The 288358-nt window shown below is 42.3% G+C and overlaps 5 protein-coding genes, 1 non-coding gene and 1 pseudogene across 12 annotated transcripts; 3 read left to right on the top strand and 4 right to left on the bottom strand.

Moving 5' to 3' along the window:
- Window positions 1-47357: 47357 nt before the first annotated feature.
- Window positions 47358-86914, bottom strand: LGI1 (leucine rich glioma inactivated 1). Of its 3 annotated transcripts, XR_005723514.1 has the most exons (9): window positions 86375-86910; window positions 85897-85968; window positions 66493-66564; window positions 66319-66390; window positions 57390-57461; window positions 54684-54853; window positions 54245-54409; window positions 49131-50927; window positions 47358-48054 (listed from the first exon to the last, which is right to left on the bottom strand). XR_005723514.1 is itself a non-coding variant. In XM_040254550.1 (8 exons), exons 1-8 carry the CDS (start codon window positions 86587-86589, stop codon window positions 50092-50094), a joined length of 1674 nt encoding a protein of 557 aa, XP_040110484.1. In that variant the 5' UTR covers window positions 86590-86914; the 3' UTR covers window positions 49021-50091. The 3 variants fall into 3 exon arrangements, 2 of the variants coding, with proteins under 2 accessions (XP_040110484.1, XP_040110485.1); XM_040254550.1 differs by lacking the exon at window positions 47358-48054 and having other exon boundaries at window positions 49021-50927; window positions 86375-86914; XM_040254551.1 differs by lacking the exon at window positions 47358-48054 and having other exon boundaries at window positions 49021-50146; window positions 86375-86878.
- Window positions 86915-102635: 15721 nt separating this feature from the next.
- LOC120873709 (protein FRA10AC1) lies at window positions 102636-166100 on the top strand. Of its 5 annotated transcripts, none has more exons than XM_040254548.1 (14): window positions 102636-102752; window positions 109009-109164; window positions 128385-128461; window positions 129713-129808; window positions 129921-129966; window positions 133029-133105; window positions 134145-134228; window positions 134805-134889; window positions 140771-140816; window positions 142744-142857; window positions 144584-146953; window positions 154560-154598; window positions 163029-163107; window positions 165232-166100. In XM_040254548.1, exons 3-11 carry the CDS (start codon window positions 128385-128387, stop codon window positions 144628-144630), a joined length of 672 nt encoding a protein of 223 aa, XP_040110482.1. In that variant the 5' UTR covers window positions 102636-102752; window positions 109009-109164; the 3' UTR covers window positions 144631-146953; window positions 154560-154598; window positions 163029-163107; window positions 165232-166100. The 5 variants fall into 5 exon arrangements, with proteins under 5 accessions (XP_040110482.1, XP_040110479.1, XP_040110483.1 ...); XM_040254545.1 differs by lacking the exons at window positions 102636-102752; window positions 109009-109164 and adding exons at window positions 126090-126457; window positions 126560-126629; XM_040254549.1 differs by lacking the exons at window positions 102636-102752; window positions 109009-109164 and adding exons at window positions 126090-126629; window positions 152879-153091.
- On the bottom strand, window positions 104978-105083 carry LOC120874008. Its single transcript, XR_005723581.1, has one exon. It is a non-coding gene; the product is annotated as a U6 spliceosomal RNA (small nuclear RNA).
- Window positions 166101-168652: 2552 nt separating the features above from the next.
- Window positions 168653-223618, bottom strand: PDE6C (phosphodiesterase 6C). Its single transcript, XM_040254543.1, has 22 exons — window positions 223154-223618; window positions 214579-214731; window positions 214385-214474; window positions 213303-213443; window positions 212545-212619; window positions 211539-211603; window positions 211368-211434; window positions 204598-204645; window positions 199817-199966; window positions 199094-199237; window positions 197905-197973; window positions 192208-192354; window positions 191856-191963; window positions 191024-191133; window positions 188957-189044; window positions 176852-176952; window positions 175065-175172; window positions 174917-174980; window positions 172209-172283; window positions 172009-172092; window positions 171465-171618; window positions 168653-169498 (listed from the first exon to the last, which is right to left on the bottom strand). The coding sequence occupies exons 1-22, from the start codon at window positions 223616-223618 to the stop codon at window positions 169437-169439; spliced, it is 2568 nt and encodes an 855-aa protein (XP_040110477.1). The 3' UTR covers window positions 168653-169436.
- Window positions 223619-237470: 13852 nt separating this feature from the next.
- RBP4 (retinol binding protein 4) lies at window positions 237471-244071 on the top strand. The gene is made up of 6 exons (XM_040254542.1): window positions 237471-237722; window positions 237930-238057; window positions 238153-238289; window positions 238463-238569; window positions 241990-242202; window positions 243734-244071. Exons 2-6 carry the CDS (start codon window positions 237947-237949, stop codon window positions 243769-243771), a joined length of 606 nt encoding a protein of 201 aa, XP_040110476.1. The 5' UTR covers window positions 237471-237722; window positions 237930-237946; the 3' UTR covers window positions 243772-244071.
- Window positions 244072-245223: 1152 nt separating this feature from the next.
- On the bottom strand, window positions 245224-267884 carry FFAR4 (free fatty acid receptor 4). The gene is made up of 3 exons (XM_040254541.1): window positions 267318-267884; window positions 258838-258966; window positions 245224-247970 (listed from the first exon to the last, which is right to left on the bottom strand). Exons 1-3 carry the CDS (start codon window positions 267882-267884, stop codon window positions 247581-247583), a joined length of 1086 nt encoding a protein of 361 aa, XP_040110475.1. The 3' UTR covers window positions 245224-247580.
- A 14837-nt stretch (window positions 267885-282721) lies between these two features.
- On the top strand, window positions 282722-283224 carry LOC120873704 (annotated as a pseudogene).
- The last annotated feature ends 5134 nt before the right edge of the window (window positions 283225-288358 follow it).

Genomic DNA, 288358 nt, shown 5'->3' with positions numbered 1-288358 from the left:
TTCTACAACTATACTATGAACATTTCTATAGTTGAAAGTCACTTGTACTTGAGTTTTCCCTTGCATCATAATTGAACACCATTTCCTAGGGCTGGGGAGGTGGTATCAAGCTTGCTAAACCATATGGACTGAGAGTGTGTGGGGGTGATTCCCCCAGAAATTCTAGGACTGTTTCCAGAAGAAAGGGACAAGGTTTGAGTAAATGCTTGACAGTGAAAAATGTCCATTTTAGCTCATAAGTCCTAGATCTAGGAACAGATCTGAGGTTTGTCCTCAGAGCCCCATGAAATCAGCATGCTTTAAATATATATGTATGTATGCATTTAAGGTGTAATGATTTATAGTATTATACAAGATTCAGATGTATAGCATACTGACTCACAATTTCTAAAGATTATGCTCCACTTGTAGTTATTATAAAATATCTGCTGTGTTCCATGTGCTGTACAATATATCCTATTTATACCTAGTAGCTTGTACCTCTTAACCTCTTACCCTTGTCTTGCCCTCCTCACTTCCATCTCCTGAAACCAGCATTACTATACTCAATTTGCACATGAAGAAACTGAGGCTTAAGGACATTGGGAGATTTTCTCTTTGTCACTCAAGTGCCTAGTTGCAAATCTGGGCCTACTACCTGGTTCTTGGAGTTTGACGTTACTGTTCTGCTCCTTCCATGAAGTGGCACAAAGAGTAGGGATAATTTGTCATCCTGAAAGAAAATTAAACTCCCAGAGGATTTTGACAGGCTAGAACAATGTGCTAAGTCAGCAGAATGTGAAAGAAAATATAACAGAAATATTATATGACTAAAATCAACGTGAATGAACAGGGTAATGTGACAGTCAAAATGGTCAGTGTGAGATTATCAATGAAAAATACATCAGTTGATCTAAGAAATAAATGGAGAATTTTATTCAAGTCAAAATTTGAAGATTATAACCTGGGAAGAGCATCTCAGAAAGCTCTGAAAACTAATTCGCCCTCTAGATGTCAAGGCACAGCTGTATAAGTTTTTTTTGAGACAAAGGGCTGTGCATCAAGTGATATATTATTGACAGTTTAAATAATCCAGATCTAAGGGTCATCCTAGTAGGTCATGTGACCCCTTACAAGATCAAGAAGGATCTTCCATGCCCTCCTCCATGGGATCGTCCCAGCCCAGGGATTGAACCCAGGTCTCCCACATTGCAGGCAGATTCTTTACCATCTGAGCCACTAGGGAAGCCCTATGCTAGGAGAACGGTGCTCTTTATGGCTGAGCAGGTATTCCTGCCAATGGGAGAGTTTTGGTGGATGCATAATGCACAGTGCGGAGAGAGGGGAGGCCAAAGGGCAGAGAAATTTTTAAGTTTTTCCTGTCTTTCCATAAAATACGAGTTTTATTTCATGGGGTGGATGTACAGTTGTTACACTTTGATTATATTAATGGTCTGTAGTGGGGAATAATCAATTATGCTCCAGAAGTAGCAGCTTCAGCTCAGTTCAGTTCAGTTCAGTCACTCAGTCGTGCCCGACTCTTTGCGACCCCATGGACTGCAGCACGCCAGGCCTCCCTGTCCATCACCAACTCCCAGAATTTACTCAAACTCATGTCTGTTGAGTCAGTGATGCCATCCAACCATCTCATCCTCTGTCGTCCCCTTCTCCTCCCACCTTCAATCTTTCCAAGAATCAAGGTCTTTTCAAATGAGTCAATTCTTTGCATCAGGTGGCCAGAGTATTGGAGTTTCAGCTTTAGCATCAGTCCTTCCAATGAACACTCGGGACTGATCTCCTTTAGGATGGACTAGTTGGATCTCCTTGCAGTCCAAGGGACTCTCAAGAGTCTTCTCCAACACCACAGTTCAAAAGCATCAATTCTTTGGCACTCAGCTTTCTTTATAGTCCAACTCTCACATCCATACATGACTAATCGAGAAACCATAGCTTTGACTAGGTGGACGTTTGTTGGCAAAGTAATGTCTCTGCTTTTTAATATGCTGTCTAAGTTGGTCATAACTTTTCTTCCAAAGAGTAAGCGTCTTTTAATTTCATGTCTGCGGTCACCATCTGCAGTGATTTTTGGACCCCCCAAAAATAAAATCTGTCACTGTTTCCATTGTTTCCCCATCTATTTCCCATGAAGTGATGGGACTAGATGCCATGACCTTAGTTTATTGAACGCTGAGTTTTAAGCCAACTTTTTCACTCTCCTCTTTCACTTTCATCAAGAAACTCTTTAGTTCTTCTTCACTTTTTGCCACAAGGATGGTATCATCTGCATATCTGAGGTTATTGATATTTCTCCCGGCAATCTTGATTCCAGCATGTGCTTCTTCCAGCCCAGTGTTTCTCATGATGTACTCTGCATAGAAGTTAAATAAGCAGGGTGGATAAGCAGGGTGACATACTCCTTTTCCTATTTGGAACCAGTCTGTTGTTCCATGTCCAGTTCTAACTGGTGCCTCTTGACCTGCATATAGATTTCTCAAGAGGCAGGTCAGGTGGTCTGGCATTCCCATCTCTTTCAGAATTTTCCACAGTTTCTTGTGATCCACACAATCAAAGGCTTTGGCATAGTCAGTAAAGCAGAAATAGATGTTTTTCTGGAACTCTTTTTGCTCTTTGCATGATCCAACGGATGTTGGCAATTTGATCTCTGGTTCCTCTGCCTTTCTAAATCCAACTTAAACTTCTGGAAGTTCTCAGTTCACGTACTGTTGAAGCCTGGCTTGGAGAATTTTGAGCATTACATTACTAGTGTGTGAGATGAGTGCAATTGTGTGGTAGTTTGAGCATTCTTTTTCATTGCCTTTCTTTGGGACTGGAGTGAAAAGTGACTTTTTCCGGTCCTGTGGCCACTGCTGAGTTTTCCAAATTTGCTGGCATATTGAGTGCAATACTTTCACAGCATCATCTTTTAGGATTTTGAAATAGCTCAACTGGAATTCCATCACCTCCACTAGCTTTGCTCATAGTGATGCTTCCTAAGGCCCACTACACTTCACAGTCCAGAATGTCTGGCTCTAGGTGAGTGATCACACCATCGTGATTATCTGGGTCATGAAGATCTTTTTTGTACAGTTCTTCTGTGTATTCTTGCCACCTCTTCTTAATATCTTCTGCTTCTGTTAGGTCCATCCCATTTCTGTCCTTTATTATGCCCATCTTTGCATGAAATGTTCCCTTGGTATCTCTAATTTTCTTGAAGGGATCTCTAGTCTTTCCCATTCTATTGTTTTCCTCTATTTCTTTGCACTGATCACTGAGGAAGGCTTTCTTGTCTCTCCTTGCTATTCTTTGGAACTCTGCATTCAAATGGATATATCTTCCCTTTTCTCCTTTTCTTTTTGCTTCTCTTCTTTTCTCAGCTATTTGTAAGCCCTCCTCAGACAACCATTTTGCCTTTTTGCATTTCTCCTTCTTGGGAATGGTTTTGATCACCACCTCCTGTATAATGTCATGCATGAACCTCCATCCATAGTTCTTCAGGCACTCTGTCCAGAAGTAGCAGCTTAAAACAAGTATTTGTTATCTCAGTTTCTGTGGGTCAGCAATTTAGGACTGGTTTGCTGGGTGTTTCTGGTTCAGTTTCTCTCACAAGGTTGCAATGAAACTTTTGGCTGGGCTTTGGTCATTTGAAGGCTTGTCTGAGCCTGGAGGAACCCTTCTATGATTGCACACTTGGCTGTTGTCTGGAGGCCTCAGTTCCTCACCATACGTTTTTTATTAGGGCTTTTTGGGTTTTCTCAAGACCTAGAAGCTGGCTTTCCCCAGAGGGAGTGATGCAAAAAAAAAAAAGCAACCAGAAAATTACAATGCCTTTTATAAGCTAATCTCTGGAGTGGCATTCTGTCACTTCTGCTTTTTTTCTATTCATTAAAAGCAAGTCACAAGTTCAGCTCATACTCAAGGCACCTTTTTAAAGGCAGTGGCAAAGAATTTGTGGATATATTTAATCCACTCCCTATTACGGCTGGCAAGACCATACGTGAAGCATTTTGTATGATTCTGAGCACTGAAACTTAAGAAAAACATATAATAGTTTTTCTTTATAATACTTTTTATTGTTGTCACTTTTTTGTGTGACTATATATGCAATATTTTTCTCTTCTCCTAGACTGTAAATCTCCTTAGAAGAAGAATGTAATGTTTTTCTCATCACCTTATTCTCAAGGTCTAGTTTACTGCTTGACACAAAGTGCATGATTAATCATTTGTTGAATGTTGAAAGGGTTCACTGAACAAAGGTCCAAAGGGACTTACTCTTCATGCCACATGAGAAATAATTGGAGTAAATTGATACTTAGCCTGGGAAGAAAAGACTCATTAGGGAAAATGAGAGCTCTCTTCAAACCTGCACAACAGAAGTGATTCATTATGGTTACCACCAAGGGAAGGAGTTGCCATTGACTCACAGGTAGAGTAATAGATAATAAAGTAATAGATTTTCATCTGACTATAAGGAACAACTTTGTAACAACCAGAAACATTTTACAGTGGCCAGAGGGCTTAAGGAGGGGATGAATTGTTTGAGTGCCTGCTGGAAGATCAATTGTTGAGAAAATTACCAAAACGATGAATACATTAGAGAGGATGTGGGATCAGATGACTTTTATGGGACCCTGAGATTATGTGACTCTGTGATCTAGGGATTTATGCTAGTTTACCTAATTGTAAATGTCAGAAGAAACAAGCACTATCTGCCTGTCCCCTATGGTAAACACCAGTTGCTTTATTTATCTAGCATGTACTCCCATTTCTTTTTGCAAATGTTTCCTCCCTTTGTTTTGAGGGACTGCTCTACCCACCAATCTTGTGATTTTAGTGGGCACTGCTAACTAAGCAGAGTGTTCTGCCTCTTCCCTCCAACTAAAGTAGGCATGTGACCCCACGGATCCATCAGAGTGTTCCAGGGGTTTTTCTATTGGAATTGTCATCCCTGGTGTGAAGGTAGGGAGAATGTGAGCCTGGGAGATGCTGGCAGATGTATTCCAGCTCCACGAATGACCTGAACCCAGATGGGAGAAACAGAGATGCAGATGGAGAATGGGATAAACTTCTGGTTCCTGCTGCCAAATGTTTTTGAGACTCTGTGTCACACCTGCTTTTTCTGCAGTTTGGTTTCATGAACCAATAAAGTCTCCATTTTTGTCCCTAGAAGTTCAAATTGCATTTCTGTCACTTGCAATCAAAATCCTGAGCAGCTGCTTCTTCTCTCCTGACTTCTCCATTTCTGTTAACGATACTGTTCATTATCAAGCTGTGAAACCTCCAAGACTTCTTTTCCTTGCCTCTGAGAGTCTTGCCAGTACCACATGTTATGAATTTATCCTTCATTAAGTCATAAAGTTGAATGTCTGAAAACACTGCTTTGGACTGTTAACTTTCTCCAAAACCTCCAAGAATATATGTCTTATTCATATTCTACTCAAACCATGGAGTGATAGATTGAACGTTTTTATAAAACGTCATCAAACTCTTGGCTAGGTTTTTTTTTTTATGCACATGCTGTGTGCTGAGTCGCTTCAGTTGTGTCCAACTCTTTGTGACCCCATGGACTGTATCCTGCCAGACTCCATCTGTCCATGGGATTCTCCAGGCAAGACTACTGGAGTGGGTTGCCATGCCCTTCTCCAGGGGATCTTCCCAACCCGAGGATCAAACCCGGGTCTCCTGCATTTTAGGAGGATTCTGTAACAACTGAACCACCAGGGAAGATCTGCAAATGCCTGACAAACAATGGGATACTAGACCTGGGAAAGTGGGTTTTTAGTGGTACCTTGTTCCACATGTAAGCCAGGAAAACAGGGAAAGAAGCTTGGACTAGAGAAAGGAGAAAAGAGGAAGAGGTGAAATGGCTAAGAATGGGAGATGCTATGGGACTCATTGGAAAAAAGCCTGATTCTGGGAAAGATTGAAGGCAGGAGGAGAAGGGGGTGATGGAGGATGAGATGGTTGAATGGCATCACTGACTCAGTGGACATGAGTTTGAGCAAACTCCAGAAGATGGTGAAGGACAGGGAAGCCTGGTGTGCTACAGTCCATGGGATCACAAAGAGTCAGAAGTGACTGAGCAACTGAACTGAACTGAACTGAGGGGAATTTAGTGCAGACAGAGAAACAAAGAGTTATACTGGGGCAAAATTCTCAGATGCAAAGGATGCAAGATAAAGGGATAGCATAGAGAAGCTGGATTCCTTAAGAAGACAGGACAAGGGCTGGGACTCAGATTAAGCAGGACAAGATTAGATAGATACAGCCATGAAAGTTGCAACCATGTTTGGTTGGATTACCAGTGAAGGAAGCCTGTAACTCTAATTATTTCCTGTGTGCCTCATGGAACCAAGACGTTCTCATTCTACAGCAAAGTTGCTGTGCATATGCTGATGGAACACACCATTATGGGCACCCGGAGTACCATAAGGATGTATGGGGACAAAGCGATAGGCAGAAATCTCCACAGAATAAGACCTCTTAATACTTTGGCCACCTGTTGCTGGGAAAGACTGAAGGCAGGAGGAGAAGGGAATGACAGAGGATGAGATGGTTGGATGGCATCACTGACTCAATGGAGATGAGTTTGAGTAGACTCCGGAGTTGGTGATGGACAGGGAGGCCTGGTATGCTATGGTCCATGGGGTCGCGAAGAGTTGGATACAACTGAGTGACTGAACTGAACTGAAGCTATACATAAAACAATATTATGGGAGACTATGTAAATATAAGGTGTTTGTCAGGACTCAGGCAAGTAACAGATGGAATATAATAATTTGTCATGCCAGGGTTAAGAAAATCAAGAAGGGACTCTTGGTAGTAGAAAGCCATTACTACTCTTAAGCCTGAAGATGGGAGGGAAGGAATGATGTTTGCAGTTTTCAGTAGGAGAGGGGCTGAAAACATTTCCAACTCATACAACTAAGCCTCAGTTTTCTAATTTTCTTATTTTTTTTTAAACTGGAGTATTGTTGCTTTACAATGTGGTGTCAGTTTCTGCAGTACAACAAAGTGAATTAGCTATATTGTTGTTCAGTCGCCCAGTGGTTTTCCGATTCTTTATGACCCCATGGACTGCAGCAGGCCAGGCCTCCCTGTCCATCACCATCTCCTGAAGTTTGCCCAAGTTCATGTCCATTGCATCAGTGATGCCATCCAGCCATCTCATCCTCTGATGCCCTCTTCTCCTGCCCTCAATCTTTCCCAGCATCAGGAACTTTTCCAATGAGTCCGCTGAGTTCGCATCAGAAGACCAAAATACTGGAGCTTCAGCTTCAGCATCAGTCCTTCCAACCTTCAGGGTTGGTTTTCCCTTAAGACTGACTGGTTTGAATCAGCTATATGCATACTTATATCCCCTCCCTATCGAGCCTCTTTACACCATCACCCAAAAAAAATTTTCCAAATTTTGAAAATAACAGTGTTTATTTCAGACTGTTACTGTAAAGAAAAAGAAAAGTAACAATAATTAACATTTGTATAGCACTTGGGACACACCAGGCACTGTTTTGAGCACTTTACATATGTAAACCCTTTAAAACCTCACAAGCACTGTATGCTGTAGGCTCTGATGTTATCTCCATTTTAGAGACAAGGAGAGAGAGATTAAGTCCCCTGACTAAAGTCACAGAACTTGTAAAGAGCAGAATCGGTACTGGACTCCTGCTAGCCTAACTCCAGTATCTGTCTACTTATAAAGCAGTTAGTACGGTGGCACAGGGTAGGCATCCAGAACATCTCAGCAATCGTGTTGATGCTGATGATCAGGTGCCACGGGGATATGCAGAAAAGGACCCAGGGGCATGTCTATTTGGTGGCCTGGAGAACAGCTCTTTTCCAAAGTCTAGTTTAAAAATGAAACTGTGCACTTGGAACCTCAAGCGAAAAACTCAGGGATAAAAGGGTTACGACGGGGTGTCAGGAGTTGTGGGGTCAATCGGATGACATTTCAGAAGCCACCCCAAGATTCTGTTCCTTCATTCTTTTCCCATTCTTGGGTTTCTGTTTCCCAGTGGTTGTACTTCCATCTCTCTGGAGCCACGGTTTTTTCCCCTTCTGTAAGGGAGCAGGACCCTATGCGGTTTTCCCAAGACAGACCCCTGTCCCCACGTCCTATGCTTTAGCTCCCCTCTGAAGTACCTAGAGAACAGTATCTGATGCACACATCCTGAGTTGTTTTACAGATGCTAAGTGAAAGTGAAAATCGCTCAGTCGTGTCCAGTTCTTTGTGATCCCGTGGACTATACAGTCCATGGAATTCTCTAGGCCAGAATACTGGAGTGGGTAGCCTTTTCCTTCTCCAGGGGATCTACCCAACCCAGGGATCAAAGCCAGGTTTCCCTCATTGCAGGCAGATTCTTTACCAGCTGAGCCACAAGGGAAAAACCCCACCAAATGATGACCGTGAGCACACAGCCCCCAGACCCACTTGAGCCTAAGGAGTCACCTCCGACCAATCAGAGAACTGTCCATGAGCTGATCACAAACCCTATGACTCCCCTCTCTCACCGGGCTTTTAAAAGCGCTTCCCTGAAACTGATTGAGGAGTTCGGGGGTTCTGAGGACCAGTTGCCCTGGACCCCTTGTTTGCTGCAGGGCACTTTCCTTCACAGCTTGGTGTCAGTAGGCTTGCTTCACTGTGCGCAGGAGAGTGGACCCAGGTTTGGCTTGGTAATACTTCCTCCACCAAACTTCCCCCTTCAACAGGGAACATTTCCAGGAGGGGCAGAGGGGGATGAAAACATTTCAAGCATTTAATATCAAATTTGGCCAGTAGGTGTCAGCATCTATCACAAAAATGAGTGCTTAAGTCAGCTTTACATTTAAACTCAAAGATTTAAATTGTGTAAAACAAATCAGTTTTTAATCTACTTTATTAGTGCTTAGAAATCTGTAATTCCATTTCCAGACTTCTGTTTTGCTGGAAGTATGTTGCCTTTTAAACATTAGAAGAAATTGCCTTTTAAACATCAAAAAGTACAGGGAAAAGTTTGAAGAGAAAAGCTGCCTGCTTGATGAAAAGATTAAGAAAATAATTTTCATACAGGATCATCCATTCATTGGTCCATCAGCCATTTATTTGGCTACTATAATCTGTGTATTCAATGATAAAGAAGAAACCAAGAGTCTTGTAGCCCAGGATCCTGCAAGCTATAGCATACTGAAGTATTTTGGTTACTGGTCCCCTTTTTGGTAGAAGTTGGCCTTTGTTCTGGTATTTGCTCCTGTCCCAATCTATAAGTATTTTGTACAACTTACAAGAGTGTCCTATTTTAAGAAAATGGAGCATATGAGAATCTGGACCAGTGAACAAAAATATTCATTAAACTCCTATTTTATGTTCCTTAATGACACCTTGGGTGGATCCCTAGGTGGATTTCTAATCACACTCAGGTATTAAAAAGCCAAGCTGAGTCCAGCCCAATGAGAAGCTTCAGTTTCCAAATCAATGCTCTATCCCTCCTCCCCAGCTTGAATGACCAAGGGGGCTTGCGTGGGGTAGAGGGACACGTCTACAGCAGGGAAGCAAAATTTGCCACCCCAAAGTGTGTCTCTTTGGCAGGCAGATTATTTTGAGCTGAAAATAATCAAGGCCCAAACAACTAAAAACAAAACAAAAACAAACAAAAAAACCACACACACACAAATGCGTTAATCTTCCCCCTAAATGCCTAAAAGAATTTAGATAGAGGACCTGTTCTAGGGAGGGAGCTATCACTACTATAGATCAACAGTATGAACTAGTTGTGAGATATTTATAGTATGAACTCTGGTGGTAGATAGGGAGGAACATAGCAGAGTCTGTTAACATTCCTGTCTATGTCACACTTTTTCTGCATGGCCAAGCACATTTTTTTTAATTCAATTTTTTTTTTCAAGCAACATTTTTTTTAATCGAACACTTGTTTTTCCATCTTCATGTCAATTGCCTTCCTCCCCTTTGAAGTCCCAAACCACTACCCACAATATCCCCTTTTGTCTTTAGCTGAAGATGAAGGCTTCAGCCATTTTGGTAGTTACTCAGTTTTTCTGGGCCTCTCCCATGTATGGTGCTGCTGCTAAGTCGCTTCAGTTGTGTCCGACTCTGTGCGACCCCATAGACGGCAGCCCACCAGGCTCCCCCGTCCCTGGGATTCTCCAGGCAAGAACACTGGAGTGGGCTGCCATTTCCTTCTCCAACGCAGGAAAGTGAAAAGTGAAAGTGAAGTCGCTCAGTCGTGTCTGACTCAGCGACCCCATGGACTGCAGCCTACCAGGCTCCTCCGTCCATGGGATTTTCCAGGCAAGAGGACTGGAGTGGGGTGCCATTGCCTTCTCTGTCTCCCACATATACAAGTTATTAAACTTGTTTGATTTTCTCCTGTTAATCTTGTTGTTGTTCGTCGTTCAGTCGTGCCCAACTCTGCGACCCCATGGACTGCAGCACGCCAGGCTTCGCTGTGCTTCGCTGTCCTTCACTGTCTCCCAGAGTTTGCTCAAACTGACCAGCCAGGAGAACCTTAATGGGTAGGGAGTCATTTCTTTCTCCATGGAAAGCTACTGTTAATCCTCCCCACTCTGCTTTGCATTCACCAGAACTGAAGGCAGAGGAGAGACTACAGAGAGAAAATGAAAGCCTCTATACTGCATAGAGGCTGCGTATCATACCCACCAGAATGTAGCACTTCTAGGTGCAGGGGAGGAAAATGCATCTCTATTCCGAATGACCATGCACCCTAGGTTAGATGATGTTTTCCAGCATCCCATTTTCTGATCTTTACCCTCAGGCTGTGGGTCCTCTCACTGGCAGGCAGCTGCCTACTAAGAGTACCACTGAGAAGGTTTAAGCTCTGCTAAATTTGTGAAATCAAATGCCTCACAGGAAATGGAAATACCCCTGCCTGAGAAGCTTCAGCAGCCCTTCTGTAGGGTAATTCTAATACTCTGGGAATATTTCCAGTTTCCCTCAGCATTAGGGCTTTGTTGACCATTTCAAGACAACATGGAGTGTTCCATTCAACATCCTGTGACCTGAGGTCCCATATGCAAATATCAGATGTGGAAATAAAGACCAACCCCAAGAGGAAAACAAAGGCTCTTTAGTCAGAACTTGCTGTAGTAAGGGAGTCAACCGTTGTCACTTGTATTTTGGCAGAGACTCAAAGACAGGCAGAGGAGTACCAAGGCTTTTTAGGGGGGGAAAAAGGAAGACATCATATATATGCCAATTGAAAGATGTTGACATGAGGGAACTGTAGACTTCCTAAACCAAAACAGAACATCCTGTGTGACTAGGTGAGGGTAGATACTTGGTTTTCTCTGATAGATCCTAAATTGGAATCTATCTAATGCGATAAAAATTAGGAAAGCTGCAGTTATTAAAATCAAGTTCTGGCATTTGGGGCTGATTATGACAGAGATTACTCTTTAATTTCCTGGATTCTCATTAGAGAAAGCAAGCTGACTTCTTGTAAGTCTGCCTTATAGCAGACTGGCCTCTTACATTGCTTATTGTAGGTAAGGAGTTGGTTTCCTGAGCAGGTTGCCACAGATTGTTCTATTTTTATACATGGTCAGGCTGCTGTCTGTATATTTGGTGCCTCAGTAGCAAGCAATAAACTTGTTTTGGCTTTATCAACTATGGTAGTACCTCATATTTATATCACATTTTTGCAAGGTTTATAGTTTGTTAATGTGTGTCTCCAAGACTAACAAGTCTGAAAGGTCTGTAGGACAAAGTTATCTTCATTGTAAAGTTGAGAAATGGGCTCAGAAATGTCAGATGACTTTCCACAGTCACAAAGTTGCTAAAGAGACAAGTAGCATTGTAACCAGACAGTATAGAGCTCCCAGGAAGAGAACCAGGCATGGCTTTCTTGACACGTTGTTGTTCAGTTGACCAGTTGCTTCCTACTCTTTGCGATCCCATGGGCTGCAGCACCCAGGCCTTCCTCTCCCTCACCATCTCGTGGAGTTTGCCCAAGTTCATGTTCATTGCATTGGTGATGCCACCCAGCCATCTCATCCTCTGACACCCTCTTCTTCTTCTTCCCTCAATCTTTCCCCACATCAGGGACTTTTCCAGGGAATAGTCTGTTCCCATTAGATGACCAAAATACTGGAGCTTCAGCTTCAGCATCACTCCATCCAGGGAATATTCAGGGTTGATCTCTCCTAAGACTGACTGGTTTGATCTCCTTGCTATCCAAGGGACACTCAGGAGTCTTCTCCGGCACCTCAGTTCGAAGGTATCAATTCTTTGGCATTCTGCCTTCTTTATGGTCCAGCTCTCACAACCGTACATGACCACTGGGAAGACCATGTGTGCTTAGCCGCTCAGCTGTGTCCGACTCTTTTCGACCCCATGGACTGTAGGCCAGGCTCCTCTATCCATGGGGATTCTCCAGGCAAGAATACTGGAGTGGGTTGCCACGCCTTCCTCCAGGGGATCTTCCCAACCCAGGGATCGAACCCAGGTCTCCCACAATACAGGCAGATTCTTTACCATCTGAGCCACCAGGGAAGACAATAGCCTTGACTTTACAGACCTTTGTTGGCAGAGTAGTGTCTCTGCTTTTCAACACACTGTCTAGGTTTGTCATCACTTTCCTACCAAGAAACAATCATCATCTGATTTCATGGCTGCAGTCACCATCTGCAGTGATTTTGGAGCCCAAGAAGAGGAAATCCGTCACTGCTTCCACCCTTACCCTTCTATTTACCATCCAGTAATGGAGCTTGTCCAGTAATGGATCGACTAAGGTCCATCTAGTCAAGGCTATAGTTTTTCCTGTGATCATGTATGGATGTGAGAGTTGGACTGTGAAGAAGGCTGAGCGCTGAAGAACTGATGCTTTTGAACTGTGGTGTTGGAGAAGACTCTTGAGAGTCCCTTGGACTGCAAGGAGATCCAACCAGTCCATTCTGAAGGCGATCAGCCCTGGGATTTCTTTGGAAGGAATGATGCTAAAGCTGAAACTCCAGTACTTTGGCCACCTCATGTGAAGAGTTGACTCATTGGAAAAGACTGTGATGCTGGGAGGGATTGGGGGCAGGAGGAGAAGGGGACGACAGAGGATGAGATGGCTGGATGGCATCACGGACTCAATGGATGTGAATCTGAGTGAACTCTGGAAGTTGGTGATGGACAGGGAAGCCTGGCGTGCTGCGATTCATGGGGTCACAAAGAGTTGGACACGACTGAGCGACTGAACTGAATGGAGCTGGATGCTGTGACCTTAGTGTTTTTAATATTTAATCTTGAGCAGGCTCTTTCACTCTCCTCCTTCACCCTCATCTGGAGGCTCTTTAGTTCCTCTTCGCTTTCTGCCATTAGAGTGGTGTCATCTGCATATCTACAGTTTTGATGTTTCTCCCGCCTATGTTAATTCCAGCTTGTAACTCATCCAGCACATTTCTCATGATGTGCTCAGCATATAGGTTAAACAAACAAGGTGAGAGCAGACAGCCCTGTCATACTTCCTTCTCAATCTTAAACCAATCAGTTGTTCCTTACAGGGTTCTAACTGTTGCTTCTTGACCTGCATACAGGTTTCTCAAGAGACAGGTAAGGCAGTCTGGTATTCCCATCTCTCCAAGAGCTTTCCATAGTCTGTCATGATCCACGCAGTCAAAAGCTTTAGCTAGTTGATGAAACAGAGAGGTTTTTCTGAAATTCCCTTGCTTTCTCTATAACCCAGAGAATATTGGCAACTTGATCTTTAGTTCCTCTTCCTTTTCTAAACCCAGGTGGACATCTGGAAGTTCTTGGTTCACATAATGCCAAAGTCTAGCATGCAAGATTTTAAGCATGACCTTACTAGCGCGGGAAATGAGTCCCATTTGTTAATTGAGTCCATTGAGTCCATATGAGTCCTATTTGGCAATTGTCCGATGGTTAGCACGTTCTTTCGGAGAAGGCAATGGCACCCCACTCCAGTACTCTTGCCTGGAAAATCCCATGGATGGAGGAGCCTAGAAGGCTGCAGTCCATGGGGTCGCTGAGGGTCAGACACGACTGAGCGACTTCACTTTCACTTTTCACTTTCATGCATTGGAGAAGGGAATGGCAACCCACTTCAGTGTTCTTGCCTGGAGAATCCCAGGGACGGTGGAGCCTGGTGGGCTGCCGTCTATGGGGTCGCACAGAGTCGGACACGACTGAAGCGACTTAGCAGCAGCAGCAGCAGCAGCAGTAGCACTTTCTTTGGTACTACCCTTCTTGGGAATTGGGATGACAATTGACCTTTTCCAGTCCTGTGGCCATTGCTGGGTCTTCCAGATTTGCTGACATGATGAATGCAAAACCTTGATGGCATCCCCCTTTTATGGGTTTGAATAGTTCTGCTGGAATTTCATTGCATCCACTAGCTTTATTAATGGCGGTGCTTTTTAAGGCCCGCTTGACTTCACACTCCAGAATCTCTGGCTCTGAGTGGCTAACTACATCACCATAGTAATCCAGTTCATTAAGATCTTTTTTATACAGTTCTTACATGTATTCTTTCCATCTCTTCTTGATCTCTTCAGCATCTACTAGGTCTCTACATTTTTATCCTTTATTGTGCCCATCTTTCTTGACATAAGAGAAACCATTTTTGGTCTAAGCTATTTTGCAGTCTAAGCCTGGCCACAATGCTTGCACTAGAACCAGTTTCAGTAAGTAATAATCCTAAGGGAACAAAAGAATTTGAAAGCAAATGACTGTTATCAGGCAAGAGAAGTGATAATAGCAAAGATAATATATCAGTTGTAAAGACTCCCATTTCTGTTTCAGTGGTAAAGATTAGCCTGAGGTGCTCACCCACCAGATCAACTGGGACCTAAGGAATGATAACTCTGACCTTTTCTGAACCATGTTTTTGAACTGTGGTGTTGGAGAAGACTCTTGAAGGGTCCCTTGGACTGCAAGAAGATCAAAGCAGTCCATCATAAAGGAAATCAGTACTGAGTATTCATTGGAAGGACTGATGCTGAAGCTGAAATGCCAATATTTTGGCCACCTGATGTGAAGAACTGACTCATTTAGAAAGACCCTGATGCTGGGAAAGATTGAAGGCAGGAGGAGAAGGGGACAACAGAGGATGAGATGGTTGGATGGCATCACTGACTTGATGGACATGATTTTGAGCAAGCTCTGGGAGTTGATGATAGACAAGGAAGCCTGCAGTGCTGCAGTCCATGGGGTCGCAAAGAGTCGGACATGACTGAGCAACTGAACTGAACTGAACTGAACTGAAAGTTTGGACCGTGTCAACCACCCGAGTCGCTTTATTAATATGACGTACCCTTAGCTTGAAGCTTCCCCAGTTTTGCTATTCAGGGAGCCACTTATTTGAGGAAGATCTCCAGTGCTCTCCTTACTTGCTGCAAGTACCAAGTCCTCCCTTCTCTGGCTCTTTGACTTGGTTTTGCCTTGGTTCCACGCTCACCAAGAGACAAGTGCTGTTTTTCAGATAACAGCATGGTGACTTTGCATCCTGATTTTCCTAAGACTGTCTCCGTTCTTTTGTCCTGACACCCCATGCAGCACGCAGTCCCTTTTACTCTCATAAGTGCCCTGGTTTTGTTGTAGCCACATGTTCCAGGAAACAAACTCACTCAGAAGGACAATGCAGATAGTTGAGTGCAGTTTATTATACCGGCGGGCCCAAAGCAGAGTCTCCTCTTAGCCAAGGACCCCGACCAGCATTTGTGAAACTCTTTTATACCGCATGTGTACGTGTTTGAACCCACCACCCCAATTTCCTTGAGACTTACATAAAACAAAGGAAGGGTAAATACAATCACAATAACCCCATCATTCATGTGTTAGGTGTTCAAAATAATCAATAAGCCTGTGGTTATATCCCGATAGATACAGAAAGAATTTATGACCTGTCCGGAGGCAGGGGTGATTAAGGTATGTTTTCTCTTAGGTGGATGACTAACCTGGATGGATCTTCAAGATTCCCATGTCCAGAGGGGGTCTCATCCTGCTATTGTAGTTTCCACAGGCACTAAGCACAGAGTTCAGAGTCCATTGGAGAGGTGGCCGAGCATGATCAGCATGAACAGGCCTAAGATGGGGTCCAGCTCTGTCTGTTTCCTCCTCTAGTTTGAACAATAAATCATCTGACTATATTATCCCACCCAGCTGGGACTTGAACAGATAACATCTGAGTTCCATGAGCACCGCTCCGTTTACCAGGTTTTGTTAATCCCAGGCTCCCCAGTCACTGTCTCTCCCACCGCCAGTCTTTTGCCAAGGCCACTGAGTGGACTCAAGTCCAGTGATTTGTAGAAACAAAAGTTCTTTTTAAAATCTGCTTCATTGCCCACTGGTTGATAAAGGCTAGTCACAAAAAGCTTCTGTGAAGAGATAATTAGCAAAATGAAAACAGAAATGTGAAAATAAAACTTGGCATTTAGTAATTTAATGTCCCTAAAAGAACCATCCGTGTGGTTGGTTGAATATTTGTAATAAGCAGGAGAGGAGCTGTGCCTTGGTGTCAAATGTTTAACATCTCACTCGGGGCAAACTGCACTAAACTAAGGCCTTTGGATTTGAAAAGCTCACTGAGTCCTTTAAGATGACAAAAATTAGAAATTTCCTGGTTGTTCAGTGATTTAGACTCTGCTTTCACTGCTGAGGGTCTGGGTTCAGTCTCTAATCACAGAAGTAAAATCGTACGAGCTGGGCAATACGGCAAAAAAAAAAAAAAAAAAAAAAAAAAAGTGTAAATGAACTGCTTACAGACCCTTTCAAGATTAGTTCCCTTTAACAGTACTTGGAGCAAAAAGTCAGCTAATTCAATTAATTAATTCCTCCTTTCTTAAACTGAGCCCTACAGAGAGGCTTTAGAACAAGAAACTGGCTGCACATTTTATGTTAATGAAAACCAGCAGGTGGCAAGCCACTGCTCTTTGGAAGAAGGCGTTTGGCCGCTTTGAGACTACTGAGATGCAATAGGGTCCCGATTTGAGAAAAAGGAAATGCTGAAGCAAGAAATAAATTAGTCACCATGTGACCCCTTTGTGTTCCTCGGGTTCTCCAGTCCAACCAAGCCCTTGGCCAACCTCCCTCTCCAAATTCTCCTCTCTATGTGACCCTTGAATTAGAGGGATCCTTTAAATCAGTGTCAAACTACCCCTACTCCCCAAACTTTCCATAAATCATTCAATGAGAAATTCCTCACAGCAAGAGATGAACCTCTCTTGAGTTCAGCTTTAATCCTGTATCATTGTTGGAACTGTAAGACCCAGCCTGGTCCATTCTCTCAAGTCTGCCAAGGAAGATCATAGAGGTGGTACACGCATTCTATTGGTGAGCTCTCTCAGTCTTTATGGAAGAGATGGGTGTGAGAGTTGGGTGTGAGAGTTGGGATGCTCTGAAACGTCATTTGTGTGTCCCTGTTTGGACCCTGGGACACATTTTCTCCTTGTTTAAATGTTGACTCAGTTCTCGGGCCCCTTAAAAACCCGTGTCACTGTTAGTATTGTAGGAGAACAAAATTTGCCACCCTGACATGTGTCTCTTTAGTGTGAGGATTATTTTAGGCTGCTTATTTTAAAGGAACAGAAGCTTCAAGAAGTCCTTTCTTTTACCTCCCTATTAGCTGTCTAAATTAATTTAGATAAAGAACTTGGTCTAGGAAGAGCACTATTATTAGAGATATCTGCAAGAGTGTGGGCTAGGCCTGGTGGGAAATCTTGGAGGACTTACAGACAAAAATTCTCCCTGTGTCCTTTGTCTCTGAATGGCAGAGCAGTCCTTTGTTTACCAAACATTTGTTTTTCCAGCTCCATGTTAATTGCCTTCCCCACCTTTGAAGTCCCCAAATCTTACCCACTGCTTCTTTCAGATGGTGTCCATCAAAAATGAATGCAGGAGATGCAAATAAGAAAAGAGTTTATTTAGGGTCTTAAGGATTGCAATTCAGGAAACACAGATTCAGGTAACCCCCTGAAGAGCCTAAGCTACTCCATCTTGTAAAAGAGCTCCATTTTGCAAAGGTACCGGGCAAACAGACTTAGACTTTGGATATTGCCTAAACTTGCCCCACTGTGCACGAGCCAATCAGCCCTTAGGTTAAACCTCCTGACTTTAAGTTCAAGAATTTGTGATTTACCTTGGAAGTAATGAGTTACATTTGTGATTTACCTTGGAAGTAATGATTTACCGTGGAAGTAAAAAAACCAATTAGAAATCCACACACAACCCTATAAAAGAGGGTAACTAATCAGTAGTCCTTCAGCCTGAACACCCCCTTTGTTACCCTTTCACCTGAATATTCCCTATATAAGCAGTGTAACCCAAAACTCGGGGCTTCTCTCCTTAGCCGCTGCGTCGGTAACAGTGGGAGCCCCAGCTCGAGCTTGGTAATAAAAACTCTCTTGCTTTTGCATCGGATACCGGCTCCCTGGTGGTCACTGGGAGATTTCGCAACTTGGGCATAACACCCCCAAATGTTACCAAGTGAGTCCAAGCTTGTACTGCTTGCCCAAAGATACGCCAGTCATCTGAGAGACAAGCTAGCAGGGTGAGGAATAGCGACTTTATCAAGAAAACCAACAGAGGGAGAAGGTGGCAAAACTAGGCAGTCCTCTGGGATGTCAGTTTGGATGCCCAGGTTTGGATGCTAGTTTCTTTCATGGAACAAAGAGTGGGAGATTAGGAGGTAAAGTAACAAGTCAATAAGTTGCTGGAAATGTTTCCTGGTTCTGGCCAGACTCAGGAAAGGATGTGTTAAATTCTTCTTTCTTTCCACCATTCAGGCCCAGTTAGGATGTTTTCTGTGAACTAAACGAAAGTATTTTATTTAACTTAAACTCAGGCATGGGAGGCAGGATTCTTGGAGATGGAGCATTTCTGTATACTTTAGGCTATAGGCAACATCCCTTTAGTGACTGACTTGTAGCAAAAGCAATAGAATAGAAAGGTTAAAGTAAAAGAAACAGATCCAATATAGTCAGATTTGTTCTTCCCTATCACAAAAATAGAGTCAGGAAGAGAATGAGCATGGGGCTTAAAGACACAAAAAGCCACGAGGCTGTTAAATTTGCCTGGTGAGAATTACAGTTCAGAAAATATCTGTCCTTCAGTAATCACAAGTCGTTTAATGGTAGGGGTCAGTTAAGTAAATAGACTGTCACAGTTATTGTAGAATAAGGATCTGATAGGTATCTTGAGTTTCTGGGAGATATTCTGGATACTTTCATTAGGATAATAAGTGGTCAAAAGGTCAGATTCCTCCCAGGCTGAGACGTGTGCACAGGTCGAACTTTAGTAGCTCCCTGCTCGGTTGTAGAGGGCTCTTAATGATACCAACTCCACTCTGATTTTCTCTTCACTATGGCATATAGGCCTCAATTGCCTAACATGTCCTTGGTCTCATTTTTTGTGTGTGGAGGCCCCCATACCTGTGTGATGGAATTTTATTTTCTCCTTTTATTCTATCTTGTGGCAATTCTTAGACCAGCCAGGAGAACCTAGAAAGGGTGGAAGGAAATTTTTTTCTCTCTCCAACACAATCCTTGAAGCAGCCCAGGCCCCTAAAACTTGAGTGTTGGGCCTGACACTAGTTCCAAAGCCTTTCTGAAAACTAAACCTCGAGGTCTTAGGGAACTTCAAATGAGCCAGGATGTAGAAAAGGAGAAGGAGGCTGATGGAAGAGCCAAGACTGGGTCATCAATAGGTGGCTTAGGGGAGCTTTGGCCACTATGGATGGGGAGTACGATGAAGTGGACTTCTCAAGGATGGGAAGAGTCCAGTGATGAGGCCACAGGAAACCAGTGATGGAGGAGGAAAAAAGGTTATTTTATTACAAGCTATTCCTTCATAAATTAGGTGATTTGAGAAGTTGTGAAATGCCTACATAAGATTGGGGTAGTGTTTTTGTGGGGAGGGGGTCCTCTTTTTTACAGCAAAAGAGATGACAGGAACTTTCCTACTCTCCTCCAGATAAATCACTGGATTATATCAATATATCATCTGAATGCAGCCTTTTCACAAGATACCTATGGGTCCCCAGGATGGCTGATGCCAGATCCCAGGTTGTCACAGGTTGGACTTGCTCCCAGGAGGTGCCTGGATCTGTGAGCTGAAAGCTCTGAGCATTGCCCTCTTAGGAGCCCAGGTATGGGGCATCCTCTGCTCAGCTGGGCTCTGCCTCCAGGACTCTCTGCCAGCTTGGTTGAGATCTGGAACACACTGACATCTTGTCACTGGGAGACCAGCATGATCTCTTGGACTTTCTAGGACCCATTTTTAACCCTGATGTCCTGGACAAGTGAAAAGCCATAGTTTGCTGGACCCACTAGATTGTGGGATTTTAAATATAAATTTTATTGTTGTTCAGGAACAAGGAGTCCAATTTGATCAGGAGATGATTTTTGATGAAAAGATTTGATTGTTACAGTTCCCAAGAGAAGTGGGGAATGGCTTACCATAGCAGTGGGGCGCTGGACTGGAAGAAACACAAGATCAAGATTGCCAAGAGAAATATCAATAACCTCAGATATGCAGATGACACCACCCTTATGGCAAAAAGTGAAGTTGAGCTAAAAAGCCTCTTGATGAAAGTGAAAGAGGAGAGTGAAAAAGTTGGCTTAAAGCTCAACATTCAGAAAACAAAGATCGTGGCATCTGGTCCCATCACTTCATGAGAAATAGATGGGGAAAAGTAGGGCCCCAACCCCTACTCACCACTCTCCCCTCACGGTCCTTAGATAATTTCAGGTATGAGATACTGTGCTTCTTGCTAATAGGGCAGAAGGGGCCCCCCAAAAATCATTAGAAAAGTGCAGAGATATAACTATGTTTGATGTCCAAATTTCTCAAGTATTTCTTGCTAGGTACAGTAGTTAAGACTCAGTTGGTTAGGCTCAAATATACAGAAGGAATTTTAAATGAGTTCTATTTCAAAATATCTCTGGAGCTCTCATTATCCTAATAAAATGAAAGCAAAAGGGAAATGGGTGAAGATTTAAATCAATTTAAAATGCATTATTTAAATAATATGAAGAGTACATCGTGAGAAATGCTGGGCTGGAAGAAGCACAAGCTGGAATCAAGATTGCTGGGAGAAATATCAATAACCTCAGATATGCAGATGACACCACCCTTATGGCAGAAAGTGAAGAGGAACTAAAAAAGCCTCTTGATGAAAGTGAAAAAGGAGAGTGAAAAAGTTGGCTTAAAGCTCAACATTCAGAAAACGAAGATCATGGCATCTTGTCCCATCACTTCATGGGAAATAGATGGGGAAACAGTGGGAACAGTGTCAGACTTTATTTTTTTGGGCTCCAAAATCACCGCAGATGGTGATTGCAGCCATGAAATTAAAAGACGCTTACTCCTTGGAAGTAAAGTCATGACCAATCTAGATAGCATATTCAAAAACAGAGACATTACTTTGCCAACAAAGCTCCATCTAGTCAAGGCTACGGTTTTTCCAGTAGTCATGTATGGATGTGAGAGTTGGACTGTGAAGAAGGCTGAGCGCCGAAGAATTGATGCTTTTGAACTGTGGTGTTGGAGAAGACTCTTGAGAGTCCCTTGGACGGCAAGGAGATCCAACCAGTCCATCCTAAAGGAGATCAGTCCTGGGTGTTCTTTGGAAGGAATGATGCCAAAGCTGAAACTCCAGTACTTTGGCCACCTTATGCGAAGAGTTGACTCATTGGAAAAGACTGTGATGCTGGGAGGGATTGGGGGCAGGAGGAGAAGGGGACGACAGAGGATGAGATGGCTGGATGGCATCACTGACTCGATGGACATGAGTGTGAGTGAACTCTGGAGTTGGTGATGGACAGGGAGGCCTGGTGTGCTGCAGTTCATGGGGTCCCAAAGAGTCGGACACGACTGAGTGACTGAACTGACTGACTGAACTGAAAATGCATTAACCTGCGCAGACATAGAGTACTTTGAATAATTCTTCAGGTACTGCACTTTCAGAGAATTACTATTTGATGGGGGATCAAGCCCTGCAATAAAGGGTAACTGAACATGCCATTCCAAAATGTCTCTTTAGAGTATGGATTGTTTTGAGCTAAAGACCATTGAGGGCTTCCCTGGTAGCTTAGCTGGTAAAGAATCTGCAAGTCCCTTGGACTGCAAGGAGATCCAACCAGTCCATCCTAAAGGAAATCAGGCCTGAATATTCACTGGAAGGACTGATGCTGAAGCTGAAACTCCAATACTTTGGCTATCTGATGTGCAGAACTGACTCGTTGGAAAAGACCCTGATGCTGGGAAAGATTGAAGGCAGGAGGAGAAGGGGACGACAGAGGATGAGATGGTTGGATGGCATCATTGACTCGATGGACATGAGTTTCAGCAAGCTCCGGGAGTTGGTGATGGACAGGGAAGCCTGCAGGGCTGCAGTCCATGGGGTCGAAAAGAGTAGGACACGACTGAGTGACTGAACTGAATTGAACTGATCTTATAAATGACCTACCATTTTGTACTTTCAGATCTGAGTTGTGCAAACTATCTCTGTAATTTAACATACAGCTCTCTGTTTCAAAAATCTGTAAAATATGCTTTGACGTCTGACAGGACGAACAGTTCTTGAAACTTTCTGAGAGGCTGTTCCTGGGTTATAATCTTTAATTTGGTTTGAATGCAATTTTCCATTCCTTTCTTAGATCAACTGACTAATTTTTTGTCAAAAGAAGGAAGGGCGTGATAGGAGAAGTCAGAGAAATTATGAGGACCAGATGGTAGGGGATTTAGAAGGCTTTACAAAGACTTTTGCTTTTACTTTGAAATGAAATAGGAACTAGAACATTTGTCGTCACTGTATTAATATGACTATTGCTGTGCTTATTTGCCTACTCTTGGGGGGAAAGGCTTGGGTATTCAGGCATAGGGTATTCAGGACACTGACCAGGAATGAGAATGTCAAGTATGGAGATCAACGTGATGCTGAAATTGAGGGAACAAATAGAAGAGGCCAGAGTTATAGGACTTGGTTCAACTATCTCTACCTCTGGGAGGTCTCACTGACTCATCTCCCCATGAGAGGTGGGGATGCTTTGGGGGCTTGCCCCATCACAGCATCAGTCCACTCTGTTGTACTTGTCTGTCTATGAACCTTTACTTGTAAACTTGGCTCATGAGGTCGGGATCCCTGTCTTATTTATTGTTCTTTTTCCATAGTGTCAAATTCCATTCTGACATATGATATACAGGGAATGATTAGTGAATGAACGCTTACCATGAATTGCTGAGTTCTCACTATGTGCTGGGCATTTATATGTACTAACTCATTTAATGCATTAACCCATTTAATTCTTCAGGTAATTCTCAGAAATAAAGACGATTACTATCCCACTTTACTGAAGAGTAATCGGAGGTTCAGAAAAATTAAGTAACTTGGTCAAAGTTACTCAGTTAAGTGAAAAAGCCATAATTTCAATCCAGTCTGTGGGACCCACAGCCTGTGCTATTAACTGATATTAGAGGGGTGGATGCGTGGTTGGGTGGATATGTGGATGGATGAATGGATAGGACATGTCTGAATTATAATGCAAAGTTTGAATTAGTGTTCCTAGAAGTTAGCAAAAAAGGGAGAAATATTAAAAATGCCTCCTTACTCATAGTAATTCTCTAGTGAACAAAACCCCAGGAGGCTGAAATTATCTGTCTGCATGAAAGAATACAGGAGGAGGAATGTGGAGCAGGCAAAAGAGGCAATAATCCATCTGGATTAACCAGAGGCACTAACAGCCCTCCCTTTGGCTCATGGGCTCATGGGAAGCTCACTCCCAGACTCTGGAACTGCCAAGCTCTATGGCCAAACCTTCTCGGGGAGGATGGGGAACGGGGAGGGGAGGCTGTGCCAGGAAGGCTTCTTGGAGGAGGTGAAGCTTTTTCTTTCGCTTTTATTTTTTTGAGATATAATTCACCTACAGTGTGATGGGCACCAAGTTTAAGAGTTATAGTTCAGTGAGTTTTGATGGAGAAGGTGAAATTTTGAGTTGAGTCTTGGAAGAACAAATAAGATGCAAAAGGTCAGAAGCAACGAGCACATGCAAAGCACAAAGAGCTAGGAGAGCATTCGGTGCCTTGTGATGGCAGTTTGTGCCAAGAACAGCATGCTGCTGGGGTATGCACACGAGATAAGGCTGGAGAAAAGTCCACAGATGTACGTGCCAGAACTGAATGCTAGTTTACAGTTCAGTTTTATTGGTATTGTGGGGACCCAAGGTCAGCCACCCCAAAATGTGCCTCAATGACATATTGATTATTTGATTATTTCGAAGGAGTTACTTAAGAAATGGCCCATGCCAAAGGGACACTCTGCTCCTCCTCTCTGTTGCCCTAAATGCAGGAAATAAATCTCTCATGTGAAAGGTGTACTTCCTGCCTGTGGAGGTAGAAGGACACCCTGAAGGAATCTGGGGCTGAGAAGCCCCGATAAACAAACTGTGTCACTTTAATTCACTACCCCAAGCCCAAACTTGTTTAGATTCTTCACTGTTTGGGCACCCAAGCCCCAAATTTCTTTGTCTTGCCAATTCCTCATAAATTTGTTTCTTTGTCTAAAAACTATAAAAGCTGCCCGCTTTGGGTACTTCTTAGGTCCATTTCTTTTCTTTTTTAAATTATTTTATTTGGTTGCTCTGGGTCTCACTTGTAGCATGTGGGCTCTAGTTCCCTGCTGCTGCTGCTGCTAAGACACGACCCCTGAGTAGGGATCAAACCTGGGCCCCCTACATTGGGAGCATCGAGTCTTAGCCACTGGACCACTAGGGAAGTCCCCTTAGGTTCGTTTCTACGAGGCCTTCAGCACAATGTTAAAGTCTGTTTTTTTTTCTCTCCCCCTGTTCATCTGTCTGTATCAATTTTATTAGGCCAGCCACGAGAACTCAAGAGGGATTGAGGGGGGATTTCTCCCTCCCTGACATTATTTTTGGGTGTAAACCCTTAACTCCCAGTAGCAAGACCTCTGTCTTCTGCTCTCTCTTTGGAATTCTGTGCTTCCTTCCATTCATACTGTGCCACGTCCATGCAGCTGCAGCTGGTGATGCTTCCCTTCCACCAATGCAGGCTACATACCCAGCCATTTTTGACGGTGCAGAGTCATTTATTCTTGGGGACGTAAATATGTATATCTGCTGATTTGGGATTGCTATTTTGGGCTGTGAATAAGAACATCATTCAAGAGTTAGGAGAAGGGACAAGACTTCTACAGAGTAAACACATCATCCCCCCAAGTGGAAAAGATAGCCCAAACACAATGAGAGCTGTGAAACACATAGACCAGGGTATAGTTACTCAATATGTGACTGCTTTCTATCTTCCTAGCCTGCCCCTATCTACTTCTCGTGAGTGGGTGCTCAGTTGCTCAGTTGTGGCCAGCTCTTTGAGACCTACTTCTCACTTTTGCTCAGATGGCATCTCTCCCTGAGGCCTTTTCCAGCCTCAATCCCCTGATGCACAGATTGCCTATGTACCGTTCCCTGCTTAACCTTCTCCTTAGCACCCATCACGTTCTAGCAAGAGTACATATTTTACTTATTTATCTTATTCATTGTCTGTCTTCATCACTAAAATACAAGCTCCAAGAAGCCAGGTGTCTTTGTTTAATGCTATTTCTGGAGTAAATTTTAGATCATAGCAGGCACTTAAAAATATTTGTTGAATGAATGAGTTGTGCTGAGTTTTGTAAGTAACTCAGTGGCTCTGAAACTGAGGCATTGTCAGTGATGAACAAAGACCCATAACTCATAAGGCTAGAAGGAAAGGGATGAAAAATAAAAGAACAAAGGCAAACGTTTCAACATCAATAATAGAAGCCTAAATAGCCTGCTTTAAGCTCGTTAATCATCTTATGCGTTTGACAACCTTAACCAAATTCCTAAACATTTCTTTAAAAGGTACAGATAATTTAGCTTCCTTTTTCTTAAAAGCAAGGCCTAGTTATAGATGTATAGACTTCAAGAGTAAAGGATGTACAGGTGCTATTTGCCTATTTTTAGAAAAATTCTGCTCTTTGCAGATTCAAAGAAATGACCTTTTGTGACATTCAAAACATAGGAGAATTAAACCTAGAGATGCAGATAACCAAAATTTTAAATATTATAATCTTAAATGTTATGAAGTGGTATGTAATTTCATTGACATGTGGGAGCTTTTAACATTCTATTTTCCAGGCCTTTTATCCTTGACTAAACTCTTGACTTCTTAGTGATTAACTGAATTTGAATTCTTTTCCACATAAATTTTAACAAATGCTTCATTTGAACATACAGACTGTGGCAAGTTTTATTTAGTTTTAAAAATGAGTTTTTATTTATTAGAAAGACTCATTTAAGTCTAATTTTTCTGACATAAAATACAAGAGAAATACACACATCTGTCTAAAGATTTTTTTTCATTTGAACATTTCAAATGTAATGTTCATGAATAATTATTACCTGTCATATCTTGAATTTATGTTGGATATAGACTGACTTGCTGATTTTCCCCTAAATGTCAAATCATAAAACCCTGTGCAACAATTTGGTAAAGATTTTGCAAATGCTCAATTAAAAATTTTTTTTTTGCAAATGCTCAGCTTTTGTCTTTCCTCCACAGAACTTGTCAGTGGCTCTTCAAATGCAGTTCAGAATTCACAAAATAGTCCACATGAATTTCAAGGAAGAGAGCACACGAAGGGCCCCTGTGGCATAGGTGCTTCTATCATCATAGCTTCATTGTGCTTATGTTTCTCTTATGGATTAACAATGTTCTTGATATTCAGTGAAAAAAAATGTAAGTTCATTCATTCATTTACCAACCATTGTATGACGTACTTAAGGAATGTTAGGAATAATGCTAGGTGAGGGATTGCAGCTGTGAACAAAACTGACATGGACCCAGTTGTCATGGAATTTGTACTGTCACAAGGGCAAAGATAGAAAACAGGTAAAAAAAAAAAAAAAGTGACGTGTTTTGGAGCTAGAGAGGAATGTTCCTGAAGCTGCCACCCACATCCTGAAGCAACGTGTCACTGAAATTCAGGTTCCATCCAACAGAGAGTGCCTCCCCTCATACCCCCCACACCATGCTTTCCTCTGCTAAGCCTGTAGAGTCTCTAATTCTGGAATACTCAGAACTTTCCAATCTGCCCATGCAACCCTGCCTATCATTCAAAGTATCTCTTCCCTAATATCGTTCCCAGCCACTCTGGCTACAGTGAGCCCCTGCGGTGCTCATCATATTACACTCTGACTTAGTACATCTGAATTCTTATACAACTCTTCTTCCAAAGATGACAACAATCAGCCTGATCTAAGAACGTACTTCCCATCCAAAGAAGACGCAAGAGGAAGAGGAAAGAGACAGAGCTTGTCTCCCACTATCTAAAGTTATTTGGTGACCACACAGAGAGGCCTTCTCAATTTGGATAAAACTGGCTTTCTTAGTTGAAGGCCACTATTATCCGTGTAGAAGACTCTCAAACCTTAGGGAACAGGAGAAACTCTCAGGTAGCTTGTTACAAATGCAGATTGCTAGGGATAGGCTCCAGAGGTCTTTTGTTCACTAAAGCTGCTGAGGCCTGGGAATCTGCATTTGCAACCAGCATCCTCAGATAACTGGAATGTTGCTTATCTGAGGACATTCTGAGAAATACTTGCATAATGGAATATAGGAAACCAATGTCCACCTCTGCCTTCTTTGTGTAATATGGTACTCTATTATAAGATCCTAACATTCTCATTCATCCAACAAGCACTTACCTAAACCAAGCACCATATTAGGCATAGGGGGTTGAGAAAAACAATATTTGAGACATACTCACACAGAAGGTCCCTGATTAAGAATGGTTCAACTTACAATGTTTTGCCTTTACAATGATGAGAAAGCAATTTGCATTCAGTAGAAACTGTACTTAGAATTTTGACTTTTTCTTGTACTCGCAATATGCCGTATGATACTCTAGTGATGCTTGCCAATGACGGTTCCCAGGCAGCCACCAGGGTGAACCATCAATACACTCACAGTCATTCTGTTTTTCACTTTCAGTACAGTATTCAATAAATTGCATGAGATATTCAACACTTAATTTTTTATTTTTATTTTTGGCTGCATGGCATGTGAGATATTAGTCCTCCAGCCAGGCGTCAGAACTGAGCCCTCTGCAGTGGAAGCACAGAGCCACGATGGCTAGACTGCCAGGGGAGTCCCAAGCTATTCAACACTTTGTGATAAAATAGGCTGTGTGTTAGATCATTTTGCTCAACTTTCAGCTAATATGTGTTCTGAGCACATTTAAGATAGACTAGGCTAAAGCTATGATGTTTGGTAGGTTAGATGTATTAAATGTTTTTTTGACTTATGACATTTTCAACTTCTGATAGGTTTATCTGGATGTAACTCCATTTTAAGTTGAGGAAGATTGTACTAAAAAGTTATCCATTGTTTATCTGAAATTCGCATTTAACTGGGTGTTCCGTGTTTTATCTGGCCGTGCTAGGTGGCAGGGGCAGTAGGAGTTGTTACAGCTTGGGTCTTCCACAGGTACACGCTGAGATGAAGTTCAGTGTGCAGATGTTTACAGGAATCACCCTTGAGATCAACACATGTGGAAGGGATGAGAAGGAAGCTAGACGGAGCTGAGAGAGAAGGAGAACTAAGATGTAAGCCCGACAGCCTCCACCAGCCCTACAAGCAACCAAAAGCATCTGAGTTGTCCCACGTTGGGCTGAAATGGCTGGGACTGCATAGCCCTGCTTCCATCCATCATTGGGTATAAGCTGCCTCTGGAAGGGTGTAACCTTAGTCAAAGGAGCTCTCTGTAGGCAACGCTGACCTGGAAGGAGCTGAGATGGAGGTTCTCTAGGGATAGCACTCCCAGCAGCCAGGCAAATCCTTCCCTGAATGGGGACGTGTGACTTCACCATCCCTGTGTCCACTACAGGAGCCCAGCTTTCAAACTTCCTCAGCCCAGAAAATAGAGTTCTGAGAAATGAATGAGAGATTCATAATGAAATTCCTCAAGCTTTAAGAAACAGAGCAGATGAAAAACTGGAATCAGTGGCCAATCACTGGATGATAAACCTCTTTAATTCCTATAACCCATAGGAACAGTAAAGCATGACCTATTTACCCAACACCATCCCAGGGTTACCTTGTCTCCCATTCTCCATTCATTCACTCATTTATTCATCCATCCAACAAGTACCAGTTGACCTTATCCATAGAAATAAGGCTCTTATTCCCCAAATGTCAGAATTTCTGAGAGCTTTCTATTGGTACAATATGAGTAAAGGTGGAAAGGCTATTTTTACTTGGTTATGTTTAGGTTTTCACTTTTTTCATATCTTCCAGTGCTTCATTTGTTTTCCCTCGAGATAATCATCACAGCTTTTCTTTCCTCTACATAAATAATTTAAAAAAGAAAAAAAACCACTAGTTCCCATAGCAACTTCAAAGAGTAACAGCTCATCTAGGCCATAAGAATCTCCAGAAAACTGTTTGTGATAGAATCACCAGGTCTTCCAAAAAAAAAAAAAAATGCTTAAAACATTTAAAAGCTTAACATTATATGAGAATAAACACACACACATAGAGTTGGCTGATGGTGTGACATGGGATTTTCTGCACTCTATCATCTTAGTACAGTGTAGGAATGGGGCAGAATTCCCTGAGAAAAGTAGGGACTCACCATGCCAAGGAGAGGGGCTGGAGATTGAGTTAATAATCAACCATGCGTATGCAATACAGCCCTCATAAAAATCCTAAAGTGTAGGATTCAGAGAGCTTCTGGGTCAGTGAACACATCCCTATGCCAGCTCCTATGCTTGGGATGCTTCCGGACCTTGCCCCATGCTTTTTTTACCTGGCTGTTCATCTGCATCCTTTATCATGTCCTGTATTATATAATAAGCTAGTAAACATAGTGTTTCCCTGAGTTCTGCAACGTGCTAGCAAACCTGCAGAAGTGGTTGTGGGAACTTTGATTTATTGCTGCTTAGTCAGAAGTACCAGGGACAACCTGAGCCTTGCAATTGACATCCAAAGTGGGCACAGGGGGGACTGAGCCATTAACTTAAGGGATCTGACACTCACTCCAGGCACATAGTGTCTGAAATGGACTGAACGGTAGGACACCCAGCTGGTAATGGAAAACTGCTGGGTGTGGGATAAACCCGCACATCCCATGGCAGAAGTGTCCCATGAGAGTAAAGGAGACTCAGGGGGTTTTCCACAGAGAAGTCTGTAGTTCAGTCTGGGGAGATTTAACATCTTAACAACACTGAGTCTTCCAGTATGTGACCAGGATAGAGATCTCCATTTCAGATGATAGGATTAAATATAAATTGCATCCCATTGTTTTGCATGTGTTCTTCAGGAGTTCCGAAGATTTGTATCCTTAATTTTGTCTTCTGTTTCAACTACTTTCTGTCTGAATCCCTTTACTTCTTTATATCATTTCTCTTCTCTTGTTTATTTTTCTGCCTCTCCTCAACACTCTTCATTAAACTTTCATTTGAGTCTCTTCTCTGTTGGATACTTATAATCTAGCCTTCATTCCTAACATAATTTTGTCTTTTCTTTCCCAAGTTCAGCCAACTGATTGTTCAATCACTTTATCTACCTATCTATCTATCATTTTGTCTGTTTCTGTTCTTCAATTTGAATTTTTTTTTCCCCCTTTGGCTGCCCTGGGTCTTCATTGTGACACGAAGGCTCTTTCTAGTTGTGGTGTGAAATTTTTGAATTTTTTATTTAAAGTGGCTTTTCATATTTCCAAATGCTTGTTTAAATATGTTAATCCATTTGGAATTTTGTGTCTTTTTGGTAAGAATTTTCTCCAGTTGAGATTTTTTTATTCTCATTTTTAACCCCTCAGAGTAGCTTTGTGTGGGCTTAGGCTGCTTCATTATGGATTTGGAGTAATTTGCCATTCTTGGTTCAAGATCACCCTCTTCTGTCAATGTCGTGAAGTACAGTTCCTTTAGGTGGTGGTTTTATTTTTAAGTTGCTGCTAAGTCGCTTCCCCCATCCCTGGGATTCTCCAGGCAAGAACACTGGAGTGGGTTGCCATTTCCTTCTCCAATGCAGGAAAGCGAAAAGTCAAAGTGAAGTCGCTAAGTCGTGTCCGACTCTTCACGACCCCATGGACTGCAGCCCACCAGGCTCCTCCATCCATGGGATTTTCTAGGCAAGAGTACTGGAGTGGGGTGCCATCACCTTCTCCGATTTTTTTTTTTTAGTTGAGAGGTGGATAATTTTTTAATGTTCTTTTAAATTACTTACCTATTCCAGTTTCACAGTCCCCTATTCTGATTTTATTAATGTTATCTTTTATTGTTTTTGAAGGTTTTAGACAGATTCATTTCAAAGTTCTTTTCAGATTCTTCTTGTATCTCTGTCTCTCCTTTTTGACTACCTCTCATTGTGCTAAATGTGTTTCTTACCCTTTCCCGGAAAGCACATTTTGCGTGGGAATTTTCTCCCACATGTGCCTTGTCTGTGAGGTAGTTTTTTAGCTGCCTTAGCCTTGGTCTCATAAGTTAACCAGACTCAACCCAGCTCAGAGCTCCCCAATCCCGGAGTGACAATTCACATGGTACAGGACGGAGGGGACTCTGCTGTGGATACTGGCCCTGAGCAAGTAGTATGTTTCTACTACAATTCTCCACGCCCGGGTGGAACTCTATCACCCACCGTTCTCGGGTGGCAAGCCCAGCTCAGATTCCTATTGCAGAGGCATGTTTAGGCCTTTCTGGAGAGGTATTCAACTCCAGTCCTGCTTGCCTGGCTCCATACATGTTGCTTGTTGTTTAAGTTTTACTTCAGTATTGAGCTGCTGAGATTGTCCTCTTGTGTCAACATTTTGGGAGAAGCATATAAGCATATAATTTGACCTCTTACCTCTTATTCTTATGGATTTGGAGCACAGGAAATAGGATCATAAGTGTATTTACTTTGAGACATTTATCCAGAGATTTTCACGGCTTTTTAAAAAAATGAGGACATGTATCTGAACTCAAAAAATATATATATGTCCTTTGATCCAGTATTTCTGCTTCTGGAAATTTACTTGAGGAACTTACCCAGAAGGAAGGAAAAATCTTCATGCAAAAAGATGTCCATAATTATTTTTGGTTATAAAAATCTGGATATATTATAAATATTTATCAACAATAGGGAAATATTTCATAAATATATACACACAATATAATTCTGTGCAGCTTCTGAAAAATAGTAATTTACAAAGAATGTATAATGTAAAAAATGCTTGTTATAACACAAGAGGGAAAATTGCCTTTACCCATTTTTTGTTGTTTCATAAAAGTGTGCTAAAAAAATAAATAAAAAGATAGGAGAATGGGAAGAAATGCCACCAAAGTGTTAAAAATGGTTGTCTCTTGGTGATTTTTCTTCCTTTATTTTCTATATTTCCAAATTTTATGTTATGTAGATGGATCATTTTTATAATAGAAAAAGACCTAAGTAAATATTTTGCCCCAAAAGGAATAATAGAAGAGTGGAATTTTAAATAGGCATGCTTTCTGTGATTATAGAGAATGGATTGGAACACCCCAAAGTGGTTGATAACAAAACATGGTCTGATGGGCCCCAAACAGCTGAGGAAGCTTTTGGGTTATGGGATTATTTGTTATGATCAGATCACTTTTCAGGAGATACAGAGCAAGGAGGCAGGACTAGGAGGGGATGGCAGATGGCAGGAACCTATGACTTGTGGACAACTGGCCAGGAGCCAGGCTCCAATAAGGAAAAGGGCAAACTAGGAGCTGGCACTGGGGGTCAGCTGGAAGGAGGCACAGCGGGAGCCGACATTTGTTGAGTTTGTTCCAGGCACTGTTTGGACCATGAAAATATGGATAGAGAAAACTGATGTAGTTCTTGCCTTTATGAAATTTACAGTCTAGAGCAGGAGTTGTCAAACTTTTAGGGGGAAAGCACCAATAGTAAGCATTTTAGGTCTCATGGGGCCATGCAGTCTCTGTCAGGACTACGCAGCTCTGCCGCTGTAATGCGAAAGCCATCGTAGATGACAAGAAATGAATGGGAGTGGCTGGGTTCCAATAAAACTTAATTTACAAAAACAGATGGTGACTGGATCTGGTCGTGGGCCATCATTTAGCCAACGCCTGATCTAGGGGGAAAACAGACATTAAACAAACACATCAACACGAATATCAGACTGTGATCATTGTTAAGTAAATAAAGAGCATGTTGTGGAAGTGAACTATTCTAGGTGGTCCACTTTATATTTTACCTTTTACTGAGGCCTGATGTCCATACAGCAGAGCATACAAATCTGGAGACATACACAGAATATTCTTAGCACCCCAAAACAGTATCCTAAAGGACCAGAATGATTTATCCCACCAAAGAGCTGGGAAGCATTCCAGGCAAAAGAGAAAGAAAATGCAAGATCCCATGGCAGGGAAAGACCTGGCATTTTCCAGGAACAGCAAATGTTTCCATGTGACTGGCCAGCAGGAGGCTTGGAATAGAGTGAGATGTGTGGGCGGAGGAAAGTCCTACAGAATTTGCAGGCCACTGTGAACATTTTCTATTTTATTCTCAGTGTAATGAGAGAGCAGCGGAGGGTTTTAAACAGAGTGGCATGATCTGGCTGAAGTTTTAAGATGATTTGTGAGCCAATTTCTTGTCTTGTTTCTGGTATTTTTTATGGTGGTGTTAGTTTAGGGCTGGCAGCAGGGTATGGGAGCTGGGAGCTGAGCTGGGAGCTGAGGTGGTGTTAGTTTAGGGCTGGCAACAGGGTATGGGAGCTGGGAGCTGGGAGCTGAGCTGGGAGCTGAAGGGTTAGTTTAGGGCTGGCAACAGGGTATGGGAGCTGGGAGCTGAGGTGGGATGTGTGAAAAAATCCATCAAAGAGCATCATGACCACACACCATGTCTTGAACCACAGACGTTGATCTGTTTTATGAAAGATTCCTTTGAAATGTTACTGTGACAGGACCTATTGACACCTGTCACTTAATTAGCAGACACCTTAAGAACTAAAAGGCCTAAAAGGCCTGAGAGAAGTATAAGCAGAGAGCTCAGAGGTGGAGTCAACTGGCAAGTGCAGATATGGCAGCTGCAAGAAAGTTAAGAAGTGAAGTCAGTGCAGAGGCTCACGAGGGAGGCTGGAAGGCATGTTGAAATACACTCAGTTCAGTTCAGTCACTCAGTCATGTCTGACTCTTTGCGACCCCATGAATCCAGCACGCCAGGCCTCCCTGTCCATCACCAACTCCCAGAGTTCACTCAGACTCATGTCCATCGAGTCCATGATGCCATCCAGCCATCTCATCCTCGGTCGTCCCCTTCTCCTCCTGCCCCCAATCCCTCCCAGCATCAGAGTCTTTTCCAATGAGTCAACTCTTCGCATGAGGTGGCCAAAGTACTGGAGTTTCAGCTTTAGCCTCATTCCTTCCAAAGAAATCCCAGGGTTGATCTCCTTCAGAATGGACTGGTTGGATCTCCTTGCAGTCCAAGGGACTCTCAAGAGTCTTCTCCAACACCACAGTTCAAAAGCATCAATTCTTCGGCGCTCAGCCTTCTTCACAGTCCAACTCTCACATCCATACATGACCACAGGAAAAACCATACATAGCCTTGACTAGACAGACCTTAGTCGGCAAAGTAATGTCTCTGCTTTTGAATGTACTATCTAGGTTGGTCATAACTTTCCTTCCAAGGTGTAAGCGTCTTTTAATTTCATGGCTGCAGTCACCATCTGCAGTGATTTTGGAGCCCAAAGAAATAAGGTCTGACACTGTTTCCACTGTTTCCCCATCTATTTCCCATGAAGTGATGGGACCGGATGCCATGATCTTCGTTTTCTGAATGTTGAGCTTTAAGCCAACTTTTTCGCTCTCCTCTTTCACTTTCATCAAGAGGCTTTTTAGTTCCTCTTCACTTTCTGCCATAAGGGTGCATATCTGCATCTGCATATCTGAGGTTATTGATATTTCTCCCGGCAATCTTGATTCCAGCTTGTCTTTCTTCCAGTCCAGCATTTCTCACGATGCACTGCAGAGAAGTTAAATAAGCAGGGTGACAATATACAGCCTTGACGTACTCCTTTTCCTATTTGGAACCAGTCTGTTGTTCCATGTATTAGCGCCCAAAGACAATTTGAGGTTGTAGAAACTGGAGAGGTTTGGTTTGATTGTGTGTGGTTTTGTTCTGATTTGATTTTTTGAAGATATGTGGGGAATAATTAAGAAATATCCTGTGATACTGAAAAGGCAGAGGCATAAGAAGGGATTGAGTGTGGATAGGTATTTAGAAACTAACCATTTGGGGTTCATAATTTCTCTCCCTTCCTTCTACCCTTCCTTCCTGTCCTCCTTTCTTCTATAAATATATAAGGATGAGAGATCAAGAAGAGATATTTAATCAGTGGGTACCACCCTTATTAGGGTTGTCAAAAATATTAAAATATCATTTGCCATTTATCTGACACTCAAAAGTCGCTAAGTCGTGGCCAGCTCTTTGTGACCCCATGGACTGCAGCATGTCAGGCTTCCCTGTCCTTCACTGTCTCCCGGCCTTTGCTCAGATCCATGTCCACTGAGCTGGTGATGCTGTCTAATCATCTCATCTTCTGCCGCCCTCTTCTCCTTTTACCCTCATTCTTTCCCAGCATCAGGTCTTTTCCAGTGAGTCGCCTCTTCGAATTAGGTGGTCAAAGTATTGGAGCTTCAGCTTCAGCATCAGCTTCAGTCCTTCCAATGAATATTCAGGGTTGATTTCCTTTAGAATTCACTGGTTTGATCTCCTTACAAAATTAGCTGGGCATTCTGTTTTGTCTTGTTTTTTTTTTTTTTTTTTTGCTAAACCTGGCCATCCTGCACTGATGGCTTTGGTTTTGCTGTTTCAGCCTCAGGGAGCTGATCTCCAGCCACTAGGAGGCAGACGGGTGCTGCGCTCAGGCAGATGGGTGCTGCGCTCAGGCAGGCGGGTGCTGTGATCTGGGCTTGTAGGTCACTCTGAGTTTGTCTGCATTCCTCTTCAAGCCTCCTGACACCCACCTCCCGCCACTTAGCTACAACTTTTCACCGTTCACTACTAATCTTGCTTTGTTGGAATAGCTAACATCCAAAGAAACATTTAAAAGCCTTGCCAAATGTAAAAAGAACCCATGATATAATATTCATCCTGCCTTCTCAATGGATTACAGTCATAAATGAATTCTTTCTTCTTTTAAAAACCTGAATTTAGCTGAAAAGACTCATAGTTCCTGTCATTCTCCCCTGTGACCTGGGTGTCCCCCCACCCCCAACCCCCAGCCTCCCTGCATACCGTCCTGCCCTCTGTCTGCACTGGATCTTGGCTCCATCTCTCCCCACCCCTTCCTGCCTCAGCTCATCACCATGGTTACACAGGGAGCTGTTTCTGTGGTGCTCTCTTCCATAGCCTGCTTCTGAGATAATTTCCCCAGTGAATTCCATCTCTTCCTGGTTATCTCTGCCCTAATCCTCCTTCCATGAAGAAAAACAGACAGAGAGGGAGATGGTGGAAGAAAGAACCCCAGCATCTCCGGTATCATTTTTTTTTTCTTCTATCTGTAACCAGGAGACTTTCTCCAGCTGATGTTACCTCTTCTTTCTGTTTTCCTTCTTTAGTAGGAAAAGCCACTCCCCATCCCATGCTTCATTTAGGTGTAAAACCTAAATCTACTTTTAATACTTGGTTAACTACATGCCTTTGGATCTCATGGCTGTAATTACAGTTAACAACTGTTTTCTTTAAATGACTCAAATTCTGCAAACTAGAAGGGTCCATTTAGGATGGAAAAAGGAATTTCCTGTCCTGTCCTGTGGGGGAGACATCAAAATAGAAAACCACAGCCTGACCAGCCTGGGCCACAGTGAGAGGTTTTAAAGGGCAGCCAAAGCCCAGCCAGGAGATGTCAAAGCCAAAGGCCCTGGAAGAAGGAACTTCCAAGAGAGATGGAGTAGAAATGTCTCCAACAGCTTTAAAGCCACAAAGATGACTCTAGAAAGCTTTAGGTGTGATAACATGGAAGAGATCAGAAACAGCAGGGTTTTGATAAGTATTTGCCTTCCCATTTGCTTTATTTGGGGGTAATTTGAGATCCTGTGAGCTGGATTATTTTCCACATTCCTCATCAGATTTAGGATAACCTACTCTGATTATGCAAATGCTTGTTCAAAGGACAAGGCCAAATTATGTCAGTTTCTCCTGTAATTCTATGGAAACTATGATTCAGAGGGCCCATTCTCAAAGAAGACTTGTTTCAAGTGAATACAGTCAAGCAACATTGTATTTTAATGTCACAAAAGGGCTGTAACCAACAGAAACACTTCACAGATTTCCCATGCCTCCCCCACCCACTACCCTTAACACAGCTGCTTCTGGGTCTCTTCCAAAACACGAATTCGGACACGCTCCTTCAGCCTAATCTGTCAGTTTCTGTGTTATTCTCCTCCGGTTCTGCTTGAGAAGAGTCCCCAAAATAGGACTCTGTTGAGAGGACTTGGGGAGAGGAAGAAATTGAGTAGAAGGAGGCAGAATTTTCTTTAGGCTTAGAGCCAGGACTTGACAGCAACAGTTTTGCCTAGTTGACTAACAAAGTGTCATCAAAATAATTTCCTGTGGGACTTCCCTGGTGGCCCAGTGGCTAAGACTTTGTGCTGCCAGTGCAGGGAGTCTGCTCAGGGAACTAGATCCTACATACGGCAACTAAGAGTTTGCATGCCAAAGCCTAAAAATTCTGCGTGCCAGGATGAAGATCAAAGATCTCCCATGCTGTTGCAACTGTGACTCGGTGCAGCCAAATAAATCAATAAATATTTTTTAAAATTTTCTTTACTGCTCTGACCCATTAGGAATCTCATCTCAACTAACAATAACTGTGAGTGATACTTGGTAACTGACCCAACACACACAAGGCTTGATGTTTCTCTCTATATTTAAGGGCAGTAAAATTCAGTTACATATAGTCATCTCTAGCTTAACCAAAGAAGAAAGGGAGGCAACCAAGTAGGCCCTCTCTCTGACTGTATGACCCTCACCGTGCTCAGCATCACCTGAATGAGAACACTGACCCTCTGGAGAAGAGGATGGAGGGTAGGCGATCTATTGGGAAGATGTTATTTATCTCTCTTTGTTGTGAGGCTGGTGGACATTGGTGACCCAGGTGAAGCAAAGATAAATCTGCTAAGGCCTGCAGGGTAGGATGGGTGGCTGTTTCAGACTGAATTTAATTAATTGCTTATATCTTGGCTGAATCATTAGGAGTTTATGTTCTAGCCTTCAGGTCTGCATGATCCAATTTGCTGTTCTGATGGTTCCTCTTGGGATGACCAAGCTTTGGAGGATTAATCCAGTCTCTCAGGAGGTGTACCAGCAGATTGATTTCAGAACATCGGCTTCAAGAAGGACAGACCTTCTGGGGTGTTGCTTTCCCCCTGATAAAGTATGTTTATACTAAAGCAAGATGCTATTTAAATATCTTTCTTCAGTTTCAGATTCCTTCTCTGGCCCCCCCTGCCTTCTTCAACAGGCTGAAGCAAGACCTTGGCAAAATTTATTCAGCAAAATTTTAATTATTATTCTAGCTCTTGAACCCTGGTAGCCCCTGGACTCTGTTCTTAGAATTTCCAGTACAGTCTCAGGAAAGGAAATCTCTTTCCCCAAACCTCCTTTCCCACTTCAGTTGTATTTTTTCCAGGGACCACCCTTTGCAGACCTGATCTCCTGGAACTCAGATGTCCACAGCAGCTGCCACACAGTCTCTGGGGCCACCTGCAGGGGGAGTCTGGTTCTGCCGCACTCTGCTGACCGCAGTGGGCTTGTTCTGCCTGTTAACCGTTGGGTTGCATCACCCCCCCCCACCACAAAAACTGCAGTTCTTATCCGCCAAACTCTCCTTCCTCAGCAGTCCTTAACAGATACCAAACCCTTTTGTTATTAAGGAGCATGGCAGGAAGCCATGTTGCAGCTTCCAGGTAGAGTTTATCTCACATGCTCGGTGAGGATTCTGGCTCCCATTATAAAGGATAATGGGTTATTTCTGGGAAGGACCCTGAAATATGACCAGAAAATGTCTGAGCTCATCAACTCTGCCCTGCCTCTCATTCGATTTGTTGTCAGATGGTAATATCTCTTGACCTTGCCCCCACATTTTGTGATAGTTCCTATTTGGGGGCCTCTAAACACAAAGTCACTCACTACGGCATGATAATAATAATTATTATTGTTACACTTTATCTGCTACAGCATCCTTGAAGTGGTAGCTGAGCACTGCAGAAATTTCAGATATCAGCATCAGGTTGACCCTTTAAACAGAAAGCAAAGGGGAAAAGATTTGGAAAGCTACTAATGGTGGTAAAATTGGGTACTTGGAAATAAAGGACACTAGGTTTAAATGCCCCAACATACTGGGTTATCAGGGACCATTAATACATGTCAAATCTTATTTTATAATGTCGATTTCTTCAGAGTCTTGGGCTGGTCCCTCTTATCCTTCCCAGCACACTGATGCAGGCTGGAGTGAGATAACTGGGATGAACTTCTGGGAGGATCCACCTAAGCGTAGCCATTTTTGTTTGTCCTAAGAGAGCATCTTAGCAGATGAGTGCATTTAAAAGTTGTCTGTGCTCTGCCCCCTCACCAGTGTAAATATTGTAAGCATGAACATCTGGTTCATATCACTGATGACTACAGGGCATATTTACCTTAGATTAGGGGGATGAGACAGCAAAATCCTCATCAAACTAATAGTGACATCTCTAAGAGACGGCTGGGGTGGGGCAGTGAGGGAGCTTAGTCCCCTTGAATCTCCATTTTTGGGAAAACTTTCCTTTTAAAAAGTTTTTAAGTATTATATGAAAATAGATTTTTAAAAAGTCAAATAGAGGAATTGCAATAAAAATAGTAGTAGCAGCCAGTGCACAGTTAGTCGAGGCTCTTTTCACCTCTGTTACAGAGTAATGTTCATGAAATAGTTATTCCATCAAAGCATGTATCAGCCTACGAAGATTATAATGACTTGGAGCAGTACTCTCAGTAGCATGAAGAAGACAGAAACCTTTATTATTTTAAGCCAGTAATATCTGAGTTCTTCCAAAGGACTACCATATACCCCAGCCTATTTTGACTGATACAATCGATGCAAGTACAGGGGTCAATCACTAGGGCTCTGATTTCAGATGGATTTGTTTGTTTGTTTGTTTGTTTTTAATTGAAAGAAAGTGAAAGTCACTCAGTCATGTCCAACTCTTTGTGACCCCATGGACTATATAGTTCTCCAGGCCAGAATACTGGAATGGATAGCCTTTCCCTTCTCCAGGGGATCTTCCCAACTCAGGGATCAAACCCAGGTCTCCTGCATTGCAGGTGAATTCTTTACCAGCTGAGCCACTAGAGAAGCCCTTTTTAATTGAAGTATATTTTATATACAATATTGCATTCGCTTCAGTTGTACACCATGGTGATTCAGTATTTTTGCAGATTATATTCCATTATAGGTTATGTACTATACAGTATATCATTGTTATTTATCTATTTGATGTATAGTAACTTGTATCTGTTAATCCCATACCCTTCATTTGTCCCTCCTCCCTTACCTCTCCCCTTTGGTAACCACAAATTCATTTTCTATGTCTGTGAAATACAGACCTGGATTTGAATCTGGGCTCTGCTGTCTCCTAGCTGTATGCCTTAGACAGACTTCTGAAACTTCCTGAACTTCATGTCCTTCTCTAGAAAATAGTGATAATCATGGGATTTTTGCAAGGCTTGGATGACTAAATACGTGTAAAACATTCAATACATGTTCTGCACAGAATAAATGCTCAGTAAGTGGTAGCTTTCGATGATTAACAGTGTTTTTAGCCCATTTAACACAAGTTCACAGGTAACATGGGGATTCCCAAGTAGAGCTAGTGGCAAAGAACCACCTGCCAATGAAGGAGACGTAAGAGATGCAGGTTTGATCCCTGGGTGGGAAAGATCCCCTGGAGGAGGGCATGGCAACCCACTCCAGTATTCTTGCCTGGAGAATCCCATGGACAGAGGAGCCTGGTGGTCTGCAGTCCGTGGGGTCACAGCCTCGGACACGACTGAAGGGACTGAGCATGCACCCACAGGTAACATAAATACAGAAAGAATGTGTGTGAGCTGGCAGAGCTATTGCATTAGATGGAGTACCGCCTTTTAGGAGATATAGAAAGGAGTAAGTTCTTCAAGCTTCGTGGTGAAAATAAGTGCACATATGACTATTTTGTGATAGTGGAGAGGAAGGGGCCTTTATATTTGGTCTTTCCAAATAGTATCTCTGCTTTTTCACACTCCATTCAGAGAACAAGTCTTTTTTACTAAACCTTGATGAATTCTGTGCTAAAAATACTCTATTCCCATTTGGTGCAGTGAAATGTCATATCCATTAAACACCGACATACCAAATGCTGCGTGCAGAGCCTCAGCCCAGCAAATTCAGATCAACAGGATATTGTGCTCATCCTCATCTTCTTCATACCGTGCGTCTCAGCAGATAATTCTGAAGGATTATCTAAGGCTTAATTGTTATTTTAATCTTTTAAATTTTTAAATTAAAGAACTCATGTACTCCAACAAATTCACTTTTATAATTTTATTTCTTTTTGGCTATTCTGGGTCTTCGTGGCTATGTGGGCTTTTCTCTACTTGGAGCAAGCAGGGGCTGCTCTCTTGTTGCAGAGGATGGGATCTAGGAGGTGTGGGCTTCAGCAGCTGGGGCTCCTGGGCCCTAGAGCCCAAACTCAGTAATTGTGGTGCACACAGGCTTAGTTGCTCTGCAGCATGTGGAATCTTCCCAAATCCAGGATCAAACTCCTGTCTCCTGCATTAGCAGGCAGCTTCTTTACCACTGAGCCAGCAGAGAAGCCCCCAAATTCACTTCTAAAGAAAGGAAGTTGTGGCCTAAGGATAAAAATGATTTCTCAAGGTCACAAAAATATAAAAGTGACAGTACTAGGCCAAGATCTCCTAACATCCAAGCTAATTTTTTCCCCATAATAACACAGAGATACAGAACTTTCAGAACTGGAAGGATCTGATCCAGTTCCAATAAATTATAGAGAAAATTGAGGCCAAAAGAAACTGAAAATGTTTCACCCCAGGCAATACTTGAAGCCATCACATTCTAGAGTTTTGGGCCAGCACCTTCTAGAGTTTTCGGCCAACTTTTGTAATCACAGGCTTGGTGCTCTTGATATGTCATCCAAAGTGGTTATTTACACTAGGGGCCCCAAGATCCCAGTTAATGGACTGAAAATTAGCTATCGATATTAGAGTCACCTTAGTGATGTTTAAAAATTCCTGGATCCCAGACTTTGAAGATTCAGTTTTAGTGAATCTGAGGTGAGGTCCCCAGAATCTGTATGGTTAGTTAGTTTGTTAGTTAATCTGTATCGTTAGTTTGCTTTCTAGCTGATTCCGAGGGACATCCAGATAGGGGAACCATTATTAGCAGAAGTCAGTGCTTTATGTTCTGATTTCTGCTGAGACTGACCTCTGATCATTTACAGCTGATAACAAGATACATATGGGAAATCTTAGTCAGGGAAAGTCCTGGACCACCAAGGAGCCTCTGAGATTTTAATCTGCAAAACCAACCTCAAGGTAATTAGAGCAAGGACAGAGCTGCCCTCGCCAGATGGAGATTGATCTGAACTGGAAACACATCCAGGAGAACAGAAAGTGATCTAGGAACATTCGGCCTCATCTCCCAGGCACGGGTGGCCACTAAATCAGAATTGGCAGCCTGACTTCTCTTGGGAAAACATCCTTTTAAAATAAAGGTTATCCATTTAAATATTTTAAAACAGAATATTTGAGAGAACACCATTTTTTAATGTATATAGAAATTGTAACAATAAATCATCATGAATAATAGACAAAGATAGGAGGTTCTGTTTTGTCAAGTTTCACAAATAAGAGCTGGAAGGGCTCTCTGAAACCTTTTAGTGAAAGAATTCTAAATACATCTGAGGGTGTGGCTTCTCCTCTGGTAAGTTTTTCTCTAAGTAGAGGATCTCAATAGAGATCACACCTCTTGCTAATGATTTTTGTTATTTTACCTGCATAGCACCCTTTCCTTCTTTTTAACAGCACTCTAGTTTTACTTTAGAGAATTGCTCTTACCTTACTGTCATTCCCCATGGTTCTCATCCATGGGTTCCAGGAATGGGCACCTGACCCAAGCTTGGCCAATCAGAGCACTCTATCCTTAGCCAAAGCAACTGCTTCAGGGATGGCACTTAGCCAATGAGCATCAGCCCCCAACATTTGCTAGAACTATTGAGAAAGAGGGTATGGGCATGGCTCAACTGGCAATAGAAGGGGGAAAAGTGGAAGCGGTGACAGGTTTTATTTTCTTGGGCTCCAAAGTCACTGCAGATGGTGACTGCAGCCATGAAGGAAAGTTATGACAAACCTAGATAGCGTATTAAAAAGCAGAGACATCACTTTGCTGACAAAGTCTGTTAGTCAAAGCTATGATTTTTCCAGTAGTCATGTACGAATGTGAGAATTGGACCATCAAGAAAGCTGAGCACCAAAGAATTGATGCTTTCGAATTGTGATGCTGGAGAAGACTCTTGAGAGTCCCTTGGACTGAAAGGAGATCCAACTAGTCAATCCTAAAGGAAATCAATCCTGAGTATTCATTGGAAGGACTGATGCTGAAGCTGAAGCTCCAATACTTTGACCACCTAATTCGAAGAGCCGATTCGTTGGAAAAGACCCTGATGCTGGGAAAGATTGAAGGCAGAAGGAGAAGAGGGTGGCAGAGGATAAGATGGTTAAATAGCATCACTGACTCAGTGGACATGAATCTGAGCAAACTCCAGGAGATAGTGAAGGAGAGGGGAGCCTGGTGTGCTGCAGTCTATGTGGTCGAAAAGAGTCAGACGTGACTTAGTGACTGAACAACAACAACAAAACTGGCAAGAGGCAACATCAGAGCTGCTGGGGGTGTCTTTCTGCCAAGAATGGAGAGACTGCCTTAGGAAGAAGTCAACGTGAAGGAAAATAGAGCCAAAAGTCAGAGAGAGACAGATGAATGATAACATCATATTCACATCCAGTCCAGGTTTTTCTGAAACTAGATGCATTTTGATGTTTAAACTAGTTCAGCTGGATTTCAGCAACTGAAAACCAAAAGAATCCTGACCACAGTGTCTCCTCAGGGATCAGAAACTGGGGTTGCAAAATGGTCATATGTATTTGGGAATTTATTCAGATAATTCTTAAATTTTCATTAAGTGTGGACAGGTTTGAAGACAGGAAATGGGATTAGGCTTTTCTTCACTAGACCACTAGTAGTTGAGAATGATTTCCTGCTAGCTGAGGAAACTTGGCCAGCATCACACAGCCTCAATACAATAAACCCCTCTGAACCCGATTCTATCTTAGAAAAAAGTAATGGTACGTATCACAACAAACCGACTCTATTTGATCATTATTCTTATTTTAGATACAAGATTAACTCACCCAGGGTCACAGAACTAATAAGTGGCCGCATTGAGATGCAAGCTTGGTCTGTTTGAGTCTGAAACACATGGCGTTACCTACTGCCCTAAAGAGAAAATTGACGTGGGCACCATCAGGATAGACCTACAGGCAAAAAGGGGAAAATATGAGTCACATTTCACTTCTCGTATAGGACTTACTTTTGCCTCTTTAATTTCTCTGCATGCTGCCTTTTAGAAATAAGCCCCAGTGGTATGCAAATCCTTTTAAGTGTAGGGACAATTTCTTGCTCATTTTTGCTTTGAGTTGTAGACCATAGTGTTTTGCACATAGTAGGTGGTCAATAAACTTTTTCAGTGAAATTGAACTTTCTCTGTCCATAGGTGTAGGTATACAGTTTGAGTAGCAGAAAGAAAAGAGACAGAAATATCTAGTACTTGCCATCATATCTACATTATAGTACAATGTGCCTAAGTGTTCTGACTTAGTTGAAAATAATTTTGTGACAAGTACAGAAAGCCACACAAAGTAATATAAAACAAAGCTTGTTAATAGAAGGCTACAGAAGTATCTCAAGGAATTCAATAGCAGAGAACACCACCATTGGATCTCATGAGGGATGGAGTGGAAAATGGGCAATCACTAGGAATAAGGGTGCCTCACCGGCCCCCCCACCACCCACAACCTTCTTCCTCATCTATCTCCCTCTGGGGTGGATGCTGTGTCGTGCTGCCTAGATCCTCATTCAGGAATAAATGACTTATTTCTCCAGCTTCTGGAACTACCACCAGAAGATGGGTCTCTACTGTCTGCCCTCTTTGGGGATTGCCTTGGCTGAAAAAACAGCCTCACTAAGGCCATGCTTTCTTCCAGGGACAGCAAACCTCTGATAGAGTTATAAAGGTCTGATCCCCTTGGTCCAACTTGGGAAAACTGAGAAAGGACATCTCAGCTCTAGAGCTTCCTACAGGGTTGCTTGTATTAGGACTGCATCACAATTCAGTGGCTCTTTTTGCCAAATCCTAATTCCTTCTCCCTTCCAGGTGTTGTTCTCAAAGGTACTACCCAATACTTAACTTCTCAGAGTCTGGTTCTCAGGTGACCCAAGCTGGGACTCCAAGCCTCCCAGTCTTCTTCCCATTCTCTCTCTGCCCTTCCTTTTAATTTGTTTATTTGACTGTGTTGGGTCTTAGATGCAGCATACAGGATCTTTACTGCATCCTGCAGGACCTTTCATTGGGCACACGGACTCTTTAGTTGTGACGCGGGGGCTCCAGAGTGCTTGGGCTCAGTGACTGCAGCCCATGGGCTTAGTTGCTCAAAGTGGCATGTGGGATCTTAGTTCCCCAACCAGGGATTGAACCTATGTTGCCTGCATTGCAAGGCAGATTCCTAACCACTGGACCACTAGCAAAGTCCCCTCCCTACCTTTCTACTCTCCACGTTTCCCTCTCCCTTTTCTTACCCCTTCTCTCTCTTCTTCCCTTCTTTTTCCTCTCCATCCCTCTCTCCTTCAGACTGTGTAGTTTCTCACCCCTGCTTGTTTCTGTGCTTCGGCTTCGTTCTCTTCTCCTCTGCCCTTCTGGTTTGTAGACCACTGCGGCTGCTCCAAACTGGAGTGGTGCCCCAGACACCATCGTTGTAGCATATGGTTTTGGTTACCCACCCAGATGCCCTTTGCTAGGCTGGTGAACTCATCCTGTAGCATGGCTGCTCATACTGGTTCCTATCTCTGGAAGTGCCCTTAGCCAGCTGGAAACTTCTCAGCTGGAGATGCCTGATAGGTTATGCCCCCACATCCTTTGGTCACTGATCATCAGATGGGGGATATAAATGTCCACCCTCCTTGCCTCAAGGCAGAACACACTATGGTACAATTCATTCATGCTTTAGAGATCCTCTTGGGTTCAGGCTGAAGCCAGACTTCTCCTGAAAGTACATCTTTACATCTTCCCTGCCCTGTGCTCCCCCTGTCCCTTACCTAAGAGCACTCCTTCAGTAAATCCCCTGCTTCAAGGGAATGTGATTTAAGATCATCCCCTTACAGGTATGGTGCCTGGGACCAACTGACTCAGACTCTGCTGCTCTAGTTCCAAATATCCAGGAGGGAGGATGGATTGGCTGAGACTGAGCCAGCCCAGCTTCTGTATTGGGCACTTAGATTGGCATTTAGGTGTTCAGTCATTTACGGCTGGGTATAAATGACCCAGTTGCATGGTACAGGGTAGATAAGGGTACAGGGAGAGAGGGCAACTCTCAGAAAAGTCGATTCCTGCAAGAGTGGACCTGACCACATGTCCTCCTTCTCAGTCTTTCTTGAATTTATCGTCTCAGTCAGCCTCCCCATTCCTCACCTCTCTCCCCATCTGCAACCCCAGGTTCCAATTAGAGGCTTAGATTTTGAAAGGTAGTACCATGTAATGGAGGAAGGCTGAGTGTCAGGAGGCCTGGGTTGTAACTTGCTTCACATCTGTGGGTCTCAGTTTCAAGGTAAATTAGACAGTTTCTTTGCTGACGTAAACAGTCAATGCCTCTATTAAAGCAAATGGCCAGAATCTAGATCCAAAATCTCTGCATCTCTAAAGTCAGCAGAGTGCCTGGCACAGAGTCTGAACACCATTAACATACAGAAAACAGGAGGTAGCCTTTAGAAATGAAACAGCAGTGAATTACATCAAGGCAATAAGGTAGAACACGACTCCAAAGCATACAATATTCTGGGTGTGGGGCCCACTAGTAATAACTGGTACTTGCATGCTCAGTTGCTTCAGTCGTGTCCAACTCTTTGCAACTCTGGGGACTGTAGCCCGCCAGGTTCCTCTGTCCAGGGAATTTCCCAGGCAAGAATACTGGAGTGGGTTCCCATTTCTTCCAGGGGATCTTCCCAACCCAGGGAACGAACCCTGGTCTCCTGTGTCCCCTGCATTGCAGGTGGAGTCTTTACCACTTTGTGCTGTTCTCTACTAAGCACGTCATGTGCTATTCTGATTATTGCTGCTAAAAAGTCACTCCAAAACTTGGCCTTTTGAAATAATGATTTTATTATGCTTATAGATATTGTGGGTCAGGAATTTGGACAGAGCATCATAGGAATGGCTTGTCTCTGCTCCATGATTTCTGGATCTTCAGTAGGGAATATTTGCCAGTCTGTGGTGACTTGACAGCTGAGAGCTGAAATCACCTGGAGGTATCTTCGCTCACAAAAGTGGTGGCTGATATGGCGGTTGGCTGAGACCTCATCTGGGGCTGTTGACCAAAGCTTGGGCTTCCTCAGAGTGGTGGCCTTGGGCTAATAGGACTTTGTATGCAGCAGCTCAGGCCTCCAAAAGAGATCCTCCCAGTTTCACAAGGCAGAAGCTTCATTGTTTCTATGACTTCCCTTCAAAAGTCAAATTGCCTCATTTCCACTACATTTTATCAGTCACCAGGTCATCCAGATGGAAGGATCAAGAAATTAGGCATCATGTCTTGATGGGATTAGGGCAAGGTTCTCATAGAGCATGTAGGATGGGAAATATCGTTGTGGCCATATTTGTAAAACTCAATTCACCATGTGTGCCTTGTTTCATTTAATCCTTCTGTTGTCCTTGGAGTCAGCATCGTTGTCCTTACAGATGAAGAAACAGGCTCAGCGAGGTCATGTAACTTGCCTGTGGACAAAGCCAGTACACGACAGGACAGGACTTAAACCCAATCTGTACCAAGCACGTGTTCTCTAACAGAGGTGCAGGCTAAGTTGCTTCAGTTGTGTCCAACTCTTTGCAACAACATGGACTGTAGCCTGCCAGGCCCCTCTATCCATGGGATGCTCTAGGCAAGAATACTGGAATGGGTTGGCATGCCCTCCTCCAGGGAATCTTCCTGACTCGGGGACCGAACCTGCGAGTCTTAAGTCTCCTGCACTGACAGGCATGTTCTTTAGCATGAGCGCCACCAGGGAAGACCCCCTCTAACACACATGTGCTGCTTATCGGACAAAGGAACGAAGATAGTCAGACATTCGAAGGCCATATCTCCCTATGTGCGGGATTGGGAGTGGGTGAGTCTTCTTCTTGTCCCCCCATAACCCTGATGTCAGAGTTGATATCTTCCCCATGTGGTAAAGGAATCTGGTTCCTATGCATAACTCCCCAGGGTGTTGCTTCCCAGAGACTATGTAACTATTGTGTGTACCTTTAATGCCTCAAGTTTGCCAGATACATGCTGCCAGAGTTGCTGTCTGTCCCACCTGCCCCTCTAGTCATTCAGCAAAGGAGTCTGAGGAACAGTAAGCCAGAGGAAGCTCTGATCCCCTCCATGAAGGCAGCACACAGAACCAAATCATGTCAAGAATATCTCCTCTGCCCCGATTCCCTTTTGAAGTCATCTCTTCCCTTTATGTTCAAACAAGGACCCCTTCTTCCAGGAACTCATCTTGGGCACTCCTATGATACTTAAAATCAGAATGTTTAGGTGATACTTGGCACTCACAGCTTATTCTGTAGTTTTTTGTGTCCTAATCACCCTGTGAGTCTTCTAAGGCCCCACAGGCCAAGGACTATGCTCTATTCTTCAGTTTTCCTCCCCAAACCACAGAAAAGATACCCCATTAGTAGGTACTCAGTAAATATGACTGATTAGATCAAAGGGCCTTGTGAAGTTTATTTAGTTTATAACATGTGCATCTTCAGAAGTAGTTTTTGAGAACCTACCCTATCAAAGGCATTGTGCTAAGGTGCTAACATACCATGTGATCCAGGAGCAGGAATTCAGAAAGTCAGATCTGAGCCTCGTGGGCACTCAGCAATATGTCAGTAGCGTGTCAGAACTGGTGTCGAGAAGCAGAGCATCCTCGGTCAGACTGAGGCCTTTGTAGCAGATACATCTGATGCAAGTGCGGTAAGGTTGCAATCTCTGTCAGCTGTCAGGCGATTCGAGAATCAGACATTTAGAAGTCCCTGAAGAAGGCTTTAAAAATCCAAAATCTTGAATTTAGCATCTATAAATTCTCCAAATGATGTTTTTAGCTGGAGCTATCAGATAGGAAAGGATGGGCCTAACTGTCTAATTAGCCATCTTGTAACAGGCAAATTTCTTTACTCTTTTTTTGTTTGTCACTATTTCACCCCAAAGTGTTCCCCAAAGCCATGCCCTTGAGAAACACATTTGAATGTTCAAGCTCAGCTGATCAACCTGATAATAAATGATAGGCAATCAATATGAATGTTCATCTTCAATCATTACTTACTACATAAATTCTCAATCCAAATATAACCCCACTGTATAAAACTCTTTACTCAACATACTATCACCAAGAGTAAAATAACTCCTGTAAGTAATTACCTTTGGGATATGAAAGAAAATGTAAACATTTTATTTGGCAGTTGTTTCTGAACACATGAATAAATAAATGGAAAAGTACATATTCATATTTCTTTTTGGAGTAACAGATACCATTAAACGCTTATTTACACATCTTCACTGCAAAGGACAGTTACACAATTCAGTTTTGTCTTATAAAAGGTAACTTCCCACACCGCTGGACTGGACAGGTAAGGATGGAGATACGGGTAGTGCTTGGTTCTAGCAGTCTCAATGTTTGAAAGGCATTCATTTGCAAGTGTGAAAAGAAGAGTCATCATGCATTTGAGTTCATCCGGATCAGGTACTGTAGAAAGTTACTGATGGCAGCCACAGAATTTGGTGTGTCATGCGCTTAAGTCAACTATGACATGTTTGTAAATCTGTGTGTTTCCCTTAAAACTGGAAGCAAAAAGAAAATTGCGTTTATTAATGGACACATGCGTGAATGATCTTGGCGCCTGAACATTTAATTCCTGAAATTTCACAAATTTGGCTTTCTCTGCATCCCAGTTATACACTTGAGTAAAGGAATAATCACTTCCAAGAATTGCATATTGATAGTTATTTATCTGAAGAGGCTGGAACACCATGGATCCTCGTGATGGCATCCTCTGAATATCCTGAAATGAGGAGCCTCCCCATTTCATTACTTTGGAATCACCAATGAATCTTGTCAAGCAAATGTACACATCGCCTTTCACTGAGAAGTGCTTAACGGCATATACATCCTCCATGTTAGGGATGTCAGTTTGGTTAGTGAATAATTGTATTGCTTTGTTCCACTGATAAATGACAGGACGCTGGGAACTACTGGACAGTATTAAATGAGGCGTTCTGAGAGTCTGAGGTGTTCTGGCTATTTCTAGATATTCCACATCAGTATCCCTGTACCATGCATGTAAAGATTGATGGGAGTAGAATCCATTTCCGTTCCATTTATAAATGGTAGTGAAACCAGCTTTTGAACTGTCAGCAACAACGAAGTACCAGTTGTTTTCAATCTTGAATGTTTCAATGTCATTGGGTTTTCGGATTTTGAGGATTTCAATATCCTGGATTTTTATGAATTTATTTGCAAAACTGTCTCGCTTATAGATGTGAGAGCCGCCAAACAGCTGGGCCACAATGACATAGAGCTGAGTTTCAATGACTATAGGCTTGCACACTACAGTGGACGTGCCTGGGAAAGACAAATGAGAGATTAGGAGGATGGCCATCCTCTTTGGGAGCATGTTAATACACAGGCTGAGACCATGCAGCTGCCACCAAAATCTTGTTTCAGCCTGAAATAAGAGATTTCTTTGGTTGATTAGGCAATGTCAGTTTTTTAATCGGATCCAGTGGCAACAAGACTGTGCCTTTTTGCCTCATGGAGCCTTGTTACCAACAACAGTTGTCTTGTCACATCCAATGTGTACTAGACATTCAGGACACATGGCTACAGCTTGGGTTTTCCCTCTCACTTCTTCTTCTTCTTCATTGTCTTTAATTTAAAAAAAAATTTTTTGGCTGCACCACGTGGCATGTGGGAGCTTAGTTCCCCCACCAGGGGTTGAACCTGTGCTCCATTCATTGGAAGTACAGAGTCTTCACCTTTGAACTGCCAGGGAAGATGGCCAGTGAAGTCCCTCTTCTTTGTCTTTTTTCTTTTTTTTTTGGCCAAGCCACACAGGGATCTAAGTTCCCTCAACCAGGGACTGAACAGCGAAAGCAGTGAGTACTAACTACTGGACCGTCAGGGAGCTCCCTCTCATCTCACTTCTTATAGAAAAGAATCATTGCTTTCCCTGACGTATCATGAATTAGTCACAGTAATTCTAGTGGAAACTGCCACTTATTGAGCACCTACTTTATGTTTTGCCAGATCATCTCATTAAATTTCCCACCAATCTTAAGAGATAAATATTATTATTACCCTTCCTTTTGCAGGTGAGCAGGCTGAAAGTCAGAGAGGTTCAATGCTGCTAGAAGGCAGAGCTGGGATTCAAGCCCAAAGCTACCAGTGTCCCTATGCTTTTAACTTAACCCAGGGTGAGGAGTTAGCTGTACTGGGGCTTCTACCTTGGGCTTGGATTCCACAAGATTCTAGGACAACCTCACCAAGTCTTGAGCAGTGGCCTAGGCAGCCCACGGCTCTATCTTCAATTGCTGTGTTCTCTGTAATGAATGGCTTCTAGCTCTAGAATTGACTAACTTTCCCCTAAGAAAAGAGAGATGTCACTCGGGATTTTTCTGAAGCTTTAGGTCACTAGTGGCAGAAGAAAAGGAAGAAGAATCCTTAAGAAAAGTGAAAGAGGGGTACAGTCGTGGGTGATGCTCCTGAAAGTTATTTTGGGAAATCTCAGAAAACTACATGGGGGTCTGTCAGAAGCCTAGCTCAGTATCCTTTGTTAAAAGTTTAATTTATCAATAGAGTCTGATCTTCTAGAGGGAGATTGGTTCTCGGAAACCCAAAGAGAGCAAGGCAGATCTAGCCCCAGGTTTTTTCTAACTGCAGCTCTAAGGGCTTTGAGGTAATAAGTTCCGCATCAACTCTTTCTATTAATTGGCTGCATGCATAGGCAAAATTATTCTATTTATGACTCTCTTCAAGACTCAGCTGATTCTGTGACCTTGAGAAAATCTCTTCTCTGGGATTCAGTTTTCCCTTCTATACAACGAAAGTTGGAACTAGATTAGAGATGGCTGCTGCTGCTGCTGTTGCTGCTAAGTCGCTTCAGTCGTGTCTGACTCTGTGCGACCCCATAGACAACAGCCCACCAGGCTCCCCTGTCCCTGGGATTCTCCAGGCAAGAACACTGGAGTGGGTTGCCATTTCCTTCTCCAACGCATGAAAGTGAAAAGTGAAGTCGTTCTGTTGTGTCCGACCCTTAGCGACCCCATGGAGTGCAGCCTACCAGGCTCCTCTGTCCATGGGATGGGGTGCCATCACCTTCTCCTTAAAGATGGCTACTAGTTTTCAAGCATGTACCAATATTGATTGATTGGGACCGCCTGGAGAACTGTATTAAGAAGGATTCTGTCCTCTGCAAGAAAGAACATCATGACAGATTAACAATGTCTATTTGGGGTGAGGGAGGAGATAGTGACTGCATATATGACATATATTCATCATCCTGGACTAGATGATGTCATCTGGAAGTCTGCAAATATATGACTCATTTTTCTTTCAAGTGCTTATCTAAAGATTCATTCATAGCAATTGAGAGACTGTACAACATGTAAGAAGAAGCTGGTTTAGACTGTATAAAGCCCTGCTACAATCCACTGGAGAACTGAGAGGGCTTCAGGAGAAAGAGAAGCATAGCCTTCCTCCTTGAGAAGGAAAGAGGATTCTAGGAGGGTCTCAGTTTGGAGGGAATTCAGTTATCTGGGCACCTCCGTCTTAGGCAAGACCCAAACCTGTCCTGATCCTTTGAGCAATAGGGTTGATGACTGCCAACAAAATCTAGTTGTAACTACCCCAGCCTTGTCGAGTGGGTGACCTTCTATGGGGATGTGGGAGTGCTCTCAGAAGCAAGTTTAAGGGTGTTAGAAGCTAATGCTCATGTGAAGGTGATTTCAGAGGGAGCCTCATGTTCTAATTTATGACTTAAACACTTGAAAGTTGTTGAAATGAGGAAGAAACTTAAGAGGTGACCTAAGTAAAAGTTTTCAAGGGAAAAAAAAAGATTTCCATCATCAAATTAAACGCAAAAAATACTAGAAAGAGGTTTGTGTCCTCACTGCAGGATTTCTCAGAGCCTCTAATGTGTGTTATTATGAATCTCCAAGAGGGAGATATGGGTCCCAAATTTACTGGACCATAAAATCCTTATGTCACAAGTCATACATGAACATTTTGCAGAAGTAATGTTTTTGCAATAAAGTTTGAGATTCATCGATCTAAAATAAACTCAGTCTTGTGGTTTAAAAAATGGGCTCAGTGAGAGTGTGGCTTAACTAGTTTGTTTATGGCAGAACCTAGATAGAACTCATAATTCTTAGTTCAGTATTTTCTCTTTCAAGAAAAATTACCCACTTTTTATTGCATATTTACTAAGATAGGTCCCATGCTAAGTTTCTTGAACATGTGCTCTCATTATTTCATAAGAGCCCTGCAAGTTAAGTATTAGTATTACCATTTTACAACTGAGGAAATTAAGCTTTAGGGAACAATCTCAAATGGTAGATTTAGGATTCAAATGATTCTAAACCTGGTAGCTCTAAACTGGTAAAGAACTGCCTAAAGTTCTGGAGACCCAGGTTTGATCCCTGGATCAGGGAGATCTCCTGCAGAAGGAAATGGCAACCCACTCCAATATTCTTGCTTGGAAAATCCTATGGACAGAGGAGCCTGGTGGGCTACAGCCCATGGGGTCACAGGAGTTGGACATGATTTAGCAACTAAACCACAAAACCTGCCCAAAGCATTCCCTGATACCACTCATCTTTTCCTTTTGCCCTTGACCCAAGCAGTTTAACTTTCCATTCAAAATACAATCAGCCTTTTCATACCTGTGATGTTGTCATAATTCCGGAAGGTCTTTTCTACATGGTCCCATTCAAGGAAAATGCACTTTCCAGTAAAAGGCTGAGCAATGACGACATACTCATCATTCATATAAGAAAAAGTGTCTATGGACAGTGATTGATAAGGCAGGTCTTGAGACTTTGCAAACTCTGCAAAAATTGAAAATGATGATTAGTAGCTGTGCTAATGCCTCATTCGTTGGCTAGATCTCAAATGTCCATAAAAAATACATTTATTCTAGAGAAACAGTGAAATGGCAATTTTACTTTGCTTTTAAACACATGAAGTTTTTAATGGTTCATAATATCTTTAAATTGCTCAGTTGGTTTTTAATGTATAAAAAATATCAGTTCCTACATATGTAAAAAAAAAATGTAACCCTTAGTTTAATCGTACAAGATGGAATAATTTGGAATACATTACCTGTAATGATGCAATCAAAATCCTTGGAGGAAAGACTATTGATTTTGCGCTTCTTGTATTCTGGAGGGCCTTCACAATAGATGTCTTCAACAGTTGCATTGGTGTGGCTTAGCCATTCCACCAGCCACTTCAGTTTACAGTCACAATTAAATGAATTACCTCTCAGGTCACTGAAAGACAAACTTCAGCTGCTTTTGATATACAAGGGTCCTTCCTTCACAGGCATGACTCTTACCATAGCAATTACATGAGCAGGATGCTCTCACCTGGTTTTATATCATGCCTCATAATCTACCTTGAGCCTGTCTGATCATTCACTTTGGGCTCAGAGAGGACCACAGTGCACCCTTGCAAGCCACTCCAGTCAATGGAACCTCATAACTTACTCCCTCTTGGATTCAAAGGTAGTTCAGTCTAGAGCTGCGCTCTCTACAGGAATACAATGTGAACCACATAAGAAGTTTAAAAATTTTCTATAGACACATTAAAAAATAAAAAGAAACAGATGAAATTATTTTTAATACATGTTATGTAACCCAATACATACAGAATTTTATCATTTCGACATATAGTAATATAAAAATTACTTATGAGATATTTTGCATGCTTTTTCTATATTAAGTCTCTGTGGAGTCTAATGTGTATTTTATGCTTACAGTATATCTCAATTTGGATAATAAAATTTCAGCAGAAGTTCCTGAAATGTGTTTAGATTTAATAAAATTCACAGTTGAAAAAAAAAAGATTCATACACCCAAACTGTTCCAAGCATACTTAAAAGTTTTCCAATAATTGAACAGAAAAATCAGTTCTTAAATTTAGTTTTTTTATTTGATTTTAAAAAAAAACTAAGTAAAATTTAAAATTCAGTTCCTTAGTCACACTAGGAAGACATTTTAAGTGTGTGGCCACCATATTGGGCAACCCAGACTCTAAAACACAGAATGTAGTGACTGTTGGACTATATTTAATTAAATCAAGTGAGCTATTTGCTTTTCTTCTTCCTCACAGATGTAATTAATCCTGATCCTATTCCATGGTCTTCAAATTCAATTTTAATAGGAAATGACTTCAATACAGCCGAGTTAATGCAGACATACAATAGCTCATGCCCGTGATAAACTGCACAGCACAAATAGTTTAAATTTCCACATATGATCCCAACTCATCAGTTCTCTGTTTATGTGCATTGTTTCTGTTCAGAAACCCATCTCTTTCCTAAAACTCGTCTCTGTCACATAGAATTCCTAAGATAGGTATTGTCTACTTTTCACACAGCACAAGAATAATTTTTAAGTGTTGGAGCGCTTTAAAATGTGTTTTAAGGAATAAAGAAAACCAAGAAAAATCTACTAAAGGGCATATTGGCATGGATCCTTGCACTTCTTAAATAATTCTTGATTTGAGCATATCAAGGTAGGCCAAACCCATGATAAGATTCCCTGGAGAAACTAAGCCCATTTCAAGTGATTTTTCTTTTGCTAGTGTGGGGTTTAGACTGACATAAGGTTGGGCCAGTGGGTCTCCAAATAAGCTATATCCCCAAGTCTGCCATGGAGTTATCTAACTTGCAAGACGTTCGCAGGACTGACTTCATATCCCAAGACTACTCTGACCCAGAAATAATGAGTGTCAACTTTTCTGATCTATTGTAAACCAGAGTGGATAACTGTGGTCTGTCCAAGACTCTTTGGAAGTGTCCTGATTCTGACACTCTCTTGGAAATAAACCATCTTTTAGGAATTGGAGTAATAGGCATGGAGGAGGGGCTGGGGGAGTACTACAAGGAACAAAGAAAGTTTTTCACTAGCTAGCTGATTTGATGTTAAATACTGGGTTTAGGAGAGAATACTTGACTCAAATTTTGTTGGAGAAAAGTTGTTTTGAATATATATTCTATAGCAAAGTACCTGATAAATATGAACTCTTTTGTTTTCACACATCTTTTGTTTGTTCCTATGTTCTACCTTGTGGCATTTAAATACCTTTCTAATGTTTTGGAAGGCACTTATTGAAGCTAAATTGCTTTTGAGACTGTTAGGCATACATTACTTGCTTTGCTTACTGCAAAATATACAAATTCCTTACAAAGATCTTTCACTCTGAGGCTTAAAAGTCAAAGTTTGAAAGCTCTTTTGTTTGAAAAAGGGTCAAAAATAATTAAGTTCATTCCCTTCCTGGGGCTTAAGCCAAATTCCTGGGGATTAAGCCTAGGGTTGTTGTTCAGTCTAATGAGAGAAAAGGCAAACTTTCCTCCCTTCCCCCACTTCCTGCTCCATTTCTCTGTTGACTGACCAACCCATGGGTGTAACCTTTCATCTTTATTCTGTCAGTTACCCAGACTTCTTTGTGTTTTTCCTTTGTAGCCCCGTTTCCTGAACCCCGTGAGGAAAAAAAAGTCTTCTTGAAATTTCTGTCTAGCTCTCCTCTTCCCCATCTCCACCCAACTCCCTTGTCATCAGTCCCTCCCATACAGACACACACTTTATCAAAGGAAAGCTTAGGGATACGTTTTCAAACTATAGTGGAAGAAACCCTAGGAGACTCAAACAGTAGTCCAACTAAATTCAAAATTTAAGACAAATTAAAATTTTAAATTTCTCATTTAATTTAAAGCCAATTAAAAATTTTAATAATCAACACCAGACTTCTTTGTTAACTACTGCAAATTAATTAATTAATCAGTGATTTCTTAGGTCCTCTTACACATTTGTTAAAGAATCCAGGCCTTTGAAAATATCTTTTGGGAGAGTCTGGAGATTGTTGTTTGCAAGGCTCCTGGGAAGAAAAAAAAAAAAAAAGAGTGACGTAAACTGTAGTCATAAACAAAATAAATGCATTTATGGCCCTTTTTAATTTATGGTATTAAACAAAATGAACAAGGAAACACTCCAAAATACCAGTAACAAAATAATGCCTGGGCATCGGTCTTTCTATTTAGCACTGAATGTGAGCCTCACACTCGCAGACAACTAAGGGCTGTCTTCCCATGTCTATAGTCTCCATGCGCTCTCCCCTCACACTCAGGCCACCCTTCCCGTCCTTCCCTCCCCCCACTCACTCCAGGAGCAGCTCAACCACCAGCTCTTAGAACCAACAGCTCTCAAACTTGAAGGCCTGACTACCCCGACTCCAGCACTCTTTTTTCCTGTTCCTTTTCTACATTTTTTTCCTTTTTAGCTCCATTCATTCACCCCTCCTTAGGAAACAGCTTCCTCATAAATATCCATCTATCCAATCATCCATTCATCCTGTTTAATCATCTCCTTTTTTCCCTTCTTCCAGTTCTTGCTTTATCACAGGAATTGTTTTCTCCTTCTCTATTTGTTCTTCCACATATTGCTAAAATGATTCTGATTCTAATCAAGAGTAATGAGTAGGGAACAGTCCAGATAGTATCAAGGAAAAGGTCATGTGTCCACACTGCAGAAATGTGCACGTAACTGGGAGCAGATACTGTATAACCGGGAAGGGTGACTAGGTACTGGTGATTTGTATTTAATCAGCACTATACATATACTTGCATTTCTCAGGTGGCTCAGTGGGTAAAGAACCCACCTGCCAGTGCAGCAGACTCAGGTTCAATCCCTGGGTCAGGAAGATCCCCTAGAGGAGGACATGGCAACCCACTCTAGTATTCTTGCCTGAAGAATCCCATGGACAGAGGAGCCTGGTGGGCTACAGTTTATAGGGTCGCAAAGAGTTGAACTGAAGCAACTGAGCATGCGTACATACATATACATGTTATATACTTTCCTTAGGAGCGGTTTTAATTTTGGCAATAATAATTGAAAACTAAAACAAAGGAGCCTAAGCTGTCGGGCTCCAAAGCTCTTGAAAATTCTCTCAAATTCATCTTAAAACACTCTCAAAAGTCTTCTGTTTCTACCTCTTCTAATTAGTACGAGATTTCTCAAGTGCAAGCATTAAAGACATTTAAAACCTATTTTTAAGTTAATTATGTTGTTTTTCTGCATTTTGGGAATTACCACTAGACTGGATTAGAAAACGTTTTCAATGAACCTTGGCACAGAAAACAGGAAACTGAATCAGGAGGTTTCAGTCTCAGTGACAGTCCATTTTGTGATGAAGGGCATACTTTTGGAGTCATTCTGAGCTGTTTGAATCCTGACTCCACTGTTTACTGGCTGTGTGACTTTGGTGATGTACCTTCTCTGCAACTCAGTTTTTTTCATTTTTAAGTGGGGGTAATAATACCTCATATTATAAGAGTGTTTAAAAAAATGCGGTAACTCAGGATGGTAGCTGGTATGTGGACTGCTTTCAATAAAGGGCACTTGGGAGGAAGGGACTGGAAGGAGAAGGGCTTTCGTGTGATCACTGCCCCAAAACAGCATTTAGAAAACTGATCATACAAGTGAACTGCTGTGACTGTCTCCCTACATAGTATTAAGAAAATGCTGCTAAAGAAGATTTTGCAAGAGAACATCTCCACAATTCCTTTTACCAACTGGTGGTTGAATGAAAAAATTTCTTGGTGTCTTGGACCAGTCTAGAGTCACTCTCAAGTTATGTATCTCAAAATATTTGCTGGCACAATTGTGTCTTACAGTGCCTATGCTAACTTCTCCTAAGTGGATGTCCCTCTCCAAGACACCAGCACAACGTACAACTGGCTTCAGGATGCATGCTTGGAGTAGGCTGGGTCTTAGGACAGTGGGAGGGAAAAACAGTCTAGTCCTGAATTACTGCAGCCATTAAGATTACCAAGGAAGAGACACTCCTTGCTGCCCAACACAGTTCTTTAAAAGAGCCGGTGAATTGAGAGTTCCACTTTCTGCCCGAAGAATAAAGCCTCACATAGCCAGGATGTTAACAGTGAACTTCATAGATACAGAGAACAAATTGGTGGTTGCTAGAGGTGGGGTTGAGGGGTGGGAGAAATGGGTGAACTGCATTTTGTTTGTTTTGGTCTAAAAAAAAGATTTTAAAATTCCAAAATTAAAAAAAGAAAAGGAGTCAGTGCGCTTCACTACAGGTTTTACTAAGGGGTAAGATGCTGGGAGGGATTGGGGGCAGGAGGAGAAGGGGACGACCGAGGATGAGATGGCTGGATGGCATTACCGACTCGATGGACGTGAGTTTGAGTGAACTCCGGGAGTTGGTGATGGACAGGGAGGCCTGGCGTGCTGCGATTCATGGGATCGCAAAGAGTCGGACACGACTGAGCGACTGAACTGAACTGAAGAATGCACTGTATCTGGGTAGCTGATGAGGGGTAGAATTGGTTGGGGGAAAAGTGAAGACAGGGAAGTGAGACATTTCATTGATGTTAATTGTTTTCTAGGATTACTCTGCAGTGAATACTGGAAGGATGTTTGTCTTATACCCCGGTGCCTGACATAATGTAAGTCCTCAACAGCTGCTTTTAAATGAATAAATGATTGAATGAATGAGTGGATGAATGGGACAGGCTTGAATGGATAAGAGAAAGGGCACCAATCTAGACAGAGAAAAGGGCAGAAAATGCGTCTCAGGCTCCGTACACCAAGACAGTGAGTGAGGGAGAAACTGCAATGCCCTGTGAATTACCGTTGTCTTACCCTGACATCACTTTCTCCCGAACTCACAAAGTTCCCTCCCTCCTCTGAGCCTGGGATCCTAGTTCCTGGCCAAGGTTCAAACCCTGTTGTGAAAGGGCCAAGTCCTCACCACTGGACCGCCAGGGAATTCCCTAGGAGGGTTCCTTTAATTTTTTTTTTTTTTTCACTTGGCTGCACCAGGCCTTAGTTGCACCATTAGGGGTCATTTAATTACAGCACGTGAACACTTATTTGTGACATGTGGGACCTAGTTTCCCAACCAGGGATTGAACCTAGACCCTTTGCTTTGGAAGCTTGGAATCTTAGCCACTGGATCACCAGGAAAGTTCTCCTAGGAGGGTTTTTGAAACTGTGTCTGCAACTTAGCTCCATTCTCTAAGTCCTGATTCAGAATCTACCTAAGAAACATCTTTTAAAATACCCGGGAAACTGTCCAACTGAACACCTAGCTGCCTTGAGACTGGCTGAGAAGGGTCAAGCACTCTTAATGGCAGGCAGGCTTTCCTTCCCAATGGAAATGATGACCATTCCCTCCACTTCGGGCTTCCCTGGTGGTTCAGCTGGTGAAGAATAAACCTGCAATGCAGGAGACCTGGGTTCGATCCCTAGGTTAGGAAGATCCCCTGGAGAAGGGAACGGCTACTCACTTCAGTATTCTGGCCTGGAGAATCTCATGGACTGTATAGCCCATAGGGTTGCAAAGAGTTGCACACGACTGAACGACTTTCAGTTTCACTCCACTTTGGTGTTTTCGTGGTTTACCTGAGAAAACCTCTAATTATGGAGTATGGAACCTACTGGAAAGTCTTCTTGCTAAGGCAGACCAGACTGGCTCAGACAGCACGTTTGTTTCAGTGCCACTGGGCTCTGCTGCTAAGAAAGCTTCGCCCACGGCCATCTGGGGTGCTCCCAGCCTCCCTGCAGTGCAGATTCGCAGCTTGAGTTGGTGTCTCACTGAATTTGCAGTACTTCAAGTGCAGTTATTTTAATTTCATACAAAATGTTTAAAGGGGATAAATACACTGCAGCATTTGGAGTCTTGATCCAGAATCAGTAGAGGTTAGGCAGCGAGGCTTAGTTTTTTCCTACATGATGGGGTTTGCTGCATACCACGCTCTGTTCTAGGTACTTTACATAGAGTAACTGGCCTAATCTGTCAGCCTTAGAATCTAGGTGTTCCTAAGTATCTTATTATTTTCCACCCCTATTTTTACAGATGATTGTTATCACTTCTGTTTTACACAAAAGAAATTGGAGACACCATGAAGCTTAGTGACCTGCCTGATGTCCCAGAGCTATTAATGGGTAAAGCCTGGCTTTGAACATACTCAGTCTGGTGGCAGAGACAACCTCCTCAGCCATTATATCCCACTGCCCCCTATACATGCTTGTCATTGTGAAGGCTGACGTGAGGACATCCTGCCTGATTAACTGAGGACACATGGATGCCCTGAGTTTGGGGACTGCATATATGTCTTTTGCACTTCCACGTTGCAGAACAACCAGTAGGTGCTTCATGACATGTATAGATCGATGACAATTTTCCCCAAATGTTTTTATACATACATGCAAACAAGCCTGCCTCCACTGGACCTTAACCACCATGACACTTATGTGAGGCCCAGGGGAATCATTATAATAAAACATTGTGGGTGTTAACAGAAACCACTACAAAATGTTTAGAAATTTGGTCGTCATTGGCCATAAACTATTTTTTAATTCATTTTTTCCCTTGATTTCAGAAGTAATACATGGTTACCAGAAAAAATTCAAACCTTTCTGAAATATATGAACTATTGAAACACTTAAGTTAATCATGTACACTATTAGGACAGTCTACACTATTTAGAAGAATCAAGAGAGGCTCTCGGAATTTGACAGGATTTGTAAGGACTTAAATATACGGAATTCTCTTTTGGGGAGGGATTTTTCTAAAGGAGAGGGGAGTCTGTATAGTAAATTTTAAGTTATCTAAAAATGTCTCTTTAGAAGGCAAGTCTACTGAGATAGATGTATAAGAAGATGAGGTAAGTTCATTGCTTCTTTAGGAGTGAACTGAATTTATATCAATGCTCACAAGTTCCTTTGGAGCAGCTTTAATGTTAAGCCAGAGTGGGAACTAGTTGGATCTAAAAGTGTATGTCTACTCTTGTACATACTACAAAAGTACGTACATATTCTACATACTATTGAGAGTATGTTACGTGGCAGCGTGGATGGAAGGGGAGTTTGGGGAAGAATGGATATATGTATATGTATGGCTGATACTTGTTGCTGTCCACCTGAAACTATCACAACATTGTTAATCAGCTATATTCCAATACAAAATATATTTTTTTTAAAAAAGCCAGCAAAAATGTATGTGTTTAATTCCAGCTAAATGCATTTGGAGACCAAGAGTGAGGGTAGGGCTCCTGTCTTCAGGATCTTCTCTTCCTTCCCCATTTGTGTTTGCTTCTCAGATCATGTCCTGTGGAAGGACCTGCTGCTGCTGCTGCTAAGTCGCTTCAGTCGTGTCCGACTCTGTGCGACCCCATAGACGGCAGCCCACCAGGCTCCCCCATCCCTGGGATTCTCCAGGCAAGAACACTGGAGTGGGTTGCCATTTCCTTCTCCAATGCGTGAAAGTGAAGCCGCTCAGTTGTGTCCGACTCTTCACGACCCCATGGACTGCAGCCTACCAGGCACCTCCGTCCATGGGATTTTCCAGGCAAGAGTACTGGAGTGGGGTGCCATTGCCTTCTCCGTGGAAGGACCTAGCCATCCATAAAGCTCTCTGGTCCTTCTATAATTGACATGGTGGAGACGGCACTAGAGGTCTCATTGAAGATCTTGGAAAACTTCTGGCTTTTACCACTACTAACTGGGGAGCAGCTTAAACTCAGGGCACACCTCTGAATTCTCATTTGCCAATAGGGTTAGTGTCTGCCCTGTTTCTTTTTTAAAATTTATTTTTAATTGGAGGAAAACATTGCTTTACAAGGTTGTGATGATTTATACCATACAGCAATGCAAATCAGCCATAATTATATGTAAATCACCTCCCTCCCAAGCCTCCCTACCCTCCCTCCTTCTCACCCTTCTAGATTATCACAGAGCACCTGGATGGGCTCCCTGTGTTATACAGCAACTTCTCATCGGCTCTCTGCTTTACTCATGATAGTATACATATGTCTATGCTACTTTCTCCATAACCCTCCACCTTCTCTCTTTCATAAGGTCATCAAGAGACTGTAATGAGGTCTAGAATATGAAAAGCTTTGTAAACTCTTCCCGTGGGTTAGAGGGCAAGGTGATAATTATTTGCTACTTGAATGATTGCCTTTAATTGAGAAGACTTGGTCTGAGGAGGAGAAAAGTGCACTTTGAAACCTAAAATCTTAAAAAGAAAATCAATGGCTCAAAGAAATGTCAAATGTATGTATAAGTGGTTAATAACGGAAAATGAACTTGATGTGCTGAATAGTCAGAGGGACATTTGGGCTTTAAATCTTCCCTATCTCTTCTTAAAAGGAAAAAAAAAAAAACAGGTAAGGAGAAAAGAAAAAAGGAAGGAAGGAAGTACCCCTGGAAGAACAGCATAATTAGAAAGGAGGACATGATGTGGGAACAAGGCACTCAGAGAGAAAATATTTGTCTAATTCCTCCTGCTAGACTGAGCTCTTTCAGGTTGGAGCTGGATTTTCTTCATTTTTGTGTGGCACATCCTAGAGACTATTTAGGATGAACCATATGGCAATGCCATTTTTGTAGCTCGAAAACAGTCTCTTTTTGGCACAGTCACTGAATCAACCTAACTATTTGATAAAAATGCAAGAAATCTAAGGGTCATATTCAATCAACTTTGACCTGTTCCCTCCTAACACCTCCCTCCTACCTCCAGCACCTGGTCCCACATTATTGCTGTGGGACTTCCCTTTCATTGTCTGTTTGATCCTTAAGATTCATGCCTCTTTCTTTGAGGGCTGCATTATGCTTTCACTTGAGCCTGAAAATTTCTAGACATAAGTACATGCTGTACCAATGCCTCCTTCTTATACTCTTCACACTTCTAACGAAGGGGCCTCATAATGACCCAAATTTATATCCATTTCATTTGATGGACATAGTAAGCTCTAGTCAAACAAAATGGATGTTCTTCACGAGAGTGTTGCATAAATTTTTTTCTTCCTCCCTTTCCTGCCTTCCTTAACCTTCCTCTCCTTTTCCCTTCCTTTTTCTCTCTTTCATCCTTCCCTCCCATTCTTTGCATTCTTCCTTCCAGATGAGGTAGGCCTTTAGGCTGGAGAGAACACACACTTGAGTGAACTAAGGGTCATGGCAAGGCTCTGTCCAGGTTTCCAGAGAGAACCGTGAGGTCTTATGTTCTTCCTTCAGCCCCTCGTGATCCTCAGCCATTAGTCACAGGCCGTGTTGAATGGATTTATGTAAATCAAGTAGATCTCAGGTTGAAGTCATGAGTTTCCATTTATCTGTTTCAGTCTGAAAGTTCAAGCTTGGTGGCGTTTGGCTCTATAATCAAATGGCACAGCATTCCCACAATACACAGCCAATTTTGCAGCACTTACAACATGATGTGAAAAGCAGTGTTGCTGTTTATTTTATAGACAATATTTTCCTCATCCTTTTATAAAGACTGTATACAGAAGCCTTGAAAGGTGTAGTGATTTTGTAAAATACATAGGGCCATCAGTTCCCTATTGCTGCAAATCCAAGTAACAATAGAGATAGGAACTAGCAGAGACAGCATGTGGAGAAGGCAATGGCACCCCATTCTAGTGTTCTTGGCTGGAGAATCCCAGGGACGGGGGAGCCTGGTGGGCTGCCGTCTATGGGGTCGCACAGAGTTGGACACGACTGAAGTGACTTAGCAGAGACAGCATGAGACCATGTGGACACCCTAGAATAAAGGCTCAAAGGGCAGGCATTTTTACCTGCCTCGTTACCTGGTACCTCCTGGGGTCTAGAACAGAGCTAGAAATGAGCTACTGTGAGGCAACAGGTTGAAATGGAAAGAATGAATGGGATGCTTAGATGGCTTGCCTCTTTATCTAACACTAATGAGATACATATTAGGAGAGATAGTTGTTGAATGGATGAGTAGCCACAACAGTTCAGCCTGGGAGTTGATGTTATCATAATTCCCTAACTAGTCAGTTTACTTGTCATATATCCCCTCCAAGCTTCTGTTTCCTCATTTCTAAAGTGGGGGTTAAAAAATAAAATGGAGGTTATTTTGCCTATCTAGCAGGATTGTCGAGATAATTAAAAGAAAATTTATGTAAAGTGTACTGACCATTGTAGTAGTAGACACTCAACAAATGTTGGTGCCATTTCTTCCCATGTCCTTCTATTTTCATTAAAAATATGTGTGTGTGTGTGTGTAGGGTGTAGTTGAAAATAAGAGAGGTGAGTTATTCAGTTCATATCCAGTTTCTCAGGCTTAGCACTGTGCCATTCCAGGCTGATGAGAGGCTCTCCTATGCACTAAAGGGTGCTCAACAGCACTGCTGTTCTCCACTCACTAAATCCCAGTTACATCCCCTAGTTGTGACAACCAAACATGTCTGTTCCCTGGAAGGTAAAATTATTTCCTATTTAGAACAATTGATGGAGCTCTAATCACCCACTGAATAATTAAGTATTTTACTCCTAAAAAAGTTGTTCAGGTGCTGTGTAGATGTGGCCTGTGGTTCTAGTATATGTTTAAATGTATATGAAATCAGGGCTTATACAGAAAAAGAGAAACAGCAAAAACTATATAGTCAATTCATGAAGTTGAGTAATGATGCAGTTAATAAAAACATTATTTCATTCACATAATTTCCTTGCATTAGGATATTTTCCTAATTATTGTTGGTTGGGCTGATGTTAATAGGAATGGGTTTCCTGGACACCTTGGCTGAAGACAGGGAGAAAAGGCAAGTGTGCATGGAGAGAAATCATTTGGGTTTCTTAAATTTTCATAGATGCCCATAAAGTGGGTTATCTATGATGAACATTAACCACAGATTATCGAACTGCATTGTCCATTGGCAAGCTTAAAATGTAATAGCAACGTTCATACTTACAGGTGAATTAAAGACTTTAGTCCTCGGAAAGTATGTCTTGAAATGGACTTGATGTTGTTGTTTTCTATGAATCTGCAATAGGTTATAATATTTTTGGTCAGACAGCTGTAGAACCTCAGAGCCCTTGTCCTGTATCATTACATTAAAAAAAAAAAAAAAGGTTATTATACTTACAAATACTCTAGATGTGGGAGACCAATGAAAGCATCATCACTGATCACATCAAAGGAGTTCGATGTGAATAACCTGCCCAGAAAAAGTACACAGTGAAAACGGTTAAACTGACAGATTGTCAATCTTTGCTGCTTTTATCTCTCAGAGAAATGGGTGGGAGTTGTGCACAGAAAAATGTCTAGATGCCTGCCTTTTACAGTGTTATTTATTCAGGTAATTTTTGTAGCTTTTTTTAACCATCAATTATCTCATCAAACACTCAATGAGGGGGTGCCTTGTGCCCCACTCCTCATAGGGATGAGTGTCACATGCCCTGGGTAACATTTTGAGACACAACCGGGCAAGTATGACAGTCAAAGCAGCCAAATCAACATGTTGCAAGTTTCCATGACAAAGACATCAGCAGAATCTTTCCCTCTTGCTCTGAAACTTCTGGAACATTCTGACCAGCCCCAATAATGGTATCACAGTCACTAACCTGAGAGACCTAGAAACTAGCTCCATGTCTGGTTGAGCATGTTATTCATAGTAGACAAGCCATTGACAATGGTTCAATAAAAATCAACTAACCTTCTTTGAAAGTAGAGCAGGCTGAAGATGGGAAACAATGAGGCTTAGGAAGAGTCTCAGACCCATTTTATTACTAAATAGTTGAAAAAGAACACTTTCACTTGGACACATTTATTTGCAATTTCAGTATCCACAGGGATTTGATTTTGAAATAACTGATGAAAGGAAACATCAATCAGCAGTTACCACATCCTGCGTAATTCCTCGAAGAATTTTTTTTTTTTCTGAATCAGAGGCTTAACAGAGGTGATTACAAACCAAATAATACAAACTTATCTTTTTAGAATGAGTATTAATTTATGGAATTCATCAGATAAAGTGTTGACACAAACTGAAAATAAAGTTTTACATGTACTGATGACAATTTATAACGGGTTCAAGTGACATTCAGGCTACATTTTAAGGTTCTTGTATAGGGAAACCTCATTTTTCACTTGTAACTAGTGTCCAAAATGTGACCATTATCATGGGACAGACGGGAAGTTTGACAATTTATGTCTCACACATACTATTTAATTGCACTATGCTAAGTCCAGGATTCTCTGCTAGTAAACTTTTACTTTTGAGGGGTAGGGGTTAAAATTAGCTGCACTCACCAACTTAATGACTAACCCTCTCTGAGCCTGTTAACCAAGGGGATTAAAACTATGAGATCTCACCTTCTGAACAGGTGTAAATAACTTATTTGACATCTGGGATTGCTTACGAACAATGAGAGGAAGGTATAACAGTGGGTTAGAGACAAACTGAACACGAAGAGGTCATTTTTGAAGCTGGAAGCTTATTTTTACTATCATTTCTACTTTTATATATGTTTGAAATTATCTGTAAAAATGGGGAGGGAGAGAAAGTAAACCAAATAAGACCAGATGATGTCTTGCACTTCTTCCTAAGGTATAATCCCTGGAATGATGTTGGATTCTCTTCTATCCCTTCTCCTTCTAATGTTATAGCTTTACTCTTAAATGATTCACTAGATTGTGAAGTCAACATTATCGAATAAGTCATATATATTAGATACCCAGAGTTATTCAAAAAATTCAAATTTTTATGATTTTAGCCACAACTTTGGCAATTATCTCTTCTTACGTCATGGTTCTGGGAAACAAGAAGACTGCTTAGCCTTACTCCAAGGTAAGCTACCATCCAAAGTTTTCCTTAGGTTCCAGATTTTCGTTTCATTCTGTATCACTTCAGTTAATTTGCTCAGTTGTGTCCGACTCTGCGACCCCATGGACTGCAGCACGCCAGGCTTGCCTGTCCATCACCAACTATGGAGCTTGCTCAAACTCATGTCCATCGAGTTGGTGATGCCATCCAACCATCTCATCCTTGGTCATCCCCTTCTATTCCTGCCTTTAATCTTTCCCGGCATCAGAGTCTTTTCCAATGAGTCAGTTCTTTGCATCAGGTGGCCAAAGTATTGGAGTTTCAGCTTCAGCATCAGTCCTTCCAATGAACACACAGGACTGATCTCATTTAGGATGGACTGGTTGGATCTCCTTGCAGTCCAAGGGACTCTCAAGAGTCTTCTCCAACACCACAGTTTAAAAGCATCAATTCTTTAGCGTTCAGCTTTCTTTATTCTTTTATTTTTTTAATTCTTTATTCTTTTTAATTTATTAAATTTTTTGTTTAAAAATTTTTAAATTTTATTTATTAAATTTTTATTAAATTATTTTTAATTTATTAAATTTAATTTTAAAATTTTTAAATTATTTATTCTTTATTTCTTTATTCATTCTGTATAGGCAGAATGATAGAAGGGGGAGGATGAAATAAGGCAGAAATAGATATAGAGAAATACCTCCTATGTTCACTGGCTTGCAAACTGTCCCAGGGACTTAAAAATTGCTCACTTCAAGTCACTACAAAAAATGACATCTAATATTCATGCTCCTTATATTGAATCAGATGCAAAACAGAGTACAATATGGATATAAGTGGCCAGAATTAGCCCACACGTCAGGGAAATAAAATAGGGTTTTTGCTAAAATTTTTATCTGCTCATTCATTGCTTATGCCTAGCACCTATAATAGTGCCTCTCCCATAGTGGACATTGAATAAATATTTGTTAAAGGGGAATTTACTTTACATTAAATTCTGGTTATCACTACATTACTAGATTTAATGTTCCTTATCCTTATTGATTTTTGTGTCCTCAGTCCTGAGCACAGTTCCTGGCTGAAAGCTATTTGCTGAACTAGTTTTTAAAGATCAAAACTTCTGGCTAAAAGTACAACGATATCCGAAAATATGGGTGAATCTCATAAACCTAAATCCAGGGAAAGAAGCCAAAATGCAATAAAGTACATCCTATATAATTGCTCTTATATAAAAAAGAAAGTGAAGGGTTGCTCAGTCGTGTCCGATTCTTTGGGACACCATTGACTTGCACAGCCCATGGAATCCTCCAGGCCAGAATACTAGAGCGGGTAGCCTTTCCTTTCTCCAGGGGATCTTCCCAACCCGAGATCGAACCCAGGTCTCCCACATAGCAGATGGATTCTTTACCAGCTGAGCCACCAGGGAAGCCCCAGCAAAACTGATCTATGCTGGCAGAAGTCAAGATAACATTTACATCTTGGAGATGAGAAGAGGGCACAGAGGAAGTCTTTGGGGTAATGATAATGCTTGGTTTCTTGACCTGGGTGCTGGTTACAAGGGTTGTTCACTTTACAAAAAGTCATGAGGAAAGGGGTGGGGTGATAAATAGGCAGAGCATAGAGGAGTTTTAGGGCAATGAATATACTCTGTATGATACCATAATGATGGATACATATCTCTATACATTTTCCCAAACCCATAGGATGCACAGCACCAGGACTGAACCCTAATGTAGTCTCTGGCTGATCAAGTAAGTTCATCAGTTGAAACAGAGACTACCATGGTGGAGGATGTGGGGGATAGGGGAGGCTATGCATGTGCCAGGGTGGGGAGTCTACGGGAAATTCTGTGCCTTCTCTTCTATTTTGCTGTGAACCTAAAACTGCTCTAAAAAATTAAGTCTTAATTTAAACTTCAAGATGTACACTTAGGATATGCACACTTTTCTTTATGTAAATTTTATTTTAATAAAAAGGTTTTCTTATAAAAGCTAAAACAAATCCCTCTGGCTAAGATAATATTGAATGTATTAGCCCTTAGCTTCTAAATTCAATTATAGTTTTCTGTGGACAAGGATTCCATGGGCAAAGATTTGTAAATTTATACATATATTCTAAACATAGTCGGTCGAACAGGCTATCCACTTTATTATCCTGTGTATACTTAAGACTTAAAAAGATCCTGTTCTATAAACAGGGTAAAATGCCCATCTTTAATTTTTATCGGTTCCTTTAGAAAGTTTGATTTCAATATCATAATTTGTTATTGAGCCAGATATGTTAAAGAATCCCATAGTCCTTGTTAAAGGAACCTATGTCACCCCACCTCATCTTGATGTACAACAGACCTGGGGCAGACCTGTGTGGCCATGTTTTATACCTCATGACTTCTATCACTTTTCTTAAATTATTAGAACAAGAAGGACTCCTTTTCTCATCCAGAATAGCTGATCCTGAGATCGGTCAGCGTCCCACGGCCCAACTAGTCTGGTTCAAAAAGGTGAGTTGGGCTAAATATGAATCCCTTCTTGAGAATTTGGAATCACAGAGATGGAGCCAGCCAGCAGAGGAGCCGAAGGAGGAAAGATGCCTTAGGGCTGAGTCAGCTCCATGGCAGGAAAGCTGTGCAGGGCGCACTCAGAAGAGAGCGGAATGTGGAGGAGACCTCACAAAGGGCTGCGTGTGTGAGGCTGGATCAGGGAGATGCCCAGATCTGTGTTTGATCCTAGACCTGTGCTTCTCAATATTAGCTTTACTTGGACTCACCTGGACAGCTTTATAAATACTGTTACCGTGTTCTCACCTTCAAGGATCCTGGTTAATCTGGTCAAATTCTGTACGTGTGATGTGGCCTGAGCATGGGATGTTTAAAAACTCCCCAGGTGTCTCTTATATGCAGCCAGGGCTGCATATGGTAAACTTTCTGGTCAGTTACAATAGCCTTCCTTTACCTGTGGTGACCAAGGGGAACTCTGCTCCTTGTAGCAGGTGTGGCTGGAACGGGAGCTCTGATACACAGAGATGTCATAGATTGTCCCTTGCCCCTAACTACAGGTAGCGAGAGTCCATAATACTGTAACTCAGATGTGACGACTGTCCTCACAATTGCAGCACATGGAGGGGTGGGTGGGGATCAATGTATTGTCTGAACAAACTCCTTACCCTGAGCTCCAAATCAGAGACCTCGCCCCATAGATTTGCCAAACAGCCATCCTGTGGGTTTGTACAGGGATAATGTAGAATGTGTCCTCTGTCCCTGGGCCTGTGGGAACATTTGAGGTCTCTGACTCTTTCTTCTTAGGAAGGGGAAAAGGCAGGCATGTTCCCTAGAATGCTGGTGGAGGTGGACACAAGGCTGCACCTTGACCTTTCTGTATCTTAGCCATCAGTCTCATGAATTCAGTATGAAAACAAGGGAGTATAGGAAGGGTGGGGAGGATTGTTTTCCTTTGCAACCAAGGGAATATATGTTTCCTTACCAAGAAAGATTTAAGACCATACATAGATCAATCGATTGCTCAGTTGTGTCTTACTCTTTTGCAACTCCATGGACTGTAACCTGCCAGGCTCCTCTGTCTGTGGAATTTTCCAGGCAAGAATACTGGAGTGGGTTGCCATTTCCTACTCTAGGGGATCTTCCCGACCCAGGGATTAAACCTGCATATCTTGTGTCTCCTGCATCGGGAGGTGTATTCTTTACCACTAGCGGCACCTGGTATGTTTCCTTGCCATGAAACAAATTTAAAACCATACACATCAACTATCAACTCCGTGCAGGCAATAGTTCATTCTTTAAATCATCATTGTTGCCTCCACAATAACCTGTATTTCATAAAATGCTGCTGCATTTTCTTACTGGGGCTTTGAAACAAGTAAAGTGGTAGAGTAGGTGTTAATAGCTGTTTGACAGGAGCAAACTGTGGCCTAGAGGGCTGTTAAAAGCTTTGACCAAGATCATAAGACAAGATCATAAGACCCAAGACTCCTGGTCTACTGCCCTTTGAACCCCTTGGGGGGTATAGGAGCCGGGTCACATAATGACACAACATTCACATTATGACAGACAACTATAATAACACTACTCAGCTTATACGGATTTAAGAAATCTCATTACATTATAATTCCTTTTTTTAAAGGAATTAATTAGTCAAAATAAGTATCCTAAAACTCACAGTAAGATGAAAAACTTATGGTTTTTTTAAATCAAGAATTTAAAAAGTCTAAACTATCACAACATTGTCAAGCAGTTATACTCCAAGTTAAAAAAAGAATTTAAAAAATATGAATGCAGTTTGGTGTATTCTGCTTAAGGATACTATAGGCTCAGTGTAAAAATTCTGAAAAACTCAGAAAAACTTAAAGAAGACAATAAAAATGACTGTCACCATACTACCCAAAGATATGAATATATTATACATAATATCTATATGATATGTGCATGTATATATTTATAAAATTTATAAAATTAGAATAATAGTTTTTATTGTTCTGTGTCCTCCTTTTCATGTACTTATTTTTCCAAGAACAATTTCTTATGACAAATTTTCAATATAAAATGTTAACAGATGAGTAAGTCTTGTATTATAAATATTTCAGGATTTAACTTTTTTATTGTTATTCCAATTTTCACTGTTATAAATACTACCATGACTACTCTCACATGCAAGTATTTTTCCATGTCCCTATTTCTTTCCTTAGAGTAGACTTACGATAGATATTTTTAAGCTGGCATTGTTGGATTATACATGGTTTTTATGTCTCTACTTATCACTAACTTGTATCACACTACATATTCAATTCTGAATATAGAAACGCCTATTTATCACATCCTAACCAATAGTTAGTATTATCACTTTTGTTTCTTTTTCTATGAAATCATGTCCTTTGACTATTTTTGCTGCTTCCTAAGCACCTTTTATTTATTAAGATATTACCTATTCTTTTCCTTTCTTATATGATGCTGAATATTTCCCTACTGATTATGATTTGCCTTTTGAATCATGATTTTTAACATATAGATATTTTACATTTCTAACAAAATATATCAATGTCTATTACATATTCTTTCTTTGCTCTAATTCTTAAAATGTTTCTTCTTACCTTGATATTAATGAAATATTACTTACCGCTCCCTCTATAACTTTTCTTTTTTAACTCTAATTTATTTGGAGCTTGCTTTTATCTACGATGTGAGGTGAGACACTGCCTTGATTCCTTCCTAGATATTTACTCAAATTTGCCAAAGCCTGTCACTGAATAATTAATGCCCTTCCCACTTGTGTGTACATATTCAGTTCAGTCAGTTCAGTCGCTCAGTCATGTCTGACTCTTCGCGACCCCATGGACCACTGCATTCCAGGCCTCCCTGTCCATCACCAACTGCCGGAGTTTACTCAGATGCATCTCCATTGAGTTGGTGATGCCATCCAACCATCTCATCCTCGGTCATCCCCTTCTACTCCTGCCTTCAATCTTTCCCAGCATCAGGGTCTTTTCAAATGAGTCAGTTCTTCGCATAAGGTGGCCAAAGTATTGGAGTTTCAGCTTCAGTGCTTCCAATGAACACCCAGGACTGATCTCCTTTAGGATGGACTGGTTGGATCTCCTTGCAGTCCAAGGGACTCTCAAGAGTCTTCTCCAACACCACAGTTCAAAAATATCAATTCTTCTGTGCTCAGCTTTCTTTATAGTCCAACTCTCACATCCATACATGACCACTGGAAAAACCATAGCCTTGACTAGAAGGACCCTTGTTGGCAGAGTAATATCTCTGCTTTTTAATATGCTGTCTAGGTTGGTCATAACTTCTCTTCCAAGGAGTAAGTGTCTTTTAATTTCATGGCTGCAATCACCATCTGCAGTGATTTTGGATCCCCCAAAAATAAAGTCAGCCTGTTTCTACTGTTTCCTCATCTATTTCCCATGAAGTGATGGGACCGGATGCCATGATCTTCGTTTTCTGAATGTTGAGGTTTAAGCCAACTTTTTCACTCTCCTTTTTCACTTTCATCAAGAGGCTCTTTAGTTCTTCTTCACTTTCTGCCATAAGGGTGGTGTCATCTGCATATCTGAGGTTATTGGTATTTCTCCCTGCAGTCTTGATTCCAGCTTGTGCTTCATCCAGCCCAGTGTTTCTCATGATGTACTCTGCATATAAGTTAAATAAGCAGGATGACAATATACAGCCTTGATATACTCCTTTCCCTATTTGGAACCAGTCTGTTGTTCCATGTCCAGTTCTAACTGTTGCTTCTAGGGACCAGGGAAGCTGCATATAGATTTCTCAAGAGGCAGGTCAGGTGGTCTGGTATTCCCATCTCTTTCAGAATTTTCCACAGTTTACTGTGATTCACACAGTGGACATAAGAAATAGATTTAAGGGACTAGATCTGATAGAGAGAGTGTACATATTACTCCCTTCAAAAATCTCCTATTTTATAGGGTTTTTCCAAAGTTGAAATCTTGAATTTACTCACTATTTCTACTGTTTCCTAATTTATTATTTTATATGCTAATTATTTATTTTCTCTTGAGTTCCTTAGAAGAGGTACTGTTTCATGCTCAGTTCATATATTTTTATTCTTTCTGATTTAAAATGAAAGTATTTAGAAATATGACTTTGCTTCTATTTAAAGCATCCAGTAAGTTTTAACAGGTAGTCTCTTAAAATTGCATTTTGATTTCAACAAGTATTTAGAATAATATTCTTAAAATTCCCTATTGATGATATTTTTTAAATGTTTTCATGAGTTAAAATTAACATTGCCCTGGGACTAAGGAGGATGAGATCTGTAAAATGCCTGCAAACCCTGAGCTCCAGTTTCTCTTCTGACTACTTGCATTCACCTGTCTGTAGGAGTGGGTCACATCTCTCTATAAGCAATAAATGAACACCAAGGCCATCAGGTTATTAGGAGGTTCTTGGTTGAAAAGCTAGGATCAGAAGCACTTAATTCAAAAGGAACAGAGAAGTGTGTGATAGGGTTAGCATGGAGGTTGGTGTGCTGAGGTCAGCAGTAGAGGAGAAAAGGAAGAAGCAGAGGATCACAGAATGAGGATCTAACTACATTAGAAGGAGGTCAAGACTGAGGCTGCCCAATGTCCAGCTGGGGGTCCACAAGAGTGAAATGATTGGGCAGGGACATGTGTTGATGCCAAGACTGAAGGGCTGCTAAAGCAGTTTCCTGCCCTGGCTTCACACCTCTTCTAGGGACCAGGAAGGAGCACTCTGAAGAGGGAATCACAAAGCCTGAGTCTTAATTCCCACTTGGCCATAAATCCTCCGTGTGGCCTTGAGCACATCACTTCTGCTCTCTGTATTGTCAAATGAGGGATCTGAACTAGATAACCAGAAAGATAGGTGAGTCTGGGCTTGTAGAGCTGCAGGCTTTATTCATGGAGGAATAGGCATGGGCTCTGCATGAGGAGTGGGAGTCTTGGGTAGGCAGGTCTGCAGATGGTTGAATGGGAAGAGTAAACTTGCTGGAAAAATCTCCCCTTGTCTCAAACCAGACTGGCCCCCTGGCTCTAATGACACTTCTTCAGACTCCCTTTAGTCACCTGTGACATCTTAACTCCCATCAGAAGTGACATTGGCCACAAGTGGTCTGCATCTTGTCTTACAGCTCAAAGCAGATTCTCTAGACTGTGGAGGGGGGATGCTTTAGGGGGCTTTCCCATACAATCCCTGCTCTGTAAGGGCTACTCTGGATGAAGAAGAGTGAGCAGCCAGCCTCAGGCTATCGCTTAGGGATGGCATTGATTAGATACAAAATAGAGAATCTGGTTTCTAAGCTTGTAGCTGCCACTTTTATTACGTACATGATACATCAAGCAGGTAAATCTATTTCTTCATCCGTTAAAAGAGGAATGGTAATAACAAAAAGACTTCCTGGATGATTCTGAGAATTATGTGAGATAATTTATAAGAGCATCTCGTCAATGCTTCTGCCAAAGAGTATCTCAGCAAACGGCCCAGACATAATATCAGAGCTGGAAGAGCTGTTAGATCTAGTGAAGAACACTAGTTACGCGGAGAGGGAAACTGAGGTCCAGTGAGACTGTCATCTGCCTAAAAGAACTGTTATGAGCCTCATCTAGGGAGTTAGGCAACCATGGGCAGTGTGTGCAAGCACACTTTGTATACATATGTGTGCCTGATGTTTATATGTGCATTTACATGTAAATGAGAGAGCAAGATGCACACGCTACAGTTGTTAGAGATTTGAGGGCACAGCTGGAAGGGCTGGCCAACTTTTTAGAACTGCCTCTGCTTAAATGATTCATACCTTCTAGTTGTTACTAACATTCTCCTTTATTCAAAAGAACAGGGCTGGTTGAATGATAATTAATAACAGGCTGATGATTCACTTCAGTTGAATGCACACATTCTAAGTGTATGTGCCACGTGAATAATTTTATATTTGAATATATTAAAATAGGCTCTTAAATAGGAAAGCATTAAAATGGGAAGCATCACATATGAGCACGTTATGTTCTTTTTGACTCTCATCCTTGGAAAACATTTTCAGTGTAACTCAGAGAACCCTTAGGTAGACCTCTTCTATCTGGATTGATGGAAAATAACTTTAATTTTGCTCCATGTAAATCTGAGGGGAGGGGCAGCCTAGAGAGATATGTGATTCAATTCTTCAGTTTACAGGTGAGGAAAACAAGGACTACAAAGTGAGTGACTTACTCAAGGTCACAACTTTTAACAGCAGCAGGGCCAAATCTAAACTGTAGATTTTAGATTTGCAAGGATTCCCTGGGGGAATATTCTTAGGCTGCACATTTGAGCATGGGTTTGATTTGAGTATAGACCTACCCCTCTGGTTTTATAGTTCATCACCTTTCCTACCAGAAATAATCAAAAGTTTTCCTTTCTAGGAGTTGGCACAACTAGTCACAGCCCACCCTCCCGATGCAGTTTATATATTTGGTCTGTATTTCCCTGCTCCTAAAAAACAAAGAAGGGACTTCAATTTTTTTTAAAGCGTGTTATATGCCAAACCTCATCTTTATCAGATTGCTATCTAGGAACTCATTTAAATCCTCCAGTGAACACTATAATGTAGGCTTTATAGTCTCCATTTAAAATACAAAGAAACCCGAGGTGCGAGCGGTAAAGTACTTTGAAGCTTGTAACTGGCAGAGCTGGGATTCTGTGCTCAGTCATGATCTTCCCCTGACTGGTAGTGGTCAGGGGCAAGGCTTTGCTTCCTCTTTTTAGTCCCAGCAGATCCCAGATCTGCCACAATCTAGGTTAGCCTTGCCTTGTAGTTCCCAGAGTGCGGGGAACACAAGGCCTTCATGAGATTGGGAGGTTTTACATGAACGACAAGAGAGGAAAAAATCAAACAAATTCATGTAAATTGGGTAAGTGAAGTTAACTGAGGTTCCTAATTACAGGAATCTTCCTATCCGTAAGTAAACTGAGACTCTTCAAAAGGGATTTAAATACACAGTATCCCTATCTTATTGATAATGTGACCCTTTTATCACTGAGTTTAACTACAATGAATATACCCAGGAAAATGCTGGATTAGCCATCTGAGAAATAGCTTGAGGCAGCCCTCTTAAAACAAAAATAGTGAGAGCATAAATTCAAGTTTAGGGGGCTTTTTCCTGTTGAATGGGCTGCAAGTGATAATGCACTTTCTCTGAAGGATGAAACATCCACTGGGAGGTCCCCAAAGAAGCCGTGTGTGCCACACACGCTGCTTGATCAGGTGGAGAGCTTGGCAGTGAGGCACATTCAAAGATAATCACTCTCAATGAATCCACACTAACAAAGCTGTCTGAGTCACTCCTTATATGGAGACAGATGGTTTAATGTATCCTTTAAGATGAGATTCTTTCTACCTGCCTAAGCTCTGCTAGCAAGCCTCTCGAGAGCAAGGTAAGGTATTCATAATTAAGCTAATAAATAAAATGAACACCAAAAGTGCAGATTCCCAGTATCCTATGGGAGGTTAAGAAAAGGAAAACAACAAAAAGAGATTCCAGAGGTTTTCTAAGCCAAGGTGCATTGGGAGTAGCCAAGCATGAATAGAATGGGCAGTTTCCCAAATTTTTTGAGCACAGAACTTTTTTTTTTCCCCAGGACACGTGTTCCACAGGACACAAGATGAGAAAACATTGGTCTAAGGTATAACTTTAAAGTATATAAGTTCTTTGTCATTTGCCCTTTTCTGTGTCTCTGTCCCTCTCTTTTTTAAAGCTGGGAGACTAGAGCCTACACATACCAATGAGAGCTGAATCCTAGGGATACTCAATGTTCTTGCCAGCAACGCTGCCACCCTTTCAAAGGGCTTTTGAAACTCTTTTTCAGTGATTGTCTCCAGGGATCAGGACACAGTCCTCCGAATATTCTCATTAACGGCAAAGGTTGACCCTCTGAGAGGGGGTTTGATATGGAGAACAAAACTGTGCAAAGTGAAGCCCAGCTATTCATGTTCAAGAGGAAGTAGACAGATGTAGTTAACAGTGAGGATGTGGGTTTAAACTCTGACTTTACCTCTTATGAGGGGTGTGACATCACAGAGGTTACCTAACTCTGCTAGGACTCAGTGCTTCATCTGCAAAATGGACATAATCATACTTCCTCACAGGGTTACTGTGATAATGAATAAAAAATGAGACAGATAAAGTGCTTACCACCAAGCAATACAAGTGACAAATGTCCCCTAACAAAGCTTTGCCTGATTTTATTGTATGACTTGCAAACAAGCAATGAAGACAATTCTCAAAGATCTAGAAATGTTTAGCTATAGAAGCAAAGTTAGGAAGAATCTCTGATCTCCTGTAAGGAATTCTCTGAAAGTCAAGAGTTATTTGTATATATAAATTCTAGTCTGTTTATTTTTTAAAGGCTCCGGTTTTTCTTTAGGATTTTCTTTCATGGGGACCATTTTTAACATCTTTACTGAATTTGTTACAATTTGCTTCTGTTTTATGTTTTGGTTTTATCCCATAAGATGCATGTGGGATCTTAGCTCCCCCACCAGGGATAGAACCTGCACCCCCTGCATTGGAAGGTGAAGTCTTAACCACTGGACTGCCAGGGAAGTCCCCCATAAAGGCTCATTGCTTTTTAATTGCATTTTACACAGGTCATCTTGCCATTTAAATGGCCTCAACAATTCCTTTCCAGTCCTTGCCCTGTAGGAGGGATATTGAAACACTGTTTTATCATCAGCCACCATGGGAGGTCCTGATAAAGTCCCAGTGGACCTGCTTGGGAAATTGGGAACTACATTATTATTCTACTAATAATCTTATAATAGCCAATTTCATAATGTGAGGCTCTTTCATTAAACAATCTAATTTACTGGTTTGTTAGAACTGATACAATAAATTTTGTCCATTTCCTTAACAAGGTCATTTTCTGTATTATATTAAAGAACCCTGTTTGTAGAACAGAATATAATAGCATGTTTAAGCAGAAAGAAACGTAAGTTAATTGAACGTGAAGATCTCAAAAATGCCAGTTATGTGTGTTTTGTTTGGTCTTTATTCTGTTCAAAAATCTGCCTCCAGATTTCTGCCTTCTTCTGAAAATTGAAAAAAATATGACCCATTTTCATGTAGCACATTTTCATCAGCAATCATCAGTTGGAACTGAAGATTAATTTTTAGATAAGACATGTCTTCTCTGGTTTGCCCCAGTCACTACCACACCCTATTGTCTTATACTCAACTGTTTCTTTCATTTACCTTATCATCCCAGCCCCCATTGGGCATTTGAGTTTGAGAACCATGTTTTAATCTATCTCTGGTATTTTATACATATAAAATCTGAAATCCAGGGATACTTGGTCACACAGTCCATTACGTCTGAACTGTATTTCAAAACCATGTCTCCTGATCTCTACTTCAGGTTTCTCTCCATTTTATCACAGAACTACTCATCCTAAGACTGGCCAGTGTTAATCATTTTTAATAAAACCTGACATGTTTACAAAATATGGTGCCAGTTGTTTTTTTTCATGAGTGAGAGGATTCTGCTTCCTCTTTCCCCTCTCATTCTCAGAAAGGTAAATAGTTCACCTTTCTTGTGAGAAGTATTTGAAGAAAGATTTCTTAGCAAGTTCTGATGCAGACTTATGTGTAGAACAATGAAACTTTAAAGCTAGCATTGTAGGCAAACCCAGTCTATACAATCAGATGCTAATCTGATGTTATGGTCATTCAAATTAAAGTGATTTTCAGAACAGATAATAAAAGCTAATGTTTATTGAGTTATAGGAACTGTTCCGAGTGCTTTACATGTATTATTTCATTTAATCCTGACTATAATCCTGTATAACAGGTACTATGATTATTGCTCTCTTTGTATTAATAGATGCAGGTAATGTAGCCTCTATCAGCCATAAGCTCAACAGTCGGCAAGAGTCACCATCATCACCAATCAACTGAGTACCATTTTGAACAAAATGAGAGAGCTTATCAAGACTACTTTATCATACCTTTGAATACAGGCAAAATAGAATTTACCTTTTCAGGGCTCACCTCCAACTTGGAGCTGCCATGTCAAAGCAAGGAGGGAGAGCTGTCACTCACTCATCTGGTGTCTCCCACAAAGCCCAGTGCTGTGCCTGCTGCACAGTAGAATCCCAAAAAGTTTTTGCTGAAATGGGAGGCTTCTGCTTTCATTTTGTTACTGCTTGCAGCTATACAATGAATAAACACTTGTTTTAGCTAAGCCACTGTAAATAAAAAGGAAACTATCTTTGTGTTCACAAATTTGGTTTCCATCTTAATAATGCTTAATCAGCATCTTTCTTTGGATGTCCTGTCAGACCAGATAAAGGGAGAGTTTGACCTTTCACAGGAGAGAGGCTAGTCCAACCTGAGTGACAACCAGGGTGGCAAATAAGAGTCTGTGCTTGTCAAAGACCTAGAGGAAATCAGAGGGAGACAAAAGGGATCCAGGCAGTGGGCCTAAAGAAAGATTCTAGATGATTTGTCTTTTAAGTTCTGGTACACTGGCAACATCTGTTGAAGAAGTTTGACATCATAAGATCATGAGCGAATTTCTTTTGGTTCAGCCCACATTCCAGACCTCCACACTATTGGCTCGCGTGAAATCTGATTGCATATATCAAACAAAAGGAAGTGTGAACATGACTGAAACTACTTATAGGAAGACAGAAGTCTCTAGTATAAAATCTATGAAAATATGACTTGAATTCAACAAATATGTAATAAGCAAAGTCTTAATCTAAGCTTATAACATCCTTTATAGAACTATGGCTATTGAGAACCCTCTGTTAGAGACACGGGCAGATACAAATAGCTCTAAAAATGATGGGAAGAATTAGAAACATCAGAAAAGTCTATAGAACTTGAGAAAACAGAGGTCAGGGAATGAGGTACTTCAGGCTGGCATGGATGGAGCTTGTGGTGAGCGTGTGTGTGTGTGCATATGTGTGTATGTGCTATTGATACTATGAGAGATGACCCTAGACAAATAGCCAAATTCTATTAATACCAACTCAGATGTTCAGATGTTTCTCTGTTTCTAGGGCGCCATTAAAGGCTTCCAAGCATGAGGGTATCAGGATGAGATCTGCATTTCAGGAAGGTAATGCTAATGGAGGTGGGGAGGAATGGCGTCCAGAAGCAGGGGGACCAGTGTGACACCTCCTCCAGCAGTCTGTGGAACAGTGACTGCAGCCTCAGTTAGGATCATGGTCCTGGGGTCAAGAGGAGATGGCAGATTCTTATGCGGTTTGATGGGGGGCTTTTCCTGTTGAAACTGGACCTAAAGAGGTAACTCCTAACTTTCCTGGTTGAATAATTGAGAGGATGAAATACACTTTCAGAGAAAACATTTGTTATACAGGGCTGTGTGCACAGTCACAACAATTCAGTAAGAAGTTAAAAATCAGAGCTATGGGTCACTGGTCAGATTGTAGACAAAACAGCCCAGATGATTGAAATTTTTACTTCTTGGTCCATCGTAGGCCATCACCTGGGCACAAACCAAAACATACTCATCCACAAGCACTAATTCCTCTAGAAGCTGATAGGTTTGGCTTGAGTAATCATGAAGGTCATGAAATGTTTCTTAACACTTGTCATGTAAAGAGGAATAGATAAAGAGGCCAATCACTGTGAAGGTGATATAGGCTATGGACATTTTTCCCTGGACAAATAATATTTTTAATAACTAACTGATAAAATTATAGTAAGGATGGACTTATTATTTGTCTTGTTCATGCTGTTTACTTCTAGGTATTTTTGTTTTTGATTTCTTATGAACTATATATTTATGTGTTGATTAATAAAAGAAATGATTATATCCTCCCCCCCACCCCCCCACCCCCACCAAGGGATCAGTTCTATTGCTTCAAACAAGATCAGACTTCACTGGAATAAATAGAAAATTTTCCAGCTACCTTGAATTCTTATATAAAGATTTTGTGTGTGTGCCTATTAACTGAACCCTGTTACTCCCTGCAGATATAACTCTCTGAAGAGTTCTATTAGATAGCTTTAGTTTATTAAAAATTTTATGAGCAAATGGCAATGTGTTCACATTTTATACTTTTAAATTTGAATTTTACTTCTGTAATGGGCCCATATCATTGGGGATTTTAGTCTGGTTGAGAACAGGGCTGTCCAGTGTGAAAATACATTTCTGTAAATTCCGTTCAGTATAAGTACCACTCCCTCTCACTGAAAGCAAACTAGAATGAATAATCATTCCCATTGGTTAAGTTTCACAGCAGGCCTATGGAAAACATGAATGAAATTACATTTCCTGGGGAAAGATTTTTTTTTTTTTTTTTTTGCTGTTGTTTAAAACCATAGGTGTTTTTAAAAATAGGCTCATATAATTAATCTGATGAAATTTCATTGGATAATTTTATTCTTTCTCTCCTCTCTACAGAGTGTGGGCTTTTGTTTTTCTTGTTCTCTGACACACATTGCCAGCCACGGCCTACCAGGATCTTCTCCCCTAAAACATGTAACTTAAGGAGGCATTGCGTCTGTTTCCCTCAGTACCCCAGGCTGACATTTCACAAAGTACTTTTCATCATGACTTCTGCAGAAGGTCTGAAAAAACAATTGGGGCCATAATGAAATTATCAGATTTTTAGGGTAGGTGATGGGAATGGGTCTTTTATTTTTCTACAACTGAGCAAGAAACCAACTGTCTTTGGACATCAATGGAGCAGAATTGATTCAGAAGTTTATCTCTTCACAAACTATGACAGGTCTGTTTGGTAATCTGCTGTCACAAATGCTATTAGAATCCATTGCAAACCCCAAGCAATGGCTGGTGGGATCCAGGTCTGGTCTGATGGCAAAGGTCATGCAAAGGCAAATCAGACCCCTGGGTCTCCATGTTCCAGTGGGGAATTTTCTGGGCACTGGATGGCCCCGTCCCACAGAAGAACTCTTTGTGTCTATGAACCATGCATTCCCACCACTGTTATGATTATGGCATTATTCATACTTGGAGCCTTTTCATTTATTTCCTCCTCAGTGGAAATGCACTTATTAGACACTTTCCCAAGGACAGGAAGAAACAGAGAACATTGGACAGGAAGAATGGGGAGCAAAATCTTTAGGAAACAGAATCCTGGAGATTAGAGACAAACTTTGACCCCTGCCAGGTTGAGTTTAGCCAATGTGAGTTAAGTAAGGACATCCAGGGCAAAAATTACTCGCCCTTTTGTTATTTCTGAAACCTGAACTGCTTTTAGAAATAAGGGTTGGAATGTTCCAGAGGAACTCGGAGCATGGAACGCAGGGGCATGGCACACACACTCGGTGCGGGCTATTTAAAAACCAGTTCCTTGGCTTCCCTCTGTGATTCTAAATACGTGTAATCACATTACCCTGCAGCAGCCGGTAACTATTTCTATAACACTGTCCAGCATCTGTGCTTGCTGAGGCTGGGTCCACCCAGCGGAAACAAAGTGGAGAGATGCTAACTGATGAGGTTGATCAATCCAGGTGTTCTGTGTCACAACTAACAACCGTCCAATGTTGTTAGTAGTGTGTGTCAAATGACACTTCTTGAACTGATCTATTTAATTATCCTGGGGAGAGAGAAGTGCCTTAGCCCATCAAAAGGATGCTTTTAAAATGAGCCATTTATGTATTTGACAAATAATAACATAGTCACAATTGATCACTTTCTCACATACAACCAATTTTTATCCTATGAAAGGATCCCAGAATTGACGACTTTGCCTCTCTTTTGAATTTGTTTGATGTACTAAACAAACTAATTTGTTCATTGCCCTAATCAACTATTAGCTGTCAGTCAAACAGATAATCACTTAGGAAATATTCTACTCAATTGGTAATCATTCAAAGACATTAGCTAGAAGAAGGACATTAGTCAACATTATTACATAATGTCAAAACACTTGATCAGGTTTGCAAAATGGAATAGTCAAATCAGTTTGGGGATTTCATATAGACAAAGCAATAGATTAAGTGACTTTTCTAGCTTCTTTAGCTTCATGTAAAAAGTTAAAACCCTACCATTTATAAAATGTGTAACCACTTGTCATATCCTACGCCAAGCATTTTATCTATTTAAATCTCATTTATTTCTGATGACAACCTTTCAAAGTGTCATCACCTCCATTTTACAGATGAGAAGACTGAGGCTCAGAGAGATTTAGTCGTTTGCACACAATTACATGTCTAGCTTCTAGGGAGTGGTGGAGTGAGATTTTACATACAGGTCTCTCTCATTTCAAATCCGTGGTATTTGCTTCTCTGTATGTAAAACTTCAAATAGCCAAAATGGCCAAGTAAGGTAAGAAAACAAAAACCCTAAAACAAACAAGCAAAAAAACTTGAGTCCTGGATCATGCAGTTAAGATAACCACAACTCAGTTGATGGACAATTGGCTGATTTCCCCCCCGGAACTGGTAACGACAAGCCACTCTGTGGCCTGACACCTGAGCACCAGGGGACCTCTTGTCCCCTGTGCGGTCCTGCTCTGAGAACTAGCACTCCAACTGCCAAACATTACATATGAGAACAAGTTATCCGTGTTACATTATGCCTGTGGAAAGATCTGATTTCTTAGTCAAATATTATTTTTTGACTCTTTTCAGACATAGATTGAATATGTGGTTCCCTCATGGCTATCTCCAAACACACAGCAAAGACTAATCCTTTGCACTATCCTATATTAATATTTTCTTTCCTTCCTTATAAGGCGACGAGTTATAAATCAGGTGAGATTAGAAAGCAGTCACTCAAGAATGAATATTTTAAGGAATTACCTAGAAAGAACTGAGATTTTTCTTCCCCACATGGTAAACCATACAGGGTAGCAGCCTGCCCCAGGTCCCCCAGGACAACATCTTGAGCGCATATGTTATGCTGGGTTCTGTATTGACTAATTCAGAAACTCCAGGGTAAAATAACCAAAGTTCCCAAGTCAAAAATGAAAGTAAAAGGGGAGAATGAAGTGAGGATCACTGTTACAACATTCCAACAACTTCACAAATAGCCATGAAAGTAGCCGGCATTACAGGTTAGCACATTTACCATTTGCAAGCATCAACCTGCACCATGGGTATCAGGTCGCAAACAAGCCCATCTACCTCTCACTTTACTGATAATTCTTTTCCTCTCCAGAAATATAATTACATTTGACAAAATTAATATTGAGATCATTTTACTAGAGAGCTTATCTAAATATATGCTATATTAAAAATAGTCATGATATAAATATTTCTCACAAGAGCTGCAGCGATGGTGTGAATAAAAAACTCCCTTCGGAGATTTCAGTAAAACCAGATCTCACAAAGGATCTGAAAGAAAACAAAACAACAAACAGACACACACAAAGAGACACACAGACACACAGAACACAGAACAAACCTTATGTTAATCCGGTTTAGCAAAACAGTCACTATTTGACACTGTTTCATGAAGTATGACACTGTGCCTTGCCAGCTAAGGCAGGAGGCATGAATCTGCTGCAGGTTTCTCATAATAATGTTCGGGGAGTGGAAGATATCTAAGCATGTTCTGTAGCAAGCAGCTAATAAGAATCAACATTTCTGAATGCAGCAGAATGTTAGCTCTGTCAAACAGCCAGGCGTGCAAGAGGAATCTCTCTCCCCATGCCCTTTTACCAATACATACAAAGACCCAAATACATCGGCTGGAATTTTTAAATCGTAAATTAGATATCAAAATGCTTACGGGCCTTACAATGAGATAACGTCAGGAGGAACGGTGCGTGGAATGGATCTGGCATTCTCACATAAGGCATTATCTTTGGTACAAGTACACACGGCAGGGCATTTTGGCTTTGCTGGTTTCTTCCCCTCAGTCAGCAGAAGCGCAGATAAGAGACAGAGGCAATAAGCAATTCTTTTCAGGGGGATGCAGGCATTTCCCATCCTTTGGCTTCTCTCTGATTCCATGCAGTCGAAAAAATATCCCCAAACATGAACAGGGCTTCTGGAATTCAGATGGTGATTGTCTTGCTCTAAGATCAGGTCACATAAGAGTCCACCCTTTTCCTTTGCCTCTGTCTCTCTGCTTTTCAAAACAGGGACCTGCAGCTGATTCGTGAGCCGCTCCTGGCTCCAGTGAGGCACTGCTGGGGAAGAGACCTGTGAGGTGCTGCGAGATGGGAGGGACCCAACGGCTGGAGGAGAGAGCAGACTTGCATCACCACGAAAACACAGAGCACAGACCAGCCTTCGAAGGCAAAGCGAAGTGATGTAACAGAGAATAAACAGCTTTCTGCTTGCACCGGGAGGCCCTTTAATTGTTACCAAAAATAGGACGGCATTATGTCTTATTAGTGGGTGGGTGGGCGGGTGGGTGGGAGCAGTCATCTTGCCTGGGATCTCAGCAGTCTCGGAAACCTCTGGGAATTTGCTTTTCCGTGTGGCAAACAACCGAAGAAAAACCAGCTTCGGAGCCAGCCCTGGCTGGAAAAATGAAGTGAAATGAAACTCTCCCTCTGCAACCTTTGGCTAAAAACCTTGGTATTTCTTGCTGAGTCCACCTGACTGATGCCATCGCTGAAAGACAAACAACACATGCAGAATGTGACTTTCAGGGCGTGAATGTGAGTAAATACTCTTCTGACACTTCACTGTCCTAAATGATTGATTTTCATATCCACCCTCCCCCATGCGTGAGCCGTTCCCTCCTCCCGGGTGAAGGAGGGAGACGGAAGCACTGACTGCCTCTGCGTCTAACACCCCCTCCTCACCTCTCACACGCCCCCTTCTTCAGCACTAGAACCAGAAGCCTGGAAGGAAGTCCCTGCCAGCAGGAGGCAGCCGACCTGGGCTTCCAGGGCTCTGGAAAAGGTCTGGCTGAGCCTGAGAGGCTGAGACAGGGTGGGGAAAATGCCAGCCTATGAGCCAAAGACCTGGCTTTTGAGGGTCCAGTTCCGCTGTGAACTAGCTGATGGTGTCTTCAGATCTGTACAATGGGCGTGACAGTACAGATGTTCCATATATATTACAAACATTAAATCCAAATGATAGGGTGCCACTGTCCCACGTGATGAGAAAGAGGATGCACCCTTGGAGAAGGAAATTCATTTAAACAAGAGCCCAGGCTCTGGGGCAGGGAGGTATTATCTATGTGCCTGGGGAGGCACTTAGGATAAGGAATAGATGCTTGGGCCTCTTTCCACGTGGTGGGCAACCATCCCTTAAGCTGGCATAGCTGGCCAGGGATGTCGGTCCACTGTCCTTTTTCTCTCAGCTTTTCAGACTGAAAGGAGTACACGGACTGTGTAAGCCATGGTGCAATCATGACCTAAACTCATCCTACACAGAGCTTGAGTCACTGACAGTCCCCTCTTTCCTTCTCATCATAAAGAGCACAAACCCCTCATTTACTTCTCTGTAAGCTCTGTGAAGGGAGGGCGGTGGCAGTCATGGTCATTCCCCCATTTGATTGCTGTCTGTTTACCAGAAGACTGTAGGCTCCATGAAGGGAGAGATTCAGGCGGGAATCCTGTGCCTGGACAGCACCGTGCACACCATGTACAGCCAGCGTGCCCTCCCGAACAGCCAGAGCACTGAGGCTCCCCATGGTCGAGACACGCTCATCCCAGGAAATTCCAAACGGCTCCCCAGAGTTATCATAAAGGCGGTCAGGGACAATTCCCGAGGCAATGATGGAGCTGACTTGCAAGGTAAGAGGCATGATGGAGAGGGTTGGCGGGAGCATCCCAGGTGAGCAGACAGCATCTGCGAAGGCCTGGCCACCACCCAGAGAACCAAGGGTGCCTCTGCAGAGTTCTAGGAAGACAAGGGATAGAATCTGGTTTGTGCTTCTAAAGGACCTGTAGGTCGCTTTCATTAAACCAGTTTGGAGGGTGGGGGGAGGGAGGCGGGGCTGGTGGTGAAGGGGCACATGTAAATATGGTTTTTGGGGGTTTTTTTCACAAGAAAAGAAAGAACCAAGTCCACAAGAAGTAATGATTTTGGAATGCATCTTATTCTTGGTTCCCTGTCCAGGCTCCATGGAGAGGGGGAGTTTATCACAGAGATTTTAGAAACGGTGACCCAGGGGGCAAGCCCCACTTGAAACAGTAAAAGTGTCACTGAAAAGTTGGCTGCAAGTCAGATTTTTGTAAACTGAATCCTGCTTCAAGTGCACAGTGGTAACTTGCTCCATGGAATAATTATGTGGCAAAGATGGTTATAGAAGATGTTTTTTTTTGTCAAACAATCACCTACACCCTAAGTTCTCTGACTTGTAAGTGATGCATTTGGTAGCGATAAAGTAAAGACCCTGAGAACTTTCCAGGACCTCAAGGTTCTCAGCTCCAATCCCTGCATGGGGAGACTGAGGTCCTGAGGGGTCACAAGGACAATGAGTGGCAGGGCCACCACTCTGTGTGGGGTGAACCTCTGGCAGATATTTAGTTAAACTGATCCTTGTAGGCGTGGCTCAGATGATAAAGAATCTGCCTGCAATGCGGGAGACCCAGGTTCGATCCCTGGGTTGGGAAAATCCCCTGGAGAAGGAAATGGGAACCCACTCCAGTATTCTTGCCTGGAGAATTCCATGGATAGAGGAGCCTGGTGGGCTAAAGTCCATGGGGTCACAAAGAGTCAGATAGGACTGAAAGACTACACTTTCTTTCTTTTGTGGGGAAACAGGATCCTTCCCTCTCTCCATTTCACTTTCAAATGTATCAAACTATCAAGATGGCTTGATCAGCCCCTGGCTCTGTACTCTGTAGATATGAAAGGGTGCGCAGTCTTTCATGTCTGACTTGGTTAAGCTGGGAGGGCAAATGAATGAGGGAAAGAAAGCATTGCCATAACTTCACTTCACAGCTGTATTTATCTGGTGGTTCAGTTTGTCAGTTCAAGTGGAAAAAGGACCGTGGCGGGGGTGAGGGGGCTGTTCTAAGGACAAATGACAATGGGCATTCTGAAAAGACAGTAACTTTTTCTTTTTGTATGGCATTTAAAGCTCAGACTTGAATTCCCCATTCAATTAAAACACCCACCGAGATGAGGCACCAATTGAACTGTGTAATACAGATAACTGGTGTTCTTTTAGGGAGGAGGAACCATTCCAGGCACCAGAACTGGTCTAAGGAGGGAACTAGTGAGAGGAGGGCAGGTTGTTGCAAGAGTGATGTCTTGAGGGGCCTGGGGAGGAGCTCCTACTGCTGACCAAGCTTCCCTGCCCTCCTCTGGGAAGCCTTGGTAGGGAACCGAAAGGGGATGGGAAGTGGGAGGGTGGATGCTTCCCTCCCCGAGAGGGGTTTCCTCCAGCTTGGAAGTTTCTATAAGTTTTGGCAACCCACCTGTGCATGATGGGGGTGCCTTGGGAGAGGTGCCTAGAAAGGATGAAAGCAGAGCTGGAAGGAGGCCCAGGAAGGTGGGGGAGGCCTGGCCAAGGCCGGCTTCCTGCCCAGTCCCAGCTCTGGAGCAGTAGCTGAGGGACTCCAGGGCTGGCTCTGCACTTGGCCAGCCACGTGACCATGGGCTAGCTATTTCAGCTTTCTAGGCCAGTTTTACTCCCCAGTAAAATGGGGAGTGTATTTAATACTGTGTATCATATAAAGTTGGTTTTTAAAAATATATATTTAATTTATTTATTTGGCGGCGCCAGGTCTTAGTTGCAGCCCTCGGGATCTTTAGTTAGTTGCAGCATGCAGGATCTAGTGCCCTGACCAGTGATGGAACCCAGGTCCCCTGCCCTGGGAGCATAGAGCCACTAGACCACCAGGGGAGTCCCACGCGTAAAGCTGTGGAGAGAATGAGAGACAATAATGCATTTAAATGCTCAGCATGGGGTCTGATATATGGGGATGATCTGTCAACGCCGTCATCACTGTCATCGTTGCAGTGGGACTTGAATTCTGAACCTGTGACTTCCGATACGTGGGAAGCCAAGCTCTCAAATGAAAATGAGTTTATCTTAAGTATATGTTCCCTCCAGGAAGCAGGCACTTTCGGGCAGGATGACAGACTGTGATCTTGCCAAGAGCCTCTACACGTGAGGGAACCAAGAAGCCTCCTTGGGAAGAAAGAATTCCCTTCCAGTTTGGGAACACCAAGCTTGGTCCAAGAGTAAGAGCCAGGGTTGGACAAAAAGAAGGTGGTTATGAATGAACGTTGGATGGAGTGTTTTTTTTCCTTTAACCCATTGCCCTTGAACATGTGTAATTTTGAGGGTGTAAGAAGAATCTGGGCTTCCCAGGTGTAGCAGTGGTAAAGAATTCACCGGCCAGTGCAGGAGGCACAAGAGATGTGTGTTTGATCCTTGGGTCAGGAAGATCCCCTGGAGTAGGAAATAGCAACCCACTCCAGTATTCTTGCCTGGAAAATTCCATGGACAGAGATGCCTGGTGGGCTGCAGTCCATGGGGTCGCAAAGAGTCAGACATGACTGAGCGACTGAGCGTACATGTACAAGAAGAATCTCCTCTGGGATTCCTGTAACAGAGGGTGTTTTCTCTAGTTTGGTGGGTATCATGGCATTGCTCTTGGGCACTATGAGACTAAACACCGTGTTCTGGCACCCAGAGCTGCTATACAGAAATGAGACCAACCGTGTCCCCACCCAGGCCCATGGCTCAGACATCACCCAAATCATTGGATTTTCCGCCAGGAGCAACTCATGCTTAGCGTCCCACAGTACTGAAAGGCCCACAGACATAGGAAGTGGCAGATGATCCCAGCAGGGAGCCTAAGCAAAAGAAAGGAAAATGAAGAGTTTGAGAACGCATGTGCAATGTTCCCTGGCATCCTCAGAAACTGGAAAGGGTCTTTGAGGAGGGGCTGGCAATTCTGAGAGAGCTGATGAAAGCAGAGAGAGTGAGAACAGCCTGTGCCGTAGTTCTGATCCCAGTTTTCCCCTCAGGCTGGTGTGACCTAGGAAACACACATTGTGCAAGTAAACAAATCATTATTATGAGCCTTAAAAGATCCAGCTTGGCCCTGCCTCCTTTTACACTCAGACTTGCAAACTGGTGTCAGTTTAAGCGGCATTCTCAATAGAGCAGGGTTTTTGAAGCGGCAAGTCAGCTGCATTATTGGGTTGCAAAATCAGTCTAGTAGGTGAAAACAGAATTTTAAAGAATAAAATAGTTTTGAATCTAAAATTGGAAAAGGAAATGGCAACCCACTCCAGTACTCTTGCCTGAAGAATCTCATGGAGGGAGGAGCCTGGTAGGCTGCAGTCCATGGGGTCGCAGAGAGTCGACACGACTGAGCGACTTCACTTTCACTTTTCACACCTATTAGTGTAGTGGTTGGGATTTTTCTGGTAGTCCAGTGGGCTAAGAGTCTGTGCTCCTGATGCAGGGGGCCTGGATTCAATCCCTGGTTAGGGAACTATATCCCACATTCCGCAACTAAGACCTGGCGTAAATCAATTAAAAAAAAAAAAAAAGAGTAGCTATTACTTTGTGAAGTTTTAGTTTCCATTCTTTGGGTATGTATATGTGTGCGTGTGTGCGTGTGTGTGTGTGTGTGTGTGTGTGTACAAGGCTGTAATGTAAAAGATATTTCTTACAGTTTATGACCTCCCTCTCTAAAAAAAAAGAAGAGAGAAAAATAAACTACTACCCTACAGGATGTTAAAGATCTTCACCCATCCCAGGAGTCTGTGAAATGGCAGAGAAAGGTAGATCTCAATTCCAGTAAATTTTACTTACCGATTGAGGGCAGCAGTCAAGCCTATTAGAACATCATCTCTGTTATTTACTAGCTGGGTGACCTGAGGCAAGTTGCTTAACTTCTCTGTGCCTCATTTTCCACACTGGTAAAATGGAGGTAAGACTTTTTTTTTTTTTGGCAGTAAATTTGTGTTGCTTATCTATTTTGATTTATTTTTTGGCCATGCCACAAGGCCTGGGGGGTTTATTTCCTCTCAGTGCACGTGTGCTAAGCCACTTCAGTTGTGTCCAGTTCTTTCCGACTCCGTGGACTGTAGCCCACCAGGGTCCTCTGTCCATGGGATTCTCCAGGCAAGAATACTGGAGTGGGTTTCCATGCCCTCCTCCAGGGGATCTTCCCAACCCAGGGATCGAACCTGCTTCTCTTACATCCCTTGCATTGGCAGGCGAGTTCTTTACCACTAGCGGTGGTGAGGAGTGGCAATAGAATCTAACCCAGGCATTCTGACTCTGATGCCCAAGGTATTGGTCACTACTGGACACTTCCTCTCTAAAGGACATGTGGGTTACTGGGTGTCGCTTTGGCAACTCCTAGCACCTCACTGGTGGTGCCAGTGGTAAAGAACCTGCCTGCCCATACAGGAGACGTAAGACACACGGATTCGATCCCTGGGTTGGGAAGACCACCTGGAGAAAGCCATGGCAACCCACTCCAGTATTCTTGCCTGGAGAATCCCATGGACAGAGGAGCCTGGTGGGCTACAGTCCACGGGGCCGCAAAGAGTCGGACACGACTGAAGGGACTAAGACTTAAGCCTACAGCTGCCTCACTGACTAGGCAGAGCTATTGAACTACATCTCCCAGCATGCAATAGGCCTACCTTCTTAACCCCTTCCTCACTAAAGGTTCCTCACAGTCTTGGGTAAGAAGTTTTTTAATGTGGTGAAATCCGGTTTCCCTAAATCATGATTACGCAATGGAAGCATGAATGCAGATATCAGTGGGAGCTGATAGAGGAGAAGGTAAGATTCTAGGTTAAAATATCCTCTGCAGTTTTTAGTGTTTGAAGGAAAACATTGGAGTTTATCATGGGAAGGGCTATTTTAAATTTTGAAATGTGTACCGGGAAAATGGCAACAAGGCTGTTTAAAGCACCCATTCTCAAACTCGGCTGCACTTCAGAATCACCTAGAGAATTTAAAAAGATACGTAATGGTTAGGTTACATTTCTAGAGGTTCTGATATGATTAGTCTGAAGTGTAACCTGGACCTTGAGACTTTAAAAATCACATTAAATTCTAAAGTACAGCAAAATTTGAGAAACCTTGTTTTTGAAGGGAAATATTCAGATGTGGTCATAAAAATGAATCAAATTGTTACTAGCTCAAGGAAGCCTTAAGAAAAATGAGGGAGACAGACTAGACTCTAAAAGCCGTGGTTCTCAACCCTGGCTGTACATTAGGATCACTTAGGAAACAGTGGTTGTTGTTTTTTTAATACAGATATCTAACCCCAGACCAATTGAATTAAAATCTCTGGGGATTTATTGCAGTGCTGAAGCAGCCCCAGAACAGTGGTTCTCAAAGTGTGTTCTCAGATCAGCAGCATCAGTATCACCCAGAAGCTGGTTAGAGATACAAATTCTTGGGTTTCTGGGGTGGGGCCCAGAAATCTGTGTTTTCACAAGGCTTCTGGGTAATTCTGATACACTTTCAAGTTTTGAGAACCCCTGCCTTGGGTAGACTCCAGGCCGGAACCTGGTTTGACACGCTCACCAGCAAGTCTAGCAAAGTGTGAGAAGGTGCTTTTTCAGCCTGTTAGTGGCACTCAGTGAACTACACCTCCCAGGGTCCATGCTCTGTGCCCCCTCCCCTGGAAGCCAGGCTGGTTCTCCTTAACCAACAAAATGTGGCAGAAGTGATACTGTTCCAGTGCCAGGCCAGAGTTCTAAGAAAACGCAACAGCTCCTGCTTTGGGGGTTTTAGGAACCCTGAGGTGCAATGTAAGATATCAGGCTCCTTGTGAAAAGGCCATATAGAGAGTTAGAAATTCTGAGTCTGTAAAGAGAGATCCTGTCACCTTAGCCTCCGGGCTGAGTTCAGCCCCAAATGGATCTACCAGGTGAATGCAGCCACAGAGTGAGTGACCACTGGCAAGAATAGAAGAAGAAACTTCCAACTGAGCCCAGACCGGATTGAAGAGCTGTGAGCAGACAAAATGATTGCTTTTTGGAGCCAGTAAGTTTGGGGTGGTTGGTTAATGCAGCAACAGACATAAAAAAGAAACACTGCTCAGTAAATAGTTGCTGAACTAATGTGTGAAACTGCTATAGGAACATGGAGCTGGAACATAGCTCTCCTTCATCAAAAGAGGAAAAACAGGAGCTGGAGAGAAAGAAGGAATGTACTATCCAGCTGATGAAGAGGGTGGCTAAGAAGGGAATTTTGACCAGAAGCCAATGATGCTGTACTCATGCCCAGACAGCAAACGTTCACAATGCCCAGCCAAGAACAGAACACTTACAGGTACTCACTCTCTTTTAAAAATTGTATTTTATTGATTATAGTTAATTTACAATATTGTGTTAGTTTCAGGTATAAAACAAAGTGATTCATGTACATAAATGTACATAAATAAAAATACATATATTCTTTTTCAGATTCTTTGCCATTATATGTTACCATAAGACATTGAATAGAGTTCCCTCTGCTATAAAGAAGGACCTTGTCGTTTATCCATCCTATATGTAATGGTTTGGATCTGCTAATCCTAAACTCCCAATCCATCCATTCCCCCAAGCCCCTTCCCCAGTGGCAACCACGAATCTGTTCTCTAGGTCTGTAAGTGTGTTTCTCTTTCATAGATAAATTCATTTATGCCATACTTTAGATTCCATATGTAAGTGATATCAAATGGTATTTGCTTTTCTCTTTCTGAATTACTTCACTTAGTATGATAATCTCGAGGTCCATCCATGTTGCTATAAATGGCATAATTTCATTCATTCATGACTGAGTAATATTCCATCATATGTGTGAACCACATCTCCTTTATCCATTTCTCTGTCAGTGGACATTTAGGTTGTTTCCATGTCTTGGCTATTGTGAATAATGCCACTAGGAACACCAGGATGCATGTATCTTTTCAAATTACAGTTTTCTCTGGATATATGCTCAGGAGAGGGATTGCAGGATCATGTAGCAACTCTATTTTTAGTCTTTTGAGGAACCTCTATAGTGGTGCACCAATTTACTTTCCCACCAACAATGTAAGAGGTTTCCCAAAGGTGTTAACTCTAGCTACCACATATTGAATACTGATTATGTGCCAGGCATATAGATAAAGCATTTTCCCTATATTGGTGTTCACTAACAATATTATATATTTATAATGTATATTGTACATATAATATACATTACATAATATATAAATAACATATAATATTATATAATTATGTATTTGAATAATATATTGCTTCTTCTCAACAAGTTTGTATGGTAAGTATTATTATCACCCCATTTTACAGATAAGGAGATGAAAGTCATATAGCTACTACTAACTGGGACTCAACTCATAGTTGTCTGATTCCCAAATTTAAGCTTTGAAGCCCACAGTACCCCACTCCAGTACTCTTGCCTGGAAAATCCCATGGAAAGAGCAGCCTGGTGGGCTGCAGTCCATGGGGTCGCTAAGAGTTGGACACGACTGAGCGACTTCACTTTCCCTTTCACTTTCATGCATTGGAGAGGGAAATGGCAACCCACTCCAGTGTTCTTGCCTGGAGAATCTCAGGGATGGGGGAGCCTGGTGGGCTGCCGTCTGTGGGGTCACACAGAGTCGGACACGACTGAAGTGACTTAGCAGCAGCAGCAGCAGCAGGGCCAACCTATTCAGAAAAACTGTTGAGTAGCTCAGTTTTGAAAGGTGATAACAGAGAAGAGTTACTACCTGCCACTGATTGTAAATAAAATGTGCTGTTTTTAGCACAGAATGCATCTCCAGTTTTAGGATAGAGGTCAATGGAAAAATAGACTGCATATTACAGCTAAATGTAGATATGATGGTAGATCACATCTATTTGGTAAAACAAAGGAAACTAGTAGTTAATCTTAGGCCCAGCCATCTGTAATGAAGAGTAGTTAGATACTTAGGCATTCTGAGAAACTTAGCCCCAACTTCTCAATCCCAGAAGTGCGCTACTTAAGCAGAGTTAAGAAAAGACAGGCCAGATGCAAGCCAGACCAGAAGAGCTTTTCTGGCCTGAAGCTCTTCAAGACTACAGAAAGGTGTTTTTTTGACCAGTTCTTTTAAAATTGTTCTGACATAAGCTTCAGTGTCTTGTGTAGGAAACATCTCACAATTTCCTTTATCAATTCAATATGCCAGCACTTCTTGGTGCATCAGAGCCAAGTACAAGGGAAGGGAAGTCAGTGGGCTCCCTAGGAGGCTTGGAGTTATTTATCTGCCCCCTTTTGATTTCTCTTCATTCCTTAGTTCAACGTGTACCTGTGGATACACTACTGTGCACCAAGCAGTGGGGAAGGCAAGGTAACGCAAGACAAAGTCTCTGTCTTCAGAGAGTTCTGTAAACCCATGAGCTAAAAGCAAATAGAACAAATACTTGGATTACAAGATCGCAGACAAGAACTTCCCTAATGGTCCACTGTCTAAGGAACTTCCCAGGTGGCACTAAAGAATCTTTACCACTAAAGAATCCGCCTGCCATTGCAGGAGACATGAGACCCAGGTTCAATCTCTGGGTCAGGAAGATCCCCTGGAGTGGGGCATGGCAACCCAGTCCAGTATTCTTGCCTGGAGATCCCATGGACAGAGGAGCTTGATGAGCTACAGTCCATGGGGTTGAGAAGAGTCAGACATGACTGAGCGACTTACTAAGACTCTCTGCTCCCAATGCGGGGCACCTGGATTGGATCCCTGGTCAGGGAACTCGATCCCACATGCTGCAACAAAGATTCTGAATGCCACAACTAAAACCTGTCACAGCCAAATAAATAAATAAATATTTAAAAAAATTTTTTTTAATATCACAGACAGCCACAGTCCCTTCTTATTCTCTCTCTGTTTATTTGGGAGGCTGCCATAGGATTGTGGAATCTGATCTGAGTTCCAATCCCAACATTGCCACTCCTGGCTGTGGGTCTTGGTCAAATCACTTAACCTCTCTGGGTCTCAATTTTTTGTGTGTAAAATGAGATTAATAATGCTGACCTCACAGGCTGGATGAAATTCTGTCAATGAAAGCATTTGAGATGAGTATTAGGGGTTGTGATCTTATTTACTGAATTGAATTCTACCCTCCCTCCCTCGCTGGCTCTTGTCTCTGATTCTTCCTCCTCTGTTTTCTTTCCCTTTGTTGTAAGGGTACCCAAAATTTGTTTTAATTAGGTGTGGTAAGACATGCAGGCACATGGGAGGGGGAGGCAGACTCAAGATGGAAGGATATATCTATATAGATATAAAACTATGACTGATTCAAGTTGTTGTACAGCAGAAAACGACACAACTTTGTAAAGCAATTATTCTCCAATTAAAACAAAAAAGATATTCAGACATGGAAATGACCGTCACAGAGGAAGCTGTGGTCTCAGTTTCCTGAAGAATAAAACAGGAGGCTTGGGGTACCATGCAGAGGGGCTGGATGGGGAAGCACTAGGGTCGGTCAGGAGGCAGAGGAGGTGAAGACAAATGTGGACAAGAGCTTTACTGCACTAGTCTGAATAATCTCAGTGGGCTTTGGGGCATCAGAGCTGTCTCTAATAATCTGGTACCTGCCCCTGAGTTGATTAGCGATCCGGGATGTGAGAGCCCAGTAGAGGAGGTTGTTGGAAATATGGACTCTGCATTGGTTGGTTTGCATGTGAAAGATTTGTTCACAGGTGAGTCATTTACTATCTCTAGGAATTGGCTAACTCTGGGAGGGGCAGTCTCTCCAAAGTCAGCAAGGGCCTGGATGTCAAACTATCAGAATAAAGAAAATAAAAAGACATACTTAATACCCCTTTCTAGCCACTCTTCAGTAGGAAGCAACTGACTGGGCTCTAAGAGAACTGGGAGCGGCATGGAAGCTGCTGGGTAACCACCCCGTTAGGACTGGTGGTCTGCAAGGAAGAGAGAAGGAGGGTCATGAACCCAGTGGAATTTCACCCCAGGCACTACCTAGTTTACCAAGACTTCAAGCCCATCACAGAGTGAAACCTAAGTAAACAGGATGAAAGGCAGCAAACTATACTGCTTACGAAAACCTCCTTGAAGGCAGGACCCACGATTTATTTTTTTATTTCCTTGGTTGAATAATCATTCAATAGGAAAAGCAGCTAAAATGGCCTTATGAAAGAGAAAAGAGAACTGTGGACTGGTACTTTACTTCTTAAAAAAAAAAACAAAACACTATTTTGCTCAATTTTTATTCCCAAAGTTAAGTCTACTGAATTTACACATTTTCATAATAGTCTTCATTTTTTAGTAGAAACAGAATTAGCAGTGGGTTGGACGCCATCGCTTATGTCCCCAAAGGAGGAGCCCCTTCTGGCTCATGCTGGTGGAAGAAATTGAACCAGCCATGCTTTCTTTCCCTGGTTAAATTTTCAGGGGAGGCAAAAGGGTGTAATTGATGATGAAGGTAATGATAATGATGATGATAATTAACATTGATGATGACTTAACACATTTATAATGTGCTAGTCACTGTTGTAGGTGCTTTTGAACGATTACTCCATTTAATCATAACATACATAGTTTGGCTATTATTGACTCCCAGTTTATAAATGAGTTACCTAAGGCACAAAGGCTAGGCAGCCAACCTCCAAGATTAAGAGGTTAATCTTAGACTCTAAACTGAGACATTTCATGCTCTTAATCACTCCACAGCACTGTCTCCTTCCTTCAGAGTGGTTTCTTTAAACAAAGATGATCTCAGCTTATTCACACCATTGCAGGCAAGAGCTGCATAAGTACAGAATCCCAGTGGGGTGATGTGTATTGAGCCTTTGTGCTAGCCTGGGTGTGTAACCAGGATTGATCCTTGGAAGAGCTGTGGCATATGGAAAGTTTGTCTCTGGGGCATGGAAGGAGGAAAAATGGGCTAAGATCTGGTCTGTCATGGGTGAGCTGTGTGTCCTTGGGCACAGCTCTTGACATCTTCTTGTTTTCAAAGGAAGCTGTTGGGCATGGTGATCTTTAAGGGTCCCGTCCATGTCAACTGCCTCTGCCAGAAATCCTACTGGAGGGTAAATTATTGGAAAGGCAAGGAGAGTGTTGAGCAGGTTCTTGAACATCCAAACATGAGTAGATAATAGCTGTTTGGGTGCCCTGCATGCCTGCTCAGTTGCTCAGTCATGTCTGATTCTTTGTGACCACATGGGCTGTAGCCTACCAGGCTCCTCTGTCCATGGGGTTTCCCTGGTAAGAATATTGGAGTGGATTGCCAGGGGAGCTTCCTGACCCAAGGATCAAACCTGCATCTCCTAGACTGGCAGGCATATTCTTTACACTGAGCCATCTGGGAAGCCCTATTTGGGTGCCCTGAGGAACCTAGCACTTAGTTGCCTCCTGCTTCATGTTGCACCATATGCCTGCAGCTGGCGAATGGATAGCATCACTCACAGTTATTCACAGATGCTCAGAAAACCTGAAAAGAAGAAAGGAATAAGTGTTTAGTGAGAAAAATATTACAGGAGACACTGGGGACAGCAGGGTAAAGAGGGAGGACTTTTCATTGTTTTGGTCTCAGAATATGACAGTGGATATTGACTAAAGACAGTACTGCCCTCTTAGGAAGTGTTTGGAAATGGAGAAGGGCATTTCTGCTCTCACCCTGGCTGCAGTTGTTGGACTGGAAATGCTAACATCCTGAAACTCTTGGGACCTCCACCACACACACAAGGAAGAATTGTCCAGGCCAGAATGCTTGGAGCGTTCCCACTGAGGAAGAATAAAAGAAGTTCTCAGAGTGGGGAACATAAAAAACTTCTTTGTGCATTTTTCTGAACATTAATCAATAATCCATTAGCTCAGGGAAGCTGAATGCTCTTCACACAGAATCCAGAACAAACTGACAGATTTAAGAACTCTGGAGAGGCTGCTTGGCCTCGGACAAGGCATTTCACATTTCCTCGGTCCTCAGTTTCTCCATCCTTATAGCACTAACATTCCATAACTTCCTAATTCCTGTCATCAGAAAGGAGAAACACTTTGTAAAAATCAAGGCTTGGAAAGCCTTTGTTTTTCTCATTTTGTGTATGGTAGATACCATACTGCAATTAACCAAAATGCATATGGCAAAGTTTAAATATGAAATACGCAGATGCATGCTTTATTGACTGTACCAACTATAGCTAATAACACTGTGTTGTGCATTTGGAAGGTTCTAAGAGAGTAGATCTTGTAAGTTCTTATCACAGGAAAAACATTTTTGTAACTATGTATAGTGACAGATGTTAACTAGGCTTCTCGTGGTGATCATTTTACAGTATATACAAATATGGAATCATGTTATACACCTGAAACCATACAACTTTGTATGTCAATATTTCTCAATTTAAAAAAAAAAGTATACAGAAGTAAATGATCCCAGAAGATTTTTGATAAAGTATGATTTTAACTATTTAGCATGTTCTCTGGAGATATATTTAAATTTTTCAGAACCAAACAACAAAAGTGCATACAAAACCATGGTAGGGCACCCTTCCTACTGGCTTAAAAAAAAAAGGATGTTAGGACATAAAACAAGCTTAATTCTATGTTTCAGGCAAGGTGAATATAATTGGGCCAGAAGGCAGTGAGTCTGAGAGGTGTTGTCCAGAGAGGGACTTGTTTATTAGAATGTAAAGTTGAAAATATGATTATTCTTCTTCCTTCTGCTTCTACTTTATGCCTGAATTATTCCCCATACTTATTAGTAGTTATTTTCTTCTTAAAAGAGACACTCCTTCATTCTTTCAAGGAGACTATTGACTACTTTTTTTGTTTGTTTTGCTTTATGATTCTGAAATGAAGAGAAAAAGCGTGTAACTCAACTGCTCATGCTGGAGACTTAAACTTCCTGATGTTGGATTTCAGACTTGTCGATTTTGTCTTATCCCTTTTGAAAGGCTCAGTTTTACTTGGCTTTCTACTCTCATTCTGGAAGAACTAAGAGCTTTACATTGCTGCCTGTGACTTGTGGCCTGTATTATACTCATTTGTTTCAGTAGAAATGATGACCCAAGAAGGTTGGAATTTGACCCCAGAAAATGAGAAGGGAATGACGGAACTGTTTTGGTTTTTTTAATTAATTAATTTTTATTGGAGTATAGTTGCTTCACACTCTTGTGTTAGTTTCTACTATACTGCAGAATGAATCAGCCATACATATACATATATCCCCTCCATTTTGGGCTTCCTTCCCATTCATGTCATCACAGTACATTGAATAGAGTTCCTTGTACTATACAGTAGGTTCTTATTAGGCATCTACTTCATGTGTGTGTGTTAGTTGCTCAGTCATGTCCGACTCTTTGTGACCCCGTTGACTGTAGACCACCAGGCTCCTCTGTCCATGGCATTCTCCAGGCAAGAATACTGGAGTGGGTTGCCATGCATTTCTCCAGGGGATCTTCCCGACCCAGGGATTGAACCAGGATCTCCTGCGTGGCCTGCAGAGTCTTTACCATTTGAGCTACCCAGGAAGCCCAATAGATACTATCATTTTATACATAGTATCAATAGTGTATATGTGTCAGTCCCAATTTCCTAATTCTTCCCACCCCTACTTGATCTACTTGAGCCCAACTTGAGCCACTAGGACTCAAAACTTGGAAAGAAGGCAAAGAGAGGGCAGTCTGTCTTCTCAGTGTCAGAATGAAACACTCTACCAGGCCTACCAAGAATTATTGAATGATCTAGGCTGAAGAGTGGACCTTTACTTGAGTTTATGTTTACTATTGGTGAAAGGCCACTTTGAAGTTATATCAGAACCTATAAACTTGTACCCAGTAGAGATATAAATGAATTCTGAAAGGTAGAAACAATAATCCTCAAGTTATGGGTCTTTTGCTTGTAGGGCAAGCAATTTTGTGTCTAATCCAACCATCTTATGTCAACAGTCTTTCTTCAATGCTATATAATTGCAATTCCTCTAATTCTCTTTGGAATCAGTTTTACTACCCTTCACTAATGAATTTAATAAATCTCCAACATGTGTTCATTCTATGTTTAAGAGTCATATTTTTGACTTATAGAAGAGTATACTTTGACAAGTACAAAGAATTCTAGTATTTCTAGAATATAAAGATCATACTTTAAGGTATATAAGGCCTTCTTGGATTGTAATTTGCTTTATTATTTATAGGTTTTATCTGTTTCCATATTAGCAGTTTTAAAGCACAAAGATTCAAGAAGCACACTAATCTGTTGGTTACAGAAGAATTTGATTCCCTCGATGGGTAGAACAAACCTGAAGCCAAATGTCAGGTTGGTTTTCACCTTTTATTTACTCCTTCTCACTTTCCCACCTCGTCATAACTGACTGACAGAACCCTTTAATCTGAATTTATTATTCCAGCTCTTTGTTTCAGATGGTAGGAAATGTCTGATAGATTACAAAGTATGAATGATAGCAAGAGATTCTTCCAAGACCAATTGTTTTGAAATAGATGATAGAGCTTTCACCTAGTGGATTTTGGACTGAGTTCTTAGGCTTATCATGGACTTCTCTAAACTCTCCCTCTCCCTGCTTCTCCCCATAAACACCCTTCAGCCAGAACAACTCCATTTATACGCTGAGATTCAGGTAAAGTTTCATTTGAATGATCAGTTTCTTAGGAGATGTATTTAATCCAAAGAAATGAAATATTAATAATGGCAGAGGCAATCATGGTGTTGTGGGGAAAGTCCTGAAGCCAGGACACATGATAAGTCTTTGCTTTGCCCTTTACACCTGTGTAATGTTGTACAGCTGATTTCACAGAGTCTTGAGGTCCATATTTATAAACCTACCTTGCAAGAGAATTGTGTGATAAGAGAGATCGCATAAAGCAATGTATGATTGTGAAGGGTTGCTATGAACAGCTTTTCAAGCATTGCCAACATGCAATAGAAATGTTTGGGGATCACAAGAGGAGCCGCTAGAACTCCTCAAATCATGCTAATTATAATAGGTGGCCACTTAGTCGTTGATTTTAACTTTAGTGTATGAACATTTTCTTCTTCATTACATTCAATTTCTTTTGCACCCATCTGATTCCCCAGTTTCTAGTTGAACTTTGGAAGTTTCGCGAAAACTCGGCAGGAGCAGTTTCTATGAAACATTCCCTCCAGTGGGGCAGATTGTGCTGTTCATCCAAGTCAGTTCTCAAACAAATGTGCCTCTCAGCCCTGTAGCCTTCATGCACAAAGACAGGGAAAGCAAAAATGGAGCTGTGATGAATGGTGCCCCTGGACTGCCCTGTGCTTCTGACTCATTTCAGAACCATTATCGTGTCAATAGGAGCATCCCCTTTATCCCCATATTTTTTATAAGGGAATGCTGCTAGTAGAGCAAGGTCCAGAGAGAAGCAACCCATTAACACTGCAATCAGGCTTAAAGACAAAAAAAAAAAAAAAGCAGAGATGGACATCTAGAGATGCCTTGGCCACTGGATGAAAGGGAAAAAGTACCATTGGAAAGATGGAAAGGAAAAGTCTATGTACCTAAAGTAGGACTGATATCACACAATACTAAATAGCTGTTACTGGCTAAACATTACTATATTCCTGACACTGTGCTTATAAATAAATTATCTTGTTTGATCCTCACAATTGCCCTATTAGTCAGGGTAGGCTAACCGCCACAACAAATAATCTCCAAATCTCAGTGACTTAATAAGCTAAAGACAAATTGATTACTACTCTTGTCCCCATCCTCCTCAGGACCTTGGAGTCCTCTTTTTTTTTTTCTCATTAACCTTTTGTTTTTAACTTGGTTTTACAGTAAAGAAACAGAAAAGAAGCAAATCATTAAACAAATACCATAGCTGTCAATCTTAAATTTTAAATGAGGTTCTTGTTAAACAAAGCACTAACACTACATCCTATAATTACATCTTTACTTGTATATACAAGAACTGTGTGCAAAGCGCTTTTCAAACTATAAAATAAGACTTTGAAATAGGATACAAATGATTATCCCTAGGATTTAGTTATCTCCAACTGCTTGTAATGAATCACAACTGCTTACCTTCTTACTTTGCATCTTATTTACTTATATACTAAGAGATGACAAAAGGAGAAGAGGGCAGCAGAGGATGAGATGGTTAGATAGCATTGCTGGCTCAATGGACCTGAACTTGAACAAACTCCGAGAGATAGTGAAGGACAAAGAAGTGTGCTGCAGTTCATAGAGTCACAAAAAGACAGACACAACCAAGCAACTGAACAAAAACAACATACTAAGAGAAAAACCACCGTTTTCTGTTACCAGATTGATAGCTAATTTTTGAAAATAATTCCCAATCCACAGGTCTAAATTTTATTTTTACATATAATTCAGTTACAGGCTTCATTTTCCCCCTAAATAAATAGTGGACAGCTTTTAAAAAGCAAATATTAGCAGATCTCTTTAGACAGACACATTTCAATCAAAATGGGGTTTTTAAAAATCAGTTTATATATAAGAAAAAAAGGAAAGAACAGTCTTCAAGAAAGCAAATTGTATTCTTTAAAATATGGGATGTTTCCCGGATTTGCATACCACCATTGTGCAGGGCCATGCTAATCTTCTCTGTATCATTCCGATGTTAGTATATGTGCTGCCAAGGTGAGCATGTGGAGTTCTGTATCCTCCCGCAGGTGAAGAGAGAGGGAGCGCGTGCACAGGGGAGGATCCCATGGGAAGATTCTTACGGTCAAGGCCTGGATGTAGAATGTATCATTTCTGCCTGCATCCCATCAACCAGAACTCAGTCAGATGGCCCTACCTAACTGCAAGGGAGGCTGGGAAATGTCCACTAGGCATCCAACCAAGAAGGAAAGGAAACGAGGCTTGGTGAACACTAGCCTCTTCTGTAACAATTCATTGCTCCCATTTTACCGATGAAACAGTTTTGAACAAGTGAAGTAACTTGCCTAATAGCACATAGCAAGTGAGTGGTAGAACCTGGATAAGCTCTTGGTATGATACATTCTTGGTAGATCCCAAGAACATGACTGCTGCTCTGCAAGACCACAGAAGTGGTGGTGATAAATTTTGATTTCTTGCCCCAAGTCTAAAATGTGGTGCAAATGGCATCTTTCCAGGGTATCTTTATATCCCAAAGAAAGAATGGCTACTTCTTAAAATGTTGACCCCTCTGTATTCCCCTATGTTCATCAATTTTAGACCCACCCAAAATGGCCTTGCCTTTCTATGACATCCCAGCTCCCTGCTCCTGAATAAATTCCATGGAAATTTCTTAGTTGAATGAAGTTTGCTTCGTGAAATGTTCAGCTGAATGATGGTTGCTTGAGGCCAAGATTACCCAGTACCTCACTGAGGAGAAGGCTCTGGCTGGTGCTGTGCTAATGGGCAGCAATGTGAGGGGTAGATGCCTGGGCAGCCCCCTCATTGGGAAATTATCATGTATGTTGGACTCACAGATTTCAGGGCTGGCTGCTGGATTGGTGTCCACCATGAGGAGCCACTAGAGGAAAATGATGACAGAATGGGAAATAATACTTTGAATGGCAGGCCAAGTATGGCATCTTTGTCAAGCCGTTCATTGAGACAGAAGTAGACTTCCCTGTGGAGAACTATGGGTTGGATAAGATGTGATGCCCAAGGAAGGACACACCCCTGCCCCAGGTTCTGACCATCCATCAGCCCCTCCCTATGAGTACCCATAACCCTCTTCCCTGACCCCATTTCTATTTTTTCACCTTTCCCTTGCCATTGTTTTTTGAGACCTGTACATTCAACATGCCAGAAACCTGGGGTCAAAATCCTAGTCTGTCTTTAGTGATACTATTTGTTTTCCTAGTTTGTCCATCTCTACTTCGTCCTCCCCATGCTTGGGGTTCTGTTCAAGTGTTATGTCCTTGAACTCAAGCTTGGAGATTTTAGGCTCTCCAGGGAGAATAGACTCAGGAAAGGGGTTCTGGAAAACGTATAAAGCTGACGCTGGTCCTGCTGATCCAATCACCAGGTACTGTGGACATGCCTTAGGGACAAGGTTGCTCTGTGTGTATGGGTGTGTGTAAACTGAAAGCTCTGTACCACATTCATGCTGTAACACCAGAAGCACAGGTCTGTTTGGTGCAGAGGTTGCAAGGGTGGGCATGGACCCAGAGAAAGGCACCATCTCTCGACGCTCTCGACGCTCTCGATGCTCCCTGAGCATCTCTTAGGGATGTCAGTAATTGTCTGTTTTGGTGTTGTAGCAATATCCAAAATGAACAGATGCTCACTCTAGACAACTGACCTTTACTTCCTTTGCATTAATGTAAAGCAGTGCAGACAGCAGAGCCCCTTGGTACACTGACCCGACTTTCTGGTTTCTTCTTCTGTCACGCAACATTAACTAATTAACAGTTAATAGGTTAAGCACTTTGGACTCTGTTCTCCTGGAGCTCTTGTTCTTATTCCAGTCTCAAAATCTCTCCTTTGTGGGTATCTGGCTTTGTTAGAGGGAATTCAAAAGCAGTTTAACATTTCTCCCTGAACAGAACAGCAGAAATCAGTACAGAAAGAAGGAAATTGCTACTTTGAAACCTACAAATGGAAGGATGGCTGTCTTTGTTTCACATCTATTTTCCACATGGGAGAAGCAGTCAGCTTCACTGATTATGTACTGTTGAGGATGACCTTTCCATTTTTCTGTCTCGGAAACCTGTAATTTAATGTAAAGCATCTATTGGTGGGCTGATAGTACAAAGACTTCTCAGGATAATGTGCTTGATTTTCCCCCTTGAAATTCATGTTTATTAAGTGGCTTTTATGAAAGTGGCATGGAACAAGGTGCTTCACATGCCTTATCTCATTTAGTCTCATGTAAGCCTCTCAGTTGCCTCTGATGCAGCATCATTAGCCAGAGTTTTCGGACAAGATAAAAGGGAACAAGGAAATGTTCGCTCAGGGCTCTGAAAGTGCTAAATCACTTCCAGGGGGTGAATACGCTTACTGACTAGTTTCTATTTGATGGATTTCAATAAAATTTTTTAATATTAATACCTATGTCACATTTGCAAAATCCTTTCAACTTTCAAAGCACTGTCACCTCGTCCACATGTCATCTGATGCTCATGCTATCCTGTGCTGATAATGGTCGAGAACTATTTCATGGCATCTTTTTTTTTTTAGCCTAAATCTCTGCAGAGCAGCTTGCTTTGGTTGCCATAGCTAAGGTTCAGAATGAAACCAATAGAAATCTTGCTTTCAGAAATCGAATCCACATTTTCATTTACAGGGTGTCCCTGGAAGGGTGACTGTACAGCAACTCACACTGGTCCTCACCTACCAGAGCCGATTGCCCTGGTTACATCTGCCGCCTAGATTTTAGAAATTTAAGTTTCTTTACTACCCTGTCCTTGTTGCGATCTTCCTTCCAGTTTGCCCCAGTTAATGACAGCCAAAAAGAAAGAAAGAAAGAAAAATAAGGAGGAAAAAAGAGGTTTGTGTGCTTGTGCAATGAGGTGTATTTATTCTAAAAAAATCCAGAATCCAGCCTAAATGAAGTAGGGAGGGGGTGACGGCAGATGAAGCATGAAGCAGGTGCTTGCTTAATTGCTGCATCTGGCACCAAGTATTTGGCATAATTTTTCTCCTCATTTCCAATTATTGGCACTGGTGCTTACTTTACTTCTTAGCTGAAGCATCTGAGAAGAGTCTAGGAACTGCTCTGCCTCTCTTACTTGTACAGGCAGTTTTCTGACAAATATTGTAAGTGAACACAATCCTGAGGTGTTTTTGTTTGTTTTGGTTTTGCCTCAGAATAACTCGTGGATTATGGAAAGAGAGATTGGGCAAGTTAACATGTTATCTGCCCAAATTGCCATGGGTTTAATTTTTAATTTGTTTCCCAAGACTTGACTCAACCTTTCAGACTCATCTGTGATTTAGATTTCAGAACTGTAGGTCTGAGTCCATAGCTTCCTCAGGTGTTTTCTTTTAAAAAGTAGGTTGTTAAATTTGCCAGTTGAGGTGGCACATCCCTTTTACTATTGGACTTTTCTTCTTTAGGTGATGAAGGGAAATATTGCAAAAATAATAGATGCAAGTTATTTGATGCCCTGTCATTCTGCAAATGTTTAGGAAAGGGCCTCCCTGGAGACTGAGTGGGAAAGAATCTACTTGCCAATGCAAGAGACATGGGTTTGATCCCTGGTCCGGGAAGATCCCACATGCAACTAGAACTGTGCACCACAACTACTGAGCCTGTGCCCTAGAGCCCGTGAGCCGCAGCTGCTGAGCCCACATGCTGCAAGTACTGAAGCCTGCATGCCCTAGAGCCCGTGTTCTGCAATAAATGAAGCCACCACAATGAGAAGCCCATGCACCGAAACTGGAGTCGCCCCTGCTCGCCACGACTTGAGAAAAGCTCTCGCAGCAACAAAGACCAAGCACAGCCAAACTAAATAATAAATTAGAAAAAGATGTTCATGAAGAGTGAACACTGCGTCAGAGCCTTATGAAGAACAAACAGCTGTTGCCCCAAACAATGCCAAGAACCATGAGGCATGCAAAGATAAATACTCTAAGGTCTTTCCCTTTCGGCAGTTTTGGTCCCTAAGAAAAGTGAGATGAGAACGAGGAGCAACACAATGCAGCTCTGAGGGCAGGAACAGCAATATGATTAAGAAAAGCACGCAGATCTATCACTTCTGATGGCAGATACAGCATACAGGAGAAAGGTCTTCATTCCCGTGCCTTCAGGTAATTTAACTGAGTGGATGTGGTTCAATTACTGTATTTAAGGTGATATTTGATTTCTATGCATTTACCTGACCTTTACCCTTTGTCTCCTTCTATTGACTCTAATCTATGTGTGAATATATGTATAATTGTGTATATACATGGCTTCCCAAGTGGTGCTAGTAGTCAAGAACCCACCTGCCAATGCAAGAGATATAAGAGACTCAATTTTGATCCCTGGGTTGGGAAGATCCCCTGGAGGTGAGCATGGCGACCTACTCCAATATTCTTGCCTGGAGAATTCCATGGACAGAGATGCCTGGCAGGCTACAGTCCAGGTGTCACAAAGAGTAGATCGCGACTGCAGCCATTTAGCACACAAAATAGCACTAGATTTAGAGATCACTTGGGGGCTTCCCAGGTGGCGCTAGTGATAAAGAACCTGCCTGCCGATGCAGGAAATGCAGGAAACACGGGTTCGATCCCTGGGTCGGGAAGATCCCCTGGAGGAGGGCATGGCAACCTACTCCAGTATTCTTGCCTGGAGAATCCCACGGACAGAGGAGCCTGGTGGGCTACTCCTAGTTTATAGGGTCACAAAGAGTCAGACTTGACTAAAGTGACTTAGCATGCATGCAGACACGTGTATTTGTGTGTGTATATATACAGAAAGATATATAGTACAGTTTTGAACTGAAATTTTTAAAAATTTTTGGAACTTTATTTCAGATTGCCTTTCAGAAAGTAGGAATGAAAGAGGAGAGAAAAGTTGTAGTTCAGAGAGGGCATCAGGACACCTGGGTTCCAGTCTTGTTTCCACCTGGCTCACCTGTGTCCCCAGGTCCCTGGGGGCTTAGCCTGGGTGACCCCCAAGGTCCCTTTCAGTATAAATGGTCTACATGTGATGCCTCCCACCCCGTGCTGATGGGAGCAAAGGATACTGGAGGTCCGAGGGTGTATCAGAGGTGCTGGAATTGAGACAGAAAGAGTGGTATTTGGGTGAGACACCTCGGCCTCTCAGCTTCCTGTTTAAATGCCACACCATTCGTAGAAAGCCGTTAAAGTCAGAGCCACTCACTGTTTACAGGCAACTTGATTCCCTTTAGTTCCCAATGGGTATAGCACTGGCCCTGAAGAGCGTAGAGCGTGGCCACGCGAAAACATGTCTAAAAGACCGACACACTGGCCGAAGTCTGTGCTGAGTGAGGTCCACAGATAAGCCTTGAAGGCAATAAAGTGAGTTCTGAGGAACAGACAGAAGGAAACTGGGGAAAGTGTGGCATGGGGGACAGCACGTCTCTCTGTGGTTCTCTCCTGTCTCATTTCACAGCCAGGAATCGGGCCCAGGCCCTAACTGGCCCCACGCGCAGAGGTTGCTGCTGGCCCCCCAGTAACCCTCTCCCTTCACACTCTTCCTGTCCAGTTCACACATTACTGTCCTCCCCCAAACACTCCACTCACCCTGTGTGGTGATTTATTACGAGTCCTGTTACCTGTAGCATCTCATCTCCGCCTGGGGTCCTGGGTCCTTCATCCAGGAAGCATGGTATTAAAACAGTTGACCTCGCCTTAGCCTTGGCCTTGGCAGCATTAAAGCTGTGCAATTATTGTTGTTGTTTAATCTCTAAGTTGAGTCCAACTCTTTTGTGACCCTATAGACTATAGCCCGCCAGGCTCCTCTGTCATGGGATTTCCCAGGCAAGAATACTGGAGGGGGTTGCCATTTCCTTCTCCAGGGGATCTTCCTGACCCAGGGATTGAACCTGCATCTCCTGCTTTGGCAGGCGAATTCTTTACCACTGAGCCACCAGGGAAGCCCTGGCTTTTCACAAAGTGCTGAACTTCCCTTGCCTTTTTTTCCTTATCTCTAAGATGACTGGGGACTGAGGTCTCCAACTGTACATGATCTCTTGGAACTGCTGATCTAGCATGACGGCCCTGGTCTCACACTACCTTGGAGTGCCCAGATTATAATGTGTTGGCCCACAGTCCTAGGGGCATCTATAATCTTGGCAGGTCTTGGGTCCCAGGTTTTGGTTTGGGAGATGTCATCGTGCTGGTTTTCAAGGCCATCTTCTGGTATTCTCCGTAGCATTTCTCTGCTCCAAACAAGTCTGTGGTCTCAGGAGCTCTGAATAAGCCTAAATGCTTCCATCCCATCTGCTCTGGCTCTGTGCCACTGACACCGCCAGAAAGCTGCTCGTGATCCCCTACACTACCCCCACAGCAGTCAGTTTCCAGATTAAAGCCCAGCTAATCCAGACACCCCTCACTGGGTACCTACATCTAACAACAGCCCTTGCTTTCCATGAGGACAAGTCTAATATAGCCATGGCCTCAGTGGCCTTTGGTAATCTGTGGATTTAAAACTTTCAGTCATTCCTCCAAGAGTGCCTTTTTTCAAACACAATTGTCATTGTGGAACCATTCAGCATTGTATCATGGATCTTTTCTCTCATTGCCTCAGAGTCTTCACAAGGTGTTAATGAATGCCTTGGGACTCTGCTAACTTTTCCCCTATTATTGTTGGGCAAATGCTTAGTCTTTCAATATCATAAATATCTCAGTGTGTGCATGCGTGTGTATTTCAGTCATGCCCAACTCTTTGCAACCCTATGGACTGTAGCCTGCTAGGCTCCTCTGTCCATACACCCTGCTTTTTGAATACTTGGTGTTATTTTTCTAGTCCACTCAGAGGCATTGTCATTGTAAAACCTAAACTTCTTTGTGGCGTCTTGTATTTTGGCAGTCCTTGTGTCTGACTCTTGTCCATTCACCTACCTCAGGTGTCCCAGACCTCCTTGTCCGTGCCTTCAGCCTCCCCTTAGTCCCCCCGCTGCCCTTACCGCTCAGCACGTGGTCTTGCCTAAGGCACTACGTAGTTCTGTCTCAGACATCTCTGCCTTTTCAGCTATTCCCTGATTCAGGGGTTCTCAAACTCCAGGTGCACTGAATTGCCTAGAAGACTTATAAAGACACAGGTTGCTGGCCCATCCCTGAGTTTCTGACACAGTAGGTCTGTGTGGAGTGGAGAGGGAAAGTTACATTTCTAATAAACTGTGGTGGTCCTGATGCTGCTGGACCACGGTCTACACTCTGAAAACTCCTGCTTGGATTCTTTCCTCATGTTTCAGGGGAAATGGGTTAGCTTCTCTAACTTGTATTCCCTGCCTCCCACCCCACCCCTCACCCCCGACTACCTGCCCTCTGAACCATCTTCCCAGCTTCTCCCGGACTAGCTCCTATTCTCAATCTCTTTTCTTCTAGTGCTTTTGATCTGCACCATTGAAACTTCCCTTACTCCATCCTTTAAGAACCCTCCCGTCACTGCTGTTTTAGTAATACCTTTCTCTTACCATTACCCAGTTCTACCTAGCAACCCAAATGTCTTTCCTCCTGTTGCAAATTTTTCCTGAGCTTGAACTTGATCTTCATTCATTGCTTCCACTGCTTATCCATGTATTTCCTTTCTAATTCCCAGAAATTTCCCAAGCTGCTCTACGAAAGCTATCTGGAAATTTTAAAATTACCCTTCTTCCCAAATCAAGTGACCTTTCTTTATTAAGTAATAATAGCAGTTAATGTTCATTGACGTCCACCTGTGTTCCAGGCATTGTACTAAGTAAGCACTGCATATATATATATACACATTACATATATATACATTATGTATATATATACATATGTATATACAGGTATATAATCTCACGTGAAGATTATCCTTATATCAATTCTATGTAGAAGGTATTATTAGAGATTTTTAAAAGTTACAGCTCATAGAATTTAAATAATTTGCCCAACCGTTTAAGTGAAAGAACCAGAATCAGACCCAGCTCTAATTCCACATCCCATGTGCTTAAACATGACCCTGGAAATTACATCAGAATCTCTGACCACCTAAAAAAATGACAGTTTCTAGCTCCAGTGACAGAGGTTCAGGTATGGCTGAGGCCTAGGAATCTGAATTTGTACACACACACACCCCCACCCCCCACCCCACATGGTTCTGAGGTGGGTGTTCCCAGTGACAGATACATTTTGAGATGCAGTCCCTCTGTGTTGACATAGTCAGCCACTTCCTTTCTTTAAACACTTCCCTCAGTTGCTATGATACAACATTTTTCTCTGGCTCTGTGGGCTCTTGAGTCTGCCTTTCTCGTCTCCTGCCCAGATCAGTGCCCCAACTCTGCCTTCCGCCTTCTCCTCTCTCTCCTGACTGTCCCTGTGAGCCCGTCCACTCGCAGCACTCAACTCGGGCAGATGGTTCCCAGCCTTGCCCTTCTCGTGCCAACATCCTGGTGAGAGTCGTAGAGCAGCAGGACATGATTCTGGAACATGATGAACTGTTGCACAGACTGTGGACAAACGGGTGAGGCAGGTGACATTGACTTCGGTGCCGCATCGCCCCACATCACCCTTGGTCTTTCCTCTTGCCTCCAAGATCCCTATCCTTTATAGCTTTCTAATCAAACCAGTTCAGCAAAAGAGCTGGTTATTTTACACAGTCACACTAATATTTTACTTCTCCCACTCATTTGCATTTTTAAAGCCTTTTTTTGTTTAACTTGGGTTTAACTGTTGTTTGCATGATGAAGACATTTCAAGCTTCACTTAGCAGATGGGGGGATTTAGACGGAAACTGGGACCTAAGAGGAAGGGAGGAGGGCCCCTTCTCTTTCCCTTGAAATTGTTTGAACCTGAGACTCAAAGGCAGCTGAAAACACCACCGGAATGGCAGGCCTTGTCCTTTCTTGCCTCCTGTGTACCTAGGCAGGTGAAAGTGAAAGTGAAAGTCACTCAGTCGTGTCCGACTCTTTGTGACCCCATGGACTATTCAGTCCATGGAATTCTCTAGGCCAGAATAATGGAGTGGGTAGCCTTTCCCTTCTCCAGGGGATCTTTCCAACCCAGGGATCGAACCCAGGTCTCCCGCATTGCAGGCGGATTATTCACCAGCAGAGCCACAAGGGAAGCCCGAGGGGTGAACAGTAATTGCAGCTGCTGCAGACCTGTCCCTAGAAGAGCAGAGGGTATTTGGCTGGCTTCCTGCCACGCTCCACACTCAGAATGGCTGACTCCTCTTCATCTTTCAAGTCTCAGCTTAAATGTTCTCTTCTGAGAAACTAGTCCTGACTCCCTCCTTACTTACATAGGCCCTTCTGGGTGATTCTCTGTGTTGGCAGCTGTTTCCCTTCATTGCATTTATCACAGTTTGTAATTATTGTACTTATTTATTTACTTGCTCTTCCAGTCCCCATTTGGACAGTAAACCTCAAGAGGATAGAGACCAGTTGGCCTTGTTCCTCACTATGCTTGCAGCATAATGCAGGCTCACAGGAAATAGTCAGTGTTTGTAGCCAGAGTGGCTGGATAGCTACACCTCCACCACCTGGCACTTAGTGATTAGTTCTTTACCTGAGCTAACTGCCCCCAGTAGCTATCCCAGTGCTGAAAGACTTGAGACGGTTGGAGAACAGCTGCTTCACCTCACCACTGGGATAACAATGTGGGGTGGCCTGGAGGGGGCATTAGGAAAATTTATGAAAGACTTTGAAAAAGACAAAATGAATTACTAGGTATCCTGTCTAGCACCCAATCAAGTTACGAGACTTTCAATGTCTTTGAGCTATTTTATACAACTTTTAAAGTCATATAAAACTGATAGCAATACAAATGATTCCTGTCAGTAGTGATGTGAATGAATTTTGTCTGGTGGAGGTACAACTGATTATTGCCCTGTGGATATTAATCAGGCTTGCCTCCATGTGTAAATTTATATTAATTTTCCTGATTGCCTATATATGTGTTCTTTGCATTCTCCTTTGATCTGGGGGGTAACATTTTGCTTATTGCCTCATGACTTAGGTAAGTAAAATCTCTGATGTGTGTTCATTTTATATTTGTACAAGAGTCATGATTTTAGCCTTTAAAAATATCTTTTTCAATTGAATTTTAAGAAACGCAAGAACTATCAAGCATCAAAAAATGCTATCAAGAAAGTGAAAAACAACCTATATGATGGGAGAAAATATTTTCAAATCATTTATCTGAAAAAAAGATGACTATTTGGAATCTATAAAGAACTGAAACTCAATAACAACAACAAAAAAACCAATTCAAAAATAGACAATGGACTTGAATAGACAGTTCTTCAAAGAAGATATAGAATGATGAATGCACGTGAAGCGATGCTTGATATTATTAGTCATTAGGGCAATCAAATCAGAACTATAATGAGATACCACTTCACACCTACTAGGATGGCTATAAATAAAAAAGAAAGGAAGAAAAGGGGGAAATAACAAGTGTTGGTGAGGATGTGGAGAAGGTAGGAATATCACATGGTAGCTATTGTGGAAAACAGATGGTGATTTCTCAAAGATTAAACATAGAATTCCCATTTGACCCAACAATTCTGCTCTTAGGTATATATCAAAAGAATTCAAACAGGGACTCAAACAAATATTTGTATACCAGTGTTTATAGCACTATTATTCACAATAGCCAAAAGGTAGAAACAACCCAAGTGTCTGTCAACAGATGAATGGATAAACAAAATGTGATATAGATCGATAGATAATGATGAATATTATTAAGCCATTCCGTTCAGTTCAGTCGCTCAGTCGTGTCCGACTCTTTACGACCCCATGAATCGCAGCACGCCAGGCCTCCCTGTTCATCACCATCCCCCGGAGTTCACTCAGACTCACGTCCATCAAGTCCGTGATGCCATCCAGCCATCTCATCCTCAGTCCTCCCCTTCTCCTCCTGCCCCCAATCCCTCCCAGCATCAGAGTCTTCTCCAATGAGTCAACTCTTCGCATGAGGTGGCCAAAGTACTGGAGTTTCAGCTTTAGCCTCATTCCTTCCAAAGAAATCCCAGGGCTGATCTCCTTCAGAATGGACTGGTTGGATCTCCTTGCAGTCCAAGGGACTCTCAAGAGTCTTGTCCAACACCACAGTTCAAAAGCATCAATTCTTTGGCACTCAGCCTTCTTCACAGTCCAACTCTCACATCCATACATGACCACAGGAAAAACCATAGCCTTGACTAGACGGACCTTATTTGGCAAAGTAATGTCTCTGCTTTTCAATATGCTATCTAGGTTGGTCATAACTTTCCTTCCAAGGAGTAGGTGTCTTTTAATTTCATGGCTGCAGTCACCATCTGCAGTGATTTTGGAGCCCCCCAAAATAAACTCTGACACTGTTTCCACTGTTTCCCCATCTCTTTCCCATGAAGTGATGGGACCAGATGCCATGATCTTCGTTTTCTGAATGTTGAGCTTTACGCCAGCTTTTTCACTCTCCTCTTTCACTTTCATCAAGAGGCTTTTTAGTTCCTCTTCACTTTCTGCCACAAGGGTGGTGTCATCTGCATATCTGAGGTTATTGATATTTCTCCCAGCAATCGATTCCAGCTTGTGCTTCTTCTAGTCCAGTGTTTCTCATGATGTACTCTGCATGTAAGTTAAATAAGCAGGGTGACAACATACAGCCTTGACGTACTCCTTTTCCTATTTGGAACCAGTCTGTTGTTCCATGTCCAGTTCTAACTGTTGCTTCCTGACCTGCATACAGGTTTCTCAAGAGGCAGGTTAGGTGGTCTGGTATTCCCATCTCTTTCAGAATTTTCCACAGTTTATTGTGATGTACACAGTCAAAGGCTTTGGCATAGTCAATAAAGCAGAAATAGATGTTTTTCTGGAACTCTCTTGCTTTTGCCATGATCTAGCAGATGTTGGCAATTTGATCTCTGGTTCCTCTGCCTTTTCTAAAACCAGCTTGAACATCAGGGAGTTCACAGTTCACATATTGCTGAAGCCTGGCTTGGAGAATTTTGAGCATTACTTTACTAGCATGTGAGATGGGTGCAATTGTGCGGTAGTTTGAGCATTCCTTTGCATTGCCCTTCTTTGTGATTGGAATGAAAACTGACCTTTTCCAGTCCTGTGGCCACTGCTGAGTTTTCCAAATTTGCTGGCATACTGAGTGCAGCACTTTCATAGCATCATCTTTCAGGATTTGAAACAGCTCAATTGGAATTCCATCACCTCCACTAGCTTTGTTCGTAGTGATGCTTTCTAAGGCCCACTTGACTTCACATTCCAAGATGTCTGGCTCTAGATTAGTGATCACATCATCATGATTATCTGGGTCGTGAAGATCTTTTTTGTACAGTTCTTCCATGTATTCTTGCCACCTCTTCTTAATATCTTCTGCTTCTGTTAGGTCCATACCATTTCTGTCCTTTATCGAGCCCATCCTTGCATGAAATGTTCCCTTGGTATCTCTAATTTTCTTGAAGAGATCTCTAGTCTTTCCCATTCTGTTCTTTTCCTCTATTTCTTTGCATAGATCACTGAAGAAGGCTTTCTTATCTCTTCTTGCTATTCTTTGGAACTCTGCATTCCTTTTCTCCTTTGCTTTTCGCCTCTCTTCTTTTCACAGCTATTTGTAAGGCCTCCCCAGACAGCCATTTTGCTTTTTTGCATTTCTTTTCCATGGGGATGGTCTTGATCCCTGTCTCCTGTACAATGTCACGAACCTCCATCCATAGTTCATCAGGCACTCTATCTATCAGATCTAGGCCCTTAAATCTATTTCTCATTTCTACTGTATAATCATAAGGGATTTGATTTAGGTCATACCTGAATGGTCTAGCAGTTTTCCCTACTTTCTTCAGTTTAAGGCTGAATTTGGTAATAAGGAGTTCATGATCTGAGCCATAGTCAGCTCCTGGTCTTGTTTTTGTTGACTGTATAGAGCTTCTCCATCTTTGCATTAAAAAGCTATAAACTGGGGCACATGAGCATGTAGATGGTCCTCTGAACCATGGAAATGACTGATAGCATAAGGAGAAAGGAACACCCAGCCCCATCCCTGCAGAAAATCAGATCCTGAGAAGACATAGAGTGAGAAAGAAAAACTGAGTGTGATATCATGGAAACCAAGACAGATAGCAACCTTGCTCCTGACATCTAGCAGCTCACTGTCCAGTGACTTGGGGTCACTTCAGTGACTGCTTAATTCTTGTCCTGTGAGAAGGCATCATCCACTAGATAGTACTTCTGTTCATAAACAACATTTTCAATAGCACACTTTATGGTCAAAAATTGTGCAAGGTAACATAGGATGCATAACGACATGGTCAAACAAAAAACAAATCTGGACTTAGTTGGGAGAAACCTTTATTCAAAAATATTTTGCCAGACAGGAAAGGGACTATTGTGATAGGGAAGGACTTGGTCTTGTTTTAATAGAGGAGCATGAACAGGGCAAGAGAGAAGCAAATGTGGGAAACTGGAGTGGAAGGGTGGCACGATCCAACATTAGATCAGAGAAAATTTTATGCTGAAGCCAGTCTGTTCTCTGTGTGCTGCCTCAGACTGAGGGTGGGCCAAAGTTCATGGGCTTGGAGGAAGGAAAGAAGCTGAACCGAAGTTTGGTTAACAAGCATCTTGATCCAATTGATCAGTGGAGGTGAGCAGTTCAACTCATCATTTATGAGACAATGGGAATTTGGAGGGTCTGTGTGTAGCTTTGTCATAGGTTACACAGGGGGCATCTAAGCCTTATCTAAGTCATATGGGAAAGAGAAGTTCTTTGCAGCAAGCTGTTTTCCATATCACAAAAACTGGGGAATTCCTTTAATTGGCACTGTTTTCCAGGAACAAAGGGCTCAGACAAAATTCAGCATTGTCACTAAGCACTGGGATGTGAGTTCCACGTGCCCAGTCTGGGTGACACCTGGGGCTTCTCAGTTGGTATATGTTTCTGCCCAGGGATGTATAGATCACCTGTTGGTGTGACTAGGCTGTGAGCCTCCTTTCCAAAGTATTCCAAAGGTTTTTGATTCCTTTCTTGAAGGAGTCTCCATGCATGACTTACCAAGAGCCCGTTTTATTACCAAGAGATTCATCCAAGACAGACTCAGAACCTCTGCTTCCAAACTACCAGCTCCAAAATGCAGTCCTCAGGTGTATGGATTAGTCCTTAGAAATCTCATCCCATGGGCTGCATTCAGCTCACAGAAGTGCTTTAGTCCAAAGTGTGTTCGCTTTGATTTTTAAACATGAATTAGATGCCAGTGTTAAAACTCAGACTAGTGAATCTAAAAATTCAGCTTGCTAACTTCTCTAGAAAAATGGATTGCTCTAGCAATTCTGGCCTACATTTCTATTTTATGCTTCCTATACTATTGAAAAAATTCCTGACAATAAAACGTGCCATTGAGAAAGTTCTATTTATGGATCCCAGTATTACTTTGAGTGCTCTTGCTTTTTATGTGGCCCAAGTAAGGAGAGGCATGAGCCCCCCCCCCATCTCCTGTTTACCACTGTGTCTCAGAACCTACTCAGTCATTTAGGTTATCCCTCTAAGTATTTCCATTTCCTACAACCAATTATCACCTTCAGTATCAGGAGAGCTAAAAGTAAAAGGGGTTTTACTTTCAGAAAATATGTTAATTAAGACATTATTTAGGAAAATTACTTACTATTTACATCCAGTTGCCTGACCACATAATGATGACAGTGTGTATCCTTAAATACACAACAGACGTACTTTCCTGGATGTTTCACTTGACTAGACAACATGCTCTGTACACATTTAACTTGTGTTCATGAACTGTGAAATCATGTGATATGTATTCTTATGAAACCCTGTACATATGTACTTAAATATAACTTTCTCCTGGTAATCTATCTCATCAATTTAATGTTTAGGCCAGCCAGAAGAACTTACAAGGGTAGAGGTTTTCTTTCCCTCTCTATACCCTCAATGAGTGGGGGGATAATGTTTCCCATGATTGTAGGCCCAGTCAGCCTTTGAAGAAGGATCCAGAGTTACAGCAGCCATCAACTTTCATTATTATAATGAGTCTTCCTACTTTGCAATTTCCTGAATGAGACCTGAAATCTTGATACCAACAGATATTATATGACAAAACATAAATGCATCAGTTTTCCAGAGACATTAATATTCCTGGTCTCTGCTTCTCATCTCATTGACTTGGTAAGTGTCTCCTTATCTCTTAATCAGAAGGCTCCTTATCCACCACTACCTCGGAGAGGGGTTTTATAGACATCCTGTCTCTGTTCTTGCCTCCTGGGAACAGGCCTAAAAATGACAATCAATTCATTTGGCTAAGCGGTATGTTGCTGTCTCTCCACTCTGCTTCCCATTGCCCATCCAGCCACAGTATTCGTGCTCCGGTTGCCTCTTCCAGGCACTTTCACAAGTGAGTGGCTGACCTTTGACTGTATTGCAAAAGATAAGTATTAGATTGGGTCTCAGTTCATGGGCTGAGTTGTACGTCGGAGGTTGCAGAGTTGCCGTCTGCCAGATTCTGGCTTATAAATGTACAGGAAGTACAGCTGACTGTGCCAAGTGTTCAAGGCCTCTGCACTCTCAGTCCTTTGGGTGCTGACTAGAGTCTTTCTCAGCACTTACAGAGCCCCCTGTCTGTCTCCATCTCTGTGCCTACAGGAAATTCATCTCTTACTACACAAGCATTTATGTGGTGTGAATTCTGAGACCCCAAGAAATCCCATCTATCTACTCCCCAGCCTGTTCTGCCATGCCTGAAATCAGTTTAATTGCCAAAATTTCCACTGATCAATTAAAGTTTTACAAACCTCTAAGAACAGTTAAATTTTGTAAATATAAACTCTTTATTGAAGCATAACTTGCAAACATAAAGTGCACAAGTCATAGGTAGAAATGAATCACTCATGCAGTGAATGCCAGGGTCACGAAACAGAATATTAATATTTCCATTTCCCTAAAAGTCCCCTCCCACTACTGCCTTGTGGCTGCTTCCAGTCACCTCGTGTATGCCCACCAGGGGAATCATTATCCTAACTTGGAACAGATTACTTTTGGTCTTATTTTTTATGTCAATAGAATTGTGTGATATGTATTCTTTTGCGTACACAAAGCTTCTTTTGTTCAGCATCACATTGATGAGATTCATCTATGCTGCTGCATATAGTTGTCATTTACTTGTTTTTATTGCTGTATAGTATTCCAAGGTGTGAATACATTGCAGTTTATTTAATTATTCTAATCCTCCTGACCGTTTGGGTTGCTTACAGTTTTTTACTTATAAATAGTGCTAGTGCTTTCTAAGTCAGGTGCTTTGATGAATATATGTACACTTTTCTGTTGAAAGTACACTGAGGAGTGGAACATATGAGACACAGGACATATATATTTGGCATTAGTACATACTATCAAACATATTTTCCAAGGAGATTGTACCAATTGACATTCCCACAACAGCATACAATTACTGTAGTCATACCATATCTCCATCAGTACTAGATCGGTCTTCTGCAGTTAGTTATTCTCTTAGGTGTGTAATAGTGTGCACTGTGTTCTTAATTTTCATTTCTCTGATAACTAGTGAGAATGAGCACTTCACTTTATGTGCACTAGCAATTCAGACATCTTGAACTGTCTGTTGAAGCCTTTAGCTAGCTTTTCTATTGTTTTTTTTCCCCTTATTTTTCAAGTTCTTCATATAATCTGACAGTTTGTCTACTGCAATATATTCTCCCACTCTGTGACTTAACTTTTCACTTTTTAATAAAGTGTTTTAAATGAACAGAAGCTTGTACTTTATTTTTGTACTTTGTGGTTAGCCCTTTGTATATCTTATGTAAGAAAATCTCTCCTGCCCTAAGGAAGAGATCCTGGAATATCATGAAGAGGTTTTCCTATGTTATTTTTGAAGGTGACTAATATGTGTGGTGTGAATCAAGTTAGGAATGAAGGTATTTTTTTTTTTAACCATAGTATTAAATTTGCTCAGAACTATTTACTAAGAAGTTCATACTTAAACCTATGCCATTAATCATGATATTATATAAATGTGGGTCTGTTTCTAGGCCATACTCCAGAAGCAGTTAATTGTTAAATCACAAGAATTTCCTCAGGAACTTCCCTGGTGGTCCAGTGGTTAAGACTACATGCTTCCAATGCAGGGGGTGCGGATTTGATCACTGGCTTTCCTGATAGCTCAGCTGGTAAAGAATACAACTGCAATGTGGGAGACCTGGGTTTGATCCCTGGGTTGAAAAGATCCCCTGAAGAAGGGAACGGCTACCCCTTCCAGTATCCTGGCCTGGAGAATGCCATGGACTGTATAGTCCATGGGGTTGCAAAGAGGTGGACACGACTGAGCGACTTTCACTTCACTTCAGGGAACTAAGATCCCACATGCAGCCAATAAGTTAAAAAAAAAATAATTTCCTCAATAAATGCTACTTTCCTCAAGTAAAACATTTATTATATTCTTAATATGAAGTATGCATCACTCTAGGCATTTTAGCTGCATTGTTTTGTTTCAAACCTCATAACCCACTATGAGATAGGTAGTACTATTATTTCCATTTTATAGGTGAGGAAATTAAGACCTAATTAAAAACTTGTCCAAGATCTCCTGGACCTCCCTGGTGGACCAGTGGTAAAAGAATCCACCTGCCAATGCAGGAGATGCATATTTGATCCTTGAGTTGGGAAGATTCCCTGGAGAAGGAAATGGCAACCCACTCCAGTATTCTTGCCTGGGAAAGCCCATGAACATAGGAGCCTGGAGGGCTACAGTCCATGTGGTCACAAAAGAGTCGAACACGACTGAGTGACTAAACAACAGCAACAACCAAGATTTCCTAGCTAGTAAGTGACAGAAACCTGACTTGATTGTGGCTCTGGCTGACTTTGGAGTTCTTTACTATACTGTTTCTCAAAGCATCATTCCCACCACCCCACCCCGCCGTCAGGCATTGGGAGCGGCAGGGAATAAGGGTGTGTGTGTAGGGGAGAAGGGTGACGGAGTGGAGTGGGGACCAACTTCCCTCACCCCCACCACATACCTATTGTAGTGTTTTTGCTTTGAGTTTACAACATTGGTGTCCATATAAATTTTCATATTCATTAAAATAGCACATTTTATAGATTGGAAACTATAGGTTCATGCCATTTACCAGGCACTTCATATTGATAAACTATTTTGTTGTTATTTTTCTATATATTCTTTCTTTGTTACTATTCATCCTTGGAGAGTAAGGAGTGACTTTCACATATTTGTAACCCTGATGACTAGGACAGTGTCTGTCCAAAGCAGACACGTGATAAATATTTGTTGTTTTTTTAGTTGTTGTGTTGTAATGGCTAACTTGAGATTTCCTGATCAGGTAGGTTGTCTCTCCTCTATTAATAGGTTTTAGTTCAGATTATGTGATCTATCCCTAACATTTTCTATTTTCTCTCTTTCAATAACTGCTGCCTCAAACAGAGACATGCAAATCTTTGGCTGAATGATCTGGTAACAACAGATCTGAAGTTCTTCAAATGTTAGAACCAGAAGCTATTTCTCATACAATTCAGTTCAGTTCAGTTCAGTCGCTCAGTCGTGTCCAACTCTTTATGACCCCATGAATCGCAGCACGCCAGGCCTCCCTGTCCATCACCATCTCCCGGAGTTCACTCAGATTCACGTCCATCGAGTTGGTGATGCCATCCAGCCATCTCATCCTCTGTCGTCCCCTTCTTCTCTTGCCCCCAATCCCTCCCAGCAGCAGAGTCTTTTCCAATGAGTCAACTCTTTGCATGAGGTGGCCAAAGTACTGGAGTTTCAGCTTCAGTATCATTCCCTCCAAAGAAATCCCAGGGCTGATCTCCTTCAGAATGGACTGGTTGGATCTCCTTGCAGTCCAAGGGACTCTCAAGTCTTCTCCAACACCACAGTTCAAAAGCATCAATGAAAGAAAGCTCAGCTTTCTTTACAGTCCAACTCTCACATCCATACATGACCACTGGAAAAACCATAGCCTTGACTAGATGGATCTTTGTTGGCAAAGTAATGTCTCTGCTTTTGAATATGCTATCTAGGTTGGTCATAACTTTTCTTCCAATGAGTAAGCATCTTTTAATTTCATGGCTGCAATCACCATCTGCAGTGATTTTGGAGCCCAAAAAAGTAGTCTTCCACTGTTTCCACTGTTTCCCCATCTATTTCCCATATGCAGAGTACATCATGAGAAATGCTGGGCTGGAAGAAGCACACACTGGAATCAAGATTGCTGGGAGAAATATTAATAACCTCAGATATGCAGATGACACCACCCTTATGGCAGAAAGTGAAGAGGAGCTAAAATGCCTCTTGATGAAAGTAAAAGAGGAGAGTGAAAAAGTTGGCTTAAAGCTCAACATTCAGAAAACTAAGATCATGGCATCTGGTCCCATCACTTCATGGGAAATAGATGGGGAAACAGTGGAAACAGTCTCATACGATTAGTGAGTTAAAAAAGAGAGAGAGAAAGACAGATTTTGATAGAGAGAGAGAGAGAAAACCGGGTCTTGTAGAGAAATAAGTATTCCCAGTTCTAACCCCTCATCAGGCCTGTGGCTCTGAGTTTTGTGCTTTTATTTTTTAGGTGCAAAATGGGGCTAATAATACTGCAAGCAGCACAGGTTGTTGTAAGAGTAAAATGAAGCAATAGACAAAAAAATACTAAGAATGGTAGAAAATGCTATTAAAGATCAAATATTGGTAGAAAGTAAATTGAATACCAGGTGGTGCTAGTGGTAAAAAACCTACCTGCCAATGCAGGAGACGTAAGAAATGTGGGTTCCACCCCTGGGTCTGGAGGATCTCCTGGAGGAGGGCATGTCACCCACTCCAGCCCATGGACAGAGGAGCCTGGGGGGCTACAGTCCATAGGGTTGCACAGAGACCAACTCGACTGAAGCAACTTAGCAAGCACACGCAGATGTGTTTGGTTTTATCAATAATAAATAAAATAACTGAGTAGATAGTTCAGATATTTACTAAAAAAGGAACTTCTTGACAAAATAATTCAATATAGTTTAATGTTAAATCATGAAGCTTCCTGCTGCTTTAAATAATTTAAAATTTATTTTTAATTGGAGGATAATTGCTTTACGTTCATTGGTTTCTGCTGTACTGCTTTAAATATTTTAATAAACGTTTTATTGAAGTTTAATCCGATTGCATTTTGAAATTGAGTTTACAATAATTTAACTTACAGATTTTTTAAGATTCATATTCATTGCATGTGTAAAGCAGGATGAATCTGTAATTTACTGTCAGGGATAGATGTGGCTTGAACGGATAGATATTGTTTTGTACCATTTAATTCAAAAGATGTAAAGTGGTGAGTGTCATGTGCTAAGGTTTTTGCTATAATGAGCCCCTCGTGAAAGTCAGTGGCATGCCAGTTCAGTTTTCAACAAATATCTAATAGACGCGCGTAATTTCCAAGGAACCCTGTTGGGTACCAAGGAGGAAGCAAAGATGAACAGCATGAGCCGGAGCGGGGATAAGACACGAACCCAGTAACTAAGCTGCAAAACAGAATGGGGTATCATAAGTTAGAAAAGATAAAACACAGGGAAAACACGACAGAGCTTAACATGTTTCCCGTCTGCATTTTTTCTTTTCTTTCTTTTTAAAGTAACTATTTAGATCCCTTTTCACCTGTGCCAAGCCACTTGTCTGCAGAGAATTTGCGAGCCTGTGCAATCGACCCTACCCACTCTTTCTTCTTTCTCTCCTGGCATATTCGATGAGCTCCTCTGCCATCAGGACTACATTTGGAATGGCATCTACTGTGTGGGTGGTGAAGCGATGAAAAGCTATTTTTGTTCTAATTATGAGAACTGTTGCGGGGGGTGGGGGTGGCGGAGAAGGCAGAGACTGAGACGCTCAGCGAGGGTGCTGAGAGGAGGCGTTACTAAGGTTACTAGAAAGAGGACGGCAGGTAATATTCAGAAAGAGTTTTTTCTTACAACGAAACAAATTTTCAAACGAGGGGCGTGGGCTTAGTATGAGCAGTGCCACGCGATATTAGATGCTGGGCTCCCGAGAGAGAAATGAAAGGAGGCCCAGGAGAAAAAAAACGAATTCTGCGACTTCGGGGAAGCCGGAAGCCTCTGCCTTCCCTCCCGGCCCTGTTCTTCCAGTGCCTTTGTTTCCCGGGGCTGATCTAGCTATAGCACAAGGTCTGCGCGCCCGGGTACGGTGTCATTTAAGTGAAACACGCAGCCGAGCCGAGCCGGAAGCAGCGACCAGTCGGGACCCGTAGGGAGAGGCAGGGAGAGGCGGGGAGCGGCGGCGGCGGGGCCGTTAACTGTGGTGGCTGTTGTGGAGAGGCTTCCCGGCAGGGGCGACGCGGCTGGTGCTGTAGCGGCTCGCTCAGGCCGTGGGTTGTCGCTGCAGACGTGGGCAAAAGAGGGAACGACTACTCAGCGAGCGCACTTGGCAGAGCAGGGAGGAGGGGAAGGGGTGAGGCGGGCCTTGAGTGTAGTTGGGGTCGGGGAGAAGGACCTCGAAACTTATTCCTCATATGCTACTAGTTGATTGTTGTTTTCTTTTCTTTAATGGCAGATTTTGGAGACACCCCGCGTCTTCCTTCTCGAATTTCTCTCGGTCCTTGTCAGTTGACTCGTAGCCTAAAGTGAGTGAGCTTTTTAATGCAGTCAATGAATTCAGATGGGTGTGCGATGGATGAGAATAAAAGACGAGAAGGGGTGCAAGGGTAGGAGGGTGTGGGAACAAGGTGACGACGGTAATAGTAATTAACATTAATGGGGTTTTACTGTACCTGACACTTTTCTAAAACTCGTTATATATGGTAGCTCATTTATTGACTAACCCTGTGAGACTGGTACTTTTACTAGCCTCACTTTATAGAGGAGGAAACAGGCTCCCAGAGGTTAAGGAGCATGCCCAAAGAAAGATATGAAAAGTGCAGAGACAGGATTTGCGTTCTGGCAGGCTGACCCTAGAACTTACCTCTAAGCTCCCGACAATATTTCTCCCCCATCAGGGTGTGAAGAAAGTGAGGCCATAAGGAGTGAGAGGCTGGTATGGTGTGAATCTATGTGATAGAACAGTTGAAGCAAGTAGTTTACATGATAAAAGGTGTGTGAGATCCAGATGTGTCTTATATGTAAGCAAGAGTAAAGTGGAAACTGACCTAAACCATCTCAACCTTGGCTAGGGCCTTCCTCTGTAGAGTTCTGTGGGACAGGGAAGAGAAATATACCCCCATATACATGAGTTTGAAAATGGAATAATAAAGATCACCCTCAAAGGATTTAAAGATTGTTTGATGCAGCCACCTTATTTAGCAGATGAAGCCCAAAGAGGTGAAGTAATTTATTTAAGGAAGCCGTGACTAGAAACATATTTTTTGTCTTGGATCTAATGCAATGAAGATTAGGAAGTTCTTTCCTTTTTCTACTGTACTTGTTGTAGTGAATATTAGAATTGTTAAAATTTGACATATCATTTGATCTGGACTGGTTCCTCATATCTGTATGAATTGATATTTATGACAAATAGTCAAGTAATCCGTTCCTCCCCTGTTAATTTACGTTCCAAATTCAATGTAATGCTGAAACCAGGAGCTGCTTCTAACATATCTGAGTGACATTTGAGATCTTTTAGTATTCCTAAGAATTTTTATTTAAAAATGAATAGAAACAAGAGAAAGTTGTCTAGAGCAAAGGACAAGGTGGTTTACCTTGAAGAAACTAGGTTTAAAAGAAAAAGGAACTCATGAAAGTAGTTGAGGAATTTTTTTTATCAATTGCCCATGTACTGTTCGCAAATCCAGGAAGTCTAATGGAATGTAGTAATCAAAGTGTTAGCATATTCCAGACAGGCAGTTTATAATAATTGAGATCCAAGGCTTGAGAATCAAGTAGATCACTTTAGCCATGCCGTATATTTCCTCTGTATAATTGATTTGCTTAACTTTGTCCTTGATTTCTTCATCTATAAAATGGAAGTTATAGTTCCTAACTTGCAGAATTAGAAGCAGTGTTTGTAAAGAAACTAGTATACTGTCTGGAACAAAGTTGATGATAAATACACAGCAGCTGTTACTCTGAATCAAATAGACGTAACGCATTGCTGAACCTTGTATGTAGTAACTTGGCAGCTTCTAGACTTGGTTTTAAAGGGAAAGGTAAAAGAGTAGCTTCCCTTGTTGGTATTAAGGTGAAAAATATTGATTCATTTTCTGAAGGGTAAGTCTGTTATTTCACAGTGAATGATAGTTTTAGATGGCTAGATAGCCCCTGATATACCTACCACAATCCTTTAAAACTATTGTGGCTTTTAAGGATAACTTATATTTGAACTTTTCTGTTTCCAAAACTATGTATAACCTAGGTTCTAAGTAACTGACTGTACTTCTTTATAGATGCATGGTCACGGAGGCTATGACTCTGATTTTAGTGATGATGAACACTGTAGAGAATCTAGCAAAAGGAAAAAAAGGTAAGTAATTTTTTATTGATCTATATTGCCAGTCCTTTCTAGATTGATATGAGCTATAAATAAATAATATTTAAAGTTTTTGGATTGTGTTTACATGTGAAGACAACAGTGCTCTCTACTGAATGAATTTTTATTCATTAAACTATAATGAATTGACTCTAAAATTTGAGAACACTTGTGTGAAAGATAAAATAATATTTATGTTGTGAAGGGATTTGCGGAAAGGGAAACAAAGGAAATCAGTTAAAGCTTTTAAATTTCTCTATTGCATGTATTTTTCATTCAACTGTCAAGGACTCTACTTGTGACTGTCATAGCTAAGAAGGCACTTGGTGGTGGTCCCTTTTTTAGTACTTGACTTCAAAATGAGGTTAGTGTGGAGGATGAGATTGTGATGCAGTGCGATTCTTAAGATTCTGTGAATGAGCAGACTAAGTGGCCAGAAGAAGGAGTGCAGGCTGTGTCTTGGTGGAGTAGCTGTGTTTAGGGGTATTGTGTTCAGCTTTCAGTGCTTAATGGATAATAATTTTATCTGTTAACTTAGGAGTGGTTGACTGATTCATGTTAACCAAACTTAACAAAAATTGGTTTATTATTTCACACTCAAGCAGTATATTAAGCAACTAATTGGGAGTGGACACTCTTGTTGGTACTCGGTCTTCATGGATAACCAGAAGAAGAGAAATAATTATGTAATCAATTAGATTTTTATGTAATGAAAATGCTTTGCATTTTCAAAATTTTTCATTGAGAAATATTATTTTGTTAGAATAGAATTTGAGCAAATTAATTGGATAGTCTTGTGTACTCTAGGATTATACCTGTTTATCTAACTGGGGCTGAGCACCTATAATGTATATCATCTATAATCAGCCCTTCTTTTTTCATGTTATCAATTATTGAAAGCTTTATTATCTCTACTTTGCAAACAAGGAAATTGTGGCACACAAAGATTTAAGTAATTTAAGAGTAAATGACAGATCCAAAATTTGAACCAAGGACCCTAGATGGTATGGCACCAGAGCACATGAATTTGTTAGTCTCATCTTCTCCATTTTATAGGTATTAGATATTTAATTTATTAATTAATTTAAGTTATTAATTTAAAAAATGTATCATTAAAGATCAATGAATCTTTAATAAGAGTTGAATTCTTTAAAACATGTTCCAGTTAGGAAAATAATAAAGAAACAGGAAACACCCTTGGCAAAGAATGAACTCTTCTAATAATTTTTCTTCTTAACAAACCAGGACAGTTGAAGATGATTTACTACTTAAAAAGCCATTTCAGAAAGAAAAACATGGAAAGGTGGTTCATAAACAAGTTGCAGCAGAATTGCTGGATAGGTATGATACTTCAAATTAAATTACTTTTTTTTCTTTTGTTTAAGATGCTGGTTGTTTGATTATATTAATTAAATACAGACATTTGAATTTGTTTTAAAATTTTTCTTAACAGGGAAGAAGCAAAAAATAGAAGATTTCATCTCATAGCTATGGATGCTGTATCCTTTTTATATTCCTAGATTTTATGACTAATACAGTTTTTAAAGTCTGCTGCTTTCCAGGCAGCTCAGATGGTAAAGAATCTGCCTGCAATGTAGGAGAGACCTGGGTTCAATCCCTTGGTCAGGAAGATCCTCTGGAGAAGGAAATGGCTACCCACTCCAATATTCTTGCCTGGAGAATCTCTTGGACAGAGAAGCCTCACAGGCTACAGCCCACAGGGTTGCAAAGAGTTGGACACGACTGAGCAACTAATACTTTACTTATTTCATAAAATATTGTGAAGTTAGATGTAAATTTTACAGGATAAGTGTTTATTGATGTAAAATTTTGCCTTTTATACTTTTGAGTACAGTTCTCTTTTTACTAATATGTAAGAAAGATTTAGAAACAAAAAATAATAAAATATATTACTAATTTCCTATGAATAGGTTTACAAAGTCCATGAATTTGCATTTATTTTTCCAACCTGTTTTTGCTAAGCTATTGACGTTTCTCTTCTTTATACTATTATCTTTAGTCTCATCTTAACTCTTATTCTTTTCTGACCTGGTTCTTAGCTCTTTAAGTTCTTATAAAACTGATACTTAATAATAGATCTGTTTGTGAACTATCTCAGGCCTGTTGTGGCTTCAAGTTTCAGACATAACTTAGGGCTATCTTTAAGCTATACCTTGTTTCCCTGTTATAGCTTCAGACATAACTTAGGGCTGTCTTTAAGCTATACCTTGTTTCCCTGTTATAGCTATGTCTTAGCCTAACTTTTTGGTAAGACTGGGTTTAATTACACTAGCTGCTCGCACTAGATAGCCATATTACTTTTGGAAGTATTGGAAAATGAAAATATTTTGGGATATTTATAACTATTGTCAGGATAGAGAGAAGGAGACGGTGGCAATTAGATATACTTGCTATTCTGTAGATACCACTTTCACTTTATTTTTCCTGATCATTTAAGTTATAGAAGTTCTTGTCACCAATCTATTTATTCCATTTATCTCCTAACCCAGTAAGTTAGCCTTCACATGGATATCATCTGCCCCTTGGTCCTTTAACGTTCAACATCTGCTATGCCTTCTATTACACACCATTCAGTTGGAGGTGTTGGGGCATCTAGTTACTGTCTGATGGGGTGAAAGTCCAGATCCCCTTTTCTGGAGTAGGTGGAGGTCAGGGTCATACATTTTCTGAAATATTTGGCTAGAGTAGAATAGTTATTGCCTACAAATTATCCTATTAGGCTGCCTCTCTCTTGGTTATTAGAGGGAACAGCCTTTTGTTGGAATTTTTGTTGTTGTTGTTATCTCCATGTTGCCAGCTTCTTTGCCTCCAAGTCTAGGATTTACTAAGACAAAAGAAAACCTGAGGAACTCACCACCATGTCATACCATGAATCCTGAGGTTCTTAGCTGGTCTGCTTTCTCTTTACCTTTCAGATTCTTCTTATGTTTGTTTTATATATAATTTCCAAAGTATTTAGTTCTCAGTGAGAGGAATAGGAAGAAGTGCAATTGACCCTTGAACAACACAGGGTTTAAACTGGGGGGGTCCACTTATATAAGGATTTTTGTTTTACTATATTACTTGTGTAAGTAAGGGTATTTATTTTACTGTGATACTAATGATCTGCACTTAGTTGAATCTGCAAATGCAGAAGGCTAGCTGTACGTTATATGCAGATTTTGTACCTAGCAGAAGTAGGGACCTCTGTCTGTCCTGTTTAAGGGTTAACTGTACATCTTTGCTCCATCTTCCTGGATGCAAAGTCCCACCTACCACTTGTTCTTGTAAATAAAATTTTTTTTGGAACACAGCTATGTTCATTCATTTAGATGTTATCTGTGCTTGCTTTCATGCTAAAATGGCAGAGGTGAGTAGTTTTGACAGAGACCATATGGCCTGCATATTTTACTATTTACAGAGAAACTTTGCTGACCCCAGTCGTGAATGATTTACTGACTCGCCGGCGTCACATGACCAGTTAGTGATAAACTGAGAACTAGAACCCAGATCTCTGGGTACTTGGTTTTTCTTTTTTTCTTTTCAGAAATCTTAATTGCTTTGTTGCCCATTTTGGAATTATGTTTTGATTTGCTATTCTATTAGTACACATTGTGATCAGTTAAATCACTGTTTATCTTTAGTATAATAGGGTGTGAAAGTGAAAATGTTAGTCACTCAGTCACTCACTCACCCTATTCTTTTGTGACCCCATGGACTGTAGCCTGCCAGGACCCTCTGTCCATGGAATTTCCCAGACAAGAATACTGGAATGAGTTGCCATTTCCTTCTCCAGAGGATCTTCCTGATCCAGGGATGGAACCCACATCTTCTGCAATACAGGTGGATTCTTTACTGCTGAGCTACTAGGGAAGCAAACATAATAGGATGTCGCCACAGACAGTATTATGTCAGTTCTGTCGTGTGTGTTCAGCTCTAGAGAGAATACCATTGAGCTTTTTTAAACAAGAAGTAAAATGCTCATACATCTTGTTATATTGCCTTGAAAATAAACATGAGTGTAGCTTATTGGATATTAAAAGAGAGCATAAAAAATAACATCTAATTTCTTATATTCTTTTTGAAAACCTCAGGACTTAATATATAAAAGTTATATCTTCTGTTTTGGAGTCTTTATTGTTACCAAAATAGCTAAATTGTATTTTACAATAATGGAAGTTAAATTCTATTCCTTGGCCTTTAACTTTAGAAACTATAATTTATTTTTCATATCATGATGATTAAAATGAATGGTGGTGTGAGGCTGTACGCAGTTCAACAATAGAATAGGAAACTCTTTCTCCCCAGAGTTATTGCCTGAAAACGTTCGAAGCAATATAAAGATTATTTGATAGAAAGTGAAAGTCCCTCTACTCTAGTGTTCACTCTTAGCAGTTTAATATTTACCCTTTTAGATTTTTTAATTTATAACCATATATAGTATTTGCGTATTTAAAAAAAAACTAAGTGGACTCATTATGCTTTTCCCCCTACTCACTAATATGTCATTGACACAGAACTACTCTTGAGCAAATAAAATCCTTAATTTTTTGCATTTCAGTATCAAAGGCATACAAAGTTTGTAAATGACTATATTTTATATTATGGTGGCAAAAAAGAAGACTTCAGACGATTGGGGTAAGTGTCATGAAGTGTATTTTACAATGGGAGATGGGTGTGAAGACTCATAGCTACTGTGTCTTCTCATTTTCTCCTGCCTTCCATTTCTGTTTTGTTGTTATATCATCAGTGGAGAGGCCATCCGTAGCTTCTAGCCAACCAGCTCATTGAGAACTAATTTCTCTGGCAACAGGCCTTGGGCCAGATCTGGCCTGCTGAACCAGATTTGATCGGGCAATAACAGCATATGTGAGGAATACTCATGTGCCTGATTGTCAGTGGTTTTTGTTTTCCACAAGAATTTTTGAAATAATGAACTTCTTAAACCTCAGGTTGGGATTGCTTTTTAAAAGGTAAGGCAAACAAGAGACCTCACTCTAATAGTTCCTACACATGAAATTTCTTCTTATATCTGAGGCTCTTCTATCAGAGCCTCTTAGTTTTGTGTGGATTTTACTCTCTTGGTTTAATATTTTTCTGAGTTGGTAAAGCCCTAAAAAACTCCATACCAGCTCATCTATTCCAAACTTTTCTCTCAATTTAGGCTATGTTCTCCAACAATCCCTTTTTCTACCCCTAAACTGCTGTCATCTTAAAAAACCATCTTTAGATCTCTTCCTTCTTTACTCAGTCTTCCTAAGAAGCTGTAGTAAAATGAGGTGTGGAAAAGTTCTTCATATATTTTAAAGATTAGATCTCAATAGGATGGTGTTGCTGACTGATTTCAGATTTTGAAACTTAAATTTTCATTTATTTTCCTTGTCCATTTACCATTTATCCAGATTTCTCATTCTAGCTTTGGTAATTTACCACCCTTTGTATAATGAACCAGCACTCGAAATGGGTGGATTCCCCTTATGCATTCAAGTTGTTTGTGTAGCAGCACATTTTTTATAACTGCCTTTTGAAAATACTGAAATACTTTAAATAAATATGTACATATATATGCTTCATATGAAACTGTGTATCTTATTTTTACTCAGCTGCCCAAATCCTTACACAACTGTTTAACTTAAATTTGACTAATTTTGTGTTCACATTGAAATTGGTTTTTCAGGGAAAATGATAAGACAGACATGGATGTTATACGAGAAAATCATAGATTCCTATGGAATGAGGAGGATGAAATGGACATGAATTGGTAATTGTAGCCATGTGAGACATAATAGATCAAATGCTATAGTCCTGTCTCCTGCTCCCTGAGTGTTTTCTTACTTTGTCTACCTGCAAAACATTTGGCCCCTGAATGGAACAGTTCTGAATCAAGAATATAAAACCATGCTTCCAGTTATTGAATTTGGTTTGATTCTTTGGGTAATTGTTAATAATTTTAACTTCTCATTGCTTGACTTTGTCTTTAAAAAATAGTTTATAACATGTTTACAGTATTATTTGTTGTAATATGCTTCTTTTAAAATTTTAAAAATATTTTGGGAAACTGTAAAACCTAAAAATGGTTTTAAAAATTCAAACATTACAGAGGATAAAAAGTAAAGATTAAGTCTCCTTCTCATCTTTGACTATCAGCCTTCCAATTTCCCTCCCTAGTACCCACTACTAATAGTTAATATTCAGATATTCTATGCACATGTAAATAATAGACCTCTTTTAAGACATTAATGTTTATATCATATGCCTTTTTTGACATTGCTTCCAAGTGGTGAACAGAGGTTGAATTTCTAAATATATAAGATTTATATTTTTTTAATGAATCTAGGGAGAAGAGACTTGCAAAGAAATACTATGATAAATTATTCAAGGAATACTGCATAGCAGATCTCAGCAGATACAAAGAAAACAAGGTATGCCTTCCATGTATTTATAGGTTTTTATTCATATACAGTATTACTTTTTAATATACTGTTATGCCCCATAGTATTATTTTAAGATGCTAATTCAAGTCTAGGTGGTTCTGCATCTTTGAAATACCAGTTGGACCATTTAACCTCTATACCTATGGAATTTACAAAGGGCCTCTAAGTCAAGGGTGCCTCTGTGTGAGCTGAAACATGAAAAGTCTAAAATTAAACACAAGTGGCTACTGGATCTTGTTTTATCCTGACTCTAATCCAGAGCCCTTAGTGATTATAATGAATGATTTGACAGTGCACAGTATTGTCTTGTTTCACAAATGATGTTTGAAATTGGTAGGCTTTATTTTTCAAACTGATCACCATTTATAAAGCAGCAGAAACACATATTCTTTTATATTAATGTCTTTGTCTATTCTAGTAAAACTAGCTCTCATCATTGTCAGTAATGACAAATTGCCCTTCCTGCTTTATATTTTATTTTAGTTAATATTAAAGTAATTTTTTTTAATTGAAGTACAGTTGATCTACAATATTGTACTTCTGATATATAGCAAATTGACTTGGTTTTATATATATATATATATATAATCTCAATTCTTTTGTGTGATAGGTTATTATAATATATTGAATATAGTTCCCTGTGCTATACAATAAATCTTTGTTGTTTAGCTATTTTATGTGTGATGGTGTATATCTATAAGTTTATACTACTAATCTATCCCTTCCCCACATTCCCTTGGTAACCATAAATTTGTTCTTCTGTATGAGTCTGTTTCTGTATTGTAAATAAATTCATGTGTACTATTTTTTAGATTTCACATCTAAATGATACATTTGTCTGTTTTACTTAGTATGATAATATCTAGTTTGATAGTTGGATAATATCCATCTCTGTTGCTGCAAATGACATTCCTTTATTCTTTTAATGGCTGACTAGTGTTCCATTCCGTGTGTGTGTGTGTGTGTGTGTGTACACGTGTGTACGCACCACATCTTTTTTATCCATTCAACTGTTGACACTTAGGTTGTTTCTGTGTCTTAGCTGTTGTAAATAGTGCTGCTATGAACATTGGGATGCATGTATCTTTTTGAATTAAGAGTTTTTGTTTTTTCTGGATAATGCCCAAGAGTGAGATTGCTGGATCATGCTCAATTTTTAGATTTTTAAGGAACTTCCATAGTTTTTCCACAGTGACTGCACCAATTGGCATTCCCACCAACAGTGAAGGAGAGTTCCCCTTTCTCCACAGCCTCTCCAGCATTTATAATTTGTACATTTTTTTTGGTACATTTTTTGATGATAGCCTTCCTGACTGATGTGAAGTGATACCTAATTGTAGTTTTGATTTGCATTTCTCTAATGATTAGTGATGTTGAGCATCTTTTCATGTGCCGGCTGACCATCTGTATATTGTCTTTGGAGAAGTGTCTGTTTAGGTCTTCTGCCCATTTTTTGATTGGGTTTTTCAGTTTTTGTTACTGAGCTATATGAGCTATTTGTATGTTTTAGAAATTAAGCTCTTGTTGGTCTCATCGTTGCAAATATTTTCTCCCATTCTGTAGATTGTCTTTTCATTTTGTTTATGGATTCCTTTGCTTTGTAAAATTTTTAAGTTTAATTAGGTCTTGTTTGTTTATTTTTCTTTTTCTTTTTCCTTGTGAAACTAACCTAAGAAAAGTTTGTTACAATGTACTTCAAAGAATGTTTTGCCTATGTTCTCTTCTAGGAATTTTTTTGGTATATCATCTGTATTTAAGTCTTTAAGCCATTTTGAATTTGTTTTTTGTATGTGGTATGAAGGAGGACTGTTCTACCCTCATTGATTTACATGCAGCTATCCAGTTTTCCCAATACTTTTTGCTAAAGAGACTGCCTTTTCTCCATTGTATATTCTTGCCTCCTTTGTCAAAGATTAATTGACCATAGGTGTGTGGGTTTCTCAGGATTGGTTTGGCAATTCTGAGTCTTTTGTGATTCTGTATAAGTTTTAGGCTTATTTGTTCTAGTTCTGTGAAAAATGTTGTGAGTAATTTGATAGGCATTGCATTAATCTGTATGTTGCTTTGAGTAGTATGGCCATTTTATCTATATTAATTCTTCCAATCCAAAAGTGGGAGATATTTTTCCATTATTATTGAATCATCTTCTATTTTTTTTTTGTTAATCTATAGTTCTCAGCATATAAATCTGTTCACTTTCTCGATTGTTTATTCATAGTTTGTTTTTGGATGTGATTTTAAGTGAAATTGTTTTTTACTTTCTGTTATTTCATTGTTGGTATGAAGAAATACAGCAGATTTATGTATGTTAATCTTGTATCCTGCTGCCTTGTTGAATTCATTTATCAGTTTTAATAGATTTTTGTATAGTCTAGGGTTTTCTGTATAGAATATCATGTTATCTGCATAGAGTGACAATTTTACCTCTTCCCTTCTGATTTGGATACGTTTTATTTCTTTTCCTTGCCTGATTGCTGTGACTAGGTTCTGTGTTGAGTAGAAGTGATGAGTGTGTACATCCTTGTCTTGTTCCAGCTTTAGCAAGAAAGCTTTCAGCTTTTCACCATTTAGTATTATATTGGCTGTGGGTTTGTCACAAATGACTTTTATTATGTTGATGTATCTTCCCACTATACTCACTTTGGTGAGTTTTTGTCATGACTTGATGTTAAACTGTATCAGATACTTTTTTTGCATCTGTTGAGATGATCTTGTGGTTTTTGTCTTTTTTGTTGATGTATCAGCTTGATCGATTCACATATGTTGAACTGTCCTTGTGACCCTGAAATGAATCCAACTTGATTATGGTGTGTGATCCTTTTTATGTGTAGTTGGATTCAGTTTGCTAATACTTGGTTGAGGAATTTTGCATCTATATATATATATGTTCCTCAAAGATACTCTCCTGTAATTTTCCTTTTTGTTAATGTCTTTGTCTGGTTTTAGTGTCAGGGTGATGGTGGCTTCATAGGATGGCTTTGGGAGCATTCCCGCCTCTTCAGTCTTTTGGAAGAGTTTGAGAAGGATTGGTGTAAGTTCTTTTCCGTATGTTTGGTGAAATTCCCCCAAGAAGCCATCCAGTCCTGGACTTCTGTTTGCAAAGAGTTTTTAAAATTACAGATTATATTTCACTTGTAGTGATTGGCCTGTTTCTTAATTCAGTTTTTGCAGTCTATTTCTAGAAACTTGTCCATTTCTTCTAGGTGGTCCATTTTGTTTGTATGTAGTTGTTCATTATAGCTTACTTGATTTTTCTTTATTTCTATGGTATCAGTTATTATTTCTCCTTTTTCATTTCTTATTTTATTTATTTGGGTCCTCTGTTTTCTTCTTGGTGAGCCTGGCCAGAGGTTTGTTGATATTGTTTATCCTTTCAAAAACCAGCTCTTGGTTTTCCTGATTTTTCTGGTGTGTTTTAATCTCTAATTTTATTTCCTCTCTGATCTTTATTATTTCCTTCCTTCTGCTAACTTTCAGTTCAGTTCAGTCGCTCAGTCGTGTCTGACTCTTTGCAACCCCATGAATCGCAGCTCACCAGGCCTCCCTATCCATCACCATCTCCCGGAGTTCACTCAGACTCATGTCCATCAAGTTGGTGATGCCATCCAACCATCTCATCCTCTGTTGTCCCCTTTTCCTCCTGCCCCCAATCCCTCCCAGCATCAGAGTCTTTTCCAAAGAGTCAGCTCTTCGCATGAGGTGGCCAAAGTACTGGAGTTTCGGCTTTAGCATCAGTCCTTCCAATGAACACCCAGAACTGATCTCCTTTAGAATGGACTAATTGGATCTCCCTGCAGTCCAAGGGACTCTCAAGAGCCTTCTCCAATACCACAGTTCAAAAGCATCAATTGTTCGGCACTCAGCTTTCTTCACAGTCCAACTCTCACATCCATACATGACCACAGGAAAAACCATAGCCTTGACTAGACGGACCTTTGTTGGCAAAGTAATGTCTCTGCTTTTCAACATGCTATCTAGGTTGGTCATAACTTTCCTTCCAAGGAGTAAGCATATTTTAATTTCATGGCTGCAGTCACCATCTGCAGTGATTTTGGAGCCCCCAAAATAAAGTCTGACACTGTTTCCACCGTTTCCCCATCTATTTCCCATGAAGTGATGGGACCGGATGCCATGATCTTCATTTTCTGAATGTTGAGCTTTAAGCCAACTTTTTCGCTCTCCTCTTTCACTTTCATCAAGAGGCTTTTTAACTCCTCTTCACTTTCTGCCATAAGGGTGGTGTCATCTGCATATCTGAGGTTATTGATATTTCTCCCAGCAATCTTGATTCCAGCTTGTGCTTCTTTCAGCCCAACGTTTCTCATGATGTACTCTGCATACAAGTTAAATAAGCAGGGTGACGGTATACAGCCTTGATGTACTCCTTTTCCTATTTGGAACCAGTCTATTGTTCCATGTCCAGTTCTAACTGTTGCTTCTTGACTTACATACAGGTTTCTCAAGAGGCAGGTCAGGTGGTCTGGTATTCCCGTCTCTTTCAGAATTTCCCATATGACTTTAGGAAGAAAATAATTAAAAAACGGGCATCCCTTGTTTTGGAGGACAGTCTGTATCGCTGTGAGCTTCCCTCTAAGAGCTGCTTTTGTTGCATCCCATAGATTTTGTATGGTTGTATTTTCATTGTTGTCAATCTCGATTTTTTTTTAATTTCCCCTTTAATTTCATTGTTGATCCATTGGTTTTTAGTAGCATGTTGTTTAGTCTCCATGTAAACATTTTTTAAAATTACACTGCAGGCATTTGTTAATTTATTCATTTTAATTGTGATTCTGATGGGTCTTTTGTTGCTACACACAGGCTTTCTCTAGTTGTGGTGCCCAGGCTTCTCATTTCAGTGGCTTTTCTGGTTGGAGTGCACGGGTTTCTTAATTACAGTGACCTGTCTTGTTGCACAGCACAGGCTCTAGGGTACATGGGCTTCAGGAGTTGGGCATGAGCTCAGCAGTTGCAGCTCGTGGGCTTTGGTACACAGATTCAGCAGTTGTGATGCACAGGCCTAAGTTGCCCTGTGGCATGTGAAATCTTCCCAGCCCAGGGATCAAGCCCGTGTCCCCTCTACTGGAAGGTGAATTCTTAACCTCTGGACCACTAAGGAAGTCCCTGCATGTACTCATGGCAGAACCATGCTCTTTTACGTGTACACCCCCAATTTTGGTCTGGGTCACACTCTAGGCCCTTCAGACTGCTCCAAACAGCGAAATCGAGTCCAAGTGATAGAAAGAAAGAAAGAAAAGAAAATGAAGTCACTTAGTCATGTCCAACTCTTTGTGACACTATGGCCTGTAGCCGCCAGGCTTCTCCATCCATGGGATTTTCCAGGCAAGAATACTGGAGTGGGCTGCCATTTTCTTCTCCTTGGGATCTTCCTGACCCAGGGATCAAACCCAGGTCTCCTGCATTGTGGGCAGACTCTTTACCCTCTGAGCCACAAGGGAATCCCAAGTGGTAGAACTAAGACATAAACCCAAACAATCTGACTCCAAAGACTGTACTCTCTTGTATTCCAGTATACTGTTTCTTTATTGTACTGTACTTTTTTTCCTATCAGTGTTACAGAACAGTATCTATTTTTTATTCATTTACATACCTTGTGCCTGGCACCTATAACTTTAAACAGGAAGTTTAAAAGTAAAGAAGATTGTTTCTTAACAGGTTGGTAATTATTCAGATGTATTTTTAAGTACCGGGAATCCTATAAGGAAAGAAAAAACTATTGTTACGGGAATTAGGTTTACTTTTTAGATAAGTATCATATTGTCAGTTGTTGGCTCCATGTTAAGATTTGAATATGGTTTAAATAATGTTTAAGTTTACCCTGGCATACATGTATTTTTTTTTTCCTTATCAGTTTGGATTTAGGTGGCGAGTAGAAAAAGAAGTAATTTCAGGAAAAGGTAATTTTTTTTTAATTTCAGTTTTTAATAGGATACAGTTATTTTGTTATTGAACTGAAGTCATTGGGTAAGATTATTCCTATTGTGATTGTCTACAAAATACAAAGTAAAAGTAGAGAAGGTGTATTAAAGATATATTGCTGACCAAGGTCAAAATATAATCCTTTAGTGGCTTTTACCTTTAGAATTTTTGCTTTTAGGATATTAAGTTGCAGATAACTAGAAAATGTTTAAAAGTTAAAAGCTTCCTAGCAAGGAAACTGTCAATAGATGAAGACTTGAGTTTTTCTCCTAATTGATTTTTGGAGTAATGAGTTGGTATTACTGTATTCTAGTCAGATCTGCATTTTGCAAGTAGAAATTAATTTGAGTCTAAATATTTAGTCTTAGAACAAAAGACCAAGCATTTTGTAGACAATCAGTAGCATTTTCTATGCATTGTAATCTATTCATGAAATTTTTCTGAAGTGTAGTATCTCTATACTGTCTCATGTTATAAAATTAAGTCTTTATTGAGCATTGCGTTTCAAGTGTTAATGCTTCTGAAAACTATATAGGAAGATTCATTAAGAAAATAATTTAAGCTAGTATCTTAAAAATCTCTTAAACTGAAAATAAAGGTTTCATTTTTAAATGATAAACATTTATGCCATCAGTGTGGTTTATATACATTTTCCATAAATTATAATCAGCCTGAAAGGTCCTCTAGAGGAGAAGGAAAAAGAATAATTTTAAAGCTATTTTTTAACTTTTCTTAGCATTACATTTTAGTTTGTGTTTTTACCTAATTGAAATGTCTTTCACAATTTTAAAATTTTGTAGTTTTATTGAGTGGAATTTTTAAGTGATGATAAATAATGCTGCCTTTAAAAAAATTGATGGACATTCTCTAAATTCATATAATTGAAAAAAGTTTTAATTAAGAAGGGGAAAGAAAGCCATTTGCTGTGATTCATGAAGTTATAATCTTGTGTTTTAACGATAGAGAAATTGCTCAACGTGTACAGATTTAATGAACTATTCATTTGGAATGAGTAAAACAATGACAGTTTAATTCATTTGGAATGAGTAAAACAATGACAGTTTAGAAAAGTTACCAGCCTTTGGACTGATCGTTTTCAAAATTCATTTTGTTAATCTCTTTTTTATGAAAAGTTCAGATTTGTTCCTATTGGTACAATTAATTTAGATATAAGTGCTTTTTTTTCAGGTTGTACAAATAAGTTTGATCTTGTCTTTTTTCTGTTGAAGTCAATAATTAATTATTGAGTAGGTTTTTTTTCCCTCTTGGATCATCAGTAGTCCTTTTTTGCAGAGCTTTTAGTATACAGTGAGTATGTAATGTTGATTTTAGTGTCAGGTGATTCTAAAATTTAGAACATTGAGTTTGATTCCTTATTCTACTTAATCTCACAATGCTATAACACTTTAAAATGTGCTTTAAATGTTGTCTTATGCTGGTGCTTAAAATAAATACCATATGTTAATACCTTAAAGTATCAATGTTAATAATATTGAAAAAGGTTGACCCAGGTACAGTGCATGTACTTTGGAAAATACATTTTTTCTTTTAAGGTATTAGTGAGTATACTTTTTTAGTGCTTCCGTTTTCCAAAGTGTAAGATTGCTTCACTCGGAGTCACTAAAAATCTGTTTTTAAATATAAACAGTCAACTTGATAGTCAACTATTTATCAAGTAAGAATTCCGGAACTGATTTTTTTTTTTTTAAACAGTGCATTCAGCAACTTGATTTGACTGTTGAACACACCATAATTATTGTATTCAGTTTTTTGACACTGACTTTATAAACTAGGAATATATGTCATGTATGTAATGTATATTGAATAAATTTCAGAGATAATACCTGATTGTAGATAAATATTGTCACCGACCACCATAACTAATATTCCTTCCTTTATTTGCAGGCCAGTTTTGCTGTGGAAATAAATGTTGTGATGAAAAAGAAGGCTTAAAGAGTTGGGAAGTTAATTTTGGTTATACTGAACATGGTGAAAAAAGAAATGCACTTGTTAAATTAAGTAAGTTGACTTTAGATGGGTTGTGATTGATTCCTTCAAAGTTTAGTAATTTAGATTGAAAATATATAGGCAATTTAAGATTCAATTTAAAATGCTTAAGGTATCTTGGAAACTCTCTTTTTCTCAGAGCTTGCTAAAGTTGCAAAGAACTTTTGAGCCTGAAACTTTTTTCTCAGCATTTCCATGACATTTAGATGAAATAGTTCTAATGCCAAATGTAAACCAGTAATTTGTAAAGTGAAGACCTCTGTCTGTTAATTTGAGAATGTCAGTGTAGATTGAGATGCCAAGTGGGAGTCAGAGTGATATCAGAAAAGGCACTGTAAAATCTCACATTAGTTAATAGCCATATTGTTATGGTATAGATAATAAATCTGCTCTCTTTGTGTCAAAAAAGAAAAAAAATTTAGGAGGGCAAAGTGTTTGCAATATCTGTCTTAAAAGCTTAGGATTATAATCCAGAATATAGCATTTTCTCTTAATAGGCGTATTTTAGAATCTGTTGCTCATCCTTTTTTTTTTCCTGAGCTAGTCTTTTGTGTGTCAGCATCTTCTCTGCATCATGTTAACAACTTTCTCTGGTTCCTAAATAAGTGTGTTATAAGAATGTTCTGCCCCCTCCAGGTAGAGGTCAAGGATTTCCCCATATGCTACTTGGGTTCAGTTCAGTCGCTCAGTTGTGTTCGACTCTTTGTGACCCCATGGACTGCAGCACGCCAGGCCTCCCTGTCCATCATCAACTCCCGGAGTTTACTCAAACTCATGCCCACTGAGTCAGTGGTGCCATCCAACCATCTCATCCTCTGTCATTCCCTTCTCCTGCCTTCGATCTTTCCCAGCATCAGGGTCTTTTCAAATGAGTCAGCTCTTTGCATGAGGTCGCCAAAGTATTGAAGTTTCAGCTTCAACATCAGTCCTTCCAGTGAATGTTCAGGACTGATTTCCTTTAGGATGGACCCGTTGGATCTCCTTGCAGTCCAAGGGACTCTGAAGAGTCTTCTCCAGCACCACAATTCAAAAGCATCGATTCTTTGGCACTCAGCTTTCTTTATAGTCCAACTCTCACATCCATACATGACTACTGGAAAAACCATAGCCTTGACTAGATGGACCTTTGTTAGCAAAGTAATGTCTCTGCTTTTTATATATGCTGTCTAGGTTGGTCATAACTTTCCTTCCAAGGAGTAAGCGTCTTTTAATTTCATATGCTACTTAGTGCACTCCAATGAAGACTGGTTTCCGAGTTCCTCCTGTAAGTGCTTATGAGGAAGAGTCACCTAGTGTGAACTGAGATTAAAGTAAAAAAGAAACAACAATTGTGGAACTTTTTCAAAAGCTCTTTTCCATTTGAAAAACTCTTAGAGTACTTCAGAGGAGGTGACTGTACCCACACTACTGTTACTGGATGTCTTTGATTTGAGATACACATTAATGCTGCCTGTGAATGAAGCAGTTTGCTTTTAAAATAAATTGACAGCATAGTTTTCTAAAGCAATGGCAGAATATTTTCAATTTCTCAAGCATTCTAATACAGTTTTTTATTACATATATATATTTTTTTTGAGGTGGAAGAGAATCAGATTGTTTTCTTCAGATTATTTTTTTCACCTGTTACAATGAAAGAATGTAAAGAAACATGACAGTTTATGATATTAAAAGTAAAGTAGCAGTGCAGTGATAAAAAATTTAGCAGTTCAGTGGTGTTACTTTTTTTTCTTTTTTTTAGGATTATGCCAAGAATGTTCCTTTAAATTAAATTTTCATCACAGGTAATATGATCTTTTTAAAATGTGGTTGTTAATTTTAGTAGTCTTGGATGTAGTTGTTACCTGCACTAGCTCTCTAAAGTAAACTTGAGTAGTTGATGGTTTCATTAGTTGAGTGTATACACAATCCAGCATTGCCATATGACCACATAAACCAGGGAACTGTTCATCATGCCTAACTCTAGCCAAGCAGTGTTAAATGTGAAGGCCTATGCAGAGTAGCAGGCAGATGCTAGAACTTTTGTTTTGAAATCAGTGTTCAGATACTGAAATATTCTTAGAAACTATATTGTAAATCAGGTCTTCATAATGGGATTCCTACATCTCATTTAAACAGAGTTTATCATTCTTACAAAGGATTATACCTCTATATTCATTTCAGTGTTTAAAGTCAGGCTTCTGCTGAAGGAGCTAGACTGTCTGCCATATTGAGTAGGGGAGGAGGATCAGTGCTCTGCAACATGCAGCATCTACAGATCATGGGCTTTGAAATCAGACCCCTGTATATTTCTCTCAGCTGCTCTACTTACTAGTCATATCCTTGGGAAAACTGCTTAACCTTTATAAGACTCGATTTTATCTGTAAAATTGAGGATACTAAGTTTATTGTGGGGATTAAATGAAAATGCATATAAAATGCTTGACACAGTGTCTGGCATATGGTAAATAGAGCCTAATGAAATCCCAGGCATTGAAGATGCTCAAGCAAAATCTGTATGACCTGGCATGATTGTGGCAGTTGGGTTTCATGTTCTGAATAATGCTTGAAAGTCTTAACATAAGATTCTGCAACTTTATAAAATGTATATATATTTATAATCAGCTGTGTTGTAAATGACCCTTATCTAGTATTTAGCTATTAAAAATAAGTAAAATTTTTTTAATTCTTAAAATTAGCAATGTTTTTCAGATTTCTCTTCTCCATCAATGATTCTGAAAGATACCAAAGATGTTCTTTTGACCTTGAGTTGCAAACTTCATTTCAAAATTGAATTATTATTATAAGAAACAAAAAGTTATTACTGTCTTAAACAGTATTATAATATTGGTATAAGTATCTTAATTTGAAAGCTTTGATAAACAAGTTTCTTGAAAGGAATCCTCTCTGTTGTCTCTTCATCCTTTTTCCCAGTCTCAGTTTCAGCATTATCACCTTTTCCTCTTTATGTTTCTTTTCTTCGTTGTTCAGTCATGTCCGATTCTTTGTGACCCCGTGGACTGCAGCACACCAGGCTTCTCTGTCATTCACCATCTCCCAGTGTTTGCTCAGACTCACATCCATTGAGTCGGTGATGCCATCCAGCTGCCTTATCCTCTGCAGTTAACATCAATCACTTGCCAGCTATGGTACTGACTGCTTTATAAACCTGGCCTAAAAAAAATAAGGGGTTTCCAAGGTGGTTCAGTGGTAAAGAACCCACCTGCCAGTGCAGGAGACACGGGGTTGATCCCTGGGTCTGGAAGATCCTCTGGAGAGGGAAGTGGCAACCCACTCCAGTATTCTTGACTGGGAAATCTCATGGACCAAGGAGCCTGGCAGGCTACAGCCCATGGAGTCACAAAAGAGTGGGACACGACTTAGTGAACAACAAAAAAGGTAAACCTGTAGCAGTGAAAAGATAAGTGAGTGGTCTAAAGCAGACGTGTGAGTTAACAATAAGCCCTCCCATTCTCATTCCCTTATACCTCTATTTTATTCTCCTTTATTATTAAGAGAATAATTTTCTATTTACTGGTTTAGAACTGTACAGTAGCTTCTTTTGTTCTATGTGTTTTTCAAAGTGTAGATAGGTAATGAATTATGTGGAGGTAAATGAGATTTGTTTTTGTAATTTTTTAGAATGGCTAAATGATAGGGTCAGAGAGTCAGATAGGACTGGGTGACTGAACAACAACAAAATGATAGAATCTAAAAAGGAAATGAGTAAAACTATGATTACATTTACTAAGGTTTTATATAGAACTTATAAAAAATAATTTTGTCTCCAAGTGCTCATTACCTTTTGTCTCAGACTTTGTAATCTTATAGAAGTGTCTAAAGTAATATACTAACCTACAATATTTACAGACTCATTTAAGCATTCCTTATTATGTAAATTACATTTTAAATGAATACTTCAACTAATTTAACTTTTTTTGCCCATTGATTTTTATTTTTTGTAAAGCTTAGTTTAAAAAGTTGTTTTTAATTTTATATTGTTCAACATAAAGGAGAAAAGAAGTCAAGTCAAAAAAAAGAAAAGATAAAGCCAAAAAAGATTCTGAAGCGTCAACACACAAAAAATCCAGATTATCTTCTGTAGAAGAGACCTCTAAGACAAAGGATAAAGGTAAATGGGAATTAAAATATAATATTTATTCATATTTCTGAACATAAAGGATAATCTGCTATATGTCTCAAATTAAGAATTTAGTAAATGCATTTACAATTCTGTTTTATAGTACTTGAAAGGAAACTGGTTGGAGAATTTAGAGACAAATTTATAGTAAATTATAGAAGATTCAAGAACAAGATCGGTTTTGATTCATTTTTGCAAATGGTATAATGTTGTAACAGCACTCTGATTTCTGGATTTGTTAGTTATAGACAAGTTACATTAAGCAAGTTACTGAATTTCTTGAGTTTTACTTTCCCCATATACCTACATAGTGATGATGTGACTACCTGCTTTCTGTACTATTGGTGCTTATGGTGAAGAATCAAAGAACGTGATAGGCATTTTGAACACTGTAAATCAGTAAATAATCTATAAGTCAGTATAAAATCATAGCATTGTGATTTCAATTATCATGGTCTGTTTGATTTTTCTCCCTAGCTAATGGGCTTCTTGAAATGATAGAGATTGATATGTATGTGTCCTCAGCCTAACATGGTATTGTGCATATACAGTTAGTAAGTAATTGTTAAATTCAAATCCAGGTCAACTGCTTGCTTGTTCCTCAGCAGTCCTTAAGCTGTGTCTTAGTTTAGACAGTGGTCATGATAATTGTACCTGAGCTTAGATAATGTATGTAAGCCATTTGCATAGTACTTGGTACATAGTTATTATGAAGGTTGCTGTGGGTTTTTTTCTCAGCCCATAATAGAGTCAAATTAACTGTAACTTAGAGTGAATTGGATTAAATTAGGTAGGTAATGGTAGATTGAATTAAATTCCAGCCAGTGTTAACATAATACTTGAACAGGAGAGGGCTCCCTTGCTCCAGCTATGAAGATCATTAGACATGTTATATTCTTATCTACATCTTTTCCTTCCAACATGTCATGATACATTCAAACATACAGTATTGCCAAGTTTTAGACTTGGTAAAATTGATAGATGATGAGAAGAAAAATACTGGTATTCTACTGTTTATTGAGAAATGGTATTGAAACAATGTCTTTTTTGTCTATAAATCATGTTCTAAACTTCAAAATAAATTTTAATTAATAAATGTGAGAATCTCATTTTAAATTTAAAAGTTTTTTATTTATCCTCATGTTCCATTAAAATATTTAATGTATTCTACTTGAGGATTTTGTAACGTTGACTGTTATAGAATATGTTTATGTCATAATATGATATCATGTTAGTCATTGAATATTCCAAATTAAAGAATTAATTCCTACAATGTAAAGTTTATTCAGTACCTCCAAAACAGGTAATTATGTAGCTGGATGCTTGTGACTAAGGATGAGGTTGCCTCCCTCAAGTTACATATTCATGTGATCTTCCTTAGAAGATGTTTTTCCTTTAGTGTTCTGTATTTCAGTAGTGTTCTGTATTTCAGTAGCTGATACGTCTGTCAACCTAAAAGCTAATAGCAGAAGTCTGGAAATTATCCTTGTGTGTGTCAGTTGCTCAGTTGTGTCCAACTGATTGCAACCCCAGGGGCTCTAGCCTGCCAGACTCTTCTTTCCATGTTTATGTAAATCCCATCAGTTTTACCCCAGGTTATGTATTTCTCAAGTTTTCTCTACTCTCGTCCAAACTAACCATGTTTTCTCATCTAGGCTACTACTATATTATCCTTACTGTTTCCACCACTGTCTTGTCATCCCACCTCCCTTTCCTTAATCCATTCTCCATCTAGCAGTGATTTCCTGTTGTTCTTAAGATATAACCAACATCTGGACAAAGCCCAAAGGGTCTAAATGATCTAGCATACAAGGCTTGTTTCTCACTACTCTTCATGTTACTTTCACACTCCACGCACATAGCCTTTCAATTTCTAGAAAATGCCAAACTTCTTTACATTTAAGGACTGCATAGTTGCTGCTTCCTTTCTCTCTAAAACCTCCAGGCCCATCCTAACTCATCCTTCAGTTCTAAGCTTAAATGTCACTTCTTCAGGGATCCTTCTCTAACCACGAATCTAAATTAGGACTCCCATTTATAATGCTGTCACAACCCTAGAACTTTTCCCTCATTACACATATGACAATTACATAAAAGCACAAGAGAGCAGGAATTCTATCTGCTGTGTTCATTCCTCTGTCCCCAGCATCCCACTAGCACGTTAGGTATAATTAATAAAGAATAAGAAAACGAAACATTTTGCAGACAGAAAACCCAAGCAAAGCAGAATTGAGACATCTTTCTTATTTACTCTTTATTTGGAACATCTTTGATAGAGAGTATAGGATATAGTTCTTTCTTTTTCAGCTTTGGTATAAAGCAGAAAATGACAACATTTTATCAAACTTTAGGAGGACCATATAAACCTCTTTAATTTTTTGATATTTGTGATTGATCATCTGTAACTAAGTCAATCTTGATGTGATACTTTCTTGCCAGGCCACCTTAATTTGTCCCAAACTTGAATCAGTTCAGTTCAGTTCAGTGGCTCAGTCGTGTCCGACTCTTTGCGACCCCATGAATCGCTGCACGCCAGGCCTCCCTGTCCATCACCATCTCCTGGAGTTCACTCAGACTCACGTCCATCGAGTCCATGATGCCATCCAGCCATGTCATCCTCGGTCGTCCCCTTCTCCTCCCGCCCCCAATCCCTCCCAGCATCAGAGTCTTTTCCAATGAGTCAACTCTTTGCATGAGGTGGCCAAAGTACTGGAGCTTCAGCTTTAGCATCAGTCCTTCCAAAGAAATCCCAGGGCTGATCTCCTTCAGAATGGACTGATTGGATCTCCTTGCAGTCCAAGGGACTCTCAAAGAGTCTTCTCCAACACCACAGTTCAAAAGCATCAATGAAAGAAAGCTCAGCTTTCTTCACAGTCCAACTCTCACATCCATACATGACCACAGGAAAAACCATAGCCTTGACTAGACAGACCTTAGTCAGCAAAGTAATGTCTCTGCTTTTAAATATACTATCTAGGTTGGTCATAACTTTTCTTCCAAGGAGTAAGCGTCTTTTAATTTCATGGCTGCAGTCACCATCTGCAGTGATTTTGGAGCCCCCCAAAATAAAGTCTGACAGTGTTTCCACGGTTTCCCCATCTATTTCCCATGAAGTGATGAGACCGGGTGCCATGATCTTCGTTTTCTGAATGTTGAGCTTTAAGCCAACGTTTTCACTCTCCTCTTTGACTTTAATCAAGAGGCTTTGTAGCTCCTCTTCACTTTCTGCCGTAAGGGTGGTATCATCTGCATATCTGACGTTATTGATATTTCTCCCGGCAGTCTTGATTCCAGCTTGTGCTTCTTCCAGTCCAGCGTTTCTCATGCTGTACTCTGCATAGAAGTTAAACAAGCAGGGTGACAATATACAGCCTTGACGTACTCCTTTTCCTATGTGGAACCAGTCTGTTGTTCCATGTCCAGTTCTAACTGTTGCTTCCTGACCTGCATACAGATTTCTCAAGAGGCAGGTTAGGTGGTCTGGTATTCCCATCTCTTTCAGAATTTTCCATAGTTTATTGTGATGTACACAGTCAAAGGCTTTGGCATAGTCAGTAAAGCAGAAATAGATGTTTTTCTGGAACTCTCTTGCTTTTGCCATGATCCAGCGGATGTTGGCAATTTGATCTCTGGTTCCTCTGCCTCTTCTAAAACCAGCTTCAACATCAGGGAGTTCTCGGTTCACGTGTTGCTGAAGCCTGGCTTGGAGAATTTTGAGCATTACTTTACTAGCATGTGAGATGAGTGCAATTGTGTGGTAGTTTGAGCATTCTTTTGCATTGCCTTTCTTTGGGATTGGAATGAAAACTGACCTTTTCCAGTCCTGTGGCCACTGCTGAGTTTTCCAAATTTGCTGGCATATTGAATGCAGCACTTTCACAGCATCATCTTTCAGGATTTGAAACAGCTCAATTGGAACTCCATCACCTCCACTAGCTTTGTTCATAGTGATGCTTTCTAAGGCCCACTTAACTTCACATTCCAAGATGTCTGGCTCTAGATTAGTGATCACATCATCATGATTATCTGGGTCGTGAAGATCTTTTTTGTACAGTTCTTCCTGTATTCTTGCCACCTCTTCTTAATATCTTCTGCTTCTATAGGTCCATACCATTTCTGTCCTTTATCGAGCCCATCTTTGCATGAAATGTTCCCTTGGTATCTGTAATTTTCTTGAAGAGATCTCTAGTCTTTCCCATTCTGTTCTTTTCCTCTATTTCTTTGCATTGATCACTGAAGAAGGCTTTCTTTTCTCTTCTTGCTATTCTTTGGAACTCTGCATTCAGATGCTTATATCTTTCCTTTTCTCCTTTGCTTTTCGCCTCTCTTCTTTTCACAGCTATTTGTAAGGCCTCCTCAGACAGCCATTTTGCTTTTTTGCATTTCTTTCCATGGGGATGGTCTTGATCCCTGTCTCCTGTACAATGTCACGAACCTCATTCCATAGTTCATCAGGCACTCTATCAGATCTAGTCCCTTAAATCTATTTCTCACTTCCACTGTATAATCATAAGGGATTTGATTTAGATCATACCTGAATGGTCTAGCGGTTTTCCCTACTTTCTTCAATTTGAGTCTGAATTTGGTAATAAGGAGTTCATGATGTGAGCCACAGTCAGCTCCTGGTCTTGTTTTTGTTGACTGTATAGAGCTTCTCCATCTTTGGCTGCAAAGAATATAATCAATCAGATTTTCTGTTGACCATCTGGTGATGTCCATGTGTAGAGTCTTCTCTTGTGTTGTTGGAAGAGGGTGTTTGCTATGACCAGTGCATTTTCTTGGCACAACTCTATTAGTCTTTGCCCTGCTTCATTCTGCATTCCAAGGCCAAATTTGCCTGTTACTCCAGGTGTTTCTTGACTTCCTACTTTTGCATTCCAGTCCCCTGTAATGAAAAGGACATCTTTTTGGGGTGTTAGTTCTAAAAGGTCTTGTAGGTCTTCATAAAACTGTTCAACTTCAGTTTCTTCAGCGTTACTGGTTGGGGCACAGACTTGGATAACTGTGATATTGAATGGTTTGCCTTGGAGACGAACAGAGATCATTCTGTCGTTTTTGAGATTGCATCCAAGTACTGCATTTCAGACTCTTTTGTTGACCATGATGGCTACTCCATTTCTTCTGAGGGATTCCTGCCCGCAGGAGTAGATATAATGGTCATCTGAGTTAAATTCACCCATTCCAGTCCATTTTAGTTCGCTGATTCCTAGAATGTCGACGTTCACCCTTGCCAAATAGTAATTAATAAATGCTTAATATCTCAGCTGCCTTTGGACTGCTAACATTCCTCAAAACAATCTACTTTCTTGACTTTTCTTCCTGTCTTTTTGGTCTCTCCCCAGATGTTTTAGACTATAGTTTCTCCTCAGTCTTAGCCTTAGGTGTTGGAATTACTCAGGGCTCTTACAGACCTTTTTTCTCTCTGTTCTCCCTATGTGATCCTGTCAACTCCCATAACTCGGGTTACCATCATACAGAATGTTAAATAGGTAAATGGGTAGATAATTGGAATGCTAGATAGCGGAACCAACAGATAGAGAAAATGTAAGAAAGATCAATAACTGGACTTTGAGGACCAGTCTTCTTTGGCAGGTATGAACACAAAGGGATATTTAGGTAAACTCTCTTGGCAGAAAGTTCAAGATCTTAATCCTCCACCTCCACGCTGCCCCCTAGATCAGTGCCTTGAGTAGGCCTTGTCTGATTCCTTTCACTCTACTTTTCCAGGCAAGGCTAGTTTCCTGTTAGCACATTCTGATAGCACCCTGCATTCTCCTTTAGAAATACATAACACTCTTGGAATAATTTATTTTCTGTTAAGGAAAGGACTATGTGACTTACTTAATTCTTTATCCCCAGTTCCTAAGCACAGTGCTTGAGTGAGTCAGTGAAGTCAGCCAATTTTCTGTGTTGCAGAGAACATCAGAAATCAGCCCTGGAAATCATGATTGAAAAGATATTCTGTGGTTTTGCCTTTTAAAATATGGTCCTCTGCATTGTCATCACTTGGGAGCTTGTTAGAAATGCATAACCTCAGACCCTTGCACATCTCCTGAATTACAGTTGACTTCAAGTTCCCAGGATGACTCATATGCACAATAAAGTCTGAGATGCTCTGCTCTTTATCATGTACTTGTTCTGCTTTAGCTTCAACACCTCCAGGGAAAAAGAACCCATTATCCAAAATATTCCTTTACGTTTCAGATAGTTGTAATTGCTAGCAGGTTTTTCTTAACATTTAGTCCAAACCTACAACTTCTTCCTTTTAGTTCCAACTGTGTGCCATTTTTAAGATAATATACACTTGGAAGCAGGTATCATGTTCCTTACATGACAGAGAAAATGACAGAGAAGGGGATGTTTCTTTTGCTACAGGAAGGGTAACCATGTTTTTATTTGTTTTTTGATGACTGGGAAATGAATAGGAGTAAAGACACAATAACATAAAGCACTTGTGGCAGTCCAGGCCTTGACTTTCTTTGGAATCTTTATCCTGTGTCTCTCACACCGTCTTGTCTGGCCTTAAGGGATCGTTTGTGTGACAACTTGGACTAATTATGAGATCTATCCAGAGAGGTGGGCTTCCCTGAAAGCTCAGTTGATAAAGAATCCGCCTGCAATACAGGAGACCCCAGTTCAATTCCTCAGTCAGGAAGATCTGCTAGAGAAGGGATAGGCTACCCACCCCAGTATTCTTGGGCTTCCCTTGTGGCTCAGCTAGTAAATAATCTGCCCTCAATGCGGGAGACCTGGGTTCGATCCCTGGGATGGGAAGATCCCCTGGAGAAGGGAAAGACTACCCCCTCCAGTATTCTGGCCTGTAGAATTCCATGGACGGTATAGGCCATGGTGTTGCAAAGAATCAAACGCAACTGAACGACTTTGACTTTCATCCAGAGAGGTTGGAGGAATTGTTACTCTCCATCTGTTATGTTCTTTTTTGACTTAGCAGCCTTCAGAAATATTTCCCCTGAGGTCTTCCAGCAGGACACTGTATATATAATGATAATTTTTTTTTTAAATTAATACATCTTCAGTACTTTTCTGTTTCTCTCACTGGGTAACTATTGTGGAACTCAAATGTTGTTTTATGATACAATTTTTTGTGTGATTTTGAATTACTGTGAATTCTTACCTGCATATGATCTTCAAAAAAGTATTAAGAAAAACTATTTATTTGTAAACTGCTCTTGGATGTTGAAAATCTGTAGATAAAATATTTGTTATATTGCAGGTAATCTATGAGCTTCCCCCCCCCCCAGCAACATGAGATATTTTTTTATAGGTGTTTATTATTTTTTAAGTTTTATGCTAGGTATTCCAGCCTGTACAAGAGCTTAAAATACCCCTGCCTAAAAGGACCTAACATTTTAATTAGGGAGATAAGTCAAAGGAACAGGGAAGATTAGAAGACAGTGAAGTGCTTTCCTGCAAGACTATAAAGTAAGGTTTACTAGACTATAAAGTTGACTAGAAAGTAAACTAGACTACTCGGAAGAATTCTGGTTATAGCTGTGGCTGTTACACCACTGCAAAGTGATTCTTGACAAAACAGTGCTGGTTTGTTTTAATCACATTCATTTTTTGTTTTTCCCAGCACATTCATCCTCAGTGAAATCAGAAAGTTCTGTCAACAGTAAGTATCAAGTTTTTATTTAATAAAAATATATAGATTCAAGTTATTTGCAATTTGTGTTTCCCACAAACTGTGACTTGTCCTGTAATTTTTTTTTCTACTGTGTGAGAAAAATCATAGGAAAAAAACCAAAAGTGTATTTCTTCCCCAAATTAAATCATTTAAAAGTTTCTGATTTCAAGTATAGAAGAGCACAATTTTTTTTTTCAGTAAGTAGAGTGGATACACATTTTGATTTCACATTATAGAGTGTGAAGGAAGAGAACCAAAGGGATAAGATTGGGACAAAAAAAGAATTTGGGGAGATGGATTCACATTTAAGAAATGTTGCTTATATTGCGCAAGAATGAGTGACCTCTCCTTTGGTGATTTTGATTAATCAAATTAAATATCTCTGTTTTGTGCATAGAAAGCAGAATGTTAGCAACTGGTTGTTACTGGTCAATTTTTTAATAAATCCTACAGTTTTCACCAGATTGGATTTCATTGAATATTTGCTACAAATTTATTATTTTTTCCCTGCAGCATTCCAAAAAGTATTCACAATGGTTTACAATAAAATAAGATTTTTTATAAAGATGAAATCAAAATAATGGAAAAATAACGTAGCATAGGAAAGTAAAGCTAGAGGTAAATTTAATACAGAGAAATGTTTACCAAAGAGTCTTGCATAATTGCAAAGGTAGATCACAGATTTGTCACTGTTCTTCCTAACAACCAAACCAAAGAAAGGATAGTAGAATGATTAATTGTACCCATACAATATTAAAGAGAACTCACAGGGCGTTCAGCTTTTTCCAGACAGTTTTGAGAGCAGAATCTCCTGTGGGTTCATAAAAGGGGGCATCCATTTGTATATAACAAACAATAATCTTGCATCTCAACAGTAATACAATCTCGAATTTTTCTTTAAGACCTTACAGTAAATAGGCTTAGGGTCTAAAAGTAAAATGTACTTCGATAGAATATCTAATTTATTTGATAGTATTTAGACGTATAGAGACGGGGGACCCTGTGGGCTCCTGTCTATGGGGTCACACAGAGTCAGACACGACTGAAGCAACTTAGCAGCAGCAGATGTATAGAAATTCAGAGATTTGAGACTTCTTGGCTTACTTGTAAATTTTTAAACTTAAGTTTTTTTTTCTGATTTTCAAGGAATATGTCTATGTGGCAAACTCAGGAAGTAACTACTGTAAATCCCACCTTTCAAATTAAGTATTAGCATTTTAGTATATAATTCTTAAGGGGAATTTTTAAGTGTTCAGTAACCAGAAATTTTTTTAAATAAAATTTTTAAGATATTCATTGTTTAAAAATTTACTGAAGAGGGAGATATCAGTGGAGGCATGGCTCTAGTTTAGGAATACAACATATTCTTTATAAATTATTTTACTCACACCATTTTGTTTTCAACATTTTTGAAGTGTCATAAAGCAATGATACTTCCTTTCTTCTCATGTCAATCCTAATCTATACATAGCTTCTTCTTCTAAATTAGGTTAAGTTTTCTGACAATGTATAGAACATAGCCAGGCATGTTAAGCTATCTGAGGATGGGGTAGTAAGTATATATATTTTTAGAAAGCATAACAAGTTAAAATGGCAAAATTTCTAGTTTTTGCCTATTTCCAACTATACATTGCGGTTAGAGGTGTGAAGTCCAATTTAATGTAGAAAAAAAGATTGTCCTTTTACAATTCCAGTTTTTCATTATTAATCTTTGGGGGAAAGGTCTTTACTTGCCATTTATATCCATTCTTTCATTTTGTCTTCATTCCTTCTCCCTCCCACTGCCCTTCTCCTACCTCCCCCAGCTCTCCGAATCCCCAATTTCCCAGAAAGAGCCTTAAGTCTGTCAACTCTCCTCAGCTAGGTCAGACTTCTAGTGGTAGGGAGAATACTGTGGTCCGTCTGAACAATATCTGCCTTATCTTGGTTCTTGAAGTAGTACCATTTCAAGTAGGAGACAGGTACCTTGTTAGGGTTTGTCAAACCCAGATATCTTCTCAGGTCATCAGTGACCTATCTTAGGTGGTTTTGGCAATTTTAGAACTCAAATTTTGCTGTTTCTATATTTCATTTCCATTTGGGAAATATTCAGTTACCCTTTTACCCCCATGTAACATATTGATTGTTAAAACCAAGTCTAAAAAGAAAAGCCCAGTTTCTATGGGGAAAAAGAATTTTAACTTGCTTTTGTTAATTGTGTTAATCGCAAGTGGTTTAGTTGTGTACCACATTTAATTTTAGTAATGGACACATAATATCCCATTTTGTAGATAAAAGCAAGACCCAGAGAATTTACATAAATTGCCTAAGGTCAGATAGCTGGTTAATGGCAGAGCTATGATTAAACACAGGTTTATAACACCAGAGTGTATGTCCTTTTACCTATATCATCAGTAACTTTCATCAGTGAAGTAAGTCCACTCTTTATACCCCAGTTTTGACACATATATTATACAAATTCACATTAAATGATTTGATCTGTGTCTCAGTTCTATCTGTAAAATGGGTGTAAAGAGGCTTGATGTCACTGGGTTATTATCAGAGTCAAGTGAAATAATAGACATGTAAAGCATGTTCTATTATAAAGTACGTCTTTGATAACTTATAGCTATTATTGTTATATCAGAGAAAAAGAAAATACTGGACATTAGATTTTGTGTTTGTTTTCTGCAGTAGTTCGGATCAAAAGTCTGTGAAAAGTCTGACCTGTCCATTGTTTTCATAGTTAGAGACTTGCCACTTCTTCAGTAAGCTGAGTTATTTAGGTATATAATATTCAGAAAAACCAAGATGGTGGTCCTGCTTTTATTATTCAAAGTATGTAGGGGAAAATTATATGCAGTTTGCATTACATTCTAAAGGGAACATTGAAAACTTAAAGCAGGTCAAGAATAGAACAGCCAGCATTGCCAGAACTTGAAATGTTTTTATAGGAAGAAGGCTGAAGGAGCCTTAGATGTTTAGCTTAGAAAAAAGTGAAGAGGAAGGGGTAAGGAGGTAGACATAGAAACTGTAGATATTTGCAAGACTGCTACTATGTAGGAGACTTATTTTTGGTGGCTGCTTGGCAGAACTAGAGTCTGTGGATAAAAATAGCCCATGGACAGATTTTTGCCTTAATTTAAGGCAAAACTTGTCAATTAGAACTATCTGAAGAATGGAATGGAGGGATGGGCTGCTTCAGGAAGCAGTGAGGTGTTTAAGTGTAGATTAAACAGCCACTTGTTACTGGAGTTATTACACTAAGATGTTCATTCATTGGTAAAGAGGTGGACCTCCAAGCTCCCCTTCCAACACAGAATCAGTGACTTAAATTGTGATCGCCACTTGCCAGTAATTACTGTGTAGATTTGATGCTGACACAAATGCAAGCATCTATTTTATGTTGCCCAGTCTTCTAATTGTTATTTCCTTATCAACGCCTTTCCCACCTCTGGCAGGTTATAGCAGTTATCAAAGAAATGATTTGTAGTTTCTGTCACCCTCAGGGAACTAGGTGTTTTAGATTCATGTGTGTGTCTGTGTGTGTATATGCACATGTGCTCAATCGTGTCCAACTCTTTGCAGCCCCATGGGCTGTAGCCCTCAAGGTTCCTCTGTCTATGGAATTTTCCAGGCAAAAATACTGGAGTGGGTTGCCATTTCCTCCTCCAGGGCATCTTCCCGACCCAGGGATCCAACCCAAGCCTCTTGCTTCTCCTGCATTGGCAGGCAGTTTCTTTACCACTAGCACCACCTGGGAAGCCCTCATAGGGCTAAAAGGGACCTTCAGTCTTCTAGAATTTGATTCTCTAAGGATATTTGGTCACTTTTCAGCATGTCCTCTATCAAAGAGAGTTATTTTATAATGTTATTCTAAACCGATTGTATTTTTTTAGTAAATCTGGATTGTCTGATAGCAGAAAGCTGGTGTAGGAAAGCTTGCATATGATAAGTACTCTGTAAGGCCTTTTGAAATTAGCTGTCCACTTTCAAAAGCCTGGTAGGTTTGTTCTCTGACATCATTAACAGGGTAAGACCATGAAGATAACTTTCTTAGGCCTAATTAGTTTTTCTGTGCTTTTGTTAGCTGTTTCAGTTCAGTCGCTCAGTTGTGTACAACTATCTGCGACCCCATGAGCCTCCGCACGCCAGGCCTTGCCATCCATCACCAACTCCTAGAGTCCGTCCAAACCCATGTCCATTGAGTCGGTGATGCCATCCAGACATCTTATTCTCTGTGCTCCCCTTCTCCTCCTGCCCTCAATCTTTCCCAGCATCAGGGTCTTTTCAAATGAGTCAGCTCTTTCTGAAAGAGCCAAAGTATTGGAGTTTCAGCTTCAGCATCAGGCCTTCCAGTGAACACCCAGGACTGATCTCCTTTAAGATGGACTGGTTGGATCTCTTTTCAGTCCAAGGGACTCTCAAGAGTCTTCTCCAACACCACAGTTCAAAATCATCAATTCTTCGGCACTCAGCTTTCTTCACAGTCCAACTCTCACATCCATACATGACCACTGGAAAAACCATAGCCTTGACTAGACGGACCTTTGTTGGCAAAGTAATGTCTCTGCTTTTTAATATGCTGTCTAGGTTGGTGATAAGTTTCCTTCCAAGAAGTAAGCATCTTTTAATCATGGCTGCAGTCACCATCTGCAGTGATTTTGGAGCCCCAAAAAATAAAGTTAGTCACTATTTCTACTGTTTCCCCATCTATTTGCCATGAAGTGATGGGACCAGATGCCATGATCTTCGTTTTCTGAATGTCGAGCTTTAAGCCAACTTTTTCACTCTCCTCTTTCACTTTCATCAAGAGGCTTTTTAGTTCCTCTTCACTTTCTGCCATAAGGGTGGTGTCATCTGCATATCTGAGGTTATTGATATTTCTTCTGGCAATCTTGATTCCAGCTTGTGCTTCTTCCAGCCCAGCATTTCTCATGATGTACTCTGCATATAAGTTAAATAAGCAGGGTGACAATATACAGCCTTGATGTACTCCTTTTCCTATTTGGAACCAGTCTTGTTCCATGTGTAGTTCTAACTATTGATTCTTGACCTGCATACAGGTTTCTCAAGAGGCAGGTCAGGTGGTCTGGTATTCCCATCTCTTTCAGAATTTCCCACAGTTTATTGTGATCCACACAGTCAAAGGCTTTGGCATAGTCAGTAAAGCAGAAATAGATGTTTTTCTGGAATTCTTGCTTTTTCAATGATCCATCAAATGTTGGCAGTTTGATCACTGGTTCCTCTGCCTTTTCTAAAACCAGCTTGAACATCTGAAAGTTCACTTGAAGCCTGGCTTGGAGAATTTTGAGCATTACTTTACTAGCATGTGAGATGAGTGCAGTTGTGCGGTAGTTTGAGCATTCTTTTGCATTGCCTTTCTTTGGGATTGGAATGAAAACTGACCTTTTCCAGTCCTGTGGCCACTGCTGAGTTTTCCAAATTTGCTGGCATATTGAGTGCAGCACTTTCACAGTATCATCTTTCAGGATTTGAAATAGCTCAACTGGAATTCCATCACCTCCACTAGCTTTGTTCATAGTGATGCTTTCTAAGGCCGACTTGACTTCACATTCCAGGATGTCTGGCTCTAGGTGAGTGATCACACCATCGTGATTATCTGCGTTGTGAAGATCTTTTTTGTTAGCTCAGTTAGTGGATTTTCATAAAAATAAAGAGCAAGAGACTTTTGTCTTTTTTGAATATGGTTTTGGGACATTGGCAGTTCCAGTGCTGGCTGTCATTGAGTTGGTGGTGCTTGTGTTAAAGAACCTGCCTGCCAATGCAGGAGACGTATGAATCAATAATATCTAATTAGTGGATTGCACTAGTGGTAAAGAATCCTCCTGCCAGTGCAGGAGAAGCAAGAGACTAGGCTTCGATCCCTGGGTTGGGAAGATCCCCTGGAGTAGGAAATGACAAAGCTTACTCCCAAAGCTTTATAATTTTATCATCTTTGTGTGTAGATCATTAGAAGTACAACCCCTCCCCCTACCTTTTTTTTTTCTCTAATTGTTAGAATTTGTGCTAGAATCAGTTAGGACCAAAGTTCGGATACACATGTTGATTCAAGGATCAAAGTCCAACAGATAAAAGGCTAGAATCACCATGGCAAATCAATGCTGCTTTATTTTTGTGTTGAGTTTTAACTACCGGACATTCTATGTCAACAAGACAAATTGGTTCTTTTCCAGACTAATGGTCATTATTGGAGAGGAATTACTTACTAGCATAATTATTTTGTGGCATATAATTTTAGTGTCTCATGATATGTGTTGCAGTATTTGATAATTTTTAGTTGATTAATACAGGGTGATTCATTTGAAACATCTGTTTTGTTGTATTTAAAAAATACAAGTATCTTTATTGTTTTTACTGGTCTTTAAAGGTACTACATGATTATTATTTAAACTAATAATAAAAAATTTTGGAAGTGCCTCTTGAGAAACCTATATGCAGGTCAGGAAGCAACATGGAACAACAGACTGGTTCCACATAGGAAAAGGAGTACGTCAAGGCTGTATATTGTCACCCTGCTTATTTAACTTATATGCAGAGTACATCATGAGAAATGCTGGGCTGGAAGAAGCACAAGCTGGAATCAAGATTGCCAGAAGAAATATCAATAACCTCAGATATGCAGATGCAGATATGCAGATATGCACCCTTATGGCAGAAAGTGAAGAGGAACTAAAAAGCCTCTTGATGAAAGTGAAAGAGGAGAGTGAAAAAGTTGGCTTAAAGCTCAACATTCAGAAAACGAAGATCGTGGCATCCGGTCCCATCACTTCATGGGAAATAGATGGGGAAACCGTGGAAACAGTGTCAGAGTTTATTTTGGGGGAATCCAAAATTACTGCAGATGGTGACTGCAGCCATGAAATTAAAAGACACTTACTCCTTGGAAGGAAAGTTATGACCAACCTAGATAGCATATTGAAAAGCAGAGACATTACTTTGCCAACAAAGGTCCGGCTAGTCAAGGCTATGGTTTTTCCAGTGGTCATGTATGGATGTGAGAGTTGGACTGTGAAGAAAGCTGAGTGCCGAAGAATTGATGATTTTGAACTGTGGTGTTGGAGAAGACTCTTGAGAGTCCCTTGGACTGCAAGGAGATCCAACCAGTCCATCCTAAGGAGATCAGTCCTGGGTGTTCACTGGAAGGCCTGATGCTGAAGCTGAAACTCCAATACTTTGGCCACCGGAAGTGAAGAGTTGACTCATTGGAAAAGACTCTGATGCTGGGAGGGATTGGGGGCAGGAGGAGAAGGGAACATCAGAGGATGAGATGGCTGGATGACATCACTGACTCAGTGGACATGAGTTTGAGTGAACTCCGGGAGTTGGTGATAGACAGGGAGGCCTGGCGAGCTGTGATTCATGGGGTCGCAAAGAGTTGGACACGACTGAGCAACTGAACTGAACTGAACTGAGAGAATAAAAATATCCCAGGCCTATATGTAGTATAATCACTGTTAAGTTTGGTTATTCCTTACAAACTTATCATTTATATATATATAATATATATATGTATGTAGATATAATGTTTTAATACATATTGTATTATACTATGCATGCTTTCTGTAACTTTTACAGATTTTAATATAGCATACATATTGTTCTACCGCAGATATGCTAATGGTTTTTTTTAAGGGTTGTTTTTTTTTTTTTTTTTTTAAACAGCCATATAGTATTTATTTAACCAAATCCATCATCCCTAATTGGTGGGGATTTAAGTTGTTTTCTTTTGTTGTTGCTATTATACAATGAACATCTGCATATATATATGTATATATATTTGAGGAGCTTGTTTATTCTAATAAATTTCTTAAAGCATCATTGCCAGTCAAGGGTCTAAAGTGATATATATTTCCAGATTTTCCTCAAGGAAAGGGTATTTACTCCTCTAACAGTATATGAGAACTGTTTCTTCATTGAATTGGACTTGTAGTTAATATAATCAGCATTAATTTTTTTTTAATCTGACAATTTTTTTTTCATAATTTTACTAGCTAGTCCTGTATACTAGTTCAGTTCTTGAGGTATGGAAATCTTAACCTGCATGTCTTTTGTATGATCAATAAAAAGAAGAAACTAAGTTAGAGACAACTATATTGCAAGAGGTAATATAACTCTATTTCCCTTTATAATATAGAGTTAATATTGGAATTGTTACTTTAACTCACTATAACTTAGAGAAGTTTCCCATGAGACTTTAAACCCATGGTCTATTTGCTGAGGTTCTTTGGTATATCTCAGCTTACTATTTTTCAGAATAATTTATTAGTCTGGAAAAGTGAATTAAATTTTCAGAGAGCCATAAAAATTGAAGCTAAACCAGTTAAATCCAAAGTTAATTGCATTATTGGTGGATAGTTCAAAATGTGTTTTAAATTTAATATGCACACTTTAAAAAAATCTCTTTTAAATAAACAGGAAACTCTGATGAGGAAGAAAGTGCTTCAGAGTCTGAACTTTGGAAGGGCCCACTACCAGAGACAGATGAAAAATCACAGTAAGTCCTGATGTTTATAGAAAATGATATTGCATACCTTCTACAGTCAGTCTAGAAAGCTATGACCACAGCCATTTTTGATAACTTAATAAAAAATTTAGCATCATGAATGTTGATTTAAAGCCAAGGACCATGAGATCAGAGTTTATTCCCAGCCACTGTTTATGGCCACGAACAGCCAACTTACCCAGCTTCCTCTTGGTGAGTAATTCTTTCCTCATCTCCCCTTAACAGATGACCCCCTAGTCTTTGCTTAGGTTCTTTCAGAGAGGTCCTGTTTACTAGCTTCTAGAGCCTATCCATGATGTTCTGATTATCATAAACTTGTACAGAAGAATTCCTCAAAGATATATACTGGTGTCACAGTTTTCTTGCCCCCAGAGACAGACAGCTTGACACATGCGTTGTTCTCTGTTATTGCTTGGGTGAGCTGTTGGGACATAGGCTGGAATATTATCAGCCCTTATATAATGGGATGTTCACCACTTGAGCTTTATCTGTTGAAAGAGGATAAAATAATACCAACTACATAGTTTTTTGTGAAAATTTAATATAATTAAGAATATAAAGCACCTGGTACAGTACCTACCAATGTAATACGTGCTCAATAAATTTTAGCCCCATTTTGTTAATCCAGTCTTCTTAGTTCATAATAAGAGATTTATTGAATCAATCATAATTCACTAACTTAAGTTGATGATAAAACATCTTGCTAATTGTATAATATGTTCTCAGTGTAATAGAATTCAAGTGTGTTGAAAAGAGGCCTTTAAAAAAAAAAGATTGTTTTCTGTGATCTTTTTTTTTCTTGCCAAATAAAGAATTCCAAAATGAGTGGTCCTTATAGATCAGATTTCTGAAAAGGTATTGCTATCCTAGTCAAACTATCAACTGAACTTTTGACCATAAAATTTCCCCTTGAAGAGCTGAAAATGGAAGAATAGGTCTCAGAGTCCACTCACCTTTATGGCAGTAAAGATCCATAACTAAAGCCTAAGAGGGGTTCCATAATCCAGAGCTCTTTGTGACCTTATAAAAACTTGACATCATGTACTAACATCTGAGTACACACAGAGGTTCAGCTAATTTCATACGTCTAAGTTTTTATTACAGTTTTTAAAATTCAGCTGCATTTTGCTGTCATGCTTGGGAAAGGGACAGTAGCATGTAGAATACCAAATTATAGGTAATTCTTAAATCAACTATCTGATGCTGTAGTTAATTTTTTTTTTAATTTGAATATGGTTGTGAGGGTTTTATTCGTCACAGTGACTTAAAACAAAATGATGGAGTCTCATTGTGAATTTCTAATCTAAAAAAACATTTTTTAAAGAGATTGGTAGGCAGAATTTGTGTAGCTTGATTCTCTGTTCCCAGAAGGAAGAAAAGCAACTGTACATACACATAATCTTCACAACAGCTCTTTGAGGAAATGTAATGTTCTTTATTATTATAGATAAAGAAACTGAGCCCAGAGAAGTTAAATAACTTGCTTACCTAGCTAGTAGCTGACAGAGCTAGGACTTAAATACTGTCTGACTTGAAAACCTGTGTTATTTTCATTGTACTGCTCTGGGCTTCTAGCACTAATATTTATTTAGTACTTTAATTTTCATATTTTAATATATTATAATTTAGTATCTTCTTTCAGAGTTCTATTCTTTAGATATAATCTCCACTGCTACAAATACATATTTACTCTTCTCAGAGTAATAAAACCTACAGCCTAAGCAGATCATCCCTATTCTTAGGAGTAAGACTTGTATTTTTCCTTAAAATAGTTTTTTCATTCATTTGAAATGAGAATGAACAGAGTAAGTAATAAGTCAACCAGAAAAGTAAACAGAAGCAATGATATAACACAAATTACTTCAGAGTAAAATCTTAGGTATAAATATGTTTAGGGATACATGCCACCATATACAACACTTTAATCAGTCTGGGCATAGTTATGATTATTTTAGAAGCCAAGAATTACTTGATAGCTGAATCATGAAATATATATATATATATAAAAGAACCAGCAAGTATGTTGGTTTGAATTACCTTAATTTCATATATGTCACCTAGTAATTTTTTTCTCTGTTGATTTTAATCAATATGTATACTTTTTCTTTTAAATAGGGAAGAAGAATTTGATGAATATTTTCAAGATTTATTTCTGTGAGATGAAAAAGGGATGCCTACATTCCTTAATGTGAAGTGTACTTTGAAATTCTTCACAAAAGTTTTGTCTACAAGTTGCAACTTGAGTGGTTTGTCTTTGGAAATAAAAGATCCATCTAGGATGGATTGTCAGATGCTTTGAAAGTATTTTCAGTTCTATTGGAGATAATTTTCCCTATCTCGTATATATTTTTTCAGTTGCTTACCTACAACTCTGCTCCATCTGTAGCTCAAGGATGAACCTAGTACACGTCACAGAGATCCATTGTTCCTATTTTTATGGGTTTTTATTTTTTCCCCACCGATTTCCCATTTATTTTCCCTTGCCTCAATTAGTTTATTTAAACTTGTAGGGTTATTGGGATCTTACAAAATTATAAGGTAGATTATGTCTTCAACTTTTTACTTTCCTTCGACAGACAGGCACCCCTCTTGAGAACCTGTTTTTTCATTAGCTACCTTTTCTTTTTTTCCTTACATTTCTCTTCCTTCTTACCTCTGCCACTTAAGGGAGTTTGTTATAATATGATTTAATTCCCCAGTGTATGAGTAATTTATTATAAAGTAAATTAATAGCACAGGAGGCCAAATGAGATCCCAGTAGTCTAAAGCAGCATATGTGTTGATGAAAGTTGACTCTCCAGTAAAGATTATGCGGTAATATAATTTAACTGAACAATACTGTGTGCAGAGCTTGTCTCAGATACAGTCATACATAATGGATATACTTATATGCAGAGATATATTATAAAATGTAACTTAATTTGGGGTCCATACCCCCAAGAGTCAATGGATATGCTTCAAGAGATCTAAAGATGCCTACAATCGATGTGTAAACTTTCGTGATTGAGTGTGTGTTAGGGGGAAAGGATCCATAGATGTCATCAAATTTTCAAAAGGATTTATTGATTTTTTTCCGAAAGGTCAGACCCATTTTTGTAAACAGCAAAGAGATGAATACTGGAAAAGATGCATGATTTGGTGAGTAAGAGAGGACCTATAGAAAACAGGTATTTTGTTGAAAATTAAATGACATTTAAACATGGAATTATTGGCATTAAACTGTAAAACAGGTAATTATAGTATCTTATTTTTAAATAGTATCAGATTTTCCTTTTATTACAGTTATTATTCACTAATTATTAGATTGCTGTTATACATGGGACACTGTGCTAGACATTGCTACAAAGGAAGTAGCTAGGAAATAATTAGTCATTTCTAAACCATCAGAAAATAGTCAATCAGCATTGATAGCCAACAAATAAATAGTTTGTTGTGTCTTTTTCTTCTCACTACTTTTAGTGAAAAAGAATCTTGATTTCAGAGGAAAAGGTGTTGAAATATCCAGCAGGAAAACTGATGTTTTAATAGAATATATGAAGCCAAAACATTTTTATGATAAAAATTAGTAGTCATCAGAATATAAAACTCCTGCAAAACTAAACAATGACTGGGAAGAATATTCAAAGACCCTTTTAAAATAGATCCATATATTTGGTATTGCAAGTACGGTTTATGGACATCAAGTTCATTTATAAATTTAAATCATTAAATGTAATCATGGCGTTTAATCCATTCATACACAGTGACAGATAGTTGGAGTCATATTTAAAGGAGTCTTTGAGAAGGCCTCAAGATGATGTTTTAAATTTTTTTAATTAAATTTTTATCTTTTATTGGAGCATAGTTGATTTACAGCATTGTTAGTTTCAGGGGTACAGCTAAATGATTCAGTTATAGTATATCCATTCTTTTATTAGATGCTTTTCCCATATAGCTTGTTACAAAATATTAAGTAGATTTCTTTGTTTTATACAGTAGGTCCTTATTATCTATTATCTAGATTTTAAAGATTAATTCTCCAACAGACCTACCTTAAACTTTGCTGCAGTATACTCAGGGGAGTTCAGCAGACCATTGGCTTAAGTTATGCTTTCTTATACGTGCTCTTAAGCAAGGTTCCTGTTTTTGCAGACCTTCAATGGTGGCTCATCTCTGTGCCTCAGTTTGTTTTCTAGCGAATGAGGAAATAGTTTGAGCTGACTGATATTTGGCGGGTGGGCCCCCCCCCCAAAATTTTATAAGGCTAAAGAAAGAGGGTTTCTTACATAGTTTCTAAAATAATCCTAAGTGGAGTTTCAGGATTATTTTAAGCAGTGAAAATAAGATGTACATCTGTCACCCAACATGACTTATATAGACAACACTCATTTGGGGGTGTGTATATATATATATATATATATATATATATATAGTTTTCTCTGTAAAAATATTAACTTCCAGGCACTCTTCATTTATACCTGTTTGTCATGATATTTATGCAAAATATCACTCATTCATGTTTACTGAGTGCCTGCCTTGTGCCAGGCACTTCTCTAAGTGTGAGCAGAGCTGTGAACAAAATAGACAAAAATATATCCTCTTATGGACCTTACATTTTAATGTGAGAGGAAGAGTCTTATGATTCTAAGTACCTAACTTGTAAAAATATAACAAATAATGATTTCTCAGCTGCTTAAAATTGAACATTATCTCCTTTATAACAGAACATTTGAGGTTGATAGAGCAATTCATTGTAATTTAGATGTTTTACAAAAAAAAGTCAATGGTATAATTAATATTTGGTCTGTTTTATAATTTGGTATGTCATTATAGATAAGAAAGAAATCTTGCCTTATGTACAGGTGTGTGCCATGTCATAGAAGTAGTTGATTATCTTTATTTTCTTTTTTAAGTTTATTTGGCTGCATTGGGTCTTAGCTGTGGCATGTGGGATCTCTGCATGTGGTGCAGACCCTCCAGTTGTGGAGCACAGGCTCCAGAGCATGTAGGTTCAGTAGTTGTGGCACACAGGCTTAGTTGCTCCAAAGCATGTGGGGTCTTAGTTCCCTGACCAGGGATTGAACCCACGTCCCCTGCATTGCAAGGCAGATTCTTTATTACTGGACCACCAGGGAAGTCCTATTTATTTTTCTTGACAATCAATATTTAGAATGCCTAGTAGATACTTCTAGTAATCACTTTTTTATAAAGTCACCTCTGTTGAAGTCCCTTTAAACTGTTTTTGGTAGTAAAGCTTTTGTGTAATCAAATCACATGCTGTTTAATAACATAATATTTATTAGCTGATTTAACTTGCCTTAGGATTATCTAGGTCATGTCCTATAAATTGATAATTCTATCAATGAGAATAGTTCTGAATGTAATAATATATTCTTAGTTACACATAATAGATTTCAGACTTGGGAGAAAGGATGGGCATAGGATGACATACTTTTAAGCTGCTGAAAGTGAAGTGGTCTTTACTGTTTCATTATCAAGAGTAAAAAGTGGAGGAAAGAGATAAGCATATCAGGTAGAATAACATTTAATATCTTTTTTCTTTGTTTCTTATATAGTACTTAAATACATTATACATTCTGTACTGCATTTGCTCTTACATTAAGACATGTTGATGAGAGATTTCTGGTTCAGAAAAGGATGTGAGGTATGAATCATGTTATGGGTTGAATTGTGTCCAACCTGAATTCCTGTTGAAATCCCGATTCCCAGTACCTTAGAATCGGGCTGTATTTGGAGCTAATAAGGTAAAATGAGGTCATATGAGTAGGTCCTAATCCAGTATGAGTGGTGTCCTTAAAAGAGAATAGGACACAGACACACACAAGAAAAGACCGAAGACCAGGTGAAGATGGCCATTGACGAGCCAAGGAGAGAGGCCTCTTGAGAAACCAGCCCTGCCAACACCTTAATGTTGGCCTTCTGGTCTCCAGAACTGCAAGAAAATAGATTTCTTTTTTTAAGACACCTGGTATGGGGCAGCTTTTTTGTTATAGTAACCCTAGTAAATGAATACAATTAATAAGATCTTTTTAAAAAAGAATTGGTGACTAGTTTCAGGATTATATTATTTTTAATTTAAAACAAATTGGCACTAAAAATGCACTTATTTTTGTCTTATTTTGTTTGCAATTTTGTTGAACTTTATTTTACCCTCATGGCTTTCAGGCTAGCAGTATATTTTCTTATGCTAGTCACAGGGTAGCCTTCCTGAAGCGTCTCTGTTACTTGATGGTTTGATGAATGAAATTTGCTGATGTTCTTTTTTAATGTTTTCTTCAAATGTAGAAACAACATTTGTAATTTAGACCAGTTGGATTGTCTTACAACATTAGACATGTTTTGGATTTCTTGTCATCACCACCACCTCCTGAATCTTCTACAGCTAGTAAAAAGGAGAAAAGCAATATTATTGGGAGTCAGTGGATATATAGTAATTTTTTCCTAATATTAGAGTAACTATATAGCCTAATTCATAGTTTTAACCTATATCAAGTACTAAGAGTTTGACCATTTAAAAACTTAAATTCATATTCAGAATTAGTCCATTTAGAAAATAAAATCTAATAAATGACTAACCAGTTAATGTCTCAGTTCTCAAAAGAACCACTGAACTATCCAGTCTGGGAATCTGAGTTGTTGCTTTGTGTTGCCTGGAGATAAAATAATATTCTTAGTTTACAGAGACTTCTCAGTGTAGTAGGAAGAAAATTCAGAAGTAATTTTTATGCAAATAAAGTATAGAGATCCATATTCAAGATACCAAATACTAAATTTTAAAAAAAGTCAGGAACCACTCAAAGGGCTTGATATACTGTTCATTGTAAAATTGGGATAAAGATTAATTGTACTAAGAAATAACTTTTTGCTTTTTACTTGCTCAGTAAAAATAACCATTTTTGTTATTTTTTTGAAGTGCAGCTCAGATCTTACTGCTTTCATGTTGAAATCCATCCCTCTAAGGACTTCCCGTTGCTCTCTAGAGGACAGATCCATAAGGAGGCCTTCAGGGTAACACACTCATCTGGCAGAGCTGCCTGCATTCCTGGCTTCATCTGGTATTTTGCTCTCTTTGCTCTCTACAACAGTTTTCAAGTTCTTCAGTGCACCAAGCTTATTTCCACTTCACAGCCTTTGTGCATATTCTATTCTTTCCTTTCCTTTAAAACTCTTCCTCCTTTCTTTGCTTAGAAAAAGCCTGTCTTCAGTGTAGTATAAACATCCTTCAGGAACGACTTCCCTGATGCCCCAGGTATGCTTCTTCTGATAATTATAGTTAAATAATCGATTTTTCACTTGGTGTTCCCCTACCACGTGGCAGCTCTATGAGATAAGGACCCCATCTTTCTCCAGGGCCTGCCTAACACAGGGCCTTGTACAGAATACAGAGCCACTAAACATTTAAGTGAATGTATATTGAGAGTCAGGAACTCCTATTTTTATTCTGTTGAAGGATATCTTTAACCCTTTAAGCAAAATGCTTTCTACCTTTGAATTCTTTAAAATATCACTAAACACATGAACCATCTAAAAAGAATGTTGCATTTTTTTTAACAATGCCTTTCCAGACAGAGATGGTTTCTTTATTAAACAATAAGAATTTCTTACAAAACCTTTTAAGTCTTGAGCTCTTGAGACAAAATACGAAATGATGACATTAGCATTCCACTTTCAATCATCTGATGAACTAATAGGTGATCGTAAACATCTTAACAGAGGCTTTCTGTAGATTATGTTAAACCTAACTGAGTGACTTCAGGAGTAGAAATTTCATCAGGATAAACAGCACTAAGGAGAAACATCTGAGGCACAAAGTCTTAGGGTACCTTCAAGTCACCCCACTCTGCTGGCCAGCTTTACATCTAGGGCTTCCTTAGATCTGGAAATGAGGCTGGAGATCTGTAAAGCGTTCCCATTATAAGGAACATTAAGCTCAGATAGGTTAAGCAAGATGCCCAAAGTCTTACAGCTAATACAGAATGTTAGGACTAAAATTATTTTCTCACCTAAACCTGATTGATCCCACTAATCCTATGGTTTTCATATTATTTCTTAAAATTGAGTATTCTGCAGAGGTACCTCAGGAGCCACTTTATTGACTGGATAAAGAAACCTAGCCCTAACCCCAACTTCAACTGGACCAAGCAATTCCATCTTGAATTATAAAGTAAGATCTTGTTCAAGGGGATAAAAACCCTGAAAACCACTACTCAGCTTTGTATAATTCTCAGTCTGTGGGCAGTAAAGCAAATTTCCTGTTTGCATTTACTTTTCATGCTTTTGTCATGTGAGATTCAGCTCTGCTGGACTTCCAGCTACTGTACAAGAAGCCAAAACAGATTCCATCTAACCTTTTTCTGTCGTATTTCCTTCTTCCTGCTTTTTCATCTCTTCAATTACCTTCATCTTTTCATCATACTCATCAGCTAGGGATTTCCATTCCACTCTGTTGTTTTGAAGACCATTCAGCATAGGTGTGATTTCTTTGTGAAACCGTGAGAACTCCTAGAGAGAATTTTAGGTCAGAAACTACTTAAATCATTTGGTTCATTTTCAGCACCTTTCATATGCAGAGAAAGAGCTCTAAAGAATTACTACAGTGCTCAGAGCTGTTAGGATGAGATTAATTCAGTACCTTGAAAGTGGGAAAGGTAGCTATTGTCTTTCCTGCTCACCTAAGTAAGTTTATTCAATTTGCTTACACCTGAGTTCTCTCACCTTTCATTGCATCCTTGAAGGAAAGATACGGGTAATACCTCAAACTACACTGGAGAAATGACGACACTCTTAGTGACTTTCCATGAGGGATGAGGGTGACTCTGATTTTAGTTACAGTTTGAAAGAAAAATTCTCATCCAGAAAATGATACATTTCATTCAAATAATGTTTACTTACCTTATATACAAAAGTACAGACAAAGTCAATAAATCCAACTTGAAGTTTGGGTAGTTCATCTTTTTTGTTTCTGTCCATCATAGGCTAGAAAGAGAAATAAATTCTTTAAAGATAATTTTCTAAGATCCAGTGGACAAAACAGACTGATTTGTATCGATAATTTTTTAATCAGTAGTGCATTTTTATGTCAGGGTTTTTACAATGGGTTGTTGCTGCAGCACTGTTCTCTCCAGATCTCCTTGTTCCCAAAATTCATTTGCAACCAGGAGTGCTACCTGCAAAGAGGGAGGACATGATTCATGAAAGTCATGATTCATGACTTATTAACAGAGAATTTGCATTTTATCATAACATTTTGTCCTTAAATGAGTAACATTTAAGGACAGAATTTATAATTAATGCTTGAGGTATTGTCATACCATATGTTCTTTGGCTTTAAAATGATGTTATTTACAGACTATATTGAAATGGGCAAGGGGGATTTCTCTTTCTACTTCAAGTGTGGTAGACTCATTCTGGGCTTGCCAATCTCCTACCTGCTATTACCACCACCTCTCAACAATAAAAAGGGGAGAACGGAGGATGTCTAATTCTATTTTATTATGCTTCAAGCTCCAAAGCTTCCCAGATCCTCCTCTTGTCCTGCTTATCATCTGCCAGCATCTAGCGTGTATCTGCCTGTGTTTTTATGCACATACACACACAGCTTAGAACACCACTTCACCTGATTAATAACTCCTGGTGGCTCAGACGGTTAAGCGTATGTCTACAATGTGGGAGACCCGGCTTCGATCCTTGGGTCGGGAAGATCCCCTGGAGAAGGAAATGGCAATCCACTCCAGTACTATTGCCTGGAAAATCCGATGGACAGAGGAGCCTGGTAGGCTACAGTCCATGGGGTTGCAAAGAGTCAGACACAATGGAGCGACTTCACTTTCACTTTCCCCTGATTATGTTGTAGGGATATTTGAGAGTTAATTTAAAAACCATATTTATCAAGTTTGTTGAACACCTATCTGCCTTACATTGGCATGATCCAGGCTTACCAAGAGGACTTAAAATGTGACCTTGATCTTTTAAGATGCTAACAGTCTACTGAAGTCAGTCATGTAAAGAATGTGGAAAGTTCTATCATACCAACAGTTATCAACTGCTGTGGATCAAGGAGAAAGATAAGGGAGGTTGCATTTATGCTGTATCATCAAGGAAGAAGAGTAATTTGCCAGTAAAGAAGAAAGGGAAGACTGCAGATAAAGTTGAATGTTTAGGGCTTGTGTGAGTAGGAGCTTAAGAGTGTGAGGCAGTAACATGGGAAATAAGAGAAAATAAATTAGGGAGTATGAGTTAAGGACAGGTAGCAACAAACCATGTAAGCTTCACTGGGAAGTTTAACTTGATTCTCTGGGCCAGTAGTTCTTTTTCTTTGAGCCATGCAGTCCCTCCAAAGTGCACAAGTGATACAAGAGTGGACGCTGAGAGAGATTAAAGTACAGTAACTTTGCTCTTCACTCTTAGAAAAAGTGATCTATGTACAGCTTTTTGTGCAAGGAAAATAGACATTGCTTTTTTCTTTAAAAAAGGTTGAAAACTTCCAGCAGTGGGGAATCTAGAATGCTTTTTAAGCAAAGCAGTAGCCAAGCAGAGCTCTATTTTTAAGCATTCCAGCAACAACTCAGAGAAAGATTGGAGAGTTCATGCTAAGAGAGGATCACTTAGGAGGCTGCCACCATAGTTCTGATGAAAGAGGGAAAGTAAGAACTAAGAGGGTAGCAAGAGTGATGGACAGAAATGTTTTTGAAATGAGGGAGATGGACTCAAGCATGAGCCCAGATTTTTGGCTTGGGTGACTATGTAGATAAAAGAATTGAGGAGGAAGAGCAGGCAGTGAGGAGGGAGCACACGTTTGGTTTGGAGCCCAGCTATTCTATCTTAACAGATACAATCCACATGTACAGTTGAACCCAGGGAATTCTGGCCTCTTCTGCTTAGGATTGTCCCTATGAGTTAACTGAGGGAGAATTCTTTCTACGAATTAACTGAAAAGTGAAAGTGAAGTCACTCAGTCGTGTCCGACTCTCTGTGACCCCATGGACTGTAGCCTACCAGGCTCCTCTGTCCATGGGATTCTCCAGGCAATAGGATTGGAGTTGATTGCCATTTCCTTCTCCAGGGGATCTTCCTGACCCAGGGATCGAAGCTGGGTCTCCTGCATTGTAGACAGGCGCTTTAATAACTGAGGGAGAATTCTTTCATCAATTAGCAGGAAACCAAGTGGTAAGCAGTGGCTCCCACTTATTCCCCAAACTCCCCAAGGGTGGGGAAGACCTTCCTTAGAAGACGCCCTTAAACTGAATCTGCAGATAGCACCGTCTCATGACTGACAGCGCACCTAGAGGAGACCAGGAGCAAAACCACCCTTGAGGGATGAAGGCACTAATGATTCATCCTTGCCGCCTCACGCTTTATCTTCTCTACTAGAAACCCAGACACTCCATGAACAATTTTATGTAAACTTCTTACAGCCTGTCCAGTGATAACAGGAATTCCTTCCAGAAAGCATTTTCTTTTTAAGGTTCCTTCTGTTTCCCTTGTCCTGGGCGTGACCAAATGACCTGCTGACATTTGTGAGCTCTTGAAAGCTGTTTGCTTTTCTTCTCTTAACAGAAACCCAACAGGGAACATTGTACTTTTGTCTTAACTTCTTAACTTCCTTTTTTCTTCTTTGTAAATTATAAACGGATGGTTTCAGAGGACAGGTCCAGGGTAATGAAAGTAATTCCTTATAAAATATATATTCATATAGTTGGTGGTTATAATTAAATTCTGAGGTTGCCAGATACCTTCACATACACTATCTCACGGCGCCTAGGCAGAGCCGAGGGCCTGACAGAAAATGGGAACCACTCACCTGACTTTGTACCTCCCAGGGCTTGGTTATAGCTGACAGATCGCACGCAGTCATCATCATCGCCCTGTGAAAGAAAACAAAACATGTTAAAATAGAAATATAAAACAAGTTATTTTTGCCAAAAGCAAAATAAAATTTGACTTCTCACATGATGATCTCTTTTTTGGTTGGATCGATGGTCACATATTTGACGGCCTCTTCTTCAGTTTCCATTTTTTCACAGGCATCAACAATTTTTTGAAACATGGTTCTCTTCCTAAAAAAGAGACAACTGTGTGACAATTTTAGCATATAGGAGCAGAGGTTTAAAGTGTCTTTAATATGTCCTTTCAGGTTTCACGTTCCCACTCTGCATCAGTCGTCCACATTGTGGACCTAGGGAGGCGAACAGGGAATGGCTGTGTAACCTTGATACAGAAAGAGTTTAAGACAGAAATATCACGTCAGAACGGAAAAAAAAATTGGTAAATTTAAATACATTAAAACTAAGAGCTACAAGTGACAAAAAGAGATCATAACAAAGGCCACAGGTTGTGATGAGATATTGTATAAAACTAACCAAATATTAGAACCTAAAATATATGAAAATGTACAAAATTGTAAGTGTGAATAATAATATTCTGTCCCACACTCAAATTAACATTTAAATATGCCCAGATCAAGAAGAGTCCAGATACGGAATAATAGGAACTCTTGTAACACTGCTGGTAGGAGTTTAAATTGGCATACCTACTAAGGAGTGCAGGAATTTTGCCATGTGGTATAAAATTGAAGATATGCAAACCCTACAGCAATCCCATTTCTAGATATGTACTTTACAGAAACTCATATACACAAAGATACACAGTGTAGGCAGTGATGAAGAATTGGAAATAATCTAAATGTCCATGCATAGAAGAATGGCTAAATTAATTATGATAAAATCACACAGTTGAATATACATCTAAAAAGAATGACCTGGATCTCAATTTACCACCAAGCTAAATCTTCAAAATGTTGTGTGAAAACAAGTTGCAGAAAGGTATATACAATATGATACCATTTATAGAAAAATTTTAAACAGTAATGCCATAGAAAACATGAATGGGAAGGATGAATACATAGCAATACCAAGACAGTGGTATCTGTGAAGGAGAAGTGGGGTGGGGGTGTGGCGTTCATGATAGAGTGAGTACAGAGTGCCTCAATTGTACCACTTTCCTTGAAGAGAGATCTAAGACAAAATCTTAGCATTTGTTGAATCTGGACTATAGCTATTTGGATATCACATCTATTTCTAAGTATCTGCTTTCATGTTTGAACTATTTAATAATTGAATTTTTAATGAAGGATTGGAGAGGCACAATTTAATACTGCCCAAGTTGTTAACTATTTAGACCCTGTAACTAGTTCACTTTGTCCTAATGCATTTTACTTTATAGTTCACCAACAAGAAAATGTGCAGAAGCTTGGAGTATCTGGTCTTGGTAATCATCATTATTATTATAAATAGGCTAATGCCTCTGCTGTATGTAACTCAGAAAATTTTTTAGTTTGTTAATGTGCATCAGTATCACTAAGATTTTTCAGCTCTCAGACACTGGCAGGATCAAATGTCTGAGCCTGCAACTCTAAATACCAGACTGCAAACTGTGATGAATTCCCCAGGTCAAAAGGCACTGTGTAAGGCTTTATAGTGTCACTGTTCTGGCAGTCTATCTACTTTGATGCATATTCTTCAATTGAAATTTCTTCAGATAACTAATACTAGGGGCTTAGCTTTTAAAATATGTTTCCAGATGTCCAGTAAATCCTCCATCAGGCATCTTAAGGGTATTTATTGGTAATCCAAAAAGAAAATGAAGAAATGTGTCTCTAAATAAATGTCTTTTAACTTTAAGGCAGTGGACCGTGGAAGGCAGAGCCGCACAGAGTATAAGGGAGTTCTGTACTTACTTGAAATATAGAGCCAGGTCAGTTGCTATTATTGCAACTTCAAACAAATGAATAACTGTTTCATACTGGCGTTTATTTAGGTTCTGGAAGATGTTTAAACTCTGTAAGATGAAAATTCAAAATAAAGTGCCATCATTAATTTGCCTTTGATTCAACAAACAAACCACCCTGTGATGCTTAATAAGAGCATCTTACTATAGAAAGAAGATAAACTAAGTCTTACTTTTCTTGCTTTCAGTTTTCTCTCTTGGATTAATTTGCCTCTTTACTTATACTTTGAGTAACATAATTTAAACTCTTAAAAGAGATTATTATTAGCAAATATTCATGTAATCAGTATATAAGTTTTCTTCCAGGACCATTTCAATAAAAACAATAGATTTGAATTTTTCTGTAGTAATTGAGAAACTTTAATAAAGAATATCTGGTATTTGTCCAGTTGTTAGACATGTTGAATTATTTACCAGATAATTTCAGAGTGATTCTAGAAACTATTGGAGAGCTTTCAGAAGCTGCAGATTACAATAGTCCTCACACATAGAAAAAAGTAAATCTTCCAAGTTGTTTTTAAAATGAAGTCTTGCAATTCTATTTTACAATGACTTATTTCTACCTTTCTTCAAAGAGTTTCCCACTAATAGTCTCCTCATACATGGATCACCCTCAATTTTTACTGTTCCAGAAAACAAGAGTGTAAATCTGGGAGTGGTTTTTAAAAGATAAGATACTCCAAAAAGAACATTTTTAGGAATATAGGCCAAAGACAGATGTGCAGTGATAAATGAAGTCAACAGTTAAATACAGAAAAATCCCACTGGAAAGGGGGAAATGTCTATTCACCTATGTAGAGACAGAGGCAGCATAATGTAGAAAAGAACACTGGACCAAGCACCAAATAACAGCAGACACCGAGTGCTTCCCACTCCCCAGTACTGTTCTAAGTGCTCTATGGAAACTTAGTCACACAGCAAACCACAGCATAGAGAGGTTAGGAAACTTGCTCAAGGTTGAACAGCCAGCACCCAGTAGAGCCAGTATAGCAGGGCACTACACTGACTCAGTAAGGAGCCCAGGCTCAGTTCCCAGCTTCCCCACGTGGTGGTTGTAGCGTCCTGGACACCTCACTTAACATCTGTAAGTATTTGTTTTCTCAAATAGGGATAATAACAGCTGCCCTGCTAACTGCCTGGCACTCAACCTGTGATCAGTAAATATCTGTGGAATGTTGATGCAGATGAGATAACTGGGAATGCATTTAAGAACAGTAAATTGCTACAGAATTTAATTATTGCTATATCATTATTACTGGTAAGTTCTGAGGTTATCCCCAGTTTAAAATAGAATTGCAAAACCCAAGATCAAATATAGCTGTCATTCCAGGAGACTGAAATACTAGAAAGCAAGAAATGGCTTAGAATTATGTGTGCATAATACAGCCTCCACTTAGGTCAGCTTTTTATAACTTCGAAGTCAAGAAAAATGGTATTTTACACAGCAGTAATAATGAGTTCATAATAGCAACTATAGCTAGACTTTTTAAATTGATAGAATACATGGCAATTGAATACTCCAAACTACAACAAACAAAAGAAAACTTGTCTAGATCAAAATCCATGACTTGCTTGAAAGGGATTCCTCAGCAGCACCTTGGGCGTAATCTCTGCTCCAAATCTTCTGGATATAGGTTATCTTTAACTGGTCTGGACTGACCAGAAAGAGGGCAGAGTAAGTGGACCGTTTGGCATTTTAATCCCACTTAACCTTCCCTGATTTGGGTACACTGGTGACCTGCCTTTGGATTGGTGGTGACCCTGTGGCATATTTACATCAGTGAGTCATTGCCCTTTGTTCACGGATACACGTTATATGTTTCCCAGAGTAATGTGTAGTATGTAATTCCAACACATACTTGGTAGCTCCAGTAACACTTCAAGTCATTCTTGACTGCTGTACTAAGGAGCAAGAGGGGGATCATGTGTGGAGATGCCCTAAGCTTTTACACAAATTATTAGTAACACACTTTTAATCACTTTATATGTCATTTTAATCCCTATTATATACTGAAAAAAATCTGCTAAAATAGTGGATCTCAGGTCTTCTCATCACACACAAAAAGGTAGTATGTTAATTCACTTGACTATAGTAATGATTTTACTATATATCCACACATCAAAACATCATGTTGTACTCATTAAACATAATTTTTTTTAACTAAAAAAGTCAGAAAAAAGCCAAAACATTATAGAATGGGGAGTTGAAGATTAAACATATATACATGCATGCAGTTGTTTATAAGTAAGCAAAGGCAGAGCCAGTAATCTTTTAATTGGAGCAAGAGGTCTTAGAATGTAGACAGGGCACGGAAGAAGGAAGGATGTCCTTCAAAAATCCAGTCTGACACACAGAACAATGGGGAAATTGTTCTGACATACATTTGCACTGACTTCTATTGCTTAGTCATCTGTGCCAAAGAGAATGCTTTGGGTAAAAGGAGTGAAGGCAGGAAGGTCGGCAGCAATGATCAGATCCTAACACAGACCCTGTAGCCTCACAGGCTTGCTTAACATGAGCCTCCTCAAAAGCCCAAATCGGCTTCTGGAAAGCCCAAATTAAAGAGGTGAGTTCTCTAGACCAAAGAAATAGAATTGGTGAGACAAGAGTTTGAATAAATAGAAAGCTGAGGCTGTCCTCAGTGCATTCCTGCCCTGCCCTCACAGCAGATGGCAAGTTCCACTAAGGAATGAATAGTTTTCAGAGGAAAACAAGTGTAAAACCTCTGCATAAAGACCACAAGAACACAAAATAACCTATGGATTGAGTGTAATTCCAACCAAAATACCAAGCTTGTGGATGTGTGTATGTAAATTGACAAACTTTTAAAATTTATATGAAAATGCAAAGGTTTAATAAAAGCCAAAGGAATCTTCAAATAGAACAAAACTGGAGAATTTATACTGGAAGGAAGAGTGTTATAAAGCTATAGTAACTAAGATGACATGTTGACAAAAGAGACACAAACTGACTAATAGAATAGGGGATGCAGAACCAGTCCATTATAATCAGTTACCTGGTCTAGGACAAAGGTATCACTGAAATGAAGCGGGTCAATAAATGGTGCTGAGTCAACTAGATTTTCACATGGACAGAAAAAGTATCTTGATCTCTACATCAAACCATATATAAAGATAAGCTGTAAAATGATTGTGGATCTAAGTGAGAAAGGTAGAACAATAAAATACCTTCATTACCTTGAATAGGCAAAAGACAATACAACTAAAGAATTAATCTTTAAAAAGTTGATCAAAGGGACTACATTAAAATTAAGAACTTATTTTCACCCAAATCCAACATTAAGAGAATAAAAAGGCAATTCACAGGGAGAAACTATTTGTGATACATATTTCTGATGAAAGATACATAAACCAGAATAAAGAATTCCTACAAATCAAGTTGAGAACAAAGGTAGTCCCAAAACAATTTCAAAAGGTTAATATAAAAAATTGTAGTTTATATGCGTTAATCAATGCTATTTAATTTGACACAAATTAGTGCATCCCCCAAGTGACTAAGATGAGAAAGATGGAAAGTGCTAAGAGTTGGAGACGATGGAGAGCCACTGGAACTGTTGGTAAGAATGTGTATTAATACAACTATTTTGGAAAACTGCTTGTCAGCATCCACTGAGGTTGAACATATGCTCACCCTATGGCCAAGCAATTCTATTTCCAGGTACATACCAAACAGAGTGTCACAAAAAGACATGTATTAGAGAGTCACAGCACACCACATGTAACAACTCTGAATCAGAAGTCACATAAAGGTCTTACAGTAGTTGACTGAATATGTAAATACAGTGCATGACTGCACACACACACACCAAACTAAGAAAAATGACTGGAAGAAAGGAACACAAAAGACAAATGAAAAATACATCAAAAGAAATACCCAATGGAACATGAAAAATTCACACTAATATCTATAGTTTCAAAACCACAAGAACTCGAAGATTGTAAGACAACAGTAAAATTAATAAACTAGCAAAACTAGTAGTAGAATGAGGAAAATGGAATTGAATATAAAAGCAATATAATCCACAGTAAAGCTACTTAAATAGAATAAGCAAGGGACATAGTCCACAGTCTTGAGGAAATTAAAGCAAAAAAGAAAAAGAATAAATTATTTAAAAATATAAAGAACATAAATGGCAAGGAGATTCAACATATACATAATTGATATTCCCAATGTATTAGAAAAATGTTTAAAGATACAATGAAAAAAAAGCTTCCCTGAAATTAAAAAAAAAAAAAAGACAACAGATTCTATAGATATGTGGACAGGGAGGCCTGGCGTGCTGCAATTCATGGGGTCGCAAAGAGTCGGACACGACTGAGCGACTGAACTGAACTGAACCTGTATCAAGGGAAAAATAGATGCAGAATCACCCAGACATTCAAAGTTACTAAAATATGAAGAATTAAGAATTATATGAACATCTATTCAGAAAAACAAAGTCACCTAACACGGGAGAAAATCAAATCAGCCATTTATACCTCGTTAACACCAAAAAACAGAGGCAATGTCCTCCAGTTTCTGAGAAGAAAGTAATGACCCAACAACCTTTATATTCTGCCAAACTGACTTTCAAAAATGTAACAAACAGATTTTCATAGGTGTGTACTTAGCTTCAGTTCAGTTCAGTCGCTCAGTCGTGTCCGACTCTTTGTGACCCCATGAATCACAGCACACCAGGCCTCCCTGTCCATCACCATCTCCCAGAGTTCACTCAAACTCATGTCCATTGAGTCAGTGATGCCATCCAGCCATCTCATCCTCTGTCGTCCCCTTCTCCTCCTGTCCCCAGTCCCTCCCAGCATCAGAGTCTTTTCCAATGAGTCAACTCTTCGCATGAGGTGGCCAAAGTACTGGAGTTTCAGCTTTAGCATCATTCCTTCCAAAGAACACCCAGGGCTGATCTCTAGAATGGACTGTTGGATCTCCTTGCAGTCCAAGGGACTCTCAAGAGTCTTCTCCAACACCACAGTTCAAACGCATCAATTCTTTGGCACTCAGCCTTCTTCACAGTCCAACTCTCACATCCATACGTGACCACAGGAAAAACCATAGCCTTGACTAGACGGACCTTTGTTGGCAAAGTAATGTCTCTGCTTTTCAATATGCTGTCTAGGTTGGTCATAATTTTTCTTCCAAGGAGTAAGCGTCATTTAATTTCATGGCTGTAATCACCATCTGCAGTGATTTTGGAGCCCCCAAAAATAAAGTCTGACACTCTTTCCACTGTTTCCCCATCTATTTTCCCATGAAGTGATGGAACCAGATGTCATGATCTTAGTTTTCTGAATGTTGAGCTTTAAGCCAACTTTTTCACTCTCCTCTTTCACTTTCATCAAAAGGCTTTTTAGTTCCTCTTCACTTTCTGCCATAAGGGTGGTGTCGTCTGCATATCTGAGGTTATTGATATTTCTCCTGGCAATCTTGATTCTAGCTTGTGCTTCCTCCATCCCAGGGTTTCTCATGATATGCTCTGCATATAAGTTAAATAAGCAGGGTGACAACATACAGCCTTGACGTACTCCTTTCCCTATTTGGAACCAGAGAAGCAAGCCTTCCTCAGTGATCAATGCAAAGAAATAGAGGAAAAGAACAGAATGGGAAAGACTAGAGATCTCTTCAAGAAAATTACAGATACCAAGGGAACATTTCATGCAAAGATGGGCTCGATAAAGGACAGAAATGGTATGGACCTAACAGAAGCAGAAGATATTAAGAAGAGGTGTCAAGAATATATAGAAGAACTGTACAAAAAAGATCTTCACGACCAAGATAATCACGATGGTGTGATCACTCACCTAGAGCCAGACATCCTGGAATGTGAAGTCAAGTGGGCCTTAGAAAGCATCACTACGAACAAAGCTAGTGGAGGTGATGGAATCCCAGTTGAGCTATTTCAAATCCTGAAAGATGATGCTATGAAAGTGCTGCACTCAATATGCCAGCAAATTTGGAAAACTCAGCAGTGGCCACAGGACTGGAAAAGGTCAGTTTTCATTCCAATCCCAAAGAAAGGCAATGCCAAAGAATGCTCAAACTACCACACAATTGCACTCACCTCACATGCTAGTAAAGTAATGCTCAAAATTCTCCAAGCCAGGCTTCAGCAATACGTGAACTGTGAAATTCCAGATGTTCAAGCTGGTTTTAGAAAAGGCAGAGGAACCAGAGATCATATTGCCAACATCCTCTGGATCATGGAAAAAGCAAGAGAGTTACAGAAAAATCTATTTCTGCTTTATTGACTATGCCAAAGCCTTTGACTGTGTGGATCACAATCAACTGTGGAAAATTCTGAAAGAGATGGGAATACCAGACCGCCTGACCTGCCTCTTGAGAAACCTATATGCAGGTCAGGAAAAAACAGTTAGAACTGGACATGGAACAACAGACTGGTTCCAAATAGGAAAAGGAGTACGTCAAGGCTGTATATTGTCACCCTGCTTATTTAACTTATATGCAGAGTACTTAGCTTAGAGACTGAAAAACTACCAGATGACAAAAATCTAGCTAATTAAGGTATGAGTCAAAATAAAATACACAGGAATGAACAAGCCATGATAAAAAGTCTGAGGCTAAGTATAGGCCCATACAAAAGTAGAAGTAGGAATAAACAACTGTGCCTCTTTGGTCTCAACCATAGAAGAGAGATGACGAAGGGAACACTGTCATTTGGAAGTAAGACTGTGTGGTTTCAAGGCCTCCGACCTCCAGAAGCCGACCTATGACCATTGTGGCAACACCGCCAGGCAGAAGAGGAAATGTGACTGGAGTTGCCAAGGCTACAGATGGAACACACCGAGGCCAGGTGAGTGAGGCACCTACAAAGAGTATCCTGAAGATTCAGGCGTGGATTCTGGGAGAACACCTAACCCAAGAGAGCCACTGGGGCAGCATCCAGTTCATCTTAGGGATTTCGACCATTAGGCATGCAATAAATGCTCTGGTTTAAAAAAAATAGACACTTAAGGAAATTATAAATTAATTTCATAAATCATGATAACAGTAAAAAAAATACTGATAATAAATAGCTTACAAAACAGAAGTAGAGATGTGGGAAGCAGTGTAAGTATTCGAATTGTTTCATGTTTTATAGCAGGGAGTTCAGAGATGGTGAAAAGGTAACACATAACCAGTGTTATTGATTTTAGTGTTCTCTAAGAACTAATATTTCTTGTGATTAAGGACATAGTTCTCTGAAGTTCTGTAATTCCTTCCCTTAAAAAATGTTTCTTCCATTAAACTGAAATAAAATTAAAATCTTCATTTAAGATAAATGCAAGACCACTCAGCAATGAAAAAGTAATGAATCACTGCTGGCTCATTCACTCAAAATGTACAAATCACAAAATTATTGTTCTGAATGAAAGTCATCGCCACAAAAGAGTAATTACTGGATGACTGCATTTATATAAAAATCTAGAAGATTCAAACGAATCTGTTGTGACTACAAACATTTCATTGCTTGCTTTGGGCTGGGACGGGAGAGAGGCATAGACTACCAGGGGACTACTAGCATAGACTACTATAGAAGTGAAGTGTTCTGTATCCAACGATAGACTCCCAGAACAGTCTCCCTTGTCATCCCGAAGGAGACGACTGAAGTGTTCTGTATCCTGAGTGTGGTGGGGTAAAACCTATCCAAGTGTAGGGACAGAATTCATAGAATTTGTATGAATAACACATTAAAAGGATGCTGCTTATTGTACAAACATTACACTTCAATAAACTCAATTAAATAGATAACTCTAACAACAACAACAAAAAATAGTTCGGATATGAGATCCCCTGTTTCTAACATTGTTTCTAACCATCCTGCCTATATATAGTCACAATGGGCTACCATGAAGTTCGTTAAATGTTAATGAAATGTCTTATTTCTGAGTGGTAGGATTTAAAGCAATTTTTAAATAGTTATCTTTAGAATGTTTCCTATTGCTTGAATTTTCATAGCAGGCATATGCATGTAATTTTTACAACCACTACTGTCACTAATTTAAGATATCTATGGATGAGTCTATAATATTCCATCTGTGCTTCCAGGGAATTGTGCTGGAAACGTGATGGAGAGACAGGTGCACAGAACGAGAGAGGAGGCCTCCATCCCGGCCAGCCCCACTCCAGCTGGGCCCCCACCTGTTCAGCAGGGCTCACCTGCCCACAGAGTCTAACGTGGCTCTCTACCATCAAGAGGCCGCTTTTGTTCTCTTACTGCTATGAAAATGGCACTACATATCTAAATTCGGTGTAGCACACCAAAATAGAAATGGCTCCAAATCATCCTGATGAGGATTCTCAGGGAGGTGAGTTCTAGTCTTCAATGTGGTACATGTTACACCCAAAAGGAAAGACTGCAACATGTCTGTGGCTGGCTGGTGATCAGACACAAGATACTTAATTTCTTCTTCATTCCTTCTTTGTATAACATGAAGTCAGTATGAAAAAGCATAAAGTTATAAATTTTATGAAGACGTGTTCTGAATGATAAAAGTATTCTGTTATTTATGCTAAATAATACATTTTGTCATTCTGACAGTACATTGTAGTATTAAAGTTTATATTCTGAGAAATTTGGCTAACAAGGGCTTTAACCCCTATTCATTAGGTTAAAGGGTGGATTTCTGACTAGTTTAGAATACAGACAGTTCTGTCCTCAAAGCAGGGAATCCAACTCTACTGGGACATAAAGCCTGATAATATACAAAACACAATCAGTAATGCCTACAAAATGGCAAAATTGCTAGATAAGGATTTGCCTTATGTAAAAAAATTAAAGTTTTAAATATAAGTATTTCCTCTATACAATAAATAAAGAACTGTACTGTCTTCCAAAAATGTGAAAAGAACATCTGATGTTAAAATTTCATTTTTTCAGCATTCAGTTTGCCTGCTCATAAAAAGCTCTGTGATCGCATTTATTGCCTAGTGACTCTATTTACAACCCTTTAAAGTCTGCAATTAGCAGGTCAAATAGCAATGTAGATAGGTCCTTGCCAAGGTGGCATGGATTACTAGGATGCGATATTCCTTTTTAAAAAGAGTAAGCCTTTATCTAGCCATGAAAACCAGTTCATACTGCAGAGTATAAAACATTTAAAAATTAAGATGGGAAACAACAACTCTATTTTAAACTCTCAAATCCCAGAAAGTAAAAACATATGAGCTACTAGGAGCCCTTTCATAGTTAAGCATTTAAACATTTGGCTATAAAGGTTTTAGAATATATTTTGCATTAGTAGGTAAATGTAAAATTAAATAAATTATTTTTGATACTACCTGCCTGTGGTATATGTAATCAGCTGGATATATGGAAGATCCTTACTCAAAAATGTAAGACCATCCCAACCAGTAAGGCAAGACCCTTAACAAACTGGGTGGATAACAAGTTACTATCATATTCGTGAACTACTTTCAATTCTATTTTTTCCAACTCTCATAGAACAGATATCTTCATTCTTTTTATGATACTACCACAGGAACAGGTCCTAGCTACACACAAGAGTGATGAAAACTCTTATTAAAAATGCAGATTCCTAGGTCCAATCCCCAGGGAGCCTGGTAAGTAGGAGATGATGCCCAGGATGTGTTTTTAACCGCCTGCCCCCTTCTGCCCTGTGAAATCGATAATTCAGAGCAGTTGGTCTCTGTCCCCCTGTCTGGATGCTGCATCAATCACAGGCTATTAAAAATATTTAAATCATATGTCTGTTTCCTTTTTCCACTTTTCTGCCTAATTGCCCTTACAAATTTTTCCCACTTGGCTTTTGATTACCTAGAAGAATGTAATATTATCTCGAAACTTGGACGTATTTCCTTGTACCCCTTCCCCTGAGCCTTTAATAAGCGATTATTATCAAAAGTGAAAAAAGCTCCACTCTCCCGAGGGCTTATTTATCCTAATGAGTTTGTGTGATTCTAGACAATTTCTCTGTGCAGACAGAAGAATGTTCCCTTCTATCTAACAATGATTCATTCTGGGTTAGAATCTTCTCAGATTTGTTCTCAAGCATAACTAGATTATATTCAAAACTTTTCCAACAAGCCTATATACTCTTTAAATAAAATCGATAAAAAGAAGAATCTTTTTATCGAAAGTTAGTAGTACATGATATTGTATAAATCACAATGAATTCAGGACCAAGCTTAACCCACTTCCCGTGAAAAGTTCCCTGATCCCACCCCTCTTTTCCCCTATGCCCCACCCACTCCTGAATGGGACATCTCCCTCATTCACTCGGTGCCTCTGATAGCAGCTGTCTGATCTTATAGCCTGATTTTCATGCCTACCCCCAAACTACCAACACCTGACTGTCTCAAAGATACAGACAATGCCTTAACAGTACATGCCCTATGAATAAGAACAGCAGTGGCTGTGTAGCCTCCTCTTTTTCAGTTCAGTTCAGTCGCTCAGTAGTGTCTGACTCTTTGCGACCCCATGAATCGCAGCACGCCAGGCCTCCCTGTCCATCAACTCCCAGAGTTCACTCAAACTCACATCCGTCGAGTCGGTGATGCCATCCAGCCATCTCATCCTCGGTCATCCCCTTCTCCTCCTGCCCCCAATCCCTCCCAGCATCAGAGTCTTTTCCAATGAGTCAACTCTTCGCATGAGGTGGCCAAAGTACTGGAGTTTCAGCTTTAGCATCATTCCTTCCAAAGAAATCCCAGGGCTGATCTCCTTCAGAATGGACTGTTGGATCTCCTTGCAGTCCAAGGGACTCTCAAGAGTCTTCTCCAACACCACAGTTCAAAAGCATCAATTCTTTGGCGCTCAGCCTTCTTCACAATCCAACTCTCACATCCATACATGACCACAGGAAAAACCATAGCCTTGACTAGCCGGACCTTAGTCGGCAAAGTAATATCTCTGCTTTTGAATATGCTGTCTAGGTTGGTCATAACTTTTCTTCCAAGGAATAAGTGTCTTTTAATTTCATGGCTGCAATCACCATCTGCAGTGATTTTGGAGCCCCCAAAAAGTAAAGTCTGACACTGTTTCCACTGTTTCCCCATCTATTTCCCATGAAGTGAAGGGACCAGATGCCATGATCTTCGTTTTCTGAATGTTGAGCTTTAAGCCAACTTCTGCACTCTCTTCTTTCACTTTCATCAAGAGGCTTTTTAGTTCCTCTTCACTTTCTGCCATAAGGGTGGTGTCATCTGCATATCTGAGGTTATTGATATTTCTCCCGGCAATCTTGATTCCAGCTTGTGCTTCTTCCAGTCCAGCGTTTCTCATGATGTACTCTGCATGTAAGTTAAATAAGCAGGGTGATAATATACAGCCTTGACGTACTCCTTTTCCTATTTGGAACCAGTCTGTTGTTCCATGTCCAGTTCTAACTGTTGCTTCCTGGCCTGCATACAGGTTTCTCAAGAGGCAGGTGCCAGGTGGTCTGGTATTCCCATCTCTTGAAGAATTTTCCACAGTTGATTGTGATCCACACAGTCAAAGGCTTTGGCATAGTCAATAAAGCAGAAATAGGTGTTTTTCTGGAACTCTCTTGCTTTTTCCATGATCCAGAGGATGTTGGCAATTTGATCTCTGGTTCCTCTGCCTTTTCTAAATCCAGCTTGAACATCTGGAATTTCATGGTTCACGTATTGCTGAAGCCTGGCTTGGAGAATTTTGAGCATTACTTCACTAGCGTGTGAGATGAGTACAATTGTGCAGTAGTTTGAGCATTCTTTGGCATTGCCTTTCTTTGGGATTAGAATGAAAACTGACCTTTTCCAGTCCTGTGTCTCCCCTTTTTACATTCATACATACCCAAGGTAAACTTTTTCTTCTTACTCTACAGACCCACAGAAATTCCGTGACTTTTCATAGCTCTTTCCTCCTCTGTCTCAGCTACTTCCAATTTGATTGTTCAAAAACTATCGCAATATAGTCATTTCTATCAATTGACTTCAATAAGGGTGTCTACACTGTCAGCCACCAGCATTCAGGATGATCCTCTTTCTAAGCATTTTCTGTGGGTTAGCACTTTGATCCAGAGCTTGTGAGCTGCCCTAGAGAGAGAGAGACCCACGTACCTCATCCTGCAGGAGCGTCTTACTGTACTCCAGGTGGTGCCTCTCCAAGATGGAAGAGCCGTGAAGCCTTGCTAGCGGAGATGTGGACCTAGGAGGAAAAGGGTCATTTTAGCTATTTAAAGATGACACATAAGATCACACAGTACAGAATCTTTGCAATCTGAGGATTTTTTCTTCATGTCTTCCCTCTCCCCTAATGACTGTGAAACAGTTGAAAGTAACATATTGGAAAAGAATTTTTAGATTTAGAACAGAAGAATATGCTCTTTAAAAACAAAATCTTTTTAAGAAAAACCCTAATTTGTTAAATGCATAAAATGATTTAATTGCTTGAACTACAAAGTTTCTCTCATGGAAAGAAAAGGAAGAAGGTCAGCTCGTCCATCGCTGATGGGACCCACACAGACTCCCAATACCAGGCCAAAGCAGAAGTCTGGGATGTGGTCTCATCTTTTCTGCAAACCCCGGAGATGCCACATCCCATTTGGCTACTCTCTTTTCATCTATGGCAAGTTAGATTTGACTGTTTGGGACTTGTTTCTTCATCAGTAAAAGAGGGGAACAATAGTACCTCCCAGGTGGGAGGGCTACAAGGATTCAAAAAGGCCATAGGTATCAAGTTCTCAGCTGGTCTCCCAGTACACAAGTGCTCAATAAGCATTCATTCCTTAGAAACTGAACTGGCTGAAGCAGTTAGGAGGGCGGAAGAGAGCTCAGACATTGTCAGGAAACCTGCATTCAGGAATGCGGAACAGCCAGCGCGGGCTGGAGCTCTTAGAGGAAGATGTGGCTTGCCGGAACCCAGACTGGGAATCCCCCTCTTCAGGGCAAAGCCTGATTGGTAGAGTTGGTGAAGGTGAAACTGCTACTGCTAAGTCACTTCAGTTGTGTCCGACTCTGTACGACCCCATAGACAGCAGCCCACCAGGCTCCCCCATCCCTGGGATTCTCCAGGCAAGAACACTGGAGTGGGTTGCCATTTCCTTCTCCAATGCATGAAAGTGAAAAGTGAAAGGGAAGTCGCTCAGTCGTGTCCAACTCTTCGTGACCCCATGGACTGCAGCCCACCAGGCTCCACCGTCCATGGGATTTTCCAGGCAAGAGTACTGGAGTGGGGTGCCATTGCCTTCTCCCTGAAGGTGAAAAGTCACTGCTTAATTCATTGAGTAAATGTCTTGAGGATCTACTATGTAATTTCATACATATAATTTCAGGTGATTCTCACAGCAGTCTTTGAGAGGTCAATATTGTACCCGTTTAACAGTTAAGAAACTGAATCTCAAACACATTAAGTGATTTATTCAAGATCACTCAACCAGGAAGTGTTTGGATCCCATAAACCCAGACTCCCAAGCTCATTCTCTCTAAAATGTCTCACTTCCTCTGGTACCTTGTGGGTAGTGGGTTATGTGTTGGAGATGAGGATGTAGTGCAGCCAAGGCAGGCAGAGCTTCTTAAATGTTACTGTCAAGGAGCTAGGTTGGCTATGGCTATGAATTTTGAAAGTGCCAATGACATAATAACAGTGATAATAATAATACCTGACAATTATTAACCTCCAAGCACCAACCATGAGCTGACTGCTTTGTATGCATAGCCTTATTTAAGCTTTACAATGACCTTAAGTGTTAGGTAGCATTACTACAGTTATTATTTTCCCAGTGAGGAACTCAAAGCTTAGAAAGTTTAAATAATTTGTGAACCGAGTGAATACAAATCTGTCCGAGCTGAGAGCCTGCACTTCTTTTCTTAGGCAAGAGGGGAAGGTGGTGATGATGTTAAGATGCAAGGTCAGCCGGTGGAGGCAGCAGGATGAGGGACATGAGAGGTAGTGAGCCCAGGAAGAAATGTTCTCTAGCTTGAGTTGAGGGTGTCACCCAAGGGTGTACAACTGTAAGTCGAAGATCAATGCACCTAAAGGTATGGATTCAATACTTTGATGAAACAAAGTTGAGAAAAGAGCGAAGGCATTTACAAAGAAGGCAGGGGCACCCGAACTATCGACGCGGCAGCATGACCGTCGCCGCGGCAGCATGACCGTCGCCGCGGCAGCATACGTTCACTCACTTCATCTGATACAAGTTATTGGTGCCTCTGTGGTCAATGTCGTGGCAGAAGGCAGCAGCAAGCATAGCAAAGGCTTCAAGGTCTGTGTAGTATTTCTTCAGCCGTCCTGTCTAAAAGGAAATAGACACATATATCCACTTACATTAATACATTATCCAGCATGTGCAGTGAGGCCTGTCTCTGATGGAGAAGGCGTCTTCTGTGTTTTTAGAGCAAGCTTGCTTGCTTTCTTTCTTTCTTTTTTGGTCACACCACGTGGCATGTGGGATCTTAGTGCCCTGATCAGGGATCAAACTTTGACCCTTTGCATTGGAAGCATGGAGTCTTTACCACTGAACCACCAGGGAAGTCCCAAACTGGTTTCATTTCTTGTAGCTCATTCTGGGCAGTTACAAACCTAGCAGGTAACTGAATTTTTTCCTTTAAAGACATAAGTACGTGAGTATCAGAGTTATTGTCCAGTCAAGCACCCAGGGATACCCACATGCCCTGGCATCATCTCCAGAGGATTTGGGGATTTATGGGATTGTATCCGTGAATTCCAAAATTATCTCAAAAGAGATAGCCTGTATCTATTCTCACCACGTTCAGGAGGAGGCACACAGGTTTTCACCAACTGCTGTGCTCCATACCTACGGCTTCCCTGGTGGCGCAGAGGTTAAAGCGACTGCCTGCAATGCAGGAGACCTGGGTTCGATCCCTGTGTCGGGAAGATGCCCTGGAGAAGGAAATGGCAACCCACTCCAGTATTCTTGCCTGGAGAATCCCATGGACAGAGGAGCCTGGTGGGCTACAGTCCATGGGGTCGAAAAGAGTCGGACATGATACCTACCATCAGCAAAGTGAACATGGTCTGCCCCACATTAAAACCGTGTCGCCAGTTGTGGTACGTGACGGCCCGGTACCCCTTCCTCACCGTGTACATCCATCTGGTGAGAACCTGCCGCCAAAGAAGACAATACCACTCAGACTTTGGAACAGAATTCTAAAGGTTAGAAGGTCTGTGACAACCTTATCTGAAAAGATAGGATGGCCTTGTTTACAGGGTTTAAGCAGATATATTGACAAAGTTAATGATAATTTAAGATCTACACTGCAGGGAATCTTTTTGAACCACGGGTAATTTTACACAATGGAGAACTGTCACAGAATCACACCATATTTTAAATTAAATACCATCTAACCTCAACGGGTACTTTGAATTTCTCTACCACGTTTATTTCAAAAAACAGCCGAAGTCCACACTTAATCAGTTCGTGCTCTGTGATGGGCAAGTCGCTGAAGCGGAATTCATACAGGTCTGCAGTCCGTGGGTCTGGCAGGTCCTCCTTCTGTTGAAACAAGGACCAAAGGTTCCAGGTTACATTCTTTTTTATCCCTTTAGTCATACACAAAATTACAATGCAATGATGCCACATGCACTCCCCTGAGCCTCTATACACCCAGGACTGGGTTATGCCCCTATCATCCTCACAACAAACCTGCACAATGACCCTCAGTTTCCAGATGGTTAAACTGAGGCTCAGCTATCCTGAGCAGCTTTCTAAATGACGGCATTCAATTCCAAAGCAGACCCCAGAGGCTGCTTTCTTTCTCTGATGCAAAATAAAATGCTGAATTACAGCAGCAATGGCAACCCACTCCAGTACTCTTGCCTGGAAAGTCCCATGGATGGAGGAGCCTGGTAGGCTGCAGTCCATGGAGTCTCTAAGAGTCAGACACGACTGAGCGTCTTCACTTTCACTTTTCACTTTCATGCATTGGAGAAGGAACTGGCAACCCACTCCAGTGCTCTTGCCTGGAGAATACCAGGGACAGAGGAGCCTGGTGGGCTGCCATCCATGGGGTTGCACAGAGTCGGATACGACTGAAGCGACTTAGCAGCAGCAGCAGCAGCAGCAGCAACAACCCATTTTCAATACTCAACTACTCTTCTTTCCTCTTCTAGAAATATTTGGTAAACAGTAAATGATGGCTTGATTCAGTTCTATCATATTTTCTCTACCTGTTAAGTGATGCTTTCCCACGAGCCTGTGGGTTCCCTAAGGATGGGATCATGGTGTGTTACCTGCTGTAGTAACAGAACCTGAGGGCTTGTCCCACAGAGGTGCTTGGTTAATGTTCATTGAATGAACGAATGAGTGAATGCCCCCCGTGTCCTGGTACACATGCAGGCATCTCATTTAACCCACCCCTTGTCACGATTTAGGACTAGGTGAAAAAACAGTTGAACTAGTCACATGGACATGGCTTGGGAAACAAAAATGTGGGTCTTGCCTTTAAGGACTTAACTTATTGAAGTGGTTAAAAATACAGATAGTGAAAGGTGAGATTCGGGGAGGGGGGTGTGTGTGACAGACAGCAGGGCAGAGACAACCCCACAGGAAGAAAAAAGCAGGCGAGGAAAGAAAGAAAGAAGCACACAGTCTGCTGTGTGGCCCAGCAGACAAATGCACAGGAGCAGTTCAGTTCAGTGGGTGCTCACTGAGCCCACAGTAAACCCTTAATACGGTGCTAAGGTCACATCCCTCAGAAAGCTCAGGCTTGGCCCAGAGGATGATTCATGTTCTATTTGCACAAATTTCAACACCAAATGCTATATGGCTCTTTTAAATACAATTATGGTATCTGTTCACCTAACCCCCAAGTCAGAGCTGGCCCTCACACCTTTGCCCTTCTTTGCAGGGTTTTCCAGATTCTCCAAGGAAGAAGAACCCCTTCTCCCCAAGGCCACTCTTAGATGGTCACTTTGGGCAGAGATATCTCTCCTGCAAAGCAATGGTTTTGAGCCAGGAAACTAGTGTTCAGTTCTGGGTTGGGGTTAGCTACATCAGTGTTCTCATCTGTGAAATGCCGATAACAATAGTAACATTTTTGTCTTTGTTGTTTTAATGAAAAAGCAGTACCAATTTTATTTTCACGTGTCAAAGACAATTAGAGGGGATTCATCCCATGATCCCTAGGGAAAGTGAAAGTCGCTTAGTCATGTCTGAGTCTTAGCGAGCCCCTGGACTATACAGTCCATGGAATTCTCCAGGCCAGAATACTGGAGTGGGTAGCCTTTCCGTTCTCGAGGGGATCTTCCCAACCCAGAGATTGAACCCAGGTCTCCCACATTACAGGCAGGTTCTTTACCAGCTGAGCCACAAGGGAAGCCCCTAGTAGCACTTCCCCAAAGCTCCTTCCTCACAGGGCCTCTTGCATCCTCCACCGTTCCTTCTTATCACTTTCTCTCTGTCCAGAACCTCCCAGATTCCTTGCCCATGGGAGCTCTTTCTCCCTTCTGTTCATTTTTAATCATTCAACAGACATTTATTGGTTCCTATTTGTGTTGTAAGCATTATGGATAAAACAATGTCACTACTTCCTGAAATGCACATTCTTGCGGGGAGAAATGGAGAATAAGCACATGTAAAAATCAGACCAAGAACTGTGGGGTGCAGTGAGGGGGGCCCCCTGCCACAGAACCTCCCTGCTGGAAGTCACCTCTGACCTGCTCTTCTCAGAGTATTATGTAAAGATCCAATGTGAAAACATTTTTAAAAACATTACAGGGTCAGTCACACTAACGTGTAAGTGTACATTTTTAGCAGGTAAAAAAGTAAGAAGTTCTCAGAATTATGACTCCCAGGCCCAATTTGCAGTTATAGGCAAACCATTATAATAATACTATAATACAGAAATCACAGGTTTTGAAAAACAGCAGTCTGGGACTTCCCTGGTGGTCCAGTGGCTAAGACTCTGAGCTCCCAGTGCAGGGGGCCCTGGTTCGATCCCTGGTCAGGGAGCTAGATCCCACATGCTGCAACTAAGACCCAGAGCAGCCAAATAAATAAATAAAATTTTAAAAAAAAAGAAAAAAGAAAAACAGCAGTCATACAACAGTGATGCAGAGAGATTGATAGAAATCAAGGCTCTTGCTTGGTCTGAGAAGTAGGAACTCTAGCACCAAAGGCTGGTTTTCTCCTCTTTGATGGAACCCACAGCTGAGATTGAGAAAGAGAGGCGGTAAGCATGAGAGATTGCGAGAAGTCACCCTCTCTGTAACTGTATGTGAGTGTAACATGGCCGCACTGGCCTCCTGCACCCAGGCTAGCTCGCTCCCTCTGCTCCAGAGACCCCTGGCCATCTGAGCAGGCCGCTTCCGGGTCCCAGTGTGCCAGGCTGCCGTGTGGGGTCTTGCCCAGTCCCCTGCCAGGCCTCGCAGGCTGCTCCCCTCTCCCACTCGCTGGGGCTCTGGCCACACCAGCTGCCGTTGGTCTCCCTAACGTGGTCTGTGTCCCCCTACCCTGGCCTGGACTGTCTGCTTTCCCTTCTCATCTCCAAGCCCCCATCATCACTCTCTGCCCACCCAGCTCCCGCGTCCCCTTCAGGCCTACATGCCATGGCCTTCATCTTACACTCCATCACCTTCTGTTAGGCGAATCGGGCCCTTGGCCTCCCCAGGGCCCTTGGTGCTCAGGCCCCATGAACCCATCCATTCAAGCCAGTGTCATTGCTTGTATTTTTCATCTCTCTAATAAACAAGGGGTTTCTTGAGCCAGGTAAGAACCAGACCATGTTATCTTTTGCCCTTGGGACTTAACAGTTTCTTGTATCATAGTGCATCTTAATAATTAGTGAATGAATGAAAAAAAAACTCAGTGAAGGAGGAGTGAATGAGGTACTTCTCTGGGATGTTCTCTCCACATCTTCTATGGTCTGGTAAACAGGAGCTTCAGGGCATCTGTGAGTGACCTGAAATGTCCCAGGAAGCAGGGGGAAGAAGGGGAACAACCGTCCCCACTTCCTCTGCCCGAGTCGCAGTGCTGCTTCCTCAGTCCTTACCAGCACAGCCACACGCACCTGCTGTTACACCTATAAAAGAGGGCCACGCCTTCCCTGAACCAAGAATTAAAGTGTATCCCTGGAGAAAATCATGGTCAGTGAAGATGCATATATATTTATGCCACTTGGAAATTATGCCAAGATAGTTTCAGAGAACCCCTCTGAAATACGTGTTTGTTTCTTAAGCTGGGCTTCCCTGGTAGCTCAGCTGGTAAAGAATCTGCCTGCAATGCAGGAGACCCCAGTTCAATTCCTGGGTTGGGAGGATCTGCTGGAGAAGGGATAGGCTACCCACTCCAGTATTCTTGGGCTTCCCTTTTGGCTCAGCTGGTAAAGAATCTGCCTGCAATGCGAGAGACCTGGTTTTGATCCCTGAGTTGGGAAGAACCCTTGGAGAAGGGAAAGGCTACCCACTCCAATATTCTGGCCTGGAGAATTCCATGGACTGATAGTCCATGGGGTTGCAAAGATGCATATATGTATTTATGCTGCTTGGAAATTATGCCAAGATAGTTTCAGAGAACCCCTCTGAAATCTGTGTTTCTTAAGTTACACGCAGCAACAATTTAGGATGAGCTTTAGAGCATATCTTATATTCAAAGTAAGCCATTTTGTTGTAAAGCTACTGATTCTTTGCCCATTTTATCGCTTTTCCATCATAAGGCCCTTCCCTCCTCTAAACAGAGAACTAGAAAAATTCTAACAAGTCATGAATATCAATTAAAGCTTTGTTTTACAAAGAAGATGAGTTTTGTTGGGAGCAAATGAGCAGAAGGAAGGGTCATCTTCTGGACTACATGTAAGAGGAAAGTGCTCAGAAGTTAAGTCAAAGAGAGTGAGAGGAGGAGGAAGAACCTCAGGTGACACGAAAATATGCAAAGTGTCAAAACATAGAGGTCAAAGGCCACTGACTCTGTGGTGGTACAGCCAAGGGCCAGGATGGGAAGACAGAGCTCATAGAAGATGGGGATGGGGAAGGTAAGATATTCAGTATATCTTAGCTCAGAAAAAAAGAACACAGGTCGGAAAGGGGCAGTGGAAAACAGGGTAGGGTAGTCAGGAAGGCAAACAAATGTGACATCACTTCAATTTCAGACAGACTGTATTCAGGCCTCTGAATTCAAAGGGCTAGGGGCCTTGGTAAACAGCCCAGGCTTTTAGTTGGGATCCCAGAAGGGCCACCCTCTAGAAATAAAGATTCTGCCCAAGTAGCAAGGGCAAATCTAAGACAGACCATCCCCAACAAACTCTAAAACCAGCTCCTTCACCCGCCAGAAGAAAGTCTAACCCTCTGAAGAGAAAGATAACATCAGTCAGAGCCCCTCCAAGTTTTTATCAACAATGTCTGGTTCTCAGTGAAACAATTATGAAGTATGCCTTAAAATGATCAAATGAGTAAAACTCAAGAGTAAAAATAGACAGTAGAATCAGACATATAGGTGATTCAGGTATTGAGAATTTAAAATCACTATGATGAATAAATTTAAGAAGATTGATGAAGAGAGAAAGTAGATAAAATGACAGGAAGTTTCAGCATAGAGTTGAAATCTTAAAAAAAAAAAAAAAGTTAAATCTACATACTAGAACTGAACAAGAGAAGCTCTGAAATTAAAAACTTACCTCATGGGTTTAACAGTTGACTGAAGAAAATTTGGGTGAGTTTAAACAGTAGATACAAAATACAGGATTAGTGACTGGAAGAGAAGTTATTTCATCTAGATATAATAGGGGTGACCCAATGGCAACAATAGGAAAGAAATAATTCCTCCAGGATCCAGAAGAGAAGCTAGAGATGACAGAAATGATAATGGTGCCTCTGAGGGTCTATCTGTAATTCTGCCATGTCTTCAAGGGTGGACATGGTGTAATCCAAAGCTATTAAACCAGGCCATGCTATCCTCTGGAGTCTGTGCCTGAACGCTCTTGTGCAACGGTCTAGATTAGCTGTGATTCTAATTTACCTTTGTGGATTGCACTGTGGGAGACAAAGAGGAAGAAAAGCAGGGAACCATATTTTATTTAAAAGGCATTACGGATAGAAGTAAAACACTTACCAAAATTGTGACAAGCTGTTTTTCTTCACAGTCTTCAATTACATCTATATTTAACTTCTCTTTAAATTTCTAAAATGTAAAAGCAAAGAAAGTGTGAAATTCCTATAAAGTCGATTTCTATGTGATTACTTTACTCTTAAAATCAGTTAAAGTATGCTTTAATGAGTCCCATGACAAAGTGCCATACAAAGGTCTATAGCACTGGATTATGTAGAATTTTCTCTACAAAAACAATTACTCTTTCTTATCCTCCAAAATGTAACAGCAGTTGTCTCAAAGAGAGAGAGGGAAGGGGTCATTGATAGTTCACATGTAGGCGAGAAAAATGAGTGGCTTACATCTGTTTTTCTATTAGTTTATAGCAATTGCCCTGTATTTCCCCAGACATTTTCATCTTCAATATATCGAATTCTCAAGTTTCTTTTACATCTCAAACCACCCAGCAAAAACAAACAGGAAAACTATATCAGACATACTCTGAAAGCTACGGAAATAAAGGAATAGAGATCATGGGTGTGCGGTATTTCCCCTTCATTTGGTGGTGATTAGAACACTTCTAGCAAAGGTTCCCCAATCATCCATCATGTTGATTTGGTCATGTTTGTACACTGAACATTTTAGTGAATGTGATAGGAGGGAAGACTTGAAATGAGCTTGCACAGCTGGGCTTGCGGTCTGGCACTTGTCATCACCATGAGAAGAACATCTATCAGGTAGCTGCTGATCAAGGATAACAGATGCAGAGAGCCAAGCAAATGCAGCTTACAGCCCAACCAAAATCAGCTGAAGCCTGGGCAACCCACAAATGCATGAGAAATAGATGCTTATTGCCATATACAACTGAGAGGTCACGGTTGTTACAGAGTATTATATGGCCAACAGCTGACAGTTCCCTCCCTGGAAATATTTTTTTCTGTGCTAATACTCCAATCTAGACCTAACTATTCTAGCTCCTACAGAGCTATTTTAAACAAAGAGCTGTTCCAACCAAGAAGCCTGGACATTCAGTAAGGGTCTGTGTACTATGAACCACCCAAATTCTCCCTGACCCCTCCTCCTTCTCTGTTTCCCCCTCCTCAGCCCAGGACTAAACTTATTCTCCTCTGTCAGACCTCTGGGTACTTAGATGAATTCCAGAAGCCATGGTTAAACAGCATCTAATCTCCACAGGATTGAATTCCCCACTTACCAAAATAGACTTGATTTCATCAGGCGTAGCCTTGGTGTGGTTCATGAGCATTTCTTGGGCTATGTCCTTTCTGTTTTCCAGCTTATTCATTTTCTCATAGGTGTCAGTATTTAAAAGAGACCATCCAAGAAACTGTGTGAGAGTCTGAAATTGATAAAATGTGATTCAATTCTCTAAAATTAAAGGAAAATTGATTTGGAGGCAACAGTCTGCATGCTTTCCTATCCATCAATGTCTCTTCCCCATCAAAAACCCAGTTTCTTGTTTTAATCTAAGAAAAAAATACTAATAGTCAGCCCCAGACAATAAAATTGGCTAAGCCCTCATTTTCAAAGTGCTTCATGCACCACGAATACTTTATTAGAGGAGGGGATGACCCAAATCCAATCAGATAAAGCATGACTTGAATCAGAGAGGGCTGGGGGTGACAGCAAGAGGAGAGGGGGAAAAAAAGGGAATGGGGAGAAAAAGAGAGAGAAACCTTTTCCCCAATTTCCTAGTTCTGGAAAGAATTTTGATTAAGTCAAACATTCACACTTTGGTAGAAAGCAGTGCAGTTTTATGGAGATCAGGAAACTGAAATGACACAATAACAACATATTGACAGCAAGTGTGTGTGACTCATGTCTTAATTACACTTTGGAAACATCTTTCCAGAATAACAATTATGCATCCTCTATTCATGAATTTCATCTCCCTCCATTATTTTATAATTGCACTCACCTCAGCGATGTTCTCATCATATTCATCAAAAGGCTTTCCATCCTTCCTGTTGTAAAATGTAGCGATGCCCACGATGTCTTCTTTTTTGTTGACAATAGGCAGGGACAAGACGTTTTTAATGACCCAGCCAGTTTCATCTACAGGTCCTTTCTACAAACAAAAAAGACACAGGTTATTTTTCAACTTTTTATTTTGAAATTACTATATATTCACAGGATGTGGCAAGAGAAAGGTACCGAGAAATCCCATGTGCCCTTTACCCAGTTTTCTTCATGGTATCATCTTGTGCCACTATGGTACACTAGCAAAACCAGGGAATACATATGGGTATGATCCGTGGAGCTTAATCAGGTTTAACCAGATTTGTATGTGTTTGTGCACGTGTAGGGGTGTGGAGAGCAGTTTTTATGCAAATTCATCACATATGTAGCTATGTACAACGTCCCCGGAATTGAGAGAATTAACCCATGACTAGTGGGCTCACTTGCACTACCCCATTATAGCCATCCCCTTGCTATCCCCCACTTAGGTTGCTTTCAGTTTAGATAAAGAATACTTTGGGGGTGTTCAATGCACAATTCATATGCTGTGACAGAACATGGCTAGAACTATACAGTCATAAAAGCACTCTTGTACATTTGACTAATTATCCTAGAACCAAGTGTCTGTATTGTGACAACCCTACCCTCTTCTCTTTGATCCCTTTCCCAGCCCTAGGATGGGAAGCATTTACCTCTATTACCTCAGTGCTCCCTGTTCACTTTTTCTGTCCTCCAATACTTATCTAGCTAATTCCTTAAATTCTGTTGAAACATCTAACGTGGTTTCTGTTTTCCTGACTGATCCACCAAGATCGTCCTTTGTTCTGTGGTGTGGCTCCACTTAGTAAACGTCTGTCAAGCCCCGTGATGTTTCAGGACCTGGGTTAGCTGCTGAGGTGCAGAGATGAAGAAGTCACAGTCCCCAGCCTCGCGGTAACAGTTTGTTAGGGGATGCACACACAGAAGTTCAGGAGTGCTTCTCAAAGTGTCGGCCAAGAATCAAGGGCAACAGATCTTTCTTTTTTAGCCAGTTTCATAAATCTCCGGGAGTGTGTCTTAAATAAGCTTCCCAGGTGATTCTGAAGTCCTCGGAAGTCTGAAAGCCATCGCCTGGCACCTGCACAGTACGCAACAAAGCAAAGAGCCAAGTCCCCAACACACCACACCGCTCCTCCTCCTGCCTGCTCTCAGCTTGTTTACTCATCCTGAGAGATGCAGGTTAAGTCTCCCCTCTCCCAGGGAGGCTTCTCTAGCTTTTCACCCCCATGGAACTTTCCTTTTGCAGAATTCCATCAGCACTTTTAGCCTGGATCACACAACTTAGGTACTTTCCAAATGCTTTGAACTGTTGGCTTTTGTCTCTGAGGCTATTTTCTAACCAAAGAGCAGTTCCATAAACTGTTGAATTCTACCTAAGTAATGGGACAGTGCTGGGCATATAAGGGATGCTCAATAAACAACTGCTTATTAGTTGAAGAGCTCCTCTTTATGCTGCTGCTGCTGCTAAGTCGCTACAGTCGTGTCTGTGCAACCCCATAGACGGCAGCCCACCAGGCTCCTCAGTCCCTCGGATTCTCCAGGCAAGAACACTGGAGTGGGCTGCCATTTCCTTCTCCAATTCTTTATACTTGGAATGAGAAGCAAAGAAACCAAGGCTCAATTCATGCTTCCTAACGGTCAAAGCTCTGGGGGGAAAAAGTAGTGCACAGTCGTTTTCAACATTTTCAGTTTTGGAAAATACTGTGAAACATTTATATACTTACACCCTCACACAGATCAGGGACAAAATAACAGAAAGTTATTACCTGTGTGCAAAATAACCTCACAACCATAAGCACCTGGGTGTACATATATTTTTAAAAGCTTCCAAAATAAGTTTTACTGCCTCTGTTTTTCAGTACGTATTCATTACCTGTTCATGTGTTTTGCTATTAAATTAGAGCTTGTTCACAGAAAAGTGATAGGAGGAACTTAAGAAAAGTAGGATAAAACCTTAAGACTGAGAAAATCCTATGTACTTTTTCTTCTGTGAATTGGGATCACTTTAATTGATATTAAAGGAAGAAGTCCCTACTTCACTCCAGGGAACACCTCAAAGATGTCTACTTGCCAATGCCTGGAATCTGTGAACAAGTTACTTTGTGTGGAAGGAGTATTAAACTAGCTGATGGAACTAAGATTATTAGTCAGCTGATGTTAAAATAGGGAAATTATTCTGGATTTTCCAGGTAGACACAATATAATCACAAGGATCCTTACAAGTAGAAAAGAGAGTCAGGGTCAAAAATCAGAGAAGGATAAATGACAACAGTGGCAAGGTCAGGGCAATGCGATGCTAGTTTTGAAAGTGGAAGGGCACCATGAGCCAAGGCTGCCTCTAGCAACTGGGAAAGACAAGGAGGCAGGTTCTCCCCCAGATCCTTCAGAAAGGAAGTCAGTCCTGCCAATACCTTGAATGTTGCCCAGTGTGACCCATATTAGACCTCTGACTCCAGAACTGCAAGATAACTCAGTTGTGTCACTTTAAGTCACCGAGTAGTCATTGTTATGGCAGCAACAGGAAGCTCATACCTCATGCCACCGAGGAACATAGTTTGAGAACCACTGCCTTTGCAGGTTTGCTCTGACCATAGTTCCCTTTGAATCACTGGTTTTTCCGTTACACTTCTCAGGTGCAAGAGGGACCAGTGAGAATGGAGGTGGGTGTGAGCAGATGGAGAGAGAAGGGGAGGCCGGGTAGGGTGGAGGCTTGGGGAGAAGGGGCACCCTTTCCTGAGTCTGCTCTTTGGGATGATGCAAAAAGGGGAAATGGAGAGGGAGGTTGAGAGCACCCCAAGATGCAGTCCTGACCCCAGTCCAAGGATGGAGGGAGGGCTGGGTGGGAGTGTCTCCAGCCACGGTGCAGTTCTGAAAGAGTTTGCAGGGCTGAAGGGGATTCCTAGGATCCATGGTGCTGGTTGGAGGAGTCTGGCGCCTCCCAGAAACCGGCCTATGTTGGTATCCCAGGGCCTGGGATAGTGGAGCCCCTGCCCTAACAGTGGATTTCTGAGCCCAGCAGCCATTGGACGGTCATTCTTGCCACAGTCAGAGGCCCAAGAAGCATGTTTTCATAGGCACTCCACTGATGTTTCTTGGGGAACTGGGAAATTCCTATGGGTTGGAGGTTTACCCCAGGTGAGTGCTCAACTTCCTCTGAACCATCAGAGCCTTGGATGGCTGCTCCCATGGAAGCCACATGAAGCCGCCAGAACGCACAGGCCCTCACACCTCAGAATGCAGCTTGGTTCTTCTGGGCCAGCTCCTGCCCTCCCTGTCCAGACAATGACTGCTTAAGGTTCAGACACCTTACAGAGTCCATGCCCCCTTCTTCTTGCCTGTGCACCCTTTCCTGGCATGCAATTACCATAAACAGAGGGGCCAGGGCTGGGCACTGTGTGGTCACACTCAGGCCTTCAACTACAAGGAGGAAGGACCTGGAGCAAGGGCTCTGATGGTTCAGAGGAGGCTGGGCCCTCCCCTGGGGTGAACCTCCAGCCCATAGGAATCTCCCAGCTTCCACGAGAAACATCAGTGGACTGCCTGTGAAAACACACTTCTCAGGCCTCTGACTGTGGGAAGGATGACCGTCCAATGGCTGCTGGGCTCAGAAATCCACTGTTAGGCCGGAGGCTCCACTTCCTGGCCCCAGGATACTAACACAGGCCAGTTCCTGGGAGGCGCCAGACTCCTCCAACCAGCACCATGAGTCCTAGGAACCCACTCCAGCCCTGCTAACTCTTTGACAACTGCATGGTGGCCTGAGTATGGTGTCTGCGTGTTTCCATGTCATCGAGCAGAAGGATAAGCAGGAAGAACAGAGGGAAACCTGCCCTGAAACTGGGCAAGTGGCCACAGGTTCTTCCGGCCTGGACACTTTTGCTGCTGAGGAACCACCTCCAACCCTAGGTCGCCTTCACCCTGGTGTGGGCAGAGAGGGGGCTCTGTGGGTGTGTCTGTGTAGACAGGAAGACAGCACTAGTGGTCCCCACCGGGAAGGCTGTCTCTATTCCTGACTAGACAGGACATGCTTGTTAAAACAGGACACAGAACAGCAGGGGCTAAAAGCCAGAAAAGGAGAGGCTGTGGGGCCAAAAGCCAGGCTGTCCCAGTGGTCAGGTGGGGAGGGGGTGAGAGAGGGGACAGGTAGGATGGGCATCTCTGGATGCTGGAGGAGGGAAAATTAAAACCAAGAGTCTGATAGCATCGGGAGCCCCCAAGAACCCAACAGGAAGCTGCTGCTTCTCCTAACGGCAGCGATAAGCCGCTGGGAAGGGTCTGAGAAACCTGTAGAGGGCTGAATCCAGGTGGTCCAATGTTTTCAGCCTCTCACTCAGGCGGAGACCATTTACTGAGCGCCTGTGCTGTGCCCAGACCACTAGATGATCAGGGCTGGGAGAGAACGGAGAAGTGACAGTCCCCCCCAGCCATCCCCCCACCCCCACCCCACCCCCCACCAATGCCAGAGTGACAAACACCCTACCTCCTTCTCTCACTCCCCTTTCTCTTCTCCCCCTTCTTCTTTTTTGCCTGAAGAACCTGCTACGTGGTGGTCAGCCAGGGTGAGCAGGACATAAGCCCTGTGCGTGCTTCCTGGTCACCCCTGAGCACCAGGCGGCCTCTGGGGGGGCGGGGGGCGGGGGGCAGTGCCGCCCCTGCTCCCTGCACTGACGGGGGTGGGGGTGTGTGGCAAAGGATGGTTACCTGAAACGTGAAGTATTCATCCGCCGGGGCGTTCAGCATGTTGCAGATCTGGAAAGCAAACGGAGCCATTAAACACAGACCAGAAAGAGAAAGGACGTGGCGGCAAGGGGTTCCTCCCTAGGCCTCCAGCGCTCGCAAGCACATTATTCACTCTGGGCCTGGCGAGACCAAATGAGCTAACGACACGCTGAAGTTGAGACAGATGGGCACCGGCCCTTAACCAGAATGCTTATCTGAGAAAACGTCTCCTTCAGCAACAGAATACAGAGAAACTCTGCTGCTGCTGAGTCACTTCAGTCGTGTCTGACTCTGTGTGACCCCATAGACGGGCAGCCCACCAGGCTCCGCCATCCCTGGGATTCTCCATGCAAGAACACTGGACTAAAAATAACTGCATGCACTCCCAGTTGGGGCAGAACGTAAACAGTAAGATACAAAAAACGTCACAAGCCAATGGCCATTTCTGAGGTGTGGGGAGCAAATGCACTGACCTTGGGACACAGCACAGCCAACGGGGTGGGTGGACCCTCTGGCCCAACCCACCAATCCGCCCCCAACCTCACCCCAGTTAAGGCACCAGCTCACCCCACCCAGGGAGCAACCTGTTTCTTGTTTGTGCTCCCTCCTGACTGCAACAGGAGTGCCAGTAAAGCCTTGCCTGAGTCCTCCTCTGGCCTCTGACCAATTGCGATTGATTAAGAGCCGGGGGACCTGGTTGGGTAACCGTTGGCTTCTCTTCCGCCAAGTAAGACATTGGATGATGTTTAGCCCCATCTCTGCTCCTCCCTACTCTTTCTGCCTCTAAGGAATCTACTTCCAAATTCAAAGCAACTAGCTGCTCAGACCAAGGAGAGGAGGAAGCTAAGCAGAAAGGCCTGGCAGGTGTGGCAGCAATTCTGGGAAGACTCTATTTTCTTTCCTTTTTTTTTTCTTTTCTGATGTGGGATCCAGGTTGGGAGAAGGTGGTTAAGGGCTGGAGGAAAAAACCAGACAGCCTTTTAGGTACACCAGAGTAAATATTCACTATGAGACATGGCTTTACGTACTAAATTCAGAGATGATTGCTCACATCCATAAGGACAAGGAGTCATTCCATTTTTGTTCATTTTGAATTATCCTTCTATCAGGTCAAACCCACAAATGGGTCTTAATAAAAGGCAGCATCTTTCTTCTCACCAAAATTAAATTACTTTAAATCATAGCATTTTAAAGTTAGAAGGCCCTTTGATAATTGTTTAAGCTTTTCTTTCCAAATGGGAAACAGAAGCCCAAAGACGTTAAGTGATTTTTTTTTTAATTCATGGGATAACAGGAGAACTGAGCTCTCCAGGAGGGTGCTGTTGGAATCACCTCTCCTGGTGGGGGGAGTGGGGAGCCCTAATTTGCATCATTCGCCAATTTCCATGTTGTAAATACACCCACCATGGGGGATTTCAAACTGATCTGGGATTAACAAGTTGCTCACCAAACTCCTGAAAATGGAAGGTAGGAGGCAGCTTCTCCCTCTATGGTACTAACTCTGCCGGCCCCTCCACCCAAGGAAAGTGCTGTTTGGGAGTGGCTGAGCCATGCCAACCACTGTTTTTCCCCTTACTCTTAGAAAGCAAATGCGCTGTGCTTAGTCACTCAGTCACGTCCAACTATGCGACTCCATGGACTGTAGCCCTCCAGCCTCTTCTGTCCATAGAATTTTCCAGGCAAGAATACTAGAGTGGGTTGTCATTTCCTTCTCCAGGGAAACTTCCTGACCCAGGGACTGAACCTTCATCTCCTGTGTCTCCTGCATTGCGTGAGGATTCTTTACCCGATGACTCTTACAAAGCAAATGTGACCATCTTTCAAAGTTTTTGTTAGTATATCAGGGATCACTTGTGCTATCCATTAATTTTATGATCTAATCTGAACAAAAAAAAACATAAATTGATTGGCTGAGCATCCCTCGGGTGTGTATCAAAGAGATAAAAAGCAGCTGAATTCTCTTTTCTGACCTTACCATCAGCAGTATCTATTTTGGTCCAGGCTTTTTGGCCTTTAGAGAATATCTATAGATGGATCAAGGTCCTTGGGGCCAAGCTTTTTTTTAAACTCAGTATTCAAATATTCAAAAATCTTCTCTACCCTCCCCATCTCTCTCTCTCCCTAAGTTTACAGATCATTTTGATTCTAGCTTGGTTTGATCCTGCATTTCTTGCTTCAATTCTACAAATGTAATTCTAGAAACTCATTTTCATTTTCTAATGTTTTTAACTCTAAAAAGTCACTCAACTGAAGCCTAATGTTTCTCATTCGGAGCTGGGATTTACTGGTTTAATGAGAACTCTGTGGGCACGTGTTCCCTAAATTCAGCGAGGTCCAACTGAAGGGCCTCTGGGATAGCTCATCCAAAAGCCTGCCTTTATTACAAGGGGTTTATGAAAAAAATATCAAGGGAAAAGTTTGAAAAGCTAAATGGAAAAGTTTCAAGCAATTTGGAGGAGCATCATAATTATGATTAAAACTCCAGACCATTTTTATTATTATTAAAGACTTTTCAGTGTTTCGTTTCTTAAATAAGTCAACAACCTCTTTTTACAGATGATGATGTTAAAACCCAGACACCTCAAGGGATTTGCCATGGGATTTGCCCAAAGCAGGATTGAGTCATGGTATCCAGGGATCCTGAGTCATGGCCGCTTGCTCTCTTTACTAGAACCCACCATCATATCACACACAAGTGGCCCCCAGGAATGGCGCTGCTCTGGCTGGGTCTGCTGAAATGTTTGATATCATCCTCTAGACCAGTGCTTCTCAGTCAGGGGTATGTTATCCTCCTGAGGACATTTAGCAACTGAGATGTTTGGATTCTCACAAGCAGGGTGGAGCTACCAGCATCTAATGGGCAGGGAGGCTACTAAAAACCCTACGATGTAAAGGACATCACTACAAAGAACTAGCCCACAATGTCAGTAGAGTCCACAAGTTTGAGAAATCTTGTTCTATACACAGAAATTATGTTTTTAACAGATCCTGCCTTTTGAAATATATAGTACAGGGTGACACAGCTGGGAGTGAAAGGAAAGACTTAAAAACTCACAAGGACAACAGTGTAAAGGAAGGTTGTCCCACACAAAGCAGGATGTATGTTCATCCCAATTCTGGAGTCTCCCAAAATGGCTCAAGGTCGGTTCTCTGAAAATCATTTGGGGAATGCCAACTTGTCTAATGAGCAATTTGATGAGAAATGCCTTGCACTAGATTTACACCAGTTTGCCATCAGTCTTGGGCTGCCAGCAGAAAGGATGACATCAGGGGTGGGGCTGAGGGCAGGAGCTGAGAGGTGAAAGCGAGTAGTAAAGCAAATGCAGTGAATCTGTGATAGAAACAAAATCTAGGGGAAAAAATCCTCCACAGCCTTTGGAATCGATTCTGGCAAATTGGTTACGTGGCAAATTGATGACTTGGCAAATGAACCATTGTGGAGGAGCTGGAAGGCTTTAAGCAAATACTGAAAATGTACTTGCTCCACTCTTAATGAAGGTTGGAAGCTGGAATGAGCATAACAAAGGGTTATGAGAGTTCACCGAGTGCCTGAGGCTGGGAACGGATAACGAAGGGGTTATACGCCCGGCCTTGAGGCGTTCGAAGGCTTCCTTCTGACCACCTGTTTCTGAGAGCAAGGACTGCTGTTTCGTGATAAGACTCCCTTTAGAGTTTCGCCAAAGCTATGTTATGGCTTCGGTGCTGGGAACTGTGTTTTATGCTTAAATGCTTTGATGTTTATCTGAAACGTTACATGCAAGCCTGTCTTATGCTCTATTCCCTGAAAATTATACAACTACACAACTGGATAATAAACTTTGTCAGTCCACTAGAGGCTGTCCCTGAGCATCCTTTTCAGAGTGCGGTTCTCCAAGCCTTACAAACCATTCAAAATGAGCTGACTTTTGGTGCGTTAGTTTTCTCCAAATTGATTTTTGGACAATAAAATCTTTACCTGGGAAACATCTAGGAGAGAAGAAGTGCTTAAAAAGTGGGGCAAAATAAAAATGCCATTTGCAGCAACACGGATGGACCAGAAAATTATAATACTAAGTGAAATAAGACAGAAAAAGACAAGTATCATATGATACTGCTGATATGTGGAATCTAAATGGTACAAATGAACTTATTTACAAAACAGAAATAGAGTCACAGATATAGAAAACAAATTTATGGTTACGAGGTGGAGATAAATTGGGAGGTTGGGATTAACATATACACTCTGCTGCTGCTGCTAAGTCACTTCAGTTGTGTCTGATTCTATGCGACCCCGTAGACAGCAACCCGTCAGGCTCCCCCGTCCCTGGGATTCTCCAGGCAAGAACTCTGGAGTGGGTTGCCATTTCCTTCTCCAAGCATGAAAGTGAAAAGAAAGTGAAGTCGCTCAGTCGTGTCCAACTCTTAGTGACCCCATGGACTGCAGCCCACCAGGTTCCTCCGTCCATGGGATTTTCCAGGCAAGAGCACTGGAGTGGGGTGCCATTGCCTTCTCCACTCTACGATGTATAAAATAGGGCTTCCCAGGTGGCACTGAGGTAAAGAATCTGCCTGCTAATGCAGGGTTTGCAAGAGATGGGGGTTCCATCCCTGGGTTGGGAAGATCCCCTGAAGGAGGGATGGCAACCCACCCTAGTATTCTTGCCTGGAAAATCCCATGGACAGAGGAGCCTGGCAGGCTACAGTCTATGGGATGGCAAAGAGTCAGACATGGCAGAGCAACTGAGCACACATCTATCAAATAGGTAACAGGGACCCTCTGTACAGCACAGGGAACTCTACTCAAATACTCTGTAATGACCTATATGGGAAAAGAATCCAAAAAAGAATGGATGTATGTACAAGTATAACGGATTCATTTTGCTGTCTGGCAGAGACTAACAAATACATTGTAAATCAACTATAATCCAATAAAAAAAATTTTAAGTGGTGCATAAATTCCTTTATACCACCTGTGGCAACTTTGGGAATATCGAACTTGATAAAAACCCCAAATGGAGTTTAATAGATGGGCTGCCAGGAAACCAAAGGACAGAAGCCAAGGGCCAAGCTACTTGGCTATTTCAGTGAGGCTGAAAAATTGTGGTATCTGTGGATTCAGTTAGGAATGAATTGGAATACTTTGGTCAATACCACCAGGTCAGGAATGACATTTAAAAATATTTCAGTTATATATAAAAAAAGGGAATTCCCTGGCAGTCCAGTGGTTAGGACTCCACACTTTCACTGTCAGGAATCAGGTTGAATTTCTGGTCAGGAACTAAGATCTAGGCAAGCTGTGTGGTTCAGCCAAAAAAAAAATTTTTTTTCAATTATTTCATAATATTTGTTAGTATATATTGCTGTTTACTCTTAAAAGACATAAGATTCTCTCTCCTTTTTCTTTTCTTCCCCTTTGACATGTCTCTACACTAAGAGATCATGTTACTTGGTGAGGCCACTTTGTCGTGTAACCAACTAAGCCCAGAGTTAGGCATCCTCCCTGAAACCCTAGGGTAAAGCATCACTACGTAAAAAGATTACCTTGCAGTCATAACAGAATTTTCCTAACTCTGTCACCATTCTGAATCCAGAAATATTCACATTAAGCAGAGGCAAATTTGTGACAGTAAAAGAAAAAACATTAAACAACCTAAATTTTGTTTCACTTCCCCTGTGACACCTGAGTCACTGTAATTCACATGCTCATTTACTAAATAATGAAGATGCATGAACAGAATGACAACACTAAAGAAAAAACAACTATGCAAATACATGCTATAAAAATATGTTTTTGGAAACTTGAGTTTGAAGGGGGAAAGGAAAGATGCCAACATAAAGAAACGTAAAAAACAGGGAACATTCTTGCAAGGAGGTATCTTGATGCCAAAAAAATGACACAGATGGTGGAGGAGCCCAACTAGGGAGAGAAGTCAGCCATGAAAAGGAAGGAGAGTATGGTCAAGGCCAAGTGGCAAAGCTACTGGTCCTCTGACCTTGAGGTCTAGGGGACCCTTTGTTGTCTTCCCACCCCTGACCTCTCTCAGCCAGACCTGGCCTACTCTTCCCTCCCACCACACCCCCACCCCACATGAGAGACCAGGGCAAAAATCTTCACCTCCACTATCAACTCAATGCATTTTGCATTGCAATCAATGGCAAAGTCCTTTCCTTATATATTTTTTCTTTTTGTCAGTAATTTTCCGAGTTTCAAAAGTCGTGACCAAGGGGAACTATATTTAAGGTCAAATTAAACCCAGCATGAATCATAGTCATGAACTACCAGGATGTCTGAAATTTGTGTGGCTGCAGAATAAGAGGCTGGGAGATGGATCTGTCTTTCTTGTGTTGACTAAATATTTTCTTGCGGAGTCAAGGAGTTTCTAGTTCACATTCATTCCGACTGCCAAGATTCTTCTTTCCTGTGTCCTGTGCCAAAGTGGCCATCTTACCCTTATCTGGTGCGTTCTTGCCTTTGCAGTTGTTCCTATCTCTTAGCTAATTAGAGTTTCATCCAACATTATTTAAGATTCAAATTTGTTCTGTTGCTACTGCTGCTGCTGCTAAGTCACTTCAGTCGTGTCCGACTCTGTGCGACCCCATAGACGGCAGCCCACCAGGCTCACCCATCCCTGGGATTCTCCAGGCAAGAACACCGGAGTGGGTTGCCATTTCCTTCTCCAATGCATGAAAGTAAAAAGTGAAAATGAAGTTGCTCAGTCGTGTCCGACTCTTAGCGACCCCATGGACTGCAGCAAATTTGTTCAATAACTTACAAATCCATTTTCAGCAACGTATGTTGGCAACCCACTAACGAGAGTCCAGTGGTCCGTGGGAGGTGTCCTTGAGGAAGATGAGAAGAAAAAAAAATCATCGCTATGCAAAGAAATGCTCTGAATACAAACATAAAAGGGCAACTCCTGCAGCTGCTTCACGGCAATACTCACGGAATGACTTTGATCTCTTCTTTTCCATGTAAAATGTAATCAATGATTTTATAAAAGATGACTTCCTAAGAGGAAAGAGAGAATATGAGAAAAATCTTACCTCCCAGAGAAAACATTTTTCCTTAATGAACTTTTATTTTAAAATTTAAATATTTTATTTCCCAACCACATTTCTTCACATAACAAATTACCAAACTACCCATGTCCTAATTACAAGCTTATGATAAAACTAGAAATATCACTGGCCACTTATCATATGAACAAAACTGCTGAACTAATTTTAGAAAGTTGAATACACCCTGACAACTTCTAGGAGAATCTTCGGTTTTCTGTTAATTTCTATTGTCCAGACATATCTGACTAATACTTCCATAGAACAAATCATGGAGTTTCTCAGCCTCACTCAACGTTTTCCCTTCCCAGCTGTACAGTGCACTTACCCCTTCCAGCACCCTGAATGGGTGCCTAAGAAGCAGGATTCGGTGAATACGTTGTCAAAGCTGGAAGGGACTTGAGAACTAGTCTCTCTGCTTCTTTGGGCAGATGAAGAACCTACAGATTCCATCCCCTCCTTCCCTTTCCTGTATGCTCTGGATACAGTGGTGGAACAAGCTTCCTATGAAACTTGCAATCAAGGGGGAAAGTAAAGCTAAGCCAGCCTTTGCCTGTAGATCCCAGTCCAGCATGTCAGAAGAAGAGCCTGGGCCCAGTGTGTTTTAAAAACTATGCAGAAGGCTCTAAAGCTCCCTCCTTGTGGAGAAGCACTGATCCACCAAACCCCAGCTTCACAGAAAAGAAGTTAGAGTGAAGGCAAGGGCAACCCAGCTGCCTGGGGCGGAGCTGAAACTTGAACCTCAAACTCCTTGTCCAGTGCTTTCTGCTTCTCCAAGGTGCTCCAGGAAGTCCCAGGACTAGAGCCCAGTCCTTCTTGGGCCAGCGCTCTTTCCTTTACACACAGCCGCTAAAACCAGGCACAGATATCATCAACAAAGATGTCCGCACTCACTCTGCCATCTGGGGTCTTTGGACCTTTGTAAGGCTCGACTTCTCCAAGCTTGACTGGCCACTCATCATAGAATTCCTGGAGGCAAATATATTTAAACACTATTAAGCAAACTGTCCTGTTACCTCCCATATCTGAGTGCCATTGGTTTGCACATTTTATGTTAATTTATAATTCTGGAATTTTAAAGCTCTTTTTCAGTAATGCTGTTTATGAACTTGTGACTGTAAACAAGTCAATCTTTTAAATCTGTAAAACGGAGACAATAACAAAATGCATATTAGAGTCATTATGCGGATTAAATGAATAATACAGAGCACCTACCCTGACACATAGTTAGAAGGAGGGAGGGCAAGAGGAAGGAAAAGAACATGTATGGAAACTCTCTGAACTTCCTGCTCATTTTTTTTCTGTAAACCTAAAAATACTCTAAAAGAATATGATCTACTAATTAATTTTTTAAAAAGAAAAAAAGACTTGTTGAAGACACATATAGCTAGGAAGTGGAAAAGCCAAGTCTAGATACTTTTTTACTCCAGAAAGTACATTTTCCCTTCTTCTTTTCCATGTAAAATGTAATTGATGATTTTTAAGTTGACTTTATATAAAAGATGAAAGTACCATACTTTCTTGGGACTGATTCTTAAGATCTATCATGACCAGTAGTTCACAGAGTATATCCGTTTTTTAATGGATTGCATTTCATGTGCTATGCATTTTATAGCTGGTGGTAGGGGAGATAAAATGAATGGAACAGTGACCTTCTCCTTGGTCATGTCCAGCAGCCCAATGGAGTAGCGTTCGCAGTTCAGGTATGTTCTAACAGTGTAGAGCGCTTTGTGAAACTGTCGCTCAACATCTGTGAGCTCTTCAAATACTTTGTTGGCTGACCACATAAGAATCTGAAAGTAGGTATTACAAAGAAAACAATCAGAACAAAATACAGTATGAAGAGGAGCATTAGAAGAAAACAGGAGATGCATCAAATAAAAAGAACACACGTCAGCAAACAATGCAATTCCATTTTTGCACATGAACTTGTCCAACAAACTACTGAGAGTCTCAGGGTGGGATGATGAGGAGACGTTTTGCAAAGCCGTGCATTTATGAAAGCCATGACTTATCTCCATGTCCAAAATGTTTTGGCTCCAAAGGGCAAGTAATCTAACACAAATGCAGAGACAGTTCCTGGGCAGAGGGTCCAGTATTTGGGGCCCACTGGCTACTGCTGGCCCTTGTGGGAAGAAAGCCACCTGCCTCCTTCCATGTGTCCTGAGCTAGTCAAAGGTTACCTGCCCTGGACAGTTAGCATGGGACAGGGCCTTGGAAGTCCTCTATCCCAACCACCCTCCCACCATTGTACTGATGAAGAAACCGAGGTCCTCACAGTAGTTCAACTCAGGTATCCTGGCTACCAATGTTGTTCTTTATCCCTCTGGCTCAAGGAAGCAACAGAGGAGCGATTTGCTCCTCAACGTAGCACCTTTACTATGTACCAGGAATACACAGCTCTGCAAAGAGCTTTATGTGAACTAATTCATCTAATGACCATTTAATAGTCATAGCAACCATGTGGGGTAAGTACTGCAATTATCATTGCCACCTCAAAGAGGAAGAAACCACAGCTGCCCAGGACATAGCCTGAAGCAAGCAAGCCAGTTGGACCTACAGATAGAGGGGCAGGAAGGTGACGGGGAAGGGGACCGCCAGAGGACACTGGGAATGGAAGTTTTGGGGTCCGATCCACGGGGCGTGGTTAGGAAGGATTTGCGCTTGTTGCCTCTCGGGGGGTTTCTTTGTCAAACAGGTCAGCATGAAGTAGTCACTGTCACCTTCTCTTTACCTGACTTCTTCGGGATTCAATATTATACAGGTAGTTGGTATGATGAAGCTTTAGGATGATAGAAACAAAGCTGAGGTATTTGGAAAAGACCTACAGATGGCGGAGAAAAACAAATTAGGTGTGACATCTTTCTTCCAGTTACACAATAAATAAATTTCCTGAGCGTCTGAAGGGATGCCCAGGGTCAGCATTACCTCTTCATCCTGTTTGGAAAATTCAGGAGCATCTACTTTGTTAAGTGCCATAAACACAGCAAGAACCTCCTTGCCCATCACGATGGGGGTTGCCAGCAGGTTCCTAGTGACATACCCAGTTTGTTTGTCCATGAAGTCGGAAAAATGGCTGTTCTGAAAAATACATTCATACATTTGACATTTGACAAAGCAGCACAAAACCATGAAGTGTAGATCTAGGAAGGGCAACAGACCATCCTCTCTAGGTCGCAGGACAGTGATCCCAAGCCAACATCCCCACCCACCCCACCATCCACAAGCAGACGGAATGAATAAAGCATAGAATGAAATGGCCCATTTCCAAATAAGCGTTCCCACCTGAGCTGTGGCCTATCCAGTTTAGGCTAGGGTAGGGCCAGGAGGAAAGAAGAGATGTGACCAAGTGGAATTCAGAAAAACATCTATTTCTGCTTTATTGACTATGCCAAAGCCTTTGACTGTGTGGATCACAATAAACTATGGAAAATTCTGAGAGAGATGGGAATACCAGACCACCTGACCTGCCTCTTGAGAAACCTGTATGCAGGTCAGGAAGCAACAGTTAGAACTGGACATGGAACAACAGACTGGTTTCAAATAAGAAAAGGCGTACATCAAGGCTGTATATTGTCACCCTGCTTATTTAACTTCTATGCAGAATACATCATGAGAAACGCTGGACTGGAAGAAACACAAGCTGGAATCAAGATTGCCGGGAGAAATGTCAATAACCTCAGATATGCAGATGACACTACCCTTATGGCAGAAAGTGAAGAGGAACTAAAAAGCCTCTTGATGAAAGTGAAAGAGGAGAGTGAAAAAGTTGGCTTAAAGCTCAACATTCAGAAAACGAAGATCATGGCATCTGGTCCCATCACTTCATGGGAAATAGATGGGGAAACAGTAGAAACAGTGTCAGACTTTATTTTGGGGGGCTCCAAAATCACTGCAGATGGTGATTGCAGCCATGAAATTAAAAGACGCTTACTCCTTAGAAGAAAAGTTATAAGCAACCCAGATAGCATATTGAAAAGCAGAGACATTACTTTGCTGATTAAGGTCTGTCTAGTCAAGGCTATGGTTTTTCCAGTAGTCATGTATGGATGTGAGAGTTGGACTGTGAAGAAAGCTGAGCGCTGAAGAATTGATGCTTTTGAACTGTGGTGTTGGAGAAGACTCTTGAGAGTCCCTTGGACTGCAAGGAGATCCAACCAGTCCATTCTGAAGGAGATCAGCCCTGGGTGTTCTTTGGAGGGAATGATGCTAAAGCTGAAACTCCAGTACTTTGGCCACCCCATGCGAAGAGTTGACTCATTGGAAAGACTCTGATGCTGGGAGGGATTGGGGCAGGAGGAGAAGGGGACGACAGAGGATGAGATGGCTGGATGGCATCACGGACTCGATGAACGTGAGTCTGAGTGAACTCCAGGAGTTGGTGATGGACAGGGAGGCCTGGCGTGCTGTGATTTATGGGGTCACAAAGAGTCAGACACAACTGAGCAACTGAACTAAAGGGGAAGGGAGGGAAGGATGAAGGATTATAACAGGGAGGAAGTGCGTGTTTGAAGGAGAGCACAGCTGGGATTCCATAGGGCTCTTCTTATTAATCGCAAAAGTAAAATCTGCCCTTGAAACCTCCCAACCATCATAACATAAGGGAAAAGTTATTAACTGCCCCCAAACCCCTCCTAATCTCACCTACTTGAAGAAATCTATATTACTGTGCTTAGTGTGTCTCCTTCTATGCCTTTCTCTATGCTTGGACAAAGCATTTTCTTTTTCTTTAATAAAATTTTCTCTCCTAATTTTATGCAATTCATCACTTAACACTATCTTATGGACTTCCCTCCAGACTGGTGCATATGGACCTGAACTAGTTTTCCAGATTCTTGCATGATATTCCACAGTTTGGGGGCTCCAGTTCTGCTCAACCAATATCTACTGATTTAGTCTGTTTAGAGTTTTCCTCATTGCAAACAATACTGCACTAATCACCCTTGCTTTTATTTTTATTGATGGAGTCCCCAAATGGAAATGACTTTTGCAGTATCAACAGGTACATGAAGTTTTCATTTACATCAGTTACTTTTACAAAATATTGAAATTTTTACCACCCTCTTGACAGCACCAGATGGAAATTTCAGTTGAAGTTTCAAATGATGAAGACTCAAAGAAGAGTTAGTCATGACTCAGAACAAGGAGAGTCTATACCCGACCACAGTTACTCTCACTTACAGCTAATAAGATAACTGCTATCCTTGACCTTCTTCCCAAGCCCTTCCATTTGTGTGCCTCTCCAAACTCATCACTCTGCCCTCTACATGATTAGTGAATTAGAGTCGTCCCTCGCATCTTCTACTTGAAGCTTGTATCTAGGATGATCCATTTCATTTTCCCCTAGGAAAGAAATAGAAAATACAAATGAGAGATATTGACTTGATAGAAAATGACTTCCCTAGTGGTTCAGTGGTTAAGACTCTGTGCTTCCACTGCAGGGGACACAAGTTTGATCCCTGGTCTGGGAACTAAGATCCATCCACATGACGTGCAGTGCAACCTAAATAAATAAAATAAAGATACTTTTTTTAAAAAAGAAAATGACTTTGAAAAACTGTTAAATATCTGGTGCTGTCAAGATGGTGGTAAGAATTTCAATATTTTGTAAAAGTAACTGATGTAAATGAAAACTTCATGTACCTGTTGATACTGCAAAAGTCATTTCCATTTGGGGACTCCATCAATAAAAATAAAAGCAAGGGTGATTAGTGCAGTATTGTTTGCAATGAGGAAAACTCTAAACAGACTAAATCAGTAGATATTGGTTGAGCAGAACTGGAGCCCCCAAACTGTGGAATATCATGCAAGAATCTGGAAAACTAGTTCAGGTCCATATGCACCAGTCTGGAGGGAAGTCCATAAGATAGTGTTAAGTGATGAATTGCATAAAATTAGGAGAGAAAATTTTATTAAAGAAAAAGAAATGCTTTGTCCAAGCATAGTCAGAAAATGCTTTGTCCAATGGCCAAAAATCAATGTGGTCTTCCTTTCACAGGTTGTATTATGCTCATTTCCCCATGTGCATGTTGCTTCTATAAGCAGCTGCTGCTGCTGCTGCTGCTAAGTCGCTTCAGTCGTGTCCAACTCTGTGCGACCCCATAGACAGTAACCCACCAGGCTCCCCAGTCCCTGAGATTCTCCAGGCAAGAACACTGGAGTGGGTTGCCATTTCCTTCTCCAATGCATAAAAGTAAAAAGTGAAAGTGAAGTCACTCAGTCGTGTCCGACTCTTAGCGACCCCATGGACTGCAGCCCACCAGGCTCCTCCGTCCATGGATTCTCCAGGCAAGAGTACTGGAGTGGGGTGCCACTGCCTTCTCCAAGTAGCTGGACTTCTATAAGTAGCTGGACTCTGTTCAGTTTCCCAAAGTAAAAACGGAAAAGTTCACTGGTGTGTGACTTTGGGGCCAGAATCGCCATCAGGGCAGAGTGACTGCTTGGGCAACAGAATCACAGCCCAGCTCAGAGCAGGAGGGCTGGACTGAAGCTCCGAAAGACCTGCAGACTGGTGCAGATTTGCAGACCTCATGGCAGACCTACTGAATTCTAATCTCCTTAAGTGGAAACTGGCTTCCCCAGGAATCTATACTTTTAGTGGATGAATTGATTCTGTAGACGATCCTTAGAAATGTCAGATGCTAAGGAAGTCAGATGCAGCCCTTGACCCCAGACTTCTTCTATACCCTCCCAAAATGGAACCCCAGAAACCAGCTAATTATTTAGGAGGCAGCATCGCATAATGGTGAAGAAGGTTCCCGAGTCAGATGTCCTTGGCTGAAACCAGCTCCTGATTCACTCACTAGCTGTAAGCCCCAGGCATGCTACTTACCCTCTGCATCCTCATTTTCTAACCTGAAAATGGGAACACTGGATAATATCTACTGTCTATTGTACCTGATGTAAAAAGAGAATAATATAGTGTAGGCAGAGCACTTAGAAAAGAGTCTGACACATAGTAGGTGCTCAATAAATACTAGGAAGCCAAACCTGGGACTTTGGGGGCCTCTCTGGATAACAGGGCTTCCCTTGTGGCTCAGCTGGTAAAGAATCTGCCTGCAATGCAGGAGATCTGGGTTTAATCCCTGGGTTGGGAAGATCCCCTGGAGAAGGGAAAGGCTCCAGTCTTCTGGCCTAGAGAATTCCGTGGACTGTATAGTCCATGAGGTCACAAAGAGTCAGACATGACTAAGTGACTTTCACTTTCATTTCTTTTACTTTCACTGGACAAGAAGTCTTTCAGGTTTTGCATTACCATTTGGCTTCCAATGATGATGTGATGTGTTAGTTGCTCAGTTGTGTCTGACTTTTTGTGACTCCACAGACTAGCAGCCCGCCAGGTTCCTCTGTCCATGGAATTCTCCAGGCAAGAATACTAGAATGGGTTGCCATTCCCTTCTTCAGGGGTTCTTCACGACTCTGGGATCAAACTCAGGTCTTCTGTGTTGTAGGCAGATTCTTTACCGTCTGAGCTACCAGGGAAGCCCCATCATTTGGCTTCTATTTCTACCTTTTCTAACCAATTCCAATCACTGAAAAAATGAGATGCTCTTAGCTGATGCAGGCCTCCTATGCCTAGAAGCATGCTTGCTCCTGAGGGATAGCTCTCTGCCCTGTGCCAACAAGAGCCATGTTTTTTTCCCTAACTGCTGTATCTGTGACTTTCTCTGCCTCTTGCATCATCTTCACTCAGTCCAGAACACCTCCAGACTTTGAAAGATTCTTTCTCTTAATCCACTGCTATAGCCCAGGCTGACTCGCTGTCCATTTTCCTCCTAACCTATTATCCATTATAGAAGGTAATCACTTTCATTTACACAGTGAGGCTGGGCATTGAAGGAATAACCAAAATGCCCAAAATATGCAGCATGGGATGGAGTTGGGCCGCATTTCTTGGCTCACACATTTTACTCTATAGCCTCAAAACTTGATGCTATTTTATTTTAGATTCTAAACACAAGAAGATGTTCTTACATTCATCTGAATGTTTTGAGAAAATGACTTACAAGTTTTAAAACTTAATACTTGCTTATCATCATATCTGAAAATCTTGGATAAAACCATCCATCAAATTTCAGGGCAGGTGAGGTGACGTTTTCTGGTTTGGGGTTTTCATTGGTTCAAACAATCCTTGGTAAAGTTTCTGTGAGTAAATTCTGTATCTTTTGGGATACGTTAGAGCAGAACGTTTAGAGCAGAGGGCTGCCTGGATCCTCATCCAATCTTATTACTGTTAAATTCTGATCAAACATCTGGAGATCCAGAGCCAGAAGGAGACAAGGATGGAAAGCTATAAGTGCAAGCTATAAGCACCCTGTTAATTATTGAAAACTTAGGATTCTCACATGGCTTTATTTTAAACCACGGCCAGGAGAACCACCCATAGAGTTAATCACCAGCTTTCCCAATAGAATAGGAAATGATTAACTTGATGAGGATATGGCACAGTTTCCTGTTATTAACTTTCCCTGCCTTTAACCTGTTTTAAAAACAAGCGGTGATCACTGACCCGGTTTTGGCCACCTACACCCAGCCCCCAAACTCTCTGGACATTAATATGATATGATCATAGCTGTCATTTACTGAGCACCTCCTGGGAGTCAGGCACTTTATGATTCAGTTCCCTCTGTTTCTCTTGTGGAGAAACACAGTCCCTCATCCAGCCTCAGGCCTGGATCTGTACCCAGGTCAACTGATGCCAAAGCTCTCACCCGACACCATGTGGCTTCTCTGCTGCCAAGGCTGGGAGTATCCAGTTCTGCCTCTCCGTTTGTGTGCAGGTAGTCCTTCCCTCCCTGTGCCCACACTGCCCACCAGGCAGGAGTTGTGTGTGGTCAGGGCTGTGGCAAAGAAAAAGGGCAGCCTTGCAAGAGCTGGATTATGAGCCTAGATCCGCCACATTGTGCCTAACTGACCTGGAGGAGATTCTCACATACACGGGATGGAAATAAAAATACAATCTTGGCCTTCTGCACAAGGTCTTTGCCAGAATCAACTGAAATCAAGAACGAGAGGAATTTTCATCAAGCATCAAGTGCAATGAAAAGGTGAAGAGCTGGTAGAAATGTCACTTCAACAGTGGTTTCTAACTCCTTTCTCTGCAGATTTTACCACAGCAACTTAAGTGTGGTGAGCCTGCAGGGCTGCAGGGTGGGGTGAGGGCGTGAACACAGCCTGGAGGCTGCATCTTCCCCAGTCCCTCTCATCACCCATCAGACCCTGGACCCTGGGAGAGACGCGGCCCCCATGACTCAACTTCCTGTCTGCCCAAGGGAAGACTTAAACTAACAAGTCCAGGAGCCCTTCCATCTAATCGTTTACAGTCGATTTGAAATTCAGTTCCTCCTCTTGCATCTCTTCGCCCAAAAGACCAGTGGTTCTCAACATTGGGTGCCTATTAGAATCACCGGGTAGCTTTTAAACCATACTCCTGGCTGCATCCCAGTCTCTGAGAGCCTGATGTAATTGGTCTAGTGAGAGTCTCACACATCTGTATTTTTAAAAGAGCTCCCAGTTTGATTTTAATGTGCTTCCAGAGTTGAAAAGCACCATTCTCGGAGGGGAAAAAAAATGCTTAGAAGCAGTAGAAATGAAGGGCAAATGAGGTCTTTGTCCCTTTTCAGAAGGGAGCTCAGGAGGGCGGGAGGGCAGCTGTCTTCACACATACTCAGTAAAAGGGAGAGCCGAGCGACCGTGCCCCCGCTTTACCACCGCTGTGCCTATGGGGTGTCCACCGTGGACGGCAGCAGGCCCAGGCCACCTGATCTCTTAAGCAGCTCCTTTCAATCATTCTGTCCTCAACAGGCCTGGCCTCGTTAATAAAAGAGCATAGCAGAAGTTCGGGCTTGCCAGGTGGAGCAGTGGTAACAAATCTGCCTGCCAGTACAGCCCCTGGAGGAGGACATGGCAACCCCCTCCAGGATTCTTGCCTGGAAAATTCCATGGACAGAGGAGCCTGGCAAGCTACAGTCCAGGGGGTCGCAAAGAGTTGGACAAGACTGAGCACACACACACACACACACACATACACACACACAAACACACACACCAGAAGTCATTTTATCCATCTCTCCTTTAAAAAAAAAAAAAAAAACAAACTTTTTTTCTGAAAAAAAGTCTTGCATGTCACTTTCTCAAGTTTGCTGTCCTCGTCATTTTGGAGACGGCCTCAGTCAGAGACTTGCAAGAAGCATATTCCCATGAGAAAACTTCAGGACGTACAGGCAGAGCCTCCTCCCTGGGGTCCAAGAACTTTGCCTTAAGGCCCTTTATACACTAGAAGCAGCTGCAGCAGACCCAGAATCCTACCGAAACCAGATGAAATGCACTGCAGGGCGGGGTGGTAAAGACCGAGGACCCTCGGGTGCCTAAAAGCAACCCTTGCCCCTGGGGCTGTTTGCTGAGTGTTGCTAATGTTTGACAACCTCTGCACCTACTGTGGACCCGCACAGCCCCCCTCCTGTAATCAGCTTCAGGAGGCATGTAGGGGGATTATCCTCCAGCCTCCAGCTGCCCTCTCCGTAAGTAAACCTCTACACAGTAAGCGTTTCAGGGGCTGCTCCCAGTCAGTTCTGTTCCGTCATCTGCTAGCTCTCCCCTTTGTTGACAGCAAAGCAAAAATGGCAGGACGCATGTGTAGGAAAAGGGCTGGCAGGAGAAACTCCAGGCTGGGACCCTTGGTACTACTGAGTGCAGAGATTCTAGGTGGTTCTCATTTCCTCCCTCTTCATTTGTATTTTCTAATTTTTCTTAGATGAACAAGCATTTTAGTTGGAAGGAGAATGTTCTTTTTAAAACACAATAATTTATGTAGTGTTCAACTGGTCTTCGGGAGGGTTCCAATGTCCCATTTACAGGATTGGAAATTCTTGGTAGATCTGAATTAGGAGGGGTTGAGATGGCCAACTGCACTTAATCATCACCTAAATTCATGTATTTTTTACGATCCAGATGGAAACATTTGAAATTTCGTGTCTTTTTTTTTTTCACATTTGATCTATAGGTGAGAGAATCATTCCTGAGCCAGTTTACCCCAAAGAGCTGAGAGTCTTCAAAGGACTGTGAGTGAGAGGCGTGGGGAGCAGTTCAGGGGCCTTGGCATCCGGCCTGGTGGCTGATCTCCCCAGTAAGTGGCCTGCTTTACCCTGTTGGTCAGGACAGTGTCCAGAGGACAGAAGAGGTGTGCGGGAGCAGGTGTGGACTGCCCCACACCCAGATAAAAGTCTGCCCCACATTACAGGGGACATACCGCTAAAACGTTATCCACTGTTTATTTGAAATTCAGATTGATCTGGGCATCTAGTCATTTTATTTGCTAAATCTAGCCACTCTTGGCCTGGGGGTTCCTCTTCTCCACCACCCACTCCCCAGGTTACAGCCAAACCACAGCCACAAAGATGGCCCCTGGAGCCACCCGCATTCCTTCACCCCTCTCTTTCCCATGTTCCTCCCTGAGGCCACCAAGACCTCCTCTCCACCCCACTGTCACCATCAGACCACTCACCTTTTTCACATCTGGCACATTAAAGGTTTTCTTCGTGTGAGCAACCCACCCCACTATCCCGACATCCAATGGAAACACAGCTTCTCTGTCGGGGACCACCAGGTTGTCCTCAAACTTGGAGGTGGGGGTGACGTCGAGCAGCTTGGAGGCCACCTCCGGCGTGCCGTTGCGGGCCCGACACAAGAACATGCTGCAGCGGTCGGCCTGCAGCAGCTGTGCCAGCCTCCGCAGGGCCCTATGCACCGCCAGCTCCACGCTGCCCGCCTCCTCCAGCAAGACCTCCAGTAGCTCCAGGTACAGGGCCGCCTCCTCCGCCAGCGTCCGGCCGGGGAAGGAGGCGCTGGCCGGTGCCTGTGCCCCGTCGCTCGGCGCCTCCACCTGCAGCTTCCTGTTGAAATAGTCCTTGGCGAACTGAGGGTTGTCCTCCAGGTATTTCTCCACCGTCTCTTGGCTGATCTCACCCATGGTGTGGCGTGCTGTGCTGCTCTGGTCTAGAAAGGAAGAGACCCTCAGAACACCACCAGAGGCAGAGTGCCAAGAAGGAGCTACATCCTGGCCAAAGATACCAGGAAAGCCCTAAGGGGCACCTCGCAGAACCACCCCCTCCAGAGGCCGAGGAGAAGGGCTGTTTAGCAGAGCTTTCAAACTGGCCTGTAACTCCTTGTGATGTGACAGAAGGCCCTGGCTTAGAGTGGGATTCAGGAAGCATGAGATTAAAGAGTTCTTCAGGACACGAAATCCCTAAGCATTATTAGCTCATAAGTCCTCAGAGAATCTGCAGAGCATCTTAGATCAGCCAGCCAAGTGACAAGTCAAACTGACTATTCCAGAAAAATAGCTGAACCTTGGTGGCTGTAGGCAATAAGAAGAATGGGGGATATCCTTTAATTATATTACATAGGCATTGACAATACTTGTTCTTTCACGATAGCTCTATGAAATGAAACTGTTTAGACCTCAGAAATGTCTGTTTGTTTATATGGCAACGTCAAGGAACATTTAGGGGAGATCAAAGAGTTTAGCATCCTGGAGAAGGAAATGGCAACCCACTCCAGTATTCTTGCCTGGAGAATCCCATGGATGGAGGAGCCTGGTGGGCTACAGTCCACGGGATCGCAGAGTCAGACACGACTAAAATCAAATATTAACCTTTCCTTTCCTTAAAAGTCCTGTAAGCGGCCAGCTTGCTTGGCCTACTCTTTTTCTAAACTCCTCACCTCTCCGTTCCCCTCATTTAAAAACCTGACCTCAGAAATGGTTTACGGGAACAGACCTTGGGCTTATTCTAGAGAACTGAACACGGAAAAATATTTGCCCACAATTTAAGCCTGATCAAGCCACAACTTATATTAATACAATAATCCTTGTCAAAAGACACGATCATAAAAGGCAACCCCTGCAGCTGCCAACTGGGTTTTCCTGCTAAGCATATTAGTTTGGATTTTGTTTTCAATAGTAATAACCAGATCTCATGCCTTTTTGCTCCAAGGTACAGTCAGTTAAATCTACTAGATAATACATGTCTTGTCTGTTGCTAGGATCTTTCACACCTCAGGGCCTTTTGGCATAGGAAAAACACTTAACCACTACTTACTTTTGTTTAATGTTCAAGTTACTAAGCTTTTACATTGATTAAGCACATTTTCCCAAATATTTAAACACTATTATGCAACTAATAAGCTGAACTACACACTTCATGAACCAGTTTCCTTGGCTACCTACAGGCTTACTTCAAATTTAGTCAAAGGTCTTTTAAGCATTTCAATAACACTACAAACTTTATATGGTGAATTCTCTTGAATGAAAACATCTAAGAGTTACAGTGACTCTAAAAGTTAGTTACACCCACTTTTAAATCCACTTCAAAAACAGCACAGCTATGGGTTTCATTTATTTTTCTAGACTTAAATCTTAGCTTGCTAGGGTGAAAATGGTAGAAAGATAGAAAAGAAGAAGAGATTCACCGAGGCTGCAGTTTCTAGGTCATGAACTGAGAGACTGTGGATGGGAACATGGTTTTCCCAGGGGAACAGAATCCACACTGGCATTTGTTGAGCCATGTCACTTCCTATGGTTGAGGCCACTTGCTCCCTCAAAGGGTCTTGTCAAGCACTTTCTTGCATCTCCCTCCATCAGGCCCAAGTCTCAGGACATCCAGTCTCAGGATGGTCCTCCTAAGAATATTATTTATTTCATAATATCCTATTAGCATCTCATTATAATTAGCGTAACACAGGGGAATCCCCTGGTGGTCCAAAGGTTAAGACTGAGCTCCTAATGCAGGGAGCATGGATTCAATCCCTAGTTGGGGAACTAAGATTCCGCATGCTACACAGTGAGGCCCAAAAAAAGTTTGTAACATATATATATATACTTTTTAAAAAAGAGAAGAATGCAGAAGTTTCTTTCCTAAGAGAAAGGAGTTGAGTCAGCTGAGTGCCTCCAGTGGGACTGTCATCCATCTTCCTCTAACACAGTTGAGGGCACTCTTTCTCCCTGGTTGGTCCATGAGATGACTGTGCAGCTCCTACTTCTCTCGAAAGCACGTGTGTGTTCACAATTCCCTGATGCCATCCTTCCCTCTTTATATGCACACAGAGAGAAAACACACATCTATATCCCATACACGGATTTATACTTCAGAGGCATAAATCCGTGTATGGGAAAAACAAAATGCTCTTATATGTTTACATTCCTCTACTTGTAAAAAATGAAAGTGAATTTAAAATGAAGCATATTCTATCACAGTCAGCATTCTTATGTTTTGATGACTGCATCTAGGTTCTTCCAACACATGTCTATTGGTGGCCCATTATAAGCTCCTGTGGTAGAGACTCCATGTTCCTCTTTTTCTGATTCTCCTCCCCTGCTAGTTGTATGGGAAGATTGTTCTTCTCTGCCCTCCGCCCCCAGAAGGGCCCTGTGACTAATTTTGGCCTATGGGTTGTGAGCTTAAACTTCTCCTCCAGGCAGGAACAATCACTTGCCACAGTGAGGCCCGGGAGCTCCCCGCTTCTCCCTGCTCCCTCCCAGTTCCAGCTGGAGGGGCCTCCTGGATCCCAGTGAGGATGTCATGGAACAGAGCCCCCTGCTGACCTGAGATGGACATGTAGTGTAAGTGAGAAATAAATCTTTGCTGTGTTCAGCCTTTGAGACGTGAATGTTGTTCATGACCATGGCATAACTGAATCAATCCTGTTGCAATTCTACTTCAGGGAATATAGGGGATAGATAAGCTTTGGTTCCAGCTTTACAAGAACCTGTGGTGCAGTAAAGTAGATAAGACTAGAACATAAAAAGTTATGACGTGGGACTTACCTGGTGGTCCAGTGGCTGCTGGTGCAGGGGGCCCAGGTTCGACCCCTGGTCAGGAAACTAGACCCCACATACCACAACTAAAAAAGATTCTGCATGCCACAACAAGGATTCCGTATGCCGCAACGAAGATGCCTTGTGCCCCACCTAAGACCTGGTGCAACGAAATAAATTTTTTAAGAAAGTCATGAGGCACAGAGCATAATCGAATTAAAAGCCAGAAGTGAAGTACTTACATATGACTATGAGACTTTATGTGATATGGATATGGAATCATATTTAGAGTAGATGGAAATAGAGAAGAAATCCAAGTGTGAGCCAGGTGGCGGTAATGGCAGAAGCAATAGCATGGAGGTAGAGTAACAGGGGGACTAATGAGAGGGGAACGAGAAAGGTATGGGCAGGCCCAGACTACTGGGGCCTCAAAGTCTAGTCTATCTGGGGATTCTGAATCCAGAAACTCTTAGCGGTAAGAAATGACATTAAGGTTCATCTCTACAAGGTTTCTTCAAGAAAATTAGACATACCAAGGGAACATTTCATGCAAAGATGGGCACAATAAAGAACAGAAATGGTATGGACCTAACAGAAGCAGAAGATATTAAGAAGAGGTGGCAAGAATATACAGAAGAACTATAGAAAAAAGTTCTTGACCCAGATATTCATGACCCAGATAACCACGATGGTGTGATCACTCACCTAGAGCCAGACATCCTGGAATGTGAAGTGAAGTGGGCCTTATGAAGCATCACTACAAACAAAGCTAGTGGAAGTGATGGAATTCCAGTTGACCTCTTTCAAATCCTAAAAGATGATGCTGTGAAAGTGCTGCACTCAATATACCAGCAAATCTGGAAAACTCAGCAGTGGTCACAGGACTGGAAAAGGTCAGTTTTCATTCCAATCATTAAGAAAGGCAATGCCAAAAATGTTCAAACTACTGCACAATTGCACTCATCTCACACACTAGTAAAGTAATGCTCAAAATTCTTCAAGCCAGGCTTCAATAATACGTGAACCATGAACTGCCAGATGTTCAAGCTAGATTTAGAAAAGGCAGAGGAACCAGAGATCAAATTGCCAACATCTGTTGGATTATCGAAAATGCAAGAGAGTTTCAGAAAAAATCTACTTCTGCTTTATTGACTATGCCAAAGCCTTTGACTATGCGGATCACAACAAACTGTGGAAAATTCTTGAAGAGATGGGAATACCAGACACCTGACCTGCCTCCTAAGAAATCTGTATGCAGGTCAAGAAGCAACAGTTAGAACTGGACGTGGAACAATAGATCAGTTCCAACTAGGGAAAGGGGTACGTCAAGGCTGTATATTGTCACCCTGCTTATTTAACTTATATGCAGAGTACATCATGAGAAATGCCAGGCTGGATGAAGCACAAGCTGGAATCAGGATTGCTGGGAGAAATACCAATAACCTCAGATATGCAGATGACATCACCCTTATGGTAGAAAGTGAAGAACTAAAGAGCCTTTTGATGAGAGTAAAAAAGTTGGCTTAAAACTCAACATTCAGAAAACTAAGATCGTGGCATCTGGTCCCATCACTTCATGGCAAATAGATGGGGAAACAATGGAAACAGTGACAGACTTTATTTTGGGGGGCTCCAAAATCACTGCAGATGGTGACTACAGCCATGAAAGTACAAGATGCTTGCTCCTTGGAAGAAAAGCTACGACAAACCTAGACAGCATATTAAATATCAGAGACATTACTTTGCCAACAAAGGTCCATCTAGTCAAGGCTATGGTTTTTCCAGTAGTCACATATGGATATGAGAGTTGGACTATAAAGAAAGCTGAGCTCCAAAGAATTGATGCTTTTGAACTGTGGTATTGGAGAAGACTCTTGAGAGTCCCTTGGACTGCAAGGAGATCCAACCAGTCCATCCTAAAGGAAATCAGTCCTGAATATTCATTGGAAGGACTGATGCTGAAGCTGAAACTTCAAAACTTTGGCCACCTGATGCCAAGAACTGACTCACTGGAAAAGACTCCAATGCTGAGAAAGATTGAAGGTGGGAGGAGAAGTGGACGACAGAGGATGAAATGGTTGGATGGCATCACTGACTTGATGGACATGAGTTTGAGTAAGCTCCGGGAGTTTATGATGGACAGGGAAGCCTGGCATGCTGCAGTCCATGGGGTTGCAAAGAGTCAGACACGACTGAGCGACTGAACTGAACTGAAAAAGGTGAATTGTAGAAAAAAAATACTGGACATTAGGATACAGATTAAGAAGCTATATTGCATTTGGTTCATTATCAAGTATCCTAAAAATGTGTACAAGCTTTGACCCTGCAATTCAGCTTTTATGAATTTATCTTACAATAGTAATTAAGGAGGTATATGATTAATGTAGTTATAGGGGCATTCACCAAAAGCACAATTATAAAAGGAAAGGATTAGAAATAGCCTGTATATTCAGTAATATGAGGTTGAGTAAATAAATGGCATTATAGTCACAAAATAAGAAACCATACATTAATGAGTAATCCTATTGTAAAGCTCTGTTTACTGATATGGACAGATATTTATGATGTGCAATAAATTGCAAGATCCTATTGCAGTATGATTCCACATACACATAAAAATATATCAAGGTGTACATAAGAAATGTTAACAGTGATTATTCCAAAGTGGTGGAATTCAATATAATAATTTTTTTCTTCTCTTTGCCTACCCAATTTTTCTAACGTATCTACAATAATATTCAAGAAATTCATTCATTCATAAACAAAGCTTTTAAGGCTGTTCTCACAGGCTACAGGTGAGGGTGCTTGGGAAAGAAGGGAGGGACAAATGTGAGACAATTTCAGGCAACAACTGACAGGATGAGGGAATGGGTTAGTTAGAAAAGGCAGTGAGGAAGAAGGATTCCTGCTGACTACTTTGAGCAGTGGATGACATTTGATAAAGACAAAGTTTCTTTTAAGGAAATATTGGAAGCTGATCTTCTGGTAGACACACAAATAGCCTCCTCCTCCTCCCACGTCCTCGGCTGAACCCTGTTGTTCCTGCTGCTCTCTTTCTGGGGCTGGTCCTTGTAGAGTCCCTGGCCTGTGATGATAAGACTTTTGAGTATCTGTCCTAGGCACCAAAAAAATAAAAGTTAGGAAAATGTAATATTTTTAAATGACCAAGCACAGCACTTAGAAAAAAATTTTAATGATACAAAGTAATTGTTGATTTTGTTAAACTTCACCATTTATGTCACTATTTCCAGTTTGTTTAAAATGTAAGTTAAAAAAAAATAGAACATTAACTGGTGGGAAGAATGAGGAGAAAAAGGCCAATATCTGAGATGGTACAGACATTGACAATTATGTGTTTAGATAAAGCATCTCAGACACATTGACTAGGTTGGTATGGAAACTCTATTCCATTTACACAGAATATTTTTAGAAAGATAAGCTACAGGTAACAAGAAGAAAGTGACCATAAAAATAACTAATACTATAATATATGATCTATACCAGATACCTTTCTAAGACCCTTATATACATATCTCATTTCATTCTAACAACAATCTTATGAAGAGGATAACAATAACCTTATGAAGAGAATAACCTTATGAAGAGGATATCTTCCCAACAATAATCTTATGAAGAGGATACTATTATAATAATATTGTACAGGTGACAAATTGAAGCATAAAGAAATTAAGTTGGTCAAGATCACATAGCTAGTGACAGTGACCTACCCCAAACTAAGAATTCAAATAAGAATGAATTTTAAAATGCACCCATGAAGTGTACCATAGCTGCTATAGGGGAATACACAGGACTTTTTCTTTAAGGAATTTAAAATCTAGGCCTATATCATAAAATGTTAAACACTAATATAAGAATTAAATGAAAATTCCACTTAACAAATTTACATTTTTCAATAGTATACTACATTCATGAACACATGCAATATTTAATTGCATCATTGCTAAAATTTTCCACTACACTTAACTATTTCTGCAGGAGGTAATGCTTATTTAACAGCCAAAATATTAATAACATTCATATAATGTTGAAGCACTGTCACAAAACTAACAATAATATGCTGGATTAACCAAGTGCATTTTGAATCATTATACTGGACCCACTCTTCAGCTCCACTTTAGCCAAATTCTCTGCTCCTGCCATTATTCATCACTCAAAGACACCCCCTAATAGCAGTGACCTCAGGCACATCCCAGTAGTAAACCTGCAGAGGTCCCTCTCACCTGGCACATTTGCTCTCCTGACAGTTTCTGCCTGCACCTAACTGATGGGTATGCCAGGTATCTCACAGATAATTTATATGGTGGAATTCATGTTGCTGCTGCTGCTGCTAAGTTGCTTCAGTCGTGTCCGACTCTGTGTGACCCCATAGACGGCAGCCCACCAGGCTCCCCCATCTGTGGGATTCTCCAGGCAAGAATACTGGAGTGGGTTGCCATTTCCTTCTCCAATGCATGAAAGTGAAAAGTCAAAGTGAGGTCGCTCAGTGGTGTCCAACTCTTTGTGACCCCATGGACGGCAGCCCACCAGGCTCCTCCGTCCATGGGATTTTCCAGGCAAGAGTACTGGAGTGGGGTGCCATTGCCTTCTCCAGGAATCCATGTTACTTTCAACCAAATTGATGAAACTGACTGATGGCTTTGTAACCACTGGGAAAAGTCCTCATTAAAAAAATTTAGTTTGACTCTTTGTACCTAAAAACATTGGCTAATCTTTCCATTTTCCCACCAATTATTTTGGCATCTTTTAAATGCTACCCAACTTCCTTGTTTATAACTTCTCTTGGCTTCTCTGTCAAGATATGGATATAAACATCAGTTTTCACAAAATGGAGCTGGTTGGACATGCTTAATTCTTATGAGGCTAAGGACACAAATTTCTCACATTCATCCTTTTTTTTAACTGCAGCAAAACATTTTCAGTATTTCCTAGGAGTTAATGACTTGCTGCTGTATTGGTTAAGGTAACACCAGCTCCTGTTACAGTAACTCCCAATCTCAGCCGCTTAATCAAATGGAAGTTTATTTCTCATTCATATGAAGTTAATCATGGGTGGGGTCCTCAGGCTGAGAGGCTTCACCAGCCTGCAGATGAGGGAAGACAGCAAAGACTAACTACTAGATAGGCAGCTTTTAAAAGCCCCATCTGGGAATGACTCACAGCACTTTCATCTACATTCCATTGACCAGAACATAGGCATGTGGCCTTATAGAACTGTAGGAAGTTGGGCGGTGGCGGGGTAGGGAGATTGTCTTCTGGCAGGGTGGCCTCTTTGCAACAACTCTAGCCCCCATGGAAGGGGAGTGAAAACTTTTTTGGTGAAAGGACAGCTAGCCCTCCCTGCAACAATTAATAAATACGGGAAATTATTTTTTAGAAAGACTGACCTCTGACTGGGTCTTTTCAAATAAATATTTTATAAAGCTTACTTAAAGTGACTGATTTCAGTAAAAAAATTAAGTCAATATTTACTGATCAAGCATCTACTCTGTGTAAGTCTCTTGATAAATCCTGTGGAAAAGTTGGGGGTGAGACGCATAACAAGGTGAGGGAAATATGATCTGTCTCTCCATGATGTAGACAAGGAAATGAACTTTTGTGTATATTATATACAGTCCACAAGATGTAATTTAGACCATAATTTTACTTCTAGAAGAAAAAAATCTGCAGAAAGAGTATTTGATTAAATATTTTCACTGTAAGAAAATTTAGAAAAAAATTTTTAAAAGGTAGAAATCAACAATAAACTCTCAAATATCCTTAATCCTATCACACAGGTAATCACTGTGAACAGTTTTCCTGTGGATATTATACACACATATATGCATATTTGAAAAAAATATATTTTATGAGGATAGCTTTCAAAGAACCAAAGTTAAAAACACCACTTGACCTCTACTCACATGTTTGTAATCATGAAGAAATTCAAGACAGAATGCCAAAATAAACTGTTTTTCTTTGCTGGTATCTGGGACACCGAGAGTTACGATATATCATTAAAAGAGAGAGAGGTGGGGGAGGAAGAACAGTTGTATCAACTTTTAAGCATCAAACAAATACATTAAAACATATTGCTGCAAAAACAATCCCCGTAAAAATGCATTGAAATCCCCTATATTTATTTTTCATACAGCATAAGCAGGCATCACAAGACTCATTCTGGGAGAAACAGTTGTCAAGGGCTGGGAGTATTAGGAGAACTTTTCTGGCAGTCATAACAGTCCAAAGGCAATTGGGCTCAGCCAGGAGCTCTCCAGCACTGGAAGTACTGGAGGAGAGGTGGATGGACCCCTGTGTTGGAATGTCAAGGAGGGGAAGCACACATTGGACAGGAGATAGAAAGGGGCCCTACCTATTAATAGGGATCGTAGGTAATGACTACAGGTATGGCCACACACAGTGGCCCTGCAGGAGAGGCTCTGAAGCAGACCTTATTGGAGCTGTTTGGGATTAGGTTGTTGTCGTCCAGTTGCTCAGTCATGTCCGACCCTTTGCAGCCTCATGGACTGCAGCACACCAGGTGTTCCTGTCCTTCACCATCTCCCAGAGCTTGCTGAAACTCATGTCCACTGAGTCAGTGATGCCATCCAACCATCTCGTCCTCTGTTGTGCCCTCCTCCTCCTGCTTTCTACGGTTCTCAGCATTAAGATCTTTTCCAATGAGTCGCTCTTTGCATCAGGTAGACAAAGTATTACAGCTTCAGCATCAGTCCTTTCAATGAATATTCAGGGTTGATTTCCTTTATGATTGACTGATTTGATCTCCTTGCAGTCCAAGGGACTTTCAAGTCTTCCCCAGCACCACAGTTCAAAATCATTAAGTCTTCAGTGCTCAGCATTCTTTACGGTTCAGCTCTCTCATCCATACATGACTACTGGAAAAATCAAAACTTTGACTACACAAGCCTTTGCTGACAAAGTAATGTCTCTGCTTTTTAAAACACTGTCTAGATTTGTCATAGCTTTTCTTCCAAGGAGCAAGCATCTTGTAATTTCATGGCTGCAGTCACTGTCTACAGTGATTTTGGAGCCCAGGAAAAATTAAGTCTGTCACTGTTTCCATTGTTTCCCCATCTATTTGCCATGAAGTGATGGGATCGGATGTTGTGATGTTAATTTTTTGAATGTTGAATTTTAAGCCAGCTTTTTCACTCTTTCTTTCACCTTTTTAGTTCCTCTTTGCTTTCCGCCAGAAGGGTGGTGTCATCTGCATATCTGAGGTTATTGGTATTTCTCCTGGCAATCTTGATTCCAGCTTGTGCTTCATCCAGTCCATTTCTCATGATGTATCATGCTCTCTGCGGGCCCTGGCGTAGAAGCCTTTCTTGCCCCATTTACCTCCTGGCAATTTCCGTCCTTGTTTTATAGACGCATCACTCCAGTCCTATCACTGTCTTCTTCCTGTGTGTCTCCACATGTGAGTATCTGTCTCTGTGTCCAGACTTCCACTTTTTATAAGGACACCAGTCATACTGGATTAAGGCCTACCGTAATGACCTTATTTTAACTTGACTGTTTCTATAAATACTGCATTTCCTTATAAGGTCACATTCTGAGATACTGGGAGATTCAGACTTCAACATGTCTCTTGGGAGGACACAAGTCAACCCAGAACAGCAAGCTACTAGAAAATCTTCTCTTTGAGCTTTGGGTCCATTCTTCATGTTACCTTTTGTCCTGACAGGCCTACATGTATTACACCAGGGGACCACTTTGTCCTCTGCCTTCCAGTTGGGTTAGCCAGTGGCAAGAGATAGGATGCAAGGGAAGAATGGGATGCATGCTCAGTCATATCCAACTCTTTGCAATCCCAAGGACTATAGCCCACCAGGCTCCTCTATCCATGGGGTTTTCCAGCCAAGAATACAGAGTGGGTTGTCATTTCCTCCTCCAGGGGATCTCCCTGACCCAAGGATCAAACTCTTGTCTCTGGTATCTCCTGCATTGACAGGTGGATTCTTTACCACTGAGCCAGCTTAGATCATCTCAGTCCTTGCTAATAAAAGTAGTTGGGAAGGAATATCTGTATGTCTCTGATTTCAGATGGAAAAGGGAGGCACATGCATGGAAAGGACTGGTGAAAGCCTCCAGAAGGACGTGTTCTTAGACTGCTCGGTGAAGTCAGTGATGGTCGCTCATTTAACCACTTGAGGAAACTGTGTTGTTTAGTGAATCTCTTTGCATTCTGAGCTACTAAATTTATAGGGTTGGTGCTCAAACCCATGTCTTCACATTTCACTATTTGCTTCTAAAAAGGTATATTTCACTCTGGTGTTCATCAGCTTTTAATAATGAACACTTGTACCCTACATGGTTAGATACTTGGCCTTTTCCCTCTCCATTTATCCAAGTCCTTTTTCTGAAGACTCCTATGAATAAAAGAGGCAGAGAAGGGCATCTAGGGATGTTGCATAGCTGCTAAACTCCTGTCCCCTCATAAACATGCTTCTCTGTATCTAATATTTTAGAGTTTCTTAGGAGCCCTCAATATTACCTGCTCTACTTTAAGTCCACTCCCAATCCCCCATTTTTTCAATGGCCTTCCTTTAATGAGTTTCAGGCTTCTCTGTTCTACCCTAGGTGCCTCCACAGCCATTGCTTTCACTGTTTTGGACCCAGGGTCAAATCTACACCCAGATCAATGTGCTAACAATATCTCTTGAAGCCCATTGTGCTCTGGCTCAGCTGAACTCTGCTGCGAAAATGGACACACAGATTTAAGGATGGGAGTGACACCAAGTAGATGAAATGTGTCTTAAAATGTATAGGGGAGATGAGTGCATTACTAGCAAACAAAGAAACAAACTGAGTTGAATATTTGTGGCTAAAATTTCTGGTTAGAATTGGAGAATTTTGAGTTGATTTGCATTAGAATTATTATTATTACCCCTTAAGGGAGGTGGGTCTATCTAGTCAAGGCTATGGTTTTTCCTGTGGTCATGTATGGATGTGAGAGTTGGACTGTGAAGAAGGCTGAGTGCCGAAGAATTGATGCTTTTGAACTGTGGTGTTGGAGAAGACTCTTGAGAGTCCCTTGGACTGCAAGGAGATCCAACCAGTCCATTCTGAAGGAGATCAACCCTGGGATTTCCTTGGAAGGAATGATGCTAAAGCTGAAGCTCCAGTACTTTGGCCACCTCATGCAAAGAGTTGACTCATTGGAAAAGACTCTGATGCTGGGAGGGATTGGGGGCAGGAGGAGAAGGGGCCGACAGAGGATGAGATGGCTGGACGGCATCACGGACTCGATGGACGTCAGTCTGAGTGAACTCCGGGAGATGGTGATGGACAGGGAGGCCTGGCGTGCTGTGATTCATGGGGTCTCAGAGAGTCGGACACGACTGAGCGACTGAACTGAAGGGTGACAATACACAGCCTTGACATACTCATTTCCCAATTTTGAACCAGGCGCAATTCTGTTTGGGATTAGACATCCTGTGATAAAACTGACCTCACCAAAGAGCTCCTAGTTAGCTGGTAGGCCTGAAATGGGGCTTTCTTAGCAGAAAGGAGGCAGTAAGGAGTTAATTGCATCAAGGTTGGCACTTCCAGAGACACCTCCAGACTCAAATGTAGAACAGGAGTGGAGGGGAAGGTGGAAAGTGAAAGCAGACCATCAGGCAGGGAGAGGCCCAAGGGGTCACAGGAAGGTGGCAGGAGGAGCCACAGATATTTTTTTTCCAGGAGGCTCAGAAGTAATCCCAGTGCCCTGTAAAGACCATCAGCTCTTTATTTCTCTGTTTGGCTGCCACCCTCCTGCACCTCCACCCTCTCTTATTTCAGGTCTGGCAGTAGACAAAGTATTACAGCTTCAGCATTAGTCCTTTCAATGAATATTCAGGTTTCAATGAATATTTATGATTGACTGATTTGATCTCCTTGCAGTCCAAGGGACTTTCAAGTCTTCCCCAGCACCACAGTTCAAAATCATTAAGTCTTCAGTGCTCAGCATTCTTTACGGTTCAGCTCTCTCATCCATACATGACTACTGGAAAAACCAAAGCTTTGACTACACAGGCCTTTGCTGGCAAAGTAATGTCTCTGCTTTTTAAAACACTGTCTAGATTTAAAATGGATCAAATTCATCTTGGTCTTTTCCAATTTGGGACACAACTGATGGAAGGAATCTTACTAAAAGGTGATACCTCTTTGCCCTATCCCTAATTCTCAGTCAGTCCAAAGCTGCTGCTTCCGACTGCTTGGATCAGATTAGAGGAGCTCTAACTCTGAATGGAAAGAGAAAAACATGGCCCTGAATTGTGCCACTGGGCAAAATCACACAACCAGTCACAGCATTTCGACTTAATTGACCATTGACGTCACAGACGTTTGTTCCCCTCCCCTTCTGCTCCGCTCACAGTCAATTCACCTTAGCTGGTTTGGAAACAAAACAAGATGCCACTATGGCTTTGAAATCAAATTGCAGCATAAACAATTGGTAGGTGTGTTTCAAACTGGTTTGAGCGGAGTGCCACAGACTAAGTAGGCGACCACCGAGGTTGCTAAAATATTTCCTGTCCTGACCAGGGTTGCGTTTCTGGAGAATATTTAACAGGGAGGGTTTTAATACTTCTAAAGATGTTGAAACTAAAGAACAAATATTGAACCAAGGGCACCACAACTCCACTGAAAGAGAGTAAAAGACATCCTTTATATAATGAAAAACTATGCGGCGGAAACAGTCTCAAACTCCTGCACAACTAGTCCTCAGAGGACCGAGGGGCCACTTTGGCACGGTCAGGCCCGAGCACTAACGCACCCGGGCAGCATCGCAGATGTCCCTCGTTCTGGGAGGCCACGGTCTGGCCTTCCCGCCAGACCTACCCGAGCCTCCAGCCAGAGCAACAGGGCCCCGAGGCCACCCCAGGCCGCAGCTGGCGGCCGCTGGCACGGGCGCCGGGTAACTGGGCCAGGGCTGGTGCCCGCGGCTCGCCGCCGCCCGAGGCTCCGCCGAGGCCACCCCGCGCGGCAGCTGCTCCAGCCCCGGGCGGCGCTGGAGGGGAGGCTCTCGCCCCAAGGCGCCCTCCCTGCGCCCGGGCGGCGGTGAGTCAGGGCGCGTTATGCAAGTGCTGGCCCGGCGGCCCCGGCGCCTCCCCCTCGGTCTTTCACCCCGCGCCGTTACGAAAGCGCGACCCCCTCCCCCCGGAGCTATAAAGCCGCCCGGCGGCCCCCGAGGCGCGCTCGCCTCGCTGGCTCCACGCGCGCTCGGACCCGCGGCCAGGCTTGCGCGCAGCTCCCGACAGTGAGCGGCGGCCCGGCGGGATGGGGGGCCGGCGCGGGAGGGATGGGGGCCCGGGATGGGTGTGATGAGGGTCTGGGGGCGGGCGGGATGGGAAGCCGGGGGGCTGGCGGGAGGAGGGCCCCTCGCGGGCAACATGGAGCCTGGGGACCGGTGGTGGAGGGCCGAGTGGTCCAGCCGCCGGGCGCTCACGGCGCGCGGTCCCCGCAGGCGGACTCCCGAGCGAGATGGAGTGGGTGTGGGCGCTGGTGCTACTGGCGGCGCTGGGCAGCGCCCGGGCGGAGCGCGACTGCCGGGTGAGCAGCTTCCGAGTCAAGGAGAACTTCGACAAGGCTCGCGTAGGTACCGGTGTCCCGGGTGCCCCGCGTTCCCCTTTCCCAGAGGCCGGCCAGGCGCTCCCGGACACCAAACCCGGCTCTCCTCTCTTCCCCAGTTCGCCGGCACCTGGTACGCCATGGCCAAGAAGGACCCCGAGGGCCTCTTTCTGCAAGACAACATCGTCGCCGAGTTCTCCGTGGACGAGAACGGCCACATGAGCGCCACGGCCAAGGGCCGAGTCCGTCTCTTAAAGTCAGTGCCCTCTGGGGCGGGGGTGGGGGAGGGCGGGGGCTGCGCTCTTTGCGCGGCAGGGTCCCCAGGCTGAGCGCCAAACCCTGACTGGGGCGGGAAGGGAGCGCCCGGGGTGGCAAGGAGGGAGGAAGCCCTTTGCACGGCCTGGCTCAGAATCCCCTTGGCTTTTGCAGTAACTGGGACGTGTGTGCAGACATGGTGGGCACCTTCACAGACACTGAGGACCCTGCCAAGTTCAAGATGAAGTACTGGGGCGTAGCGTCCTTTCTCCAGAAAGGAAGTGAGTAGTCAGTTCAGTAAGACTGTCTCGAGGGGGGTCGAAGACATACATAGCCAATTGGCTGGGTTTCTTCTCCAGGTGCCCCTTAGGGAAAAATGGTCTGTAAGTAGCCAGAACTCTCAGCACGGCTGGAGGCTGGAGGGGTGAGACTGGAAGTAGCTAGGCCCCTTTACCACCTCCCATCCCCTCTCCCAGCTCAGAAACCTGGCCCAAGCTCAAAAGGACCTTGGGTTTGTCACCTGACCACCTCCTGCCGGTTACCCATCCTGCCAGCACCAGCGTGTGTGGCCTTCCCCTTGCTTGGACCTCCCTCCTCCTCAAGACCCAGCTCACACCAGCGCTCAGCCTGGTGCTGCGGCTGCTGCATTCCCTCCATTTCTTTGGGCTGAATCCTTGAAACTGCTTGACTGCTAGGCGCCCCAGCAGAGGCTCAGAGACTCTCATCAAAGGACACAGGGTTGGCTCACTCCCAGGTGCCCTACCTGCCCATGCTGGGTGCTGAGAGTCTGAGCCAGGCACAGTGTTCTGGGTGACAGTGACCTCTTCCCTTTCTCCCAAGCCCTGAAACTCATATGGGAGCAGAGTGTTAAGGACTCTCAGAAAAGCATCCTAAAATTTAACCTGATACAAATTTATGGGAACATGCATTTACATGCTCTTTCTACTTTTTCCTCATTTCTCCTAAGCTTCAAATCTGGAGTCTACTTGGTACCTAGAGAATAATGCAGGCCAGAGGGGCATATCATGGAATCTCACTTTTTTTTTTTTTTTTTTTGACCTTGCTGTATGGCACACGAGATCTTAGATCACCTAGCAGGGATTAAACCTGAGGGTTTAATTTGTTTAATCCCCCTGAGGACACCAGAGAAGTTCCTTCATAGAATCTTAAAGATGGAGAGTTACCACTCTGAAGGGGGTTCAGTATGCAGATGAATAAACTGAAGTCAAGAGAATGCAGCGATAGGACTTCCCTGGTGATCCAGTGGTTAAAACTCCTCACTTTCACTGCAGGGGCTGAAGATTTGATCCCTGGCCCAGGAACTAAAATCTCACATGCCTCATGGCCAAAAAAAAAAGAGGTGGGGAGAGGGGAAAAGATAGTGCTTTGTCCAAGGTCATGCAAACAAGTTTGTGAGAGACAGTGTCAGAAGCCAGGGGTTCCAGCTCCCAGGTCAAAATTAGGTGGTCCTGAACAGCAGGGACCTAATACAATCAACTTTTACAATTTTACAAAATATTGTTGGAGCTCTTCTGGGAAATAGGCCCCAGGGGCCTGTTCAGGGGGACGCTTAGCTTGGTGAGCCAGGGCAAAGTGTCCTTTCACGTAGCCCAGGTATTCAGGGCATGCACTCCTCGACTTCCTCTACAGTTGTGTTAGATGAAATTTTATCTTTTATCAAATTGCTCATTCGGTATTGATGTACACTATATAAAAGGACTTACTATTCAATAAGGGGAAAAGCTTTTATCCTTAGAGATAATAAAAGTTTTTTCAAATAACTCAGCAAAACTTCCTAAGGTGATCTATTTAGGATAAAAAATAAACTTCTGATAATGGATTATAAAAATCGATAGCAGGGGGCACAAGATTAGTAATTTTTAGAATCTGCATCTTCTCAAACAGATGAACATGGCCACCCCTGAGTGGTCATATGTCTGGCCTTTCCCACTCCAGCCTCTGACACCCACCCTTTGGGAAAGTCTGGGGGGTTCAGGAGTGGCTCAGTCCTCCTCGTGGAGGGCCTGCAGTGAGCTGAAAAGAGGGGTCACCACCCACTCTGATGCAGCTCTCCTGCGAGGCCTGGTCTCAGGCTGAGCCCCTCCTTGGCAGGGACTCCTGGGGTTCTCAGAGCCAAGAGGCACACCCAGAGGTGACTTAGGCAAGCATTAGAGATCTCCCTTACACCCTCAGTGCTGGGAGCTGAGCGTTCCTCTGCGTTCCTCCAGCACAGGACAGGAAATAGAGCGGAGGTTACCACTTGCTTCGTGACCTGGCTGTGGAATGAAGACAGAGGCTTTGCATCTCCTGTTTCTTACCCCCTGTGGCCCCCAGTTTACGTAATGCCTGGAGACAGTGTGCTGTAGAGGTTAGGCGTGGGGGCTCCAGAGTCAGATCGGAGCTCAAGTCTGTCCTGTTCTTTGTGATCCTGGGTGAATTATTTAGTTTCTCTGTGCCTCAGTTTTCTTATCTGGAAAATGAGGATGATAGCGTGCACTTTCAGTCGCCGTGAAAAATAATTGAGATGGAGAAGGAAATGGCAACCCACTCCAGTATTCTTGCCTGGAAAAGTCCATGGACAGAGGCGCCTGGCGGGCTGCAGTCCATGGGGTCACATGACTGAGCATGTGTGCACGAGGGTGGAGGGTGACGGGTTGGTAGCAATAAACTGGTAGAACTAAAAGAAAAAAGAAAAATAATTGAGAAAGCACGGCAAGTGTCCACCCTGTAACTGACTGACACTAAGTGCTCAGAAAATCCTGGTCATGGTTATATATCAACAAGAATGTTAAGTAGAGATGTGACATGTTTTACCAAATGTGAGGTGTTTGGATAACAAAGGTGTTATCCCCATTGTTTTTCTCCATGGCAAACCTCTCACCTACATTCTTATGAACGTGGTTTCCCATCCTGCCTTTGTTGACCTTATTACCACCTTTGTTTACACTTACTCTGCATGGCTTACATCCCAGTCTTAGGAAGAATATAATCTAAATTCTTCAAGGGCTCAACTCTGCCTCTGTTAGGAGAGCTCTGAGCAGTTCTCTAAGGAAGAATACCTGATGTCAAAAGGTGGGCCTCTTGTGCCCCTAAGGCAGATTCTACCCTCTTGCCAACCTGGAGAGAGAAGTGCGTCAGGTCACCGAGCCAGAATTAGGATGGAGCCAGAAAGGCCATGAACCTGATCACCCAGTGGACTGAGAGGCAGGAGGGCAGTGTGGGTAGCGAGAGGACCGGGAACTGGCTGATACAGATCAATGCAAAAGACGCATGCTTGTGTTGCGGATCACACATGTTGGTGGCCATCAGCGTCAGCCACAGAGGCACGAGATGCTGTCAGAGAGTAGATGGAAAAGACAACAGTAGACGGGTCTAGTCTGTGGTTTTGATGGGTCCACATTCTCGGTTGTTCTTATGAAAGATGCGATCACGTTTATCATCAGGGAAAGAAACAGTCATTAAAGCAAATGTGGTCCCTCCCGCCCCTGCCACCAACTCCAGGATTTTTTCCTGTGAAGGCCAAGGTCGTCTCTCATGGTCCCAGTTTTCTAATTGCTGTCAGAACTCCCCGTGGTCTCCTGCTTCCTAACTTCTGAACCCAGTTTGGGGAAGTGGCTGGTTTCTGGGGCCCAGCGCTAAGTTTCCCTGGCATCTGAGTGTCTGAGGGAGATACAGAGGCCCCGTGGCTTTCTGCCCTGCAGACGATGACCACTGGATCATTGACACGGACTACGAGACCTATGCCGTGCAGTACTCCTGCCGCCTCCTGAACCTCGATGGCACCTGCGCTGACAGCTACTCTTTCGTGTTTGCCCGAGACCCCAGCGGCTTTTCACCGGAAGTGCAGAAAATCGTGCGGCAGAGGCAGGAGGAGCTGTGCCTGGCCAGGCAGTACCGGCTGATCCCTCACAACGGTGAGTGGTGGGTGGGAGCAGGCTTTGTGGTTCTGCAGGCCCTGAGATGAGTTACATCTGCATGCAGAAGAAAACAGGGGAACCTGGGTGCCCCTCTGAGTCCAAGTCTCCATCCTTCATAACCAGATCTTTCACTGGCCTTTTCATGGGGCTGATGCAGAAGGAGTGGGCAAAAACCTTTTTATCCAAAACCCTGGCCCTTCGAGTTAAGTAAAGGGGACGGTCTTCCTTTTTATCCGCTACCTCAGGCCCACTGTGTAGTCACATGGTTTTGCTCCTGGCTGTGCTGCCCAAAAAACCATTCTGACCAAATTAATATTGTTTGGGGATTGAGTGGCCCCAGTAAAGAGCTGGGCATCGAATGTGGCCATTGGGGTAAACACTTAAAGAGAGACCAGTTGACTAGCTGGTTTTCTCACGTTTTTTGAGATTCCCAGAACAGACCAGAGGGTTAGTAGCTCAGTGACGTCCGACTCTTTGCAATGCCACGGACTGTGCCTACCAGGCTCCACTGTCCGTGGGATTCTGCAGGCAAGAATACCGGAGCGGGTAGCTGTTCCCTTTCCAGGGGATCTTCCCAACCCAGGGATCGAACCCAGGTCTCTTGCACTGCAGGATGATCCTTTACGGCCTGAGCCACCAGGGAAGCCCCATCGAATCTCTTTATGAGTATCACCCTTGGCTAATCTTGCTTTAAAACCCAATAGCATTCCGGAGGAGAGTGCACATTTTATTTTGAATAGACATTCCCATGGGAATCTGCATTTCAGAATCCAAATAAAGTAATGCTAAATTGTAATGCTGAAAACAGAGAACAAAACTGAACTTCTCTGTTGGTCATCTAACTAGCTAACCCACACTGTACCAAACAGATATGAACCCAGACCAAACACATAAATAAGATTTTGATGCTTCACCTGGGGGTAGCCTAAATATAGGGCAGGCAAAGGATTTCACTCCAGCCGGGCTCCCCACCAAGTCCTGTGCCTGCCTCATCTCACCTAATCCTGGATATACCTTATGAAGTAGGTTTTCTCATGATCCACCTTCTACAGATGAGAAAACAGAGGCTAAGAAAAAATTACAAAAGTTGCCCAAGATGTTCAGTAGATCACTGACCTGGATGCAAACCAGGGTTGTTGTGTGACTCTGGAGCCCCTGTGTTACCACGTGGTGACATATGACAGAGGGCACAGTGAACATTGCCGCGGTCAGGCCTATTTGGCCCTCACTTCCTGAGTCAGGAGGAGGTACCCTCTTCTCTTTGAAATGCAGTGAGGCAAATTTAAGACAAAAAGAACACTACTTGATACGGCAGATCCTGTGCTCTCAGCCCGTACCCCATCGCCCCCAGAGAAATCAGGTTTCAGAAAACCTCGAAGGTGTTTATGTATTACAACTACATCTAGCTGTCCCCTGACAAGAGGCATTTGAACAATGCCAAGTCCTAAGGCTGTCCTAATATTGACTATCTATATTGAATACTGGGCCCATCTTTCTGTCACTAATAGCTTTGTTTTCTATATTTCAGGTTACTGTGATGGCAAGTCAGAAAGAAACATTTTGTAGCAACATGGAAGGTGTCCTTTCATTAGGAAACTTCCCATTAACCTTACTCAGCCTCGAACTCTTAGGAGTTTAGTTTGCTTCACCTCCCCTCCCTGCCCCTCCCACCCCTCTCCTCCCCCTCCTACCCCTCCCCTCCCCTCTGTAAACAAAAAACACCCTTCAGTATACTTAAAAAACATACCTGGGGATCAGTGAATCTGCTTGTACTCAAATGTATGTCTTGTCTGGAGTTTTCTAAGGAATCATTTGAGGCTTAGGATTCCAGACTTTGACTTATTAAAATATGTATAGTTACCCGTTTCCAATGATTTGGGTTTTTATTTGTGTCCACGTCTGCGTAAGAGTGAAAAGTCCTGCTGGTGGTGGGGTAGGTGCGCTTTTATGTACGGGAGGGGTTCTTCTCTTCCAGCTCTGACCTTCGGCCTGTTCTAGCACCTATCTCCTTTATTAATGACTATGTCTTCTCTCAACTTCCTGAAAAAGGGATTTCCCCATTAACCCAGTACGGCCTTAATGACTGAGGCCTAAAGAGGTGAATCTGAACCAGGCCAGCAGCTCCAGCCTCAGTCAGCCCAAGGCCTGTGAGGTGGGCGGATGGTGGCTCAGCCTCAGCTGGTCTGAGAGGCCTGGATCTGGGGGAGCTCTAGGAAAGGTCCCCGGGCCTTATTGTCTAGCACCTAATTCACTTCACACTTCAGGTGTGGGCAAAGTGTTGCGGCAGAGGAGGTCATAGGCTTCCCTGGGGGAATTAGGAGATGGGACCCTGAAACCAAGTGTGTTAGAAGATCATGGCACCCCCTACCTGGAGTGTCCAGGAAAAGGGGTGATGGGGGTGGAAGTAGCCATGCCTGGGGAAGGACACCAGTGTCTTATACCATTAGCAGCACTTGTGAACACTAATATAACTGCATGCAAAGTCGTGTGCCTCAATTTCCCAGGAGCTCCTAAGAGCCTTTTATCATCTTGAAAAGGCATCAAGGCTTTTGTATCAGAGTCTTGGTTTTGCATCAAAATCCAGCTCAGCTATAATTAGCTGTATGACTAGGGGCTGGCTGGCTGATTTCTCTGAGCCTCACTCTTCCTCTTGTGAAATATGGGGAAGCAGTGTCCACCTGCTGGGCTGAAGTGAGGGTTCAGTTAGAGTGCTTAGGAGCTGTGCAAACACTGGTGGATGCCAGGCTGACGTTTATGAGGTGTGTCCGGAGGCGGAGAACCTCCTGTGTGTGCAGAGACCTCTGCCCAGGTGCTGCCATATCAAGGGGCCATGAGGATCCCAGGGCCCTGAATCACTGTGCTTTGTTCTTCCACCAAAGGGGGAGGAGGCAGGGGAACACGCGCAGGAGAGCTCTGCCTGTCATTCACCAGAGAAGGGCTGCCAGAGCCGTGGCAGGGGCTCTTCAGCATGGCTGTCCCCCCAGAGACCTGTGAGACAGTCACACATTGCTTCAAAAGGCAACTTTAATTGACCAAATTTATTAACTAAAGATGAACAAAGGATCCCTGTCCTCTTGTCCTCAAGCTTGTGATAAATCTTACTTCGAAAGTGAGCTGCTCGAGAAATTCCACCAGCAAAGACTACTGGCTCCGACTTCCTGGGTGACAAAGATTGGTTGCGCTCACACTATGCACCAAGCCCCAAGCTACTGTTCCAGCCATTCTCCCAGCTTCCAAGTGCTGGTGTGTCCCTGGGCTCTCTCTGGCTCTGGTTTTTTCTCTTTTTATTTCGTAAAACCATAGATCCGCAAACACTGTCTGATGACGCCCAACGCTGATCTTCAGGCCTGTATCACCAGGCTGTGTATGCACCACAGCCCTGCATCCACCTACCCGCTCTCCATTTGGTTCTCACTGGGGTTTCACATGCACATGCCCCAGATGAAACTCTTGGTTCTTCTATCTCTTATCCTCCTCAGTTCAGTTCAGTTCAGTCGTGAACTGACCGCTCAGTCGTGTCCGACTCTTTGCGACCCCATGAACCACAGCACACCAGGCCTCCCTGTCCATCACCAACTCCCGGAGTCCACCCAAACCTATGTCCATTGAGTCGGTGATGCCATCCAGCCATCTCATCCTCTGTCGTCCCCTTCTCCTGCCCTCAATCTTTCCCAGCATCAGGGTCTCTTCAAATGAATCAGCTCTTCGCATCAGGTGGCCAAAGTATTGGAGTTTCAGCTTCAACATCAGTCCTTCCAATGAACACCCAGGATTGATCTCCTTTAGGATGGACTCATCCTCCTAGCCTTCCCCATTTTTGCTGCCTGCCTTCCATCCTATGGCTGTCAGGAGTCTCTGTTGAATCCTCTCTTTCCCTCACATTCTGTATCCTGTCAATCAATAAATCATGTTTGCTCTGCCTTCCCAAAGGATGCCCAAGATCGTTTCTCACAATCCCCCATTGATGTCTGGAAGATGGTGAGGGACAGGGTAGCCTGGCATGCTGTAGTCCCTGGGGTCGTGAAGAGTTGAACATGATTGAACAACAACAGCAATGTCATCCACCTCCAACTTCCCCATCTTCCTTCTTTACTTTGGCAGCTGCCTAACTGGTGTCCCTTTTCATTCTTGCTCCACAAAGTGCATTTCCTGAACAGGGCAACCAGAGTAATATTTAAAAACAAATAGCAGGTCATATCCGTATCCAAATGCAAATCTCCAGTGGCTGCCCACTGAACACAGAACAAATTCCGATGGCAGCCTCCCTAGCCTGGTATAAGCCAGCCCTGTAACCCCTCTCGTCTCCATTGATGGCCTCCAGCAGAGCATCCCTCTGTTCTGGTTTCAAGGACAGGGCCTGGCCTAGAGGAGTCTCTGTCAATAGTTCGCTTTATGCCCACCCGTCTTTCTGTCCCACAAGCACACAAGCCTCTTTGCACCAGCACCAGGGTCTGCTCCGTCTGCAAAGCCTCATTCCCCGGATTCACATGACTGGTTCCTTCTTGTGGTTTGCCCTTTTGGCTCAAATATCACCCCTCATAAAGGTCTTCCCAGACCCTTCAACACTCCATCTAAATTGTCATCACTCTCCCATTTTCTTCATAATGTTAACTCCCCCTGAAACACTATAGATCTCTTGACATGTTTGGTGCTTCTCTGCCCCATCTGGAAGGTAAGTGAGCTCCAGGAGGACACGGTCCGTGGCTGTCTGGTTCACTGCTGTATTCCCACCACCAAGAACACCGCCCACAGCACGTGCTTAAGAGGCATCTGACAGGTGGATCCATGAAGGGAGTCACTCCTGCTCTGACTTTCAAATGTTTACAGTCATCTGACCTCCCCTGTGACTTCATGACAAAGCTTCTCCTATTATCAATGACGAACAAAGTCACCTTTAATTCTTCAGAAATTAAATTCTTGTTTCTTGGCAACTCCTCAAGCACTCTTCACACTGATGAATGATCCTGCGGCCTTGCAAGTCCAGGGGTGGGGAGCGAGGGTGGCCGTGACTCTTTGGAGGAGAAGACTGCGTCATGAGCCCAAGCCTCACTTCAGAAGCCTCCACAGCGTGGCTTTACATATAGGAGATGAGATTGCTGAATAGTCACAAACAAAAATTAATACATTTAATCATATTCCACATCGAAGAAGTTCACATTGAAAAGGAACTCACAGCAAACCTTTCTATACAGGATAAAACTGTTATGCTGAATGATCACCCCTTAATTTACCAGTGCTGAAAATGGGCATTTGCATAGGTTATATTTTCTGAGAGCAGGTACCCTGGTGCTGAGGGTCGTGGAAATAATCTCCCTTTGAAAACACAACACGGCTGGCCAGAGACGGACACATAGATGCCTGTAGAGAAAAATGAACTAGCTGGAAATAACAGACAGGTCATTCCTCCTGACAGACGTGTCTGTCAACATGGCCCCCTTTTCCAAGAAGCAGCAGCAGTGGAAAAACCTCCTCCACTCGTTCCTAAACAGCGACATGTTGTAGAGAATGGGGTTGACGGCCGCGTTGGCAAACGTGAAGGCCATCACCCAGAAGAAGAGGGACGGCCAGATGACCAGGTTCTGCTTGAAGTTCTGGATCAGGATGAGGAGGATGGTGATGATGATGGGACTCCACATGATGAAGAAGGATATCATGAGCAGGAAGAGGGTGCGGAAGAGCCGGACGTCCTGCTGGGACACGCGCAGCTGGTGGCTCTCTGAGTAGGCCAGGCTCATCGTTAGCCTCTTCCTGGATGCCTTCGTGATCTGCAGGAACACAAAGCAGAGCCAGAGCCACGGTTTACAGCAGGACATCAGTGGGTGTCGCTCTGGGAGGACTAGTGAAGCCCCAGGAGCTGGAATCTGCCATCCTCGCTTCACTGGGACTGTTTGGCTTTGGAGCTTTGTGAGGAGAGGGCTCCCTCCTCAGAGGCCTGACTCTCCTCCCGCACTAAGGATGCGTCGGAGAAATGGGGCAGCTGGCCTCCTGAGAATAAGGCCGAAGTAAATCCATGTTGCAAATAGTGTTGATGTACTGTATGTGCCGTGCTAAGTCGCTTCAGTCATGTCTGACTCTTTGCGACCTCATGGACTGTAGCCCACCAGGCTCCTCTGTCCATGGAGATTCTCCAGGCAAGAATACTGGAGTGGGTTGCCATGCCCTTCTCCAGGGGATGTTCCAATCCAGGGATGAAACCCACGTCTTGTACATCTCCTGCTTGGCAAGCAGATTCTTCGCCACTAGCCTCACCTGGGAAAGCCAGAATGGGAGGGTCTGGAAGAGAGATGTGTGATCATTCACAGAAGCACACTACTGTGGTCTGAATGTGTTCCCACCAAGTCCATGTGTTGAAAGCTAACCCCCAAGGCTATGTTATGAGGAGCTGTTATTAGGAGCTGCCCCAATTAGGTTAAGGGAAGAAGCCCTCATCAAGGGAATGAGTGCCCTTATGAGAGACCCCAGAGTGCTCCTTCGGTCCTTCCACCCTGTGAAGACAGAGAGAAGTCAGTCTGCAACCCAGGAGAGCGCTCTCATCAGGATCCCACCACGTTGGATCCTGGTCTTGGACTTCCGGCCTCCAGAAATGGAGAAATACATTTGGTGGGGGTTGGGGGGTATTGTTTATAAGCCACCCAATCTGGTATTTTGTTAAGTCAGCCCAAACAGATGAAGATACACATCTCTCCCATTATTTCTTTTTCTGAAAGTGTTAAGTAATTGATTATATAAAATCAGTATGTGCTCAAAGGTACAAGCTGTTTGGGAACCATCTCCCAATCATGAAGGTCTGTTGGCACCACCAGCAGCTATATGGAGACTAGAGGAAGCCGCCAGCAGAGAGTGACAATCCCCCTCACACGGGCAAGCAGGCAGGTTCCTTGTCTGTGAGGGAGATGGGAGTCACTGACAGAACAGACCTTCCTTCCCCCTTCCACACACCCACCCGCCAATTCCCGTTCTGTGCTCCAGAGATGGGGAAGCTTTAAACTGCCCCTCAGATACATTGTTTGAAACAAGCAGGCATATGCAAAAAAGTGACTAGAAAGTTCTGAAATCAGATTGAGGTGTCCTTAAAGATTCCTGCTCCCAGTAAGAAAGAGGAACTGGTCAGATCACTGCTAGTGACATGTGTTGAAAAACTGAAACCATTTCCTCTTTGTACCCCCAGGTAAGAGATGACAACAGGTAGGATTCATATCTTTGTACATATCTTTGCACACTGAGATGCACACATCAGTAGAATAAATTCCCAAGAGTGGAACTGCAAGGATCTCTAATATTTTGTACTAACAAGCAGGGTCAGCTTTAGAGCAGAGGGATTGCAGGCAAGCAGGCTACTCTGGTGATATGGGTTCAGAAGGTGCTCTGGACTCTTCTGTCAGGAGCCCTTGCAGGCACTGCTCTCTGGGTCTTCTGTCCACTCTGTTCTGTTCAGTTAGAGGGTTTTGCTTCAGTGTCGGTCAGAGAGGCTGGTTACTGGTTGACAGTGGGGAGCCTTGCAAGTGGAAATGGTCCATCAACTAAGGCAAGTGGACCAGATTAAAATAAAGCCCCACATTCATCCCACTGTCCCATGTAAAACTAGTATTTTGGGAAGAGACAAATGTTTCATAACATCTCAGAAGCAGAGTACTGGCGCTGGGTGGGCCTGCTCAGACTTCACTCTAACGGTGAGGCCTTCAGCACTGCTTCGTTTAAATGTAGATTCTGTCTTTGCAAGGACCACACTCTGAGTAGCCAAGGCCTACCTAACCCTTCATTCTACAGGTGAGGCAACAGGCCCCTCGAGAGAGGATTTAGCCAAAGTACTTTGAAAACAGGAGCTGTGGAACTATTCATGTCAGGGAGCAAAAACCCTACAGAAGCCGGGTCCCTGAGAGGGAGGTGGGGCTGCCGTTTAACTGTGTCTTCCAGGCACAGGGTGGTGGGCTGGCCTCGCCTCGCCAGAGGTTCCAAAGAGCCCAGTGCTCAGGCTCAGGCTGCCCTGGGCATACTTACAGAGCACTGCCCTTCCACCTATTTCTAGTTGTCCTCTAAGTACAGCCAGAAAGCAGGAGGCCTGCCCTCCCGGATCACTTGCTCAGCTTTAGGGGTGCCAAGAGGCGGGGGCTGAGAGCAGAGGCTGGGGGTGGGAGCGGGGGGTAGGCTAGTGCACCGTCAGCCCAGTGGAGCCCTGCACCTACTAGCCTGACACGCTCTGTTCCAGTCTACGACCTCTGTCCCAGGGAAGAGATCCAACCCGGGATGTCTTACCACATCTGTGGTGCTTGCTAACTTTCCTTTGCTTAGTCTGGCCCTGTGTCCTTCTGCTTTTCCTGCAGGAGCAGTCTTCTGGCCACACAAAGAGTGCTTACATGTCTGGACATTTTAATAGCCAAAAGTCTTATCGTTAGCTCTGCCCTGGCCTTCCTAGGACCATTGCCCTAAGATTCTTGAATCTCAAGAAGTGAAACAATTAGAAAGGAATTAGATTCATTCAAATTTGGGGCCAGATTAACTCTAAGATCTGAATGGCTTAAAATATCCTCTTTAGAATGCTTCTATCTAGAATGCTTCTAAAGGACATGCTGTGCCACGCTAAGTCACTTCAGTAGTGTCTGACTCTGTGAAACTACAGCCCGCCAGTCTCCTCTGTCCCTGGGATTCTCTAGGCAAGAGTAGTGAAGTGGGTTGTGGCGCCCTCCTCAGCTAAAGGATAGCCATGTTAATTGTCTTATGGTTACATGCAATTGCTTCTGTGCAGTAGTTTTGGTCTGGGCAACAGACACTGAATGGACAGAACCTCTTCCTTCCCACCATGAATAACAGGAATTGTGATCACCAAGCTTTACGGAAGTCTCCCTGTGTGCCAGGCACGGTACTATGCATTTATTTTATAAATTATCACATTTCATCTTCACAACTGCTCTTTGGATTTGTACTATTATTATTATTATCTTCACTTCAGAGATGAGGAAACTGAACCTCAAGAAATTTGAGTAGCTTGTTGAATTTCACTCCACCAATGCTAAATGGCTAAAGCCACCATCTGGGAAAGTCCAGCTCAGTTGACCTGAAGATCAGTGATATCGTTAGTGATATCATAAATGGCTCCAACAGGGCTGCCTTCCTCCCGGCTCTTGTGCTCTGCAGTGGGGCTGTTGCTCAGGAGATGAGACCCACCATCTGAGACCCACATGCTAGAACTCATATTGGCACATCCAAGCTGGAAGGTGCTGTGTAGAATCAATATTAGAATATGTGTTCAAGTGAAAGCTGGTTAATCTGAGATCTTGGATGGTAGACCTGGAAGGGGAGCAGCTGCCCAAGGGCAGGTGGAAGGGCTGCAGGCAAAATGGTGCCACTTCTGAATAGTCTAAGTGCAGCCTGGTGGGCATCCAAGGATGATTCCAGCAGCAGCCTCGTTGCTAGTGCTGTCCACATTGCTCTGCCAAGTAGGATGGAGTCCTTGGTACAGTGTCTTTTAGATTTTTTTTTTTTTTTTTGCCAAACCACATGGGTTGCGGGATCGTAGTTCCCTGACCAGGGACTGAACCTGGGGCCTTGTTAGTGAAAGCATAGAGTAACCACTGGACCACCAGGGAATTCCCTAGAAGTTTTTTGAGTGAATGATGTAAATGAAAGTTCATATTTATTGATCACTTCTTATGTGCCAAGCCTCTGTGCATATCACTTGGCTTATCTCTTTAAATTCTCCCAATGATTCTGTGACTTATGTACTTTGATGATTCCCATTTTACAGAGGAGGAAACTGAGGCTCAAAGAGGTTAAGGAGATTGCCCAACAGTACCCAGCTAAGCAGCTGCAGAGCTGGACTTCAAACCTTGGCAGTCTGTCCATGCTTAAACTAATTCCTTCCCACCCTCTGATATCTCCAACAGTAGCAGTCCTTCTGTCTAGCCTGTAACTCCAAGCTCTAATGCCAGGAACATCCTGGTTCACCTCCTCCTGGCCTCCTGCAGTGCTTTGTTTCAGGTGCTCATGCGGCACTTGCCACATATTCTCTGGTGGATGTTGAAGCATCGCTCTTACCTCTGAGTCCCACAGGCTGCAGCTCCCTGGGGGCTGGGCAGCCCTGTGGCTTCTGTGGTCCAGGGCTCTGGCAAGGGCCTGACAATGACTATGAGCAGACAGCGAAACGGACTGACTCATGAGCCAAGTGAATATGTGGCTGGCTCTTTTTATAGCACCGACTGATGCTACCATTTCCTTCCATCCACAGCTCCCACAGCTTTGAGGGAGCGAGAAGGAAAATGGGCCCATTATAATCAAATGTGGCTCCTCCCCTGCTCCCTTCCCTACTTTAGATGACATGACTAACCAACTTTCATTCAGGGTTTAAAGTGTCTCTGGCATTGCATTAAATGCTTGAATGCTTGGTGTACTTTTAGATCAAATTAAATGCTCGATTAACTTCTGAGGATTAACTTTAATCCTTAAAACAAGCCTCTCAGGTATGTTCTTTGATTCTGGGGACAAGAAACGAGGCTCTGAAAGGTAAAGTGACTTGCTCACGGTCTCACGGTCAAGGTGGAGAAGCACACCTCAGGGGGAATGCTCTTCACTGCCCGGGACATCCTGCAGCTTCCAGAACAGAGAACAGAGCTCCCAGGAACGTGGCCCACAGCCGCCCCCGTCAGGGTCACTGGCGCTTAATACAATGCACATACGTGGGCCCCCTTCAGACACCGATTCTGTGGATCTGAGTGGCCTCAGGAATGCGCACTGTTCATTAACTCCCTAGGTGCTTCTCAATCTTTAAAATATGAGAACTACGTATCCAGGACAATTGGCTTGGGGGTTTCCCCCAGTCCTTTGAAGAGTCACTTTTAAATTGTCTGACTTGCTGCCTTTGCATTCACTGAGCATCTGAAGGCCATGACTGAGCGAAGCTTCTCCCCAACCCACGCCACCAGACCACGGCTGCAGACAGGTGAGCGTGGGGGCGGTCACTCCCAGTGACCCAGCTCCAGCCCCTTGGGTCTCCTCTGGGGGTTGCTTGGTCAATCCACACCCTCCTGATCATTAGATAACAGACTCCATCTTTCCGGAGGGCCTACCTCTTCTTCCATCACAGGCCAGCAGGCCCCGAAGCTAGGGAATGAGGGCCAAGCATGGGGAAAGGAAGGGCCATGTGCTTATTACCTAACACCTTCACCTTTAACTGAAAAGGATTTCCTTTCTCTTCTAAGCCTTGAGCTAGGTAAAGGTTTTCCAATTTCAGGCCAGACACTCACTCTGTCTTCAACATATATTTTATTAAGCCCCTACTCTGTGGGCAGCACTCTTACAGGTGCTGGATGCACAGCAAGAAGCAAGGGAGCCCTGCCCATTCTGCACTTCCACTCTAGTGTTTGGTGCAGGGAGTATAGGAGGGAAGGGAGGGGGACCAACAAACCTACAAGCTGTCCCACAAATCCTGGAGGCGTCTCATCTTTCCATGGTGATGGTTACGGGGTGACAGTATAAACCAAGCCCCACCCGTGAGCAAGGTCAGCTTGATCAAAGGCACTGGGGAGTGGCCTGGAGACTATTACCCTGGGAAACTGTTGACTGGAAGAAGAGCACGCCTGAGTCAGGAGGAAAGAGGAATCTAGGGAGGCAGAGCGTGGAAAAGGCCATTGCCCTGAGCAGTGGGAGCAGCCCCGGAAATAAAGAGCCTAGATGAAGCTCGCTCTCAACGCTCAGCCAGGGCAAGCCAGCAACCCAAGCCAGGACTTGAAAGCAGCTGTGCTCAAAGGAGAGTCCGTGGAGCACCAGCCCAGAGAGAGCTCTGTGGGGAAAAGGCGGTCTGCAGTCAGATTTGGCAGCGCTCCCTACTCTGTTCTGGAGTTGGAGATTCTCAAAGTTTGTTAGCATAACAAAGGCTCTGAAAAGGCCTGCCGCAAAGAAGCCCACTTAACCTTGATTAACCCAGCATTTTCTAAGATCATGGAACCCTTCCTAACATTTAACATCACATGGAGTTCTAGAGAACATCTTAGAACACTTCTCACTGCTTGTGAGGAACAGAAGTCAGGGTGATTTGAAACAGACACCTTGGGCTTCCCTGGTGGCTCACTGGGGAAGAACCCGCCTGCCAATGCAGGAGACACAATCCTGATCCAGGAAGATCCCACATGCTGCAGAGCAACCAAGCCCGCGTGCTGCAACTATTGAGCCTCTGCTCTAGAACCTGGGAGCCACAACTACTGAGGCCTAGAACTCACAGCAAGAGAAGCCACCATGAGAAGCCTGTGTACTGCAACTAAAGAATAGCCCCGCTGTCTGAAACTTGAGAAAAGCCCACAGCAATGAAGACCAGCACAATCAAATTAATTAATTAAAAAAAAAAAAGAACAACACCTCTCAGGTCTCGAGACGGTGCTTGAGTTAGAGTTAAGAGTTAGAAGAAGTGACAGGTGTGAAGTGGGGCTGCTGGGAAAGTTACCTGTCCTGTGGTTCCAAATGATATGCTAATTGTGTCTCTATAAATATAGCTAATTAACATTGATATTCAGTTGATTTTCCAGAGTTATACTCTTGACAGAAAAAGCTCAGCAGAAAGGCTGATTCAGTCTCTCAGTTCTGAATATCTTCAGAGGGAGAGAGAGATGCAAGCTAGGAGGCTCTGCCTGGGTTCTCCACCTGGAAGCTCACCTGCTTCCAAGCTACCCACTGGTGCAAAATGAGGACAAATGTCACAGTCCTCTTGGGAAAGGGGCAATAGTTTTACCAGTGGTGAGGTGAAGTCACTCAGTCAATTTTCGGAAAGTCTTATATTTGCATGAATGTTGTGATTTTCAAAACCACATTTTACCTCTTCTGTATTAAAGTCTAGCAGTCATAATAGCTGCACTCTCATTTTATTGTGTTAAACAATGCACTGGGACCCATTTGGCTCCAGAGAAAACTGAGGCCCACATACATCAAGTGACTTTTTTAAGGTCACGCAGTAATAAAGCTTGGACTAGAATCGGTATCTTATGACTCTTTGTCCTGTGGTTTTCCCACTGCCCCAAAGAAGATGCTGTTGGCCCTTTCAGGGTGATCCAAGTTTGTTTCCTACTCATTCAGTAAGGGTTTATTGATCCCCTACAATGAATAATCCAGGCTCTGGTTTTTTTTTTTTTTTTTTTTCAGGCTCTGTTTTAAGAACAGGACTATGGCAGTAGATAAAATGAAGTCTCTGCCTTTGGAGAGCTTGCATTCTAGGGGCCAAGACAGATGATAAACAAGTAAAAATGCACATATGGAATATGACATGGTTGGAAGTAGTTTGAAAAGAAATCAGGGTGAGGACTAGAGAATGAGGGGGACTCTCTGGAGAAGAGTCTCTTGAGCAGAGACCGAAATGAGGTGGGAACGTGGCCCACACAGAAGCCTGGGGTAGAGATCCAGGAGCGGAAACGGCAGGTGCAAAGGCCCTGAGGCAGAGTGTATTGGCATATGTGAGGAACAGCCCCAAGGACACAAGGGAGATGGCAGGGAGAAGACAGGTGAGAGGGGCAAGCAAGGGCCAGATCACACGGGGCCTTGAGCAGAGAGTTTTAGCTTTTCCTGAGTGTGTGAGGGAAGTGATGGGATCTAAATCACATCTTTGACTCATTGCTCGGAACACCGTTTCATAACTGTGAGTCACAGCGGACAATCTGATTCATCCAGGAGCCGTCCTGGGCTCTGTGATGGGAAGAACGGAAGGCTGGCCATGGGTTTCTATGCGCAGTGTCTGGAACAGCAGTTACATGTGGACGGATAAGAGGACCCCTCCTCCAACTCCTCAGGGCTCAGGGATATTTCCAGGTGAGCCCTGGCATGAGGAGAAGATGGAGGGGGTGGGAAACCTTTCCAGAGAAGAAGTCATCCTTCTTCAGAAGGCAGCTGAGTAGTGTGAGGCACAAGTGAATAGAGCCAGATCGGAGCCCTCTCAGCCTCTTCGGGGCTCAGGGGTGGGACCGCCCAAGCAGGAGACATGGATGTCCCTGCCAGTGTCTGCCCAGCCCTCCCCCAGCCAACCAACCAGCCCTGCCCCCCGACCAGGTCCTAGATCCTGCCTTGCCCCAAATCTGGGCCCTCCTGTTCCTTCTCTCAAAAATCTCCGCGGTACCTCCTCCCATCATGCTGTGAGAGGATGAGAGAAGCGGCCTGGCCTGACAATTAACAGCAGCAGTGATTTCTTCATCCCCTGCTACAGGCAGGTGTGACACTCACCACAGTCGCACCATGAGTAACTCCTAGTCTCTCACAAAAATCTTAAACTATTGGACTTTTGATCATTATTATGCTGATGAGGGAACTGAGGTCCAGAGAAGGTAAATAACTTGCTGAGGCCACACAGCAAGTAAGGGGCAGATTCAGGACTGGTTATTAAAACAACAGGTCTCCTTCTTTTACGTCCTTTTGTCTTTTACAGCCCTTTGCTCTTCTCCTTTTTCCCTCTTTTTTCTCTTTTAACAATTTGCAAAGTGTTTTCACACAAAGCCTCACCATGGGTTTCACTGCATTGAATAGCAGGGAAAATTGTGTCTCCCCCTTCCTTTTCTTGTGTTAAAGCTCCTTCTAGATTGTGACCTGCTCTTGATAAATCTCCACCCCCACACCAACACTTCACACAGCAGATCCTTGACAAACGTCTGAAGAATTAAAGTGTTGGAACTCTGGAACCAGACTCCCATGATATGGCTGCTTATGAGCTGTGTGAGCTTTCATATATTACTTAACTTCTCTATGCCTACGTTTCCTCATCAGTAATTCTGGTTAGGAGTAGATGAATTCCTGACACATGTAAACACCACTTGTTAAAAAAAAATTTTTTTTTTAAATAAATTCATTCTACAGGGCTTCCCTGGTGGTCTAGTGGTTAAGAGTCTGCCTGCCAATGCAGGGGACACGAGTTCGATCCCTGGTCCCAGGAGATCCAACGTGCCGTGGAGCAACTAAGCCCAAGCACCACAACTATGGAGCCCACACACCTAGAGCCCATGCTTTGTAACAAGAGAAGCCGCCTCCGTGGGAAGCCCACATGCCACAAGGAACGGTAGCCCCGCTCACCATAACTAGAGAAAGCTGGAGCGCAGCAACAAAGACCCAGTACAGCCAAAAATAAGTAAATAAAGCCTAAAAAAACCTTCAATCTACATTTCTCTTTTTTCCCTCGCTTTTTTCTTTTAACATAATGATAATAACTAAAGCTTACAGAGCATTTATACATGCCAGACTCCCACTGTAAGCACCTTGTAGACCTCAGTGCCAGGCTTGAATCTGCCTCACATCCTTGAACAAGCCTCAGGTGGGGCGTCACTTAAATGGGTCACAAGTCAACTGGTGGGGAAGAGCCTCAGGATGAACATGGTGGTCATCTCTCATAGAATCCAAGGACTACAAGACTCAGATGGAAGATGGCTCAGTTTGGGGTTCTAAACCTCTAAGCAGGTCACAGATCTTTAGCTACAAAGAAAGGGCCGTAAAAGTGGCCAGACAGCAAGCAGGACCTAAGGGCCCCACTTCAGTATGCTCGTTTACCATATGACCCACTATATGCTATAAAACCAAGATTCAACAACTGTAAACATTGGAGAGGACTCAGAGGTTTTGTATTAAACCTTCTAAAGTGAGCGTGAACACAGGCAGACCGCCACCTTTGCCTGGGCCAGCATCTCATATGCAAATATGCTGCCTCAAGGGGTAAGAAAGCAGCAGGCTGGCAGGTCTTTTTTATGTCCCTGTACATAGTCACACTTGAAGGAGGAAATCATTTCCTGTTTCAGTGCCCTGATGAAAGGCACAAGCCCTGGGTGTGGAGGCTAGCAATGGACGGAGACAGGAGGGCTTCTGGTGAGGTTCAGCTTCTGGGAGCTGCTTCTAGGAGTGTGGTCACTTTGTGAGCTGTGTGTTTATGCTTTCTGTATTTATATTGTACTTCAATAAAAGTTTGAAAAAGTGTACATTCTTTATTGCCACATTGCTGTTTGTGACAGTGAAACAATGGACACAACCCAACCCAAAAGCTCATAAAATAAATTATGTCACATCTGTATGGTGGAGGACCATGAAGTCATTGCAAATAATCAGGCAGAGATACGGGAACTGATACAGAAAGATGTCATGATAGAGTCCTAATCAAAAAAAGGGAGTTACAAAATAGAAAGCATTATCTCAAATCTGAAAATAAAATGGTTGAACCATGGGAATAGTTGATACTTAATAGTTGACCATTTTATATGGTTCTATATATATATATATACACATATATGTGTGTGTTTATATGTACACACATGTACATATACATATTCACATTGCATATAAGTATGTATATATATAAATGTATAAAATATAACCTGAAAAAAATATTATTTAAACTGCCAACAAAGGGGGTAGACAAGATTGTATTTAGTATCTGTGTTACATATTTCTATGTCTTTAATTTTTTATAATCAATTATATTACCTTAGTGATCAGCAAAAACAATAATTATAACAATCACAAAGATAAAACTTTTTAAAAATACCAAACTTTTGTCCCTTAGAGGGATGGATCTGGGGAGTGAGCCAGGATTGGGCTGATGTGAATTCTAAGGTAACTTCTGACCCAGAAATGCTAAGATTCCATCTGAACCCGAATGAAGTTCAGCCACTGGGCTTGAAGCAAACGTACCTGTAAAATTTTGGAGTAACTGATCACAATAAGCAGTCCTGGTACCAAGAAGTTGAAAATAGCAAATGATACATCCCAGGTGATTTCTCCGCCAATACTGGGCCAAACCAGCGTGCAAATCAGAATTTCCTACATACAAAAAGGAAGAGAAGGTCATTTAACGTGGGATTCTTATTTGGCCTTTAGCTCAAGCCCAGTTGAGGTTATCTGGCACTCTTATGCTGTTGTGTTTTGATGTCACACAACTGGTATGACAAGAAACCCTAGAATCCCTTCTACTGCCCACACAACCCCACTTACAAGCCATTTGCCTCAAACCCTCAGAATCACCGTGATTATTATTCCCATTCTCCAGTGGAGGCACATGGGCCTCAGTGTCCAAAGGCTGGGGAGACCTAGGCGTGATTTTGGATCATGGCTCCGTCACACGGATCATGTCCAAAGGCATGGTCCCGGATTCAGTAGACTTCCTTGGACTGAGCTGCAAAGAGCCATGGAGGCTTCTCTTCCAAATCCTTCATTTTACAGGAGAAAAATCTGACCCCTGAAAGTTTACATAGATTGGAAGAGATGTACTACACGCAAACATATAAAACCAGGAGCGAGGTTTCAGTATAGTCACACTGCTGAAGGCAACACAGTCTCCATTAGGGCATTAAGTGTTCATTTGGGGGATGTTCAAATGTCTGAACTATGTCAAGCTGCATCAAGGCAGCCATGATTTACCCCAGAGCAGTGCGGGAGCCCAGACTGGGGAACTCTGTCCTCGTGTTCCTCTCCTGCAGGGAAGTACCCAACAGGCTTGGAGCAAAGGTGCAGCTGCAGACATCAGTTAATGACATAAAACCACTGAGAAGGGACGGAAGAGTGTGTAGGTTTGTGACCTCGCTGCTATTGCTATTACTATGTTGTATTGAATTCAATTGTTTGACACTAATTACAAACCCCAAAACCTGTTGGGAACTCACTGGATAGTTACTAAGAGCTGCTACAATAATTTCTTCCAACGAATAAATAGGTTAAGGAAAAGAGTTCTATCTATCTATCTATCCTCCCAAACACAAATCTCCACCATCTGCTTGACTATAGGACAAAACTATTTAGAAAACAAGAGCCCTACACACTTTCAAACATATAGAATAGATTTTGAAGAACATATTCTCTGTAAAAAGACCACATTATTGATTTTTGGTGGACAGGGCACCTTAACCACTGTCCAAAAGCAGCAGCATCAACCACAGCATCATTTATTCATTTGACCAATATTTATTGAATGCTTTTCTAAGAAAAGGGTTTCCCTGGTGGCTCAGTGGTAAAGAAGCTGCCTGCAATGCAGGAGACACTGGTCCTTGAGTCAGGAAGATCCTCTGAAGAAGGAAATGGCAGCCCACTCCAGTGTTCTTGCCTGGGAAATCCCATAGACAGAGGAGCCTGGAGAGCTACAGTCCATGGGATCACAAAGAGTTAGACATGACTTAGTGATTAAACAACAACAAAGGAGACTAAGCAAAGGCACAGAATTTTTATCATTTTCTAACATGTAAACATGTATCAAGGAGAAGGCAATGGCATCCCACTCCAGTACTCTTGCCTGGAAAATCCCATGGACAGAGGAGCCTGGTGGGCTGTAGTCCATGGGGTCCCTAAGAGTCGAACACGACTAAGTGACTTCACTTTCACTTTTTACTTTCATGCATTGGAAAAGGAAATGGCAACCCACTCCAGTGTTCTTGCTTGGAGAATCCCAGAGACAGGGGATCCTGGGGGGCTGCCGTCTATGGGGTCGCATAGAGTCGGACACTGAAGTGACTTACCAGCAGCAGCAGCAGCAACGTGTACCAAAATACAATCAAATAATCACCCCTTTTCCTGTTTGGTATTAACAAACAATAGTAACATCTGAAATTCACTGAGTATTTATTCTTGGCCAGGAAACACTTTACACGCATTATCTTATTGAATGTTCAATACAGCCTCTTTTGAAGTGCATAGTTATTTTCCCCAAATACACTGAGAAGGGAACTAAGGCTTAGAAACATTCTCCTAAAATATTAGTCTAAAACACTAACGATATAGTCCTTTTTAATCATCCTGGGATCTACCAAGAAAACCCTAAGGCAAGTCAGACAGGGAAGAATGATTTAGTTATATTTATGCCTTAAGGTGGCCTTCCCTGGTGGCTCAGATGGTATAGAATCTGCCTGCCATGCAGGAGACTTGGGTTTGATACCTGGGTCGGGAAGATCCCCTGGAGAAGGAAATGGCAACTCACTCTAATATTCTTCCCTGGGAAATCCCATGGACAGAGGAGCCTGGAGGGCTATAGTCCATGGGATCGCAAAGGGCTGGACACGACTGAGTGACTAACACTTCGTATCTTGAGATGGGGGGTGCAGTTGGGGTGAGAATGTTGCTTCCTTTTCCTATTTGATTCAGATGGCTTGCAAATGCACTGAATATTCTAGAAACTTGTTATTCTATCCTCACCCCACTGTGCACACCTGATGGAAGGAAGTTTATTAGAGCTGTCTACGTTTTGGTAGTTGGAAAGAAATCTGTATCTCTCACGGATCTTCTGAATGTTGGCAGTGCAGTGACCATGGTTCTTTGGGAAATCCACGTAGCCTTTGCTTGTACTCAGACCTCCACCCACCAGGGACCCCTCCCTCTGGGTGCATTGGTTTGCAACACATATCAGCAGATATGTTGGCGCGGCAATCAGGAGAAACAGATTCCAACCCTGAGTGGGACTTAGTCTCTAATTCTTACACAGAGAAACAGATGACCCCCAGAACCATTTCTTAAAACCCTCAAGAGACCCCAAACTCTTTCCAAAAACCCTCTCCAGAATGTCTGCCCTGCTTTCTCCAGGCTTAAAAAGATTTTGTAGAAGAATATGTAATGATAGAACAAGGTGTTCCCTCTAAATTTTGGGGAAAATATAGATCTTTAAATAATATGCCTGTATCAGCCTCATGTTGTTGAGGAAAATGTATAGGTGTGAATGTACAGGTATCTACCCACACACCCACACAAAGAAGCAGAGAGAAGACTAGAAATCCAATTAAAAATTAAAAAGACCAAAAAAACCCAAGCACACAGACATTTGATGCAGGAATGGTATATGTCAAGTATGTAAACCCCCATGATTCAAAATATTGAGAAATTTTCCTACAGATTCTCTTGCACAAATGAGTACCAGGTAAATTTTAATATTTTGCTAATAATGATGCTCAGTGATTGGAAGGTGAAAGATCTTAAGAAACGCCCAGAAAAGACAGATAAGAGCTTCCCATCACTGAGTGACTCAGTGGGCATTTGTAGCACAATGATGCTTCTGTCATTTTCTTGTGCTCATTAAAAAAGGCATGTGGGGAAAAAAAAAAAGACTGGAAAGATACACTCCAGAAAATTAACAGTGTCTATTTCTAGGTGGGACTCAAGTTATATTTACTCTTTTGACTTATGTGAATTTTCTAAATTTTCAGAGGGAAAAAATGGCAGTAAAAGTTTATTTTTAAGAGAAATAATGAGACCATATGAAACACAAATTACCACGATAGTTGAGAAACCTTCACAGCTATTTTTTCCAACAAACACAACGAACCCAGGAAGACTCAAATTCCGTGACACTGATGAAGATGCTCTTTGACTTTTTGATTTGTGGCTCTCACTCCAGATAGGAGTGTGTAAGGAAGTAAGATAAGAACTCTGCCAGGCACCCTCATCCATGAACTAAGAGACAGTGAGGGTGGCTTGCATGAAGTTAATGACTAATCACATGTACTCTAGAAAGCTTTATATGGTATCATTGGTTAAATGCAGTATTTATCATCATTTCAAAAAAAAAGAACAGGCACCAGGCCCACAGTCCAAGACCTAACATGGTGTTATAAGTTTTTGTTTCTGTGGGAAAGTCCATTAGACATAAGTCATTTTGCTTCTAGGTATTCTCATAGGCTGTGACTTGTAGAAGGAGTTTGGTAGTCAGACAAATCTGGAAGGTTGGGGCGTGAGTATCAGAATATTCTCTGTAATTTTTCTGCACATTTAAAATGTTTTCTGATTTTAAGAAGGAAATTTGAAAACCAAAAGCACTGGGTCTACTTCCCTACTGAGCCACACAAGCAGAGTTGGCTCAGCTGGTGACAGTGTCCTGGAATCTATTAGTCCAACCACTCGCTGACTCAAGCCACCGTGGCTGAGCCACTGAGAGGCCACAGAGGGAATGGGCCAGGAGGCTGCGGTGCAGCCAGGGAGGGAGAAGAGCACTAGGAAACTTCAGTACAGAACAGTGAACTAGAAGTACCCAGAGAGCTACCGGTGACGGGATTGTGGACTGACCGAGAAAGCGGCTTCCAGGAGGGGTAGTGTCAACTGTGCGGGTGAGGACGGGGCTTTGGCCAAGAGAACAAGCAGGCTGGAGCTCCATGTCCCACTCAGAAAGGATGTAGGTGGGAGGCCAGGTGCAATAGTGTGAAATGTGCTTGGGGGTGACCTGGATTCCCATCCCAATCTCCACCTCCCCCTGGCAGTCTCATCCACTTCCGCAGTGGCTTTTTGCAGATGCTGCCGTCTACTCTTTCCAGCACGTCTTCTGCTGAACCCCAGACTGGCCTCCCCACCCCAAGAGCATCTCTGTAGGATGCTTCACAGGCACACCTAGCCTCCAGTGTCACACCCCAACGATTCCACCTCCTGCCTCATAGTATCCAGGCACAGAGCCTCCAATTTCCAAGCTGTCAGATACCTGAGAGCTGCCCTTCGACCACCTTCTCTCTCCACTCAGACGGAACTCCTAGGTTCTGCCTTAACAGCTGTCCAACTCACCACAAGCCCTTTCTCATTGCCCCCCAAGACCCAGTCATCTCTCACCTTTTAAGCCCCAGTGCCCTAAAGGGTATGTACCTGGCCCTTCTCTGGTTGGCCTCCACCAACCCTTCCAAATACATCTCATGCAAACATGTGGGCTGTTTCTTCTGCCTGTAACGTCCCTCCAGTCCCCCATGTCACTCATGGCTTTCCAGGAAGACTCCCCTGAGAGTGGGGGACATCTGTCTACAAGCACTGCTCAAGAGCTGCCCCCTCCCCCCACCAGTTGACTCATCTGCAAAGGCCACCTGATTTCAGCTGTTTCTTGTCAGCTTCTCTAATGACTCTTCCTGGAACACCCTTGGGGATCCCTTTGTAAATAATTCTCCCTGCCCCACCTCTTCAAACAAGATGGAAGACCTCAAGGTTGTTTTAAGAAATGAGGCATCCTAGTTATATATCTCCGCTCCTCTCAGCTTCCCAGCTGAGAAGAAAGAACATACCCATGCAAGAAATGGACTTACTTTCCTGTACCTTAAAAGTATCCTTTAATATTAGCAAACGTAAGCAAACTTGTCTCCTCAGTCAGTCCACACGCAGTAGAGACACAATGGCATTACTGGCCTGAAATGAAACCGGGACAGGGCAGAGAGCAGTGTGACCAAGCGCTCCTCCGGAAGTGTGAACTCATGGGAGAGGATCCTGGAGGGACAGACAGACCCTGGCTAGCTTCCAGTTCCATCCCTTGTTCATCCTGTGACTTTAGGCATCTTCTCCTTCCGAAAATAAACATGAGAACACCAACTCGTGAGGTTACTGTGGGGTTACCGAATTGTGCCAGGGTCTGAGACCAGAAGCTGGGTGACCTACATGCACCTCCTTGGAAAGAAGGACAGTGTCTTGATCATGTGACTCATGGTGGGGGCAGGAGGGAGGGGTGCTCAGTAAATGTTTGCAGAATAAATGGGCAGCACACTCTGACCAGGGTGGACAGTCCTCCCTACCTGCCAATGAGGGTCACGCCCCACTGGGACCATAACACACAGAGACAGGAATCCTATTGGAACAGGCTGGGATGACCTGGCTGAGATGGCTAAGTTGCTAGGATGTGTCCACTCTCCGAAAATGGCAGTGTTTTGTTTGTTTGTTTTTAATGTCAGTCTTTTATTTTATAGCAGTCAGAAGAATTATACTGTTTGGAAAATGTTTAAAATATTTATAACCAAAGATAAGGAGACTAATAATAGCTGGCAACTCTTGAGTGCTTAACTCTGTGTGTGCCAGGTGTTAGTTCATTTGCTAAACATAGTCACCACGATGTTAATAAGGGTAATATTGCTACTGTGCCCATTTTGCAAATGAGGAAAGTGAGGTATAAGAGAGATGAGACCACTTGCCTGTCTCACAGCTCCTAAATGGCAAGGATGGGATTCAAACTCAGATCATCTGACTCCAAAATCTGCATTCCTAATACCAAATTATCTAGCATTTTCTAGAATGTCTACCATTTCATCTAAGTTTGCGAGAGTCTAATCACCTTGACTGCTGGGCACCCACTGCCCAAATGGACAAAGATAATCACGTTCCTGGGGACTGGGTTTGACCAGGGGTGGAGCTCAGATAAGCAGAAAACTCTGAGAGACACTGTCTCCCTGGCCTGTTCTTCTGGAGGGGAGGGAGCCAGTCTGCGCCTGGGTTTAGTTAGTTCTCTGAGCTGGTGGTTTGGGTAGGAAAATGTCCCCCATCCAAAACCTCCATATTTAGTGTCCAAGTGGGAGGGGGCAGGCAGAGCCAGGAAGTTGGGAGTAGAGGATTGAAAAAACAAGTCTTTGCTAATTTTAAATTTGAGTCTCAGTTCAGTCTAGACTAGATCCTTCTCTGTCTCTTTTTTTTTAATGTCCCCTCCCTCCCCTTCCCACCCCAATTCTCATTCTTCTCAACTTATTCCTTTAACTGCAGAGCCTCAGTCGACCCACCTATAAAATAAGACGTTTTCTACATGTTCAGGTCATAGCCCTTGAGGAACCAGGAGTTCTCTGTTTGTTGGGAGGTGTGAGTATGTGTGTGTTGGGAGCGTGGAGCAGGTAGGGAAAACAGCAGAGGATGGAGGGCTGGAAAGGACTGTCCCGGGTTTTCATCACAAGTTCCACCTTGGGGAACACCGCTCCCGCAGCCAGCTCACCCACCCCTAATCTTCTGGCCCACTCTCTCCCTCTCCAAAGGCTCTTAAGACCAGAGTGGTGTTTCTGCATTAAAATAATAAGAGGGGTCTGTGTGCCCAGCCCCAAAGGGGACTGAAGGAAGGTCACCCCAACGCGAATCTCCACAGAGGGGGAGGCATCTTACGGTAAAACTCCCGCCATCCCAGGAGGGCTGTGGAGGGTCCAGCCTCCACAGGTGCCATACCTGGGTAAATCCAGAGTGGCAAGGCGCGGAAGGTCCTGCCTCTGTGCGAAGGCCTTCTGACTCAAACAGCCCCTGTGTCCACGTCAGCAAGCAGGTTTAGTCTGGGCTGTTGGCTGGGAGGTGACTAGAGCCTCGTTTTTTAGTGTCATTCGCCGGTTAAGTAGGAGTGTACCTGAAATAGTACTCGCCCTCCACCCCCGCCCCCAGGCCCCTTCCGGTGGGGCTCGCAGACCTCTGGCCCTGGCCTTCCCGGAGAGGCGCACAGAACGTAACACCGGGATAACAGCCAGAATCGCGGGCCTCTGTCCAGGTCTGGTGTCCCGGCTGAATCTCCGCGCGCGCAAGCCCTGCCTGCAGTCGCGCCGCAGCACAGCAAGGAGAACAGACCCGCGTCCGCAATTCCGGACCGTGGGACTGGAGCAGACTCGAGCCAATGTCGTGAACAAAGCAAAAGCTTTCTTCTATCCCACAAAGATCCTAATGGCATCTCTGGGTGTGCCACCCGAGTAAAGCTCAGGGGCTCAACCTCGAGAATCTTCGGAATATTTCGGGCGCCCAGGATACTCTGAAGTCACTCTTCATCCAAAGCTCCCAGGGTAAGATCCCGCGGTCTAGTTTAATCCCTTCCGTTTTGCAGTTAGAAAAACTGAGGTTCCAGAGAGGAAGTGACAACCCCTGTAGAGGCAGCACTAGGTCTGGGGTCTCTGGTCTCCAAGGCCCTTTCTCTACAGCCTATCCACACACACATGCCCGCGATTCTCAAAGCAAGACCCTCATTCACCTCGCACCGAATCTGCTGAGCACGATCTCAGCTCCTCCTACACTAAGCGTGAAAGCACTCACTTCTCTGCGTACCTTGGCTTCCTCATCTGTAAATACGTGTGATAATAAGTACTGCGAGAAAGCAGAATGTACTATAATGTGATCAGTCATTCCAGGTCTGCCAAGTTCCGTCTGTCTAACCGTTAAGCCCCCGTTACTCCATTAACCTCGCAATAGTCCACCTTACAAGCATTTTGGGGACTCCACTCACCACGTTTTGGAGGGCGTTTAATGTAATCTACACCGTAGGGTCATAGTGAAATTTAACAGGTAAAACTTAACAGTACCGAGCACGGTGACACGACTGTTAAAAATGCAACAAATGGCCTATTCTTGTTGTGTTGTTTTTGTTAACGATCATCCCAGGTCACCGTCTCCGTCACATTCCGCCTGCCAGCCCTTCCCGGACACCTGCCCGGCGCGCACGGCGCGGCGCTCACCTGGTCAGCGCCGGGTAGCCGCTGCGGGAGGACGCGGAAGAAGATGCAGAGGGGCAGCGCGGTCATCGTCGAGTAGCCCCAGATCAACGCGAGCAGCGCGGCCCGCGCCCGCCGCCCGGGGCCGCGAGCGCCGCGCTGCACGCGCACGATGCACACCACGCGCTCCAAGCTGACGGCCGCCAGCGTGAAGATGGTGACGCTGCCGCTCAGGGTCATCATGTAAAAGAGCAGGTGGCAGGCAACCGGGCCCAGGAGCCAGGCCTCCGTCCAGCGCACAACCAGCACGAGCGGGATGGAGCTGGTGAAGAGCAGGTCCGCGCAGAAAAGATTGAGCACCAGGCTGGCGGTGGTGCCGCGGCGCCGTCGGCGCGCTACCAGCACCAAAGCGCACACGTTGCCCAGCAGCGACACCACAAAAATGAGTGCCAGCACCACGGTCTCCACGGCGTTCAGCACTAGCCGGTGGTCGCCCTTGACATCGGAGAAGAACGGGAAACGGGTGCGGTTGGCCCGCTCCAGGCTGCGCACGGGCGCAGTGCCCGCCGCCTGCGCGCACTCAGGGGACATGCCGGGCACCCCGCGGCCCGCAGCCTTCTGCGAGCGGGCTCATCTGGGAGGTGACTGAATGCCAAGGCGGGGAAAGAGGGAGGGAGAGGGTTGCGACATCTCCCCTCTGGCCCCCTCCCGCCTGAGCAGCGCCGGAGCTGGGCGTTGCAAGCTAAGCCTGGGGCGCGCGGGAACGAGGAAGTGCCAGCGACGCCGGCTGGAAATACCAGGCTGTGAGGGAGGCGGCGGTCTAGGTAGAGGACGCCCTCGGCCGAAGTAGGAGCACCTGAACCCCCAGAAGCCCCGCAAAGCCTCCCCAGCCCCTTTCATCCGCCAGGGGCATCCGGAGGACAACCTTAATCCACTGATATAGTTAAAATTGATTTAGGAGTGCTTGAGCTGGACTGGAGATCATTCTGTCCTGTGCTTTTCAGGCTTCACCAGAGAAGTCTCAGGGGTCTGGGAATAAATCCCAAAGCAGCTTGTAATGGGTCCAGATCTTTTTGTGGGGGTGGGGAGGAGTCATTTATCATTGCTAAGTAACATGTGACTGGGTAGATTAGTTCATCTCTCTGCCCTAGTTTTTAAAAATCTATAAATGGAGATAATAATATCCCATTGGGTAGTTGTGAGTATCATAGAAAGAGATTTATACTTGGCACACAGTAATTGCTCCTGAAATGTTCAGTTCAGTTCAGTTCAGTTCAGTCGCTCAGTCGTATGGGACTCTTTGTGACCCCATGAATCGCAGCACGCCAGGCCTTCCTGTCCATCACCAACTCCCGGAGTTCACCCGAACTCTTGTCCATCGAGTCGGTGATGCCATCCAGCCATCTCATCCTCTGTCATCTCCTTCTCCTCCTGCCCCCAATCCCTCCCAGCATCAGAGTCTTTTCCAGTGAGTCAACTCTTCACATGAGGTGGCCAAAGTATTGGAGTTTCAGCTTTAGCATCATTCCTTCCAAAGAACACCCAGGACAGATCTCCTTTAGAATGGACTGGTTGGATCTCCTTGCAGTCCAAGGGACTCTCAAGAGTCCTCCAACACCACAGTTCAAAAGCATCAATTCTTCAGCTCTCAGCCTTCTTCACAGTCCAACTCTCACATCCATACATGACCACTGGAAAAACCATAGCCTTGACTAGATGGACCTTTGTTGGCAAAGTAATGTCTCTGCTTTTGAATATGCTATCTAGGTTGGTCATAACTTTCCTTCCAAGGTAAGCATCTTTTAGTTGCCATAATTAAAATCCAGGTAAATTCTGCATTCTGAACAAAGATATAAAATACTTTCATGTAAAAAGAATGGGGCCCCAAAATATATTGAATAAACTTGGCACCCAGGAAAGACAGTCACTCCAAGTGCACACACAGGTGGTAAATGTGCCTCTAGCAACCCAATTTGACAAACACTGAACAAACCAGTCCCCTTACAGATGAAGAAACTGACTTGTCCAGGGACTTCCCTGGAGGTCTAGTTGTTAAGACTCTGAGCTCCTAAAATAGGGGGCACAGGTTCAATCCCTGGTTGGGGAACTAAGATCCTACAGGCCATATGGTGCAGCCACCAAAAAAAAAAAAAAAAATAGTGACTTGTCCAGAGTGGAGTCTGATTAGTAATAAAGCCCCTGACCCAGATATTTCTGTCACACCCCTGTTGTCTAGTTTTCTGTTACAGTAAATCAGACAGAGAATGAAAGTGTGCCTGTGGCCCTGGACCCAGTGACCACTTCCCTGCCAGACACCGTCCCAGCACCCCCACCCTCCCCGTCTTCCCCTTTGCCATACTACCAGGCCCATCCGTCTGGTAATCATCTGTGTATTTATTAAGAAGTTGGTGCACTAGCGTAAGGTGCGCTTTGGTGGGGAGGAGGGGGAGAGGGCGGTCATATCTGTGTTTGCTTATCACTGTGGCATTTGGGGTCTGAGTTGACAATGTGACCTCTGAACTGAAGGGCAGATTGCATGTCAGTGGGAGATTTTCAACTTGAACCTGGACTAAATTCAGGTAGTAAAAGGGAAGCAGTTTGCTTTCTGACACAGACCAAAAAGGGCAAGAGATTGAAGTAAAGGGAACTCGAGTGGGATTTGGTAACTGTCTGATTGGGGCCATAGTGTATTAGTTTCTGTGGAAGAGAAAGGAGAACTCTGTGTGCGTGTGTGTGTGTGTGTGTGTGTGTGTGTGAGCACATTCTCAATGCACAGCATGGAGACAGGAAGAGATTTTCCCAGAGTGGCCAACAAGAGTTCAGTCTCTGCACTAGAAAGCCTTCTCCATCTTTACCCTCCTGAGTTCTCTCAATGGCAAAATGCATCTTGCTAGCACAGACGTTTCCAGACTTTCACATCATCTACATGGCATTCATTGGCCAAAAGAAAAACCCAACAGTTTCGTTTATTAAGCAGCTGGGTCCAAGTGACTTAAGATGACTTTATGTCCTAACAACTTAGTAGCAGTCTGGGAAAATAATAAACATCAATTAAAAAAAAAAGTTTTCATTTCTTTCTCAAATAATGACTTCCTAGAACTGAATTGAACTGAACAGAATGGGTGACCCTATTGAGTTCTATAAAGCTGGGAATCAGATGGAAGGCTGCCACTCCATCTCCTGCTGCACATTGATCTGAATCTATCTGCTTTCCATCACAGTAATCCCTGAAGACCCAGATTTGTCAATGAGTTTGATGTTGAAACTGTGAATAACCCAAAGCTAGTAGTCCATGTGGAGTTTGGTGAATGCTGAGTAGTACTGTGTTTCCGGGATTCCCCAAGCACACATGGGCAGTGGTTAAGAACACAGGCTTGAAAACTTGCTTGCTGGAACCAGAATCCTGACTGCACTACTCACTGTGTGACCTTGGGCTAATTATTTTAGCTTTAAGGGCTTCAATCTTCCTGTGTATCCAAAGGGCAGAAAAAAAGTACCCTCTCATAGGTTTGGGGGGAATCAAGTGAAGTTCCCACCTGCAATGCACTTAGCACAGTAGATGTTCAGGGGACACTGGGTCAGGCTCTGGGCAACACTGTGTGGACTTAAGGGCTGACCACACATCCCGAGGCTGGGACAGTCTCGGGTCATGAGATTATTATTAGAGCCCTCTTCCAATATCAAATTGCTCTGCTTTGGAAGGTAAATTATGTGGCAGCCCACTCTTACATTTTTTAACTCATTTAGTGCTCCTACGGAGAAAGCAATGGCACCCCACTCCAGTCCTCTTGCCTGGAAAATCCCATGGACGGAGGAGCCTGGTGGGCTGCAGTCCATGGGGTCGAGAAGAGTCAGACATGACTGAGCAACTTCACTTTCACTTTTCACTTTCATGCATTGGAGAAGGGAATGGCAACCCACTTCAGTGTTCTTGCCTGGAGAACCCCAGGGACGGGGGAGCCTGGTGGGCTGCCGTCTATGGGGTCGCACAGAGTCAGACACGACTGAAGCGACAGCAGCAGCAGCAGCAGCAGCAGTAGCCGTGCTCCTACAGGTTGCAGGCACTGGGATTTGAATCTAAGCAGTCTGGTTATCTGCTTTTTGCTTAATTTTCCCTGGCCCCTGCTCTTAACCACTAGAGCAGTGCTTCTTAACTGGGGTGAGGACAGGAGGTAGATTTTATGTGCTCGCGTACACGCACACACACACACACACACCATCACAGAGACATTTGGTAACCATCCAGAGACATTTTTTGCTTGTCACCCTAGGGGGTTGTTGTGGCGTCCAGCGGGTAGGGGAGAGGCCAGGGCTGCTGCCAAACATCCTGCAGTGCACAGGACAGCTCTGCAGCAAAGACCTGTCTAGCCCCAAGTACCGACAGTGCTGAGGCTGAGAAACCCTCGGCCAGAGGGTGCGTCCTCTTGAGGCCTTGGCACACTCTACTGCTTACTGTTGGCTTCCGTTGTGAAGTCCCAGCTTGCAGCAAAAACCAGAAATGTGATTCTTTTCCTGGTAGGAACTTCACCATGAACTCTGTAACCCCTTTCACCAACCCACTGACGAGGCTCAACTTCGTGCTGCGGCCCCAGGTGTCCACAGCTGCAAAATCCCCTTGTTCCAGGCAGCCAGGTACAGAGTTCCCCAGTGCACTGACATCACCTGTTCCTCAGAGACAAGACGGAAGGAAACCACAGAGAGGTGAGCCCTGGTTGTGCCAGCTGTATTCACTGCTCAGGGTCGCCATTAGTACAATGTTTCTTTGCCTCTTCCACGCCTAGATAAACTGGTAGAAATGGAGATGAGGATCCACCAAATATAAATATGGGTGGTCTAGTTTCTGAAATAAATGGAAGGTCGTATTGAGGGGTGACTCCTGTGCCCGTTTATATTTTTAACCAAACAAGAGAAGAGGATTTTTTTCTGTGTGTGGGTTTTCTTAATTTTCCTCTGGAAAAATTTTATAAAGTTTGTATGAAAATGCTTTCTGGTCTGCAGTTTCCTCTCCAAACTTCTCCATAGCCAGTCTGTGTATCATCTCTTTATCTATAGATCTATGTCTATCAGGTTTGAAACATAAGTTCTTGCAAAGTCCAGAATATCTCCTTGCACAATTAGGATCTATTCTGGAGCCGAAGGCAAAGGGCACTTACTCCTGTGTAGAGATTTAAAGTCTCCCTCCTGCCTCTGCTCCTCCCATCTTATCAAGATGTTTAGACCGCAGGCCCCATTGCCCTGAGCGTTCACAGCTGAGTAACCACCCCAGCCAAGCCGGTAGGGTGCAGGGAAGGCCACCTCATGCTCCTTCTTCAAGGAGGCCCATGAGTTCCCAAGCGGACAGGGCATCGAGTGGCCTTCGGATACATGCCAAGTGTAGGACGTGACAGCCACAGCATTCTGAGTAAAGAGCAAGAGCTTTCACGTGCCTCGGGCCTGTAATCCCCCTGTCCATGTCATACCTATTGGCCAAAACAGAGAAACCCAAGTAGAAAGTGGAAAACGAAAAGCTAAGTCCAAGTGAGACAAGTGATCGGCACCTGGTCATGAAGTATTTGCATACTAAAGGCCCAGGGCAGGCGTCTGCCAACCAGACCCGGTGGCCCAACCACGACTAACGCATGCCATGCTGTAGCAAAATTAGAAAAGCGAGCAGACACTAGGAAGAGGCAAGGAGGATGCAGCCAAGGCTGGGAGCTCGGGGAGGAGGGCCCGGAGCTCGGGGAGGAGGGCCCAGCTGGGTCTTGACCGCCGTTTATATCCCTCAAGTGGGTGTCCTTGGCAGGGAACAACCTGGTGGTTTGCAGGCTTGTGCTGCAAGGGCTCCTCTCCCTGACTCTTCCACTTGGTCTCTGCTTCAGCCCTCAGAGCTGCCCCCCGACACCTATCACACTGGGGGCGCTGACTGGACAGGAGTGTGTCCCATCAAGCCCACCACTTGCCTGGGGACTGTGCTCGAGCTCACCGTTGCGGGAATCTCGCCTGAGCAGAGGAAGAGAGGAGAGTAGGGGAAGGCCTTGTAGCAACTGTGAGGACTGAGACGTACAATGAGGGGCTGGCGCCGGCCGGACCTCGGTTGTTGGAGACTTGGTTTCCTGAGCCAAATGAAGAGGGTGAGGCCAGTCCTGAGGAAGCCCCTGCTTCCTGAGGGCGTCTTAGGAGCCAACAACTCCAGGAGGGATCAGCCTCACCTCTGAGGTGACTTTGAGGAGAAAGGACAGTGATGAGCAGGGGGCGGGGCTGGGGATGACAGGGGAGAATAATAATAACAAAAGCAGTAACAATATTAAGAGCAATCAACACATATGTACATGGTAACTACCATGACCCAGGCACTGTTTTAAGCACTTATTTGTATTAAGCCATTTAATTTTCATAACAATCCTGTGAGGTAGTGTGGTGTTTATAAAATATGGCTGCAAATTTTTTTACACTCTTCCCTTCAAAAAGTGAAACCTAATTCTCCTCCCCTTGCCTGTGAGTTGGACTAACTTTTTGCCTAATGAATGGATGTAACAGAAGTGATACTACTCCACCAGTGAGGTCATTAAAAGCATGTGACCTCTGTTTTGCTCTCTCTCTGGCATCACTTGCTCTGGGGGGAAAGCAACCACCATGGTGTAAGGACACTCAAGCAGCCCACATCCAGCACCACCATGTCAGCCAGGTCAGAGAGTCACTTTGGAAACAGCACTTCCAGCCCCAGCTGAGCCTTCGGGTAACTATGGCCCTGGCCCCTATCTGACCAAACCTCTAGAGAAACCTTATGGCGGAGTCACCCAGATAAGCTGCTACTGAATCCCTGAACCATAGAAACTGAGAGATAATACATGTTCATTGTTGTTCTAAGCCACTAACTTTGGGAAAAATTTGTTTCATATTATAGCAAAGATAATGAATGCAAGTGGGTACTTTTAAAAGCCCATTTTACAGATGTGGAAACAGGAGCCTAGAGAAGTAATGGAATTTGCCTAAGGTCCTCATAAATATGGTCTGAAACCAGCCCGTCTGGCTCCAGGTTCCATGTTCTGCACCCTGCAGTGAGCCTGCCAAGACTTGAAACCACGAGAAAACAGAAGCTTGCCCAGGGGGCGGGGCCCAGTGGCCTCAGCAGAGGTTCCTCTGCTGATGCTCCTGGTCCTGCCCATTTTATCAGCTGGCTGTAGGCCTCCTGTCCGAACTGGGAGTTACCAGGAGCCTTTTCAATACATTTCCTTCCTGCTTGAATTGGCCAGAATTAATTCCTATTGCTGTTGCCAAGACAGCTAACCTTGGAAGATCTGCCCTCCCCAAACCTTGTTGTTTAAAGGTGGTCTTTACATGGCAACCAGATTGTCTCTAAGATAGGACCTTAAACTCACAAAAGGGAATTTGGTGATCACCTGGCTCCATTCTTCCAAGGAAAAGCTGCAACTACAAATTTTTATACTCAGAAAAGCAATTCAGATAAGGTCCATTTCTCCTCCTCTCCCTGAGGAGCCACACTTGCTTGTCTAGGAAGGAAAGTGGTCCACTTAACACACACTGATGGTTCCATCCTTACCACATGCCAGGCACCAGACCAGGCTCTAGAAATATGAAGATGGGGGGGTGGATGATACCATCACAATCCCAAAAGAGCCTTCTGCACCCCAAGATGTGGCTTTATTGAAATTCTGTGTATCCCAAGGATACCGTTGGCCAAGGTCTTACACAGTATATTGCAAGATTCCTCTTGCATCACTTATAAAAAAAAAAAAAAACTTCTTTATTCCTTCTATGTTTCTGATTATAAAACAATAAGATCTGGAAAATATAAGAAATAATTCAGAGAAAATAAACATAAACAAATATAAGAAAGAACTCAGAGAGAACCCTGTGAAATTTTGCTGTGTAGATTTCCAGCCTTTTTCCTGTGCGTCTGAGGCTGGCTGCAGGCATACCGTACTTTACAAATTGGGGGTCAGGGCACACCCATGAACTGGTAATATGCATTTTTTAAATTTCCTGGACCATTATCTTCCTGCTTTGTATTTCAGTTCCCCCCGTGCACATGGCTGCCCCATGATGCACCTCTTCCTGCCGAGACCTTGGCTGCAGGTGGGGGAAACACCCAACCACACATACCCTCCAGCAATGGCTCTCAGACATCCATCCTTGCTTCCCTTTCCACTGGTCTAAAGTGAAACAAGAAAAATATAGGCCACGTAGTTTTTCATTGGGGGTTTCCCTGGTAGCTCAGTGGTAAAGAATCCACCTGCCAATGCAGGAGACTCGGGTTCGATCCCTGGGTTGGGAAAATCCCCTGGAGAAAGAAATGGCAACCCGCTCTAGTATTCTTGCCTGCTAAATCCCATAGACAGAGGAGCCTAACAGGCTATAGTCCATAGGATTACAAAAGAGCCAGACACAACTTAGCAACTAAACAAGTTTTTCTCAAAGCTAAATATTTCCACTTTTAATTGTAAAATTATGTTCTGCTCAGTTTTATGCTAAGCTTCTTTTTCTTTCAGGACAAAGTATCTTTAGAAGAAACAATCCTATGTAAAAAGGTTGACCTATGTAAAAATCCTATGAGGACTTCCCTGATGGTCCAGCGGTTAAGAATCTGCAGGGGACATGATGGGTTCGAGCCCTGGTTGGGGAAGATTCCACATGCCTCAGGACCACTAAGTCTGTGCACCACATCTACTGAGCCCACACTCTAGAGGCCGACTGGGCCCGGGGATACGAGAAACCACTGCAACACGAAGCCTGCACACAGCAACTAGAGTAGCCCCCACTCACAACTAGAGAAAGCTTGCACACAGCAGTGGAGACCCAGCACAGTCAAAAATACATAAATAAATGCATTTTTTTAATGGACTAAATATTTAAAATCACTTACTTCTTTCTTTGAAGAAAAAAACAAAACCAAAAACCTGTGAGACTTGTTAAGATTTATAATAGAAAATATTATCCTGACCTGGAGAACCCCAGGGACGGTGGACCCTGGTGGGCTGCCGTCTATGCAGTCGCACAGAGTCGGACACGACTGAAGTGACTTAGCAGCAGCAGTGAGGTCCCAAAGACCAGGAACTTCTGCTCCAGGCCTCCAAGAAAACTCAGTCTAGGCTCAGCAGCCCAGACCGTGACAATAAGGATGCGTGAATTTATATAAGAAAAGATCTCCACATTAAAAACCCTCTCGTGTTCAGGCTCTGATCTCCTCCTAAGGACAGTTATCCAGGGCAGGTAGTGTAGTCTCATTCTACACACGAGGCAGTAGAAGGCCCCAGCAGGGCAAGGGGAGAGAGTCCAGCTTCCATGGCTGTTAGGCCTAACGGAGCAGACCCAGGCTCCCAACTGCCATCCCCATGACCTTGGACGGGTTCTTAGATGGGCTCTTCTTGGAGCCACAGCAGTTTTGAGGTGACACCAGGTCCCACTCAGAGTAGAGATAGGCAGTTGCAGTATCGAACTTGATGGAATATTCTGGAATTCCTCTCCAGGAACCATGAAGTTACAACCCACTTAAGTGGCCAGAAATCCAGGCCTGGGGGTTTCTGCCACTGCTGGTGAGGTGCAGACTCTGGGGAATCTAGGCACAAGCAGCCGCAAGCCCAACAATGAAGGTTGTCAAGAAATGCCTGGTCATACGGGTGGCAGCCTCCTAGGCTGGATGTTGGTTCTAAGGCTGATGGGTAGCCTTTCAGGAAGGGCTCCAGAGGTAATGAAAGGAGCTCCCCAGAGCCTAGGCAGCAGGTTTATGGGGCATACTATAATGGGCAGAGTGCTGGATCCACCCAAGAGCCCAGTTCAGGAGCTGCCTGCCGTCGGGCACAGCCATCACCTTCTGGAGCCTCAGCTTCTTGTCTCACAAATGAAAATATTAAACAAAATAAATTCTAGAAACCTAGCTGCCAGCGAGGGTCTGGTGGCAGAGCTGGGGAATACTTTTAAAGCTGCTCCACACTGCCCCCTCATGGCATCTGACTATGGTCCCTCAAAGCTCAGGTATCCATCCATCCATCAATCCATCTTTTCTTCTTTCCCATTCAAAAACACTAACAGGCACTCCGCCAGTCTTTGAGGATCCCATAGCAAATGATATATAGTGCCTGTCTTAAGTATGTGGGGAACTCACAAAACACAGATAAAATATGGGACCGACCCCTGGGTGAATGTCATGGAGATAGGTGGGGCTAGTAGCGGGCCCTCCCGGGATACTCAAGCAGGATGCACATAGGAGCTGGTGGGTCACTCAACAGACAAACACTGACGACAGAAATGAATTGGGGTGGAGGGCGAGGCAAGTCCATACATGTCACTGAAGGGGGAAGGCAGACGTGGAAGAGTCGAGGAACATGCGCATCAGTCCCCACCCAGCGTTTCACCCCCCTTTATCCAGAACTGTGGGTTCCTAACAGACTCAGTCACCTGAAGTGTGGAGCAGGGACTGATCTGGGGCGTTGAACTTAGTTTACTTTCTCGGCTTTTCTAAAGGAGAAACTTACTAGAGCAGTTCCTCAACTCTCTCCCCCGGAACAGGGTTCCATCTGGGATAAGATCCAATGCTTAAAAAAAAGACTTCCGTCTTTGCAGCCTAGTCTTGGTAGCTGAATTCATCTCTGAGGCTGCTTTAATGGACCCTTGCTTCTGTAGAGGGAAACCAGAACTGAGTCCTGAGGGGAGAGGATGTGACAAAGCATAGCCCGGTGATGATACAGGAGCTGCGTTAGGAGAAAGTGCTGTCCCCAGGGGCCTGGTGTGTCTCTGAGGAGCATATCCTGTCTTCATTCCAGAGAGTGGGGGGATTAGAGGGCCCTGGGTCCACATCTGAGGTGGGAGCGGGGGTAATAATGACCTGAAGGAACAGAACCACAAGGAGAATGGGGACCAGGTAGTACTTGGAGCCGTGGTCTGAATTCAGGCAGATGAGGAGACTGGGCTCCTGCTGCGGGCTGGGGCTTGAATGACGGATCTTTGGCTCTTTAAGGTTAAGACACTGTGGAAAAGAGACCTGGAGACAGATCTTATGCCTATTTCACACATGTATATGCATGTGCATATATACACACACAGTACAGAAATGCTGTTGGGGGATATATACCTACCTGATGACTGCCCTTTTGAACCCGATCCTGTAATTGGAAAATTTCCCGCATTGTGGGTCCTGCCTCCCCAAGGTCAGAGGCTGATACCGGCTTTCTCAACTCCCTTGCAGCAAGACTGTATCCTAGGTTTAGCCCAATCAGACACCCCATGACTGACTTGGCCTCCAGGAGAGGACATGAGGAAGCTGGGGCTGCAGAGAATTCATTCTAGGGTGAGGGTTTAGGGCACTGTGGTGGGGGTTCCAGCCCAGTGACCAGCACCAACAGTGGGAGCTGAGCATGACATCTGTCCAGACTGGGAAGTCTCCAAAACCAATTCTCTGGACCCACTTCAGAGATCTTGTGAGCTACATTAATGGCCTTTTCGGTTTAATCCAGCAGAGTAGGTTTGTATGTGAATTTTGCTCCTCCTGTACTAAGCTTTATTCCTTAATCTCAGAGCCCTCTGACCTGGCTTCATCAGAGTCCCAGCTCTCTGGGAAAATGCTCAGCCTTACCTGAGCATCGGCTGAGTGCAGGCCCCAAGTCCTTCCTTTCTATAGCCACCTCAGGAACAAGGCTGTAAGTCCTTGCCAACTTTCTCCTAGTTTACTTTCCCTCTCTCCAAGTTGTGTTGCAAAATCAGCCAGTTCTGTCTTGCCAACCACATCACCTCCACTTTTTCTTCCTCTCTTGAAACTTCTGCTATTTCTAACAATTGGCAACAGAAAGTTTTTCCAGGGCCTGGCGTCACCTGGCATTGAAGGGGACCCTGAGGGAGTAAGGGTGTGTGTGAGTGCATGAGAAGGGAGGTCGGGGTGGGGCCGGCTACCAGAGAATTAAGAAAGAGAAGCCCCTGGTTGAACTTGCTGACACAGTACGTTCTCTTTCCTCAGAACTTAGGAATCTATTCTCTATACTTTTATGCATGGAGCAGTCTCTTTCCTTCTTTTGGGGATGGTGGTGAGGAGCTGAGATTTCTGAATTCAGTCTTTTCTAAATTGTTAAGCTTTTACTGACAAGCACATGATATGATTGACTCATGTAAATCTCAGAAAATCCCTTGTGGGAGGTGAGCAGCACTTTACTATTTGTGTCCCCATCTTATAGCTAAGAAAACTGAGACCGGGACTTCCCCGGTGGTCCAGGGGTTGAGAATCCACCTGCCAATGCAGGTTTGATCCCTGCTCCAGAAAGATCCCACATGCCATGCAACAGCTAAGCCCATGTACTGCAATTACTGCAACAAGAAAAGGCACTCCAATCAGAAACTCATGAATCACAACTAGAGAAAGCCCACACACAGCAATGAAGACCCAACACAGCCAAAAATAAATAAATACATTAAACATTTTTGTAAAAAGAAAAGAGAACTGAGACCAGAGAATATACTGTCAGGAGTCTTGGTTGGAAATTCAACTCAAAATTAAACAAACAAAAAGAAGAAGGAGGAAGAGGAGGGTAAAGGTTGTGGGGGCGGGGGGTGCGGTGGGAAAGAGAAGGGAAAAGCTGTGTTCTGATTCAGGTAAGCAGAAAGGCCAGTGGATCCAGATTTAAGCACACAGGATCCAGGGACTCAACGTATTTGGGTGTCTGTCAGCCTCCTGACTCTCTTCTCTAAACTGGCTGTGCTTCAGGCTCATCCCCTCATGGGAGCACAGAGGCCACAGTAGCTCTTGCCCACTTCCTGAGGTCATGTGCCCACCCCTGGAATCGGGACCAAGTCTGTGAAAGGGCAGGTTCCACAGAGGAAAGTCAGAATGCTGAGACCAGAGATGGGCAGGGACTCTGGGTAGGCTAAAGCCATAGAGGTAGAGGGGTCCACAATGGTAACATGAAAAGCAGATGTGCCAGTTCACTCCAAAGCAAGACCATGTGACTGAAACTGTAGGAGAGACTCCAACAGAGAACAAGCTGGCCCCACTGATGCACAAAACCACGATAGGCAGTGATACGTTTTTGTGTGACTTTGGCATCTAAGGTCCAGGAATGGGCCAGCAGGTCTCTGCTCGAGTGCTGGTTTCATCCTAACGAGCTGGGTTGACCTTGCAGATTTAACCACTTCGGTTCAGTTCTGTTGTTCAGTCGTGTCCGACCCACTGTGACCCCATGGACTGCAGCACGCCAGGCCTCCCTGTCCATCACCAACTCCTGGAGTTTACTCAAACTCATGTCCACTGAGTCAGTGATGCCATCCAACCATCTCATCCTCTGCCATCCCCTTCTCCTCCTGCCTTTAATCTTTCCCAGCATCAGGGTCTTTTCAAATGAGTCAGTTCTTCACATCAGGTGGCCAAAGTATTGGAGTTTCAGCTTCAGCATCAGTCCTTCCAATAAATATTCAGGACTGATTTCCTTTAGGATGAGCTAGTTGGATCTCCTTGCAGTCCAAGGGACTCTCAAGAGTCTTCTCCAACACCATTGTTCAAAAGCATCAGTTCTTCGGAGCTCAGCTTTCTTTATAGTCTAACTCTCACATCCATACATGACTACTGGAAAAACCATAGCTTTGACTAGATAGACCTTTGTTGGCAAAGTAATGTCTCTGCTTTTAATATACTGTCTAGGTTGGTCATAGCTTTTCTTCCAAGGAGCAAGCATCTATTAATTTCATGGCTGCAGTCACCATCTCTAGTGATTTTGGAGCCCAGAAAAATAAAGTCTGTCACTGTTACCAGTTTCCCCATCTATTTGCCATGAAGTGATGGGACCAGATGCCATGATCTTCGTTTTCTGAATGTTGGGTTTTAAGCCAACTTTTTCACTCTCCTCTCTCATTTTCATCAAGAGGCTCTTTAGTTCCTCTTCACTTCCTGCCATAAGGGTGGTATCATGTGCATATCTGAGGTTTATTGATATTTCTCCCGGCAATCTTGATTCCAGCTTGTGCTTCTTCCAGGCCAGCGTTTCTCATGATGTACTATGCATAGAAGTTAAATAAGCAGGGTGACAATATACAGCCTTGACGTACTCCTTTCCCAGTTTGTAACTGGTCTGTTGTTCCATGTCCAGTTCTAACTGTTGCTTCCTGACCTGCATACAGATTTCTCAGGAGACAGGTCAGGTGGTCTGGTATTCTCATCTTTTTAAGAATTTTCTATAGTTTGTTGTGATCCACATAGTAAAAGGCGTTGGCATAGTCAATAAAGCAGATGTTTTTCTGGAACTCTCTTGCTTTTTCCATGATCCAGCGGATGTTGCCATTTTGATTTCTGGTTCCTCTGCCTTTTCTAAAACCAGCTTGAACATCTGGAAGTTCATGGTTTACGTATTATTGAAGCCTGGCTTGCAGAATTTTGAGCATTACTTTACTAGTGTGTGAGATGAGTGCAATTATGCGGTAGTTTGAACATTCTTTGGCATTGCTTTTCTTAGGGATTGGAATGAAAACTGACTTTTTCCAGTCCTGTGACCACTGCTGAGTTTTCCAAATTTGCTGGCATATTGAGTGCAGCACTTTCACAGCATCATCTTTTAGGATTTGAAAGAGGTCAACTGGAATTCCATCACTTCCAATAGCTTTGTTTGTAGTGATGCTTCATAAGGCCCACTTGACTTCGCATTCCAGGATGTCTGGCTCCAGGTGAGTGATCACACCATTGTGATTATCTGGGTCGTGAAGATGAAGATCTTTTTTGTATAGTTCTTCTGTGTATCCCTTGGTATCTCTAATTTTCTTAAAGAGATGCCTAGTTTTTCCCATTCTATTGTTTTCCTCTATTTCTTTGCATTGATCACTGAAGAAGGCTTTCTTACTTAGACCCTCACTTTTCTCATTTACAAAACAGAAATAATAATACCTGTCCAATCTCCCTCATTGAATTGTTGTAGAAATGAAATTCAGTTCAGTTCAGTCGCTCAGTTGTGTCCGACTCTTTGCGACCCCATGAATCACAGCACACCAGGCCTCCCTGTCCATCACCATCTCCCGGAGTTCACTCAAACTCACGTCCATCAAGTCGGTGATGCCATCCAGCCAACTCATCCTCTGTGGTCCCCTTCTCCTTCTGCCCCCAATCCCTCCCAGCATCAGAGTCTTTTCCAATGAGTCAACTCTTTGCATGAGGTGGCCAAAGTACTGGAGTTTCAGCTTTAGCATCATTCCTTCCAAAGAACACCCAGGACTGAGCTCCTTTAGAATGGACTGGTTGGATCTCTGCAGTCCAAGGGACTCTCAAGAGTCTTCTCCAACACCACAGTTCAAAATGTCAGACCTTGAATTAAAAAGCACTTTGAAGAGTCAAATATAAGGTATTATATTATTCCTATGTTTACCTTCTATTTGGTTTGTTGAAACTAGCTTAAAATCCTCTATATTTTCCTAATTCCCTTCTTGATCTTTTAAAAAATTCATTACAAAAGTAATACATACTCTCTCTTTCGCTCAGGCCCGTGGCGCCGGCAGGATGAGCAAGTGTCGTGGTCTTCGTACTGCCAGGAAGCTCCATAGCCACCGATGAGACCAGAAGTGGCATGATAAGTAGTACAAGAAAGCCCATCTGGGCACAGCCCTGAAGGCCAACCCTTTTGGCGGTGCTTCTCACACCAAGGGAATTGTGCTGGAAAAAATAGGAGTTGAAGCCAAACAGCCAAATTCTGCCATCAGGAAGTGTGTCAGGGTTCAGCTAATCAAGAATGGCAAAAAAATCACTGCTTTTGTACCCAGTGATGGTTGCTTGAATTTTATTGAGGAAAATGATGAAGTTCTGGTTGCTGGATTTGGTCACAAACGTCATGCTGTTGGTGACATTCCGCTTTAAGGTTGTCAAAGTAGCCAATGTCTCTCTTTTGGCTTTCTACAAAGGCAAGAAGGAAAGACCAAGATCATAAATTTTGATGATGAAAGCACGATAGTAATAAATTTTCCTATACCAAAAAAAGTAATACATACTACAAACAATTTTAAAAATATAAAGAAGAAAAAAATTTTTTAAAGAAAAAAACCTATAATCCCCCTCATCCTCAAAAAATTACTATTGACATTTGGAATTACTTCTTTCTTGTCCCTTTTTCTGTGTGTATGGATACAGTATGGCTTTTTGTAATAAAGGTGGCACATATAATACAGTTTTAAAACCTACTCTTTTCCCATAATGTTGTGAACATTTTACATGACATTAAATAGTTTTGCATAACATCAAACATTAATGGCAGAATGGCCTTTCATTATTCAACAAAAGCTTTATTGTTAGACATTTAGATTGTCTCATTTTTCCCTGTTAACAAAAATACTGCAACACAGGAACTTCCCTGGTAGTCCAGTGATTAACACTGCCTCCCAATGCAAGGGACATCGGTTCGATTCCTGGTTGATGGACAGACTGCAGGGCCGTGGGGCAACTAAGCCTGTGTGCTACAACTAGAGAGTTGCCCAAATACTGCATCTACTGAGTCCGTGCATTCTAGAGCCTAAGCTCCACAACAAGAGAAGCCCAGGCACAGGAATAGTCAAAAAAAAAAAATCTATATGGCATATTCTAATAACTTGGACTGCAAGGAGATCCAACCAGTCCATCCTAAAGGAGATCAGTTCTAGGTGTTCATTGGAAGGACTGATGTTGAAGCTCCAATACTTTGACCACTTGATACAAAGAGCTGACTCATTTGAAAAGACCCTGATGCTGGGAAAGATTGAGGGCAGGAAGAGAAGGGGACGACAGAGGATGGGATGGTTGGATGGCATCACCGACTCAATGGACATGAGTTTGGGTGAACTCCGGGAGCTGGTGATGGACAGGGAGGCCTGGCGTGCTACGGTTCATGGGGTCACAACGACTGAGCGATTGAACTGAACTGAATAACTATTTGTCCATACTCATGGCTATTTCCTTAGAATATTTTCTAGATATGGAATTTCTGGGTCAAATATTTTGCAAAACTCTAAGACTTTTGGCATCTATTGCATACCCAGAAAGTCTGCACCAAATTGTACTCCTATGAGCGGAAGATACATGTCCATTCCTGTATCAGCTATTTTAGCTGATGTTATCATGTTTTTTAAATTCTTCCAACTTCGATATCCTTTTCCCTTTTCAATTTAGACTTATGATTCCTTCCTCTTGATTGCTTTCTGCTAGTGGAGCCTCTGTCTCCTTCCTGCCTCTAGGTGCCAAAGAGTTCTGAGCCTAAGCAGCTGAGGAAAAATCTATAAAGTGTGCAGAGGCAGGAGTCAGAAGACCAAAGTCCACACTCCACGCCCACATTTAGAAGCTGTGTGACTTTTGGTCAGTCACTTAATTTCACTGAGTGACAGTGTCCGTGTCTGTTACATAGAGATCTACGCTTGCCCCTGGTTTGCCTGCCTTCCGGGCTGTGCAAAAGCACACGAGAAGTGGAGCACACACACATCTGGGATGCTTCATATGTGCTCACTTAGCTTTGTCCACGGTAACAACCAGTCTCCTAAATGTCCCCAAGGAAGGATGCCTCCTGGTGTTTATTCCCTTGCATGCAGAAACTCTCCTTGAATCTATGCTGGTCCTGTGTCCAGTTTTTAAGTAGCAGGATGCAGAGGAAGTGACACTGTGTGACTCTCAAGGCTGGACCTTCCTACCTAAACTATAGGAGATTCCAACACAGAAAAAACCCTGAGGGCCCCATGACAGGTAGTAATACATTTTTGTTTCATGAAACTAGGTTTGGGGCTGTATTGTTACACTGTAATGAATGAGCAAAACACCCATCAAATTTTCTTCTAGTACCTGAATCTGGGAGTGAGTTTAAAGCTTAATCGTAAAAAATTGTTGTCTTTGGAACCAGACAGCCTGGTTCTCAATTTTTGCCACCACCCTCTTAGCAGCTCCATGATATTGGGTAAATTATTAAACTCTCTGAGCCTTAATATACCAATCAGTGAAATGGGTATAATAGTACCTGTCTCACAGTGCTGGTAAGATCAAATTAGACAACGTACATAAAGCCAACATCAGGCACATAGTCCTCAATACATTTCAGCTATCGTGGCTGTCAGCCCCCTGACCTTCTTCTCTGAACTGGCTCTGTTTCAGGCAGCTCATCCACTCATGGAGCACAGAAGGCACAGTGGCTCTTGCCTACCTCCTACAAACTCAGAAAAATCTTTTCTGATTAAGTGCCTCATTTATTTGGCTCCTTTAATTAAAGTTATTAAAAAGTATACATCAAACTACCCTAAATTTTTTTTACCTCCTGCTTCATTCATTATCACTCTGACACCTCCTCTGGGCATGGAGATGCCGAGTCTTGGAGATGTAGTTTCGGTTAAAATGCCAAAGCCAGACTTAAGATATTCTAAGTGGATTTCCAAAAGTGAGTTTCCTTAAAGAAATGTTTTATATACATCGATGTCACTGATCAAATATTTACTTGATTTATGGCCACATTCTTGAAGTTTACTCTATGGTCTCTTTTTGCACCCATGTTTATTTAAAGGTTGAATCATACTTCTTGTTCCTCAATGGCTCTACTAAAAATTCTAAAGAGTCAGGTATTTATTAAAGACAGACTGAAATCACTGTTTCAAATGGACCCTCATTCAATTGCTCTAAAAACGTCTGTTGAGCACCTGCTTTGTGCCAGACCCTGCCTAGGCACCAGAGATGGAAAGGGAAGACAACTCTGGGTCTTAAGAAGTTTATAGTCTATTCGGGGATGGCATGGATGAAGGGAGAGAGTGACAGGCAAAGGGAAAATTATTATAATATTGAGAGGAAAAGGCTGTGGAAGAGGGTGATGTAGGAATCATGGAAGCTCAGAGAACATTTCCGGCCTTATCTTTAAACCAGGGTTCCTGGCCTGCTGAGGGCATGAGATGGTGGGTGAGATGGAGGGACAGGCTTCCTCCCAGGAGCCATTCCCCAGCCACTTCTTCTCCAACATCTAGGGGTGGCCAATGAGACAAGAGGGACGGGGGGTAGAGCACAACCTTAAAAAAAAAATTACACTGCCATTGAGGACACGACATAAACTGGTTAAAACCGATTAGGCCCGAAATGGAAGAAGACGTGACTTCCAACAACCCTTAAGCCTCATTATACGCATATTGTAATACACTGGCCTATGCTAATAACATGCCCACAGGAGCCAGGACAGGTCCCAGGCCAACCAGAAAAGGCAAAAAAGTGGGCTGGGGCCCAGTTCCTGGAAATTCCTGCCCCTTCTCCAAGATAATTGGAATAATCTTCCCACTCATTAGCCTATGAAATTAAGCAGCCCATAAAAACTAACCACCCCCGGTACCCACCACCCTCGAACCCCCTACCTCCACACTCTCACCTCCCCAGGTGGCCCACACTCCATGATGGGTGTTCCCCCAGGGCCCCTCTTCCCTCCTGAGAGGTCCGCATTCTGCCTAAGGAACATGTGTCTCTCTCAGTGAGCCTGCTTTCCCTTTACTCTGGCTTACTTGTGAATTCTGTCCTGTGCCAAACCAAGGACTCTCACTTGGCACCTGTTCCAGAACCTCACCCAAGACCTGAAAACGACTGTCCTCTCCAGCCACGTTTTCCTGTAACCTTTTTACAGAGGATGTTAACAAGACTACTTCTTACCTATCACGTTGCCTCGCTGAATTCCTTCCCATGTGGAGACATAAAGAACCTGAGCTTCCCTAAGTCCCGAGACTAGTTGCATAGTTTCGATCGAAGCCTGTGGGTTCAAGTCCCATTGGAGGTGTGCAGTTTTACCACATTTGTGTGTGTGCTCAGTCACTGAGTCGTGTTCAACTCTTTGCAACCCCATGGACTACAGCCTGCCAGGCTCCTCTGTCCATGGGATTCTCCAGGCAAGAATTTTGGAGCAGGTTGCCATTTCCTTCTCCATAGTATCTTCCCCAGCCAAGGATCAAACTTGTGTTTCCCGCATCTCCTGCACTGGCAGGTGTATTCTTCACCACTCAACCACCTGGGAAGCCCACAAGGGGCACACAAGTCTAACCTGTTCTTCACATCTGCTTTGCCAGGACCATTCTTGGCAGCCATCTTGCAGGAGGAGGGGCAGTGGAACCAAGATCCGACCAATAGGAATGCGAGCAGAGTGTGTCACTTCCGGTCTGGCACAGTTGTGAGATGGTGTGGTAGCTTTCATCACTCTTAACCTGGTTCTTTGACATGGGGGGTCTTGTGTTCCAGGTACTGTAACTATAAAATGAAGGAGGGTCCCCCGGCCCTCCTAAATTGTGAGATGAGCAAGAAAGAAACCTATACTGTTAAGCCACTGAGATTTCGGGGCTTCCTTGGTAAGGGAGCCTAGCCTGGCTCATCCTGATACACTATAATCCGGTTCTAGTCACTGAGATCCAAGGGAAGTGTACTGCGCAGTTTCCAGATGGCTATTTCCACTTGCAACACATTTCCCTTCACTGAAGAAAAGGAGAGAAATGTATAAGGAGTGCTCATTCATTGCCCTGGCCAGCTGTTGGTTTCTCAGTTTTGCGGGGAAAAAAAAAAAAAGAGTCTCATTAGATTGTGATGCTGGTATTTGCAATATCCATTATGTGAGCATGAGTAGGGGACAGAGGGTTACACAGAGCCTTAAGGTTGTGAAATCGCTGGTCTAAACTAGGATTATTTGATTCCAGACTTCTTTTTTTTAACGAACAATAAGTGCCCTGATGGTGTCAGGGTTTCTGAACGCACCTGCCCTCATACTAGTTACAAAGAGAATGAGAAGTGTGGTTATAAGGGACGAATAAAATGAACAGTTGTTTGTGGGGGTAGGTGATGTCACTGTCATCTCTTGTCATCATCCTCATTCACGGTATAATCGTTGCTGAAAAATAAAAATGGTCCTGGACAGTATTTCCTTGCCTGTGATGTGCTCTCATGTGCATTTTCTGGCTCAAATGTGATTTACAAGTGGCAGCATAATGTAGGAGGTAACAGTTCTGTCTCTATAGGCACACACACGGGTTCAGATACTAGCTCTGTCAGTCTCTTTGATGTATGACCTTGGACAGCGGACAAGCTCTCTAAACCATGGTTTCCTCATCTATATAATGGAACAGTTCTGGAAACTCACAGGTAGTGTCACTGTGAG

The sequence above is a fragment of the Oryx dammah genome, unplaced genomic scaffold (assembly GCF_014754425.2).
Source record: "Oryx dammah isolate SB20612 unplaced genomic scaffold, SCBI_Odam_1.1 HiC_scaffold_14, whole genome shotgun sequence".
Lineage (NCBI taxonomy): Eukaryota > Metazoa > Chordata > Mammalia > Artiodactyla > Bovidae > Oryx > Oryx dammah.
Note: the sequence above shows the minus strand (reverse complement) of the source record. Positions and strands in the feature narration are given on the sequence as shown.

Coding starts and splice junctions, on each gene's coding strand:
- PDE6C (XM_040254543.1), bottom strand. CDS start 223,618: ATGGGTGAGATCAGCCAAGAGACGGTGGAGAAATACCTGGAGGACAAC. Junction 176,953..188,956: donor AGACGCTCCTGCAGGATGAG/GTACGTGGGTCT, acceptor TTCATCTTACAG/AGTTTAAACATCTTCCAGAA. Junction 172,093..172,208: donor TGCTGCAGCAACAACCCATT/GTAAAAACCCTG, acceptor TTCTCTTTCTAG/CCTATGATGGACAGAAACAA.
- LGI1 (XM_040254550.1), bottom strand. CDS start 86,589: ATGGAATCAGAGAGAAGCCAAAGGATGGGAAATGCCTGCATCCCCCTG. Junction 54,854..57,389: donor CTGGATTCTTTAACAAATGT/GTAAGAGGACCT, acceptor TTTGTCTTTCAG/TGACCTGAGAGGTAATTCAT. Junction 54,410..54,683: donor TTTTGATTGCATCATTACAG/GTAATGTATTCC, acceptor CAATTTTTGCAG/AGTTTGCAAAGTCTCAAGAC.
- LOC120873709 (XM_040254548.1), top strand. CDS start 128,385: ATGCATGGTCACGGAGGCTATGACTCTGATTTTAGTGATGATGAACAC. Junction 133,106..134,144: donor GAAGACTTCAGACGATTGGG/GTAAGTGTCATG, acceptor TTGGTTTTTCAG/GGAAAATGATAAGACAGACA. Junction 134,890..140,770: donor GCAGATACAAAGAAAACAAG/GTATGCCTTCCA, acceptor TTTCCTTATCAG/TTTGGATTTAGGTGGCGAGT.
- RBP4 (XM_040254542.1), top strand. CDS start 237,947: ATGGAGTGGGTGTGGGCGCTGGTGCTACTGGCGGCGCTGGGCAGCGCC. Junction 238,570..241,989: donor GTCCTTTCTCCAGAAAGGAA/GTGAGTAGTCAG, acceptor TCTGCCCTGCAG/ACGATGACCACTGGATCATT. Junction 242,203..243,733: donor CCGGCTGATCCCTCACAACG/GTGAGTGGTGGG, acceptor TCTATATTTCAG/GTTACTGTGATGGCAAGTCA.
- FFAR4 (XM_040254541.1), bottom strand. CDS start 267,884: ATGTCCCCTGAGTGCGCGCAGGCGGCGGGCACTGCGCCCGTGCGCAGC. Junction 258,967..267,317: donor GGCTACCCGGCGCTGACCAG/GTGAGCGCCGCG, acceptor TTTTGTATGTAG/GAAATTCTGATTTGCACGCT. Junction 247,971..258,837: donor GTTACTCCAAAATTTTACAG/GTACGTTTGCTT, acceptor GTGTTCCTGCAG/ATCACGAAGGCATCCAGGAA.